Source organism: Lytechinus pictus, chromosome 7 (assembly GCF_037042905.1).
Source record: "Lytechinus pictus isolate F3 Inbred chromosome 7, Lp3.0, whole genome shotgun sequence".
Taxonomy (NCBI): Eukaryota; Metazoa; Echinodermata; class Echinoidea; order Temnopleuroida; family Toxopneustidae; genus Lytechinus; species Lytechinus pictus.
The window spans coordinates 31,372,234-31,660,591 of NC_087251.1; the positions used below are offsets into that span (position 1 = coordinate 31,372,234).

The 288,358-nt window shown below is 35.8% G+C and overlaps 8 protein-coding genes and 1 long non-coding RNA gene across 30 annotated transcripts; 2 read left to right on the top strand and 7 right to left on the bottom strand.

The window, feature by feature from the left end:
- The first annotated feature begins 7,915 nt into the window (after positions 1-7,915).
- On the top strand, positions 7,916-32,351 carry LOC129264564 (protein phosphatase 1B-like). 9 transcript variants are annotated; one of them, XM_054902455.2, is made up of 6 exons: positions 7,916-8,320; positions 16,386-17,534; positions 19,982-20,099; positions 24,297-24,402; positions 26,942-26,996; positions 28,170-32,351. In XM_054902455.2, the coding sequence occupies exons 2-6, from the start codon at positions 16,689-16,691 to the stop codon at positions 28,176-28,178; spliced, it is 1,134 nt and encodes a 377-aa protein (XP_054758430.1). In that variant the 5' UTR covers positions 7,916-8,320; positions 16,386-16,688; the 3' UTR covers positions 28,179-32,351. The 9 variants fall into 9 exon arrangements, with proteins under 9 accessions (XP_054758430.1, XP_054758428.1, XP_054758431.1 ...); XM_054902453.2 differs by having other exon boundaries at positions 7,979-8,320; positions 28,301-32,351; XM_054902454.2 differs by having other exon boundaries at positions 8,262-8,320; positions 16,390-17,534; positions 28,301-32,351.
- A 14,127-nt stretch (positions 32,352-46,478) lies between these two features.
- Positions 46,479-59,119, bottom strand: LOC129264563 (alpha-ketoglutarate-dependent dioxygenase alkB homolog 6-like). Of its 6 annotated transcripts, none has more exons than XM_064102504.1 (8): positions 58,337-58,378; positions 55,164-55,320; positions 52,580-52,648; positions 52,217-52,277; positions 51,599-51,645; positions 50,930-51,034; positions 50,337-50,447; positions 46,479-48,998 (listed from the first exon to the last, which is right to left on the bottom strand). In XM_064102504.1, the coding sequence occupies exons 3-8, from the start codon at positions 52,637-52,639 to the stop codon at positions 48,714-48,716; spliced, it is 669 nt and encodes a 222-aa protein (XP_063958574.1). In that variant the 5' UTR covers positions 52,640-52,648; positions 55,164-55,320; positions 58,337-58,378; the 3' UTR covers positions 46,479-48,713. The 6 variants fall into 6 exon arrangements, with proteins under 6 accessions (XP_063958574.1, XP_063958575.1, XP_063958570.1 ...); XM_064102505.1 differs by having other exon boundaries at positions 55,164-55,283; positions 58,337-58,356; XM_064102500.1 differs by lacking the exons at positions 55,164-55,320; positions 58,337-58,378 and adding an exon at positions 58,762-59,119.
- Positions 59,120-61,973: 2,854 nt separating this feature from the next.
- LOC129265276 (cytoplasmic dynein 1 heavy chain 1-like) lies at positions 61,974-142,255 on the bottom strand. Its single transcript, XM_064102507.1, has 91 exons — positions 141,935-142,255; positions 138,844-138,952; positions 137,898-138,071; positions 137,278-137,533; positions 136,565-136,751; positions 135,685-135,905; positions 134,668-134,888; positions 131,617-131,785; positions 130,769-131,077; positions 130,224-130,310; positions 129,483-129,638; positions 128,954-129,091; positions 128,122-128,256; positions 127,429-127,500; positions 126,684-126,767; positions 125,681-125,860; positions 124,976-125,122; positions 124,261-124,407; positions 120,221-120,361; positions 119,544-119,647; positions 119,159-119,231; positions 118,546-118,656; positions 117,903-118,022; positions 117,049-117,189; positions 116,450-116,548; positions 115,850-115,973; positions 115,170-115,315; positions 114,652-114,762; positions 113,918-114,127; positions 113,406-113,552; positions 112,642-112,808; positions 111,961-112,134; positions 111,213-111,378; positions 110,341-110,526; positions 109,357-109,557; positions 108,736-109,018; positions 108,418-108,518; positions 107,910-108,066; positions 107,035-107,275; positions 106,395-106,578; positions 105,886-106,098; positions 105,182-105,420; positions 103,754-103,910; positions 103,128-103,346; positions 102,268-102,474; positions 101,588-101,755; positions 100,816-101,049; positions 99,973-100,147; positions 99,324-99,477; positions 98,724-98,889; positions 98,112-98,275; positions 96,243-96,429; positions 95,600-95,695; positions 94,815-94,910; positions 94,179-94,340; positions 93,376-93,590; positions 92,646-92,739; positions 91,996-92,187; positions 91,311-91,490; positions 90,604-90,757; positions 88,080-88,275; positions 87,143-87,257; positions 85,877-86,092; positions 83,650-83,889; positions 82,794-82,978; positions 82,273-82,342; positions 81,536-81,682; positions 81,083-81,172; positions 80,471-80,531; positions 80,237-80,324; positions 79,567-79,732; positions 78,869-79,003; positions 78,290-78,384; positions 77,605-77,779; positions 75,197-75,272; positions 74,643-74,803; positions 73,995-74,106; positions 73,447-73,507; positions 72,494-72,617; positions 71,719-71,832; positions 71,109-71,279; positions 70,560-70,661; positions 69,908-70,020; positions 69,399-69,502; positions 68,505-68,686; positions 67,593-67,661; positions 66,765-67,031; positions 65,956-66,066; positions 65,120-65,180; positions 64,393-64,526; positions 61,974-63,980 (listed from the first exon to the last, which is right to left on the bottom strand). The coding sequence occupies exons 1-91, from the start codon at positions 142,158-142,160 to the stop codon at positions 63,840-63,842; spliced, it is 13,959 nt and encodes a 4,652-aa protein (XP_063958577.1). The 5' UTR covers positions 142,161-142,255; the 3' UTR covers positions 61,974-63,839.
- A 5,819-nt stretch (positions 142,256-148,074) lies between these two features.
- On the top strand, positions 148,075-166,263 carry LOC129264562 (metastasis-associated protein MTA1-like). Of its 6 annotated transcripts, none has more exons than XM_054902445.2 (19): positions 148,075-148,245; positions 149,532-149,599; positions 150,276-150,369; positions 150,667-150,854; positions 151,417-151,534; positions 152,046-152,148; positions 152,666-152,765; positions 153,351-153,539; positions 153,979-154,112; positions 154,542-154,681; positions 155,636-155,752; positions 158,655-158,758; positions 159,364-159,592; positions 160,182-160,304; positions 161,045-161,167; positions 162,402-162,455; positions 163,028-163,068; positions 163,304-163,389; positions 163,964-166,263. In XM_054902445.2, exons 1-19 carry the CDS (start codon positions 148,218-148,220, stop codon positions 164,130-164,132), a joined length of 2,208 nt encoding a protein of 735 aa, XP_054758420.2. In that variant the 5' UTR covers positions 148,075-148,217; the 3' UTR covers positions 164,133-166,263. The 6 variants fall into 6 exon arrangements, with proteins under 6 accessions (XP_054758420.2, XP_054758419.2, XP_054758421.2 ...); XM_054902444.2 differs by having other exon boundaries at positions 148,080-148,245; positions 163,961-166,263; XM_054902446.2 differs by having other exon boundaries at positions 148,094-148,245; positions 161,045-161,143; positions 163,961-166,263.
- An 8,112-nt stretch (positions 166,264-174,375) lies between these two features.
- Positions 174,376-203,922, bottom strand: LOC129264560 (uncharacterized). The gene is made up of 6 exons (XM_064102512.1): positions 203,714-203,922; positions 195,327-195,517; positions 193,140-193,271; positions 191,105-191,231; positions 184,971-185,107; positions 174,376-180,492 (listed from the first exon to the last, which is right to left on the bottom strand). The coding sequence occupies exons 1-5, from the start codon at positions 203,810-203,812 to the stop codon at positions 184,982-184,984; spliced, it is 675 nt and encodes a 224-aa protein (XP_063958582.1). The 5' UTR covers positions 203,813-203,922; the 3' UTR covers positions 174,376-180,492; positions 184,971-184,981.
- A 5,138-nt stretch (positions 203,923-209,060) lies between these two features.
- Positions 209,061-226,659, bottom strand: LOC129264559 (HHIP-like protein 1). 4 transcript variants are annotated; one of them, XM_054902442.2, is made up of 9 exons: positions 226,496-226,659; positions 219,131-220,204; positions 218,197-218,528; positions 217,301-217,430; positions 216,535-216,677; positions 215,804-215,885; positions 215,150-215,235; positions 212,286-212,557; positions 209,061-209,815 (listed from the first exon to the last, which is right to left on the bottom strand). In XM_054902442.2, exons 2-9 carry the CDS (start codon positions 220,168-220,170, stop codon positions 209,813-209,815), a joined length of 2,088 nt encoding a protein of 695 aa, XP_054758417.2. In that variant the 5' UTR covers positions 220,171-220,204; positions 226,496-226,659; the 3' UTR covers positions 209,061-209,812. The 4 variants fall into 4 exon arrangements, with proteins under 4 accessions (XP_054758417.2, XP_063958584.1, XP_054758416.2 ...); XM_064102514.1 differs by having other exon boundaries at positions 226,427-226,531; XM_054902441.2 differs by having other exon boundaries at positions 209,066-209,815; positions 212,286-212,363; positions 226,496-226,582.
- Positions 226,660-228,710: 2,051 nt separating this feature from the next.
- Positions 228,711-235,767, bottom strand: LOC129264558 (protein dispatched homolog 1-like). Its single transcript, XM_054902440.2, has 2 exons — positions 235,426-235,767; positions 228,711-234,763 (listed from the first exon to the last, which is right to left on the bottom strand). The coding sequence occupies exons 1-2, from the start codon at positions 235,715-235,717 to the stop codon at positions 231,612-231,614; spliced, it is 3,444 nt and encodes a 1,147-aa protein (XP_054758415.2). The 5' UTR covers positions 235,718-235,767; the 3' UTR covers positions 228,711-231,611.
- An 8,209-nt stretch (positions 235,768-243,976) lies between these two features.
- LOC135154630 (uncharacterized) lies at positions 243,977-272,481 on the bottom strand. The gene is made up of 5 exons (XR_010294001.1): positions 272,341-272,481; positions 263,071-263,167; positions 257,699-257,899; positions 252,304-252,762; positions 243,977-246,737 (listed from the first exon to the last, which is right to left on the bottom strand). It is a non-coding gene; the product is annotated as an uncharacterized LOC135154630 (long non-coding RNA).
- Positions 272,482-276,412: 3,931 nt separating this feature from the next.
- Positions 276,413-286,412, bottom strand: LOC129264557 (sulfoquinovosidase-like). The gene is made up of 4 exons (XM_064102515.1): positions 286,066-286,412; positions 285,295-285,486; positions 283,177-283,548; positions 276,413-282,819 (listed from the first exon to the last, which is right to left on the bottom strand). Exons 1-4 carry the CDS (start codon positions 286,399-286,401, stop codon positions 281,548-281,550), a joined length of 2,172 nt encoding a protein of 723 aa, XP_063958585.1. The 5' UTR covers positions 286,402-286,412; the 3' UTR covers positions 276,413-281,547.
- Positions 286,413-288,358: the final 1,946 nt, after the last annotated feature.

Below are 288,358 nucleotides of genomic sequence, written 5' to 3' on the forward strand. Positions count from 1 at the left end.
TGTAAACATAATTACAGAACAAATGCAAAGCTATTCACACAAAGAGGTCTTCGCTGTGAAGGATATGTTGCGCAATAGAAAGAAGAAAAAAGCAGAAAGAGAGAGAGGGAATGACAAGACATAGAAGACAACACAAAACAAGAGACAGGACAGTACAAGACAAGATAACATAATAAGTAAAAAAATAAAAATAAAAGGAGGAAAAGTCAGAATGGGGAAGGGCTGACCACAAACCAGCTTGATCTGGTGAAGTAACAAAAGATGATATAACTGGACGATAAAATATGAAAAAAGATAAAACAATAAAAATGAAAAATGTAAGGATGATAATCAAGATAATGAAGTGTTAGTTCTTTTGCGAAGAATTATATGAATGAAGCAGGATAAGTTTGAGTTTACGTTTGAATGAATTCAAAGAGACACACTGTCTTAAACATTATTAGATAGGGAGTTCCAGAATTTAGGACCGTTGAATAGGAATGTATTTTTTGCCAGTAAAGTTTTGTAAAGTGGTGTATGAAGTTCGTCAGAGTGTCTCGTGTTGCAGTTATGATAAAATTGATTTTTAGGGAACATGGCATCAAAAATATGGGGAAGTGCATTATTATTATAATTATACATGAAGTGCCCTAACTGTAGTAAATACAGGTCTTTGACTTTCAACAGTTTACTTTCTACAAAAAGTAGGTCCGTATGAGAACGGAAAGCTGAACTATAAATAATACGAAGTGCTTTCTTTTGCAAAAGTAACAATTTATCTAATAAATATTGATGGGTATTACCCCAAATAATAATCCCGTAGTTTAAATAAGGAAAAATTAAGGATGAGTAAAGCATGATTAATGATGTGGAGGGAATGCAAAGTTTTAGCCTATTAATAATACCTATATTTCGTGAAATTATTTTGGATATATTTTCAATATGATTTTTCCAAGAAAGTTTACTGTCAACTGTTATTGACCTATATGACCTGGACATTCTAGGCCTGGGCCTAAGGAAATTTTGTCATCATAAGAAAATGATGACTATCTTCCTATTCCTCTTCCTAATATAATAGCGCGATATGAAACTTGTCGATATTCCTTTCTGAAAAAGGGACAATTTAGTTATTAGGAATTCATGAAAATTTTATTATCATATCTATGAATGTAATAAGCCTAATGAGTGAGTAAAATTTGTTGACATTGAGGCCTGAAAACTTGATATTTTAAGCACTTTTGTAATCATGAATAGGCTTTATGAGTTAATATATTTTCAACAATAATGCGAGCGCAAATCGCGAGACGAAATTTTTGATAAACTGTCATAAAAGGGGGCTTTTAAGTAGTTTGTTATAGAATTGATATATCAAGAATCTTAACAAAGACAATATGTAGGCCTTCTTGGCAAATCAAAATAAAATGCGAGCGCACACCGAAAAAAGCTGCAAATGATATTCACACGATAAAACGGACATTTTATAGAGCACTTTAAAAAAAAATCAATTTGTAAATCATGAATATGCTTTGTATATTGACTTCAAAACTTGATGTTTTAAGCTACATATCAGCCTATTGAGCAAGATATGTATCTCATAGAACAGGCTATTCAATTCAATTCAATTCAATTTATTTTTCATTCTTCAACATAATATAAATAATTACATGATAAATCAATTCAATTTAAATAAAAGCATGAACAAATTCTACATTGAATAAATAATATACATATTCAATAAGTGATTCAAATATAAATTAACATGCATGTCAAATTTAAATCAATATAATCAAATATAATTAAATCAATATAATCATATATCATGAGAAGAATGGAGGGGTCCACTGAAAAGCAAAGCTTGTAAAATGTGAACCCCTCAAAAAGTTAGGATAGAAAGAATATTGAAATCTTAGTAAAACAGCTGGGGTAATATAATAATATCCAAGTCCTTTGGAAGCGCATAGAGACCCCGGGATAGAGACATTATTCATAATATTGTGATATGCGCTATACAAGAACTGTTTATTATTATTATTATTATTTTCAGGCTCTTTTTGGAGATTAATCTTCGATGGAAACGCACATTGACAAAGTACACAAATACTCTCTATACAGTGCGTATAAAAAATCGGGACAGTTTTGAAAAGTCTGTAAAAAAATTGTTTCATAATATTATATCTATATTTTGATGTTAATAGATGCTCTGAGACCTTATGTGAAACAAATTATGTTATGGTACCTATATAAAAGACATGAATCCTATTTTCAAGGGGTTATTGAATCCTTCACCAAGTTTAATTATGTGCTTGACAGGACAAACAGGAGAGGGTTCATGTCTTTCAATGGCAATGGTGTATTGAGTCAATTTTGAAGGGGCAGATCGGGTAAAATGTATTAAAAAGTTGTGAAGCGAGCAAGCAAAAATTTCCACTTTTTATTAAAATATCAAATTTTGTGATTTTATAATATTCAGAAAATAATATCATATTTCCCTTTTTATGTTTTCTGTTATTTTCCTTTTCACTTTTTTTTCTTGTTCATGATTTTTTTTATTTGGGGGCGGGGGGGGGGGGAGTAACCCGAGCCCCCACCCATCAGTATGCCACTGTTCAAAGGCATCATAACCTTTGTAGCACACAATGAAAGGATTTGAAAAAAACACGCTCTCCCATACTTCGGTTAAAAAAAATTGTTCTTGCCTAATAAAGGAATATTCAAAGCTAAAAGAGAACATATTAAAAAGAAACAACAACAACAGAAATATTCAAGCAGATAAGTAGATTTAGAAATCAATTTTCACCGAATAATTCGAAAATTATGGCAAAGATAATGAATAGGTTAAGAGGATATATGCTGATTAGCAAGAAGTCTGACCATCATTTTATGCCATTTTGGCGCAAGCCTCCTTTTTAACCCCAGACAAAAACATTCCGTGTTCGCTGAAGCATGAACGAAACTAAATTATTTTAATGGCATTTGAAGGATAAGACTTCAGAGCACCTATTGACACTAAAATATAGAGATAAAAATTATAGACTTTTCAAATCTGTCCCGTTTTTTTTATACGCACTGTATAGGCCTACCCCCGCTCTCCCAAAAGTGATTTGTTTTAACATGCACCGATTTCCCGGCAAACACATATAGGCCTATTTCTCTCATTATTGTTGTTAAAATAAAAAAAAATTCTTCTCAGCTTAAAGAGTTAATATTCATAAATATACTCAACACTCTCCATGCAGTGCCTCCGTATTGATAGGGCCAATGACAGGTTTTGAGCTATTGAGCTCCTGTTATACTACAAAGTCCATTTGCGCATTTTCACGGTAACTGACGTTACAAGGCACAATTTTACAGGGGCGGAAATCTCTCCCAAAAGGTAGGGGGGACACAGGGGCGGATCCAGCCTTCGCCAATAGGGGGGGGGGCGGAAATTTGTTTCAGCCAAATTTTCCCCGATCAGCAGCTCGAAGATGAGTTTTGTTTGTTTCTTTGAAGGGGTAGTCCTCATTAGTCACTTCTTAGCTTTATTCTTATACATTAATATATAATATCATCATCCTTATTCCATGTATTTATATGATTCGAGCGCGAAGCGCGAGCTAATTTTTTTGGAATTTTTTTGTATTTTTTCATAAAATTTGAACTGATTCTGGGCAATGTTTATCCTGAAAAAGATGTGTATGCAACTTAATAATTACTACAAACGCAAAGCGCGAACAGAAATGAACTGATGGAAAAGATACCTGTTAAAGTAGCATTTAACAATCAAATAATGCGAGCGCGAAGGGCGAGCTGAATTTTTTTTGACATTTTCACCTAAAGAATGGAAATTCTAAGCACTTTTTGTAACTTAAGCAGAAAAGGCATATAAGTAAACAATTATTACGAGCGCGAAGCGCGAGCGGAAAATTTCGAGATTTAGTCCTTTAATATTTACTGAACGAGACACTCTATGTTTTGTAAATCCTGAAAAGGATGAGTATTAATAATGCGAGCGCAAAGCGCGAGCAGAAAATTTTTATATACGTTTTGAACTGGTACCTGTTGAAAAGGTACCTGTTAAGGACTGCTTACACTTAGCCATGAAGGCGTTACATATTTCAACAATAAAAAAAATGCGAGCGTGAAGCGCGAGCTGAAAATTTTTGAACTTTCTAAAGATAGAATGGAAAAACAGGATAGCTATATATTTTAACGATTGATGCGAGCGCTAAGCGCGAGCAGAAAAAAATATCGAGATTTAGACCTAAAAATGGGCCAGTCTGTTCATGTTTTGTAAATCATCAAAAGGATGAGTAATATGGGGTCTTCTTACATTAATAATGCGAGCACAAAGCGCGAGCAGAAAAATGTTGATATTGTGATCTGAAACTGGATAATGATTTAAATTAGAGGACAAGTTGAGTATCTGAATAAACATGCGCGAGCGTGTTTCATATTTAGACCTAGAATCTAGGCATTCTAAATATAACTTTAATCATGAAAATCATGAAAAATTTGATATTCCGATCTGAAAAAAGAGCAAATTTTAGCTTTATATTTCAAGCACTTTGTAGAAAAATTATAAGGTGGATATGGATCGCATTTAAAAAAGAGCTGATATTATTATTACTTTGAGTTTTGACATAGGACAGGGACATCCTTACATGTCATATGAAAATCTTCCTATTCCTCTTGCTAAGCGCGAGATGAAACAAAAGGGACAATTTAATTATTAAATTAATATCATATTTATTAATGTCTAATGAGGGCGCGAAATCTGATGATATCATGGCATAAAAACTAGACATTTCACTTTTGTGATTATGAATAGGATGCATCAGTTAATATATTTTTAACCATTAATGCGAGCGCAAATCGCGAGCTAAAATTTTTGGTAAACTGTCATGAAAAGGGGATTTTAAGTAGTTTGTTGTATAATCAATATTGAAACATTTATATAACTCGCCATTCAAAATGCAAGCGCGCAGCGCGCTAGCTGATACGTCTTGACAATCAGACCTGAAAAGGGATATTTTGAAAACTTTATGGAATACACGAAAATAATAGGTACCTGATAAATGAAAATTTGCGAGCGCGCAGCGCAAGCAACATGTTAACATTCAGACCATAAAACTGACATTTTTACAGAGCACTTTTTAAAAACCAATTTGTAAATTACACAAAATAATGAAAGATCGATTTCCGAGGTGAAATATGTTTTATATATTGACTTCCAAACTTGATATTCGAACTCCATATTGAACAAGATATGTAAATCTTTATATTTTATTTTATTTCAGTGGCACGAAAGATTCTCTTTATTTTCCAAGTCTTCCCCTCATCTTATTTTATGCAGTCGCCGTCCTTCTCTTCTTTTTTCCTCTCTTTTCCCTCCCTTTTTACTTCTTTCTTTCCCTTTTTTCTTTTTTTTGCTCCGCCAAGAGGGGGGGGGGGGCGGGCCCCTCGGCCCCCTGGATCCGCCTATGGGGACAAGGGGCGGGAAAATTTGACAAGCAAATAAAAAGGTTATCATCGTCAAAGTAAGGTCATCTCGTCCCAAAATATATGTTTTATTTCGATTTAGAATGATGTATTTCTTACCATCATAAAAGACCAAAAATAGTAGGGGGGACATTTGATATTGTGTCCCCCCTACTATTTTGAGTAGGGGGGACACGTCCCCCCTGGGATTTCCGCCCATGCAATTTTACACACTTTTCATTGTATGTACATATATGATTATCTCTAAAACAGCAAATGATGGGAGTTTGTTTATGGGAGTTTGCTTAAAAGCAAACTCCCATCATTTGTTGTTTTAGAGATAATCATACACACAATGAAAACTGTGTAAAATTGTGCCGTGTAACGTCAGTTATCGTGAAAATGCCCATTTAGGAAAATATAATAATGGAATAGAACATCGATCGCTTGCTCAAGACAATTTTTGGAAAGGTCCCAAACTGTGGAATTCTGTTACAAATGTTAATGCATGTAAACAAAGATCCCCTGAATAGTTCTAGGCCTATACTACAGTGCGTCCCACAAAAAAAAAACGAAACCGAGATTTATCGATGAATTATCATAACTTAATCACAAATACAATAGACAAATGACCTACCATTGTAAAGCTTAGAATCTCCTCTTTCATATGAAATTACTTAGATTATTTCTCATTCACGCATGAGTGAGCAAAAACAATTTGAAGAGGGGATACCAAAAAGTCATTTGGCGGGCTGTATCTGGGTTTCAAAAAGAAAACCACATTTTAAAAAAGTTCAATATCTGCTCTTTAATTTGATACCTCAATTACAGAAAATGGTCAAGAAGTAACAAAGTTCTGGTTATTTGAAATAAGGCTTGAATTTCAATAATTTCATAAAATGAAGAGGTTTTACAGGCTAGCGTTCAAACTCACTCGACACTCCGTTTTGTTGACGATCAGCCATGCATTAAGTCTTTTGTTAACCATATGCGATAGCTTCTGTGGGAAACCGGTGAAAACACGTTTATTAATGAAATTATGGAAATACAAGCATTGTTTCGGGGGAACATAACTTTTTTACTTCTTGACCATTTTTTGTGATTAAGGTATCAAATAAAAGAGCAGATATTGATCCTTTTAGGCATGTGATTTTCTTTTTGAAATTCAGATACCCCCGCCAAATGAGTTTTTGGTATCCTTTCTTCAAATTGTTTTTGCTCACTCATGCGTGAATGAAGAATAATTTAAGTAATATCAGATGAAAGAGGAGATTCTAAGCTTTACAATGGTAGGTCATTTGTCTATTGTATTTGTGACTAAGTTATGATAAATCATCGCTTAATCTCGGTTTCGTTTTTTCTGGGACGCACTGTATAATATTGCATTGAATGCAATATTATAAACCAAGATACATTCCCCAGTGGCGCAATGAGCCTAAGTTTTGCTGATGTGGCCAGATGTGGCGGATGCCACTTCAAGTTCTAAGAAGATGTAAGAGAGTGAAGCGAGCAAGCAAGGTTCGACCTCTTCAATCCAAAAATTATTAATTTTGGATAGATTTTGACATGATACTCAGAAAATTATATAATATTTCAACCTAGGCTTTCTTTCTCTTTCATTTTCTCTTTTTAATTCGTGGTAGTGAAAGTTTTGTTTTAATTTTTATTTCTATTTATATATAGTTAGATATTAATTGTTATTTATTTATGTATTCGTTTTATTTATTTATTTATTTGTTTATTTATTTATCTATTTTTTTTAAAATTCATTCATTCATTCATTCATAATTTGTATTTACTTTTTATTCTTTTCTATTTCGTTTATTTTTATCATAATTTATTTTCTATTTATTTATTTATTATTATTATCATTTTTTTTTGGGGGGGGGGGGCATAGCCCTGCAAGCCCATCATGATGGTCTATACGGCAGTGCCGGTGTTTCCCAGTCAAATATGAAATGTACCAGGGACTATAGGCCCTTTTTATTGTGAGACTGTTTTTATATACATGTATACAGATCTACCGTACTTCTTTTATATCAAAACGGGCCCTGATTTGCTTTTAGTCATGATGCCCGGGTGCATGCATGGTGATGATGATCCGCCTCTGCTGGGCGCTCATGGTGCTTAATTGCTAAAATATAGGAAATGTCTCACAAATTTCAATGTCTTCAAATGGTGATTAGAATCATGGATCCTACGTATAATGGATCATTTAGTTCAAATACTGTCCTCGTAGTGCTACAATAGTGAGTGGGGAACAGAAAGTTCTTTCAACAGGGAAAACTCAAAACTTGATTTGGGTCTCTGTAGCTGCTTTCTTGATAATTTGGGGAAGGCTGTGATACCATTTTTTTTTCTCTCTCTCTATTTTTACTGTTTTCTTTTCTCATTAAATAACAACCCTACACAGAGTGGTACCATGGGGGGGGGGTACATATATCCCGTATTGACCTACGTGCCCCCCCCCCTGATCAGAGACAAATGTCGGACACACGCAATGAAGACCCCCCTCCACTTAATTTTTCTTTTGTTTTTCGTGACATGAAACGTCACCTCCATTTGGGAATGAAGACCTTATTTGCATGTTTTGCTCAACAGATATTTTCTCAACAAAAATGCTCTCCCTCCCCCTTTTAATTTCATGCTTTAAAATAGTATGCGCATGTCGATCTATACTAGGGATATATGGTAGTATTATGTAATCTACAAAGTTGTAAATATTACAAATTAACGGTGGAAAAATAAGCACAGACCAAGCACTGTCCTAAATCGATCCTCGAATGAGAAATGATGTCATTTATCACGTGATTGTAAACGCCAATCAAAGTTCAAGCAACGCTTATCCGGTAATCGCAACCTTCACAAAACCCAGGAATTGGTGAGTAAAATGCGTATTAAGTATAAATTTGAAGAGTGTGAAAGTTTCAAGTGTACGTGGAGTTACTGCACAATGAATATGCATTTTTATTTGGATCTTCCTTTAGACATAATGAAAATAGAGGTAGCTCAACGAAATTAAAATGGTTGAGTCTTGACCGTTCAGTTCGCTGTCGATTCACTGCCCCTGCACTGTGTCTGTGCCCCTGTGCTGGAGATAGGAGCTGGACTGGCTGCACGGGACTCGCGCGGAGGAGGACGGCAGGGCAAGGGAGAAATTCGGAAAACCACCCGCTAGCCGCGCCGCTGAATTGTAGATCTAACTTAAACTGCACAAAATTTGATGCGCAATAATTCGATATCACATTGTGATGATCATTAGTGAGCAATAATCTGATATTTGGCATTATCGTGAAATAAGTCACTAGACAGGCTGTCTCCAATTAATTTCGTCGGTGCATGCTGGTGAAAAAAAAAATGGCGCGCAGCAGGATGTATGCTGACATTTGTAAGAAAGAAGAGACTTCATGACATATTCATGATGAGGCCAATTTAATGTGTGATTCAGTCTGCCTTTATCAACATGGAGATTTGTGCAAACTCTACACGTGTGTGTGTGCAGCTCTGCAATTTGAATAATATGTCGCGTATACGGTACTACCCCTTATCGACTACCTTATTTTCTAAATCTAAGCATCGTATCTGCGAAAGTATTTATCACTTTTACCTATATTTCGTCTAATTTGTGCAGAAAATTGAGCAGATCAGATTCCGACATTTTGATCGACGACTGATTTTATTCGCGTATACCGGTAATGGTATATCGGCGAACAACGAATGCGACAATTTTACATTTGCTCATTTGCACCCTTCTTTTTAAACCGACCACCGGCCGCGATACACTAAGTTTACGGCCGATTCTTGTCATGTTGGCGAAATATTTTGACTCTTCCAAATCAGTTCTATGATGTTAAGGCCAAGTAAAAAAAGAAAGTAGTTGATCGTCCTCGCGCGCATCTATTTTGGCCGCCGCATGAAAATTTTTACTATTTACTATTTTCAAAAACTTGCTAAAAAAAAAAAAAAAAAAAAAAAAAAAAATAGTGATGTTTCTCCTCCGTGCCTGCTTTCCTTTTTTATTGCAGCATCAATTTTCTTGATATTTACTATTTTTATGGCTGCTGAATAGCGAAAAAAATTCACTAGATTGGCGAGTGATTTGCTCTCATGTGCTCTGGGATCTCTCTCGCAACTTCAAAAACAATTGCTAAGTCCGATATCGCCGTAACTGCAAGAAGGAAAAAAATTCTGATTTGGTTTTTTATTGGAATTTTGAAGATACCATCATAAATTAGCGAGAAAATAAAGATCGAAACGTTTTAGTAAGGAGTGATGACCTACTATTCTTATATTGTATTGTCTATAAGAAATATGAAAGGATATGCTTGTACAAGTCTAATGTGAATAAGAAAAAAATATATATATAATGTATGATATAATATACAAAATGATATGTTCTGCACATATAACTAACAAAGCCCACAAGTGTTTTCGCCTTGTTGTTGTTGTAATTAAAAAAAAAAAAAAAAAAAAAAAAAAAATTATTTTAATGTTTAACCCATCTGTAAGCACAGGTACACTAGCGCCCCCTCGTCTATGCATGGGTGACCTAGGCATTTATGTCCGAAAAATCGGCACAATGTACCGTGCTGACCGGTATGATTGCATCTTTGAAAGGGCAGGGCAAGCGCAACTAGTTGGAACTGAGCTGAAGATAGTGGTTTGTTTTTGGTGAAGATTTGTTTATATACCAATTTGACAAGAGTTACGACAAACTTTTGTACATACCATAATTATCCTTTTTCATATTAGAAGGATACACAAGAATAATATTTCATATATGTATACATCATATTGGTAATAATATCATTATGTGAGAAGTGAGATTTTTTATTAATAGAGTCAATGGCGACAATAGTCAAATATGACTAATCGCCACTCAAACCAATATAAGAAGAAGAAGAAGTTTGCAAACTCGGAAAAGATCACGGATTTCTTCATTTTTTAGTGCATTTTCGGGGACCCCGCTTCCTGAATCTGAACTAATCCGTCGCGTGCTTTGAAAATATGGCGCAGAAAAATCAATTTTAATGATGTAATTTGTATTTTAGCGGGGTATTTTGGTGAGTGATAGCGCCAGTACTTCGATGTGTGTTACGGTGAATGAGCTGTGCTTGTGACTCTGTACTGTTGGGTGAATGCATGTGTGCTGGGATGATGTGATTGACTGTGCTGGCGCGACATGTGAATTTGTGAAATGAATTGAATTTTCTGGCAAGTTTTCTTACATCAGCAGGCAATGCATTGAATATTCAAAAAATAATTTCAAGTGGGTTATTCATTATCAATATTGAAAATCATTAATGGGATTCCAGTAAGTGCCAATTCTGTTCAAATTTGATAAACTTCATTCTTCCTCGAGCTATTCAATTTGATGGACAATTGTAAAAATTAGTAAATAGATCTAACACTAACAGTTACAAATATTGAAATCATAAACATTATGTGAACAATTAACAATTATAATCATTTAGCATTTGATATCAATTAAAAAAATGAATAAAAATTGAACAGTATTAAACATTATGTAAACGAATATACAAGCAGCTGGAAACTGCGATGCGAAACCATGCCCAGAGCTAAAAAAGAGATTGGCTCTGGAAAACTGAACATGGCTCCATGGTAATAAAAATGACCCCCCCCCCAATGCATGTTTTACCCTTACATATATATATATCAGTATAATACTTCAATAGATTTTTATCGCATATAATACATTTTCCATATAGATTTCCAATCAATTGTTTACATGTATATATATTACGCATATATATATATATCTATTTCTACTCATTTATTATTAATATTGAGTATGCATCGATCACATAATTCGAGCTTGACATGGCCTGACAATCATTTGAATAAAAAATAGCAAAAAAAAAAGTAAATAGTAAGGACCTCCCTCATCACTGATGTCAAAAAACGGCCGAGAAAATGCCTCCTTGTTTTTAAAAAAAATAGCAAGATAGCAAATAGTAAGGACCTCCCTCATCACTGCTCTCAGAAAACCCAGACGATCAACTACTATCTTTTTTTACTTGGCCTAACATGCTAAATGATCGTCTCACTACTTCTAGGTGTGTGACGAAAAAAAAAAAAATCATCAAATATCAATAAATTTTGTATCATTTGAAAGCTCTTAAAAGGACCTTTCAAATGATACCAAGAACTCTAAATTTCATCAAGAAATTATAATAAAGTTATTCCAGTCGCGCATATACATCCAAATTTGTGGTCATTGTCTTAATGTAAAGTTAGTATACTAATACTAACCTCGCAATACGTGTGAGTGGTAAAGTTAATGGAATACAGAACCGATTTTTGTGAACATTTTGAACCCAAGTCTTCAACAGGCTCTAACTTCTTTGTTTTTTAGCCCTTTGAAGTAATTTAGGTATCAATGGAAAGGTGAAAGAAAGCTCAATTGATGTGTAATCATTTCACTTTGTAATTTTTCTTCTTAATATGTGTAAAATAATTTCTTCTAATTAATTTTAATTAATTTTGCAAATTACGCAAAATCACAATTACTCGCCTCTTTTTTTGCCAAATGAAGGTGATCATGGTAGCTAATTTATATAATTTAGTTGGCATCAAAACAGCATCATGTAGATAATTTCCTAAATGAATTTGTGTAAAGTACTGGTATTGTTTTTGTAATTTCTAATGTATTTCTCTGTAAATTGTTGATATAAATTACAAGCTCTTTTTCAACTTTAGTATTGTATACATGTATGTACGGGGGTATTTTTTTACATATGAAAATCATCATTCCTTTTGTACTTTGTATAACCAAATAAAAATACAAGTGTGCTATTTTCTGATGTATTTGATTGTTTCTCCAATTCCTTATGTATTCTATTTCAACAATTGTTATACAGTATAATATGTAGCTTTTGATTTGAGAGAAAATGGACATTTGATTACAATTTTTTTTGGAGGGATGAGCAACTGAGTGTAAAATATGTATGTAGCATTGTATGCAATTTATTACAAGTATCAAGGAGGATAAAAGTTAAGCTTTAATATATTCTATCAGTTTTCAATGCATTTCTTGTATACATACATTGTATTACAAAGGCCAGGCCTGTTTGAGCTCTCTTTTTTTAGAAAAATAAATAAATTCAGATTCTAGAGTGAAATCACTGCACATAATTTTTTACACATATTACTACCATACTATTATGAAACAAAACAAAAAATTAGCAAGATTTTGTGGAAAAGAACTTAACAATCCAAATTTACCAATCTCCTCATGGATAGACTTGAAAGGCACCTGTGATGTCACATATGAACAACTTTCCCTTTGGTAGACTATAAAATACCCCCCAAATCTCTCATTTTGCTCTTTCTATGGTGATACAAACTCTATCCATAATGTATTCTTTGAAAATTTGTATATGCCCAGAAAGAATACATGATCTACTGATAGATGTGATAAAAGAGGCAGCTTATTAAAGTGAATATACAAAAGTACTGGGAAAGTTGTTCACAAGTGACATCACACATGTTTGTCGTATTGCCAATAAGGAGGATCTCCATCTAGTGATCGCAATATTCAAATGCTCATAACTTATTATTTACCCGATTATTTCAAACTTTTGTTGATCTGTTTCTTTGATTTTTCTGTTTTCACACAAGCTACATGCATCTTGTTCCAAAGGTTGTATTTTCCTTTGAAGGAAACCCAAACCAAAGGAGAGGAGCAATTCTATTGGAAAGAGTAAAATGAGAGGAACAATTTAAAACAAGTTTCATCAAAATCGGTTGTGAAATAACCAAGTTTTTTATGTTTAAAAAGTGTTGTTGTACTTTCTATTGGATCCTCAAATTCGCCACTGTGCTTCAGAATCACAGATTTTGTGGTCAACTCTCCATTTGTTTTGTACACAATTTTCAGATTTTCCCCATTATCTTTCAAATTGCATCTTGCCTCCTTTTGAGCAAAACATATGTCATGGCCCGATGGGGAAAATATAATTCACATTACATTTGTCAAGGTCAGGAGGAGAAAATGTGAAATATGTAAAATAAAGGGGGAAATCTGAAAATTTGTTTACAAAACAAAAGGAGAGTTATCCTCAAAATCAGCCATTTTGAAGCCTGTTTGCAAATTTGAGGATCCCATAGAAAGTATAACAAGACTTTCAAACTTCCACAACTCGCTTATTCTATATTAAACTGATTTTGATGAAACAAGTTTCAGATTGCTCTTCTTCTTTCAGGTAAGATGAATTCTCTCCTTGTATTTTGGTTTCCTTAATCATACCTTGGAAGTAGGCATAAAGTTATACAAACTTATTTGCCTCTTGGTGTCTAAAGATCAGCAATAATCGCTTAGAATAAGCGCTGTGTTGTTGTGGAAGTGCATGGACAATTGAATATTTCAACAGGGTTAAACTTGTCCTTCTGTGACCAGAATTTGTCAAGGTTTGATTTGAAAGAGTTCAACGACCGATTTTCTGCAACATAGGATGGAACTGGAAGGCTGTTCCACTCTGTTACAACTCTTTGTGAAAATGAGCACTGTCTCAGCTTGGATCTTACATGCTTTTTTTTATACGCCTGTCATAGACGGGATGGTTTATGGTATCACGCTCGGTGTCCGTCCGTTAACTTTTCCTTGTAAACGCGATAACTTCAGTTTAACTTAAATCTAGGCTCATATGATTTGATGTGTATGATACTAGCATGGATCCCAGGAAGCCTACTGATTATGAGGTTCAAAGAAGGTCACAGTGACATATTTTCATCTTACCCTTCTGAAGTCCTTGTTAACGCGATAACTTTAGTTGAACTTAACCTAGGCTCATATAATTTGGTGTGTATGATACTAGCATAGATCCCAGCAATTCTATAGATTTTGAGGTCAGAAGGTCAAAGGTGAAGTTGCCAGCTTCCACCTTTCTTGCTTGACCTTCAACTCCAGGCGGGCATATTATGTGCTCGACGTAGCGACACTCTTGTTGGAGTTTAAACAGGTGACCTCTAGCAGGGTGCTACATAACTTTTTTGAAGCACTTGCCCAGTCGGGCAAGTAAATTTTCAAATAGTTGGAAAATACTTGCCCGAATATAGATTTCAGTTGCCCGAAAAAATCCTTCAAAACAAAGTTTTATTGCTTCAAAACAAGTTATAGCCTTAGAGTTTTACATACCATACCATTGACGGCTTTAAAAATAGATTTTTGAACATGACTACTGATATACCTTGTAGTTGTATTTCTTTCTTGAACATCATGACAAAATAAATGGTAAATATGCTCTTTAATTAATTTCCTAATCTCCCGAGGCCACCAGAAATTCACCTCGGGCAACCATTATTGAAAAAAATGTTAAGTTTTGGTGGCCCGAATCGGGCAACCAATAATTTTCAAAGTAGCGCAATTTTTCTCCCGATTTTGCACCCATTTATCAACTTTCTACAGTTCAAATTGCAAGCCAATTCGTCATGCGCCCTTTTTGTTAATATACACACACACAAAGATTGCATAGTCATGACAGTATGTAGGCCTACCGCTATAGCATACAGTAACTATTATCCAGCCGGCCGTGCTGGCCGTCTGGCGTGAGCTTTGCATGCATGAGACCACTGCAGCTAGCTGTGCGCTAGCAGACTATTCAGACTTCGGGAGCTGCGATACGAAACGTTGCTGCTAAGAAATCTTCCACAGAACTTTGAAAATCTACGTCAAAGTCACATTTTACACCAATGAAATGCCCTTCTACAGTCCATATTACTAAAATCTGGTGTAACCTGTTTATTTGCAAGCATTAAAAAGAAGAATTATGACCTCTCTTTTGACTCAAAAAGACCGATTTCCAAATGCATTAATACACATAAAACACATAGGTGAGTACATCACAGTCCCACGTGTGCATTTGTATGTACATGTATGTTGATACTTGGTTTCTTTTGAAGCTGTGTCTTTTCTAACCCAGGGAGCTCCCGCCCGCGCAGCAGGCGGGAGCCCAGGGGCTTACCGTGTATTTGACCATACTCACGGGACTAGGGTGATTTATGGTCTAAATATTTCTCCAAATGCATTGTGAAAACAGAAATTATGCACTTACCACGATTATATGGATGAAGGTCTAACGAGTGGCAGTTTCCTGACATCTGGGCACAGACTGGAACCTCAAAAAACGAAAAGTTCTCTCCTTCTACCCCCGTCTCGATCGGCCATTTTTGTTATGAATTGTAACAAAATGGCCGATCGAGACTGGGGTAGAAGGAGAGAACTTTTCGTTTTTTTGAGGTTCCAGTAAAATAACAGCAAACAAGATTTACATACAAGATGTACAAAGTGAAAGTAACTTAGTGGTAGTGGCTGCAGAATTAATATTTCAGAAGTTTGTTTTATTCATTTTTAATTAATGTTTTTCTTTATATTTTTCGGGCCACCAAACTTAAATATCGGGCCACCCAAAAAAATTATTTGAAGGTTTTTGTGGCCCGAACGGGCCACCACCAAAAAAAGTTAATGTGGAGCCTTGCTTTCGGGTACCAGGATAAACCATGGCCGTGGATAAGAAAAGTGGGATATTTCTGGGACAATACCTATTAAGATAACGCTACAGAATCAAAATGAATATTAAAAAATTGCATTTTCTCATACAAAACAAAAAAAATCAGAATCAATGGTGTTCAAAATTAATAAACATTGGTAGTCCATTATCAAGAGCAGTAGAGTCAGCAACTCCTGCTATGCATTCAGTTGATGCTACATCTATATGATGAATGCGCTATGGCTGTAAATGAAGCATGTAGGTCTGTGTGGAGAAATGAAACTACAGTACAATGTAATTGGTGTAAGTCACATTAGTGACTTTTGAAAGCTTTTGCATTGTCATACGTGAGGGCATTGAAAATGTTTAGAAACAGGAAACTATACCAATTAGATTTAATTGACGGCTTATTATGATCTCTTTCTTTTTTTTATGCAGGTAGTCAGTCCCATGTTGATGTGAGACATCTAGTGGGCTGTTCATTGAGTGATCTCATCACAGCAACGGTATGAGTCGTAAGCGCCTTGTGAGATGAGTAACAGATCAAGAACACAACACTAAAATGACCACAGGAAATACATCACCTGACATTTGAAGGTACCTGGTTTACGTCCTCTTGATAACGAACCACTTTCATGTCTGGCTACTGTGATGACAAACTTACTGCAACAGAAGCATTTTTCTATTAGTAAATATACAGTGTAACGTTGTCGGTGGAGTTCACGGAGGACATTTACAATCATGGGAGCTTTTCTAGAGAAGCCAAATACGGAGAAAGAATTTTCTGAGGGGTCTGGGAATGGACTACGATATGGCCTTAGTAGCATGCAAGGCTGGAGAGTAGAGATGGAAGATGCCCATTCAGCAGTCACTGGTCTACCACATGGACTTGAAGATTGGTCCTTCTTTGCAGTGTTTGATGGTCATGCCGGATCAAAGGTTGCCAAGCATTGCTCGGAGCATATGCTCCATGAAATCACTTCCAATCCCGAGTTTTTAGGATCGCCAAAGATAGATGGTAAATTGAATCCCTCTACGGATGCAGTTAAAGAGGGCATTAGGACTGGATTTCTGTCAATAGACTCAAAGATGAGAGACGACTTTGCAAGGACAGAAGATAGAAGTGGGTCAACTGCTGTTGGAGTTATCATATCGCCAAAGCATTTATTTTTTGCCAACTGTGGAGATTCAAGGTCGGTCCTGTCTAGAAAAGGGCAGGATAAACCAGCATTTAGCACAGAAGACCACAAACCAGGGAAACCCAATGAATTGAAAAGAATAGAAAAAGCAGGTGGAAGTGTAATGATTGAGCGTGTGAATGGCTCTTTGGCAGTTTCAAGAGCCCTGGGTGATTACGACTACAAGAATAATCCAAAAATCCCACCTACAGAACAGCTTGTCTCAGCAGAGCCTGAAGTAACAGTTATTGAAAGGACAGATGAAGAAGAGTTCATTGTTTTGGCATGTGATGGAATATGGGATGTGATGTCAAATGAAGAACTCTGCCAGTTTATACGTTCAAGATTAGCTATTACAGACCACTTGGCAGAGATATGCAATCAAGTCATCGAGACCTGTTTACAGAAGGTATGTAATATCAGGATTTTAGTTATTGGTGTACACTTTCTGTACACCAATTTTGAAGAAAAGTGTACATATCGTACACATGCATTTGTTGCATACATTTATGTACTGTACCTGTTTGTAACTTGTGGATGTGTTGTACACTTGTACACTTATTCACATACTGTACTACAATCATTGTTGCACATGCAGGAGGAGATGTGGCAAGTTATATTATTGCATGAAATATTTACAGGGCCTACTTGCATTTTGCAAGGGTTAATTAAATTTACAGTACATGTAGGATTCAATCTTATTGATTGAAATATTTTATGCATTTTCGATGTGCTGCAAGTATTACCAGTATAAAAAATGTTCAGTGGAATCCAACTGCAATAAAAAAAACACATGGTGATGGAGATTGATCAGAGAATATGTGTCAAATTGCATATTTGGTGAGCAGATAATGGCAAATGATAATACAGTATATTATACTGGCCTTGTATACATGTATTTTCCCTTGGGAGGTCAGAAAGATTAATGTACCGTACTCGGGGTACTGTACATGTTCATCTATGTCCTCATGAAAATATCTCTCACCAAGAAATACTTAAGAAAAGAACATGATTTACATGTAGTCATTTTATGTATTGGAGCAAGTGGAGGAGTTGTACCTGTACCCAGCCTAATGTACATCTTAATGACACTTTCTCTTTGTTGGGTTGGATCTCCCTTTAGATCACCAAAATACTTGTATGTACATGTACATGTAGTATGTTTGTCCTGTGTTTTTATAAAATGAATTTACATGTACACCTACATGTACATGTACATCCCACATATCCATATGTACCGGTAATTGTGTTAAAGATAGTAGAAACCTCCAATTGAATCAATCAGACTGAAGTTAACAGCTACAATATAAATTATGTGAGTTTACATACATGTATGCATGTACAGTACATGTATCATGGATCGTAGATGCAAGGTCGGACACTACAGCAGATATAAATGCCAGCTGTGATGAGAATCTCAGATTTGTTTGAACAGCATCCAATAAAATGACAACAGCCCATCTGTATAGGCCCTAGCTATGCATGTACATGTATGCCAATTGATTCTGGTAGAAGATATCAATGTTGAGAAATTAGCAAATAAACATGACTTTGCAGCCAGGGCCCCGTAACACAAAGCTTAGCAATCATCGTAGAACATTTTCTACGATTGATTACATTGACTACAGTGTACAATCAATTGTGAAAATCAAGCGTACGTTTAATCGATAACCTTTGTGCTACGGGACCCAGGTGAAGGGTCCTTTTCCAAGAAATAAATATACACTGCATTATATACTGTGTGCTGTGCTTCAGGGGTGATTGATTTTGAGCTCAGACTTCTTGATTCCACAATGTTGGATTAAACTGTACCAGATACCGATCTAGGATGGTATGGTGACTACATATTCTAACCTTGATTTTCACAGATCATTATTTGCAGCAACTACATTGGTTGAGCTTTGAAACTGTTTTACCATTGATCAGGTTCTGAGCTTTTTCTTTGCCAGGATGTCGTCTTGGCTCAGCTCAGATGGCAGATGGATTTGTGAGCATATTGAAGCTGATTGGCATAATGGTTAAGGATGAGTCATTGGTTATAAATAGGACAGCAGTAGACTAGCAGGCAAACACTCCCTTGCTTCCGTCCGGCTTGGGAGAAAGCATAACATGCATTGCAAAGTACAGTACTCAGTATGTATACATACATTGTACAATGTAAGGTGCTAGCAGGGAGCACATCATTACATGTATGTACAGAACAACTTCACTGCGTATCCATCTCATATGAATGTACGTGTACATGTCATGTACACTCTTATGCCTTGGTACATATATGTAGTTTAAAAATGTTACTTTTTGTGTGTGTAATACTAGTATACAGTACAATAATAGTGGCAGTGGCGCTGTCAACATCAAAATTTAACCATACAATAAACATATATTTTGAGTTTTTGTAATGTCATCAGACTTCAGACATCGCAACTTGAAATCTTAAAATCCCCTTTGTCCCCTTTGAAAATCAAGGCATTTACAGGTACTGTCTGTATTCTGTAATAGTGAGTTAAAGAAACATGTATTAAACTGACTAGTAGTGTACATGTGTCATGGTCATTTGCGGTTGAGGGATGCTAACCATGTGTCAAGTAACATATCATTTTACCTGGTCATTGAATTCAATCACTGTTCTTCATAGAAAGTGCACAAAATGTTCTGTTGTAGCAATCTGGTCATCAAAGGAAACATGATTTTACTGCACCGAGGACATTTCAAATTATGGATTTTGTAAACATTGAGATATTTTTACTAAGGTGAAACAATTATACAGTACTTGCAGTCCCACACTGGAAAACTGTCTAAGGGGCAAATATTTTCTCCCAGTTTAATGTGATTGTATCTCCCCTTTTCTGTTTGCAGGGAAGTCGTGATAACATGAGCATTGTGATCGTGACTTTTCAGAATGCTCCTGAAGTATCACAGGATGCCCTCACAAAAGAAAGGGAACTTGATGCGCTACTTGAAGAGAAAATCAAAGGTGAGATATTACATTGCATGTTTAACAGGGGAGTGTTTCATTAACATTTGTCATCTAGTGTCTGACTGTTACCATGGTAATTGTCAGATATGTGTCAAACAGACATTGTCCACAAACACTCCCCTGGATAGCTACATGTACAAATACATGTAGTTTGAAGTTGACGGATAAACACGATAACCCAGAAAGGTCATGTTTGCTTCCCCTTTGCAATGCAGAATGAAAGTAGACTACCAAAACCTTAATTTTTATGAAAATAAGAATTGAAATGTGCATTGCATGAATCAGTGATAATAGAGGATGGTCTTGTACGTACATGTATATTAGAAAAAACATATTTCTTCATATTTGGACACCTGCAAAGTTTGATAAAAAATCACTGCCTTCCTGATGGATTGAACAACATATTAGAAAATAATAAACACTCCACTCCGAGAAGTTGATTTACACATTAAGAAAAAAAATCAGACAAAGCATAACACTGAAAATTTCATCGAAACCGGCTTTATGTGAAGATTATGGTGTCATAATCTTAATAGCATGTATTCATACAATTATCAGATCCTGGTCTAAATGTTAACATTTGATGGAGCTGATAATGTAATACCGGTATACACTCACTGAATGAAAAAAAAAAAAAAAAAAAAAAAAAAACTTTTATTACAAGCCATTATTAATGTACATATGTATGTGCATCTCACTGTTTTGTACAAATAAGTGAAATTTTAAAATATCAGATCATTGTTTACATTCAGTTTCAATTAAATTTTCTACATTATGCTTGCTTGCTTTTCTCTGTCCATTCAAATCAACTTTGGGTTTAGGTGGACTTGACATTTAACAAGAGAGTATCCTATTGATCAGATTTTGCAGCTCTAGATAAATGAGTTTAAAGACACTTTGATATTCACATATACGTGTCGTACATGTAGATGTACATCTGCAATATTTTTTCCCCTTTTTTTTCAAAACACACATGTATACAAGCACACACCAAATGCAAAACAAGTCTTGAGATACACCTTGATAATTAAACTTCCAATTTGCATTTAAACGATTTCTATGTGATTAATTCATCAGTGTAAAATTCTCTTGTGATTTAAATGTAAAGTTGTATCACTGATGACTTGTATACTGAACTTTTTTTGGGGTGGATCGTTTTCACTCAGAGCAGGCTATCAACTGTCTCAGAGTTCAGGAAGAATGGGCATGGCTTTATGAACATCATTCGTTGGCATGGACGCATGGTGTAAATAAACATTTCTGGTGCACACCTGCTTTCAAACGAATGATCAGCAGGATAATATAAATGCTCTGAAGCTTTTTTTTTTGCATGAGCATGTGTTGATCTTGAGGCGCATACAGTAATACATGATAGGCCTTAGCAGGTTTATGGTACTTGTACAGTACAAATCCCTGATTGAAAACTGTCAAAACCTATTGCTGCTACAGTCTATGGTGCATTATTGAAATTTGATAATACACCATGTACAGTACATACACTGTATTCACACAGTCAGAGGACCCAAAGCGGCAGCAATGCAACACATTTGCACAAACCTTCTTATTTTGTAGAAAATACTTTAAAAAACTATCATGATACAAATTTTGTAAGGTACATGTATAACAAGATAAATGTAATCTCAAATACATGTAAATGAAGATTTTTATTTGATATGTCTGTTTTAGATTCATGAAAACTAGATTTGGATCTTACTTTAATGTATGATAGGGGATTTAACCTGTAGAATGAAATCATTGAATTAACCACTAGTACACTACACAATCACCAGTACATGTGGATAAAAATTTGATCATTATGCACAGTTTGGTTGTGAGTGGGCACACATTGAATTAATTTGAATAGAGTTGATGGGTTTAACCATTGTTTATAAAAAAATTCAGTTATCTCATAATTCATGTTTCTTTGCCATGATTGAAAAATTAGATAGCTATTTTATTTTAATTTTAAAATCATGGTAAAGGAACATGAATCATGAGATAAGTGTGCATTCAATAAACAATAAGAGGTACATCATACATGTACATGTATACAGCCACATTCCATGCAGAAGAACAATCAAATACAGGCTGAGTACATTTTCATATGATTCACTTGACTAAAAGATGCATGAGCTGAATGGGAATGCTAGTATGCTTAGAAGAAAATAGGCAATGTACTTGATGCAGAGCTAGAGTTACCCCATTTGCACAAAACAGATCGAATGCAATATCAAATACATGTTGTGAATGTAAAAACGATATGGTTAATAACGATTTACCTTGCAGTTTGCACTATCATTTTGCTTGTGTGCAACATCCTTCCTTGGGGTTGTCTGCAGAATTTAAAATTTTTGCCAAGCATTTCATAATTTTCTCTATTCTTTTCACGATTGCACCCCATTCGCACCATCATATCACTTTCTTTAATAATCGGATTGTTGTTTTTTCCTTCCACACCTGTGTATGTATTCAAGTGTTCTCTCATGTGTGTGTCCAGCCAATCCTCCATTTTTCATCTCAAGTTTTACTCGGCATAATTAACTTGAAGTTCAGAATAAGCCAGTTTGAACCCTTCCCCAAAAGATGTCGAAATTTCACACATTCTTAATGTACATCCAGGAAAATCCATAGATTTGATTTAATTGGAAACTGCTGTACATATTCCCTTCCTTCTTAGGCGTTCAGTAGATGTTAGACTATTACTTGTATGCCATACTCTGACAAAGTCTGCAGAAATCTGTAATTTTTATAGACCTAAAAACACATTTTGAACTTATTTACGCTTTTGGCCTCCCATCAGCTTCAAGATGGATGATTCATAGTTTGTTGACTTGCCTTATAACTTTATCTTGATTGAAGCAGATATAATTTTTTTTCAACGATTCTGCCAAAGCAATTACTCCTGTTGAAGAATTTAAAAAAAAATGTACTTCATTATCATAATTAAAATATGTTTTTACTGGAGAATAGCCCATATGTGCTTACGGTTGGGAGCCAAGAATGAAGGAATGTCCATATTTCATTTCAAATATACTATAGTTATAAGGCAATATTCACTAAAATATATTATTTCACATAGAATCCACTATACCAATTAGACTACAAGATCCCAGACTAAAAATTACTCAATAACAAAAAATTAATAGGTCAATGGTTCTTGCCAAGTGCCAACATTGTGATTTAAAAATTCTGTTGTATGCTGAAAAATGTTAGCAGGCAAATGTCAAGCAGAAACGATAATAAGATGGAAGTTAAAATGCTGTAAAATCAGTTTATACGGGTACATCTCATATTATAAAATGCCTACATATTGTGCACAGCAATTCTACAAACAAGTGGACAATATGCCATAATCCAGTGTGCGTTTTCCTACAGTGTACACTGTACAGTACATATGTTCACTGTAAATAATTTCCTCTTAATTTCTCAAAATACTGATGTGATGAACATGACTAATAGTGAACCAATGATGGCACATTAAAATCACACTCACTAATCCTTCACTTTACAGTGAAATATTTAACCTTTTCTCTAATACATGTAAAAAATGTTTTCACCCGTGGTGGAATGGATAAATCATTATTTAACAATAACATTAACATGATTCATTGGTTGAGCTTCTCGCCAATGAAGTTTGAATTCCCTTTACTTGTACCTTTTTTTAGAGAATAATAACACACTCGTTAAATAATTTGCAAGCCCCTCTCTTGTCATGTGTTTTTGTATTATTTGAATGGCCCAAATCTCAGGCATAGAAAGTAATATTGTGTTGGTTTACTTTGTAAATTTTTGAATGTTGAATTAAATCATGGAGAGAACTATAATAATGATAATATTTGTAATTTGCTGGTAAAGTGACATCCTTCATGAGTAGATGCTCATGGCACAGTAAAGAAAAGAACTAGATGAAAAAAATAATAAAGAGGGGTAAGAACTATGGCCTGAATATTTTGTGAAAGTTCTAAACTTATGCAATTGTCTATCAAGGTCAATAAAATCAAGAAACCCTGCTTTTTGAAAACCTCTTTGTTTTTCTTCACATATTGTATTCTGTCATATGTCATTATGTTTTTACTTGTATGTGTCTGTCTATTTCATTGTCATTTATTTTGTTATTAAGTTGATTTGTTTATTCATTTATTTCTATTATTTCGTAACATGAACATGCTTGATTGCCTGGGTCTTTTTCTACAGAGGTAAAGGAAAACTTTGGAGACCAGACCCAGCTGGACCTCGTGATGCATGTGCTGGGAATGGCAGATATACCAGGTCTCCCCCCAGGCGGAGGTCTCTCAGCAAAGTGAGTTCAGGGTTCAGTCTCCTCCCAAACCTTCCTTTTGACCTAAATGACAGCACAGTGTCATAAGTATCTCGTGGTTAATATACATATATTATTCTATTATTTGTTCACTACATCAGTATTCATTAAAGAGTTTAACGCCCTACCTTCCTTGGAATCTGTTCATGTTTGATACACTTCAAATTCTCTACATTGTGCCTAGCAAAAATAGTGAATTTTCAAAGAAATTCAAAGAGGAGTTATAAAGATGATAAAGAAAGTATAATATTTTTTAGTCTTAACATCTTTTGTAATAATTATGACAACTGTATTAGTCCAGTTTATTTAAATGTCAAAAGATAATGCCAGATTTTTTAATGTATCTGGTTCGAGGGATCTCTTAAAATTCCATTTTAAATTTTCTATCGAATGATACCAGGTGGGTGTTTCATAAAGCTGTTTGTAAGATAAGAGCGACTGGTGATCCTTTCTTGTGGTAAATATACATTGGCGATGGTTTAGCGTGTAAGAAAGGTTCACCAGTCGTTCTTAAAGTCGCTCTTATCTTACAAACAGCTTTATGAAACGGTCCCCAGTTTTTTGAAAAGTGGTCAGTAGCCATTTGGAAGCTAGGGATGGGATGAGAAATGTTAGCACTTTTTTTTTAATATTCCCCGCTTGGCACAGATGAGTGTACCAAATAAGCACACATTCTGAGAATGTAGGATGTAAACCCCATTTGGTAACGTTTTTCCCCGTTTTTTTTTTTTTTTTTTTTGTTTTGTTTTTTTTTTGTTTTGTTTTGTTGTTGTTGAAATAAATGAAAATGCCATCTCTTTTGGGTTATACATGTACATGTAGTGTAGGCCCTAAAACTGTTAAAATCCCTTTTTTAGGACATTGGGAGTTTGATTGTAAAGGAGTTGTATGATTCTGTTTATACCAGAGTTTAAAAAAAACCTGATTGATCTACCCCCATTATCTCCCATTTCTCATGATTTTTGTTACGTCAAAATTCATTTCGCACTTATCATACTGTATTTTTTTTGTAATCATACTAGAAAGATGTACTTTTAATTAACAGTATCATTCATCTATCATACTGCCAAGTAATTAGGATGAAGATCTTGGGAATCATTTCAAACATATTTAGTGTCTATTCATACATGTACATACTATTAAAATGCTAAATTTGTCATGCCCTTTTGTGAACTGTCTGGGTCACTTTATTAAAATAATTCTTAAACTTTGATACCCTGCTATAAAGAAATACTGTACATGTAAGTTTCACCTTTTCTGTCCAAGTGTTTGTTAGCTCTATTGATTGTACTTATGTTCTCTTTGAAAAGCTTTTTAGGATAGTTTGGTGCGATGTTATTATTCCCTTGTGTTACTATCATTATTTAGTGTACAAATTGTACTTGTTTCGTGCTTTCATATTTCATTCATTTCATTATACACTTTTGTATCTATAGCACATTCTTTGCACATTTATTCTTCTGAAAATCATACGCCATTGCAGTTTAATCCATTTACATTTATCCGTCCCATTTCTGTTCATCACATCTGTCATCAAAAATTGGATGTGTATACATTCATGTATGATAATCAGTTACTCAATTTAAAGCATGAAGCATTTTAGTGCATGTTGGTATTTATGTTGATGATACATATTGCCATGATCTACATTAGAACAAGCTTGATTAAAAAATAAAAGAGCTGGAAAACAGAGACACCTCAACAGAACTGACATTACAGTATTTATGTGAAAACAATGCCAAAAGGGGTAATCGTCCAACTGATTCAGGAGATGGTGTGTCATGCTGCTTATGCATTGGGAGTGACATTCGGCATAATGTATGAGCATAAAATGCAAAACCTCGGCACTCTATGAATAAACTAAATCTGTTACTCAACAAAGTTTGCAAGACTGGCCAAATTTATCATGCCTAGTAGTTGAAAAGGAAATTCTTATGAAATTGTTTTAAACAAAAAACACAAACTTCATATGTAAAAGGCTAGTTTATCAATTTGTAGACAAGTAGAGAAGGGAGGAACTTTGAAGAAATAAGATGGTCTGGCATATCTCTTTTTTCCATATGGATTTTACATAGAATTTCTTATTATTGTGATAAAAAGAAACAGATCTCCATTAAAATGTTTTAGATAGATGGAAATCTCATGAGGGGTCATTAAGTACTCAGTATACAGATATAGGAAATGATTGACGATTGCATTATATTATATCACAACCAAGTAGTATTGTGAATTGGAATGTATATTGTTTGTCAAACTGAGCGACAGTGATAAAAAAAGAACATGAATTTACTATTTATTTAATTCATTCTCATATCTTATATTTCTGATCTGATCTGTCAACACTCATTTCTGCTGTTCTCCTATTCCCATTTGTTGCCTATTTTTTCTCTTCCTCTGTGCCTCTTCTCTTCCCCTGTTACCACTTCTCTTCCTTTCTTACTGAATCTCTTCCTATCTTATTTCTTCTCTTTCTCTCTTATTTCTTCTCTTTCTCTTTGTTTTCTGCTTCTCCAACACACAGGAAAGGAACCATCGAAGAGATTCTGAGCAGGTTAATAGACAGGAAACAAGACGAGGTAAAGAATTCAAATGCCCCTATTAAAAGTCATTCTTCTGCTTCTCACAAACCCCTTTGATTGCTTGCCTGATGAGGGGAGTGGGTGTGTAAGCAAAGATGCATGCTGAAAGGCTGTCGCACCTTGAGAGGTTTTAGCCAGCGTATGCCGACGTACCTATGGCAAGCCATTTTCTCATTTCATCTTATTTCCTGATATCTCGAATTGCTTTTTTTAAAACGCAAAATTATTTCTTGATGTATAAAAGAATTTTGACTTTTTATATTTAGACAGTTTTTAAAATAAAAAAATGAATGCTTGATAGTCGATATCAAGAAAATGAGATTAAATGAGGAACGACTTGCCATACAGACATCTGCATCCGCTGCTTAAAACATCAAAGTGTGACAGCCAATTTAGGGGCGTGATTGACTTGAATAACTCTTTGGAAATGTCTCTCACCGACCAATGCTATGTATTCACCGATACGTACTATGATGGAATCTGGTATTTGACATACATGTATCTAGATTTACATCGTATATATATTATTTGATAGGATCTTTGGAGATATGAAGAGAAGCATACATCAATGCCATTTCTACAGGTTGAAAAGGGGATCTTATGAGCTGATTCAAACAAATGAGAATGAGCCAAAGGGTCAAACTTTGCCTTATATGAAAATGGCAATTTGTTTTACTGAATTTTGTACTTTATGAATACTGGGTAATTATTTGCGCAATTGCCTCTTTATGAATTGAGAAGGATGAAATGTCACAGGTTGGCTTTGTATGCATATTGCCTAAAATTCAGACCCCTTGCGAATAGCACATTGATATTATCAATATTTGTATAGAATGAAACTAAGCCCAGCTGTGTTACCCATATTTTTATTTCAATGTGAAACCACAGCTCTCAATTATTAAGAAAACAGAAAATAAATTTTTGTAGCTTGGTATAAAGAGGAAATAATGTGTTTTTTTTTTATATCGAATGGAATAAAAATAAACTTGAATTGACTTGAACTACATTCTAGAAAATAGATTGATAGTGCAACTTTGAAAACAAAGAGTGATTTTTAACCTGTTTAATTTTTTTGGTCTATTCTTATTTCTCTATCCTTTGCACCATGAACTTTCACCCTCACATGGCCTATGGGTATGGATATTTACATATATACATACACACATATAGAGGCACTAATGTTATTCTCTATTTGGGCTAAAGGTTACCCCCAGACGTCTGCCTGTTTTTCCCTCTGCTTCACCCTTATAATTCTATATACCACTCCCTCTCTTGCACCCTTCTGCCTATCAATGCATTAGGACTCGTCAGATGAAAAATGGTAGCTGTTTCCATGGCAACTGTAATCTAGTCATCTTGCCCGATGCACTCTTCTGGTAACCATGTATGATGCATAGACCGTTTGAAAGACAACCATGTGTTAGCTGGTCAAATCCTACTAAGTTCTGGAGCTACATTGCCATTCGAGATGTTTTATAGGAATAGGTATCTTTTTTGGGGAACAAGAAAAGTGATGTTAGTTTCATTCTTGAAAGGAAACTCTTTAGTGTGATGTCTTCAAATATTTTAGAGTTAATGAAATATGGAAAAGACTTGCTTATATCATATCCAGATTTCTTGTTGATCTGTGATATACTGTATACAGATAAAAACGAATTGTAATTGAAGTTGATAATTCACTGCTTAATTATCTGTTATATGAATTTCATGATTATGACTATAATAGATTTGAGACTCGTAATTAATTAAAAGTAGTGATGTATATGTTTTAAAAATTATTACTAAATGACAGTAACCATCTTAATGGTTAGAAAAAATATGTGTGTGTAGTATTATCTATGTTAGGGTTAATGTTCATTTAATTGCAAAGAAAAGTTTGATATCAAGATGCAGTTTCCAATGCAATCCAGACATTTGATATAGCACCTTTAATATCTTAGAAAGAAAATTGACAAGTATAATAAATGACCCATGGTTCCTTACATAATGCATACTATAACAGATACAATGAAGTGTAGGATAATATTGTGATGTTTACCATTGGACAGTAGCATGGTGTATTATGCGTACATTGTCATACTGTATCATTAAATGGCAGTTGGCTTTTATCCTATCATCTAATAGTTGATTAGCTCTCAGTTTGTCTTGCGAGTTTTCTCCAGACTTTAAGCAATACAATTATTTAAAAGCATGTAATAATTCATTGCCTGATTGACTATGTGTATGTAACAAATTTAATGAATAGATATATTTATTAGCTTGGGCTCTTTATATTACCCAAAATTATTTTTAAAGTTAGGCTTTCACTTGTTTTAGCACAGATAGAATGGTACTATGGTGTTTTATTTTTCTTCCTTAGAAGTTAGTGTTTTTGAGATAAATTATATTTCATTTATTTGAGTTGAAAATTAATACACCAAGTTCAGCTTTTATGCACAATCAGCTTGTATAAATTAGGATGTTTTGTACTGTTATATATATAGCTACTTCATGTACATTGAGCATAATATTTTAAAACAACACTGATCTCGTACTCCAAGGCAGTGTATCTATGCATGAAGAGGGCATTGCTGGTCAAATGGTATCGTTTGTTTCCTTGCATTTATACTCCAGTTCAGAAAAACCAAACAATTAAAAGCTATTATTTTCAAGTTGAAATGAGAAGAAAAGGCCTTTATTGTAAAAAAAAAGATATTGTAAAACTGTTTGACTCATTGTCACTTCTGAAATGGGCAAGTCTAGCCCCAGAAAGCAATATCAACTGCATTCTACAGACATCATTAATATACAAGTCAAAGACTTTAGACTCAGAACAGTTCTACAAATAATGTGCTGTATGTGAATTACACTTACTTGTTATTTTGCAGTTTCAAACTGTTAATTATAAGGCTTGTGCATTAATTATCTACTTTTAAACATAGATAACATTACTATGTGTACAAATACTCAGGCATGTAAAGTTGGTTTCAGTTTCATTGTTGTGCACCACTTGAGAAAATGATTTAGTTTTTACAGACCCAATATGTATACATGTGCTCATGTGTTTTTTACATTATGTGCAAATCTCTCATAAGGTATGGCTTTGTAGAGTCACAGGTCAATGATACTGTAATGAATATAAATTATTGAATACTCAGTCTGATTAATGTTTAATGGAATGTACGCGACATTTAATTTCAATTATATTTTTTCTTCATATAATTTGAATTGTTAGGTATGGTTTAGGGCCCCCTTTCGTTGTGAATTATTATTATCAGGTTTGTTGTATGGTACTTAAAATTGTATATAGAGTATTTACATGTGTTATGATTTATTTTTTAAAAGCTTGTTTTGTTTATTTCATTTTCAAAATGCTAAATGAAACAATTGTTTTGTAGTTAGTTGATTGGCTTATATGTCATGCGTAGGTTACTGAGATTTTCCTTTGCAATTGCATTCATTCTGCTCTTTGAAGAGAGAATTCACTTTACAAAAAAAAAAATATCACCTGCAAAGATTATTCTTGGTAATATGAAATGTGTCCTTATGATCGAGACTGAGAAATATATATATATGTGTGTAATATAATTGAATGGATATTCTATTTTCTATCTTGTTCATTCAGTAATTATTTACAACCTTGCCAAATACCTCGATACAGGGAGCAAGTGTTTTCTATAGCTTCATTATATTCAATGATGGGTCTGAAAATAGCTTCTGCTCTTAATCTCTTTCCATTGCTACATGTATCTCAATCACACAGGTGATGATACAATCACATTACTGCTGAAATAAATTAACACCAAACTTCTGATTAGATAATGGGCTTCCTGGCTTGACTCGAATAACACCTTGTTTCTTTTCAAATGATCATCTGAAAAAGAATTTTGCTTTTCCACTCTGACATGTTCCAGGATTATATCCAGCTTATCTTGTCTTTGAAATATTAACAGATTCAAACAAGCTTATTTGTGAAGGCTGGCTGTCATTGGCTGAAGCATAAAATGCATTTCTTTTTGTATTCACTTGCTCTTCTGAATGTGTCTGTGAAAAGACATGGAGGAATAGTTGTGCACATTCTGATCTGTAACTAAAGCTATGTTAAAGGGATGTTCTTATTTTGTTTTATTTTACATCGATTGCAGTTACTCTTTAATTCACAATTCCTAAAAAAAAAGAAAACAGAAAGAAAAAAAATCTTGTTAATAAGTGTAAGTGTAACTGTATCCTGTTAACCCATCAACAAGTACTTGCCCATGCTGATTTGCATATGCAGACTGATGATCACAAAAAATTTGCTTTTTTGTGTATTAACCAATCGATAAATACTCTTTCAAACCATCAGAATGAAACCATCATCTGGGTTTGAATAGCTATTTTCAGAAATATTTGAGGTTCTTAGTCTTGGTTTGTATATTTCTTTCCTCATTTGTGCATTTTTAAATAGTGGTGTTTTTTTTTTTTTTTTTTTTTTTTTTTTAGTGTGGACAGATGAATAAAACAGCAAACTTGTATGCAATTTGCTGACCAGTTGCTAATCGTTAATGGCAGGAGCAATATAGTAGGGATTCTCAGCTAGAAGATAATCTCAGAATGTGTGTGTGTGTTACCAAGATACATCCTTATGTCTTTTGAAGTTAACGTCATGATAACGATGAAAATTTGTATTTCATTTAAGTTGAAGTGCTGTGTTGGTTAGTGTATTTTTATAAGAAAATTTATCTCTTTTTTTTTCAAAATGGTTCCATTTTTTTCCTTCAGATTAGCATGGTTCATTTGTGCAAGGAATGATAGACATTGTAAAAGTCGTTTGAATCTTTTGTAGAAATGAGTGAAGATATTGTATATATTTATGTATAGTAAACAACATCTGTGTACATGTATAACTTACAGAAATAAAAAGTATGCATGTGAGAGATGTACGGGAACTACAAAATTGATGTCTACATTCAATTTCGAAAGTAAAACAACAAAATTCTGTACTTGTCAAGTAGGTATGTATGCAACAAAACACTGGAACTATGTGAATGCTTATTTATATTCCAAATTTTCAGAGGTGTATGTACAAAATTATGGCTCTATCTATATAAGGTGATAAATTAATGTGAAACGGAGAAAGAGATAAAATGGATAATTATCGTTCAAACTGTGGATTCCTTCCCTAATGTATAAAGCAATGGTATTGATATGTAGACTTTCTGGGAATAGCACTGTAAAACAAATGAAACCTAAAATTCAAAGGAAAAATAAATCTTGACATATTATTATACCAGTCAATTCTGCATATTCTAGTATGTCTGTTTCTGCGAATGATACTGTATCTGTAATGGCAAATGAATTTAATAAATACACTACTTATGTTGATGAAATGCATACAGATTTGTTGTATTTATGCATATTAAATGCAGTGTCTTTTGTGTGTGACTGAGATACAATGTATGCAGTCAGACGGCAGGTCCCAAGAAAGTGGCTTCTTTCATCCAAGTGATATTCATGACTAGAGATGTTTTGCATATTTAATGAGCTTGATGCGGACCAAAACACCTCTTTTCATTCGGTCATTGCTGCTCTAATTGTGCATCGAATTTCATGATTATGGTATCATTGTAAAGAAGAAGAATCATTCTTTCTGGTCATGTGTATGAAATTATTCAAAGATTTTGTAAATATAGGTTAAAATTTTGATGTAAAATATGCTACAAAATAATTATTTTCACCTGACAAAAGCTGCTATTTTCACACTTTATTTTAGTTTGAGCCCAAATGATTTTTAGATCATGATAAAGCTGAATATGTATGCTTTAAAATGGTATAGGTTTCAAAAGAATTGGTTTAATCGGGTCAAGATCACACTTTTCATTGGCCAAGTACATAATGCAGCTTGAAAACAAGAATACTGCACTCTGATTGGTCAAAGAAACCACACACTGGCAAATTCCAACAGTTCCAGTGCCTGGGTTCATGGGAAGGTCACTCTTCCCATGTGGTAATCTCCTCAAATCACCCGCGCCTGTTCTGTGAACCTTATCCGGCCAATCAGAACTCTGGATTTCATGCAAGTACAAAATTTCAGAAATCTCGTCTTGTACCTTGGTGGGAAAAGTGTGATCTTGACCCGATTAAAAGGTGCCGCATATCAAGAGTGGCATTGTGAGAAAGTACAGAAGTTCAGCTTAATGGTGATATATATATCATTGAGGCTCAAAATAAAAAGTTTTGCACAATTTGCAAAAGAAAACAGAGGAAGAAAATTCAGTTTTGTGGCACATTTTCAGGCCAAAAATTTACTTATTTATCAAAATATTGTATACAAAATAAATGACCAATATGAAAGAATAACATTTACTCTATCTGATGGTGCAATAATATTTCATTTAACTTGAGGTTAAAACAAGTAAATTCTTAGAGAAAGAAAATCTCACGAATCACGAGATTTTACAAGGAGGATTCAGCCACGAGATGATTTGGATGAATCTGGCCTTTTTGCTCATTAGCATAGGGACCTGCGGTCTGACTGTATGGTCATGTTTCATAATACAAATATTCTGTTGGAAAGAATGCCCACCCACTCCCTTTCTATTACTGTGTTTTATTGAATTGGATAAAAAATTGCATTAACCATGCACAAGTTTGAAGCTCAAGTCTAGTTTTTTAAGAGCCTTAAAAAATGAGTTGTTTGTTTATAAAAACTAGTCACGTACAATGAAAAGGAAAGACTAGGATGTTATGACGTTTTTTTTGCATGGCTAGATTAATAATAAATGTCATAATGGAGTTGATAATAAACTTCCTTTGCCAATAAAATCAGGTCATATAATGCAATGCAAAATGATTCACCTTCATCCCCAGAGCTGCAAAACACTGGGTGATAACTGAATGCCCAATGTAGGTCGAAATTGGCTGTTACGGTCTACATGTTTCACAAAACTTTCAGAAATTCATTTAAAAAATATTAGTGAAGTTCCAGGTCAGACACATCAGATTATAGGGGAGACCTGGGTTAGTTGGAACGCGGGGTAAGTTGAAACACTGTAATTTTCTTTAACGTCTTTAAATAAATTTCTGCAATACTGCCCTCAATTTATTGCCATTATCAACAGTCGTCCACCAAATTACAGACAACACATGTGCAACAAGCCTGATGAAGTTAGAAAGGAATTTTTGTTTTTTTACCTTCTGAGTAATTTTTTTCTCTTTCAGATATGTTTTATTATCTCAGAGAAGTTTATATATCAAGTTGGCCAGTTTGGGGGTATAACAGACACTTGTACCAAGCTACAAAATGAGGTTATATATATGCCATGGTGAAGTCCCTTTTTTGTGCTGTAAGCTTATAAATGTCAAATGGGCCTCCGGGGTTAGGTGGAACAAAATTGAAGGGGCTAGTTGGAACATGTTACAACTTACCCCGAACATAATTATGAATAAAAACATTGGATTTGAGAAAAAATGTATAAAGTATTTCACACTTTTCTGAACATGTTTTGTATACCATGCTTGTTTTGTTTCTCAGTTAGGTCTGAGTTTCATTTAAGGCCTATTGTAGGCCCCTAATGAAATATTAACCCTTATCAAAGTGGGGGGGGGGGGGTCAATTTGAGCGAATAAAATCTATTTGGATTTTACAGCCATTATTTTCAAAAATGTTCCAACCCGGGGGGGGGGGGGCACTCAGTATATAATGCATAGTGGGTATGTGCCGCGGAGGGGACCCCCATTTTTACACTCAAATTTCCGTTCCAAGGCATAGCATTTTTGTCCTATTGAGAAAAAGAACAAAGAAAGCCGCTCCAAAGCATAGCATTTTCTTCTTATCGAGAAAAAAAGAAGAAAGAAATCCGCTCCAAAGCTTCGCATATTTTTCGTTACGCCGTTCCGGTCGCATTGATCTGCTACAAGAAGCTGCAATTTTGGTAAAAAGCGGCCGCAGAGCGCTGTCCGACCATCGCCTCTGCGCGAGCGCACCCGGCGGAGGCCGCGCTAGCTGCATCATGCACGCATGCCCGTTCCATAGGGATGCATACGCACTCATCACACGCTGACGATCCGTTCCAAAGACCCCCGTTTTCACAAACATTTGTAGTTCCGAGGACCCTCCTTTTTACAATTAGCCCGCTCCAAGGTTCCCTTTTTTGTCTCGCCTGCGGCACACCCCTACCACTTTTTTGGTTGAGTGCCCCCCCCCCCCGGGGGTTCCAACTAACCCCGGTCTCCCCTACACTTGTCTCATATTCATATGCAGAAATACACTAAATAATTATGAAACATTGTGAGGAAAATCGCAGATGACTTCACGCACATATTTCACACAACATCAATTTGATTTTGCGGTGATACTTCCTACTAACAGGGGTGTGAGAGTTCAGATTTTTATCTGATTTCAGATTTTTTGTTTTGATTTTCAGCTTAATTTCAGCTTATTTTTGGCCTTCCTCTGTACAAAAAGTATGGGAGCTCTTTCTATTTCAGACTTTTCAACACTCTTCAGCTTTTTTCAGATCTTTTTATTTGTGACCACTCACACCCCTGTACTAAAGAAAATTTAATACATAGACTAGGGGGTATAGCGCACATTCCATCTCAGATGCTCAAGACACATCCGAGCATTGGAGAGAGAGAATGAAAAAAAACCCTATATATCCCAGGTAACAAGCCAACGTTGGCTCCACGTTGGAAACTTGAAAGTCGTTGGACGTTGGGAAAACTTGATGGATTAACGTTGAATCGACGTTGGAAACTAGTTTGATGGAAAGATGATGGACAATCAACAATGACACGACGTTGGCAACGTTGGAAACTTGTTAGTCGGAGAGTTGTTGGACAGTCGACAATGTCACAACGTTGGAAACACGTTTGATTGGATAGTTGTTGAACAGCCAGCAAAGGCACAACGTTGGCAACGTTGGAAACTAGTTCGCTGGAAAGTTGTTGAACAACCGACAATGGCACAACGTTGACAAAGTTGGAAACTAGTTTGTTGGAGATTTGTTGGACGGTCGACAATGGCACAACGTTGGAGACTAGTAAGTTGGAGAGTTGTTGGACAGTCGACAATGTCACAACGTTGGAGACACGTTTGATTGGATAGTTGTTGACAGCCAGCAAAGACACAACGTTGGCAACGTTGGAAACTAGTTCGCTGGAAAGTTGTTGAACAACCGACAATGGCACAACGTTGACAAAGTTGGAAACTAGTTTGTTGGAGATTTGTTGGACGGTCGACAATGGCACAACGTTGGAGACTAGTAAGTTGGAGAGTTGTTGGACAGTCGACAATGTCACAACGTTGGAGACACGTTTGATTGGATAGTTGTTGACAGCCAGCAAAGACACAACGTTGGCAACGTTGGAAACTAGTTCGCTGGAAAGTTGTTGAACAATCAACAATGACACGACGTTGGCAACGTTGGAAACTTGTTAGTTGGAGAGTTGTTGGACAGTCGACAATGGCACAACGATGGAAATTAGTAGGTTGGAGATTAGTTGGATAGTCAACGATGACACAAGGTTGGCAACGTTGGAAACTAGTTCGATGGAAAGTTGTTGAACAACCAACTATGGCACAACGTTGTCAAAGCTAGAAACTAGTTCGATGGAGATTTGTTGGATAGTCGACGATGGCACAACGTTGGAAACTGGTAGATTGGAGATTAGTTAGATAGTATACAATGACACAACGTTGATAAAGCTGGAAACTAGTTAGATGGAAAGTTGTTGAACAACTGACACTGGCACAACGTTGGAAACTGGTAGATTGGAGATCAGTAGGATAGTCGACGATGACACAACGTTGGCAACGTTGGAAAGTTGTTGAACAACAGACAATGGCACAACATTGGAAACTAGTGTGTTGGAGATTTGTTGGACAGCCAACAACGTCACAACGTTGGAAACGCGTGTTTGATTGGATAGGTGTTGAACAGCCAACAAAGGCACAGCGTTGACTACGTCGGAAACTAGTTCGATGGAGAGTTGCTGAACAACCGACAAAGGAACAACGTTGGAAACTATTTTCTTGGAGATTTGTTGGACAGTCGACAATGGCACAACGTTGACAAAGTTGGAAACTAGTTTGATGGAGAGTTGTTGAACAACGGACAATGGCACAACGTGGACAGCGTAATTGGAATAGTTTATTGGACAGTTAACATTGACACAATGTTGGAAACTATAGTTTGTTGGATATTTGTTTGACAGTCAACATAATATCCTGGCATAATATATATACACAGTGTTGAGAACGTTAGAAACTGGTTCATTGGAGAATTGATAATTGATAAAGTTGGCGGAGTACAGCAAGTCTGCATATGCCGACTTAACCCAAGACAAGACAAGACTACTGGCATAATTTCCAATGGGGCCAAGGGGGGGGGGGGGTCGATCAAGTAAGTTTGCTTGTCTATCCATGTCACCCTTGGTATCCCCCAGCAATAAGGGGAAAAGAAATCGAGAGAGAAGGAAAATAATGGGAAGGGAAAGAGGAACTAAAACTAAGTCTAAGGGGAAAACAAAAATAAAGATGGGGTAGAATAGAGAGGCTGCATGCACCTGGGGATGCAAATGTGTCGATTAATATAGAAAATAAAGAAGAAAAACAAGAAAAAAAATGTAGTTCAAGACCAGAATTTCCAGAAACGCCCTCGTCGATCCTTTGCAGCTGGCAAGGCCTTTCACAGTAAGTACGAGATATGTCATAGGCCTACCGTCACATAACTAGAAGAAATTGAAGAAGGAAATACAAGCATCAAATGTGCCTATTTAAAAATACCATACTATTCTGATGCGCAGAATTAGTCGCGACGTCGGACTCCTTCTGTCATGTCTGTGTAGTCTGCTTCCTTCAATTTTGAACTTGAAGAATCTGGCAGAATTTGGACTGGATAGTGGATATAGATAAGTAAATTCCAGAATATCTAGTGATCTGGAACAGTACTTATAAGCTGTATATTTAGGACCTACAATCTACAGTTGAATTTTCTTTGCACTTGCAGATAATCGGTAACTGCAACCATTGATCCCCTCCGAAAGATCCCCCGGAGTCAGCTTCTGTGTGTGTACAGTCCGACGCTAGTATATTCGTGTACTGTAAGTAGTAGTAAAGTAGTACTTAACACCAGTCACTGCACAGTATAACATACTAACTAACCTCGTAATTAGCTTGTGTGAGTGACTAATACTAACCTCGCAATACGTGTGAGTGGGAACGAGTATGCGATACCAAGGCAATGGCAAGGCAACAGTCATTGGATGATTTTCAAAATTCAAGTACGTACAGTGTTGAAATCTGGTGTTGGTGTAAGTAACCCAGTATACTAATACTAACCTGGCAATACGTGTGAGTGTAACCCAGGGAGCTCCGGCCCGCTGCGCGGGCCGGAGCCCAGGGGCTTACCGTGTAATTCACCATACCCACGGTAGTAGCGTGAAGTATGGTCTAAATATTAAATAATTATCCGAATAAATAGTTAAAACAGAAATTAAGCACTTACCACGATTATATGGATGAAGGTCTAACGAGTGGCAGCTTCCTGACATCGAGGCACAGACTGGAACCTAAAAAAACGAAAAGTTCTGTCGCGGTAGCTCTCCTTTTTCAGAATTCAAAACAAAATGGCCGATTGAGACCTCGATGTCAGGAAGCTGCCAATCGTTAGACCTTCATCCATATAATCGTGGTAAGTGCTTAATTTCTGTTTTAACTATTTATCCGGATAATTATTTAGACCATACTTCACGCTACTACCGTGGGTATGGTGAATTACACGGTAAGCCCCTGGGCTCCGGCCCGCTGAGCGGGCCGGAGCTCCCTGGGTTAGTGTTGGTGTTGTGACAACACCGTACTTGAATCAGGCTGGTGTTAAGATTGACCTCGGAAAATATGGTGTATTTCCGGCAGTTTGTGTTGAAGGCTGGTGTTGATTGTCATCTGCTGAACCCAACACTGCACTGTGGCTGCATGGTGTTGATGATCTACAAGCAATTTCCCCATTCAGCAACACCGACGTACCCCAGGGATTGGGAGAATCGTGATTTAAAGTTCAGTGTTGGTGTTGATGAACTGTAGCTATTACGAACAGGGGGCGAACACGACGAACCATCTCCGTAAAATTATCTTTTACATTTAAGATGAGAGCAAATCATTAGAGTTTTAATACATTTCAATGAAAAATAATATTACGCTTGGTGTTGGAGCTCAGTTCAGCAGCCCTTTCACGCACTCAACACCGTACACCGTACTTGAAATCACCCAAATGACTTGCTACCTGGCATTCCTGCCTTATTTATTATACGCTGCCTTGAATTGACTTGGTCGGTCCTGCCTGGCCTAGCCTGGACCGAGTGTTTTCCAACTGCAGTCAAACCTGTAGTTGCTATGTGAGGCATGCTACACTTGACGCTGAAATATCATTTAATAGTTATGGCACGAGCGAGACTAGGCCATGGCCATGCATATTGAGATATCAGTTGACTTCTATCTTAATCAAAAAGAGGCACTCTTTAGTTACAGTAGGCAGTAGCTACGTTACTCTGAGTGAGGCCAAGTTACGCGACCTCCTTTTTTGATTTTGTAAATACTGAGAGACTGCAATTACACATGTGAGTTTTTGTGATGATTACTGACGTTGCAATTGGCATTGCATACCGAGTCATTAAACAATTGTAGACAGAAACAGAGATTGCAACTCGCAAGAAAATGTAATACATCTTAATTTTTATTACATATGCATATGTTTTTTTGGTATTAGTCTTGTTTGAGAAAAAGAGGATGTCAAAAAAGTTTGAATGCTACAAAGGCCTCAATAAATATCACACGTAATTATCTTGATTTCTCTTAATTATGTGAAGAGACTTGTAACAGAAAGAATGAAAAGAAATGAATAGCTGTAATAATAGTTGTAATGTTTTTTGATAGAATCATGAACAGATTACAGATGATGATGGCACAGTGTTGAAAACTGTTTGATGGAGATGGCGCATCGTTGGATTTGTTTAGAATTAGACCAACAAAGAATCAACGTTACAACAACATTTAACCGATATTAGACAAACATTGAATCAACGTTTACGCCAACGTTGGACTAACATTGGACTAAAGTTGAATCAACTTTCCATCAACATTGGACCAACATTATACCAACGTTGGATCAACGTCACCCAACGTTGGACCAACATTGGACCAACGCTGCCATACCTGCCTCATCTGGACAATGATTATGCACTCATGAATATTCATTACATCAGTAAATGACCAAAATTTTAGGTAATATTGCTATAATAATTAGAGTATTTATGTTTATTCAATATTTCCACCATGAAAAGTTTCAGAAAAGTATGTGGCTCCATTACCATATCATATATAATCAAAACATATTATTCTAAGTGAAATATTCAAGGTTAAGTGTGGAAAATGATATTAACTGTATTCTGCCAAGTATAGCAAAGTTGCTCTATATATAGGAGTCAATGACAGGTTACAGTGGATAGGTGTAGGATGATAGGAATAGGATATAGGATTAGGATGTAGGATTCTAGGATAGGATAAGACATATGATGATAAAGATTTGAGTGTAGAGTTGTAATGGTGGACTTCACCTTGAAACCAATTAATGTTTTGTTGATTACTGCCATACGTTGGAATAACGTTGGAGCAATGTTGGAGCAACGTTGTGACAACGTTGTAACAATGTTGGAGCAATGTTGCCAGACAACGTTGGAGCATTGTTGCTGGACAGCGTTGAACCAACGTTGTAAACATAGTTGGACTGACGATGTATGCAAGTGCACGTCCATCGCTGCTTCAACGTTGCCCATCAACGTTGCAGCAACGCTGTTATTGATGACTCAGCCGACATTATACCAACGTTGGAGCATTGATGGTGGACAACGTTGAACTGACGTTGGAAATGTTGTTGGTCTGACGATGTATGGACGTGCACTTCTATCGATGATACAACGTTGCTTACCAACGTTGTAGCAATGTTGTATTTGTCTATTTAGCCAACATTGGATCAACGTTGCCAGACAACGTTGAAACATTGTTGCTGGACAACGTTGAACTAACGTTGGAAATGTTGTTGGTCTGACGATGTATGCGCGTGCACTTCTATCGATGATGCAACGTTGGCCTGCCAACGTTGAGGCAACGTTGGGAAAAAAATTCCCAACGTTGATCCAACGTTGGTCCAACGCTGTATTGTTACCTGGGATACTACACTGCTTGCTGACTTTTTACTTTCAAGTCTTGCGCATTATTTGAAACTAAATTTGCGATGCCTGGGTGCGAGGTCGGTTTCGAAATTACACAACATTCTGTACGTGCATGTCGGACCCGAAATTGCTCAAAACCGTGATTCCATGTACAAGGTCAATGCGAATTGTGTTTTTCAACCAAAAATCCTAAATGTATGATTATTTTTTATTTTTGTTGGTTCAAATGGATTTATTTTATGCTATTTTAATCACAAAAGAGTCCCGTCAAAGTTCATCGAAAAAAACAATAAAAAACAAAGGTTAAAAAAAACAATAAAATACATTTTTATAAAAAATTATACATTTTTTGCAATTTTTGGTGGATATTTGTTATAAATGTGAAAATTGATACTCTCACCAAAAATTAGCATTCTACTAGCTTAATAAATAGAGTTAAAGACAAAAAAGAAAATCATATGCTTATTTGCATAATTAACAAAATATAAACAATTAATTTTTGTCTTGTAAATTTGATGCAGAATTTACATGAAATTGCTCATAGTACACTTAATTGCATGTAAAGTCAAACGCACACAAATAAGCGGAATTCTACTACACAGTCGGCTTGCGTTAGTGGCTGTATAATAAAAAACATAAAGTTCAACAAATCCACTTTTAATATTTTGAACTTGAAAAAAATAAAGCAAATAGGCTAAAACCATGTAATATCACGGTTGTATTTTTAGTATGATTCTTAATTCGTATAAGAGTAGGGGGAAACCCCGGTGTAGTGGTCCACCTGCATTCCCCCCAATCAGTTATATCGGGAGGAGAGACCTGCGGGTCATAGTGATTCAGTTCGCTTTTCTCTTCCCAGGCACAGGTGACGCCAAAACAAATAATAATAATAATAATAATAATAATAATTGACCATGCAGTGTTCCAACTTACCCCACTCATACCATGTTTCAACTTACCCCGATATGGGGTAATTTGGAACGCTTGCAATGGTCTTGTTCAAGGTGGATTTTTTCAGTAACCATCATAGAGTTCAAAAAAATTATGGGGTACATTTGAAGCCCTTAGATATATGCTTCAAGCTGATATATTGATTGTTTCTCGAATAAAATCTATTTGGATTTTACAGCCATTATTTTCAAAAATGTTCCAACCCGGGGGGGGGGGGGGCACTCAGTATATAATGCATAGTGGGTATGTGCCGCGGAGGGGACCCCCATTTTTACACTCAAATTTCCGTTCCAAGGCATAGCATTTTTGTCCTATTGAGAAAAAGAACAAAGAAAGCCGCTCCAAAGCATAGCATTTTCTTCTTATCGAGAAAAAAGAAGAAAGAAATCCGCTCCAAAGCTTCGCATATTTTTCGTTACGCCGTTCCGGTCGCATTGATCTGCTACAAGAAGCTGCAATTTTGGTAAAAAGCGGCCGCAGAGCGCTGTCCGACCATCGCCTCTGCGCGAGCGCACCCGGCGGAGGCCGCGCTAGCTGCATCATGCACGCATGCCCGTTCCATAGGGATGCATACGCACTCATCACACGCTGACGATCCGTTCCAAGGACCCCCGTTTTCACAAACATTTGTAGTTCCGAGGACCCTCCTTTTTACAATTAGCCCGCTCCAAGGTTCCCTTTTTTGTCTCGCCTGCGGCACACCCCTACCACTTTTTAGGTTGAGTGCCCCCCCCCCCCCGGGGGTTCCAACTAACCCCGGTCTCCCCTATACTTGTCTCATATTCATATGCAGAAATACACTAAATAATTATGAAACATTGTGAGGAAAATCGCAGATGACTTCACGCACATATTTCACACAACATCAATTTGATTTTGCGGTGATACTTCCTACTAACAGGGGTGTGAGAGTTCAGATTTTTATCTGATTTCAGATTTTTTTTTTTGATTTTCAGCTTAATTTCAGCTTATTTTTGGCCTTCCTCTGTACAAAAAGTATGGGAGCTCTTTCTATTTCAGACTTTTCAACACTCTTCAGCTTTTTTCAGATCTTTTTATTTGTGACCACTCACACCCCTGTACTAAAGAAAATTTAATACATAGACTAGGGGGTATAGCGCACATTCCATCTCAGATGCTCAAGACACATCCGAGCATTGGAGAGAGAGAGAGAAAGAAAAAAAAACCCATATATCTAATACAGGTTTGAACAATGAAATCAATAAATCAATGTTTGTCAAAAAGCACTCCCGTACAGGTGTCTTTTCATACTTTATTGATTTGGGATTGTTATTTCAACTTTTGTTAGTTTTGCCTATGTGTAAGGTTGACTAAAACTTGTCAGCAATCCAGTGCATGTATAACAAAAACACACAAAAGAAGGGGAGAGGAGTTCAGCATCGAACATCAGGGGCCCAGATCAGGGGGGGGGGGTGACTTGCAAGATCAACATCTGAAACCTCCACGTCCTTCAAAGGAACTTGAAGTTTGTACTTTTATTCAGGTTATTTTTTTTGCGTTCAGCAGTAGTTAGGGAATATGTTATAAAATGAATTATGTTGACTGAAAAGGCCTAAACAAACTGAAATGAATAGAAAATTGTGAAGAATTTGAGTGTTACATGAATATACCCAAATAGTATCACCCCAAAAACATTCAATACAAGTCTCTTTATATTGGAATATGTCTACAATTAAAATAGAATATATCACTGTTCTGAAGAAAAGCAAGACCAAAAATATGCGCCAATTTAATTATATCTTTTCCTAGTAAGAATGCTTCTTTAATTTATCAGTGCATTCATGGGGGGGGGGGGAGGGCTTGTGGCCCGTGGCCCTGCTAAAAGTTCCACAACCAAGATAAAGGAAAGAAAAAGGTGAAAAAGGATATTGTATTTTGAATATATTTTCAATACTCTCACAAAATGAGCTTTTCAAATTAAAAATGAAAAAAATATTTGCTTGCTTGCTTTGCTCGCTCACGAATTTGTTGGAATTCTGTACCATACACCATGTGTGGCCATCTCATAAATTTGGGGGGTTAATTACGCCCCTCTCTTCTTTCTTTCGCATTATAATTCATATCTATTACTGTTATTTTTTATAAATATGGATGTTCTTGCGTAGAATATCCCTTGTTTTTCAACTCCAATTAGCCTTAACCCTATCTAGGCCGGGGGGGGGGGGGGGGGGGGCCATATTTTCGTCGCGCGAAATTTTTTGACCGCGCCGCTCGCTGACTTTTTATTTTCAAGTCTTGCGCAACTTTTGAGACCAATTTTGCGTAACCCAGGTATATGGTTCCGAAATTAGGCAACGTTATGTAAGTGCATGTCAGACCAAAAATTGCTCAAAAAAGTGGTTTTGTGTACAAAGTCAATGCAAATTGTGTTTTCAACCAAAATTCATAAATGTATGATTATTTTTAGTTTTGCTGGTCTAAATGTATTTATTTTATGCTTTTTATGATCTCAGAAGAGTCCCCAACAAATTCCATTGAAAAAACAATGAAAAACAAAAGGTGAAAAAACAGAGAAATACATAAGAAATTGCAAAAAACAATAAAATACATAAGAAAATGATTTGATATCGCAATTTTTTTCATGTACACTTGCTAAGAACACCACAAAGAGTTTCTATACCAAATATTAGAACATTTGGAGCTTTATTTAGGGAGTTAGAGGAAAAAGTATGATTTCGCATACTAATTACGCATAAATTAGCATTATCACTTAATAGCGATTCGCATGAAATAAATTACTATACAATTTTGTAGATTATGACCCAGGCAACCCGCGTGCCAATTTTCGTCGCGATCACGCGGTCGACGGCCGAGATCTCAAGGGGGGGCCTGGGAGGCCCCCCCCCCGGCCATATGAACTCCCAAAATACCCCGGCCTAGATAGGGTTAAACCATTCAATCCCAGTAAAGATCATGCATTGATCCTCAGATAATATCACCTGGGCCTGGGGGTGTTTCACAAAGAAATAAGTATGACTTACTTATACTTGAGTCACACTTACATGCAGACCCGTATGATATGCGACGCGCAATCTCATTAATCAATACACAGTAGTGTGCGTCCTCTTGGCATGATCTGATCAATGTGGCCATGCCTTCTATACCACGTGCAACTAGACATTTAAGTGCAACTCTAAGTCATTCTTAAATCTTTGTGAAACAACCCCCCTGGTCTAGACACATCCACAAAATGTTAATCTATATCTTATACACCTTTGACCATTTATAATAAAAATAATAACACAGTTCTTGTATAGCGCATATCACAGTACAAAATAATGTCCCTATGCGCTTCCAAAGGACCTGGATATTATTACCCTGGCTTTAACCCTGCAGCCTTTGACAGCGCAGAAGCATTCAACATCAAAGTATCATGAACTATTTCAAATATTACATCATCCTCAGACGTTGTTTCCTTTTGATTTTTTTGTTGTTGCAATATCATAGTTACAGAAACTGGGTAAAAGTAGAGAAATGTCATTTCCACTTACCGTTGACTTTCAGAAAACAGGCTTTTTAAAGATGGTTAACACGTCACATGTCAGGCCTAAAAAAACTGCAGCTAAAATTGGTAAATATAGCTGGTTTTCAGCAAAAATAAGCATGAATATCTTCAAAATGATGACATGGCAATCTCCTCTAAAATCTGCACATAATTTGTGTGCTCACAAGTCTGAAAGAGAGGTGTTTTAAAATATTGGGACACACACCCTTGCCCGAAAACATCCCAAGCAGCTGGTCAAAATCAATGGATCACTGCATGGGACAAAACAAGGGACCTATTCATTCAAGGCAAGGTACAATCACTGCCCTGGCCAAACCTTACAATTACCATGTAAATGAATTATTCATTGACAGAAACATTAACTAAAGAGATTCTTCTCATTGCTGCATAACATTAAGTTTCTGTCTCTTAGTAACCTGGCTGGAGAAGAGGATTGAACAAAAGTTTGATTGTTTGGTTAAAAAGGGGGGAAATTTAAGTGTGACACAGAGACGGATTATTTTGTCAATGGCAATGCTATGATTTTTGTTATTTTTGTAAATAAAAGTCCACCCCAACAACAGGTTAATTTGAACAAGTAAAAAAAAAAATCAGACAAGCGTAGCTGACTGAAATTTCACCATAATCAGATGTAAAATAAGAAAGTTATGGCATTTTTAAGACTTACAAATTTTCACAAAACAGTACATATATACACATCCTTTTATATACACATCCTTGTCAGTATGCAAATGAGAGAAACAATGATGAAACACGCTCTTTATTTCCTTTGAAATTATTTCATGAAATGTCATTTATTAAACTTTTTCTTATAAATTTGATAATAAAAAGGAAAAATTCCATCAAATCAAGAATTATGATACAGATGATTTTAATTTTTCCACAAGGATTCAAAACAAGTTCTACAATAATGGAATAGCATTAAAAAAATCATCAATATATATAAAAAAGATTATTTTTGTTTCCTGCAATAAATATCATTGAAAGGGATAATTACTTCTAGCATGTTTCCTCTTACCACTATGATGCAAGAAATCCCTGTTCAAATCACTTATGAGAAAATATAAATACATATATTTCATTTGAGTTGCCTCTTAATAGATCCATGAAATTAAGCTGCCTTGCATACAAGACTTTCTTGGTGACGAGATCATAAAGAAAGTTTTCAGTAAAAGTACTGTGTGCCAGCAGCTAGGGATCCATACATATAATCTAAGATAATCCTAAAATAAGTCCGAATAGGCCAAGATATCAATCTCAGGCCATCACACCCAGTTTACCTTTACATCACTTGATCCACTTGGACCAAGGCCTTTTATATGATATCTTTCTTTATTAGGCTTCTCTAATTAGTAAACTATTATGTTCTTCCTCTTCAGTCAAGCTCTCAAAAGTATATACTATATAGTTTATTGGTGTATCCTTTTAACAAGTGTTGTTTCCTCTGCCCATAGCAATATGCATGAATCATACAAATATAAGCCTGCCTATAATAACTGAGTCATCTGTATAATAACTTTGGCACATGACACCCTTGGCACATACTATTTCTGACAAAAGCAAATGCCATTTTTATTTTAACCTTCAAGGCCATGAAAAAAAATAGAAGCAGTATTTTATCTATCTAAAGCATTAAGTGAACATTTTAAATGCTGCATCTTATTTTAGAACAGTTTAAGATAAATTTTAAGATGAATTATCATTATTATTAATTTAAGATTTATCATTTTCATTCAAAAAGATGAACTCTGGGGCATCAGCATCAGCTGGAGCTAAAGCCAGCCTATTAATAATAGCAGTGCACATTGGAATAAAATATTCTGATAGACTGTCTTTATAAATTGTATAAATGCATATGATCATCATCATCATCAGACCTATTATTTAATTGACTTCAATCTCATTTATTTTGCCTTCATGAGGAAAAAACAACATACATAAAAAACAATGTATTCAAGTTATCAAAACATACAATAAACAAATATATCAGGCTTTGAGAAAGTATAGTGGAATTATTTATCCGAGGTTGGTCTGGCAATTACTATTTTTCCCGAGGGGCGAAGCCCCGAGGGAAATATAGTAGTTTTGTCAGTCCAACCGGGGATTAATAATTCCCACTATGCTTTCGAATGAAACGCCTGGTATATTTGTTTTATATCCTACTTTTGATAATTTACAACAAAAATCTAGGTGTTGAGCTTGCAAAGTCCGGTTACTTGGGTTGAATTACCTACTTTTCTCTGAGCCACCGCGCTCAGCGGAACGCAGATTAGTACCTGCGCCGACGCATCGCTGGACTTGCCCGGGAGAGAGAGCGCGCTGGCCGGTACGCCCGAGAGTTTAGCTCGATATCCAGTTTTGCGAAATAATGACGTCAGACCTCGATATATCCAAAAATATATCGAGGTCTGACGTCACGCAACATCATAGTTGAAATATATTAGGTCACATGATGCTACTTGAACCAATCACTATACAGGATTTACTCTATGTAGGATATAATGAAATATATTAGGTGTGGATCCTTTGAAAAGTAAAGTGATGATCAGCATGTGCCCAAACATAGAAAAATATATATATATGTAGATAACATAATTACATTCAATGAAAAAGGAATGGCTAATTTAAAAAACAAGTTGCATTATATCAGAAAATAAAACAGTTAAGCAAATAATAAGAAAATTAACAATTAAACACCGAATTGCAAAGAGACGTAAGGTACAATATTTAGAACTCTTATAGTTTTCTTTTAGTATTCAGATAGGATATTCCACATTTTAAGGCTGCTAAGTCATAGAAATTGCTACCGGTGCAGTAGTTGTGGGTTCAATCTGTCTTCCTCATAAAGTCTCGTCAAATATGAAGCATTCAATCAAGGGATGGTTGGTTCATCTCATCTTTCCAAACGTCAGTTTCAATTTCAAAATTCAATTTCAATTTCGAAATGAAGTATTCAGTCGAGGGATGGTTGGTTTATCACCCCTTTCCAAATTTCAATTCCAAAGTCATATTTCAATTTCAACGTGTTAAGCTAAGGGATGGTCAATTTATCACCTCTTTCCAAACTTAAGTTTGAATTTCAAAGTCTTGGGGAAGTACCTGATGGTTAGGGACACCCTACAAGTCCTTTTAATCTCCTGGTCTACTTGGTAGCCAGTGGCACTCAAATTGGCAACACTAGATGTGATGATATCTGTGGTCCTCTCTGCTATGCCGTGTAGGTGGTCGGTGTACATGGAATCTTGTAGGATCAGGAGGCTACATGGCTCCAGAAGAAGAGAGAAGCATGGTTCACTGAAATCCAAGTTGTTCTGGATCCCCTCATCCGATGATTGCTAATGATAAAAACATGAATTTAAAAGCACTACAGTGATTATCTAGGCAGAGACTACATTACAACTATCTCTTGGTTGGCATTTTAATTGATTTATAATAATAATCATGATGAAAATGAAAAAAACATTAATAAAAAAAATAATAATAACACTACTATGACTACTACTACTACTACTAATATATAATAATACTACTAGTAATAATAATTATAATAATGAAAATAATGATAATAATGACAAGAGTGTCGCTAAGGCGAGCACATAATACGCTCGCCTGTAAAACGGAAAATGGAGTTATTGGTCAAGCAAGAAAAGTGGAAGATGGCGACTTCACCTTTGACCTTCTTACCTCAAAATCAATAGAATTCCTGGGATCTATGCTAGTATCATACACACCAAATTATCTGAGCCTAGGTTAAGTTAAACTAAAGTTATCGCATTTACAAGGACTTCAGAAGGGTAATATGAAAACATGTCACTGTGATCTTGGCCTTTGACCTTTTGATCTCAAAATCAATAGGCTTCCTGGGATCCATGCTAGTATCATACACACCAAATTATATGAGCCTAGGTTATGTTAAACTGAAGTTATTGCATTTACAAAGACTTTAGAAGGGTAAGAGGAAAACAGGTCAGTGTGACCTTGACCTTTTGACCTCAAAATCAATAGGCTTCCTAGGATCCATGCAATTATCATACACACCAAATTATATGACCCTAGGTTAAGTTAAACTAAATTTATTGCGGTTACAAGGACTTCAGAAGGGGAAGATGAAAATATGTCACTGTGACCTTGACCTTTTGACCTCAAAATCAATATCTGAGCCTAGGTTAAGTTAAACTAAAGTTATCGCATTTACAAGGACTTCAGAAGGGTACGATGAAAACATGTCAGTGTGACCTTGACCTTTCGACCTCAAAATCAATAGACTTTTTGGGATCCATGCTAGTATCATACACACCAAATTATATGAGCCTAGGTTAAGTTTAACTGAAGTTATCCTGTTTACAAGGACTGCAGAAGGGTAAGATGAAAACATGTCACTGTGACCTTGACCTTTGGACCTCAAAACAATAGGCTAGTATCATACACACCAAATTATATGAGCTTAGGTTAAGTCAAACTGAACTTATCGCGTTTACAAGAAAAAGTTAACGGACGGACATCGAGCGTGATACCATAATACGTCCCGTCTAGGATGGGCGTATAATAATAATAATAGTAATAATAATAATAATAATGATAATAATAATTATTATAATAATAATAATAACTAAAATAATACATTTAAATGTTGATGATTTCACTCTACCCCACTGAAAGTAAAAGCATCAAACCTGTAAATCTCCATTGTTCATCTCCCTCTTTTTGTAGAGGTCTAGGAATGTATGTGACCCAAGGCTGATAGTTGATACAACTGGGTAGAAGAGAGGGCCATCTTCATGGGGCTAGAAATATACAAATCAAAAGGAATTTCACTGCATGTTAACACAGATATAAAAAAGAAGAATTCCACATACACACAGCATCAACTCATGGTACCTATGATGGTGATCCAATACTGTCATCAGTGGTTTGCTATGAACATTTTTATTTGAAGACAAAAATACAGATTATTTTGATACGGTGGGGAAAAGTTTTCAAAAAATGATTTTGGTTTTATATGAAAAAAAAGAAGAAAAGGATGAGGTAAGTTTACAATCAACTTCAATGAGTATTTTGGCACAACTACCCTTGTCATGAAGATAAAACCTAGCATTCCATAGAAGTATGTTCTAAAATTCTTGTTTGTAAGAGTTAAACCTGGCTTTAACTATCAGAAAACAACAACAATGAATGTATATGATCTGTTTCAATTGTATCTTACATATCTTTTCCATAACAATCAGTATAACACTCAACTACAAACTTTTTCTCTAACTTTGTTTACCATGATTCCTTGGCCGGACTGGTATTCATTGACAAGGACATGGTTTGGTATATGATCTCCAAACACACCTAGTTCTGCAATCTTATTAGCATACACATCCAACCACTGAAAAGAAAATACAAAGAAGAAACAAATTAGATGAATATAACAAAGGAATCAATTATCAGGAAATCAGATAGAAGAATGAAGTTAGAAGTAAAAAAATACAAAAAAAAAACACAACTTTAGAATAGCCATTTCATTTTGTACAAAAAATTATTGATACATAATAAGTTATTTTGGTGATGTATCTAACTGGCATTCAAGTATTTTGGAATTAATTCTGCTTCTAATTGAATATTCATTTGACTATCACATTATTAATTAACTTTCATGATATTTCTATATTTTCATATTGAATTTCATAGCATTAACTTTCTTACACAATTTAAATATCAATCAAATAAATACAAAAGAGTGACAGAAAAAGAAAGGGAGAGAGTGCAGAATAACGTCAAACCCTGCATTTTCAAAACTTCTTATAAATATAATTCTATTATTCCCAACAAAGGACAAAACATCAGTATTGATATCATTGTAAATTACTGAATGAAAGCCAGTATTGTGAAAATATTATGAACCATCAACAATGTCTTTGTATCAAACACAAAATCTGCAATATTTTAATACCTTTGGTACTTCCTCTGCAATCATTCCTTTAGGATGAGGTAGGCCACCTTGGAAAAATAAGGGATAAGGAAACTGGTGTAGAGCATTATACATATAATGGCTCAGCAAAACTTATATCTTAGGGCTAAGATATTGGTAATGACAACCCACAAGAAAAAGACAGTAAATAGAAACATAGTCTCATAGAGATATCTCTTTTAGTAGGAAACCTTTTCTGGCTCATCAATAATGCAGTATACATTTAGATACTACATGTACATCAGAAAAGGTAAATGAAACAAATGTAAACTAAACAAAAATCTTCATTTAGTTTGAGATTACAGCCCAAACTCATCATTATCATTGTCATTTCGCTTAAAAAAAAAAAAAAGAGATAAAAAAAAAGAAGAAGTGGCAATGAATAATTTTCTCCTTGCTCTCTCTCTCTCACCCTCTCTCTAAAAATAAAAAATGTTGTTCTTTGAACACAATATATCCATATATCCACAAAGATTCATTTTATTAACCACTATCTTTATATCATTCTAAATGTATCTTAAACAAATGAAAACTGGTCATTATTTTCTTTATATAGAACAAAAAAAGATTAAAAAAAAAAAGATTATAAAATGGATTTACCCCAGTTTTGAAGACGTCTATTGGATAGTTGGGTCCATTTTGGCTTGGGGGCTGTATAGACCTGGTGATAGAAAATCCATCACATTCATAAAAAAATCAAATTGTTAATGATTACCAACCCACAAGTGAAGGTCTCTACAATAAAGCATTTTGAATTGATGTCAAAATAATGTGAAACCATCCCTTCATAATTCAACAATATCAAATTTTATACAAATATAGTAAGTCAATATGCAATGAATACAACACTTTCTCCCATTTATTTACAACTGCATAAGTTTTCAACTTTTTAAAAATTTACTGAAAGAAATGACGGTTTGTTCGAAAGATATACACTTTTAAAAGGTTACAAAAAATGTTCACCTGATTCAATAGATATTTGCCTTCTTCTTCTGTTACAAAGTTTGGGATGTAGTATACCATGTTGGGAGCCTTCAAAACAATGGAAAAATCAAAAATAATTATCAATACAGGGAATGTTTGAAAGAAAGTAAAAATATAGACACTCATGAAGTGAATTTGCAAAATGGATAAAAACAAAAATCACTAGATCTATACAAGTTTTTAGTATAAATGAAACAAAAGAATTATTTTAACAAAGTGGCACTGGCATTTTTTATCTAGATTCTATGAAAAATGGACTTACATAAGAGATTGAAAGTGCAATATTCAAATTACTCTTTTTTGTGTGTTTAATTGGACATGTAGATTGCCATTTCCTTTGTACTTTTTTCATGGAAAAGAACTTGAAATCACAAATTGATGGGTTGTTGATCTTCTCGTAGGTGAAAACTTTTTTGTTTTTTAAACTCTTTTAAAAACTCTTTTAACAAAAGTACAATGGCTACCCCTGCTATTATTGACCCTATCAACCCCAGATCAAGTGGTCCATTTATTAACACCTGAGTTTAACTTCTTAATTAAATAAGGATAGAGTAGGCAAAATGTGTTTGATTTGAAAATTAAAAAAAATGATTGAATTGACAAGAAATCTGCAATGGCAGACTATCTATATCCTCAGTCATATTCCTCACTTTTATACCCTTATTAATATTCCATAGAATCTAAATATTATTTTCATTTTTATACATAGACCTTGTTGAATTGTATGTTTTGATGTCTTAAGATTTAAATCATTTACATTGTGATATTTTGATGTTTGAAATGCAAAGTAGAGCTAATAGTTATCATTTTACTTTGAAAACTTCATCACAATAATTGCGGTTTCATCAGATCAGGGTTTTCCTTTTTAAAAAATAAATGACATTAGATCTACATGATTAAAACAAAATATGGCTACGTGTCTTGTATTCTTTTTGACAACTGTGGTATCTCGCCACGATGAAGCCTTTACAGTGATAATTTGTGATACTAAACTGCAATAAAAAATAACTAATTTTACTCAAAAAAGTTCAGAACTAAAAAAATAAATAAAGAAAAGCACCAACTTTAGTCTAACGTTAGATCTAACGTTAGACAATTCTACCCGCTTACAAATCTTGTAAATTAATCAATGTAATCTTTGTGTGCACAGGATGATTTGTGTGTTTAAACTGCAGGTGTCGTCAAGTTTCTACAATTGCTCCACCCTGTATGAGCACTGTTGTCGCCTATGAGGTCAATACTGTTATGGTTTTACCTCAGTCATTCGTAGTAGGAGCAGGAGTGCTAGTGGGTCTGCGCAGTGATTGCTAAAATGCCCCATTATGAGAGTATAGTGAGACCACTACATATCGACCACCTCTTTTGAAACCGACCACCTTGCGCGCATTAAAATTATTGCGTATTACAAACGATACGCGCGGGAGAGTAGGCGCAGTGTCCATAGGAACGGTAAGAATCAATTTTACGAGAGAAAAAGAAGGAGAAAAAATAAAAATTTAGTAGAATTTATCAAATTGTTTTTACTAGACCAGAACCCGCCCCGTTGCCGATAGGAAACGGCTTTAGAACAAATATCCATTGTCAATGGTCGAATCATATGTGCCGGAGCTCGCAGTGGAAGTAGTGAGACGATCATTTAGCATGTTGACATCACAGAAATGATTTGGAAGAGTTAAAATATTTCCCCACCGCGACAAGAATCGGCCGTAAACTCTGTATCGCGGGTGGTCGGTTTCAAAAGAAGGTTGCAAATCAAATGAGCAAATGTAAAAGTAAAACCGTTGTATTCGTTGTTCGCCGATATATACGCGAATTGAACGGAGTCGCCGATCGAAACATGGGAATATGATTAGCTCAATTTTCTGCACAAATGAGACGAAAATTAGGTCAGAGGGCGCTCTGACGAGGGTGGACGTATTTTTAGATCGCTGCGTCGGCCCACTTTTTAATCTTAGAATATCACTTTTTTACTTGCACATCTTGTTTGATTTTTACGATTATCTTGCCTATTAAATACCTATTATTGGAAATCGCACAGTTTTGACGACATATTTTTATCGAGAAGGAGAGTTTTAACCGTTTTATATCACCCTGCATCGGTCATTTTTAACTGCGTCATCACCATATACTATACAACGCACAACGCATACTCTACACAGCGGGAAATTCAACTTTGCATTCAACTCCACATCGCATCGGATTTCCAACATGGCGAAAACAACATTATTGAGATCGAGTCTACATGCCTTTTTAGGACTGTTTCTACTTGCTACACGTATATCTAGTGGAGATTTGAGAGTGAATGAGTCAGCCAGCTTTCACGGTAGGAACTTTCCATTTTATACTGATTATCGTGATTTTAACTTTGGACTGTTTGGTGAGTTTGATCCCGTATCAAATTACATTACCCGAATTGACATGCCCATTACACGATTATATATCCAATATTACATATCGTATAACTGTGTAACCCATAATGAATTTGGGAAAGGACTGCAAACCACAGTGGTCAGCTCAAAACTACCAAAAGGCTTATATGCCATTATCCAGATTGTTAACTTACTCGCAGGTGACATTGAACCAAACCCTGGCCCCACCCTAAACTTTAAGCCTGGAGCCGGACTGAAGCTCAAGAGAAAGAGAGGGAGGAAGCCCAAATATCCATGTACTCTTTGTAACTATGCTGTGAAGATTGACGACAAAGGCATGCTTTGTTCAAACTGTAATAAATGGTCACACAATAGTTGTACAGGTGTAACCGATGAATTGTATGAATACCATAAGAAAAACTCCAATGCCATTTGGTATTGCCCGGAATGTGATCATGTAAACATTGTCACATCAAATGCTGGTGGCGATGAATCATATTGTAGCACACTTCAATTTGATGTTCTTGACCCAGACCTGAATGATGATCTAAATACTTCAGAATTTATCCAAGTAACTACATCAAGTCCTAAACGAACTATTAAACAAAGAAAAGCTGAGAAGAAACAAGAGAGTAGATCTATTAGATCTAAAGTTAGACAAACCTTGAACGATACAAGTTCATGTAAACTTAAGAAAAACAACATCAAAATAGCCATAGCTAACTTCCAGAGTATTAGAAATAAAGTAACTGAATTTCAGGCCTTCCACACAGTAACCAAACCAGACATCATATTGGGATCAGAATCCTGGCTCGATGAAAATACAACATCAGCTGAAATTTTTCCAACCAACTTGCAAGTCATCCGGAAAGACCGTAAGAACATAAAGGGAGGAGGAGTCTTCATTGCCCTCGACCAAACAATCCCTATAATAGAGAGACCTGATCTCGCTGAAGAAGACAGTGAGTCAGCATGGTGCCAACTTCTTGTAAATGATGGGAGCAGTATCTATATCGGCTCCTACTATAGGCCCCCAACGAATAGTAATGACTTAGAAAATCTTAGCAAAAGCCTTGAAAAAATCCAACAGGAAACTAACACACCCTACATCATACTTGGAGGGGATTTTAATATACCGAATATGTCATGGACTCCAACCGAGGCCACAACCCCACTTCAACGAGACATACTAGGAATTATTGACGAACACAGCTTAGAACAACTCGTCAATTTCACAACACGTCGAGATGCTAGTGGAACCGAAAATATCCTAGACTTGTTTTTCACTACGCACCCATCTCTTGTGAAGAACATCCACCCATACCCAGGATTTTCTGACCACAGCGTAGTAATGGTGGAAATTAACATTAAAGCACCCTGCCTACTAGGCCGCCAAGAGAGATCCACCAATGGAAAAAGATGGATGAAAACAAAATCAAAACAGACGCAGATAATTTTTGCGTGAACTTTTTGGACTCAAATCCTGGTAGTAAATCAGTCGAAGAGAATTGGTGCAACTTTAGAGACAAAATGCACGACCTTGTCAACCAACACGTACCGTCAAAAACAGTGTCAGGAAAACCAAGAGTACCCTGGTTAACCCCCAAACTCCAGAAACTTTGCCGCAAGAAGGAGAGGTACTATTCAAAGGCAAAGCAACTCGGAGGACAAGATAGATGGGACAAATACAAACAAATAAAAAGAGTAGTCAATAAAGAACTTAGAAAAGCCCAACGGACATTCATAGCAACTCTTTCAGAAGCCGGTAATAAACAGTTCTGGAAATATATCAAAACCAGGCGAAAGGACAACGTAGGGATCCAGAGCCTTAAGAAGGGAAACGACATCATTACTGATGACAAAGGGAAAGCAGACGCACTGGCCGAACAGTTCCAGAGCGTCTTCTCCAGGGACGAAACCCAAATCCCCAACCTTCCAACAAGAAACATCCCTGATATGCCAGATATCAACATCACAGTTAGTGGCATCCTCAAGCTATTGAACAAGTTAGATGTCTCAAAGGCCGCAGGACCAGATAGCATACCAAACCGTATTCTTAAACTTACAGCTGAAGAAATAGCCCCCGTCCTTCAATTCATATTTAAACAGTCATACGACCAAGGGATCCTTCCCGAGGATTGGCGTAAAGCGAACATCGCTGCTATCTACAAGAAGGGTCCTAAAAATGATCCAGCTAATTATCGCCCTATATCCTTGACCAGTGTATGCTGCAAACTTATGGAACATATAGTAGACAGCCATCTAATGACACACCTTACTTCAAACTCAATCCTTTCTGACTACCAGCATGCCTTCAGACGGGGTAGATCATGTGACACACAATTAGTTGCCACAATCCATGATCTTGCTACTCATCACAACAACAAGGAGACATGTGACATCGCAATACTCGACTTTAGTAAAGCATTCGATGTCGTCCCCCACAAGAAATTGTTGCAGAAACTTCAATTGTATGGCATCCGTAGCAAGACCCTTGAGTGGATAAGATCATTCCTGACCCAGAGATATCAAAGAACAGTAGTGAATGGTAAAACATCAAAGTGGTTACCAGTCCTAAGCGGTATTCCGCAGGGAACAGTCCTCGGGCCCCATCTCTTCATCTCATATATAAACGACCTCTCAGAAGCAGTTCACAGCACGGCAAGACTGTTCGCAGATGACTGCATACTCTACCGAGCAATATCCAACCCCTCTGATGAAGAATCACTACAAAAAGACTTGGATAATTTGGTCACATGGGGAAACACATGGGGGATGAAATTCAACGCTTCCAAATGCACTGTCATGAGGATCTCCAGAAAGCGAGTACCAGGACATAGCAATTACTTACTCCTTGGTCAACAACTTCAGGAAGTAAATAGCCATCAATACCTAGGAATACATATAGAAAACAGCCTAAAATGGGATAAGCAGTCACAACAGGCAACCGCCAAAGGTACGAGGGCGTTAAACTTCATCAGAAGGAACTTCTATCACTGCTCTAAAACAGTGAAGGAACGTTTATACCATTCACTTATTAGACCCCACCTAGAATACGCTTCGATAGCATGGCACCCAGGCACAGTCAAGAACACCAAATTGCTGGAAATGGTTCAGAGACGAGCCGCCCGGTTCGTCACAGGAAACTACACACGGGGATCCAGTGTTACTAACATAATGACAACACTTGGCTGGATGTCTCTCGAAGAAAGGAGGCGAAATCACCGAATCATCAACTTATATAAGATCATCCATGGAGAAACTCAACTTGACTTAAATAAATATGCCACAAGAAAAATAACAAGACTAAGAAGATCCCATGATGAACTGTATGACGTCACTTCAAAGTTCATCACAACTACTCAACTGGCTAATTCCTTCTTCCCTGAAGCAATCTCCCACTGGAATAACCTCACAGCTGATATGGTATCCTCCAAAAGCACTGACATACTTAAAGCAAAACTAAACATGCAAAACCTGCAACAAAACAAAACAGAGTAATAATACTCCCACTCTCGTCAGCCCTGAGTTACCCTTCCTGGTGGAGGACTTCAGGGATTGAAACTACAAGGTACAAGGTACAAGGTATCTGATAGATATTTTCGCAGATACGATGCTTAGAAAATTAGGTGGTCGATAAGGGGTAGTTCCAACCATACACTACGCAAAACCCCGTGCATGGGACTTGGCAGTATTACTTTTACATGGTGTACGGGATATTGTTGGTCGAATATCTATTTTGGGTGGTGTCAATAGACCAATATGATTAAATTTTGATTAAATGATACATACATTCTTTACTCTGTATTCGTTCAGTGACATCCCCCCTTCAGATGCTGATGAAATATCCATTTTGAAGATAGAATATTTCGTCTGCTCCCCGTCGGCTCCCACTTCTTTTTGTGTGTGTCTTGTCTACTCACGTTGCGTTGTATTTATTATCTGCCGATCCTGCACTCAGATCACGTCAATTTCAAGAACTATTTTGCAATCATTATTTTGAGGGTGTCGTTTGGACCGGGCGTCGGGATCCTTCTTATGGCGGAAGAATCTTTAATTCTAATAATTCAATGATTTAAATCTTTATTTGATACTTGAATAAATTACTATTCTTTTCCACATTTTCTCGACCCTTTTATTGAACGTGATTGGATGAAACACGAGCGCGAGCTGAGCCACTTACGCTAACGGGAGTAATCATTGGTCAAAAGTTTATTAGCTCCCCCTCGATACCGCACTCGAAGCGGACCAATGTAGGAAGAAAAACAATGTCCTAAATCTTAGATAAACTCAGAAACAAGACGGGTAACTTAGAAACCTACCCTTCCCTGTTTGGTTTTGTTGTTGTGTTTTTTTTAATGTTTTCTTTGTATTTTATGTATTCTTTTTTTAATGTTTGTTTTGCCTTTTTATTTCAATTACCATTTATTTATCTTTATTGTTCATTCGATCATTCATTCATTCATCCATTCACTCACTCACTCACTCATTCACTCATTCATTCATTCATTCATTCATAATTTATCCATCTATCCATTTTATTTTTTTATATATTTATTTATTTTATTTATTTATTTTATTTATTCATTTATTTATTCATTCATTCATTTATTCATTCATTTATTTATTATTTTTATTTATTTATTAATTCATTCATTTACTTATTCATTCATTTATTTATTCATTTATTTATTTATTCATTTCTTTCTTTATTTATCATTTATTTATTATCTTTTTAGGGGGAATTTTTTATTAGACTACTCTTCTTTACTTGTACATGCAGCAATATAAGCACTGGTCCCCCCCCCATTGTCATAGTCTTCGTAGAGAGGAGAAGAATGAAGAAAAGAAAATGGGGGAGGGGAGGAGAGAATGACAGAGAGCAGGAGAAGAGAAAGGGGTTGGGCAAGGATTTAATTACTAGTAATAGCAATTAAATCATTAATATATCATAAAACACATCAAAATGGTCATCCTCAAGATCACATATCTTCCTCAGAATAAACAACACACAACCAAATATATTAACAATATGGTCATCAGCATGGTTACATAATATGTATACATACAAAATCATAACCTTATCACCTACAATATTACTAATATCATTGCTTTTCCTTATGGAATTCATTTGTAGTGTCAAACTACAAATTGGCGAAGGCTGGATCCGCCCCTGTTATAGGTAGTTTAAGTATTGTATAAACGTCGAAAGCAAGTGATTTTTCAAATGACTTGCTTACTACGGAGGGATTTAATGTAGTGTCAAACTACCATTTTTGAGGATACTCTAGACCCGGGCTCTAAATGCGGATTAATTAAATTGAATAAATTAAATAAAAATTGTCATTGGAATCCAACCGTAATGAGTTATAATTTCTGCTTAAATATAATAATGGAAATTATTGCATTAGGACCAGTATTAATGAAATTGTAGAGTCCTTCATTCGCAACTGTTATATCTGATCAATTCCACAGAATTGTTAATTATTATGTTTTTTATTTGAAAGTGGAACTATATTGTTAGAGGAATGCACGAATACCAGTGTTAGTTATTTTTAGTGATACGTCGGGCAACACCCACTTTATATGTCCATTGACACACTTGTAATAGCAGCCGACAAGGCCGTTTGCCAGTGGGCGCTATACGTGTTGGCGTTGGCATAGCCACGTTTAAGACGGCTTAGATATGGTACGTAGCAATTAATTATAACTCGCATTATAGCACTATTGTATCGAAAATTAGGTAATCAATTAAAATATACAGTAAATCAAATTTTGTGCAATTTTCCTCCTGATTATGTACAATGTTGGAACAGATTAGATTTTGGGCGTGGCGTTAAATTTTGCCGCGGTATTGATCATGTGACTTTAATTCTTGATGAAAAGTTAATCATAGATGAATGTTTACCTTGTGCGAGAAAAGCATGATTTATACTTATCAAGTTGAGGTTTTCAGGAATTTAATCTGATCAACTGATATTTTGATGCTTCTAGACATTTGAAGGGGTTACTATTGTTTCGATATCCAACCGAACACATTTGAAGGTTGATAATCTTTAATCGTAGCTTAAATAATTTTGGGGCTATGTTTATCGAGTTTGTTCTTTTTAAAATCGTATATTAGAGGATTTATGTATTCATGTATTTTTGTCCAAATAAGGCATGCTGACGTGGCTTTGTAAACGACGCCATGTTTAGGGCGTGGCTTATATAATGGAGATGTCTAAGCTTATATACACCACCAAGGGTGAGTTAATATTAATATAGCTACATGTTAGTTAATTATATCACATATATACCTTTGTTCCCTTTTTGATGTGAATTTATATATTGGTGTTGTCTATCTACAGGATTTACTTTAACAGTTTTACGTGCCGTGTAGGTGTTATTCCAGACGGTTATGGATTTATTATATACAGTTTCTATTCTTTGATTCTGCAATATATACGATATATTGATGTTATTATTAAAACATTATCCCTGAATATATACGACAATATGAAACACATTTATATATCATCTTTTTACTACTATGTGTATTCTAAATTTGATGCTTTAGTAGTTATTAGTAGTTATTTACAATTCAATCAAGTGCATAGAAAATTAACCTAACTTCACAATTATAATCAACAAAATATCAGGCGATAAATAATGTGACTATTGCATTGTATCATTTATATTTGTGCTCTGTAATACTGATTTTTACTTATGATACTACTGTATGTTTATTCAATGCAGGGATCTGTTGTATACGAATAAAGAAATACATTCAACGCTAGTCACCGTCTCCCGACTAAGATTTATTGGCTCAAAAGGGGTGTCGGATCCCGACATCCAAACATTTTAATCACAAACACTATGTTTGCATAAAGTCAGAAGCATCTGCATCAACATCATTTTCTTATACAACAAAGCAAAACAATCTCCAACCATCCATTCAAATTTTTTTTCATGAATGCTCACAATAGAAATAGAAAGAAAATGAAGTCAAACACTAAACTGGATGAGCGACACATTCTACTTTTAATAGCAAGATATCATTCACCAAAGCATGCTAGCAAACTACATTCGCATTTTAGAATAATTCCAGTATCCATGATAATATTCAATTTTCAACAAGATTTTTCTTATAGAGAAATGTAATGAATCATACATTCAGGTAACATGGTAAAGTAGATTGTTGAATTGTTTCAAGTTAAAGTGGTACCTGACAGTATTTGTCTTGTGAGCATAGGTCTATTTGATTCTGAACTTGACATAAAATTCATATCAATGATAATAAATCATTAAAAGTTTGATATCAAATTTGGGACATCAAAATTAAAGCAAGCAGCCCTTTCAGAACTTGCTATTAAATTTCAATTCATTATTGATTTGTTGCTATAAAAGATACACATTCATATGTCTACATAAATATCACCAAACACAATGCTCAAACTGATGCTTTGATTAAATGATTGAATTACAAGTAGGTACCTTGCTTCATTCATAATCAGAAGCAATGTAGTATCATCTTAAAGTATAGATATCATGTTTTAAACTTCCCATTTTACTTGAAGCGAACAATAGAACAACACGCTTCTACACACTACAAACAAAAATGTGTAAGATTACAACTACAATACACAGTCCTGTTCGACACAGATAAGACCAAAATCACATGCACAATCTCAATATATCCATTGAAATCATAAATCTTCTGCAATTTACAGAATTACAACAGTCTGTAACAGCAACACTCTTCTCTTCAAATATCTTACATTTTGCTCATATAATGAATGGAAATCACATCACTAATGCATCTTCAAGATAAATTTGAACAACACCTATGTGCAACCCACAACATACGGTACACAAACCTCAGAATTTCAAGCTGCATTATGCTCTTATAACTCTAAACAAAATCTACAATTACTACCTTGTATTCTTTATACTGAAATACAATTTTTACCTATGTATCTTTCGCATAAGTTTTCAACAATATTTATTCGTAATGGTGTACCGGTATGATAAACAGACAGATGATTTAATAGACTTATCAAATACGTTAATAAGACTGATTCTAGATCACCAACTGAAGAGTGTTAACTACAAAGTCACAATGGAAATCAGACAGTGAATACCAATGTGTCTTGATATATGTTATTAGCACTTCAGATAAAATGACATATCAGAGTTGGATTCCAAACTGTACTATCTGTTGAATGCAAACCTTTACCAATTTAACTCTGATTCAAGTTTTTCTAAACCCAGATGATGAAAATAACATATTGTATGAAATTTAGATTTCAAATTGTGCATTCTGATAAATGCAAATCTTTAAACAAGGGGAATATCACCAATGAGACTCTAACATACGTTTTCCAAATTTATTTTGTATTTGATATACATACATGTAAATGAAAAGAAATACAACATATATGTACTTGTATGTGATTCTGATTGTTAGCTACAACATTTAATCTAATAAGTGTATCACTTTCCTAATCTATAGGCCGAGAAAACAAGGATTAATATATATTCATTGTCATTAGGAATCTGAGATTCTTGAATTGTCTTCATCATCAGCAAGTCAATGATTAAAATCATAAATGCCACTTACACAGCAATCAAATTTGTCATATTGTGACAATCATGTTACTCAGAAATCTTTTCTTCTTTCAAATAAATTTTTTTCAATTGGTGCAGTACAGAGTCAAAGAAAGTGATAAAATAAATGCACATAGACACACACAAAAAAAGAGGAAATGTTCGCTGGATATTTAAGTTTCTATAAGCAGAGAGGCCAGAGTAGACAAGGGCCACGCCCCTCTCATAAAAAGTGAGATTACTGGTAGAATCTCCGCCTATGGTCATATCAAAGGTCTCTTCTAAGCAGAGAGACCAGAGCAGAGAAGGGCCACGCCCCTCTCGTAGAAGGTGAGTTCATTCTTAGAATCTCCACCCATGGTCATATCAAGGGTGAACAGGAGATCAGCTCGAGTCTGGTTCAAGTAGACTGGCAGCCTCACCTGAAAATTACAAAACAAAGAAAGACAATGTACATTATTGCCCAGATCATAAGTATTTTCTCGACATTATTACAAAGTAAGCAATATATTAGGGGCATGCGTAGGCTTGTGGTTTGAGCATTGGTCTCACGATTGTGTGATTGAGAGTTCAAATCCCTGCTCGCTCATTATCTACACCTTAACCCAAAAGGTCACAGAGTCATTTCTGTTATCTACAAGGTCAGCCACTATGACTGATTAGCTTGGATGTAAATTGTTACCTATGTAATTGGTCATACCACCTTGAAGCTAATGTGGCGGAAATGTGCTGCAGAGTTCCTCTACGAGTCATTTCAACAGAAACAGAAATAATATGTTGTGTTTTTCGATTTTTTATTGTGATAGCTTTTAAGAAAGGAAAATGTAAGCTTACCATCCCTGATAGGTTGGGGGTACTACCACTCTCGACATGTATCCATCTCAGACTGGTCTGGGGTAGATCCGAGGAAATGGTGGTGGTCAGATGGATCTTGTTCTCCTTGCATATTGCTCCTTGCAGTTTCAAACCTAAAATAAAAACAATGATTGTTTTGTAAGATATTAAAGACTAACTATTTTGGGACAAAGAATGATTTCATGAAAAGTCTTTTATATCAAGGTTACATTTCATCACCAGATCATTGTAAAACTGGTACATTTACACAAAAACTTTGTAAAATCATGAAATCTAAGCTGAATTATTATCAAGTGCTACATCAATATTGCATACTTACTTCTATTGTCAAACACAGGTAAGCACATGTGGGACTATGTACTATTATTGCTTGGAAAAAGACACATCAGTTGCCAGGATGGCACTCGGGGTCTGCCTCGTCAAGACCTTTTGGTCTTTTGCAGTCTCCAAAATTTCATTTTGTATTTATGTATGTTTAATTGCTTTGTTACCAATTATGTATTTCTCTGATATTGTAACTTGTGGTTTTATTGAATGGAATTTGAATAAATTGAATTGACTTCCATCCTGCATAAATCATTTGGCAAATAACTTTTTTAATCTATACATACAAACAATTGTGTTAATTTTATTATCATTATTCTATTCAAACTAATTTTGAGGTCATTATCACGACTTACATTGACATTAAAAAACAATGACTTACCTGAAACAGCAAAGCTGCAGTCATCAAGTTTCAACTGAGATCCTGGATCTGATACAGTCACCTGTGTAATAAGAGATGAAACCATTTCAAATTATAAGAAAAACAAATGATAATAATGTATTCTTCTTTTTGAAGATTTACTATGGAGTCATTACATTATATCTTTCAAACATACATTTGTAAATTGGAATCTGATGTAATTCATTTATTCATCACTACCCAATGCCAACCTTGCCTTGCTAATTAATTACATCACTCATTACAGGTATGTCTATACTACGTCACTTAAACTGACCAGTATCAAATAATTCATTTTATAATGGATGGATAATGGATGATCATAATCATACTTGAGAAATATATTGTTTAAATATTGTTTAACGTGGAGCGTTGTGGCCCAGTGGATTAGTCTCCGGACTTTGAAACAGAGGGTCGTGGGTTCGAATCCCAGCCATGGCGTAATTTCCTTCAGCAAGAAACTGATCCACAATGTGCTGCACTCAACCCAGGTGAGGTAAATGGGTACCGGTAGGAAGTAATTCCTTAAAAAGCTGTGTGCGCTATGAACGCCTAGCTTAGCCGGGTAATATAGGAGCGCCTTGAGCACCTAACAAGGTGGATATGTGCGCAATATAAATACCCCCCTATATTATTATTATTATTATTATTATTAAATTGATTTACTATAGAGTAATAAGCAAAGAATTAATGAAATGAAATTATGTACGAAGACATGGGGAAATAAACTATGACGGGAAGCTGCAAAAGAGAAAGAGAAAAGAGAGAGAGAGAGAGAGAGAAAGAATGAGCAAGAGGAAGGTAGATGAATGACTTACCTCAAGGTAGAGTTCTTCAAGAGGCCAGCTGTTAGCTTGAGCTACATACTGTCTTGTGGCTGTGATGTATGCTTCAGTGGTGAACAACCCTCCTAACCACACACACTGGTTCTGAGAAGAAAAAACAAAAAAAGTCATATGACAAAAGTCAACAACCACCAACCACCATAATTTTTAATTCTGTTGAATTTGTTTATATTTCTATGTATTTTATGATATATGTTTTAGTGTGTATTATTTTCTATGTTTAAGGCCGGCCAGCCACCCATGGACAATTTTTTTATAAAAGAAATAAACTAAATGGCACTTATTTTTTTGATTCCATAAGACATGCCAGAACCATATATACACATTCTTCCACAAACTTACATATCCAACTAAAAAGATTTCTCAAACATGTTCACATGAAATTTACCAAGATCACCTCACTTCCTGCTCATAAAATTGGATGCAGCGGTATTTTTCAATAGAGATTGCGCACTTATCTGCACAAAACAATCTTGGCAATTATTTGTCTTTAGATTCTGCACAAGCAAAGCAACAAAAATATCACTGTAAACTCGCAGTATGAAATATTACATACATGTACTGCTATTCACTGAGAACTCTACGCAAGTATCATGCTTTCTCTGGTTATTTCAACCCCCCAGGGGGTGGGGGGGGGGCACTCAGTATATAATGCGTAGTGGGTATGTGCTGCGGAGGGGACCCCCGGCCGCATTGATGCGCTATGATGAGCTGCAATTTTGGTGAAAAGCGGCCGCAGAGCCCCCCCCCCCCCCCCAGGGTTTCAACCCAACCAAGTGTACCTTGAGTTCTTTGGAGCCACCAGATGTGGTTGCCAATGAAATCTTCTGCAGCTGGTTGATGCGGTCACTGAAGTCAGATACCCATTGGATGACAGTCAATCCCGCTGGTACGGAGTAGCGGTTCCACCGACGAGGCAGGATACCTTTGGCAAGGTTACTGATCAATGCTCGGTCATTGTTGGTCTGTTTCTTCTTACCCTGGCACACGGCCAGGACATCGTTGAGGTCGCTGCGGACGTCCATCAGCAACTGGTTACCATGATTCACCTGGGATAGGAAGAATAAAATCAAAATCAGTTCTCAAAAGAAACAAGACTTTGCAAGGTCTCTAGAATCCTTCATGTCACATGTGTTTACTCCAAAAAAGAAAACTTTACCTCAAGAAACATTCCAAAATTTAAGAAATTTCAATGTACAACAAACCAATAACTTATGGTCCCTTGTCCTTTCTAATCGATCTACTACATGAAGTTTGATCAATTTACTAAGTACAGTTTTGAAATGTAATGATTACGAATAAATATAGGGATGTGTTTTTTAAATTTTTTTTTTAAAATAATACTTCATAATTATATTTGTTGATGATTGCTTACTGTGTATTTTACAAAATGTAGAGCAACATTTTCAAATAAAGAACAAATAATAATGCAACTTAAATAGAGCACACATATCTTCTCCAAGGAATGCTTCAAGCTCTATTGTCATTACTACTCTGGCTGTATAAGTAGACGATTGTCCAATATCTTTTTGGAACCTCCCAATTCTTTCTAAGCTCTAAATGACCATAACTGTAACTAATATCAGAAATATACAATGTTTGTTATTTACCTCTCTCTCAAAGAATCTGAACAATGGGTCCTTGATGTTGTCAGCTGTACGTTTCAGCAACGTCAGTTTCTACATTGTAAGGTGATAACAGGACATTAAATAGTTCATTAAGTTGTAAAAACAAATATTTTTAATAAAATGATGATATCTCATCTAAATACAAGAATGTAAGAATTAAAATGAAGTTTTCCTTCTGATTTCACTGAAATAGCCACAATTGAAATACAGCAATTACCAAAATCATAGTCACAAGCAAAATCTTAAAAAACATAATGAAAAGATGATGTCTTGAAGAGAAATATGGTTCCATAATAAATGCTGCAGATCAACACATGATATCACCTTTTCTATACAAAGAATTAAGTGGTGCATTCAAATTAGAATTTTGGTCTCCATGATCCTTCTCTACAGTATCAGCGTGTATTGCAAAACATGCCAAAATCAACATATTTCCCATAGGCTTATGTAAAAAACTTGCTGTGCAATATCACAAAGTATTGCATGGTCTAGTTGGAGACATATTGAGATGGCTTCTCTTCATGGAATACCAGAAATACTTGTTAGGGCCTGTATGTCAATCGTCTATTTTATTCACGTAATTTTGGTCCGAACTTGTGGAATAACTGGTATCCAATTCCGAGCCATCCAATATAAACTAAGTATTGCAAAGTCTAGTGAATAATAATAAAAGATAATAATAATTACATTTTATGGCTTATAATTTACTTCATAGGATACCATAAATACTAGGTGGGGGTATATTTGCACTCTTCTGTGATTCATGCAATATTGGCCCTAACTTGAGGAATATTTCTGGTATCCCATTCTGAGTCATCCAATATTCTAAATACTTATTCAAATTAAATGGTCAACACCATGAGTTAATCTAAGCATTCTTGAGATCACACAAACCTTGGGTACGAGTGACAGCCAGTTGGCAGCTGAAGCATGGAGTGTACGCATCCACGCTGGCCGACCATCGGAAGCATGACGGACTCTCTCCTGCTTCTCTTCCTGTCCGCCACCGCTTTGCATGAAATCTTCTTCATCTTCAAGGGTTTGCATCTTGAGCAGCTTGCCAATCAAACTGATTCCTGTCAACATGATAATCAAGTGAATTTGTCTTTAGGGTGCTGGAATTAGCATAACATACTTAATCAGTCTTGATTTGAAAACTGCGTCCTCAATATAAATATAAATATTAAAATTCCTAGGTATTTAATTTGTACATATAAAAACAAAAAGTGGTATATATGGGGCTTCCAATCTAGGTCTCTCTTTAATCTGTTGCCCACTGGAACTGGATCATCCCTGAACAAAATCTATAGGCAATACTACATTCAGCAGTCAACAGATTAAGAGCATAACTCATTGACAGTTCATCACGAAAATGGTGGCATGACGGAAGCCTCAATACAGTAGAGTGTTTGTGTTGTGTAACTCTACAATCTAAATATTCTGACACCTCAAAGGCCGCACACATTGCAAGCAGAGGGTTGTTAATATAATCAGGGAGAGGAGGGGGGGGGGGGGAGGTTAAAACAAAAGAGTGATGTGAAATACTTACAATTAATCGTAACTTACACATGGTTTTCCATGGGTTAACAGTGGCACTTAACTTGATAACTAATTGTACATTATCTTCCATGTTACAGGGCTAGAACAGTGAATTTATCAGAACCTCTCACACAGCATTATAACAGAGCTGTTTCTTTGCATTAGTAGATAATGCTACTATCATTTCTACGAGTCAATGGTCTTCAATGAAATACATCACGACATCAGAAGTTTCCTGGTCAAACTAACCTTGAGTGGTAAGTAGAAGCTTCTCCGCATTGTTGGGTAGACCTAACCAAGATGGCGTCTGGTTGTCAGGGAGTGCCTCAACCCACTGGACAAATTGCTCACGTCTATGTAATCATACACAAAAGTCAATGCAACAATTTAATCAACAGATAAAGATTGAGAAATGGATAGAAAATTCAGCTTATAACATTTAGATGAGGTAAAACACATTTAAAAGTTGAAGACAAGTCTTAAGCCAAAAATATTCATCCTGGGTAAGAAAATGATGAGAGAATACAACATCTAGTCCAATTGTGGCTATTTGCAACTGGTAGCTGACAGGAAGAATAAAGGATCAAACTGACTGGGGTCCCATGTCATCAAAGTTACCATTGTAGTAACTTTGCCATGGTAACTACCATGGTAACAATGCTGAACAGCCAATCAGAATCAAGGATTTCATGGAAGTTACCGTTTGATGGCAAAGTTACAACAATGGTAATTTTAATGCAACTGGCCCCTTGACTAACCTGATTCCTTCTGGCATGAAGATGGTCTTTCCTTCAACGTCTGGGATGAGAGGGAAGTCAGAATCAAAGCTCTTTGCATTGAATAGTTTCTCAACAAAAGCTGACAGCAGGCGCTAGAAAGGAAAAGATATGCAACTCATTATAAATCCTTGAAAATACTGAGGTTTTTTTTTAATACCCAAAAGAGGTTGATAGAAAACTGGCAAACAACAACTTCTGGACTGTATAGAATTTGACCAAAACTGTATCTCGCTGTGATAATAAATGGAACATTATTGAACAAAAATGGTTGATCATCATAAAAATGACTACAAATATACAAGATGGTTTATTTGGTCTCTGTCAACATTTACACATAAATTTGTTTCCACTGGAAGATTATATAACATATAAAGGGGCATAAACAAGAATAGAATTTAATAACAAATATTGCCAAAGAGCACAAATGGAAAAAGCAATGTATTCATAAAGCAAGGGTGGTAATCGGTATTTTTAATCGTAACTCTGTTTCAATGAAAATAATATCAATCATACTGTCAAAGCCCTCCCCTCCCAAGTAAAGTACATGTATGGTCTATTGTTAATACAAAGAAATACAAAGAAATCGGTGTGTGAATTCATACTCAGACCTTCTGCTGCAATAGGTAATTACCTGATCAAAGTCATTGTCAATGCGTCCTCCATAGATGCATTGTGAGAGGAGTGTCTTCATAGCATCCCATGGGACCTTGTTGGGTGGTAGGTTGGATCGACCCTGTAATATAAGATAAAAATTAAATATTAGGGCTCGTTCTCATATAATGTTGAATTTATTGACCAACATACATATTTGAGTTGATTCCTCAGAACAGAATAAACTTACAACAATGCCCTATTTTTCAAGACAGCCAGAAAGGACATCACTTTTACAACATTTAGCAGACTACCTCACATGGCTTTAGCTCAATCTCTCTCTCTTTTTTTAGAACGAAGAATCAAAGTAAACTGGCCACTAATTCATTGCATTAATCAACATGTGTAGAGTATTTGAATAACTTAACAATTATTTTTATTCAAGGTGTAAAATACTGGAAGATAGTATGCAATTCATATCTTATGCTATTAATGACTGGCTGATTATGATATAACATGCATTTTTCATAGACTCAAGATGACTTATATGCGGGCTGAGTCTCAAAGTGTAATATCAAATGAGTAATACCTTGGCAACAGTATCGATCCAGATATCGAGAGTGTCACAAGCACAGCGCAGATCCGACTCACTGAATTCATACTTCTTGGCCCATCCCAGTGGTGTGTAGACCAGACGTTCCTGGATCATAGCATGAAGCCACGCGAGGAGGAAGTACAGACGCGCTCTCTCGCTAGGAGCCTGTAACAAAAAACACAAAACATGTTGGACGATTCAACTTCATTATGATGTTACCTTCTCAAAAATAACATTCAGAACTAACACATGGATCTGGGTCTTGTTTCACAAGATCTATTACAATAAAAAATTTGCAATAACATTCTATAGCTACTTTGTCCATTTGGTGTTACAACAAGACTTCATGAAATAAGACCCAAGTAGTAATGAGAGTGCTTTATTACATTTTGTTTTTATTTCCTTTTGACCTATAAAACAAGACATCAATGAGTCTCACTCCAAAGACAAGATTGAAACAGATCAAATGATTTGACTGTAAACTGTGTGCACTAAAAACATCATACTTTCAAAGATTATATTTTTCTCAGGAAAATTTTATACTTTGTTCTAGAATAATCCTTTAATACTACATTTTAATTTCATTAATTCATCAAAGCACTACCTTGTTCATGCGAGAGACTGGAACAGTGCTGAATGTCCTCAGGAGATTAGCCTTCACTCCAGGAGGTGGCTCAAAGACAAAGATACGTCCAGCACGAAGGAGGTTGACAGGTACCTGTAAGACAAACATATTAGAGTTACACATAATGATCACTTTTGTACACCTTATTAAATCTAGATTTCTAGTCCATGGTTCCCACAGTTTATGTAATATCTTATCATACTTATATTATACTTATCTTATCTTAACATACTAGTACTTTATTCTATCATGAAAAAGCACTCTGTTCAGACAAATAGGTTAAGACAATTGTCTCAACTCATTGTCTACTGGAACAGAGTGGTCATTATACAAAGCCTATGGGAGTTCCAGGATTCAGGAAACAATGTGCTAAAATACAGGTGAATCTACCTAGGCCAAAACTCTTGATACCATGGAAATCTATTTGAATTAGGTGGAATTCTTCTTAGAAGAAGCACGTGACACATGTTTTGCACAATCTGGGCCGAAAATTGTACCAACCTGGGCGATTATTTGTCTTACGGAAGGTAACCTCGTGCAGACTCATAATCTAAGAACAACCTTCGGCACAACCTGAAAGAAGATTCTTTTTCCATTATTAAAAAAAAAAAAAAAACGATCCAACAATCTTATGATTTACAATAGCGATAAAAATATACAGAATATTGTGTTGAGTAAATATTAATACCGGCATACTGGAAATGATGATGAGTAAAGGATATTAGTAAACTGATGATGATGATGAGTAGCCTACCTTGGGAGTGATCTCCATGGTGAGGAAGAGACGGAAGTTAGGATGAGGTGAGAGACTGTGAAGCTTCTTCTCTAGTTGGACCAGCCATTGAGGAGCAAGGTGCACATTCTTCAACATCACCCATCTAAAAATCACAAACATAGTATTTAATAGGTGGGATTCTTGAAATGAGATTATTATGGCTCTGGGAACTGGAAGCAATTTTAATGATATGAACTCAAGTTGTTTTAAACAAGTTCTCGTTGTTCTGGATAAGCATTCTTCACAAATATATCTCGGTCACATTTGCTTAACGGCGGCCGTACGGCAAGTCGAAAACAGCCGTTTTTACATTTTTGCACCAGCTACATATACATGTAGGTGGTTTGAAAACAAAAATGAAGAAAACGGCTGTTTTCGACTCGCCGTACGGCCGCCGTAGAGCAAATGTGACCGAGGTATTATCCATCTATCAAGCACAAACATTTTTTTTTATTTAGTTCGTTATTGGAAATGGCAGCAATTTTTATTATAAAATCTAAAGTTTCTTAATAAAAAAATTCTGGATAAGAATTTGTCAGCATCATCCATCAATCACTCACAACATCTATCAACTATAAACCATATTCAATAGGTTTTTGATTGGGTTTTACTCACTGAGATTTCTATATGTTGGTTCTGGAGAATGGCAGAAATTTTTATACATACTACAACCTCAGGTTTTATAAATGAGTTTTCCCTGCCCTGGGATAAGCAATCTTCTAAAATATCTCTATGTCTTAATTATGACAAAACATTTCAACTTCTTCACAAGAAATACAATCAGTGTAATGAGTTTATACTTCTTGTAATACTAATATATTTGGAGAATTGTAGGAGTTGGCATAAAGCAATGTACGATATGACTGAGATATCATGGTGAATATCTGCTTATATCAACATGCTGTGTAATTATTTCCAAATATAAGACTTACTTTCCAGTCTTGGTTGAAGAGTTGATGACCTTCTCAGCCTGACTGAATCCCTCTGCAGATCCTGTTTATATAACACATCATATCATACCATTACATCCACAGAATAGAGGGTAGAATAGGTTACCTATTTTGTATTTCAAATACATGACATATCAATGACCATATAAGAATTAAGTTTAGTTCTGGTCATAAGATTGATTTGTGGAAGAAGCTTTTCGCAAAGAGATTGGGAAATGTTAGGTATTGGTGTATGAGAGATGATTTGGAAACACAGATATACATACATGGGACTACACATATGTGTTCAGTCAAACACTTCTGCTGTCTGATTGTCATGTTTTAATTTTGGGGACTCCAAAGATCCAAGCATTGGAAGTGGGCCTTTTAATAATTATATTCTTTCTAAACACATGAAAATAATTTGTAAATTCACAGAAAATCTTTCTATCTTCCCTTCATATTTTCCATTCCCTTGAAAGGATTGAATCAAGTCAGAAGGATAGAAAATCCCCCCCCCCCCCATGAAGAGTTCAGAGATATAAACTCACCAATGGCAATGGAAGAGATGGTCTTGTTGAGCTCAGCAGCCATATCATCTACACGCCAGCTTGCATCGTAACCAGGTACTGAGCACATCAACACGGGGGTATTACTCTTCAGCTGTTTATCACACAAACATAATAATAATCAACTTTTAGTTAGCACTTAACACATCGGAACAATGCCTCACAGCACTTTACACATATATTATGATCACAGGTCATCGGAATGACAATTATGGTTTGTTACACTTGAAAAATGCTGATTCATGATTCAATACAAATAGTTGCTTCACTCTTTCATAAAATAAGTCCATCTCACAAAGCTTAATATAGAAGCTAAAATTGTTAGTTCAATTCATGACTTACAACTGTTCCTAATTTGCTAAGATATTTATAAGTTTAATTCATGACATAACAATGTTTCTAATTTGCCAAGTTACTTTTATTTCCGATCTATCAATGTTCCTAGTACTAAATGCAGGAGACTAAACTCTATAAGTCCTTACATCAGACCGAATGAGATTGCTATCTGATACATTCTTTAAAAAAACAAGTACAAATTTTATAGCCACATATGATGTTGTTTTAATTTCCTTTTTTTTAATCTAACTGCAGTCAGATCAAACGCTGAGATAGATGAGAAGACTTGCTTACCTCAGACTCTACGACATTGGCCAAGTCCATTTCCACCTCGGCAGCATGTAGGAAATGTTCTCCAAACACGGCATTGACAAAGAGCTGCATGGATGCAAGCAGTCTGTCAGGTCGGAAGGCTTGTAGCAGCAGCAAATGATGGAGCGATTTACCAATACCAGCTAATAAAAGAAGAGGATCGGGAAATTGTGTTTAAAATAAAGCTACAAAGTAACAATATCAAATCAAATGTTCATTCTTCATCATATTTTACTTCAGAATGTCCATGTGACAATAAATCGGTACACTTTCTATATATTCTTTTGGGGTGTCATAACAACATTGAAATCTAATGAATTAGGAACCACTTCAAAAACTACAAAAATGAAAAAATAAGAATTTGATATTTATATCAAGTTGGTTTCTTATTCAATAAAAAAAAAAGAACTGAACAAATCCCTGTATCAGAAAACAGGCCTGGTGAAAGACTATTCTATGTTTATATTCATCATGATGTTCTACAAATCCTTTAAATTACAATTAGAAGGTGTTGCTTTCTGCCACTCTATACTTACTGAATGGGGTGGCCTCCTTCCAGCATTGAGGGACTGAATGTTCAGGATTCTGGGAGTTCAACCACTTGGCAAAATCCTGCAAGAAATAATCAAACCAACAAAACTATGATTAAGATGATGAAATTTAGAACTTCCTTCTTTATAAGATTATTATTATGATGATGATGATGATAACGATAATGATGAATATGATGATGTCGATGATAAAGTCAAGGATGATGATGAAGTCGAGGATGATGATGACAACGATGATGATAATGATGATGAGGATGATGATAATGATGATGGTTATGATGATGATGATGATGATGAAGTCAAGGATTATGATGAAGTCAAGGATGATGATGATAATGTTAATGATGATATTTGATGATGATAATGATGATGATAATGATGGTGATGTGATATTGATGATGATGATGATAATGATAATGATGTTGATGATGATGACGTCAAGGATGATGATGAAGTTGAGGATGATATTTGATGATGATAATGATGATGATGATAATGATGATGGTGATTTGATATTGACGATGATTTTGATGATGATCATAATGTGGATGATGATGATGTTGATGATGATACTAATGATGTTAATGATGATAATAATGACAATAAAATTCCAACATATACAGTGCTCTCATCCACTCAGCAGAACAAGGCAATGATTATTTTTAATACCCTGGCTGTAACCCGGCTATTATCCCAGCGCGCAAGCATTTCAAAGAATTAATATTCTCAACAGGTACCCATGTTCTAGACCTGGGTCGAACACAGCACAATGCAGAAATCTGTTTTTGCTAATGTTTCATCTTAAAATGTATCATAATTCATGCTATTCTTCTGCAGTCCCCTTTATATCTATTACTAAATTCATTGATCACCTTTTCCTTAATTCATCATCATAAGGCTTGCAGACATCTATATCTAAAAGTACTATACAACTACATCAAGGCAAACTTACTTTAAGCCACTAAAACCTGCAGTATATTTTATAAAATGCTAAACTATAGCCCAATCCCTCTTACTCATCCATTCCTTGATGAAACATTGAGGGATTATTTCATATTCCTGCTCAAGCAAAATTTCCACCACCAATAGTTCTACACCCAACACCACTACTGCCATCCTACTTCTGTTTCCTTCCTTCTGCTATAAATGCACCATCATCATCTACAAATGCTTCTACGCAACATAATTGCTGCTAAAGAGGGGCTTCCACAATTAACTTGTGCAGCTCTTTGCAATCACATGTTTACAATATATTTTAACATGATTGCAAACATCGCAAATCGTTGACGGCCAACCATGAAACCCCTCCCCACAATGTCCATCATAAGGCACAAGAGATGCCCATTACGCTAAGCCACCAGCATCATAACTAACAATAGTTTGATAAATAATTTGATGCATATTTTCATTCACAATATAATTGTTAGGCTTCTACCATCATAGGCTGAAATAGAAAAGTGGATGAAATTGTATCTCATCACAGAGGTTTGAACAGAAAAATCATTTTGAAAGTTACAAACTTGAAAGGCTACTATTATCTACATCTACATGTAAGCTCATCGAATGCGAATGAAATATAAGAAATGTAATGAAACATTCTGCAGCGAGTTCTAAGCTAATCTGGAGTAAGTTGTTTATTGTGTGAACTGACCGCATAACTACATTCGCCAAACATGGAACCAGGCTGTGAGGATTCATGACAAATAAACAAATCAAAATAATAAAATAAGATAATACAATTAAATAAGAACATTAAATAACAGAATAACACAAATATATTTGCACACATATATTTTGAGAGAAAGATACACTACAGTTGAAGCTTTTCAATCAAAGTTCCGGAAAAAAGTAAATATAATCTATAGAGATATCTGGGTATTGCAGTATAATTCATATACATTAAATATATTAATAATGCAAGAACTGGAAATTAAGAATACTACAGGTATTGGGCAGCAATTATATAATGCAAACTATATGTGTCTGAAATAAAGTAATAATAGCATTTGGCAGTTTCATAATTTTTCTTGTACATTATATATATATATCTTGCAGCATAGTCTGAAAAAATGTCAATTTAATGGGTGTAGAGTGAAAACGTTCAGAGGCCGACAGAGAAAGTATTTAATAAAGGAAAATCATATATAGTTGGTTAAAGGAAGCTGAAGTCACAAGATAATAAGACCAAGTTTGGTTGTTACATATAAAGACATATATTGCATGGTTCATAATCAAAATTCATATTAATGCAACCTGTTTTCATAGATGATGGAAATTTGTCAGTGTTCTCAGTTGTAAGTAAGTGTATAAAAAAGTTCTATTTGCAGATAATAACAACACAGGCCAAACAAAAACAAGACGATACAGAGTATAAAGGAAGCCACTAAACTTACACTTCTAGATGAAACAAAATCTGGCAGGCCTTCAAATGTAGGTAGCTTAGCAAGTCTCATCATAGAGTCTGATTGGTCATTGGTGAGACCCTCTATCTTAGGTACAGGTGTAGAACGGAGGGTTTGGTCCGACCCTCGGAGGAAGTGCTCAAACTCCTGATTGTAATCCCTCTCACTGGGGGAAAATATTTGAACAAAAATTACTCATGACAGATTTCAAATAGGAAAATGGATGAGTTTTGTTCAATCAGCTTTTTAGCACGGAATACATGTAAAATAATTTCTTTAAATAAACATTATTATATTTGACATAAAACACAGGATACCAGTAGTCCTAAAGAATGCACTGTGAAGTATTACAAATTATTATCACTAAACCATTGTAAAATACAGTTTAATCTGGTATGTGCAAAGGAAATATGCACAAGGAGTCCTAATCTAACTTAAAGTTTACACTCCTTTTAAGGACTTCTCCTCAACTCAATATAATATAACTATTCTCTCTCACATATATCTTTCATGCCTTTCTATTTCCACTCAATCTCTTTCGCCTTCATTTCTCATCAACTCCTCTTCATTCCACCAAATAAGAGTCCTTTCCATGAATCATCAGATGGTGAACCACAAGCCTCCACTACACATCATCTATACCACCATGCAAACCTTATCTTGGTGTAACAATTACCTCTGCATTCCTCTGATGTGGATTCTACAAAGGACCACAGCAAACACAAGGTGATCCTGATGCAGCATACCACGGGCTACACGATTGTAGGAGATCTGTTGATATCAACATCCAGACTCATTACCAATTAATGCACACAAACTATTATTCATTCTGTGTTTTTGATTTAGATGAAATTTTACTTCAATATCTAATGACCTTTTAATAGTAATAAAAATATATATATTTGTCTTTCACCTGTACCAGTTTCTAAAATCACACAAAAGTTGTACAAAAACAAATCACCATTCAAATGAAATAAAATATATCATAAAATCAAAACATGATGATAAAATAAACACTATCATTTCATTCAAGATTATTTTTATATCGAATTGGAATTGTGTATATTTTTCAATTGGATAAAACTTTACTCTTTGATATCTAACCTAACATAAATTAAGGAGCACAGTAATTATGTAGAATAGATATGACATGTAAATTCCTAAGAATGTGCCATGATCCATTAAAGTTTAAATTCTAAGGGGAAACTAATCAGAAATAAGATCATGATTTCTAAGGGCAGACAGCTGGTTTTACCTGGAAGAGATCCTTGATGATGATAGATAGTCTAGCAGAGTAATCAGTGACCCCTTGAAGACGAGGATTCTCACACAGTACAGAGTGGAAGATGTCTAGGAAGAACTTCAGTGAGTACTGGTACAAGAAGTGCACCTGAGCATAAGATCAAACAAATAATTGATTTCACTTATGTCTTTGTACAGACATGGTCAAGAAATTTCATGATATAGAGCAAGTGTTCAAAGCAGTATTAGACCCTCCAATTAATAGTATATCACTGTCTTTTCTAGCATGGATAATCTAGCAGACTGGGACAAGAAAAGCAGCTGAGCATAAGATCAAATTCAAAGCAAATTATTTAATTTCGTGATGTTGTTTTATGGAATGGCCAAGTTCTGATCATTTGTAAATAATAAGGTCTGTATAAAGCATTGGTAAAAGGTCAGTAATGTTAATTATACTAAAGCATCATCTAACATTCCAATATAAAAAAAGTGTAGAAGTCACTCAATATTTTTTTTTGGCACCTGAACAAAATAAATTTTCACGCAAATTCAGAAAATTTATCCAATAGAACAAATATTTACTTCATATTATGATCACTGTTTTGGGCATCTAGTAATGAATCTTAATAGCAATATTTGCTATTTCATTTGGTAAGCAGTTCTCAAGACAGAATACCAGCCTGATCTATATACTTGAGATTAAGATCTTACCAGGTTGAGTGCTTCCAGGGTGAAGTAGATACTACTACATGACTGTGCCAGCGAGAGGTATTGTTGAGATACCATCTCAACCTCAGCCATGATCTGGTCTGTCTCCTCTACCTTACGGGTTACCTCTGCTGCTTCTTTCTTCAGTGTCTCCAGTGTAGTAATGATGCTAACAAACAAAAAAAAACGTGGAAATACAGATAAATTTGATTGAGTCTATCTTCCACAAGTCAAATATTAGACATGGTCAAAGCAATGTTTTAGACTGGGTCATGCAAAATGTGTAGTATGTACTTCCTCTTGGTCAAATTTTTCCTACCTATTAATTTGAAAAGTTTTTGTGATCCAAAAAGATTTGACTTTAGCAAAATGACCTGTAACTTGATGTATGAAGAACTCTACCATAGGGGTAATGTGATGTTGAATTCATTTTACAATCATTTGATGAATGCTTTCAGCTTTTATAGAAAAAAGAAATTTCTTTCAGTTTATAAGGATAGCAATCATTTTAATTTAGAAGCAGTAGAATTCGAGAGTTTAGATGTAAATGATGCTGCTTGCAGGTTGCAGATTTATTTAGTGAAAACTATTGTTACAATGTCACATAACAAAACGAAACAAAAACATAGACGATTGGCTTAGTTTGGTTAATCTGACATAAGCTTAAACCTACCTGTCTGAATCTAAGATTCTTCCCTTGGCATCATTGAGAGCTTGGAGGAGAGATTTCTCAAGATGACGCAGACGAAGATGGAATTCACCTGGGAAATGAAAATAACGATAATGCACAGAGGCTATATAGACCATTTGAATTTCAACAGAATTAGAATTTGAATTTATAAATGAAATGACATAGTAAATTAATAAATCTAATGCACGGTATCTAAAGAAATAATGTGTATTTTACCTTGAAGCTTGAGAAGATCGGATCTCTTTTCATCTACATCAGGACGCTCTGCTTTCAGTACCTAACAGGGACGAAAATATGATTACATACTAACTCTTGGTGTGACAGATGAATTGTAGTAAAATAGGATTTGTATTTATCTTTTAATACTAATTGGTGACAGTATGAAAGGAGTGGCACATAACAGCAACGCTGTATGTACAGCACAATTTATCTACACATTTGACACAAAAAATGTCTGGGATCTACAATACTTTTTTCAATCATTAGAAAAAGAGTTTAGTAAATCATCACTTTAATCAAACCAATTGCATCTTGCAACCAATGTTAACTATATATCAACCCTATGAGAATGAGAGAATGCAATAGCAGAACTGCCAACCTGAACATGAACAATTCAGTATTTCAAAAACTGAAAATCGCTATCTTGGTGAGGAAATCAATATTTTCAAAGAAATACCATAGGACAACTCATAAAACTTAAACATTAGAAATCAGAGTTTTCTCAGAAACCATCAGTATTCTTCTCATTTTTCAGTACTATACTGATAATCAAGTTTTACTTTGCAGCTCTGCAATAGTTGATGACTTAGATGGTATAAAGCAACTTACCTCATTGAGGCACTGACTCTGAAGACTGCTACGGGTCACAGTGAAGTTGACAAAGGTCACACGAGAGCAGATGTCTGGTGGGAACTCGACCTGGATGTCACATAAAAAGAGCCAAGTAAACTTACAATTACAATGAACAAATTATGACAAAAAACATTTGAAAAGGGTAACTGCAATACTTATTGATTGAAATTTTTTCTGCCAAAGAAACCCATTTTTATTTCACACCCTCTGTACCATAACTACTTTTAGACAATAAGCAAATAGTAATGACTGATAAGTGACAGATATCTTTGTGGGAATTTACCAAAACTTAAGAGGGTATAAAAACATTTTATAAAAAAAAGAAGTTATTTTTCCTGCCAACTATTATAAGCTACTGAGATCCTTGCATCTGATTGGCTCATTACAAGTTTGTTAGGTTTTGATTGATTGATGTAAAGAGAAACTTACCGTTGGATCTCTGGTTGAGAGGAAGATCATGAATGATGGTGAGAGATCAATGTCCTGATCACCTAGACTGATGAGAACACGCCCACCAGTACGACGTACTTCACGATTCAGTACAGGGTTCAAGATGGGATCATAGTTCTCAACATCCTGAAAAATAAATCATCAAAATGGAAGTATAATGTTGTGATATACAAAACGAATCATTGTCCCAATACCTATAATCGTTTTCAAAGTGCCGATCAAAGAAAACAGAAATATCATTAAAATAGTTTCATAATATTGTGAAATACAGAACTGACATCCCAATAGTTTTTAACATGCTGATAAAAAAAATTGAAATATCATCAGAATAATTAACAATATTGTGGTATACATACAGAACTGCCATTCACACATGATAGAGCAGATGTACATTACATTATGAGGCAAGGTTATGGATTAATAAGCATTTTGTGTATTCTTGCATTGCAGATTACCAGACTTGGTATTCCCTAATAAGATTACATTATGAAATACATGTGTATAACAGAACATTTGACCTGTACTGGCAGAATCAAATGTCAACCTCTTATTCAATTATTTGTTTTTTTTAATAAATATTTTCAAATGGTATTCGAAAGTTCTTATGTTATTTCTCATCTATAATATTTAGATGAAATTAAAGCACAGCATACTCATGACACATTAGCGACTAAATAAATAGTAGTAATGAATAGGATTAAAGGGAATGGACTAACCTGAACCAGCAATGGGTTTCCAAACCTGAGAGAGCTCTCCAAGTTCTTGCGGAAGGCATCATCCAAGAAACTGCAATGCAGGAGGTATATAAGAGAAAGAGGGAGTCATGTCTCATTCCAATATGTTCTACATGTATTATGTATTCCTAAAATGTTGGATACATTTAAAGAAACTTCATACCATCATAACAAAATTAAAGGTATTACAAAAATACAACTGGATTTTAAATTCATTCAGTTTCAAAACATAAATACATGATTTCTAGGACCAAAACTGACCCTGTTTATAATTATCATAACATACCCATAGATTAATTAATATTAATAATCAAAGAAATTAGTGAACACCTAAAACAGAAATATTAATATATAAAACAAGACCACTTTAATGATAAACAGTTTAATTTAAATTTCCTCAGACTATTTCCAGCTCCACAAGATAATAAAGTGCTTTTGTTGAGTTTAAAAGAAACAAACAAAAAAATATTTAGTTCTACGATCTTTGAGATAATTAATCCTACCTGGTCTTTGTGATCTTCTTCTCTCTGTATTCATTCATGATGAACTCTGTAGCCTGTCCCGATGGGTCAATGATCAATGGGTATCTATTGAATCTCTTCAACATGATGGCATTCTCAGTACACAGATCATCCGAAGGTAGGGAACTAGCATGCCAGTGCAGACGCTCATCAGCATTGGATAGATACTACCATGAAAACAGAATAAGAAGATTTGAAATTATTTGGAAAGTAAAAACATGATATACACCAATAACAATAATAATTATATTAGTTTTTCATATTTTCATTTAACATTGCTATGCGCTCCCAAATTACCCTGTATACAATGCACAAGCATTTCAAGGAATTATGTCTTGTGAAATAACCCATTTACCTCACCTGGGTTGAGTGTGGCAAATGAAGATTAATATATTGCCAAATGACATTAGTGCCTCAGCAGGGATTCAAACCTAGAACCTTTTGGCTACAAGTCCAGAGAAGTATACAATGGACCACAACACCTCTACTACAATGACCCTATGGGAAAATCAGCCATGAACGCTGATTTAAATTTAAATTTAATCAATGAGACAACAAAGAAATTATGCTTCACAATTGTATTTTAGCTTAAACCAAAAAGAATCATCTGAAATTGTTTTGAAGAATATGTTTCCAATGTGTGCTACCTCTTAGGGGATTCTCAAATATGTGACTATCTGCAGTCAAAAACTTTGATCAAATTTTGAAGAACATGCACCTGACAGCATTCTATGATGGGAGATGAATACCACACTTTCTCTTCTTTTGATTTCAGCTTTTCTAAAGAGGGTATTTTTCTTTAACATATGGCAAAAAATTACCAAACCTCGTTACTTACCTCGACCCTGGCAATGTCATGCCTGAACTTGATGCGAGCCTTCTGAAGATGGCCGGCCCAGCTGTTGAAGAGATTCTGTCTCATCATCTGATCGAAGTAACCAGCGTAAGCCATGAAAGCTGATGAAAGCAGGACATCACCCAAGATGGTGGACATCTGCATCTTGAACGATTCACTACCGGCCTCCCAACGTTCTCCTTCAACAGAAAGACTGCGCAACAGGGCTGTACTACGGTCAACCTGAAAGATAAAATAATCCATACATTATTATACAAATAATGCATGTAAGTGCATGCATGCAGGGCCAAATAAAGAACGAGCCAATGGATATACCGAGTTGCCCCGAATGCTAGATTTGATCTAAATTCTAGATAATTCTAGATAATTCCAGTTATGATGGTAATTCAACACTCTTGTGAGACTCAACTATTGCTAACATCCCATGACCTTGCTGAAGGGTACAAGAGTAAAAAGCAAGTTGATATGATTATGCTGGACTTTAGCAAAGCCTTTGACAAGGTCCCACATAACCGCCTCATCCTGAAGTTGAGACATTATGGGATCCAAGATCGCAACCTCAAGTGGATACAGAGCTTTTTAACTGATCGTGAGCAGTCGGTAGTTCTTGAAGGCGTAACATCTAAAGCATGTATCGTTGCATCGGGCGTCCCCCAGGGGACTGTCCTCGGCCCCACACTCTTTCTGCTGTATGTTAATGATCTTCCCCAACAAGTTTCATCAGCAACCCGGCTCTTTGCCGACGATTGCATGTTGTATCGAGAAATCTCAAGCAGTTATGATGCTCGGATGTTACAGAAAGATCTTGATGCTCTCCAGAAGTGGGAAAACACCTGGCTAATGTCATTCAACCCTGGAAAATGCTTTGTTCTGAGGTACTGCCCTTCTCGGTCTTCAGTGAACTACAGTTACTACATCCACAACACTGCTCTTCAATTTTGCAAGAGTGGAAAATATCTCGGAACTACCCTATCCAACGACTTCAAATGGTCAACCCATATCTCAATGATCTGCAAGAAAGCTACCCAACAACTAGGCTTTGTCAGGCGTAATACAAGGTTTCTACCCCAATCATTCAGAGAGGCAGCATACAAGTCCCTTATACGCCCTCACTTAGAGTACTGCTGCAGTGTTTGGGATCCTCACTCTATCATGGACACACAGAATTTGGAAAGAATCCAAAGGCAAGCGGCTCGCTATGTCTTAGCTGATTACAGTAGAACCAGCAGCGTAACCAGCATGCTCACCAAGCTGAAGTGGCCTAGTCTGTCTTCTCAACGCACTGTAAGCAGACTCAGCATGGTGTATAGGATTGTAAATGACCTTGCTGCAATACCCCAAGACAAATTCTTCTCCTTAAGCACCACTGTCACAAGGAAAAATCACAACAAGTGTTTTCAGACATATCGTCCAAGAGGCAATATTGACAAATTTGCCTTTGCCCAACGATCTGTACCTGAATGGAATAAACTCCCTTTCCAAATAGTTAATGCAGTCTCGCTTGACAGCTTTCAAAAGCTTCTGCAAAATCACCTTGAAAATATTCCTCACTCCTCCTCATAACGTGCGTCCAAGTTTCAGTTCATCTTCGTGATAGGCTGCAGAGCCCTTTGAAGATTACAGCAGATGATGATGATGATACTCCCATTATGGCCAAAGTTCATTGACCTTTGACCTTGGTCATGTGACCTGAAATGCGCACAGGATGTTCAGTGATACTTCATCACTCTTATGTTCAAGTTTTATGAACTACACCAATATACTTTCAAAGTTATGATGGTAATTCAACAAATACCCCCAATTTGGCCAAAGTTCATTGACCCTAAATGACCTTTGACCTTAATCATGTGACCTGAAACTTGCACAGGATGTTCAGTGATACTTGATTACTATTATGTCCAAGTTTCATGAATCAGATCCATAAACTTTCAACGTTATGATGGTAATTCAAAAACTTAACCTTAGGTTAAGATTTTGATGTTGATTCCCCCAACATGGTCTAAGTTCATTGACCCTAAATGACCTTTGACCTTGGTCATGTGTCGTGAAACTCAGGCAGGATGTTCAGTAATACATGCTTTCTAAGTTATGCTGTCATTTCAAAAACTTAACCTTTGGTTAAGATTTGGTGTTGACGCCGCCGCCGCCGTCAGAAAAGCGGCGCCTATAGTTGCTATGCAGGTGAGACAAAAATGCAGTTGATGATTACCTTGATCTGTACGTTCTCCAGGTCTGTCTTGATTGCTTGAGCCTGGCTGATAAGTTGAGCATACTCTTCCTTGTAATGAGCAATGGAACGTTCTAGATGACTGATCAACTTGTTGACTTCCTCTTGCTTCATCTTGTTACCGTTGGCTTCAACCTCAAGGCGTTCAAGCTCATTCCGAAGAGGCTCCACTCGCTTCAACATCTCGGAGAAATTAATCTGTATACAGCCAAATAAATGAAAATGTTAGGATGGGATAGTGCCTTGAGTCAACATTTCAAATGTTTATTATTTCACATAAAAATAACAGTGCATAACAAAATTCCAGTAATCAACTCCATGAAATAAGACTTTGTTTCAAAAAGAGCTGGATTTCAATCATATTTTACAGAGCAGGCTGCTCTTAATTCTTCATGTTAACTTGGTTTCTATTGTGCGAAGCAAAAATAAAGATGCACAAAATGATCAAGGCATAACAAAGTAAAAGTAGTTCAATTGAGAATTTTCATTTGCCTTTCTGACAAGTCATCAGCTGTCAGACAACCTTTCCTAGGTTGAGATTGGCTGAACAGTACTGGTGTCTGACTGTTACTATGGTAACTGTCAATGCTGTTAACCTTTCATGAAATGGTCCCAAGATGCATTTGTTTAGGCTGTAATTCCACTTCTATGCAGTATAAATCTCAAGTAAAAGTAGTTCAATTGAGAATTTTAATTTGTCTTTCTGACAAGTCATCAGCTGTCAGACAAACTTTCCTAGGTTGAGATTGGCTGAACAGTACTGGTGTCTGACTGTTACTATGGTAACTGTCAATGCTGTTAACCTTTCATGAAATGGTCCCAAGATGCATTTGTTTAGGCTGTAATTCCACTTCTATGCAGTATAAATCTCAAGTAAAAGTAGTTCAATTGAGAATTTTAATTTGTCTTTCTGACAAGTCATCAGCTGTCAGACAAACTTTCCTAGGTTGAGATTGGCTGAACAGTACTGGTGTCTGACTGTTACTATGGTAACTGTCAATGCTGTTAACCTTTCATGAAATGGTCCCAAGATGCATTTGTTTAGGCTGTAATTCCACTTCTATACAGTACAAATCTCACCAAATACACACCTGTAATCTTCTGGGGCCTGTTGCTGAAAGAATTGCAATCAAATGCAACTCCAAAAATCAAATGCAACTTGACTTTCAACCAATGAAATATGTGTATTAGGGACTTGTGATTGATTTTTTTGAAATACAACTCTTTTTACAACAGATCATTTCTTACCTGAGCAATAGCCCACTTGACCAATGGACCACAAGCCACACTAGCCCTGTTGATTTTCTCAAAGTTGTAGTCGGCATTACTCAGATACTTCTGCATCTTGCCTCGGATGTCATCACTGAAAAACAAGGTGAATAGAAAATGAAGACCATGATCGCTGACAATATATAAATGTAGGGATATTCTTTTTCAGACAGGAATTGAAAACTGTAGGCAAACATTTCTGCTGCATATTTTCAATCCATCAGTTTCCTTTTAATTATGGAACAGCAATAATGATAGAAAAACATTTTTTTTATTTTGTAGTGCAAATTACATTATCATCTAATGTCTACGTGCTTCAAAACAAGGCAAAAGCGATTTTGTGTCTCGCCCACTTATGAAAATAACCAGAAATATCGTGATTTGCGAGGGTACGCAACAGAATTGAATCGAAACTTCATTGTGAAATGACTGGGATGGAATAACACTTGTCATAAGAGCCTTGCACGTAAACTTTAATGTTGACCTGAAAATGACCTTTGACCTTACCATGTGACCTCCAACTGCAGCATTAAATGCAGGTCACCTAAGTACATCTACCATCCAAGTTTGGTTGAAAAGTGACTTACGGTTGCAGAGATATGTGTCATAAGGTTTGTGACGGACGGACGACATTTGGATCCCTAAGTCTTGCCTTCACCTCTGGTGGGCGAGACAAAAACTTTGAATATCATTACCCATGAATAGCCAGGAAGCATTTAAAGTGCACAAGCATTTTAAGGAAATTAATTCTTAATTGATCTTATGGACCATACCACCTCAAACATATTTACAATTTCCATTTTCTTCACCATGGTACATTGCCCTGATACACAGAATGCTGCTGAAAGGAATGATTCTTCAAGGTTCAAGGTACACAAACTTGCAAGAAATGGTTATTGGCTTATAGTCAACTTACGAGATGTCATCGGTTGAGAAGTTGACGATGGTGCTGATGAAGTTATCCTTGATGACGACCTGTCTGATGGTCTTCCAGTCAGCAGCGGATTCACCAAGGAGGATACAGATGGACTCCAAGGCCAACCGTACCATCTGAGGAGGGTTACCCATGGATCGGATCTCAACCAGGTTCTGCTTCTTGATACCCTTCACAGCTATAGGGTTTAAGGAAAGAGGAATGTATATATCAGTAGAAGATAAGGATGTGGAGTAAAAATAAATTGGATTGATGAACTTTTGAAAAGTCAACAACAATTTTTTTATTGCAATTAGTAATGCTAAATCACAGGAGGAAATGAAGTGGAAATATAGTGAAGTGAATTGCATGTGGCTCGATTATAAAAAAAATCATCAAAAATTATTTATGGTAAAATATCTAAAAGCAATAGCTTGTATGTCATATTATAAAGTGAGGACCTCAACATTCCCAAATTTGAATACTACCCATTCATATACTTATAATCACTGTACTATTGTCATCAAAGAAACTCTCCCCAAATGATAATGAATGATTTCATGGCAAGATATCACTTAAAAGCACTAATAGCTGTGGTATCGATAATTTTAATCCATGTGTTTTAAAAAAGATATCTGCCTTGATTTTGAAACCTCTTGTACATATTTTTAATGTTTCTTTATGTACTGGAAAAATTCCATCAGAATTGAAAATTGCTAAATTTATACCAATACATAAAAAGTATGATATGAATACTATAGGAAATTATAGACCAATATCTGTACTGCCATTTTTTTCTAAAATTCTTGAGAAAATTGTTTATAATCGTCTAGAAATCTTTTTAACGAAACATGCAATATTGAATTCTTGCCAGTATGGTTTTAGAAAAAATGTATCCACTGAAATGGCTCTCATTGATTCTCATAATTATTTAATATGTTCATTGAATAAGAAACTGCATACTGTTGGTTTATTTTTAGATCTAAGCAAAGCGTTTGATGCTATTGATCATACAATTATGTTAAAAAAACTAAAAATATATGGCATACGAGGTACGGTATTAGAATGGTTTAAAGATTATTTAAAAGATCGAACTCAAATAACTTTTTACAGTGGTGTTTTATCAGACCCAAAGAAGGTCAAGTGTGGTGTGCCACAGGGCTCAATTTTGGGGCCGTTATTGTTTTTATTGTACATAAATGATTTGATTAATTGTTCTAATAAACTGAAATTTAATCTTTTTGCTGATGACACCAATATTCTATGTAGTGATGAAAATGTTAACGACTTAAAGAAAACTATGAACAATGAATTACAATACGTCTCACAATGGTTTAATTGTAATAAGTTGTCACTTAACACATCGAAGTCCAGTTTCATTTATTTTAGTTATAAGCAAAATTTAATTACAGATGACTTATCAAATAATTTAATCATCAAAATTAATAATGTTGTCATAAAACGTGTGCAATCTACAAATTTCCTAGGGGTTGTTATTGACCAACATTTAACATGGAATGAACATATCAAATAGAATATCAAGGAATATTGGTGCATCAGCAAACTGTGCCATTTCTTGCCACAGTATATTTTAATTTTACTTTACAACTCAATGATTTTGCCTTATTTTATGCATTGTAACACTGTCTGGGCAAACACATATCCCACCAGGCTCCTTGGAGTGTTCAAATTACAAAAGAAGATTGTTAGAATATGTTGCATGTCTGATTTTAATGCTCCCTCAAAACCACTTATTAAAAAACTTAATTTCCTAAATGTATATCAGTTGAATCAATGTTGTGTAGCATTAATGGTTTTTAAACATAAACAAAATAAAGTGCCAGATAATCTTGCCTCTATGATCAAAGGTAAAATATTGATGCACAGTTATACCACTAGAAATCCTGAAAATTATTATGTTGAAGAATGTAAAAATGCAGCATCTTCCTTTCTTTTAAATTCAAAGGACCTTGCATTTGGAATTCTCTTCCCCGTAACATCAAACAGATCTCATATTTAAATTTCTTTAAGTCCAAGCTGAAAAACTTTCTTTTCAACCATCCAACATCTTAATTTAATTTATCCCATCATATTTCCTAATTATTATATGTTTATTTTATCAGTACAAGTCTTGAATTTTATATTTTACTGTCCATAGGGACTGCCTCGTCAGAACATTTGCTTTGTTCTTTTGCAGCTTCCCATTTCATGTTAATTTTTTATGCATGTACTGTAAATATCCTTATACAATCTTAGCCTTTAAAAAAATCTTACTTGCATCTTACTATGTATCTTTGTTTCTTTATGTATTTTGATATTTTTTATATGCTCAATGTATTTTAATGGACTTGAATAAATAAATGAATGAAATGAAAGATATTTCAGAGCAAAAGCTTATATATCATTTTATAAGTGAGGATCTTTACATTCCCAAGTTTGAATACAACCCATCCATATACTCATTACCATTGTACTATTGTCATCAAAGAAATTCTTCCAACAATTCTAAAAGAAGAATACTACTTACCTTGCTGTGCATCTTTGACAGCTGGTTCTACCTTTGAGAGGTCTGACATGACATCTTTGCGTTTCTCTGCAATGTGTTTGGTCTGTTCAGCTAAAGTGTGCTGAATCTCTTGACTGGTAACCTTCTTCTGCTCAGCTTCTTGTTGATCTTTCACCTGGAAAATCATGAAAAAAATTGATGAGTTCTTGCACCATTTATGCACATTATCCCCAGTATTTTTGTTTCCATTCTCATGTCAAATATTACAAAAAAAACATACAGAACTTATCTAGCCTTTCTCTTTCCTATTCTCTACCCCTCCTCTTTCTACCACTTATTGCCATGTTTTCCATAACTCTTATTTTTTATTTGAAAAACTTCTTATTCCATACATACCAATTCTTCTATGTTTGAGTTTAGTTTACTTCATACCCAATTTCTTAAAGTCAATAAATTCATCTCAGTTGGTAGAGCAGGGGTTTCAGATTCCAGTTACCCGGAGTCGATTCCCACTTGGTGTGCTAGTGCCCTTTGGTAAGTCATTAAAATCCTCATTACCACCAGGTCCCTCTGAGAGGACCTTAAGCCGCCGGTACTCTGGTTGCTTGCTAACAAGCATTCCTGCTTTCTTAGCAATCAGGTAAGAAATCATCACCTTACTATCTTTTCTATTCCAGAAGTAGTTCTGTTAAGAAAGATCATGAATTATCTTCTGCAAGCCTCCTTACCATCTGTTTGAGTTTGGCATTAGCAGCAGCATTCTTGGCCTCCAGCTCCTGGCTCTTGAGTGCAAGGCTCTTCTGGAGCTCCTCCACCTGTTCCACTGTCTCCTTGATCTTCTGGAGACCAACGTTGAGATGGAGCTGTTGCTCCTCCAGGTCCGAACGCTTCTCAGTGTACAACTTAACCTAGAATACAAGGAGACATATACATAAAATGCTGATGTAAATAAAAAGGAACTATAAGATATTGTAAATATATTTGGGGATTCCCCTTTAAAGTGCTTTGCACAGGAACACGTTATCAAACTGAAGACAACGACACATGTCTTCCATTTGAGCAGTGTTTTCTGAACACATTCAAAAGTTGACAGATAACTCTCAATCATTATACAATGTACAAAAAGAAGAAGAAAAAATATTTTTTTATTTTTTATAAAAGAAGAAAATAAGGGGGAAAGTCGGGGGGGGGGGGGAGGAGGAACTGGGGGGAAGGAAAAAGCTAGGATGAATAGAAAGAAGGAAGACACAAAGAAGAGTGTGGAGTAAAATTCTGAATAAAAGAAAAAAAATAATATGCATCAAGTCAACAGTTCCAGAAAATTAGGAGGAAATTCAAAATAACAAAATGGAAGATGTTCCTAAAGACGGAAAGTGCAACAACTGAAAAAGGTACAATACCAAGAATGCTTACATAGTGATTGATGAAGTCCAGGTAATGTCTCGGAGTGATGGCCATGACACGCCCACCTCTCTTCTGGAGTCTCTGATTGGCTTGGTGCAATGTCAGGTGGACAAAGACAAAGGCATTGACGATAGCATCGCGATGGGTCGGCTTCTGGGCCACACCCTCATAGGCTACAGGCAGATAGTCTGGTGGAATGTACTACAAGGGAAAAATAAAGATATGTGCTTGATCATATTGTAAAAAAAATCATATGTCCTGAATAACAAATTAGTGTTTTTGCTGTATGAAGTTTAAGAAATGATGATAATAATAAACAGCATTTAGTATGCTCTCCGTAATTCACTATATCACACCATTTACAAACAATAAGATCAAATAATATAGTGATTACAATAGAAATACCTATATAACAGAGCTAAAGAGAAAGGTATTGACTTACAGGAAAAGAGGTATGTTTTCAGGTGTTTCTTTAAATTAATTTGTAGAGTCTGATGATTCAATAAAAGAGGGCAGGTTGTTCCATTTTATTCTGATGCAAATGTGTGACCACCATTGTTTGTACAAGTCTTTGGAATGGCAAGTAAAAATGCCTGCAGATGGATCGTAGGATGATAGATAAAGCAATTATTTCAAATCAAGAGACTTTATAGACTTACATCCGACTTGTCCAAATCAACCTTGTTGGTAAACTCTCTACCAACTTGGAAGAGGGCATGGGTGGTCCAATCTCCAAACCAGTTCAATACACACCTGGAAGGAGAAGAAATATAATAGAACAGGATTCAAATCAAAATACTGTATGGCAGCCCTCATTTATCTCTTAACCTACAAACTTTGAAAAGACCAATGTTTTACAAAATAATGTATATTTTGGAGAAATGAATTTCAAAATACTTCAAAGGAATATAATTTATCTTAAGTCTGAGGACATTTACTAATTTTGTTCAATCAGGTATTAATTTATCCATTCATTTAATAAATGAAGCACATGTACATATTCATCCATTAGTATATAAAATAGTTTATTTCCAATTGTCACACTAAAAGACAGAAAAAGATATAGAGGAATTGAAACAGATATGGGGGATGGAAGAAGAGCTGGACAAATCGGTGAAAGCAAATGGGGTAAGTGTTCTCATGTGCCAAGGAGGGATGATGGACACGTTTTAAGAAGGGACTTGAGTTTGAGGTGGGTTGTTTTAGGAGGGGGCGACCAAAGAAGACATAGAAGAAGCAAGTGGAGCAGTAAAGTCTGAGGGATTGTGTTGCGGAGAATGCACTGAATTGTGCAAAGTGGAGGGAGGGGGAAAGTGGCAATTGCCTTTTGGTAAGGTGAACCTGGCAAACCCTGCTCATCAGGGACAAACTGTATTCAAAATGACTGACCTGTTGAAGAGAGCTGGTGATGTGGCAGCCCTGTCCTTGAGGCCTTCTGATGATGGATTCATGGTGAAGACCACATGGAGGTTGCGGATGACCTGACCGGTGAACCACTTGTAGAGTTCTTCAGTGGAATCCAACATGTGACCCAACCTCTGGGCACCTTCCTTGCACTGTGTCATCAGCATAGTGTATTCATCTCCTTCAAACAGACCTGGAACCTAGGGTTGGTCAAGTATTTCAATTTATCATGGTCAATCCACAGCAAATTCACTGACAACTGATGATGGAACTGCATATTCACGTACAAGCATGTCTGCATGTCTTCTTGGGCATGTTGAAAAGATTATTCTTACACAGCTTCATATATTTGCAAGTTTAGGTTTAATAAATAAAGAAAAATAACAAGAAAGGAGGCCTCTTCATAGAACTGCTTGTAAAATTACACATAATTTTATAACAATTTTACAAACTTTACACAGGTCATGTATAATGTTAGGAACAGCTGAAATATGAAAAAACAAAATGGATGGTCAAAATCTTGCAGATGTTGATTAACATTCTTATCAATCACATCTTAATTTATAGTATGTTCTTTGACAGTGAGTGAGTGAACTTATATATATACTTTGTTTCATCATCAGAAAAAAAATTAGGCTTCCATTTTGGCATTCCATATTCCAGCTGTTTGTAAAGTCCTTCATAACTTTACAAACAACTTAAATGAAACATACCCTAGGAACACACTGGCTTCTGACAAAATCAAATTCAACATAAACATGTAACAATTACTGATTTGTTGTTCCTACCTCTCCGTTGGCTAGTAGGGTATTCATCCTCTCCAGGAAGCTAGAATCCAAGACATTAGATTCATCCATGATGAAAGCAATCTTCTCATCCTTACAACCAGCTCTGCGGAGTACCACTCTAAGGTCCTCATCGAAGTCTGCAGCCGTGTACTTGTTGTGAACCTGATTATCAAAGAGAACCATTAGAAATGAGGATTTTGAAAAATGTGTTCTCTGTATCATGGAGCTTGACAGAACACACACAGAACATTCCTAACAAATATTTTCATAGTTAATTACATCTTCAGTTCTATTTTTAACATTAAGACATAAAAATACAATAATGAAATAAATAAACAAGCTTAAAACTGATTTTGCATTCCTCATTTGATTACTAAAACATTTTGTGTTTTCTGCAAACTGATTTTTATTATATATGGTACAATTCATTTGTTTAATTTGGAACATAGTGAACTAGAGGCTAATAAATGATACACATATTTTTTTTAAGTAACTTTGACTGACACTGTTGAATTTTTACACCAATATTGTATCTCTTTTTTATATTCATTAATCATGGATCAATAGTGTCATACACATACTGTTGTCAAGTAGCTTACCCAAGGAGAAGTCCAAGTATTCGAATGTATTACATACCTTGACTTGAACGATGCTGAGACCATTCATCCAGGCTACAAAGCGTGACAGGGTTGTCTTTCCTGCACCACTCACTCCAATCAGAAGCAAGTGACCCTATTATAAGAACACAATATCAAATTGATAAGGGACTTCGTTAGTGGAAGACATCAATTGATACGGGATGGGTAATATTAAAGGATTGTGCAAGTTTTAAAAGGAGTAAATAAGAAATGTTTACATCTACAAACTCAACAACTTGTGTCATCAGAGGCATCATGTTCATCCTAGCCTTCCATCATCTGGCTTTATTCCTAAAATGCCCATTAGGCGTAAAACATTATTTTGTTGCCCTCATCCGACCGACTGTAAAATGAAAGAAACCCAAAATGTTTTTTTTTTTTAAAAAGATACTTTTAATGCATTCTCCCCATTGTTAATAGCCTACAGAACTCTTTTCCATCATCTCTTTATGAAACTGACGAACTGGAGCATTTCAAAATTATGACTCCCATTTTCCACCAGACATTCATATACTCACTATTTTGATGTCTACTCTTTCAAGTTTTCTTACACAGATATAGTCTCAAATCATCATCATTAACAATTTGATTAGGTATATACAGGTATAAACAATATCAAATTACTTGAAAAAAAATAGTTACATTCTTTCAATTATATTTGTTGTGTATATATTTTTTTCTTTTGGTCGTCTATCAGAGTTCTTCTATAATCTATTTTGTTGTGCATGTTTTGATCTATCTAAATCCTATTAAAGTTCTAGTGAAGTCTGATAAATCTCTTACCTGAGGTTGTCTGAAGATTCTGTCGATACGTAGGACATGGTCCAGGACTTCATTGAACAGAACCAGAGGTACATCCAACTCCTCCTCATAGAACACCTACAATATAAACATTAACACGAATCACAACTTTATTGCCTATGTCCACACTATCACCTCCAATGTTAATTCTAAGAACAAGCTATTCTGCCTGTATGTTAGGATCCTGAGCAATTGAAAAGATTCATATTTATTGTTGTCTCATTTATTAGTCTAAAAAAATAAAAAAGGACCCCTGAAAACTATCATGCACCCACCCTCCCTTGTCAAACATAACTCATTAGGTAATATAGATTCAAACATTTCTAATACCTTCCAATATGTCTCATACAATGGGAATACACAATTTTTGAACAATTGCAATTATCAATTAAAGACTTCAAATTCCAATCGAATTACCTTTATGAATTTTAACTTATTAAACACCAACTAATTGTACAAACGATTTGCAAAGTTGATGCTCATAGCAGGAAAAAAAAAGTGCAAGGATGAAATGTCATCATGGCATGAGAATCAGTAACCCTTCATAAAGGAAAATGCTGACTGAAATAAATGCTGATGATGATAATGCTATAAATCTACTGATCACTTTGATAATAGTTCAAACCTTGAGTCTGGCTTTGACATAGTCTCTGAGCTCCTCCTGGTCGACTGGTATGTAATCCTTGGATAGCCAGTTACTGAAGAGGATTGGTCGACCAAGAGCTTCTTTCTTGGTAATGTTGGGGAAGTGCTTCATAGCAACCGCATCAATGTTCTGATCAGTCCACATCCTCTCCTCATCTTCAACAAGCCTTTTAACAAATCAAAATGATCATTTATCATCGTCATCTAATATTTGTGTGAATTTCACAAGCATGGATATTGAGGGTGAAATCAACATTTGACCAATTATCAGTTGAACTGATGTTTGTATATTTATGCAGAGGAGTCATTGTGATGCTGTTTTGTAGTTTAAAGGATTGTTTAGTTTTATTATCTTTATCATAGGGTCTTCCAGTCAAACGTCTCAATTAAATTGTCATCAGAAAAAATTATTTAAAAAAAGTATAAAATTGCAAAACCAAATGTCAACTACAAAATTCAGCCTAAAATCAACATCTGTACAAATATCAGATCACATGATGCATGTACATGTACAGCGCGTCCTCAAAAAAATGTCCCTCTGACATACGGCTGAATTATTTCCAAAATATAGTATCATATTCAATCAAATGAACAGAACTAGAAAGCTCATTTCATAACCTAACTTCTATAAAAATTTCATCGGTCTCGCTTCAGCGGTTTTGAATACACATTCTGTTATGTAACAGTGGTAAATTTCAGCCCATTCCAAGTTTGCAGCAATGCAGTATTTATGCACTGCCTCTAGCATGTTAACCCCCATTTAACATCCAGGATCTGGGCAGGGACAATTCCCTGATCTGACCAGGCTGATCAAATCACAAACATGAGCATGTTCAGAAGGGAATGAAATATCCATCATGAAGATTTTTGTATGATTGATATGGGGAATAGATGTATCAACCTGAAAAAAATGGATGAGTACAATAAGCTAAACAATGACGGACAAATCACAAGTGTAACTTTGCAAATTCGAACATTACCAGTGGAAATTGACTTTTTTAATCAAATAGGTATATTAACTTGACCTCAGTAACTTAATAACAAATTATCAATGCAACAAGAATGCAGTACATGTAGTTGAAATGAGTGAAACATTGAACAAGGCCTGAAAAAGGCATGACCTATTGTCTCCACCAGTGTTGCATTTAACATTATCAAACTTGCAATGGACTGTCCAGCATTGGTGTAACATTTCTTGACCTACTAAACATGCTCAAGGTTGCGATTTGATGAGCTAGGTTTGATCATGGGGTTCATGGGGACTTCCCTGGTCAGATTAGGGAATTCCCTTATCAGATTTTTGGAGGGTCAAAGGGAATTGATATGCTAGACAGTGCAGAACATACAGCATAGCTGCATGCAAACTTGGAATGGGCTGAAAAGCACGACTGTTACATAATAGATTGTGTATTCAAAACCGCTGAAGCGAAACCAATGAAATTTTTACAGAAGTTAGAATATGAAATGAACTTTTTAGCTCTGCACATTTAATTCAGAATAATACGTAATTTTAGAATTAATTCAGCCGTTTGTCAGAGGGACATTTTTTTTGGGACACGCTGTATATTCACAGGAATCAAATGTTTCCAGTTGAATAGCTTGAAATAAAGTAACGACTTGATATTCATTAATTTTTAATAAATGCAGATGAGCAAATGAGATTTCATTTTGAAATACAGAGTACCAAGATTCACATAATCCATGTGATAAAATGAATTAAGAAGTAAAATGAAATTGAACCCTCTTGTTGCAATAACTACAATTAACTCATTTCATTACTGCAATTCTCCTAGTATCCCAACATACTACACTTCAATTTTCTTTGATTGAAATAATTTGAAATGCATACCTGTCTTGGAAAAGACGTAGAGCCTCATGAGCCCAGATGCGGACCAGACCCTCTACAGACAGAGACTCTAGAGGGCGCAGTGCTTCAACGATACCACGCACCCATCGGGTCATCTCACGAGGACTGTAGATGTAGTGAGGCTGCATGTCTTGGGTGAAGCGCTCCTGAAATACAGAGACAAGAGTTGACAATGGCATAACAATTTATCTACCTGATATGAATATATTCTGTCCTAAAACAGTAAAAAATATTGAATTGCAGGGATGGATTGGATTGGGATGGGTTAGTGTATGACATGACTTATTGCTGATGTCTGAAACATAGATCAAAAGACATAATTTTTATACTACAGTGAGACGCGATATATCGTCCATCTTGTATATAAGTTTTGATTGACACAATATATGAATATCATATTGTGCAACCCTTACTGAACCGTATAAAAAGGAATCATCTACAACATCTAAATATTCTTAACAACAACTTTGTTCAAATTTATTCTGACATATACATTCCGTATAAGAATGAATCCATCACATGCCCACATGACTGTTTGTTTATAATTTTGAAATAATTCTGATGAACTATGTTATGATCAACACCATAACTTACTTGTGAGATTGTGTAGAACTCCACCATAGCATTGGTGAGAGGTTCAGCATAGGTTCGCAGGCTAGGGATGAGACGGAGCAGGGCACGGTTGAACGTTCCATAGATCTGGGTCAGTGATGCTGGGCCTGGGTAGTCCACGTATACTACCGGCACATGACGCAGGAACCTGTAACCATAACAAAAGAACATACAATTAATCTTGCATAAGTTGACCATCTAGAAGTAAAATAAACATCAGACATATTTTTACACCAGATTTAAATCTCTAATTTCAACGGGAGCTAAGGGCAATTCACACAAAAAAATATCAAAATTAGCCGAATCATTTCCTTGCATAAAAAACATGTATTACAGGGACCTGTCTACAAAGACCACATGGGGAGAGGGGGCTTTTTCATGGAACAAATAGTCCATTGTTATAAGCTACAATAAATCATTGATTTTGATTGGCAGAAAGTAATTTAGTCAGTGAAAAAAAAATTGTGAAACACTCCCCTGGTCATAAAGACTGCCTTTCATTATCTCCCTAGGTTGGTCTTCATAGACATTTTTATCTGTATCAAAACCAAAGCCAGAACAATTCATTTGGAAGGTACCTACCTGTGTGATAGTGGTTTTCTGCCTGGATCTGTTGGAGGGTTGCAAGCACCGACAAACTGGATGCGTTCAAACCTAACCCAAGCCTGGTCTGATGTTCGGTAGAAGCCACCGTGCTCTAACATCTGACGCAAGAAGGAGATCACTCTCTGTGTTCCTGTTGATTTAACACAAAATACAGTCAATGAAAGATCCATCAAATTTCTCCTGATCCCTTTCTTTCATTAATCTTTACTTCCTAACTCATATTTTCTCAACTTTATTAAGTAAATATCTTCTTAATTTTCTGACATCCAATAAAGTGTCCTCCCCATACATAGTTATTGTTGTCTAATATTATAATCAAGTGCTTTTTTCATTGATACCCTTTCCTCCTTTCCTCTTAATCTGACATATGATATGTTATTGCTTTAAGTTAATAATAATGATAATCATATAGCACACGTAGGTACTCAAGGCACTCCAATATTACCCCAGATAAGCTAATCTATAGTTCTTAGAATTCAGTATCAGTTAAATACATCCAGACACAAAATTGATTTAATTTCATTCATAAATATACATGTATAAGTGCTGCACTTGGAAAATGAAAAAACTTCAACGTATACTCCATAATCTAGCAAACACAAACAAAATCATGTTATTTTCTCACCGTATTGATCCATGTCCGGTAGATTGATCTCATCACAGAAGACTACAATCCACTTGCCCAGCTGGACTGGGGCTAGTACTACTCCATTAGGAGTACGTCTGTACTCGCAGTAGTGATCAAAGGTCTTCAGCATCAGCTCTGGGGTGGTAGCACTGGAGAAGTTCAATCCAACAACCTATACAATATAAACAATATCATATTCTCAAATTCCTTTGAAACATAATTCAGCTGGACATTTTGCTTAACCATCAGAAATTTATAATTCAATTTTTTTGTATTATCTTTGAGGAATTGGTACCAGTAGACAATGGGCTTCGTCCGTGCACATATGTGCATATATAGCCTGGTAATAAGATGGAAATGGGTGTTTTAACTCATTTAGATTCTCAGTTTAGTGACGACCTGATAATATTATTACACAGTCAAGAATCATTACTGATGTTTATTATCAAACTTCTAAACAATGAGATACCCCTTTTTCACTATTATTTTTGTGTAAAACTGTCTTTTTAAAAGCTGTAGAATAATTAGCTATCTGTTAATAAAGGAAACTTCAATATCAATAAACTGCTATCACAACAGGTAAGAGGGATGACAGGCATGTTTGAAGAAGGTCTTTTAAATTTGAAGTGGGCAGTTCAAAGAGGAGCAGATGTTCAAAGAAAACATGGACAAGAGTAGAAGGATCAAAACATGCAAAGTGGAGGGAGAGGGGAAGAGTTTTGCCTTGAGTGTGAGGTGAATCTGACCCCCCAGATCTGGACACCCCGTTTAACAAACAAAGGACAAAATTGGATATACAACTTTTTGACTACTGATTTACCAACAAATGTAAGAACCTACCTCCATGTCTGGGAGGGCCCTGAGAGCACTGAACAGTGTCATAGTCTTTCCACTACCAGGTGGTCCACAAAGCACCATAGGTCTGTGCTCCGCTAGCCAGGTGTAGAGAAGTGCTTCATGACGAACAGTGTCAAGTGTAGGTACCACAACATCAGGGGCAGCTACCTTGTGAGTCTCTACCTCAATCTGAGGTACCTTTGACTGCCATGGAACCCATTCACCGGATATAGATACCTAGGAATAGAAGAGGTCATAGAGAGCATTAGGACATTGGCAAGTGGAGGAAGGTGTCAGACTTTAATGGACTCAGAGAGAGAAATAAGTAGATGTTTGAGTCTACCCTTACGGAAAGGTATTTAATGGTAATCGTAGGCATTTGTATAGTGCCACTTATCTAGAAATATGGTATCAATCCTGCCAGGTACACATTCATCACACCAAAGTTAAGTGAAGCACAATGTGTTCAACGTTCTGGCTGAAAAAGTAACACACCAAATATTACTTTCAATAAATGTAATCACCAGGGTGGCTATATGGGTATAATTAATCTTTTTTAAATCATTAATATGATGTTATAATACAAAATATGATAATGCTAATAAACATTTTCAAATCTCAGTTCTCCAAAACTAGTAATAATTTGGTAACTTACGAAAACAGAAGATTCTCAGTACCAAAATTTGATCATAATAAGCCATTAATATAATTTTCCCAAATCATATTGATTAATTTAGATTGATCATGCAAAAGACACCAAGGTACATGTATTTACCTCAAAGTCAATGATGGGTACAGTCTGTTGAGGTGGTAGAGGTATGGTGGTGATACCACGGATGAAATCACCAAACTCCTGTCTTGCTTTCATCTTACTATCCCCAGTGAATGACCAGAGGAGAGCATGGATCAGGTAGCGGGATACATACTTCTCTAGTTGATCTTGCTGTAAGGGGGAGGAAGAGAAATTGAAATATCATTTAATAGACACTCACTGATGAAGTGGGTATGAGTTTGGATAGGACATATGTAGGACATTCAATAATGATGGAAAGTTACTGAATGATCTTATTTCATGCTCATCAACATATACTCTCATTGTTCTTTTAAACTGATATCATCATGATCATAATCATCATCATTATGATTATCATTATCACCATCATCGTCATACTCATCATTTTATTCGGCAAAAGAAATGTAAGTATATCCAGAGTTACAAATGAAAGCAATCTACCACCCTCCCCCCAAAAAAAACAAAAAAAAACTACAACTACATCATTTCCATTCAATTCCAGCAGCACAACTAAGAAATCATGGCTTTTGTGACCTAAGGGCTAGTGATACATCAACTTTTTGTCTTTGTCACGACTAAATAGAAATGGTTTAGTGAAAGAGTATAGTAATATAATATCACACAAAACATTTCTAAACTTTGTAATATTATTCCATCCTGACCTGCATGGGGAAGTCACTGTGTGTGTGGTTGTACTGGATGATGTTACGGACACACTGATGAAGCATTGAGAAGAGAGAGTTTAGCGCCCTCAAGCGAGTGAAGTCCATGATGTGCTGGTCTTGCTTAGCGGCGTACTCCAAGCATCGTATCACCACACCATCGGAGCTGAAGTGAGGTCCAAACACATTTGCAGAGTCAACTTGAACCTGATAAAAAGAGCATGCAAGATTACTCTATCTGGTTCTTTATTCTTAACCTTGAAACACATTTGTAAATATTAAGAAATAAAAGATAAGAATCAGTACCAGATGCAACAAACTCAATCAAACCTAATCCATGAAAAAAAAATTGTATGTCCAATTTAACATTGCACTGGTTTAAACAAGGGTATTTGCTTGTATTTGTATCCAGAGTAGCTTATTCTTATACGAGTGAAAAAAAAAGCATAAACCAAGTGATTATTAAGTATAGATATAACAAAAGTAGGGCAATGGTCACAATATGAGAGCAACAAAAATATGTGCATCATTCATGCAAATGAAGGTAGGCTTAAATATAAAAATACGCACACATCATCAACGCCATTAGTGAATATTAAACACCAGGAACCTTTAGACCAATTCTTATGATTGGACTCTAGTGATTGTACTGTGTAAAAGGTAAAAAGTGTGAATAATTATTCCAATGATCAAGCAAATTGATAAACTCTTGTTGTCTCAAAACCATGAGCAGTCATACTTTACTAATGACTACTCATGAATCAAAAAGTTACACCAAATGAATGGCTGGTCATGTGTGCATGCATGACCAATCGTATCATGAAGATCCACCTCGTCATCTTATAGAGTTTTCTACTGACCTGCATGACGGGTGATAGTACATCCTCCTTATCTCCAGCCTCTCTGCCCTTATAGGAATCCTCTCCTTCCTCCAGGGGTACACAGCGGAGCTTGGTCAAGAAGTTCTCAAAGATGAGTTCAGTACTGAGCACATCCTCACTGAACCATACCATACCGCAACGGGTGACAGTAGCCAGGGTAGCGTAGCGTAGGTCCTGGACCTCAAACATGATACGCACCTACACAAAAAAGATTCATATACAAGAAGTCTGGCGAAATATCACACTTTATTCCCAGTTGCCTGTGATATATAACATATCAATGCATTGGTCAGATAATGCACATGGGTCGCGCACAATCATATGTTAGTCAATGAGATAAAATGTTGAATATCACATGCGCAGTGGTACTTCAGCATGAATTAGACTAAAATCACTGACCCCTCCCAGTCGATCTCTATAATGACAATATCATCAATATGCTATAATTTCCCCATTTAACTCTTTATAGATGGTATTCATATGCTCTGCATCTATAGTTTTTTAATACATTAAAATGTGAGACACAAATAATAATCAGTAGTGAATACCAAAAGCTCTCCCTAGAAATGTTTGCAGAGATGAGTATTTGATAGTATCAAGCTTACATTTGGAGGTATGCCAAGACGTTCTCCATTGGGTAGGGTGAGTAGCTTGTTCTCATCGAGTACACTGTTGAGATTCTCAACCCATTCAGGGTCAACATCACCATCAAAGATGATCCATTGACGTTTGTTGATCTCACCACGAACGTTGTCAATGATCCTAGATACAAAAGATGAATAACGTCTTTACCTAAACTGTAATAGGATTTTGTCTTCAATCTTGTTGAGGAGTTATAACATGAGCATGATTTCTATCTTACGAAAGAAACAAGAAAGATTCTCTGAACCATTATTTTATTGATTCAACTCACAGTGTCATCTTCGATTTCTCAAGGATTGTCTTCTCTACTTTCTTCTAATTATCAATATCCTGTTAAATATATAGCACCATGATAATTATCACTTTTGCCATTCTCCTATTTCCTAAGTATCACACCACGTAAAAAAATACCATACACCTGCAAAATATGTGTATTTGCAACTACATAGTATTTTCATTAAAGTTAAAGAACAATTAATGAGATAAATGAAGGCAATTCCATAAAATAATCACCCTGTTGCACGCCCAGCCCCCATTTTTCCCTTATTCTTAGCAAACTTCATGATTTGCTCAAGCCATGATAACTTGAGAGCATTGCAACTTTTCATATGACCTTATAAAACAAGATCAATAATCTCAGGAATGTCCCACATACAGGGGGTTGGTCATATATATCTGATGGAATTTAAGCGTTTCATGATATATGGGTGCAAGTTGCACCCTTATCGTGATTTCATCCCTTTGCATTAATCCCGAGACACTGCCACACTGGTCAACAAATACATACTCAACACCATGCATTAATCATTGGGTTTCTCTTTCACATAGGCCCGAATTCACAAAGGTGGTTTTGAAAACCCACTGTTGAGTCCATGGTTTATGCAGATTTCTTATATAAATTACGCCTAATTTAGCACTGTTTGAAGAGTGGACTCATGAATAAAATAGCGTAGATAACCATGGTAACAGGCGTCAATTTGGCGCACTGTGACAAAAGCGTGCATCAGCATTAGACATTCTTTATACACGCGCCCGATACGCGCTAAATTAGGCGTGATTTATACAGGAAATCTGCATAAACCATGGACTCAACCGTGGGTTTTCAAAACCACCTTTGTGAATTCGGGCAATAATGTTTCTCTTTCACAAACCTTTATATTCAAACATCAGTGTTCCTTGATCACACTGGTAGTAATCCTTACTCTTTCCTCCACTTGGGATTCATTGTTCAGTTAAATATTTCTTTAATTCTCCAATTCTCACCCGTGTGCTATAAGCCTATAGGGAAAATCAAGTTGTCAACCCACACTGAAAGTTAGGCCCCTCATGATAATGCACGTTGGTGGCGCATCTATTACAAAACATGCAAATTTCCCATAAGCCTTTCTTACTTTCTGAGGAAGTGTGTGAAGAGACCGTCTGTCCATTCCCTGGTGTTAGGATCCAATGTACCATAGAGATCTTCCTTGGAGATAGCCTTGGGATCAATGACCTGTGCCACACCCTCGATGCCTTCAAGTCTCTCTAGAGCCTTGAGCAGCGCCCGCCAGGCCGTACTCTTACCGCTACCACTGGGGCCTACCATCATCAGACCATGGTTCAGGTTGGAGATCTGGTACAGCTGTAGAACCTGTATAACACATCAAGTTTGATAGAAACACATCAATTTCATAAAGCTCAAAAGCAAGAATTCAAATCTGCAATGATCTCTAGACTGTGTCATGCTCTTGGACTTCAGCAAGCTGACAATTCTTTCCAAAACCAGTATATTCAAATAAGTAATAACTAATTGAATGTATGGAGACAACTTTAATCATATACACAATGAAAATATATCTAATGCACAGACTTTGTAGCAAGAAACAAATTTGAGTGAAATCATATTTAAGCTTGGTATATTGCTTCTCATAAAATCTATCATTGCAAATTTTCGGATTGAATAACATTATGAGAAACAGAAGGAAATCTTCATTTGTAAAATATTCCAGGTTTATTCTAAGAGTACGAACGTAATGATCTTCAACATCTTCCAAAAACTGTAGACAGATACGATTTCAAATATATTCTCAAAGATGATAAAGGAAGCAATTGTTACCTTCTCAACCCATGATGTTCCAATTTCATCTCCTTCGCCATAAGTGAGATGCATCTCTTCACAGACCTTGGCCAATTCCCTTCTTAGTCCCTTCATCTCAGCTTGGGTGTAGGAGATACCAGGGAATACGTCCGAGAGTAGGTTGTAGAGCAATGGGATGTCTTCAGCTATCAGCTTGGGCACCATCGTCTCACAGATACTCTGGATCAAGATCTATACAGGAAAATGTACATACATAGAAAGGAATTGAGATTGTTTTATTAATTGATGAAAGCTCTTCTTGTGACACACATGTCACATTGTGAAAATTAAAGTGCATTTTTCAGAGAAATCTGCAAAGGATCTATTGAAGTGATGTGCTTCACATTAATAAAACAGTAATGCTGCCGATCGAGTAAAATTTGACAAACCAATTTGACACATTGGATGTGATCTAAACCCTAACCTTAACATTACACACTCTTCATTGGCTACATTCTTGAATCTATGTTACTGATTATTACCATTACCTCTTGTTCAGGGAGGTTCTCTGTGATAGAGCCTTCGTCCACATTCTCTCCTCTCTCGGCTCTCTGTTCCTTGACACGTTGGATGTGATCTCTCTTGACATTACCAGCACTCACTAGTACATTCTTCAAGGCTCGCAAGCCAAAGTCATAGTGAGACTGAGACGACAGCTGTTCATCACAAAGCCTGTGAAGTAGTAGGATGAAAAATCTTGTTTAGCCATACAACTTTCCATACCATTCATTTATTGCTACAGTACAAAACATCTAACCATGACAGATAATGTCAGTGAAAAATGGCAACAATGAATCTACCTAATAACTACTAAAATGAACCAAGGGAATGGAATATGTTATAATAGTACCATGTATATCCTAAATGGTCATTTGTAAATTTTAAAGATTTCAACCAATTGTTGCAATTCAAATTAGCATTCATTGCATATGGATCACTCTTAAATTTTGTTGTTTGTTTGCTCAAGAACTTCTGAGATAGAATAGGAAACAAGACCTATTATAAAGGATGTGTTGTCAGCAGACTCAAATTAAATATTAATGTAATACTTTACAACTGTGATCATAGACCGGTGAGTAATTTATAACAAAATACTTTTTGAACTGTGATAGAAGCAAAATAACTTACTGGAAGAATGGCACAACCTTGGAGGCGAGCTTCTCAGCGGTCCTGAATCCCTGTGAGTAGAGCATGACCTGTGAGATGAGCTGACGGTTGGGTTTGGTCATGGCCAAACTACGGAAGAGTTTCTTGAGGTTATCGGGTAGGTTAGATCGGCCAGCGTAACCAGGGTTCATGGTGATGAAGATGGCCATGTCTGGGTTGACCTTCACTTGTTTGCCAACCAGCTCCACCAAGATCTGTTCGCCTAAATTCATGATAATAACAATAATACCGCATAAGACTGGTGTCTCTGAGGGCTTTACAGATATGTCATTACTCTAATCACAGGATTCTAGCAATGAGCTAAGCCAACAGCATCCCACCGGGTACCTATTTAATACCTGGGTGGAGAGTATAAATCAACACCTTGCCAAAGGATTCCAAGGTGAGTCAGAACCACTACACATTACACTTCCACATTCATAAAGGTTGATGATGGAATGGATAAAAATTTTGGATGTAAATAAGTATCCAATGCAGAGTTTCACTTCAAAGTACTAAGGTAAAAAAAATAACAATTTTCGAGAATTAACATGAAATCACAATACCACTGAGAAAAGAAACGAATTGCCATATCCCTTTTTTCTACATTTTGTCTTATTTCGCTTGGTACTACTATTACAATGTTTCAGTTTTAATTTGGTCATTCCTTTTTGGGGTTATTTAGGATCACAGTAAATGAAACAAAGGTAAAATAGAGAGGTGCAATTTGTCTGTGAGTATAAAAATAGGAATGATAAATTCTTATTTATATTTTAATGAAGCACTACATATTTTATTAAACAAACAAGACTTGTATTGGGAATAAAATAAACAGAAAATGAAAATGAGATGATTACCCTTCTTGCCATCCAAGAGCTGTTCTTTGAGAGCTTCCTGGATGGTCTGGATCTGTTGAGAGACAGCTGACAACATCCTCTCCTCAAGACGATTGAACTCATCAAAGCATCCCCACGCTCCAACTTGACATAGACCAACAAAGATACGACCCATAGCCTGTGATATAAATAATTCAGGAGAGTTTTTAGCAGGGTCAAAGTGACAATCAGATAACAGAAAAGAAAGCAGAGGCTTTTAAATGATCATTCAAAGTTTCTCCGTGAAGGTACTATTAGACCTTACTGATCAACTCATCATTATCAGGTTAGATTTTCTTTGAGAATTATTATTTCAAGTTTAGAATTAAATATGTGTATAATGGTCACTTTTTTAACGATTCTGAGGTAAGGATCATATGGAGACAGAACCTTTACATTCAATTTTAACAGTTTACTTATTTGGATTTGGTTAAAGACATTCTCAATGTCACTCAAAGGTAAGTGAATGAAATATCACTAGAAATTTTACCTGGAAGTCGAATCGTTCATCACAGTTGAAGACAAGGACGAAGCGACCCAGTTGATGTCCAAGTGCCTTGACAGACTCTGTTTTTCCTGTTCCAGCAGGACCTACAGGTAATAAATTTTGAAGAAAAAAAATAATGGATGAGGTACTCACATTAATCTCTTCATTTCATTCCATTTCAAGGGCAATTGCAAATTACAAACCCATGGACAGGGAAAAAACTTCCACCAGTTTAGCATGTTAACATATATGTCTGAGAGCATGTTCCAATTATTCATAGTACTGATAACAGGATAATCTTAATGAAACTACTGAACCTACCGAATGGTGATCCTCCCAGACGTCCTTCAAGGGCCTGTGTCATGGTCAGGTAGCAACGGTCGGTCAGTGGTGTCTGGACAAGCTTGTCCTGGACACCTAGGTACTCAAAACCGTAGTTGAAGCGGGCATTGGCCATCTGGATACTCAGCATCTGAAGTACATCCGAGTGCTTGGGATCGAAGTAGAAACGCATCTGGGACAGCCACTGGAAGTCATTGGGTCCAGCGACTTTGTCCTGGATCATCTTGCGAGTCACGTCACGTTGGTGGACCAGTTCGGTGATCTAGAAGGATCAATATAATTTAGATGAAATAATATTAGAGGAAAATGTACTTGAAACTTTGTCCATGATACTCAACAAAATGATTTGATGGAAACACTTGAAGATGAAGTAGAACCTAATATGAATTATTATTACCACACATTTCAAAATTCACAGTCACTTGTACACCTTCAAAATCTTTATAAACAGCATAAAACAGTAAAATTGGCATAGAACTAAATATTGAAATAATCAAGACGGGAAAAACTAAAAATGTGAGTATGTGAAAATGACGTAAAAAATAATTTATGCTGCCTGTAGAACTACTAAGATAAAAAGAGAAAATTTTATGTTTTTACCAGATGTTCAAGTTTCTTCCTCCTGACAGCTGGTTGTTCCTGAAGGACTGAGTCAGCTAGAACTTGAAGGGTCTTGTTGACAGTCTGTAGGACACCCTCTACTGGTTTCATGTCCTTACCTCCGGCCTTCTCTACAGCTGCTAGAGCTTTCTCTGTGCTCTCTGACCAGGAGATCTGGGCCGATAGCACCACCAGTTGGGCCTATATAAAACAAGAATATATATATAGTCAACATAACTTTAGCAAGCACCTGTAGAGAAGGACATGGCCATAAAGACCACCAGTCTGGATTCCCTTGCATAATTTTCCCCATTGAAACATGTATCAAAGGACCCTGTCCATAAGACCACCTACTCATAATGACAGTTTGTCTTGTCTTTCTTTGATGGTAATTATTATACAGTTGTGCTCAAAAGTTAGAGAGCCCCACCATAAAATACATTCCTTCATGATGAATGTTTAATGTATACAACAGCACTATAATGTTCTGCAAGTCTAGAAAAACAAACTTAACTGAATGCAATATCTTATCACCTGACTTTAGAATTACACATCTAAAACATGGCAGAATGTTAATAATTTAAAGTTGTTCTTTTTCTGATGGGGTTCACTAACTTTTGAGCACCACTGTATAGGTTTCATTCTACTACCAATTAACTCAGGAATTCACCAAAGACTGCATTACTTAACTCCTGCAAACTAGAAATGTAATATGAACAAGTACTTATCTCCTCTTTCTATGATTACTTTCAAAGCTGTTAAGAGTGGTAGATTACTTGAGTTATTGAAACTTCTTTAAAAAAAACCCTAGCATTTCCTTCATATTCTTATCAATCCAATGCAATTCAACAGGAAAACGAGTAGCATATTTTGGTTGAAGATTACTGGTAAATTTCACTGTCAGCCAAACTGATGAAAGAATTTCAACAGCTTATAACAAATAGTGAGTGAAAATCTATATTATGAAACACTCCATTGACCTACCTGATACTGATCGACCCATGTCAGATACTTCTCCGGTTCGATGTCTCCTTCCTTGAACTGTGCGATGCCTGATACAGCAGTAGCTAGACTCTTAGCCAGCGTGACTCTCATCTCGTTCTCTACCAAGGTCAACCATTCATTGATCTTAGGGTGCTCCTTGATGGAAACTGGTGTCTTGAAGACCACCTATAACATCACAAGGTGAATATGAAAACTCATTAAAATTGATACCACACCTTCCATTAAAGGTAAGGCATTACAATAAAACAATCAACCTTTTTGCACAACAAAAACCCATTTTTCTTCATTCTTACTCATGCTAACTTCAGAATTTCTGGGTGGTTAATTCATCACTTTATTCTTGGAAGCCCTTCTCTCTTTATCTTAAATCCTGAAAAATATTCATCAGCACATCATTAAAATCATTATCACTATCATCAAGATCATCATCATCATCATCATCATCAACATCACCGTCATCAACAGCATCTTTATCATCATCAAAATCATTTTCAATAACAAGTGTCATCATCATCAACATCAACATTATTATTATCACCACTATCATCATTATCTACTGAGCACATATCATTTCCAATTCACTAAATCTACACACAGTAGCTAAGGAAATTAATAGCTTAGAAAGTCAAAAAGAGTCCTAAGCTTTCGATCCTAGCAGAATCTTCGTCGGAGGCAAAATTTAATAGCTATCAAAAATTAATAGCTATCAAATTACAACCCACAATGACACTGCATTGAGTGTTATGGGTGAGGAATAAACAAACAAAACTGCACCCCATCCCCCCCAACAAAAAAGAAGACCATTCTATCATTTTTTAATCAAAGTGGTCTGAGCAAAAAGAAATGTTTACCTCCTCTCCCTCACGTGATGCGATACCGAGGACTAGAGTGCAATCCTCACTCAGATTGAGGGTAGATACCCCAGCAAACATCTTCTTGAAATGCTTCTGGAGTTTCTCAACGTTCTTGCTGTTACCGATGATCTCCAGCAAGTCCTCATCTCCTACAAAGTAGAATCTAGTAAAGAAATAAAGTGAAACCGAGAGTATAAACTCAACTATTCTGAATGTAATGCATTTCCACCACTCTCTGAATACTACAAACCGAAAAAATGAAAATAAATATTGGAAAAGTAAGTATATACATGTTTGCTTCTTGATTTTTCTGGAAATTGAATTGTTTTCGTGTTTGATTTTTAATAAAATCTTTCTATGAAAGAAAGAAAAAAAAAGTATATGCGAAAATTCATATAAAATTACAATGTGAACACTCAATAGAAATCAACTTATTATATTTGAAAGATAAGTTAAATCAAACCAAACTGAAGATGTGTTGAATAACACATAAGATTTTAATGAAAACTCATGAGTATGATAAGGCTTCTTCTGCAAATATGTACTCACATCCAGGTCCACATTAACAAATGGTTTTATAGCAATTGATTATGAGGCTGATTTTTATGACTGAACAAACACAACATATAAAATGCATTCAATCTCAGAAGTCAGCCCCTAAATCACTCACTAAGCTTTATGTTACGTGATAGAGTAGCATGACCCACTAAATGTAATTCAGGAAAAAAATGAATTTAAAACTGACCTTGGGAAGGAGGCCCTCTCTCGCTCAAGGTACTCTCCGAGAGCCTTCTGGATCTTGCCCAGTAGGTCAGCCAGTCTCTCCAGGGAGCGCTGTACTCCAGGTATGTTGACCACATCCAAGACAAGAGGTGCCTTGGATACCTTCTTCATCAGAGCGAGGAACTCGGTGCTGATACTGTGGATTCAAAGAAATATCAAACTGTTACCTTTGTAAAGAGCTCTACAGTATTAAACAATTATTCAAATTTCTTTGATTTATATTTTCGACAAGAAAGGCATGACACAAAGTCATCACCAACATTACATTGCTAGGAGAACATTTCATAAGAGCTGGTGTGGCTACCCTGGGTAAATAACACATCATCATCATCATCAACAACAACAACATGATTATCAGTTAACTATGGACACATCTATTTGCATTTTTCTTAATCTCAAAGAAATCGAAATACTTGTTGGGTTATTTTATTTACATAATATATATTTGATAACCTGAACTTAACATCTTCTTTTCACATCGTCATAGGACTTGTTATAGAACAAATTCACAACAACTTTACTATCTGCCAAATATATTGAATGATTTTATTAGCTTTAAATTAAGCTGTTATGCAAATACTTTAATCACATGTTTTATAAAACAAGTCCCAGCAATCTGGGCTTGACAATGTCAATGTTATACCTTGAGAATCTCTGTGTCTCTACCGGCAGTAGATGCTTGATATCAGCAGATCCTGAGAAGATACCCTCTAGGTACACCCATCGTCTCTGGACATCTATCCACACATCAAACAGAGCGTTGATACGGTTCAACTTCTCCTCCCAGGTCAGTGCTTCTTCCTCAAAGACCTGCAAAAAACAGGAGATACTAGCTTTACAACAAGGTTCTGACAACCTCTGCAATCATAGCATTACACTCACCAATATTAGAGCATTCTACTCCAGTCTCCATGTTTACATTCACAATTTGTATCATACATATTTACAAATACTTCCATAAAGCATGAACACCCAACCCACTCCTCAAGGGACCTTCCTGAAATGGTTTGTCTCTGATTTTTAGTTCATACGAAAAGCTGTAATGCTCTAGAAATCAGTTCCAAAACATTTGCTCCAGGAACAATTGCTCTGCTGTAAATTATACACACTAATAGAATGACCAACTTCACCCCTGGATTTAACACTATACCCTATCCTAAACCTTACCCTAGACCTAACATAAAACCCTAATGCAACCCTAACCCTATATCTTAGACGAAATAAAGCCAGGAGCAATTATTGCCTGTGCAAAAGTAGTGTCACCCTCCAAGTATCATGGCTTTGGCAGTTTAATAAAGAAAGTGGGGTCAGACACACCAAAAAGTTGATTATTTAATGGAACTGCCAAAAACTAAATGAAGGGGGGAGGGGGATTCAGAATGGCACAAATGAATGTCAAGACCATACCTTGTAGTAGGGAGATAGCTTCATGGCAGCCACACTGTTGATGTGTTCCTTGGCTTTGTTGAAGAGATCGTCCCATCCTCTGATGATGCGACATTTGTTCTGGAAGTTGATGAGGTCCAGCTCGTAGCTCTGCCATGATTCACGCACCTATGGAGAAAAACAAATTATGAACACAAATGAATGCATTTCCCTATTAACAACAGAATATCTAATACTCCACAAAGCTCATTTATATTTCACGACATGGTTCATTTCAAACTTTCTAAGTGTATGTAACAGATGTGTAACATAAAATTACAATAAAAAAGTCAGATCAATGTGGAAGTAACAATTTCTTTGTTAATTCAATGCTTTACAATGCAGGTATTTTCGAAGTGTCAATGTCTTGTTGCTTAATACCAAGGCAATCTCGACTTAAGACAGATATAACAACTCAGAAAGATAGACAGGTTATTTGAAGTTCTCTACACCTGTTCTAATAACTATTTGCATAAAAACCATCAAGTTCTTACCTGTTTCAAGAACTCTTCCAGGGCCATCTCACCCTGAGCTACCATGATGATGTCTCTGACGATGGGTTCATTCCTCTGAAGATCTACATCCCAGATCTGTCCAAGGGTCAGTTCAGATAGGACCCAGTTGACCCTCAGCTTGCGCATCAGCTGCTTCCAGTGACGTTCCTTCAGTGCTTCAGACTTGAGCTCGGTGACGAGCATGTTCACCTGTAGATCACAAACACATATTTATATTACTCTTACTTTACAAAATAATTTTGTTATTTGGTTAAGTGAAGTAAGAATGAAAAAAAAATGTTAATTACTCTATGGAATTGTCCTACACTTCCTTATCATTATGAACTCTACTAAATTGAAGATGCCTATGGCTTATGACATATTTGTTACCAAGTACACATTAGATAAATAGACAAATCATTTTAATGCATACATTGCACTATTCAGATCATAATCAATGCTTTGACCGTGGGCATTAATGGAAAGACATGATAATGTTAAAGATCATAGAATGACCGCAGTATAAAAGTATGTGAAAGTTAAACAAATTATACTGCTGCATTGTGCATTTCTCAAAGTTCATTTACAGACATCTCACAAAATTAAACATACAGGTGACAATTAATGAGTACCATGCCAGTGTGTCAGTGTTTTACTAATGGATTGAAGAAAGAGAGAGGTGATATATTGTATATATAGCTGTTTTGATAGCAAACAATAAAAGAAGTCCTCACCTTAGCATATCCCTTGAGGACTTTCTGGACATGTTCATAGGATGAGTACTGCCTGAGTCTCGATGGAAGGGCCTTCAGTCCATTGGTCAGGGTGTCAATGCTTTGACGAAGCTGTCAAACAAAACATCAGAATACACACCATTAGAATAGGAATTTTCAACAAATGGGCAGACTTTATTTCATTACATAGACACTTCATGGCATTCCTATGTTTTCCTGAAGTTATTCCAAATTATGGGGTAAAATGATATGGACATGTACTGAGGGCTGAAGAGCTTTAGAGTGAGAAGTGGTTGATTTGAGGAGGGGGTGCCTAAGGAAAACCTTGGAGAAGTAGGTGGAGGAAGAGAGTAGGACAGTTGGATTGAGGATGGAGAATGCACTGAATGATGCAAAGTAGAGGAAGATGGTAAGGGGTGACTACTGCAGTGGTGAGGTGAATCTGGCCACCCCTGTTCCACAGAAAGAAAACCAGACTAAAGACTTGGGACTTTTGACTGACTGACATGACGACTTACCTTGCGAGGAGCGACGGAGAGCCATGGTTTCTCCTTGAGTTCATCGATCTGTTCCCAGATCTTCTGCAGCTCTGACCAGACTCCTTTGAGATCCTGGAGCTCTTCTAGTGCTACCTGGACTCTCTCTTCACTGGCACTCACGGTACCTGAACACAACACCAGTTATAAAGAGCTTAAAGTCAGAGTTACATGACTTTATATATTACATACTACAACGCTAAAAGCTTAAAGATATTTGCCAATACTATTTGGAAGTTGCTGGTCAAAATCAACATAAGGGTAATTCCTCAGCACGAAAGACATCAAGGTGCAGACTTAAAATAAATAATTACCTTGAAGAGGATCCAAGAGCCACAAGACAGGTGATAGACCTTATCATCAGGTCACTCATGAAGGCTACCAATCAACAGAAACCTATTGATTTCCCTGTTAGCTCTTCGATCATTCTACTGCATGTTATTGTAATCAAACTCTAATCAATAAAGAAATCTGAGATTTTCTTACTCGCATGTTAAGAGTCACCATTTAAAAGATTTTTTCTCCCCACCCGATTGTCATTCTCATTAAATGTCTTGATTAGAAATGTTCTGTCTATGCTTTACTTGATTATGTGATAATTGTGTCTTGTAAGAATAAATGAAATTGAATGGAACTGAGCTGAAGAAATTAAGAAGTCTCACCAAGTTCCTGGAGCTCCAGAGCTTCCTTGGCCTTGGCTACATTATCCCGGTCTTCCTTGAGGCGTGTGAACTTGCCCTCAAAGATCCACAAGCTGTTGGTTGCTGCGTCGGGTTTCAGGTCACCCTATGGAAATATTCAGCATGATCATCAGTAAACGATATTACAACATAAATTGTATTTGCGTTGGTTAATAACGACAGAGGTAAAAAATGCAATCATATGAATAGAATTGTCCTGAATTCTGAATCGCAATTTCTAAATTCTTTCAACACCTAAACTTTCACCTTTTTTCAACTGTCACGTTATCATCGTTGATTCTATCCTGATAATATATTGCATTGGCATAAGATGTTGCGTTCCAAGTCACTGTGACATCGGCACACTCTTGTGATCGTCTAAGACTTGAAACTGATCTGGCCTTCTTTAAGATGTAATGCTTCACGCAAAAGTCATATGGAGTGTATTATCATGTAGACTCAGGTAGACTTTATTAGCAAACATCATGAGAATTAAATGATTTTATCATTACGATTTATAACCAAAATCAGATTGCAGCGTATCACATAGTGTGAGGCTGGCTTAAGAAATTTAATATATACCTGGATAGGTTTGCCCTTGTCCCACTCGGCCAGGAGCTCAGCAGTCCTAGCTTCTACGGATCTATCTTCAGCTACAATCTTCATCTGAAGACTGGCAACCTGTAACAATCAATCAAATGTATACTATATCAGTCATCAGAATAATTTACAACACTACAACTTTCTCTAATTTTTTTAATATTCATCCATTTTATTTTCTTCTTCCAGACATGATATATTACTTCTACCCTTTTTTCCAAGTAACCCAAAATCACAAGCATACTGCTTTTACGGGCATCCAAGTCAAGCTGGTCCTAATTGTCAAATCTGTAAAAATTGAAATATTGTATAATTCAAACAATAAAAACAAAAATTATAGTGAGTGGAGGACATCATTGAGTCCATCATTTGCATGTCACTGAATTGTGCATATAACTCTTCTGTGAAAAATAAGCAAAACTTTAAAATATCATAATTTTCTTATTTCAGGTCCGATTTTGATGAAATTTTCAGCATTAAGCTTGTTTGATTTTTCTCATTTAATTCAAACCGACAGTTTTCTGGGGTGGACTTGACCTTTAAAATGTAATCTTAAAGTCAGAATAATGCGTGTGCAGTACCTGTGTCTGGATAGCTGCTTCCTTGCGCTTCATGATCTCATTGTACGCTCCCCATTCTCCTTCAATGTTGTCCACGTAGAGCCAGTTGGTTGGGAACTGGTAGCGATGACGTTCAAGCAGCTTCTGGCCACCTCGGTAGCTCTGTTCAAAGATAATAGTATAATGTAGGTTTATTAGAATTTCAAGACAATATTAAGCTCGTCAAGTATGCATTGGAGGTCTATTCATACGTTTGCCCATTCATATTTTCTATCAATTCTTACTGCACTACTGATCAAATTATCAATAGTAATTCTCTGTATTTCAAAACTTACTGAACAAAAAAAGCAATAGTACTTAATGATGGTTATACAATCATTCAGTCTTGTGGTTTAAACACTTAGATATAGTGCTGTATTTATAAATGTGACAGCATTGTAGAGACATGTGGCACTCATTTCTTTGATAAATATTAATACAAATTAACACATAATACAAGTATAACATTTAATAGCAAATTTTTGCAACCATTACCACTATGCAGATGATTTCTGGAACGTTGAGAATCTATTGTAAATGCTCTTCAAATCGCATTTAACAACTTAGAGGTCATTGTCAAAAATTTATGAACTGGGACAGCTGATCATCCTAAGATTTGGAGCAGGCAAAAAAATTGCAAATATGCTGTTTGTCTAGAGTCCAGGAAGACACTGCTGTTTTGATTCACTGATTTTCAACAAAGGCTGCTTTGTCATGAAGGGCTTTTGACAATAGATTCTCAATGTTCCAGAAACGTCTGTGAAGTGGTAGCAAAAACTAAAAACTAAAAAAGTAAATCTTCTACAAAGTATATGGATGTGGATGTCGAAGCATACCTCAACCTGCTTCTCCCAGGCACGGTACTTGCGCTTGAGGTTCTGGACGTAGGTGATGAAGCTGACTGCATCGGATGTGCTGGCTGTGTCCACAGAATGCTGCTCAAGATCAGTGCGAGACTGAAGAGAAAGAGGGAAACCAACAGGAATGTTATAGTGTTGATCTCATAAATTAGCTGGTCAAATAATGCACCAATGAGCTAGACTGTAACTACATAGCTCCTTTTTTATTTACTATCACTTGGATAAAATTTCCTTAAAAACACAGAACAGAGACAACATGGATGAAATCACATTACCAGTAGCTACAATAGGAAGACACCTTAGGAAGAAAATTTGGATACACACATTAATATACGTGAGGGAAATGTTTTAAAGAACTGTCTTTGCTGATCACCAATTGAACCATTTCCTTTTTTTTATCAGATTGAAAGTAGAAAATTTATCTATTTACTTCATTCTTAACATTATCCAAACCAAAATGGTCATCATAGTATCGCACTTAAACTGATCGGAGATCACCACTTATCATTACTCATCATTACTCCAATAAAACATAAAACGCTCAAGAGTGATCAGACTGATGAATAAGTGTATAAGACTACGGGTTGGGCCTACTGAAATATCATGGTATGGGACTAACCTTGGAGACAGCACCATGGAACTCTGTCATCTGGTTACCAAGCATGCTACCAAACTTGCTCAGGATCTCCTTGTGCCACGAGTCATACTTCATGTTCACCTTGGATTGGACCTACAATTCAATAATAAATAATGATAAGGTAGAGTGAAATCTATGCATTTTGGGCTGGAAGTGGGAGGTTAAGTCTTTAGAATTGAATGGAAGTATTGTTTCCTCACATACAAGGTGTACAGCAAATATATAGTATATTTATCTCTGAAGGCTATATGCAAGGATGGGTCAGTATTTACTGTAACAACTTCATCTTGGTCATTTTGGAAAAAAATGAAATATGACTAAATAGTCTTAAGCTTTGACACTTACAATTTGTGAAAGTCTGTTGAATGTTACAAAATTACGCCAAAGTTCTTTGATTACAGGCAAATTTTTTTGTTGGTTTATGTTCAATTGCAATTCAATTTTCATGCAACTCCCCAGTATGCTTGCTTCTGCTTGTAAGTTGAACCAAACTATAAAAAAAACTTTATATGCTAATATGTTAATGAATTTGAGATGACTTATATTTCTAATGTACGAAAGGTTAACCATAAAGAAATGCTAGAGGAGTCCTTACCTTGCCATACTCCACCACGATAGGTCCGAACTCCTTCCTGGTCTCAGCGTTGTCAAAGGTGGTACGAGATTGCCTGCAGATAAAAATATACAAACATTACTTCATCACTCAATCGCATTAGTCAAGGTAAAAGCCCCTCCAAAAATCTAGGTTAATTATTCATACGACATGTACCTTACTATTTGTGAGGAAAAATAAAGAAAATGCAAACAAGAGGACATTCCATGTAAGTACACAAATTTCATAGAAGATATGTAGATATAATGGCCGAAGAAAAGGAGACAGCATCTAAAGACAAATTAACTGATTCAATCATACTAAGCTGCAACATGAGAACAAAATCATAAAATTTTTGTTAATAGTAAATCTGTAGTTGATATTTTACCTGATTTGCTGTAGAAGCATCATCCATTTGTTCATGTCTTCACCGACCCGGTCGTACACATTGTGAGGCTGCATGTCCCACAGGGACTGGAATTGGAGCCATTCCTGATTTACAGAAACACCAAAGAATCATGAATGCTATGACAACAATTATAATAATCAGTTCTTGTATAGCACATATCAAGTACCATTTTATGAGTCTATGCACTTTCAAAGGTGATGAATGTATGATCTAAAGAAGGCATCTCGTCGTCAACTGCCACTAAATTAATCACTACAATAATGCAAACACGATTTTAAATATTAACTGCAAATAAATACAGAGCATGAAATGGCACAAAGCGTAATCCCGTAAATGGTGCTTTTCGTGGTCTCCTTGCATTTCTTCTTTTTTAGACAAACCAATCATGCTAACATTCATTTGAATTATGTGTACTCCACAATAATACTGAAGGAGAAGGATAACTGAATATTATACTATACTCCTACTATAGTCACATGGTGGCATCCTTTTTCAAAAGAATAAACAATGGAGCATTTCGAGAAACAGAGATTTTTCACCATTGTTATAAGCTACCGAAATCAATTCATCTGATTGGCTTAGAGCAAATTTGTCAGTAGAAATCACTGGCAAGATGCTTCATGAATCACTCCTCTAGCTGTTTAAGTTTGACTGACCTTGACGTAGTCTTGGACTCGTTTGAGGATCTTCTCGATGGCTTTGTAGGCTTCTTCTAGAACTACTGGACCATCAGGCAGCTTGCACAGAAGGTTGCGGTAGATCTGTGCCTTGCTTGATTCATGCTGCTCCACACCAACCTATGTGATTAGGAATACATATGAGATGGTCGTAAGTAGAACAGTTACTCTAACATGAAAACATGATATCTTTGTTGTAGAGGAGAATCCTTAACCCTTTGTCAACTGGAGCCAGCTCATCTACCATAAATACCATCAATATCTCTCCTGGTATTGGGAGCTTTCTGGCCTCCTCTGGATGATGATGATACCTTCCCGGTTGAAGGCATCCCCACTGTTTCAATCTCTCTAAACCTACTATACAATCACCACCACAACCATCACCATTTCAACCTTTAACCTCCCACACCATCATCGTCATCATCATCTCATGTGGTATCTGGAGCTGGTTGATGATGATACCTTTCTGAAGGCATCATCACCATAATCATCAATGTTTCCATCTCTCTAACCTACTTCTTCATCATCATCATCATTACCATCACCAACACCACCACCATACTTGCCAACTTTAGAAGAAGAAAAAAAGAGGAATCCATTTTTCAGAGTAACGAGCGTGTGACATTTTGCGGGGGAAGGGTGTGGGGGTACCCCCCTGCCACGCCCATGGTTAGCAGAGCTGCCAACCTTGTGCAAGCAAAAAAAGGAATCATTATGGCCAAAAAAAGGAATTTCCAACAAAAAAAAGGAATGTGTTAAAACGAACCTTAAAATCACACGCGACAAATATCCAATGCAAAAAGTGTGTATGCAGTGGACAATTGAAAAAAATTAATCTCTAGGCCTAGTCTGGGCTAAGTAACCGAGTGTCACAAATTGGACCCTTAGTCTTGGGCCTGTTTGACAAAATCTACCAACTTTAATTAAGTCAGTAGCAGGGCTCGAATTAAGAATTGAGAGGGGCAAGGCCATTTCTAAAAGGGCACTTTCAGCTTGGGGCAACCGGCAAAGTGGCCTTGGATGCCCCAAAATTTCAAGGGGCATCAACGCCATTCTAAAGGGCATGAAGGCCACTTTTATTCTAGTCAAAAGGGCACCAAGGCAAATTTTTCAAAAAAAGACAAGTAGGACTTTAATTTTGTAGTGCAACCTACTCCGGCACTTCCTTATCAGAGTAAAGATCTGTCGAAAAAAAAATTCTCTCAGGGGCACCAAAATCAGTTCTGGTGAACGTTTTTAAGGCTCCATTTTTCTGGGGCTACCTTTCCACTTTTAAAATAATATATTATTTTGTGTTGAGTTTCCTGACAAACTACCAAATTGTAGACTAAGAGAAATAAAAAAAAGTTCACATCAATTCAGACTTCTCTTCACAAGTAACATTGTTTTTGCCAAACAGTACCCTTTAAAAAAGTGTCATAAAATGGAAGTACATGTAACATTCCACAAATATCAAAAAATCATTCATAAATCAATCTAATCTAAAATTCAAATAGATCTAGAAGTTAAAATCATTCCACAAAATTCCCATCGTAGATCACTTCACGATGTGCACAGCTCAGCCTCAATCACACTGCACGCACACTCAATCATCCCCAGCGGTGACAGCACTATAGGGCAGACATCTAGGCCGCCAGAACCGGGGAAGAAATCTTCCCATTCCTGCTAAACTGAATGCTACAGTGCCGACTTTTTTTAAATTCCAAAAGCAGTAGGACATCTCTCTAGTATAAATCATGTGAAACTATCAATAAATGTTGAATATCACCCAGAATTATTACTTCAGGGGACAATGAAGAGCTTTCCAGGTCTTTTCAAAGCCGAATTTATCGTTTTTGTTTGATACGAGTTGATGAAAATTAACCAGACAGTACCATTATCCGAAGGGAATTTATGATAATCAATTCAAGAAAATAGCCTCAAATTTTCATTTCTTTATCACCACAATTAATTTAAAAGTATATGAAAAATATTTTTAGATGATTCCATCTTTAATATATATGATGAGTATTTTTGTAAAATTTTGCAAATGGAATAATAATTTCCCTCAAACCTCCAAACCCCCCTCCATTATAAATGGACTCTTCTCTTACTACATTTGGGGAATTACCCTACCCAATTCATCGTACTCCTCGCTTTGCGCTGCAGAACGAACGTTGGCTCCACTCACCTGAAGAGTGTTGGCCCGTGCGTAAAGACAACGTATTAGCAATAGCGTTAGATCTATCATTCGGCGGAAATCCGATTTTCGGATCGTTTTTTTGTACATAAAACATCACTTTATAGGAAAGAAATTACATGCAAATTTAAGATAAGATATATCAAATTCAGAAATATCGTACCTTAGACCGCAGTTACTGCTATTTCCTTTCAAATGATGATCAAAACATAATCATCCTCGATCCTTTCGTTGGTCATCATAGGTTGCCATCTTGGATGACATCATCATCCTTACAGACGTATTTACCAGTCGCTATACATCGCGATTCGTGCTATGCATGCCGCTCGCATGTTCAACAATAAACGTATATGTACGCGCGCGCTATCAAATTATTAAAGTGCGTTGGAAAACCGGCCGGCGGGCGACTACGCACGCGCAAGTACCAGGCTCAACACGCACTACATATACATACAATTATGTACACACATTATCAAAATTGTCAAAAAACGTAATTTGAAAAGAAAAACCATAATGCCGTAATTTGAATGAAAAAACGTAATGATTACGGCAAAAACGTAATGGTTGGCAGCTCTGGGTTAGACATTTTTGGAATTTTAGAATGTGAAATGGGGGCTTTCCTTCACTTTTGAAGTGCCTTTTACCTGTCCACAAAGAAAAAATCTTAATTTTGTCCCAAGTGTAATGAAGCATAAAACAGGAAAATCAACAGGATTCCTTTCATGAAATTGTACCAAATTTTTAGACTTCAAAAACATGTAGATCTATTTCCATTACAATATTGTACTAACTGGATATATCCTGAATGAAAATTTGGATGAGATTGATAGAAGTGAAATAACTGGATATTTCTCAGATTCAAAATACTCCTTCTTGTATTTCTGATTAATTTTGGGTTTGCTCATTTTTTACTTTTTTTCACGAAAACAGACTACTAGTAACAGTCTAAATGCACATGTAACTTACACATGAACTTAGAATCTATGCAATTGCAAATGCACCGGTACGGTACTCACTCACTGTCATAACCCGGGGTTTACACTGTCACTGTGTTGTACTGCCCACTGCACTGTCTGTATAACGATCGGAATCAGTCACATTCACAATCCAAACGATGCATTGGCGACGGTATCCACTTTCCACACACTAAATTTGTAATTTTTTGCTTTAAAATTCCACAGAAAAACTATATCCGGCAGGCCCTATATCCTTTGGCCATTAGCATTAGACCGACGATCGTTGAGCTGGATCTTACGTTTGCACACGTATTATGCACTTGTTTAATGCGTGCAGCGTAGCTTTGTCTTTACACGTGTTGTCGCTCTAGCTGTGTTTGCACGCGCTTCTGCAATGTACGCGCCATGTGAGATAGGCAAAGTGAAAAACTACGTACAAGAGTGTGTTCAGTTGGTGGAAAAATAATGCTATTTGGGATATCGCGATATCCAGGTGCCCGCAAGCTTCAGTTTTGTCTAACCTTCGCTCCAGCCGTTTTTTCAATATTATCAATGTAAAAATTAATGAAAATCGGAATTATGGGGTTGATATTCGTAATGCGGAATTGGCAATAAAAAAATCGGGATGATTCCGCCAAAATCGGGATGGTTGGCAAGTATGCACCACCACCACCACTACCACCACCACTTCTACCACCACCACCTCCACCACCACATCATCATGAACTCAACTGGTATCTGGGGCCTTCTAGCCTCCCCTGGCTGATAATGATACCTTCCCAGTTGAAGGCATCACCACCACCACCGTTTCCATCATTCTAACCTTCCATACCATCATAATTACAATCATCACCACCACCACCACCACGTCATCATCATCTCACCTGGTATCTGGAGCTTTCTAGCCTCCTCTGGTTGATGATGATACCTTCCCACTGGAAGAGTTGTTGCATGAGCTGATAGCGTGCTTCTTCCACGGGAGGTGACAGGTACATCACTTGGTTGGTGATGCGAATCTCATGGATCAGACCCTGCAAGAAACCATCAAAATCACAAATCAGTCAATACATCATGTTTGAGAAAAATACTAGCATGCAGGAAAACCCTATTTTCAGGGGCTTCTTTTCACAATCTAATCCTGAAATCTGCAACATTGGATAAGATTTAACATTGCAGTGAATGGGGACAGTCCGAGGCTCTTTTGATAATTTCGGGGACGAAATCACCCCGAACCCCAATGTAATTTCTTTCCATGCTAGCATGACTTGGTTTAAAAAAAAGGGGTAAGTCTAAAAATAAAAGGGAGTTTAAAGTAAAAGGAAGTAAAAAGTCAATTCATGATACTTCATTATTTATTTCCTTTCTTTGAATTTTCTTACTATGAGGAGACCTTCTTGTGGTCCAACAAGGAAGAAAATAAAGGTCTTGAAATATAATGACAGCATGCATGATCAAACACATTTCCGACCTTATTTGCAGAGCCACAAACAAAAATGTGTTGAAGACAAAATATCACAACTAAAGAATTATAATCTACAAACTATGATAATGACACTCTGAAGTCTTTCAGAAATGAAATGAAATCTAAATGTTTCTCACAGTGATCTTGGGGTCTCCTCCTGGTCTGACTTTAGCTGGTCCATCTGTATCCATGTTGTCTTCCATAGCTTGTCTGTCTTCACCTAGCAGACACTTGGTCCAGGCTCGGATGCCGGCCTCTAGACGCTTGGCTAGGCGCTTCTCAACCTGATAAAAGGAACAGTTTGTGACTTTAATTATGCATCACCATCCCATTTTCAATTTCCTGTGATTTGCCTTCCTTCATTTTATCTACTTGTTTCTTGGGAGTAACTGTAGGAATATCATCACAGCTATCAGAATTGTAAAATTAAGGGAACCTACAGCTCTAAAGTTGAATTGAGAGACATAGTATGATAGAACCATAATTGGACAGAACAAATTTCTTTTGAAATATACAACTATCAAATTAAAATTCACATCAATCTCCACTGAGAGCAATAATTATTTGTTCATGTAAAAGGGAAATTTTAGAAATTGAAATATTTCAATTCAAACTATTTGCCAAAGTCAAAGTCGGTAAAACATTTTAACTAATGCCTGCGATTAAAGACTACCCTACCTCTAGATCAAGTTTGGCCACCCATTGTGGGAGGTCGGAGAAGGAGTGAAGACTCGGACCATCGACTGCCTTCTGTAATCGACTTAAGATTTTAGCTAGGATGAGTGGTGCATACTGGCATGTAAAACATTTTAACTCATGTCTGCAATTCAAGACTAACTTACCTCTAGATCAAGCTTGGCCACCCATTGTGGGAGGTTGGAGTAGGAGTGAAGACTCAGATCATCGACTGCCTTCTGTACTCGACTCATGATCTCAGCTAGGATGAGTGGTGCATACTGGCATGTGTCCAGAGCATGGACTTCCTCATCGATCCTCTCTTCGATGACAAGAAGGTCATCCACCTGACAAATAAATGTAAAACATATATTTGTCCTTATTCTATTCAAATTGTTTGATTTGATTATCAATAAATACAAATTGAATTAAAGTGTTGATCATTATGCTATGTGTATTTTATTCATATTCATGACAACTTTTTAGCTGTGACATGTGTAAAGTGTTATTATTTGAAATAAAACTTGAAATAAAATGAAATAAAATGAAAAATAAAACAAAATCCCCTCCTCAATCATAAAGTCATCCACCTGACAACTAAATAAAAAACAAGATAATCAAATTACAAATTATACATTTTCCCTTATTCTGCTCAAGTCATTTGATTTCATCATTATATGAAAAATACATTCAGATGTTTTTGCTAAAATAATGCTGAGAAGAGAAACTAACCAAAGACATGCAAAGTAAAAGAGCAGGAATGACATTACCACCTTCCTCAACTGAATGTAGTTGAGTGTTAACTCTTTGTGCGCTGGACCATGAACCCATCTGTACTTAATTATTTTCAGGGAGGGAAACAATGCATTGTTTGTTGAGTGTGAAATGCGAAGTTCGCACGGCACCGAGTGTGCATTGGTGCGAAGTACGCGTGGAAAGGGTTAATAACCTTATTTTGTATGCTTACCACAGTTATTAAACATCATGCATTCAGCATGTGTCATATCTGTATGTGCAAAGGTACATAATCTTATGAAAAATATATTTTAATCATTTGCTGAATATAGGCTCACATCCAAAGTTACTAAACAGACGTCTATACCAATATGTGCTAAACAATTGTCCAACAATGCATGTGATGTATATAATAGAACACGTTGTGTATGATACCTTCTCTTGGTAGTTGAAGACTGATTCAGCAAGCTTCTGTACATAGTTGTCAAGTTTGTAGGACTCCCAGGCAAGGTGAGATCCCTGTGTGCACAAAAATTAAAATATAATATATCATACAAATTATGACTACTGCTTCGTCAATAGAGTTCCACGCACAGGAGCATACATACTTAGCAATGTAGAGTCAGTAGTGTATTACACACAATTTACTGAAGTGATGTACACCACAAAAGTATGTGTCATTATGACACAGTCCATTCTCTTCTGAATGAACTAGATTCTATAGTGTTAATGCTTTAAAAAAAAAAAAATATTATCATATTTATTTTGTAAATGTGTAGAAATCAAGCATAAATATACACTACATTAGTGTGTATTCAATAGGAACAAAACTAAACAAATATTGATCAATAAATAAATAAAAAATGATAAATTGGAATAAAATAATAAAATCACATTTTCCATAATCCTTTTGCAAGATGATCTTTCCATGAAATAATGCAAATCAATTCAGAGCTTTAAAACACTTTTGTAAATATCATAAAAAACAGAGAATCCTTAGATTCTCATCAGAGACATGGGAGTGTTTCATGAAAGTGGTAAAAACTATTATCAGCACTGAATGTTACTACAGTAATACTCAGACACTAGTGCTCAGCCAATCAAAACCATGGATTTCACTGAAATTGTAAGAGCTGACAACTTTCACTAAACACCCTCATCAATTAATCTTTGACTATACCTCTGAGATGAGTCCTTGGACATCCTTCTTCAAACCAGCAACCAAGAGGACGATAGAACAACGCTCTTCAACCTAAACAAATAACAATACAACACACATATCAGTTATAGGAATGAAACAGTCTAAGAACAGATCAATGATGGATTATAAATGATACAAGAATGTTGATCGATTCAGAAGATTGAATTTGATTTCAAATTATGCTAAATTGCAATTAAATTCAATTTCATTCAATCATTAGGCCCTATCATTCTACATATGGTATCTTGAATATAATTTTGTTTTAATCTGCTTGTAAATTTACCCTTTCAGCCTGTGCTGCTGGCTTATATTTGTGTGTATATACCAATAAATAAATATGAATGAAATTCCTTCCCCCCCCCAACACACACAAAAAAATTAAATTCAGTATACATATAATGATTTGTAATATGATTTAGAAATAAATAAATACATACATACACAAATGAAGAAAGCATGAATATTTTCTAGAAATATTAAATGGAGTAGCCTAAACAATTATTTCTAATTTTTTAAGGTGTACATTGCAGTTTCAATAAGCATTCACAAACATAATATAACATTTCCTAGTCAGTAAGAAATTATATCCATGTGAATATCACAGAGACAAAATTATCTGATTGTCTTTGACACACTAAAAATAATCATTAGCATTGATGCCTATAGCCTTACCTTCTCATTTGTGCGTTCGTATGTGCGTACACTCTCAATGAGGGAGATAGCGAACGGGTAGAGCTGGTTGGCCTGATGGGCTTTGTTGATGATGGCCAGGGGGACACGGAATCCCATCCACTTTAGGTTGCGCACCTGTCAAACAGAGTTCAAAAGTGTATGACTGCTTGAATTGAAGGTACAAGTGTATAAAATTGAAAACGTATAGGAATTAGATGCTTTGGAGAATGAAGATAATTACAAGTATTTCAGAGTATATAGTCCTAATTGAATGACAAAACAATCTAAACATTATTATTCATAATAATACTATTCAAATTCAGAAAGTGCTTAAGACACAAGTCTCAAAGTGCTATTTACAAAAAATGAAGAAAAAAATTATTCAATGAAAATTAAGAATACATATTATGTACGAATTATTGTCGGGAAAAAGAATCAAACACATACACATCAACATCTAATAACAATAATCCGTAATCTAGATGATGAAAATAAAACATATGAATGCAGGCAATGTGGATAGGATTTTTTTGTCATGGTCAAAATAAAGGAACTTGATCATACTGCCTTGCACAAACATACAATAGACATTTAAAAATACAAGAAATAACAATTGTCAGGATATTTAAAAAAGTGTTTTAATCTGACTAAAAGTCAACACACACATGTGCAATCTCATCAATTTATACATGGTAGCATGCATCCCACATGCGCGATCTGACCAACTCAGCGATGTGATAGTTACCACGCGCAAATGGGCATTTAGGTGCCATTTTTAGTCATACATAAATCTTTGTAAAACACCCCCAGGTAAGAAGTATCAATGTATCACCTCTTTGGAGAGGGTGATGATGTCTGGTAGGAAGTTGACTTTGAGTCTGAGTGAGTTAGCAGACTTGACTCCGGTCCTGGCTCTGATGGTCTCAATGGTGAAGATCTTACCCGATACACCAAGCTGGCGCATTTGAACCTGAAGGAAATGAAAGATAGAATAACCAACTCTTCATAACTGTACCATATTTAAAGGAGTTTGTATCACTACAGTGGTCGACACTGGATGAAATCTTCCACCACTCTAACTTTCTGATTAGTACTCAATACAATATCACACCCAACTGCCTGATACTTATTTCCCTACTGACAAAGAAATTGACATGAAAATTATACTTTTCATGTTTAAGCCTTGAAAATAAAGCGTAACAGGACACTGCATGAAAGTTGAGTTGCAATTCAATGCAAATCAACTACAAATTTGCATTTAATTAAATGATTCGCTCTTGATTTTTTGTTTTTCCTTGCACTAAATCAGATTGGTTCGGAATAGGACATAACTTTTTTGCTACACCCAAATGGAGACTCACCTTCCTTGACCATTCATCAAAGAGCTCTTGTGTGTCCAGCTTGGCCCTAAAGCTATCGCCATCAGCCTTGAGTCTTTGACCCTCTACATGGTTCTCCCATCCTTTACCAAGAACATCCTCAACACGATGCATGTAGGCTCCAAGCTGACGGTCAATCTAACAGGAGAATGTCAAATCCAACTGGTTTATTGCCTTCAGTTTATTATTCTACTACTGAATCAACTTCTAATACAACAATTTAAATGTAAAACCCATGGATTCACCTAGCAATTGTTTAGTTATCCCTAAGTTAACTTAGATTACACATTTATGAAATGCTGTTTACCATCTTATTCATCAAGTACAAAATATTCTAATCCTGGGACAAAGAGTTGTTAAAAAACTATTAATTATATTGTGAAATGAGAAGAATACGATAGTTTGTACATTATCTTTTTCATTAATATGGAAGAAGGAAGATGAAACCATTCCATAGAAGTGCGGACTAAAATTCTTTTTAATCTGGAATTAAACTTATCCTTTATTTTCAGAATACCACCCATGGCGTAGATGTACAGAAATAGGTATTTCACCTCCCTAGAACACATTTCAATGTAGGCTCTCTAGTTCAAGACTACCAGTTGCATTTATAGAAGTTCATAAAATATTATTATAATACCACTTCAATCCACTATCTTCAGGATTAAGCATTAGTTTGACGATTCCAAAAGAAAGATGTTAATGGATCTCAATTTGACATACCTGTCTAGCCCAGATGATGGATCCAGAAACAGGTGGTAGATCTCTCACTTTGCTCATCTTACATGCCTTACTCTGTGGGTATTGAACCTGCATTATAAAACAACATATTTGCAATTCATCCATACATCCCCATGTGAAACAATATAGCAGTACATATATGAGGACACAAACCTACACAAAAGAAGTTTCTTAATTCCTATTGTTCCAAAACTAAGAAGGCTGTTGATGCCTTGATGGATAATGGATCAATAGTAGAAACATTAATAATTCACTAACCTACAACTTTATAGAATTGTTCCTGCAAATATATGTTAGAAATATATTTGCATTAACTGAACACATTTACTTTCATTTCTTCTGATCATATAGCTCAAGGTATTGATGAAAATCGCTTCTAAATATTTCATTTTTTAATATATCTCCTTCATTCGAATAGAAAACAAAGGGAGTAAATAGAAAATAAGAACAGGTTACTTGTTTTTTAATACAATCTACACAGAAAATGTCATGTCAAAAAAATCTTGCAACACACTTCCTATACAGACCTTGAACTTGTCATGCAGTGACTCAATGTCATCCTTGACCCTCTGAATCAGCTGGGTCTGGTACTCCCTGATGGCACCACGGATGTGAGGCCGGACGAACAGGGCATTGAAGCGAGAGAAGATACGGAACATCTCATTGGCGTTCTTAGCCGTGCCAAGCTGGTCACGGAGACGAGCCGTGATACGGGTCTCGACCCGGTCGATTCTCTCGTCGTAGCGCTTCATGGCCGCTTCCCATGCTTCACCACCTTCCTTGCTGACATCCAAACCATCAACCTCCTTCACATTCTCATACGCTAAGTTCACTTCCTGTATATGAGAATGGAATGATGGAATTCACTTTAACAACAAATAAAGGAATCTAAACATTTGGCACACAAAACGCACAAAATCATACTTCCCCATTAACTGTAACATTGCTACAGTTTCTTTGACTGATTTGGAGTGAGAAGGACCTTGTGATACAAGGCTTTATGATAAACCGCAAATTTAAAACATGATTTTTAATTGGTTACTGGTCAGGTTTTTGAATAATATGTACGTCAAACAAGTGGTAAGATCTGAAAAATTTCAATCTTTTGATTGGTAGAGATGAACAGGTTTCTGACTGTAACTATGGTAACTGTCAGAAAATGACAACTTGTCAGTGCTGACAACATTCATGAAATGATCTCCTGGGGAGCATTTCATGAAAGAGTTTTGTCAACGATTTTCACTGACAAATTTTCTCAGAGTCAACTAGATGCAAGGATTTCAAAAGTTTATCAAAAAATGGTCATTGAAAATGGTAAACCCTGATGTCAGGTTGACATAAATAAATCAGAAGTCTAGATATCAACTGTCCTTACCTCGATGGCATTAGCATCAGCTGAGTCCATCATGAGTTCATTGAGTTTAGCTTGGGATGGTTCCTCGCTTGGAGTGGCTCCAGGGCTACTGGTGGGCACCGGAGCAGTGACAGCTGGCCGCAGCACACGGACGATCACTGCTCGAAGCTGCTCATGCTGGCGACGGAACCTGAAAGACAAAAAAATTGCATTTTTAGATCAGTATGCAAATGCAAAAACGATCATCAGTAGATTATGTGATTTTTTTTTTGAGGGAGTTTAAAAGAAAAATAGAAATAAGAATCATTTTGAAACTTGAATATATATATATATATGTATATATATATATATATATATAGATGTGTCCTCAAAGTAAGCTATTATCACGACTTTTTCCCTTTTTCTGTAATAACAGTCTCAAATATCAATCTCAATACTAGAACTCCAACCCATCCCTCTCCTCTTGATTTTCAGGGCCAGGGCTTAAATTAATTTAAGGCCATCAAAGTCCATGGTCGCAGATGCCATTTTAACTGCCCCTTTCATCAGCCTTGAAGATTTTTTTGTCCCCTTTTAATATTTTTTTTCTCATTTGGGCATTTTCACCACAGATGGACACAGAGGCCAAAAAATCAAGTTGATATTCATGTCAAATGCTTTATGTTTTTTAATAAAACAAGACCTGAAGTTTCTGAGACAAAATTTTTTTCCGACTCTGGCAGCCATTTTTTATTTCAAAATGGCTGCCAAAGTATGGATACAAATTAGTGTTGAAAAAAGTATATTGATACATATTTTGTTTTGACAGATTTTTAAAGAACAGGTTTGATCATGATGTTTTCGCCTGTGATTTAGCTTGCTATTATAACACTTTTTAAAATCCCACAGAAAGAAACACCAGTAATTCATTCATCTGATAAAAAAACATTGATGAAGTATGTGATATGGTATGAAATGTCAGTTACCGAAAACATGAACTTTTTTTTCTCATTTCCTGGAAAAGAGGATATATTATATGAAACTTGGTAGATTTCCTCTCTAGGTAACACCCCTCCCTTCTACACCAAAATTAAAGATTACCAATTAACAATGAAGCCATAGGGTACCATTAAATATATGTAATGTCAGTTACCAAGTGGAAAATGTAATGTCAGTTACCGAGATGTAATGTCAGTTACCATGATAAAACGTTGGTTACCAATATTGAAATGCAAATATGTGGTCAATTTTATGGTGAAGAAATATTGTATACTTGTTATTTAAGTCTTTCACTTTAAAAGTCACACCAGAACGAGCTTGCTATTGACTTTTAAAAGGTATAGTTCATAAGGAATACTATATGAAATTATGAAGGAAGTTGCATTCCCATCATGCAAAAAAAAAATTACTATGAAATTGTTTTGTACATGCACTTACCAAGTACCTAATTGTTTGTATCAGACAATTTTTTTTTTTTTTTTTTTTTTTTGGGGGGGGGGGGTAGGGGGTACTTTTCCCAACCTATTGCCTAAATCTGCAACATTTTTTAAGCGATGATGATGTGATGAAGGGGATTTCCAGGGTCCCTTTTTTAGTTTCTAGGATTCTTTTGAGCATTGCCTCGCTAAAAGTAAATTCCTGGTTTTTATACCTGTTAGTAGTGTGGATGTGTGATACAATTATGTTTTTGGTTTACAAGTATAGATGAAAAGTGAAATTTGACAGTTCTGATCAATGTTGCATGGATCTACTAAAACTGTGGTTTCTTTTTCTAATTTACAAATAGTTCAGTGTCAGTTTAGAAGCTGGAGTTTATTTTTTGTTGACAGCTTAAAAAAGAAATAAGGAAAGAAAATGATTAAACAAATTATGAAGAGAATTGAAATCCGACAGATATGAACAAGCATTGCTTGCACTGACCAGAATAGAAATCAATAAAACTACATGGCTGCATGAGATTCGGGGGAGGGGTACGTGTAGCATAGGGGAGGAGACCCTTAAATTCATTTTGCCTTTTTGAGGGGAGGGGGAGGTTGGAGAAGTAAAGGTTTAAAAAGTCAATATAAAATTGATGAATATATTATGGGTGTATAGTCAGAAAAATCTGTGTGTACAGTCAATGCAATATTAAATTACTATAGGAAAACATGTAGCTGCTATGACCCCACCAACCCCCCCCCCCCCCCCCCCCGAGTAAGTAAAACATACATTTCTTATCTTTTGATAATTAAAACTGTGAAGTATTATGAAACTTTTAAGATTTTAAAAAGCCTTACATATAAGTACCAAGAAAATTATGCCTTTGAAAATCATATAGCACTGGTAAATGTTAATGTGTATTGTCAGTTACTGACAAGTAATGATAAAAATGTTCAAATCAAAGAAAGGAATTAAGAAAAAGAAAAAGTTTTTTCATTGAAATGCTCCTAGAAACTCGGGTATACTTCCACATCAAGCTCACTTTCATGTGAAGCCCTGCACAGAAGATACAATGCAATAATTCCACACATTTGACTTCCATGTGTTATCTCTATGGCAAATTAAGTGTAATGTCAGTTACCGTAATGTCAGTTACCAGCATGGTTGTGGAAAAATTATCATAGCCCCCAAAAGACAAAAACGAATTGTTTAATATTTTGACACATCTTAACATAGTAACGGAGGTATATTTACATATTCAAATTATTACTCTATCTACTCAGGGACATGAGATATTTCAATTTTAATGAACACCCTGAAATTGCATGTCCTTTTGCGTAATGTCAGTTACCGACACTTTTTTGCTTGCTGATGCGTAAAAAAATGTGGTTACATAGGAAAACTTAGTATCAGAGTATACAGCAAGGTTCACTTTATTAACTCTATCAAAAGCAAACTCCCATCATTTGTTGTTTTAGAGATACACACAATGAAAGGTGTGAAAACATTGTGCCGTGTAATGTCAGTTACCGTGAAAATGCCCATTTGTGCTGTAATATAGAAATTTGTCATTTGGGAAAATGAGCTTGCCATAAAAATTGATATCTACAGCCTGTAGGTCTCTCATCCCTCTTTGCACGATTCCCCACCTACATAGATCACAATTCTACTCACTTCCTCATCTGTTCCAGTCTACTCTGTAGTTTCTTGTGAGCCGGGTTGACCCTCCATACCATCTTGAGACTGTCCTCTCTCTTCTTCTTGACAATATCCCTCAGGAGTGATTGGAGCTTCTCGTACTCGTCATCCCATCTACCGAACACTTCAAAGCAAGCATTCATCACCTTCTCAAACTCCTCGTGGCTGATGTGCATCAAGCGACGGGTACCAAGGACCTAGGAACATGAAGAAAGTGTAGGTGATTGGTAGATGGATTGGAACTTGAAAGAATCTCTTGAAGTGATTAAAAATTGATTTGACCAGGGCCCCAGAACATAAAGCTTATCGATTGATCGTGAACCTGATTTTTGTGATTGATTGTTACTGTAAAAATCAATTTAAAAATCAGTCCATGATCAATTGTTAAGTTATATGTTACAGGGTCAAGATAGCAAAGCTGACCGCTCTGAGAAGTTAATTCTCAACAAAGCAATTTAAGCAGTGATATGATGGAGTAAGCCTGGGTTCTCATGTGAACTCTTACAATTCTACTAAAGTAAAATGATAAGAACTTCTAATTATTTCCCATATCATTACGATCTTTACATGAGAGTATACATTTTGTAAAAACAGTGAAATCCTATCACAAAGTCCACCTGTTCATGGTGCCACACTCAATTGTCAAAGGGGTGATGACTAGGGATCCCATTGTATAAAAGTTACTATCAAAGTAACATGCCATCCAATGGGTACTTCCAAGAAATCCTGATTTTGATTGGGTGTTGAGCATTGTTACCATTGAATGGCAAAGATGCTATAGTACAATAACACATGTTTAAACAACCACCTGTCTTTCAAGTCCATTTACATGTAGTTTGATTTCCCTAATTAGATTTCCTCATTGAAACCTGGATTTAAGAAATATGTCCTTAAAAGAACACCTGCTCATAGAGACGGCTTTTGTCTCCTTTGGGTCGTCTTTATGTAAAGTTTTACTGTTTTTACTTTGTTGTGACTGTCCCTAAGACTTACCTTTAACAGCTGAGAGCTGAGATCCCTAGAGATGGCCTCTACCAGACGAAGGGCACGCTGGATGGGGTACTTGGTGTTACGGATCTTACGAAGGTGGAGGAAGATTGCCACCAGAGCTTGGCGGATACGGTCTAGCTCGGTGGCAGACAGGAGATCGTTGAGGGGGAAGTCTTTCATCAACGGACTGTAGTTGGCAACGGTTGCAAGAGCTTGCTTCAGACCTGATGGTGGCAGAGAAAAAAATAGAAAATAAATAAAACAAGCATAGTAGAGTCTTTTTTTTTTCTCCACAAGAGAAGCCTTCAGAAGTTACTAAAATCAAGCAACTCAATCAAATAAATAAAACAAATAACAATAAATTATGAAGATACCAGAATGTTTGCACAATGTACATTGATGGTGAATATGATAATCAGAGAGATCATGGTCATGAAAAGAATTATCCCCCTTGATAATGATCGAAAATTATTTGGCATAAAAGTTGCTGTAAATTGCAAGACTGCATACACATTTATCTAAAGTGGAGCAGAATCTAGTGTTAACTGGTCAGATTTTTTTACCTTTAAAAGAAACAAAGTTCAAGATCATTGTGGAGCGTCGTGGCCCAGTGGATTAGTCTCCGGACTTTGAAACAGAGGGCCATGGGTTCAAATCCTAGCCATGGCGTAATTTCCTTCAGCAAGGAATTCATCTACAGTGTGCTGCACTCGACCCAGGTGAGGTACATGGGTACCAGCAGGAAGTAATTCCTCAAAAAGCTGTGTGCACCTAATAGGTAGCCAAGCTTAGGCGGGAGAACAGTTTTTGGAACTGAAGTGGCTACCCTGGGTAAATATACCGTTATTATTCTTATTTGTGTTACATAGTAAGCACAACTTACCAGTATCAGTGTCAAAACTGACTGTAGCATGGAAGCGCTTGCCGTGCTTCAGGATGTCTAGGGTCAAGGCCACTTCAGGACTCTCTCTCTTCTCCTGGATCTTGAGCAAAGCACGTTCCAGATTGAGCCAGAAGCTGATCTCCTGGAGGGCGGTGCCAGAGGCTGGATCTCTGTCTAGTTTGGTCACCTGTTTAATGTAGGGATGAGGATAATGATATATGAATCCTTATCAAAAAGACGTTATAAAATTCTATTTTTTTGATGAATGAATCCTAGAGAGCCATCATCGTGTAACGTCACATATAACTATAAAAATTGGAACCATCTTGAGGACAAATATATATTTCACATTATGACCTTTTCAATTTAATCATGCTTTTTCTATGAAACTGATGACCAAGTAGACAATAATGCAGAGTTGGTAATATACAACACTTGATTGCTATCTGAAGAAACTTGGCCTGTAACATTTGGTCATAACAACGGTGACTTGGTGAGATATTTCAAAGTGATTCCTAAAGTTATTTTTTATTTGAATACAAAATCTATAGTATATTAAAAAATACACATATGTAATATACTTAATCTTGTCAGTATTCAATACAATTCATATTATGCTTATTGCAATTTTATTCTTATGGAAATAGAATTTGAACTTTTAATGTGGAATGTTGCATAGATATTTGCCCTGCCACAAGGATAGTGCATGTCACCTTTTGTATTTCCCTGATCCATCGATTGACTCCATGCTGTAGAGTGTTGAGGAAGGTTGAATCCTCAGCCTTATCAGCAAAGTCTATGACCTTGGGCTTACGACCTTCATCACCACACTTCCTGATCATGGTGGAGACGACTGGATTGATGGTAAGGGTTACATCAGGGATATCGATGTTCTGCTGAAGGTGAAGAAGACCCATCTCAAGCTCAGCAATCTTCTTCTCAACAGAGGGCGCCATCTTATCTCCATCCCTTCAACAAACAAAATAGGAAATGAATTCACTTATTGTTGGCAAATTTTCTTCCTTTTCTTTTTTTCTTCCAAATTTCATAGATAGGTGTATACTGTGACATGACTGTTTTATAGATATGATGATTCCATATCTTGTCATAATCATTAAATCCTTGAATAGCCATTTATGTATTTATCCCCACATTAATAACTTTGAATATATGAATCAATTATTTACCTTATTAGAATCATTAAATCTGTCACAATACACTCCTACGTGTACAATGTATAAAAAATCTTAATGGTCGGGAGTAGCTGAGATTTAATGTTCTTAAATCTTCTCTTTTTTTTTAATTTGACAAATTTTTCATTATAGTGACTAACCTGTCTACTTTTCCAGACGCTCTCACGTAAGACTTGAAGTAAGGTGCAACTGCCGTGCTGACGTAGGCATGGAGGGTCTCAAATGGAGAGCCTTCACTAAGATTGATAACACGGAGCTGACATGAGATAGACTTGTCTGCATCGATGATCAGACCTTTCTTCAGGAACACCAAACTTAAAAAAAATAGAATTGAAAAAATAGTCAGATGATTATGAACAAAGAATTTGAAATAAAACCAAATTATTTTATAATGTAGATGAATAACAAAATCCAGTGTGATAATGATAAACTTTTGAACAGAATCCAACAAAATGAACACCAAATTATTTGTTTATATTTTTTTTTTATATACCAAATGATTCCTATTGAAAACGTTAATATCAATAATATTCAGGTCTTGTATAGCACATATTATATACCATTTAACATTCTTCACAAAATTTTACTTTGCAGTTCTTGGCAAGGAAATATAACAAGTTAAAAACAATCATGTCCTGACAAATCTTGTTGATCTACAAATACTACCTTCATTATGAGCGTGAAGTCAGGAACACAAAGGCCCGTATTCTGAAGTCGGGTTTAACTTTAACTCAGGTGTAAAGTTGTGGTTTAAGTATGGATAGCCAATTGTTACATAAATCACTAACAGTAGAGATATCATATTTCAGCTCACTTGGCTCTAAAATCATTCATAATTGTCTAGGAAGTATAGATAGATGATTGTCTTCACCATCGATAAATCAGGAAAGAGCACAGTAAACATAAGAAACATACAACTTAATAAAAATGTTGACACGTTTGGCTTCCCATAATTTTAGCACAGAGTTAGACCATGATCTAAGTTAAACCTGACTTCAAAATACGGGCCAAAATCTTCACCATAAATCCCATTCCCCTCCCACACTGAACAATAAGACATGTGTTTGACCTTGAATATATATTTACCTTGCCATCTTGCTGTTAAAGAACTGAACCTCAATACCCACAGTGTATGTAACCTCAGGCTCCTCCCCTGGGGCATCAGGAGAGTCTGTATTCTCCTCTTCCTCTTCATCTGGAAATTTCATAATATAAATAATAATCATCTTATTGGTGCTCAAGGCACTCCTATATTACCCCAGCTAAGCTTAGTGAGCTATGTTACCAGCTTCGGTGCCCATAGCTATACAAAAGGTTTAAAAATGAAAACTGTGTAGTTTTCATTGCATGACAAATGAGATACACTTCCCTGCACACACCTATAGAATTCTGAATAGTATTGGAAACAAAAGTTGCATGTAGTCTACTATTCAACCCCCCCAAAAAAAACAAAAAAAAAAAAATATGAGCTTTCTTGAAATTAAAAATACATCTTTATGTTGCTATGTTTTAAAATCTACAAAAAATATAATTTCGATATATTCATCTTCATCTAGCGAGAAGCCATGAAGTAGATGTAATACTAGTATGCTTTTTTTTCAATTATTAAACCAAACAACAATATAAAAAAGAATAGTATTTGGAACTGAAAAAGTGTAGATCTCTTTTTGTTTCATTGAAATTCGAAGAGAAGGAAGGAGTAATAATAGTAATGCAAGTGGTACACATACATGTGTAGAACACAGTATACATGTTAGCATCATTGAGCAAATGAGCCACAACGATGAGTCATCAGAACAGGAAGCAGTGAATTATACATGGATCAGATTCATTACTAGTGATTTGAAAGGTTAGCTTGACTTCTATCTTCACATCATAAAGGTTTAACATCACTGGTTTGATGCTAAAACCTCATTTTGAGAAAAGGTCAGAAAGAGTTTTATTTCTTACGGCAATGGTGGCATCCTCATATTGTCTGAAAACAACCTACAAACTCCTGTAGAGAACTCTTTCTGGATTAAAGACGTGGATTAAAGAAGGCTGCTACACATGTCATAACCTGAAAACAGAGTGTTTCCTGGGCTGTCCTCAATTTTTCACCAATCATGAGATACATGTACAATGTACAATGAAAATATCTTTTATAAACTTAATATTCAGTATTGATACATACACAAAACCACAAACAGAAGAGATGCGCACAATACATTGATTACATATATATACAGATACAGGTACATCATGGTAAAACCAACTCAGTGAGTTCGGTTTAGTCAAAGCACAGCCGGCCCATGCCCCCCCCCCCCCCCCTTGAGAAGCAAAATTAAAATTTGTAATGTAAAAATGCCATTTAAACAGAAGTGTGCACCTCCTTTTTTTTTGTCAAATTTTTCCTCAGAAAAATGTGCCCCCCCCCTTTTGGAAAATCCTGGATCCGCCCCTGGATCTGGATACTATACTGTCAAATACAGAAAATAATCTTGTCAGAATTCAGTGATGATAGGCACTCAAGCTGCTCAGAAAATCATCTACTCCTCTCCTGCGCCTCCAAGTCATCACATCTCATTTGGGATTACAGTCCTTTTTACGTTTTCACTTCTCATAGAAAATTCACTCTCCTCCTACAGCTTTCTCTTTCTCACATTTTAATTCCTGCTCAATTTCTTCCACTTTCATTTTTCATCAGAAAACTCTTCATTCCATCATCCCAACAGTCCTTTTCAAGGCTCATCACCTGTTAACCCACAAAATCTGTCTACTTTATCTGTACCACCATAAGGGACAGTGATTTTACATTAAAAAAAGAAAAGCCTTTTCCATTTCAGAATTAGAGCAATTTTTAATTTTTATCATCAAATTCATAAAATTCTATTATAAACACCTGATTATAAATCAGCATAAATGATTCATATATAAAAAAATTGTATTAGTTTGGAAAAATTAACCATACTGCCAAGGAGATCACGTCGCACACTACCACTGTGCAAATTTTTGTGCCGTTCACGCAATCAGTGCCCGAGACCAAGACGGAATCCCATCATCCTCCACCTCTTCCACCTGCTCCGCCACCCCCTACCTTGTGTCATACATACTGCTGCCAATTTTTAATGTGAGCCTCCTTTGAAATAATATTTTGCACAATTGTAGTTCTATCGTTAAGCATTAAAATGAGATATCAACTACGCTGATAGGACAAGGAGTTGGTGATCTACATTTTTTCGCTATCAACACTTGACAAGAACTGTTTTATTTTTTTTCTAATAAATCCCATAACAGTTTAAATGGAAGAGGGCGAAAAGGATAGAAGATAGGAAAAGAAAAGGACAGAAAAGGGAGAACAAAAATTACCAAAAGAAACAAAAGAAGGAAAAAAAATAAAGAAAAGAACAAAAAAGCTGGGAAAGAAAATAAAATTAGCAAAGAAATGAATAAAAAAAGGAAAGGAACATTTTTTAAATGACAAGACAAAACAAGAAAGGTAAACTGACACTAAACAATTAAATGATAATTTACAGAAAAAATTATAAAAGGAAAAAAATTAAGGATAAAAATGGCAACAAAAATATAAAAGAAAATCAAGTAGAAAGATTAGCAATAAAAGAAAATGAAGGGGAAAAAAGAAAAGAGGAAAAATAGAAAATAGGAAAAGAAAAAACGAAGAGGAAAAGGGAAAACAGGAAAAGATGACGATAGGAAAAGAGGAAAAGGAAAAACGGAAAAAACAAGAAGAAAAAAATGAAAAGAGAAAAATGGGAAAAGAGCACAATAGGAAAAGGAAAAAGAGTAGAAAAAGACCATGGGAAAAGAAAACAAGAAGAAAAGAGGGAAATAGGAAGGGAGGAAATAGGAAAAGAGGACAATAGGAAATGAAGAACACAGAAAAACAGGAAGAGAAGGTCAGGATAAACAAAAAGAGGATGATAGGAAAAGAGGAAAAGACAATAGGAAAAGAGCAAAAATTGAAAAAATAGAAAAAAGAAAACCGAAAAGAGGGAAATAGGAAGAAGAAAAACGCAAAGAGGGAAAGGAAAAACGAAAAAAGGAAAAAACGAAAAACGAAAAAAGGAAAAAAGGAAAAGAAAAAAAGAAAAAGGTAAAATGTTAAAGAGGAAAAGGAAAAAGGAAAAAGGGAAAAACAAAAACGAAAAGAAGAAAACATGAAAAAATTCATGATTACCTTTGGTAATACTTCTCGTAATAAGCAGACTCGGGGATTGAACATCTGACAAGAACTTTTTCATGTATTCTTGGTGCAGTCTGCTGGCAAGGGCGTTGTCCAACGCAGCAGACGGCTCTCCATCTTCCAACAGCAATGGTACGATTTTACGTAAATAATCAATCAAAACTGTCACATCTGCGACTGCTTGGGTACTCTGACTTTCTGTGTCACTATTGTCAGCCATGATGCCGAAGCATCTGTTATAATAACAGCTAAAACATCAATTTTATGAGGAGATGTTGATAGCAGAAGTTCTTTTCCACATAGCCAACACACAGAAAGGAAAAGAAAGGAAATCAATGAAAGAACGAAGATAGCCGATAGTTTTTAAAATTCAATAGGTATGACAGAAGCTACGGTGTCCCTTAGAATGAACATCACTAGCATTTTCAACTGGTGTTGGGACCCGGTGTTGGGAGACAAAATAAGTTCATTTGCTTTCCCGAAGTCAAGTCTATCCAGCCCCCCCCCCCTTCCAAGTAATTTTTTTAATAAAATGGCACCGGCCGGCCGCCTAGGACTTTTTAATCAGAATTTAATGCATACGAACTCGTAGGCGGATCTAGGGGCAGGACCTAGGCCCCCTATTGGCAAGGCAAAAAAAAAAGGAAAAAAAGGGGGAAAGGGGAAAAAAGGAGAAAGAAGGGAAAGAGATGGGGAAAAGAGGTAAAAAAAGGAGGAGAAGACGAGTGGGCATGCCGACGAGTGAATAAGGTGAGGGGAAGACTTGGAAATTATTATTTTTTTTAAATCTTTCATATACAATTTTCGCTCGCGCTTCGCGCTCGCATTGTATGTTCGATGAGATACATATCTTAGTCAATAGACTGATATGGAGCTCAAATCAAGTTTTGAAGTCAATATACAAAACATTCAGCTCGGACAGCGAGCTTTCATTATTTTGTTTGATTTACAAATTGATTTTTAAAAAGTAATCTGTAAAATGTCTGTTTTATTGTCCGAGTATCAACATTTTCATTTTAAGAATTGTCAAGTACCCAGTGGTGTACCGTGGGTCACAGCATTGGGGGGGGGGCACCAGCAAAAATTTTGAGTCACTTATTGGTCGTGCGAAGTGCGCTAGTTGCCCGGTTGTGACCTAGAGACATTTTAAGGTCTGTGCCATTAAACGGATATATGTATCTCATAATGCGAGCGCGTAGCGCGAGTTGATTTTTTAATATAGATATTAAGACCTAAAAAAGGAGTAAGCAAATTTTTGTGATTATGATACATATCCTGTCTTATTATACAAACAATGCGAGCGCGATCTGTAACATTTCTATATATTGACCCCAAACAGGGTTATTTTAAGGACTATTTCTTTTAGGAATTCATGAAGAGCATACATATCTCATAATCTCACCATATAGTGCTGATTTTGTCAGAAACACATGAAGCACTCATTGTAGTCATGTAATCATGAACATGGTATGCATCTCAAATATTGCAAGCGTGAAGCGCGAGCTGAAAATATTTGAAATTCAGATATGAAGAGGGGCAGTCTAAGGCTTGAATTTAAGAATCATTAAGACCATATACGTATTTCATTAACAAAATGGAGCGAGCGCGAAGCGCGAGCTGAAATTTTTTGAAATTCAGACATGAAGAGGGGCAGTCTAAGGCTTGATTTTAAGAATCATATTAAGACCATATACGTGGCATTAACCAAATGGTGCGAGCGCGAAGCGCGAGCTAAACATTTTTGATATTCAGACCAGAAATAGGGGCATTTAAGGACTATTTTTAGGAATTCATAAAGAGCACACATATCTCACCAATCCACTAATGTGTACGTAAGCGGACTTGAAATGTTTTATATATTCGGACCTTAAAAGGGGCAATCACTTTTAGTATGGTCATGAAAAAAAACATGTCACGATAAAAATCAATAATAACTCGAAGTGCAAGGATATTATGTTTGGCGTACATTGACGTGAAAACAGGATGTTTTGTAATACAACAGGATTGATTGAACAGACAATGCGAACACCATGCAGGGAAGACCCTTAGCAATAATGTTTCATTATTAAAGTTATGACAAAAAATCTTATGTAATATTTTGTAATATAGTATAATATATATAAAATAATATAATACAATATAATTTCTTCTCCTCCCACTACATTTCTTTTTCCTCTTCCCTCTTTTTCTCCTTTTCTTCCGTTTCTTTTTTGCCAGCCGATTGGGGGGGGGGGGGGCGCGTGCCCTTCCCTCGTAGTTACGCCACTGCAAGTACCTTTATCTTTGTGTATTCCAAAACCTATCAGCTAGCACTGCTCGCGCTCGCATTTTGATTGGTGAGTAATGTATATCGTATAAATTATATAACAAACTATTTATAAAATCCCCTTTTCATGACAGTTTATCAAAAATTTTGGCTTGTGATTCGAAAGAGCATATCACGAATATGGGCACAATTTTGAGCAAGATGAAATTGATTTGTTTATTTATGGATGAGTGAGCACCCATCAAAAGGACAAAAATGACAATAAGTCACAGACTCATTTTGAAGCGTTGTAATTCAAATTCAAATTGTTTTATTCTCTCAGTAAAACCTTACATAAAAAACAAATATAATACAAAGTTAAAATACATGTATATTACAAATCGAAAGACGGTCAAAAAATTGCATTATGGTTCAGAATCATATTGAGGGGTAGCAGCCTAAAAGGAAAAAATCCTTATAATTAGGCCGACCCATTATTAAAACGAAAAGGTGACATAGAAAATGCAATAACAGGGATACAGCAAAAACATTTCTAAAAACAAACAAAATAACTTAAAAATGCACATAAACAATGAACCAAGACATCAAAAAGTGCCATGCCCTAACATAATATTACAATAATTATAATAATACAAGTGAAATACATAATTCATACATCATTCAGCCACTGTATTTCTCAAGAAGGTATCTTTTGAACTTTGTTTTGAATACATTAAGTGTTTTTGCATTACGTATTTCATCTGTTAGTGAATTCCAAACTACAGGACCTTGATAAATGATTGATTGGTGTGACAGTGACGTTCTTATTTTAGGAAGATGAAAATTATTTGCATTTCTCATAGGATAAGAATGTATATTGCAATTCAAGTTAAAATATTCTAATAGAGAAGTGGGTAAAAGTTTCCGATAACATAAAAACATAAAGATTCCAAGCTGGTATTGATATATGTCATAAATGTTTAAAAGTTTTAGATTATAAAATATGGGTGAAGTATGGGCTAAAAAAGATGAATGATTAACTATTTTTATTGCACGTTTTTGTAATTTAAACAGTCTATCGAGATAAATTTTGGCTGCACTTCCCCATGTAAACTTCCTATGCAGGGGGCGCGGAAGCGGGGGGGGGCGGCTGGGGGGCCCTCCATTTTTTTCCAAAACCGTGTACAAAAACGTAAAAATTACCATATGATTGTGATTTTTTGCATGGTCAGCCCCCCCCCCCCAATTTGGCTCAGCCCGGAAACCGTTCCGCGGCCCCTGCTATGGGGGCAAATTCTGTTTCAACTGTGACTTATAATTGCTGTTGCTTTTAATCATCCATTATCACCACACACTATATCTCCGAACTTTTTACACTTTCATGATTGATTGATTGATTGATAACGAATTTATTTCATTCCAAAATTTTAACAAGGTTACAAAGTAAAGAAAAATATAATATAACATTATGAAATGAAATAGAAACCTTCTGAAAAGCAAAGCTTGTTATTAAAGGTTTCTTTCAATGAATAAGACAAATTAATGCAAAATACAAAGTTCAATATATATATATAATATACAAATACATTGGTGAGCGAGCACACTGAAAAACTTGGGAATGATTACTCTTACTCCCGGGCTCTTACTACTACATAAATGCATTCTTTTCTGACAGTTTCTCAAGATCAGTTGAATTTAGGGACAAATTATTTGTCTGGATCCAGAATTTGAAAATGCACATGGGGGAGGGAGTGGAGAAATTGGGAAGGGACGCCACTAACATTTTCCATTTAACTTTTTTTTAAAGTTATAAAAGGCACTACCATCATAAACCTTTATGATAATAAGTCACAAAAATATTATGTTCACTCAACCATGAAAACCATGAATATACGTTACCAACATTTTGTGTGGATTGGTTATGGATAATCGCTGATGTGGTTTACGGTACACCATGTGAAGTGTTGTAGAAACAGTGGATAGGAGAAGAGAAGAAATGGATAGGCGAGAAAGTGGAGATTTGAGAGTAGAGTATTCTTTCTTGAAAGTAGTCCTGAAAAGGACTGTAAACCAGGAAAGATTGATGAGTTGAGAACAGCTTGAGTAGTAGAGCTAGTGAGGAGATGCTGGCTTGAGTCGGCGAGTAGAGATGATGAGCAGTAGAGAGACTCAAATCTCCACTTTCTCGCCTATCCATTTCTTCTCTTCTCCTATCCACTGTTTCTACAACACTTCACATGGTGTACCGTAAACCACATCAGCGATTGTACATACCACCATGCAAACCTTCAAACAACATCTGGTTATAGATAGTAAAAGAGCATATAAGCACCGTAAAGTTCACCAAAAACAAATTTCCCCCAACTGTACTTACACGATCCGAAAAATTGCTCCTTAAAAAAAAATTGTCATATTTACTTAAATTACTCATGACTCAACCAATTAATCTAATTTTTTTTTTCACAGGAGTTGCTCTCTAAGTGAAGTAAACCACCTGCGAAATATTATATCTCAAAATTATTGCGTTCAAAACTAAAGTTACAGCATTTTGATTAAATGGGGACTTACTTTTTTTGTTGAGTATACATGTATACATAAAATCAGCTCGCGTGATTCACGTGTGAAATAATTTGTCTGTTGATATTGCAGGTACAATCACAACCATTCTATTTTTTGAAAATGATATTTCATTGATTTTTTAAATAAATTATACATGAGGAAGTTGCTTGCATATACTAAACTAAAAATAACAAATCATTCTAACAATTTGTATAATCTTTGATGGATTTTCCACAATAAATTCACCAATATTTTTTTTCAATAAATTTATCTGCTACTTTAAAACTTTTTGGCAGAGTACTTCCCCTCCAATAATGTAGGCTACATGTATATGCAAATATAAATGTAATAAATAGGTCTATTGATATTTAAGAGCATATGAAAAAAAATCAATTCAATTTATACATATGGTATTAATAGGCCTACATTTTATATATTGGCCTACCATATAGAATATATTTTATATAATATTATATAGAATATATTTATTTTGAAAATGAAGATCTTAAAAATTCTTGAATATTAAATCTAAAATTGCAATACATACATCTGTTCCCGGTAGGCCTTTAATTGAGACAAAAGCTCCATATTAAAGGTCAAGTCCACCCCAACAAAATGTTGATTTGAATCAATAGAGAAAAATCAGACAAGCACAATGCTGAAAATTTCATCAAAATCGGATGTAAAATAAGAAAGTTATGACATTTCAAAGTTTCGCTTATTTTTAACAAAATAGTTATATGAACGAGCCAGTTACATCCAAATTAGAGAGTCGATGATGTCACTCACTCACTATTTCTTTTGTTTTTTATTGTTTGATTTATACAATATTTCAATTTTTACGAATTTGACGATTAGGACCTCCTTATTGCCTGAACCACAAAATGTTAAAATAATGGAATTCCACGTATTCAGGGAGGAATGAAACTTCATTTCACATGACAATGACGAGAAAATCAAAATATTTCATAATTCATATAATAAAATACAAAAGAAATAGTGAGTGAGTGATGTCATCAGTTCCCTCATTTGCATACCGACCGGGATGTGCATATAACTCTTTTGTCAAATGAAGCGAAATTTTAAAATGTCATAACTTTCTTATTTTACACCCGATTTTGATGAAATTTTCAGTGTTATGCTTGTTGAATTTTTCTCTTTTTATTCGAATCAAGTTTTTGTTGGGGTGGACTTGTCCTTTAATTAGAAAACTCTCAGGAAGAGTTTATTCGCATGCACTTACCTATATCAAGTACGATTCGTAATAGTTCAGTGTTCGCATGGCTATCGGCAGCGAAGTGGTCGAGCGCCATCTAGCGTTAAACCACGTATATAACTACTAGTTAGTTAACCTGCGCGAGTTGGCGAGACGGAAAATCAGACGTGGGGGTGAGCGTCTGCGGCTTCCGCTCGAAAAAGATCTATATTTTCACCATTTCGTCTTAAAAATATAAACTCCAACTACTTTCCAGAATGGCGGCTAACATGTATAGAGTTGGTGGTGAGTATAAGGGAGCAGAAATGTGTATTTTTGGCATGCAGCGACTCTTTTTCACACCGCGACGAGCTAGTCTTGCCCATTCGGACACCATTTTGTTTTAGTTAACTAGCAGCGGGCCGAACACAAAGAAAGGAAAAGACGCGTCGTTTCATGACATGAGGACGCCGATGATGATGGATCTTTTATTGAAAATATGTCAATATAATTCGTCAAATTCATATAGAAACCAAATTTTGTGAACCCCTGGTAATTTTGTGCAATTTTGCAGCAAATTGTAGGTGTCGAGCTGCGGAGCGTGGGCCGCTTAATCCGTTAAACCTTTAAACTTATTAACTTTTAAACCGGGGCTCGTAGAGAATTCTAGTTTTCTTCATTGCCTTTCTTTTATCATTTCAAAGTATGTGCAGCTGATTAATCTTTATTTTCTCCTCTGTATTTTTTTTTCAGGATGGTCTTTCATTTTCACATTTAATTTTTTCACTTTCACAAAGTTTCAGTTTTTACTTTCTCAAATTCATTCATTATTCACTTGATCTAAAAATAAGGCCTTTTCTTTTCTTGGACAGACTTTTCTACATGTACATGTGTTTCATGTTTTGTTTCTGTTTTAAACTTACGCTTACGAAGTTTTGGTAACATTTAGAATTTAATGGTTGAATGAATAAAAAAAAATCAACACTGAATTTTTTGTAAATAGGACTAGGTCTAGAGGTAAAACTTTTGCTTATTTTCGCTATATAGGCCTGATTATCACCCCAAGCTCCAAAGGGTAAATTATTTTCATGTAACTGAAGTCCACAAATTGTTTAGGTAGACTAAATGCATGCGCAACGTTAGATCTTTGCACTATTTTGAGACAAAGTCTTAGACATGGTGATCTTGTATTGAAACAGTAAATACTAAAATAGAACTACTTTTTCTGATTTGGCAGGATTCGGATTCCTCAAACTCCCCCCCTTTTTTTTAATTTACTTTTCTCATTTTCAGTTTCACACAATATTTTATTTCCAATGGTGGATTCCCCTCCCATATATATTTATCTTTGGACAAGTTATTTATTTTATTTTTTATGTGGGGGGGGGGGGGGGGGGGGGTAGGTGGGTCCAGCAGTTGATTTCTTTCAGTGGGATCATGCAAATCAGCATGATGTCATATAAGCTAATTATTGCAAACACTGTAAGCGATACTTGGAAATAAGTTTGAAAATTAAAATTGAATTGTTGTTTAGCTAGAATTATTATCGCTCTTATTGAAATAAATAATGTCATTTATTTTGTGTATTACAGATTATGTCTACTTTGAGACTTCATCATCACAGCCATATCTTATTCGCAGGATTGAAGAACTCAACAAAGTATGTTGTTTTCTTAAACATATATATATATATATTTTTTTTTTTTCTGCTTGTACCACTGTGAATAGTGAATTATACATTTAAAGCTAATGTACATGAGCACTTGGATATACATGCATACCATTGAAAATGTCTTTTCCTTAGTAATTATATTGTAAACTGATTGTATCTTGAAATGAGAAAGTGTGAAACAACATAAATTTGAAAATGAGTGTGGCATGTAGCAGTGCAAAATATGGATGTAAATACTGTATATTACGCTACTGCATGGTGGCAGTATTGTGTAAATCATTTCTAAGCTTTACTGGACACTTGCTGTAGCTTTTTGATTTGCACTACTTGAAGCTAAAGAAGCATAAAATTGAACTCTCCGATTATAAAAATTAATGAGTTTTCTCAGTATTTTGCAAGTTATTGAGATACAAATAAGCAATCTTATGTAAGATATACACCCTGTAAGTAGGCCTTATCTTAAATTGTAGGTTTTTTTAGGCACAGTATATTGCAATTGAAATTTTCACATACATGTATATGAATGTTGTAATTTTATTTCCTATTTGAATTTGGAACATTGATCAGTTAATTTCCATGTATGTCTTCAGAAATATGTGATTTGCAACAATATTTTTATGAAAAAAAAATTAATGGTGCTGTTTTTGATATTTCATTATTTCAGACTGCCAGCGGCAATGTGGAGGCCAAAGTGGTATGTTTCTACCGCCGTAGAGACATTCCCAACTCACTCATCCAGCTTGCTGATAAACATGCAAGTAAGTTTGAGAATAAACTATACAATATGAATAATAAAATTTATGTATATTTTCATTTTGTAAGCACAGATAATTTTTTCTTCATTATTAAAAAAAAGAAGACATTTTTTTAATGATAAAAATTATTGATTTTTCTGAACATTCTGCTAACAGTATATATGTGAGTAAAACAATTCACAAGTATTTAACCACATACCGGTATATCGTTTTGTATACATGTAGCTTGATGGTTTCATATCTTTATTTTTAGACAGTGTTTATAATTTTCCCCATTCATTTTTTTTTTTTTTGTTACAGTGGCTTTGGAGGAAGAACAAGAGGAGGCTTTGGAAGAGTTAAATGAGAAGCAACGTCATCAGTTGAAACATCGTGAACTGTTCTTATCCCGTCAGTTAGAAACGCTTCCAGCTACACACATCAGAGGAAAATGTACAGTCACCCTGCTCAATGAGACAGAGAGTCTCCTCTCGTACTTGTCAAAAGATGTAAGTTCTAAATAGGGGCCTATAGATGCATAACAAATTACTATTCAGTAGCTTTGCCATCTAATGGTAACTTCCCTGAAATCCTTGATTCTGATTGGCTGTTGAAGACTGTAACCATGGTAAGTTACCATTGGATGGCAAAGTTACCATAAAAGTAACTTTCATACAACAGGATCCAGGTCTATTAAAATACAAGACTAATTTTGGAGCATATAATCCCATTTAGTTGTAAAGTGTGATACATATATCTGGTATATAGTTAGCCATTGATAACACTGTTTCTGTTTATATTGAGCTATTGACATATACATTTCTGTTTGCTTTGCAGTGCAGAATGGTGTAGAATGTTATTTGTAGGTTAGGGATAGGTTATGAAGAACTTGACAGTAAAGCTGACACATACATGAGCCACAAGTATTTTGCAATATCTGTTGATTAACATATTCTAAAGATCTATCTACCCTTTCATTGCTCTTGTAAATCATATTTTCAAGATTTTACTTGTTTCCCCAACTTACAATCTTATCAATTTCCACCTTTATCCTTGTTTGTGCCTTTGTAGGATGCATTCTTCTATTCCTTGGTGTATGACCCACAACAGAAGACTTTGCTTGCAGATAAAGGAGAGATAAGAGTTGGTTCTCGCTATCAAGCTGATGTCACTCCACTCCTCACAGAAGGTACAGTCTGCAACTCTATATTCAAACTCATTATTATTTTACTCACTGTAATGGTAACATTATAGGTCACTTTTATATGGCAATATTTTCAGTACTATTATTTCTCAAGTGTTATGATTGATTGATTGAATTTATTCTTGCTGTATATGCATCATCATCATGAACATTACAAATCGTTGCTACATTAGTATAATCAATTAAGCTCTCTTAAACATCTCCAAAACTTTGTGATTTTTTGCAGAAACTTATCATATTTGTGCATTTAGAGTTGTTCAGTTCATCATTTTAGTACTCAAACACAAATTGCATACATTGTTTTCTCAACTAAGGACAGTCAGCAGCCCGCACAGGAGTATGTGTTCGCATTGGTTTATTGAATGGATATTGAATCTAAATTGCTATGTGATGCCATGAGAATTTGTACTCCCTGTCTGTCTCCATATACTCTCATATGTACACAATGTTGGTACTGTCTATGCCCCCACCTTCACAATCTCTTTGCCCCCACCAGGTGAATCGGATGGTCGTGACCTTTCTAGTCTTGAGGCTCTGACGTGGAACCCGGAACACTGCATGAATGATAGAAGCATCGATCAGTTCCTGGTTCTAGCAAGGTGGGTCTGATTTCCATTTAAGATGATTAAAAATAATTACAATGCAATGTAATACAATATTAGCATTCTTATAGTGCTGTTGCAATTAATTAACATACGTCATAGTGCTTAATTGTGGCAATAAGATAAGGGAATATGGCAATAGAATTATTCAGACATTTTTGTTGTATCATCTTTCTCTCTCCACATAAAGAAAGAGAGAGAAAATATGTCTGAAAATACAACCTTTGTGTTTTGCAAGACATAAAAAGGAGATTTTTTTTTTTATGTTTAAGTAATTATGTGGTCAAGTGAACAGAGAGGTTAGGAAAAATACCTCAGAATAGTTATCAATTAATATATAGTTATAGGTCTCAGGATAGCTTGGCTTCATGCACACAAATGTTCTCTGCGCTAAAGAAAGGTATCATGAAGTTATGATATGGAATAATTATAATATCTTTGCTTCATGTACAGGAATGTTCTCTGTAATAACCATTGATAGTATGAAGACATGATTTGGAATAATTCAATACAGGTCTGTTGGAACCTTTGGTCGTGCACTTGACTGCAGTAGTTCAATCCGTCAACCAAGTCTTCATATGAGTGCTGCTGCGGCATCAAGAGATATAACATTAGTAAGTTTGATTCAAACTTTTCTTTGAAGCTCATCTAACATTACAGCACTCGTTAATGAAGATGTCATGTATCTGAATCTTCATCCACGATTTATTATCAGTCAGAATTGTATGATTTTTGTTCATTATCTTATATAGTGCTGACACTGTACTTTGATACTTCATCCATAATCAGTATGGATAGATTTTTTTTTTATTTGTAGTGTCCTGTTACTTATTAGTTTGCTTGGTTTACAGGACTTGCTCCCTTAAGTCATTTTAATAATTTGGTAAACATTGCCTGGTGGGTGTTTCATAAACTGTTGGTAGATTATGGATGACTTGACGCACAACTGCCGACCATTTCTTGCGCTTAGTAGTATATCCCTGTGTAGCTGACGTAGCACCCAAGAACATGCTCCGAAAACCTTTACATACTGCTTTATTAGACTCCACCCTGGCTTTATGACTACCGTACATTTCTGAGCTTCATTATCAGAAAAGTGAAACACATTTTAAAGCAAGTAATGGAATGAACTGATACTTTCTATGATATTATTATGAGTCTGTTGATTTTAACAATATATATTTTTTTTTTTGGCATAGTTCCATGCCATGGATGTCCTTCACCAGCAGGCGTATGAGCTGGCCAAGGCTATGGCCATCTTGGTTCCGGCTGGTGGACCGGTCATCTGTAGGGATCAGCTGGAGGAATGGTCAGCTTCAGAAGCCAATCTCTTCGAAGAGGCTCTAGAAAAATATGGCAAAGACTTCAATGATATCAGACAAGACTTTGTAAGTAATTGCGTTTAAGGGTTGCCGGTTAGCAGAAATGCATTTTATTGTTTTATTTGTCTCTCAAATGCAGACATGTATTTGCATGCTCGTATTATTTCCTTTTCTTTGATCTCTACAGGAGCCAAGCAAAATTGATTTGATTGGATCAAAAAGTTTATTTTCTTTTGTGAGGTTACTTAGTTATAATCAAGTTTGCCCCCATCCTCAATATGTGGTAAAGGAATGAATAAATATATATTTATACAATATCCATAGAGCCTGAAGTTCTATAGTAATGTATGTTGATAATCAAGGTTAGAGAGCTGAGTTGATGGTCAGATTTCATCTATATTTCTGTCCAGTCTGTGATATTGTCCAGAGAGAAACTTAAATAAGGAGGTATCAGATATCAAACACATAATGGTGTCATAATATTTGATTATTTCTTTAATTACAGTTGCCATGGAAATCCCTGAAAAGCATTGTAGAATATTACTACATGTGGAAGACCACAGATAGATACGTACAACAGAAGCGACTCAAGGCTGCAGAGGCTGAAAGCAAACTCAAGCAAGTTTACATACCTACATAGTAAGTTGAAATTAGTATAATTACTTTCAGATTTAGAGTTTAATTCCCAGACAGGAGTGACCATTATCAATTTTGAATTGAAGTAGCATACAAGTTGAGATAAGAATAATTACCTTTTGATTTGTTTTTGCAATGTTTGACCAAAACAATAAGTTTTTTAAATCTTGGGCAAGAAATACTTGTGTTATGATTTTATGAAATTGAAAAGTTATGTTTATGTTCATGTCGTGATTATCATATTATGTACAACTGTGAAATAAAAATAAAAATCAATATATCAAATCAAAATATGCTATGAACAACTTCATAATAGGAAATAGGAAAACAATCTGTCAACCACTCTCAGTTGTGATCAACCACTGTGATGATTTTTTTAATGTACAGTATTATTTTACGAATTAGTAATTCTATTTGCTTTCTTTCATTCAGCAACAAACCAAACCCTAATCAGATCAATGTAGCATCCAACCTTGGAAACCGCCCTAGTGGACTAATAGCCGGAGGCAACCCTTTAGGCCAAGGCCCACCTCAGGTTCAGCCTTGTGCTAGGGCCTGTGAGAGCTGCCATGGTTAGTGATTTATATGATAGTAATTAGTATTTACAATAAATTACAATTGCAGTTGCAATTATATTACAAGTACAGGTACAATTACAATTGACTGATGATTTTTAATTACAAGCAGTTGATTGGTGTGATATTCTTGGAAATGAGTTATTAGATCTTGGGTTGATTTACAGTGGAGAATATTGAGTTATGAGGATTTTAAGCATGTTTCCGTAACTTCACTTTGCTTTCATTACAATTTGAATGCATTTGAAAAGATGGACATGAAATAGTGCTTTGAAATTGATGTGTTTGTGACCTTAATCAAAAGGTCTTTAATATTATTATTGTTGTTCATTGTTTAAATTATTAAATAAAAAATGATTTTAGCAATTATATTAAATATAACTTTAAAGGTAAATGCTAGTTTTGGTAACGATACCAAAATGAGTTCGTACAGAATCCAATGAAATGACCACCAAAGTGTCTGTTTGCATAAATAAAACGCATGTGCCAAAGGATTCTGGAAGAAATTGTGTAATTGCTGAGAAATCAGCAAATAAGCACAGGATTCGGGTAGAGCGTCGGGCCCGACGCTCAAAGCAATAATTATACACAGTCCCACGTGCGCTTATCTGTGTTGGGGAAGTTCAGTCTGAACATTTTTCAGCGTAGATTTCAAGATTTCACAAAGTTCAGTTTATGTAACTGTACCAGATCTAGATCCTCGATGATATACTGACAATTAAGCCTGGTTTTACAGACTTTCTCATGAAATCAGTGTTTACTGCAACTACTGGAATTTCTCTTTAAAGCTCTTTAGTATTGTCTCTTGTTTTACTATTTAAAAAAAATAATTTCAGCTATTTTGACTTTTAATTGTAAAAATAATTATTTAATAGGCTACTGTCACGTTGATTCTACAAAAATGAAATTACAGGGCATTAATGTTTGTATTTATCTGTTATCTCCATACAGCAAGCAACTCATTTCAATGGTATTCATGGGGTCCTGCCAACATGCAGTGTAGACTCTGTGCTACATGCTGGGTTTACTGGAAGAAATGCGGTGGACTCAAAATGCCCACTAGACTTGGTGAGTCAATACACTTTCAACTAATGGGTCATTTCTGAAGAAAAAAAAGAATCACAATTGTAAAGATCATTTTGTGCTAATAATAATAATAATGAATAGTTTTCAACTAAGATAAATAAATCCTGATTTTAATCAATAATAATAATGGCATATTTACCCAGGGTAGCCACTTCAGCTATTATTATTACCCCGGCTTTAGCACGGCTACCTTGATCGGGCGCTCGAGCATTTGAGGAATTTCTTCCTACTGGGTACCCATTCACCTCACCTGGGTCGAGTGCAGCACAATGTGGATAAATTTCTTGCCGAAAGAAATTACGCCATTGCTGGGATTCGAACCCACGACCCTCTGTTTCAAAGTCCGGAGACTAATCCACTGGGCCACAACGCTCCACAGGCTTCATCTTTTATTTTTAAATCTTAAGCATATTTTTTGTTTATCTATTTATTGATTTCAATTATTATTGATTGATTGATTTCAATTATTATTGATTGATTGATTTTTTGTCTCACCTGCATAGCAGAGTGAGACTATAGGCGCCGCTTTTCCGATGGCGGCGGTAGCCTCTTGTCGAGGCCCTGGCAGCTGCTTCCCGAGCGAAGCGAGGGATTTCCTAATTCGCCAAGCGAATTATGCCTGGCGCGAGCCAGGGCCTCTTGACATCTGAGCTGAATTATGTATTCATGAGGAACGTCTTTCTAATGAATATACATGAGTCATGATATTACCGGTCACCTAGTAAACCAATGAAATGTCAAGGCTGTTTCGTCTGGGGTTCGGAATTCTATAGTAGTCCACTATTCTGCAGGGGATTCATTTCATTGCGGGACACTAAAGGGGATATAACCAGCAAAATGCTACAAGTAGTTGTACTACTACTGCTACTACTAGTACTGGCTGTAACAGACCCATCACCGCCCCGAAACTTCCTGGGAGATACTGGTCAGACTCGAGTCAAGGGGAAGCAACGCCACTCCAGCATTCCCTCACTGCACAGCGGAGATCGATAATCGACGCATAGTGGAATCGCATGAAAGATTACATTTTTTCCATATCCTGTGGGTAGATTTACAAAAACATCTCGTCCTTTCAGTGCAGATTTAATTTCATCGACTTGCAAATCCTTAAATCGGTCAATATTCAGCATTTTAGAGGCATATTCAATGCTCTTTGATATTTCGTCGTCACTCTTCGCCAAGAATCCACGGGTCGCCATTCAAGATGAGCTCATGAATATTCAATATGACGTCATAGTGGCCCGCGCTCTCATTGAATGATTTTCACCGACCAGTTCTTGGTCGGAATATTGGTAAAAACAATAAAAAACAAAAGAAAGTCGGTGAAATTCAGCTCAGCTGTCAAGAGGCCCTGTCTCGCGGTGCTCTGCTTTGCTATATATCCCTTGCTTAGCCATGTTCGCTTGGAAAGCAGCAGACAGGGCCTCAACAAGAGGCTACGGCGGCGGCGGCGTCAACACCAAATCTTAACCAAAGGTTAAGTTTTTGAAATGACAGCATAACTTAGAAAGTATATGGACCTAGTTCATGAAACTTGGCCATAAGGTCAATCAAGTATTACTGAACATTCTGCTCGAGTTTCACATCACATGACCAAGGTCAAAGGTCATTTAGGGTCAATGAACTTTGGCCAAATTGGGGGTATCTGTTGAATTACCATAACTTTTAAAGTTTATGGATCTGATTCATGAAACTTGGACATAATAGTAATCAAGTATCACTGAACATCCTGTGTAAGTTTCAGGTCACATGATTAAGGTTAAAGGTCATTTAGGGTCAATGGACTTTGGCCAAATTGGGGATATTTGTTGAGTTACCATCATAACTTTGGAAGTTTATTGGTCTAGTTCATAAAACTTGGACATAAGAGTAATCAAGTATCACTGAACATCCTGTGCGCATTTCAGGTCACATGACCGAGGTCAAAGGTCAATGTACTTTGGCCATAATGGGGTATCTGTTGAATTACCATCATAACTTTGAAAGTTTATGGATCTGATTCATGAAACTTGGACATAAGAGTAATCAAGTATCTTTGAACATCCCGTCCGAGTTTCAGGTCACATGACCAAGGTCAAAGGTCATTTAAGGTCAATGAACTTTGGCCATGTTGGGGGTATTTGTTGAATTACCATCATAACTCTGTAAGTATATTGGTCTAGTTCATAAAACTTGGACATAAGAGTTATCAAGTATCACTGAACATCCTGTGTAAGTTTCAGGTCACATGACAAAGTCAAAGGTCATTTAAGGTCATTGAACTTTGGCCATTTTAGAGGTAATTATTAGATTGCTGTCATAACTTTCAAAGTTTATAGATATAGTGTATAAAGTGTGGATATAGGGGTAATCAAGTATCACTGACAAGTTTTAGGTCACATGATCAAGGTCAAATGTCATTGAACGTAGTATTGTATCATTATATGAATGGTGTTTTTTGTGAATAATTATTTTATAGTAGTTTTCAAAGTCAGCACTGCTGCTATATTGAATCGCGTGATGCAGGTGAGACAGCCAGAGGCATTCCACTTGTTTTATTTATTTATATTTTTATTTATGTATCTATTTATTTGTTCATTCATTTTATTATTTATTTATTCTTTTTATTAATTGATTGATTAATTTGTTTATTTAATCATTATTTATTTATTTATTTATTCTATTTTTTATTGTTTTATTATTTAATTCTGTTTTAGGGGAATTACAATTGTAAAACTAATTTTGTGGTATTAATGAATAGTTTGATAGCCAAGAAAGGGGAATTGTATGTCATAGAAAACAAATTATACTGACCCCAAAGTGGTCTAATTTGTTAACCTATCAATGCCGAACCTTAGGATTCCAAGCATTAAATGTACATCTGTGTTTTATTATCGTTGTACAGATGGTGAGCGTCCTGGTAACCTTAGGAACCGTACAGAACGCCCTCCCATGCCCTTGTCTGGCATGCATCGGCCATTCTGCTGTACTATCAGTGGATGTGGCAAGGTGGGGTCATCTCATTCTATTCAGACTGACAATCTCTATGCTGAATTATCTTAGGCTCAGTAAAATTATTCTATTCAATTTCATAAGATACTCAAGAAATCATGATACATGTATGTTAGAACTATGAATAAGTACTGATTTTTAAGAATTAGTACTGAAAAATGAGAAGAATAGCGATGGTTTCATGCAAAATACTGATTTCTAAAGTTTCAGTTTTATGTTGACCTATGGTATTTCTTTGAAAATAAAGATTTCTTTACCAAACTACTGATTTTCAGCTTTTTAAATACTGAAATGCTCTTGGTTGGCAGCTCGGGTATGTAATCAAACAAGTTGTGGAAAGCAATCATAAATACAATTTGAATACAATTTAATATACCACCAGAGATTTGTTTCATATAGGTTGGCTTGAATCACTAAATGGCAGTTGCTAATCAAGATCATTGTGACATGCACATGTTGTTCGAAGCACAGGGCAGGAACCAATCCGAACAGTTCTTTCATATTTGCAATCAATCATAGGTCTTTTGTGTTACAAGGCCTTAGCAGTGCTTATGTATTTGATTATAGAATTGCAATCTTTCATATTGCACTTCTTTTTTCAGGAATTCAAACTGAAGGCACACCTAGCACGCCACTGCCAGACGGTGCACGGTCTGACTATACGCACCAGCAACCCGAGGGCTCTGTCCCTCAAGACCAGACAGGCGTTCATGCTTGTTACCACCCCACTCACACGTCTCTCTCGGTTCCTCTGTAAGAACATGCTCAATCTACCTCACGTTGCTAGGTGCCCGTTTGATCCTATCAACGTAGCTGCTGTCAAGCAGGAATGTGAGTATACATACCCAACCATCCGATATACAAATGCTGTGTTAGTGAAAAAAAAAATCAAAACCTTATCAAGTGGATCAACGATCTTTGTTTTTTTTGGGGGGAAGGGGTTCGCTTTCATCCTTAGTATGCATGCACCCATGAGAATTGAGCACAACAATTCAAACAATAATGCATTTGTTTCATTAATAACCTGTCTCTTGTGCTTAAGAGTTGTATGTCTCTTTTTTGTTCATATAGTCATAAGATCTTATATGGTAGGTGGTGCACTGCTGGCCCACCACCAAGAGAGAGTATACAGTAGCTCGTAATGGGCCGAAACCCCCAGTGACTGGTAGAAGAACAACTTATTTTCTTGTGTTTATTTGACTAATTTAACTTGCTTGCTTTCTTAGTCCTTACAAAATGTCACATTTTACAAGGGTAGGCAAAGAGATGAACTGACTTCCTGCTTCCGTCCTGCACTTGTTTCTTGATATAGCATTTATTGCATTTTCTATACTTGATGCACTTTTCCTTGAAGTTTTACTTCTTCATGATTTGCAAGATATAATACACATTGTATGCATATTATGTTTGTCCTTTATAGGTCAGAATCAGCTAACACCGGGTGTTATCCCCACTATGCCGAAGCTGAAGCCAAAGGTCTGGGCCAGGGTAGATATCGTCATGGCTAACTTGGATCAGGATCGGCCAAAGAAACCAGTCCCTCGTAAGTCTCTTATCATATGGCTTTGTTAGTGATGTACTTTTAAAGATCTTGTTTTGTGAAGAAGAAAGTGAATATACATGTAAATTACTCATGTGCGAGAACATATTTTCTGTGTTGCTTCATTTATAAGAGTTTCTCATCAGTAATTGTTGCATACTCTTTTTCAAAAGATGTTTTTGAGAAGTTATCAAATACTACCGATTCTAACAAAATAATTTTATTATATTTTGTATGTCTCTGTCCATTTCATATAAAGTTTTATATATGCTTTTTTTTCCCAATTATGTAGGGGTTATTATATTTTGTTAATGGTTCTAGATATATCTTCATCATGTTCAATTTCGTAATCTACTCTGTATATTGATTTTTTTTTGTTTTTTGTGGAGCGTTGTGGCCCAGTGGATTAGTCTCCGGACTTTGAAACAGGGTCGTGGGTTCGAATCCCAGCCATGGTGTAATTTCCTTCGGCAAGAAATTTATCCACATTGTGCTGCACTCGACCCAGGTGAGGTGAATGGGTACCCAGTAGGATTTATTCCTTGAATGCTTTAGCGCCTATTAATATGCCGGCTTAGCTGCAGCCGGGGTAATAATATGATACCAAGTAACAAAAAGCGCAGTTGAGTATATGCACATAGTAACTGCGCTGTATAAATGGACATAATATTATTATTCTTTTTGTGAATGGAATTTTATTTCGAATTTTAAAGAATTTTTGTTCTCTATGTACTTTTTTTCAGAGCGCCCAACACCAAACGGTAACGTACGCCCTCAGCTGACCAATCCTGTTGGCACACTAACTCCTAACATCAGAAAGCGACAGCTTGATGACAATGGAGGTAGGGAAGAAAAGAAACGAAAAGGTATTTATAAACTATCAAGGTAATTGTTAGCAGTGCAAGAGTCTCCAAAACAAAAGGTCCTAGTCACCATATCTTCATTCTGAAATATGCTGTGCTGCTTAACACAAAAAACTGTAAGAGGAGGTCTGTTAAAACCAGTTGAAATTGATTCAATTTGACATAGTGGATGCTGTCCTATAGGTACATGGGCATTTTAGCCATTTGCTACCATCTTGTGGGGTCCATGATATTGGATGTAGGTGATGATTAAGTCAAAACGATTTACACCTCTTACCCTTCAAATGTTGACTATCTTTCTCAGTTTTGGGGTGTGTTCAGACCATAGGGAATGAGTCTTTGAAAGTCATGCACTGTTAACCAATACTGTATGAGATTTATTTTTTATTTGAGATGTCATTTATTTACTGAAACATTGTACATAAGTTCACTTCAGTATTATTTACCGCTTTGTGAAACATATTGTCATGTGAACAGTATTCATTGGAAGTGATGTAAGAATTTATGTTACCAATTGTATTGTCTCTTTTTCCTAATTTGCATGTTTTTAAATATATGCATAATTGGACAGTTCTCAAAAGTTAAGCTATTATAGAGAACATATTATGCAAAGTTACTTCTTAGTCAACTTTCTCCAAATTGAATGTACAGTCGCTATGAATTTAGAAGGATTGTAGAAAGATATGTTGAATTGAAGATTTGAAATTTGTCTTTATTTCAATACAATTTAATGTAAATTAATGCAGTTTAAATGTACATGTTGTAATTCTAGCATATATAGTGCATAGAGACTTGATTTTATTGTTGTGATATGTGCTACATAAGCAGTTGTCATCATCATTGTTAGTTTATTTTCATATTTAAGTAGAATATTGTAGTGTCAGAATCATGAAATTTGTAAAATTGTAACGCATTCCAGTAAAGCTTTTTTTTTCATTGATTACTGTTATAAGCAGGGGTGTGAGTGGTCACAAATAAAAAGATCTGAAAAAAGCTGAAGAGTGTTGAAAAAGTCTGAAAAAGAAAGAGCTCCCATACTTTTTGCACAGAGGAAAGCCAAAAATAAGCTGAAATTAAGCTGGAAAAAAAAAAAAAAAAAAAAATCTGAACTCTCACACCCCTGTATAAGCTACTGAAATCCTGACATATGATTATTTGAAGACTGATAAGATATGTGTATTTTTACAATGAATTAAAACAAGAAATATCTCCTTTTTTGTTCACCTTGTACTCACAGAGGGACCACAGACAAAACGTACCACCATAACGGCACCTCGTCAATACAGAAGAAGTAAGATTGATGATCACTTTCAATAAGAGGAAACATTCAAAACATCCTTTCAATCTACAATACTTATTATCTTGTGTATATAAAATATCAAATCTTGTTTGTATCAAATTTATTTCATTCTAGATAAATTGAATAAGGTATATATCAAATCAAACTTTGAATAATATATTATCCATTGTAAACCCATGTGTATTTTTAAAAGGTCAAAGTTTATAATATCACTTCTACACATGATATTTGCCAGTTAAAATCAGTGCTATATTATATTTTTGAAGATGTAGTAATGTTAATGTATTCCAAAATAGGATTTTATTCATTTCCCATCATTTGTTGATATAAAGTTACCATATTTAGGCTTTTGTTACAAGCAAGCTTGTGTGATTATAAAATTTTAAAAATATCACTCTGTGCATAAGACATAATAGTAAGCATTCTATATCCAACTATTTTAATAAATAAAGGTCATCTTTTTAGCTCTGCTCATTCAATACCGTAAAATATGAACAATTCCGTGGTAGTCACAAGACTAATTATTTTCTTTTTTTATTTGCTCTCTCTCTATCTCCGTAAAGCTGAATATGATGAAGATGGAAAACTGAGAGAAGTGGGTCAGGTCAGTTTGAAACTTTTCTTTGTCCTTTACTAACACATATTCGTAGAATAGTCTGAAATTTCATTCATTCAATAAATAAATAAATTGTTTCACTCCATCCACTAACTCCCTTTTCATGTCATGGGATTATTCTAAGTTGTAGTTAAATGAGGAGCAAAGGATGGGCATTGATTTACATGATGAGAATTGTGATTTATTTATGCCTTCTAATAATGTTGTGTATTATGTTTGACAGGGGGATCCCCTATCTCGGAGGAAACGACCAATCAGCTGGCTGGATGCTCCTGATGATGTATTCTTCCATGCGGACAGTAACACCAGGTGAGAAACCATGACAGATATTTCTTGAATTGGCTGGAAAAAAAAATCTTTCTGAAATGAGTTTTCCAGGGGGTTTAGAAACTTATTGTACGAGCAAGAAGAGAGTTTGAAGAAGAATAACGTCACTGATCAGTGGCTGGTAGATTTGTGATATAAAAATTTTGGGAGTCTACTTTGCCCTGTGACCCATTCAATGACTTTCCAGTCTCTCATTGGATACTAGTCGGTTGGCCAGCCAGTAGTCAGTGGGTCATCTGCGGGTACATCGTAGTAGTACTGTGGGCAGCAGGATGATCTTCATTGAAAACTTCTCGAAATTGACCTGTCTGTAAAATTTTAATGGTGTATGTGAGGAGATTGTTTTTTAAGTCTCGTTTATGTCAGATTGTTACAAGTTGTAGGGTCAGCTTTGACATGTCGTGTTTCTTTCAAAGCATCCGTCTTTGTTGGATTCTTGATTGAATATCATTTGAATAATTTTTGCGATATTCACCCGATATCCTGTGAATCTTTCAAATTCACAAGGCAGGTGTGTTAACGTGAGATTCTTGATTTGCTTTCTCATTCCAAGCAGAAAGTTGAGAAAACAGCTGAGTGTGCAGGCACAGCGGCGCCTGGCTCGCCGTCCATGGACCATGGCCGTTAGACCGCTCAACGCAGGGGTGATCCCACCACCGCAACCAGCTGGATCACCATCAGCAGTCAAACCACCTACGGATCCTATTGTTATTGATGATGATTAGATTGATTGAACAGCATTACCTAAGCCCCTTTGTCCTACGGGGGGGGGGGGGGGGGGGGGGGCTGTCAATTTCAGAAATCTCACACTGACTTCAAACTGACCCGTGCTTGTCTATACTATGTTCATGTAACATATAGCATGTAATATTCAATGTGCTAACTAACTTGGTCTGAGTGGGGTTTTATACGTATATCATGGGTATAAGGATATCATTGTTATATTAGACTGTCCTTGGTTCTTGTTTGTTCCCGGAAATGTTCAAAAATGAAGCGAATTCCTGTGGAACCAAAGGTTTTTGCTGAAAACCTATTTTGTCAGGGCAAAAATAATCTATTTGTAATCGAAAACTGTTCACTATAATGAATTATACAATGTTTTACATTTGTTGTGAACAGGCCTAGTTGTGATGCAATTATTATGAATACTTTTTAAGATTAAAAATGCAACACAATTGTAGCTTGCTCAATTTTATATCTCAATCAAGTAAAGGAATTTATAGCCTCTGAACTTGTTGCATATTTAGAGGATGTTTTGTATGTTTAGTATATCAATAAATTTGGCAAATGAGTCTTGTGTTAAATGAGTTGTCCAATTGAATTTTTTTTTTCAGTGAATTGTATCCATAGCAACACGCAGTGCTGTTAATATAAAACTCCTATCTGGTACTTCAAGAAATGTTTTGGGACCTTACTCTTTCCCAATGAGTTTGTCTTATCAGTCAACATATATTTTATGACTGATGAAATCTGTATTATAACACATTTTTGCTTAAGTACTTTACATCGAGATATCACTGTGGGGGTATTTTTTTAACCAGTTTTTGTAAAATGGAAAAAAAGAAAAAACAAAAACACTGAATGAATGTAAATATCGAGTCATTGATATCAATGAAAATATGCTTGAGGAATTTAACTTTGGCATATTTTTTTTTGTAAGTGTGATTGTATATATGTTATTATGTATAGTTGAGTGATTTTAGACTATTGGAAGGAATAACAAAACTTTCTATGTAATTGAAAATTTCTGATTCAAGATACCTTTATTATTCAAGATGACAAAAAAGTGAATGATTCATTGTTGATTTTCTTAGTAGCAATACCATTTCATAGTGTAAATGGTAAAGTCAATGTAATACATGCGTACATGTATTTGTAATCAGTTCATTTTTATTTTTAGAAACTTTAGTGCTATGTTCTTATTATTTATATCATTTGTTGACCAATTTTCTCTTCCAAACAGTGATTTAGATGTTACAAATATGCCATATTTTGAAGTTATATTTTACTGTTATAGCTTCATTTATATCATCGGATATTTGTCGTTTTATCACTCAAAAGGCATCAAAATTGTCATCTTATAATCTGACGTTAGAATGTCAAATTATTCAGTGGAATTCAAAAATAAACAAGCAATAATATTTTTATTAATATCCCTAATTTTTTTTTAAACATCCCCTATATCATATAGGGCTTTGTTGTTAATGTAATCTTGTCAAAATTGGCTAGTATGAATTCACTGGAAATATCTCAATTATTTGTGTGCCAAAATCTGATTTAATTATTCTGAAATGTGACACACTGATATCATTTTGTGTTGATTTATAGTGTTACATTGACAATTTTTTTAATAACATTTCTTGAAAAAAATCCATGAAAATCCAATGCTGAACCTTCAAAGTGGGCTTTTACATGCATATACATGGAAAATGTTATTCAAAAAGTATATTTCCCTCTCGTAGTAATCATCTCATATTGAAGTGTCATCATAAACAGCATGGATCAATGATTCCTGATTAACAATGTATCTTACTTTGTAGCCAGGATGCCAATGTCTCTTTTTGTAAATAGGAATTTTCGATAGTGATTGGAAAGTATTACTTGTAGCTATGTATTGAGAAAAGAATAGTGCTTTTATACTATGAAGGAACTGTTTCAGTTATTTGTATTATTTTTCTTGTTTATCTTTTCCTATTGTCCTTTTTTAAAGCAATTTTTTTCATATTCAGTTCACAAACTCATTACAAGGAAACTCCAATGAAAATACTATTGTTAACTTATGTATGTTGGTAACATAAAGGATGCTTTGTGGCTGTCATTCCTAGTATGATAATAAACTTGTAATATGTATATAAAGTACTACTGTACGTAGTTTTATTTTGATTTACATTGAGCGGAAGAAGCTGATATTATCAAAGGCCATTTCTACCCACAAAAGTTGATTTGAAATGGTAAAGAAAAATCAGACATAACACTGAAAATTTGAGTGTTATGCTTGTTTGAGTTTTCTCTATCCATTCAAATCAACATTTTGTTGGGGTGGACTTGCACTTGGCAACACTCAAACAAAACGCTTATTCCCCCCCCCCCCTGACCTGAGCAGGGACTTGTGGAATCACATTTCCTTTATCTGAGGATACTAAAATGCAAAATTATCACACACAGACAAAATTAATCACTTGTTAAATGCTTCTTTGTAATATATTCTAATTGGGATTACACTTACAATGAAAGTGAAGGAAAATATAAAAATAGAGCCATACAAAACATTTTACATCCATATAATATCAAATCTAGATGGCAATGGCGAAAGGTGCAAAATGCAAGCGAGAAGGTCATTACTATTTTTTTTTTTTTTTTTGGGGGGGGGCTATTTTCAAAACTCAGAGCATGAAAATAAATTTGCAGAAATTATTGGCGCATTTGCTTACATGTTAAATGTGAAAAGCAAATAATTTCTTTCATTTTTCTCTCATTCACACATTCTTATGTGAAGTAAATTATTAAATTGAATCATTAAAACCAGGGACCGATATTACAAAAATAAAATAAACCAATACAATATATTGTTTTGATACTTTTTGTAGGGAAATGCATATGGTACAAATAAAGTCCCCATGAATGCACTTATTTCTTGCGTTTCTCATCACCTTTTTATTTTCATGCCTTTGTCCACAATAAGCTGTAGCCAGCTATTTGAAAGGATGAAGTTTAATTTTCAAGAATATTTTTTGTATTACATACTGCATTTCTTGATAAATACACAACTGCCCTTATGCTTACAAATGAAGTATTTTGTATACTTTTTATTACAATTTAATTTCTCTAGTACTAGTATCCTCTTTAATACCACCTTTGATGTGTAACAGTTACAATTAAAGGAGAATGAAACCAGCTGAATCCATATCAAAGAGAAAAATCAAAGAAACATATTGTTGAAAGTTTGAGGAAGATTGAATGAATAATAAGAAAGTTATGAGCATTTGAATATTGAGATCACTAATGCCATGTAGATCCTCCCATTGGCAATGCGACCAAGATCTGTGATGTCACACACGTACAACCCCCTCATTACTTTAGTACTTATTTCACTTATATTCTCACTTTTATAGAGTCTATGAGGCTGTTCACACCGCAAGGGGGGACCGTGGGCGGACCGTGGATCGCGCTATCGTAGCGCGATCCACGGTCCGCCCATTGGCATTCGCCGGATTCACACCGCAGTGAGATAGCGCGGTCTATCGTAGCACCCCCTTTTTTGAGAGGTCCTGTTGCCATGGCGTGCTATCGTAGCTCGGGTTCACACCGGCAGAGATAGCGCGATCTAGCGCGCGCTAGACCGCGCTATCTCTCGTGGACCACCCCCAAGAGGTGCTCCAGTGGCACGCCGTTTTGGCTCGCCGTGGCTCGCTGTTGGGCGGACCGAAACGACGTTGTACCTTCCACACCGCAGAGATAGCGCGATCTAGCGCGCGCTAGATCGCGCTATCTCTGCCGGTCTGAACAGGCTCTATAACAAGTTGAGGTGTTCTCTTTATGAGAGGACAAGTACAGAGGTTTCACAACATTATATCATTGATGAATCGATTGTCATATGATTAGAATGAGCAAAAAGAGTTATTCCCTAATTCGACTCTCAATCGTGAATAAATTATTTTCAGTCACGCCTCACTATCCTTAAGCACAACCAGTGCAACAACATCAACACCTGAAATAGAAAACATTTGTATACTTTACAAAAAACATACCTGTTTCGAGGGGAGCACCAAGCTTCGACGGCAAGACAGCACGAACGGTACTTACTGACGAATGTACTGAGGCCTCCCTCTGAGTTCAGATCTCGAAGAACTCATCAATGTACTGTACATGCTGTAAGGCCTATTCATCCATCAGAATTCTCTTTGCTCTATCTTCTTGCATCCAGTCAATCGTCCACATATCCATCCCGAATAAGACGTCCGTACTGTGCTGTGTCGAACTCGGTCAGTGAATTCCGAATGTTTAGGAATTCAGACACTCCTCACGCAAGCATTGTTATGCTAATCGGATACTTCTGCTAAGAAAAGAAAATGTATTTATTCCCTAATTCGACTCTCAATCGTGAATAAATTATTTTCAGTCACGCCTCACTATCCTTAAGCACAACCAGTGCAACAACATCAACACCTGAAATAGAAAACATTTGTATACTTTACAAAAAACATACCTGTTTCGAGGGGAGCACCAAGCTTCGACGGCAAGACAAGCTAAACTTATAGCTCCCCCTCTCAGTCAATCAAAGAACGGGTAAACAAGAAAATGAGTTACACGACGCAATCATTTCAATTTAACCAACTTTAAATGTATAATGATAATAATACATGTCTCATTCAACAATCTCATCGAACGCCTACAATCCATCTTTAACAAAGTTATACGTATAATCATACTAGGCTGAGGCTAATTTACCCGGTATAAAAATAATTCTAAAGCCCCAAATTCATAGAAATTGAAAGACAATCCTTCATATTGTCTTTAATATATCCATCCTTAGCAGTCTCCGACCTCCACCTACCATGTTTCTTAAACAACCTGTCTGGAACACCAAAGTTCGCTGCTGCTGTGGCTCCGCCACTTCGGAGGCTATGCATGCCAAAACTCTTTGGATTCAACCCTACTTTCGCCAACGCCTCTCTCAATAATTCTAAACATCTAGTATAAGACAACTGTCCACGTCTTAACTTGTAACTATTACTGGATTTACAGTAATTTAGAGGCCTAAAAAGAATACTTCATCAGAGGCATCGTTAAGCCCCGCTGCAATCAAATATTTCCTCAAAGCTAATACGGGGCAGGTGGGGAATTTGTAGCACCTATAAGAACCCATGCTCCTTGCCTGTAAATATCGGTTTTACTTTTCATCATGAAAGTATTCACATGAGACAAATACAAGTCTAAATCACATTTACGAATATGTATCATTTCATCAAATCGTAGAATGCCTGCGTAGGAAATCAAAATCATAGCACATAATCGAATATCTAATAGACTCGTTGAAGATCCATACTTCTCAACAACTGCTTTCAAAATGTCTGGGGTTATAACTTCTTTCTTAACGATCGGTTTGTTTAGTAATTTCTTTAAACATTGTAAAACAATATGTATGAACTTGCGATCACAGGGATTAACATTCATCCTTGGCTTGCAGTCAAAATGCCACTTAATGGCGTAAAAAGCCGATTCTATCCTCGAATAAGGAGCTTCTCTTTGATACAAATGAATAAGATAGCGACTAATATCTTCTGGTTCTGCTGTGTCAGAATTTACTTTATTTTGCTTACACTAATCTCTCCAGGTATTCAACGCTCTGTTGTATTTACTCATAGTGTTATCAGCTCTCGAAGCTGTCAAGACCTTGTTCAAAGTTATATCATATCCTTCATGAAGAGAATTTCTGGATTTAAGAAAAAATAAACAAAACTTATAAGCTGGTATATATTTATCTCAACACAATATATTCAAATTGTGATAAATTCTCAAGTTCAGTCATTCTTATCAAATTCTCAAAATTTAATCACTTCTAATACGTTTTACAGCAATGACAGCAAAATTAAACATTAACTATGCAGCTATCCTCAAACCAGGTGGTTTTATATTTTCACTAAAATTTCAGTATGAAATTCATTAGATCACAATTCCATATCATAATTCGTTTCAATCGTCTTGAAGGCTTAGCAAAACAATAGCTTTGGGATTCATTTCCTTTGCGAAAATATTTATTTTTGCCTTAAAACACTTGCAAAAAACTTTCTGAAACATTTCATTCACAAGAATTCTGTAATTTTGAGACTTTGAATGTTTTCAATTATCACCAATTTCTTCATTCTGAGCTCCGCCGCCAGTAAATTGTAACTAATTTGAGAATGAAATCTCATATCAATTCCTTATCAACCTTTACGATGGTTATCCTTTTACATAATCATAACATTCTCCAATTTTCATCACCACTTCTTTGCTCTGCAGCATAAGTGGATCCTAGCTATGCAGCTATCTGCCATGCGGCCGTGTAAAAATTACATGTTGCATTCCAACAGTATAATTTTGAATTAACCTCCATCAAATGGATTTATTACATACCAGCATTCATGTCAGCCATCTCTCACAAACCGTTTTTTTTTTTTTTTTTTTTTTTTTTTTAATTATTATTTCTGCCTTGAACGAAAATTCCTTGAGGATTATCAATTTTGAAGTATTCAGAGAATAAGGAACGAAAATCACTTTGTTCAGAGAAAAGAATCGGCCAGAAGGGAACAACCAAAGTCCCCCTAGCAGAACAAAACCTTCAGATGCTTAAGTACTTGCCCTATACATGCTATACATTCGATAGGTGGAACCAACCAATTATTCTCGCCCGACCAATCAGATGAGAAGGGATCAACATGATCTATTAGGGGACACCAATATTTAGAATTGAACTTCTTAATTTTGAAATTAAAATCGTCCGCAAGTCTGTCCACAGTGTGAGGGCCCCAGATTTTGTCCAAAAATCCGAAAAATTCATCTGACACACCCCAATCATCAAAATCTATCATGCGACTTAATGCATCTGCAAAACGGTTCTCCTCTCTGGGAGCCCAATGAACGTGAAGACTAATGTTGTTTCTTTTACACAACTCAAAGATGTGTAAACTCATCTCATGCAATTCTGCAATCATACTTCCTTTATTTACAATCGATCCTACTCCTTTATTATCACAGAGGACCTTGACAGTTTTATGTCTCATGTGAGATACAACTGTTTGCAGTGTCATACTTACTGACTTGAGTTCTCTCCAAGTGGAGTTTTTAACCATTTCAAACTCAAACCAATCTCATCCCATTTCATGCCTGCGCACTCAGAAACCCAGGCCCCGCAGCCTGATGGACTTGCATCAGAATAGATGAAAGTCTGTGGAACTGAATAAGCAGAAATAATGTTTACGTTAAGAATATGCAAATTCTTCTCCAGAAGAAGAACACGAATATTAATTCATCACTATTGATCACATTATGTCCTATCCCAATGTACCCTCCGGATGATTTCGTGATGCATAAATCTGGTTTTAATTTGAGTAACTGTGCCAAACACTGGATACAATGTATCTTTCCAACTATAACTACGATCTTTCGTTCTGAAACCTCAGGCAATTCTGCTTGAAATGAATCTGAACATAACTCAAGATCCTTCATCCTTCTTTCAGTAATCTTTATATAAGCTACTCTGCTTTCCCGTGGTATTCCTAACCAATCCAAACACTGGACAGGAGTCCATTGAGATATTTCTCAACATTTGGTATCAAACCTGCTTCAAGTAAGTCATTTTTCACCGTCTTGACCATAGTATCATACGAATCAAAGGAAGCAGCACGACCCAATCATCTATATACAAAAAAAAATGAAAATACCATTTCTATACGCCAATGATTAACGATAGGCTTAAATCGTGTAATGAAAACAAAGGTAGCTGTTGCCAACCCAATGACAACACCTAAAAGGAGAAAACCTTGTACCACTACCAAAATCCCAACTAAAGCCTACAATTTTTCATGCACTTGAAAAATGTAATAATGATGATAACCTTGCTTAAGTTCAAAGGAAAGCTTAAAATCTCCCTGTTTTAAATAAGACATGACTACATTCCAGTCTTCAAGTATAATAGTGTTCTTCCACAAGTGTTAGTTGACATAACGTTAACCAAAAATCAGTCTCTTTTTATATCTGAACTCTGAATTGAATCTGAAAGGGGGTAACATCATGGGGTGCAGTGGTGGATTCAACAACCAAACCCTTTTTAATAATAATTCGTTAATGGCTTCAGAAACGAAATCGGGATCGATGTCAATGCTGACTTATCATCTTATTGTAAGGTAATTTGTAACCATGTTCATTGACATCTACAACAAATTGAGATGCATCAGTTGATTTCCAAATTGTAAGGAAGCATTCAATCTACCTTTAACCAAAGGTTCTGAATTTCATTGATCATACTCATAATTTCTCAAATAAAATTCTTCCTCCTACCCTGCACATCTTGTCGAATCAACACTAACGTTACTCGATGTTTCCCAACCGAAACAAATTCAACAATGCTCTGTTTCTGTATTTCTTAATTTAGAAGGGCCCGCTGACGGACCAGGAGTAGTCAATATATTCCAGATTGTTTGATCTGTGTCATATATATGTCTAGGTTCATTAGTAAGAGGTGGAATTCAACCAAAATAACACATCTTTTCTTAACATATAATTATGGACTAGGTAGAATCAAGAATAGATTCCTTTGCTACGCCCTTCTGATCATTCTACTCTTCAGTTCTCAATACCACACTTCGTCAAATACAGAACAAAACTGACATTTACCTTGCTCAGTTTGACCATGATCAATGGATCATTTAACTCTGTTGAGCATTGTTATCTCTGACGGATGAATCTTGCTTCCTGATACCTGGGCAACTTCTCCAGTGCCCATGTCTACCACAGGCAAAACGTTCGTCGGTGGTCTGAGGCAACTTGCATACCCGCGCCAACTATTTTGTACATATAAGTTGGCGACACTGCCAAGCGAATATCGATTTCTTGACCCAAAGGGTATACGAAATAAGTTGTCGGAAGTAGTAGAAGAACCTTGAAAATTTCCAACATTCTTGCCCAATATAACCTTTGTTTGTTGAACGAAATAACTTACGCTTTCTATTTACACAAGCCTGAGCTTGCCTCATTCTTTTCTCCCTCATCAGTATTCATCCAATGCGGACCAACCTAAAATATAAAAATGATCTCTATATATTTATTTGATTAATCTCCCATAATTAAGTCATAAAGTAATTCCGCTGAAAAACGAACAGCTTCCATTAACAACATAAGGCCATATCTATTATGTACAACCGTTCATAAATTTCAAAAGCAATAGCCTAGTTTGGAATTTTCATTCATCTTTATCTCACTAACCTGCTTCAGATTCATCTGCTTTTCTGATATGTTTCTTCCTTTTAATTATATCTGCAATACCTTACTTCAGCAAAGCAAGGGCTGCGCCCGCTGCTTACCTTACTCTAATAAGGCAAATTTCTTATCCAACTCCTCCTGGCGTCTAGAATTATATTCATATTGAACCTTATTACCTTTCGAAAGACATCTCCGACGCCCTTTTTTAGTTGTAGAAGCTCCGCTGACCCGGGCAATGTATCGAGAATCAACATAATCAAACAGCCAGCCCAATCTTTAAACGAGCCAATGCTTCCTTTGTAGCATTGCTTACAAGAAGGCGAAGAGACTCCAGATTATTGAGTAAAATTTTCTGAAACTGCCTTTAATTTGTGGCATAACCCGAGGTTAATTTCTTGATTCGCCATTATTTTATATTTAACATCGAATCCAAACGTAGATCTATTACGATAAGGCCTATAGAGTTTAACACGTGGAAGAAGCGTTGAAATAAGACGTCCGTACTGTGCTGTGTCGAACTCGGTCAGTGAATTCCGAATGTTTAGGAATTCAGACACTCCTCACGCAAGCATTGTTATGCTAATCGGATACTTCTGCTAAGAAAAGAAAATGTATATGTTTTGGGGTATATTTTCAGTGTCCAAAAGGGGAGAGTTGTTCATCTGTGACATCATAGATCTTGGTCGCATTGCCAATGGGAGGATCTCCATAGCATTAGTGATCTCGACATTCAAATGCTCATAACTCTTCTATTGCTAGTCCTATTTTACTCAAACTTTTGTTGATCTTATTCTTTTATTTTTCTGCTTTCACAAAAGCTAACTTGCTCCAAGAGTTTCATTCTCCTTTAAATCTTGACTTTTAACATGGATTTGGAGTTGTAATTCTCTTACACTCTAACATATACTGCAAATAATAATACATGCATTTAGTCTGAATAGTCTGCATTTCACTTAAAAAAAATCTTAGTTAATGTAAAAAATCAAAACACTGTATAACATTTTCCTTCTATAATTTATGTTATCAAGGATTAAAAAAAAGAAAAATGATATAAACATAAAAATATAAATCTACTTAAAATGACAATGGACATATACATGTTTTTCTTGGTGTGACAAAATCACAATTGGCATATATACATGAATGAAAAATACAAAATATAATGTAAATAAATACAAAAAGAGCATGAAATTATTGGTTTATAGAAATATGCAAATTGAGGATTGCAAATTTATTTTTATTAGATCAGCCATTGAAGCTTCATTCTAATACAGACTTGCACAGAAGTATCTTTTATAGAATTCATAATTCTGTATTAAATAAAGTCATTTCAAATTTTTAATAGAAAATATATTTTCAAATGCATAAAACATTAAGTAGCTAACATATCATGCTCAACTTGAATACAAAAACCCTCGGTATTCACATTTCATACATTCATCTTAAACAATGAAGAACAACATCAGGGATGGGATTTAAAAATAAATCACTTAAGGTGGTTGAGTCAGAAGTTTTGAATAAATATTGATTCATAAGATTAAATTTATTTATTTTAACATTAGAATATAAGTAGAATGTCAACTGACATGTCTCTTTTGTATTCACATCAAAATCACAAATAAAAATTTTCTTCAATGTGTTAAGTCATGATAAGAACTACATGTATTAGAACTTCATACTCTCATTAGCATTGTGTGCTTTTAAAGTAAATGTGTACTATGTTGTTACATCAAAAATTCTTAACACGTATAAAATCATAGCATCTATGTTGTTAAATGCAAGAAAGAATTACATAAGATGTGCAAGTTTAAGATAGCAGTAGAAATAGCACATGTTCACACTGCAATGGCATATCAGCTAGTCAAACACTAATTTCAAGGCTCCCATCAAATACTAATTTCAAAGCTCCCATTGATCTTAAGACATTTCAGAGCTTCTGAGGAAAAGAATTTGAAAGATTTAAGACAAAATGAAATTGAATTAAAAAAAAAGAGCAGGATGCATTCCTGAAAGAAGGCAATCAAAATTAAGGCAAGTTTTGCACCCCAAAACCAATAAAACATCAAATTCACTGAGCAGTTCACAAAAAATATTCTTTCACACTATCAACAAAGAAACTTACAAATTACTAGTACTACAACTAATGCAAGATAACTTATAAAACTCCTTGTGCTTCTTCTCAATGACATGAAATTCTAAATTTAGGTACACTTTATTGGCAGAATGCAACATGTACTGTATACATACACAACTACATTTATGGGAATGGTATCACTTATCAATTTATTGCAATCAATAATGCTACAGAGCGTATCTTATTCATTCAACAATTCTTGTATCAAAAGTACTTTAACATTCAACGTATTATAACTTAACCATATGGCATAAGGGTGCTTCATGCAGTGAATGAAATAATGCGTTTAGTAATACAGAGACCTAGACAGCTGAAATATGTAATTTTTTTTCTCGTAGTTTTAACATTTTTTTCGTACTTTTGGTCTAGTTGGGGCTTCTCCTCAAACAAGGATTGGCTAGCCATCTTGCATACAGTGTGAGGGACTTATGCTCCATAGGTTCAATGTATTACCCCCCCCAAAAAAAAAGGGTTTTTTATATTTTAAATGACATATATACTATTATAAATTGCATCGAGGTGGTGTTGATTACTAGATTATGAATATTTTCAAAAATACAATCCTTAATAGGTCTATATATTGATGAGAAATGTTGTATTAGTGGTAAAAATCAAGCAAAGGAAGATGGAGTCTACATTCATATAAAAGGCTGAAGAAGTAACAGTTTGTCATCCAATGAATCCAAAAGTGTGATTATTTGCTTTATATTCCAGAATGGAACAAATCTGAATTACAGAAAGATGATGGAGCATATACCTCTTCAACAAATAACTTTCTGAAATCATATGGCTAAATTCAGGCAAAGCTAAGAACGGCAATCCCTCCCAGGCCCTGTTTCATGGAAGATCTTTGTCATCGAATGGTAACTTGCAATATTTGCATGACTTTGATTGGCTGTTGAGCGTTGTTTCCATGGTAATTACCATTGGTAGGCAAAGTTAGCATGAGAATAACTTTTTTTGCGACAGAGCCCTGGATACGCACCAGATTGCTTTTCCATAGGGTGCACAAATGCACATGTTTACACTTAATACATGTGTGCTTATGATAGGATAAGATAGTCAACAGTGCAATGAACCTTTATCTAAGATAGCACATTTTGCACCACACTTTTACTGAAGATAGTACTTTATAGTGCGATACACTATGAAATTATGCATACTCCAGATAATGACATTCACTGTGACTCTATATAGATCAAAGCTGATAACTTGAGAGATCAGCAGAACTCCTTGTGTTTGATGGGTAAATCTACATTTTATTGTATGATTCACTTTTCACTATAGACAGCAAAAGTCTGTGGAATATATTACAAACTTTATGCAAAATGAAATTTGCTTCATAACAGCACTTAATAAAGATGCAAAATAACTTCATCTTGGGATAGCTCAGGAGCTGCTGAAAGGGATGTTCAAAGACACAATCCACACATAACAATCTAATGTAGATCATTAAGAATTTTTCTTCCCATGTAGGACAATCTCCTGTAATGCCAAATTTTGAATGGCATAAATGAAAAAAAAGTTTAGTTTGTCTCTTTTTATTTGTGAATCTATTTCATCTAATTGCCAGCGTCAAATTTGAGCCAATTCATTTTCAATTTATTAACTTCAAATCATATTTCAATAAATGTATGAATACCGCTCTATGCAATCATAAACATAACCATCCCTAATAAGTATAGAAAATGATGATACATATATTACACAGTATGATTTGCGCTTTTCATACTTCATAGGTGTATTCTTTGGGGGAAACCGCTCATGATACAACTCCATAGGACTTCTGTAATTTTTTTATCTACATGATAGTAATACTATATTTGCCATGCAAACGTATGTACCTGTGAGATTAATCTTTGGCTAAAACTATTCAGTACAATACTTCTGAGATAATACATTACTTGAAAAAAATTCACATTCTGAAACATTTTAATTTTTATGTTTCTTAAAGAAAATTAAATTGCAATAATAAGTATTTAGCAACTAAAACTATGGGCCCATTAACACAAAAGCCAGCACTTGATTGCACAGCTGATTATTACGCTTGATTACATTTATCCTACATAACCTAAGCAATTAATTGCAAATCAACTGTACGTTCTTCGCTAATATTAGTGTTCCGGGTCCCTGGGCCCCGTCTTAACAAGAGTTGCGATTGATCAGATCAATCACGACTATGGATGGCCAGCAACGTCAACATCTAAAATGAAAATCTTTTCACAATTTTTTCTATAAATGATGTGTAATCATACATCAATCGTTCTCTTTGATTGGATTAATCGTATCAATAGGGTGACTGCACACAGAGCAAAAATTTTCACCCTTTTCACCGCATTCACACAAAAGTTGTCATGGTTTTGAGGGTAAAATCAAAGTTCAATGCATTTCTGACATATGATCGCGTTATCCAAATTAAAAAATTTTGGTATCAAATTAAAGAGAATAAAATACTCCAAATAACCTACTTAGTTTACATTTGGTTACTACCATAATTTTGATGTGGCATCAAAAAAGGAAGTTCAAAGTCTCATATCTTGTGAATAAATGTACCATATTTTTGTAAACTAGCGGTTGTTTGTAGTATTGATAATGACAAATCCAATGGTAATACTTATTTTTCACCTTTCCTTTAGGATCAAGTGTCAGAATTGATTTCAAAATGCCCTTCTCCCACTACTCCAGAAATCCTAATGCAAAACTGCACACAAAATATCTGCACTATGTGTGTGGTCGTGTGTTTCAGCTGTGTGTGTGTTGTGACAAATTATACGACAGAGCCTATTGGAAGTATTTTGCTGAATTTCATTCGAAATTCATTTGATTAATACTAAAAAACCGATTAATGATTTACTATGAAATTCAGTAGATTTCTATTTTGCACTATTTTCATCAAGATCTGAAAAAATCAGACAGTTTAATGAAGTGGTTGATGAGATAGAAAAATCTTGCGGCCTCCCTAATCGTAACTCTTTGAAAGATGGGGCCCAGGTCTACATGTAAATTCATGTCCATTTATACAACAGTTTAACTAATAATTCAGGTCTGTCATAATACATTCTACAAAGCTCAACAAAAAAATAAAATGAATGAAATAGCACAACAATACATCCATATCACTTATGCTGAGTTATTATCCTATATCAGCTGCTTTTTAGCTGATTATACAGAAAGTTTATCAGTTGGCATGAACCGCCATTTTTCAAACTTCAGTGGAGTCATACCACATTACATTTACTCTGTCAAATACAAACTTGTGCAGTAGTAGTCTCCACGAAGCACTAGCAGGTTCATAGAAGTAATTAGATTCTGATTCTGTACATCATGAACACAACCCACTAGGTTTTGTGTTAACAATTCAGGTATTGACAAGTTCATCTTGCCACTGAGTAGGCGCGTCGTGGTCTAATTGTTCTGACTCTCGCCTTATAGAGGGTCGTGGGTTCGAATCCTAGCCAAGGCATGTTTCCCTTCAGAAAGAAATTTATCCACACTGTGCTGCACTCCACCCAGGTGAGGTAAATGGGTACCCGGCAGGATTAATTACTTGAATGCACTGAGCACTGAAAGGCAGCTAAATCCGGGGTACTAATAATAAGAACAATGCCCTCGGAATAGATTACTTCTAGATAAAGTAGATAGATGGCGCTATATAAATGCCAATTATTATTATTATTAATATGATTGTAAAGGGGTCAAGATGGTTAATCCACTCCATACAAATCTCATAGTATATTTGAAACCAGAGTAAGTGTGGTGAATGAATAGCATATTTACGACATCTTTATGAGTTCCATAACATAATAGACTATATATAAGGCAAGTAATGATAAAGTGATACTTAAAAACTCTTTAAAACATGAAACACAAATGGGTACTTTGGGAGGATCAATAATTCACTTGATGGGATACATATCATTCCATTTAGCACTGGGCCTGACTAACCATCAGCTTATACATATATGTTTTAGTTTTGAAAGGTAAGGTCTTTGGTATTGAAAAAGGTCATGAGGCTGACTTCACGAGAGAAGGAATTCAGACTGACTCTTATATATTGGTTGATAGATGAAGTGAGATTTAATTAGATGGATCAAAGCTTTAAAGATGGCAGAAGTTTGATCTTCCAGTCTGAGCTTTAAAAGATGTGAAAGATATCATGATGAGGTTTATGGTTTCATGAAATTTGGTACCATTGAACTACCTTACATACACCAGGGGCATGTTTAAAAAAGAGTGTATTTCTCAAAACATCAAACACAACTAAATAATACACCCTTCTGATTGCTTCATAGTCAATTTGTTTCTTTCTTATTTCTAGACATGTGCTTAAAAAATGATGTGTGAAACACCCCCATATGCAGATCTCATACAGATTTATCTTTAATTGTACCTTTAAATCATACATAAAAGCAATTTGCATTTGATGTTTTGTACTTGTGCTCAACCAAAAGTTCATGTGTGAAACACCCCCATATGAGGATATAGGGTTGTTTCATACAGATTTATGTTTAATCGTACTTTCAAGGTCACACATCAAAGCAATTGCATTTGATCATTCTAGACTTACGCTCAACCAAAAGTTCATGTGTGAAACACCCCAATATGCAGATATAGGGTTGTTTCATACACATACAGAGTTTAATATTTAATCGTACTTTTAAAGTCACTAATAAAAGCAATGTGTAATCTCATTGATAAACTTTTTACCAATAAAGGCGAGTCCCTAGAGCATGATAGAACCAATGCCATGATAGGAACTCAATAACGACTGGGACACTTTGTGAACCAGCCTACAGAAACAATAGAATTTACTCTCTTTCGCTCTGAGACAAAGATACTACAATAGCAATCATAGTATTTTAGATGACGGCATTGGGTGTGATGGCTGCCTTGTCCGAGTTTGGATCCAACGTTGGTTTATCTCTCACACGTCTGATGATGGACAGGATAGAGATGATTAACCAGAAGAGAACAGAAAACCAAGATGCACTCTGAAAAAAACAAGGAAAATCAAGGTCAACATTGATGCGATTATAAATTCATAATTTTGCCATCAACGAGAGAAGAAAATGTAAATTTAATATCTCATGTGATGCATCAAAAGAGGCATGAACTCACAGGAAATGAACTAAATCATATGTCTCCCAAAAAATAAAATAAAATAAAAGAATGTGTGACCTATATGTAGGATATAAGCAATGGTTAATTTTAAAAAGAACCTCTGATTTTATAAACTTACAGAACAAATATTTACGTCAATTTGATTAAAATGGTGCAGCATTTTCAGAATGAAAATAAAAAGCGGGGAGAGAAAAAAAAATTGTGTCATTATATGACTGTCACTCCAAGAAGGACTTCAATTAGTGATCAGATAAATTCCTGTACTGCAGTCAAAGTCAATCTAGTCCTTTCTGCCCCATGGTCTAAAACCGTACAATTACCGTAATAGTTTACACCTCATTAAACAACATCCCTTTTCATTCCATAATACATAGAAAGAATACCAAATATGAGAACACCAAATATGTATTTTAGATAATTTGACCTTGGGATATATTTGTTAGAGCTAATTAATAAAAGAGAAACCATTCCTCCCTCTCATCCATAATTAATTGGCACACATCATTTGGCATTACCGCTCAGACAAAAAACTTTCCTTAATGAGCCCATTAAAAAGCAAGGTCTTCACAATTAAAAAATGATTAATTGAAGCCAGAGGAAACATAATTCAAGTAGTAGGTAGGGGCTGATTGGTACGAAGTATTTTTGGTGAAAATGAGTTTTATATTCAACTGTCATTCATATAAAAATGCCAAGAAATAAAAGTAAAAAAAACCCAATAATTGCATGATCATTTCAAGAACTTTGGATGAACTTTATAAAATGGAAATTAAACTGTGTATTGCTCATGTGGTGTGAAGGTGAATTAATCAATGGATGATAGTGAGGAGGAAATAGCTTATGCCATGAAATAAATATGTAAGCAGGCAGACTGAATGCATTATTATGATGAAGGAAAGGAAGGAGCTCTAGTGATTGATAATGCCCAGAGACAACCAAAAATTGCCAGCAGTCTGGGTGATCTATACCTATACAGATAAAATTTTATGCGAAACTGACTGTACGGTATAGGATTTTTCCAAGAAAGATGAAAACAGCGACTTATATGGCATCAGCAAATGAGTTTTATTCTGCCATTAATCATACATGATATGATAGATAAACCAGGAAACATACACATACATATTCACAACAATTACCCGGTACTACAACTGTGTACTGTTGATATACAAACATACTAGTACTGTACATGATAGACACTTGTAGTATATTTACAACACAGACACCATGAAATCACATAATGATTATACATACATGTACATTACATTACATTGTATCCAGAACTGTGATCATCAAAGAAACAAAATGAACATTATCATATCAATTATACCATTTAATCAGCACTTAAGAAATAAAAGCTATATTAAATACAGTGCATTTCAGAAAAAAAAAAGGTAATTCAAATCTAGAGGGCTGATATTCAAATCATATTTAATTTTGTGAAATTATTCTGCATGGATGTAAAAGAAAAACTCATCAGCTTTCCATTGATACCCTATTTTTACCATTTGTGTCACGCATGACCGAAGTAATTGGTATTGAAGACAACAGGTGCAGATACCACTTTTTCCAAGTTTTTGAAAACTTGACGAAAGGGCAGATGCTGATGTTAATACTTCCATCGATGCCTGAGCTGGCAAAAATCTTGATTTAACCTGTTTTCTTCCAAAGGAGTGTAAATGGGCGAATGTACTTGCAAATGATTAAAGAGAATATCATACCACAGTCGTTGGACCAACATTTTGAGAGGCAGGTTCGAGGAGTGTACTTGCATCTTTGGTGGATTCAGGCAGGACTCCTGTCCTTTGCTCCAACATCGTTTGAGATAGACTCAAAGAACTCTTTGGACATCAAGTTGTTGCCCTTGAACATGACGTAGAATGGCCACCAAGATCCCCTGACCTTGCACCCTGTGATTATATCCTTTGGGGACACTTAAAAAAACAAAGTATTTGTAACTCCTCCCGAAGATGATCCTAAGCACTGTTTGAAGACATTGAAATTTGTGAGATATTTCCTATTTTTGAGCAAGCGCCATGAGCGCCCAGCTGAGGCGGATACCGGCGCTTTACAAGAATCCATCATCATCATCATCAAGATCTTGATGATTTGCAGGGCCGAATTCGACATCAGGTGGATGTTGTTTGTGCAATGATCCGGCAATGGTAAGACGAGCTGTCCAAGATATCCTTAATCTCTCCACACTACCGGTTTTGTGTGCAAAGGAGAGGAGGACATGTCGAAGGTGTGGGTGAACATTAAGACATTAACCTTTCTATCATTTCATTCCCAAAATTACTTTGAAAAACATTTTATTCTATCAAGTGCACACTTTACCCCCTTTACCAAAACTTGAAAAAGTGGTATCAGCACCTCTTGTCTTCAACATCAATTAATTTGGTCATGAGTGGCGCAGATAGTACAAATAGGGTATCAATGAGTAGCTGATGAGTTTCTCTTTCATATCCATGCAGAATAATTTCACAATATTAAACATGATCCAAATATCGGCCCTCTAGATTTGGATTACCTTTTTTCTGAAATGCACTGTATATATATATATATATATATGACAATTCCAATGCATTCTGATATCATGTTAATTGTAATGGAAGGAGGTTTCAGACATTATTATCACTACCAAAATCAATGGATTTAGTGATAACACTAAATACACATTATAAATCATCACTTTGACCTATAATACAGGCGGAGGCTGCAGCTTTTGTCTTTCCCTTAACGAGTCTGATGATGTTACATGTATGTGTAAGATGCAAAGGACTGCGCACTCCGGTCTTGCATTTAGTTCTTGATTTCTTTTAATTGACAAGGATTCAGTGCAGAATTTTTGTCAGTCAGTCCTAAGATATCGCCACTTGCAATAGGTAACGTCTTTAAAACCTCCACCTAGTGATCACAAGAAGAGATCAGCATAGACATTTTTGTGAATTTTTATCTATATCTGTGCATAAACAGAGTCCCAAGTGGTGATACATGATCATTTATAGATGTATAAATAATAATGTATTACCACTGTTGATTGCCTGCATCATCCATCACCATTAGCAATAATGTCTGAAAAGGAGAGACTACATATTATGGGTACAGCTAATTAATCTGTTATCGATTGAGACACGGAATTGCGAACTCTACCTGTACTGTATAATTACATCAATTGCATGTCTGTAGACAGCACAAGCTACATATTGGCCACCCAAGGACTCCTTGGTCCAACATAACAGTAATTTTGAGGAATAGGGGATTGACAAACTGAAAAGATTAAAGAATAAGGGAATAAAAAGACCCATGCAGTTGAGTCATCTTAATACCCTAGAGGGTTAATATAATATTGAAATATACATTACAACACCAACAACAACCCTTCAAGCAGGGACTCAGTTTTAAGGGGAGCACAGCAACAAGCTCTCCTTATTCAAGGGGAGCTTCATCGTTCGAGTACAAAATGGATGGAGGAATGTACACTGACCACAACTAAGGAGAAACAATCAGATGTACATGTACATGTATATGCAACATTTATCTTGACAATGAACTTTTAATTGTCATTCTTGTAATGTGTGTTATTGTTTAATACAATGTAATTGTGTAATTGTGTGTTCTTATTTGACTGAGAATGAGGTTTTCAAGGTTGGCTCCATGGCTCTAACAGTTTGATCATTAGCTAAACTCTTGTTCTACATATGTGATGTCAGAAAAGAGATTATACCTGGAAATATTATGTTGCCTGATTTCTAGTTTTTCTGCATTTATCATTTCATGTCACAAAAAAACCCAATTCACTGAGGCGAGTGATAAATCGCTCTACCAGAAATGGATTAAGGCGAGCAATAGCGAGCAATCGCTCTCGCTCACCTTAAAACTGATTCCCTGCTTCAAGATTATTACCTCATGTGTTTCTTATTAGAACATACATTTCAACATTACATCACAATACATCTTGATAGAAAATACTGACTGGTACTTATAAAGGAAAAAAGCTATGGAAATTCATTAGCAACCATAATCACCGACATTTGATGACATTTGTATGGAAAAAATTGTCTTTACAATTACAATACCACATAAAATAAAATGACAAAACCTTCCTTTCATTCTCAAATCCATTAGATCATTCAAAACTATGGGTGTTCTCAAAGCGTGAGGTGGTAGGTTAGTAAAGACTGGTTTAGGCAAGCAAAGGATACTGGTAGGTCAGGGTTAGGAATTCTACAGGCTCGGGAGCTACTTCATGTTGTTAATTGTTAGCACATGCATTATTTGCAGGCAACGTGCAGCCAACTGGGGGGGGGGGGGTGTGTGTCTCTGACCATGATCATAATAAACCTACTTTTAATATTTTTATGACAGCATGGGTCTGCGCTCTTCTGTATTCCCCACGGCTATAGTGTCTTTGTCCCGGAAGCGTCGGAAAATACTCATGAGAGTAATGACCATCCAAAAGAGGACTGAAAACCAGGATGCACCCTAAAAGCAATTGTAAAGACTATGTAAACTTATTCAATTGTAATACCACAACAATATCAACAAGGATTCAAAACCCATTGATTTGATTTTTTAAATGGAAGATTTTTTTTAATTAAAGGATGTAACTTGTTCAAAGCTATACTATTACTTAAATGGAAATTCAGAATAATGTGAAAGCTTGAAGTCTATTATCAGATATATGTTCAAGTTTTTTGCTTTATGTTTAAAAAATTTGTACAAGCTGACATCACCTACTTTACAGATTTATAAGGTTATGTGCATCCCATTCCCAATCATTATGTACTACACAAAATCTTTAAAGGGGAATCCAACCCAAATAAAAACTTGTTTTTGTAAGAAAAAGAATAATCAGACAAGTTGATAGGTGAAAGTTTGAACAATATTGGACAAACAACGAGAAAGTTATGATTTTTTTTAAGTTGTAAATATTGGTAATCACTATACCCATGGAGACTTCAAATTGGCCGCATATGGGATGTCATAGTGATGTAAGGCAAGGACTACTCTTCCATGTACTCCAATACATATTGTGGCTAAAATGTCATTTTCCCAAAAAAGTTTTATTTCAAATTATATTTTTCTTTCATGAGGACATAAAACAATATACTACCTGGATTATATTTAGATTACTGCCCCAGGGAAATGGGTACTTAGGAGAAAACCACACATCCCTGATAATAAAGTAAATGGCATATGGGAAAGTTGTCCTTGCCCCTTGTCATAATTTACTTACCCAGTTGCCAATTTGAAATCTACATACTATTAGTGATCTCAATTTAAAAGCAGCTATAACTTATTTCTTTCAAACTTTCGCCATTCTGTTTAATATATTTTTTCTCCTGCCCAACACAACATTTTATGGCAAAGGCTGGATTCCCCTTTAATGTAATACTAATAGCATTTACTTTTTATGTTAGTTTATTGAAGAAAAACTCTATTAGTTTTCAAATCAATTATGAGAGCACCACATGTGTTAAAGCATGCAAAAAAATGATATATTAATTTCATTATTATAGGTTCAAAGACTAATTTTGATTACTAAGACTTTGAAGAAAACTCTTCATACACAATTCCACCCAAATTAATGTGATCATGCCACTATAATACCCCACATAGAAAAGTTATTACTTTATTATTCTAATATTAATTTTAAAATAATTTTGAAATAATGAATTCACCTTTTGTTAGAGTGGCTACTGGCTATTAAAGGGATGGTCCGGGCTGAAAATATTTATATCTTAATGCATAGAATAGAATTCACTGAGCAAAATGCCGAAAATTTCATCAAAATCGGATAACAAATAATAAAGTTAATGAAGTTTAAAGTTTAGCAATATTTTGTGAAAACAGTCATCATGAATATTCATTAGGTGGGCTGATGATGTCACATGGATCTCCACTTTCCGTTTCCTTATGTTATTACATAAAATCATATTTTTTAAACATTTTTTTCATACTTGTGTGAATAATATGTCTGCCTTATAATGAAATAAGTTGCAGCAATAAATGTCTACCGGTAATGTACTAAATCAGTTGTCAATCCAATTTCTCTAGTTCTTGGAGGGAAAAAATTGAATAAACCTCATTTCATATAATAAAATACAAAAGAACAAGTGGGGATGTGACATCATCAGCCCACCTAATGAATATTCATAACGACTGTTTTCACAAAATATTGCTAAACTTTAAAATTCAATAACTTTGTTATTTGTTATCCGATTTTGATGAAATTTTCGGCATTTTGCTCAGTGAATTCTACTCTATTCATTAAAACTATAAATACTTTCAGCCAGGACCATCCCTTTAAAGATAAATACATGTACCAGTTGTGGTAACGATCTCAAAATGAGTTCAAACAGAATCCAATAGAATTACTACCAAAAAAATATGTGCCAAATGGCTCTGGAAGAAAATGTGCGATTGCTGAGAAATTAGCAAAATAAGCACAAAATTTCATCAAATGTCAGGTATTTTCACCAAGTACATGTAATATCAATATACTGTCCCACATGTTTATGCCTTTCTGTGTTAGTTAGTGATCATTAGAATTGTCGTTTTTTAGCAAAGGTTTCATGATTTCACAAAGATAAGTTCATCAGGGTGCTACATATTGCACTTGCCCGGGGCAAGTAAAAGTTAGAGTCAGGCAAGTGTTTTGAAGTAAAGACCAAAACTACTTGCACGAATTGGGCAAGCAAATTCTCACGATAGAATAACCAAAATTAGGGTCAATATCATATCATATTGACCCTAATTTTGGTCATGGCAGGAATGATAAAATCACTTTGGACAAAGAAATGCAATAACAAGGTAGATCAGTTCATGTCAAAAGAGAGAAAAAGGTAAATGGTTTACGGCATTATCCTGGTTTAAGCCACCACTCCATTCACTGCCGTTCATTTCGTCAGCGGCGGTGACTTCTTTCATCTCCCATTGACTTTGTACACAATGAGCGCGCACACACACTGACACACACGAGAAGAGAGGTGACTTATTTCAGGATAAGGCCTGGGTTACTTTAAATAACCGCAAAACTTTCCTTCAAAGAGGTAGGGCCTAAAACTTTTTTTCCAAGGATTTTTTTGGGCAAGTGAAATAGATTTTTGGGCAAGTATATTCCAACTATTTAAAGATTTACTTGCCCGACCGGGCAAGTGCTTCTAAAAAGTTATGTAGCACCCTGAGTTTATATTACATACCAGATGTAGATCAATGGTAATATTGTGACGACTAACCTTTATTTAAAAGACTTAGTCTTGAAATAATAATTTGCAGCAACTACTTTCTTGCATTTCAAAATTATGATCATACATCTACATGTACATGTATAGTAAATACATTGGTTTATTTAGCCATGTACTAGCCCCTGAACATGAATTGGTTAACAAAATTGTCTACATCCACTTAACTTACAGTACGATGAAGATGCTTGTCAATAATAAAAAAAAAGGGGGGGGGGGTCTCAACCATGTTTTCAATCAATAAATATGGGTAATTTCAGCAGATTGGGTCATACAGGTAGTTTAATGTTGACATGGTGTGAATTATTAAAACTATGAACTGTTGTTACACCAGACTCACCCATATTTTTAAAGTAGTTTTTCAACGTTTTTAATCACTTCTTTAAAAGAAAATTTGTTCATTTTTTGAGACAGCATGCACATGTTCTTTATAATGCACAATAAGAACATTCACATCAATAGGTTAAATACAAAAAATAAGAGGAATAAAAATATGACATAACATTTGACACTGGGCCGATGTTACGTCTAAATTATATTTTTGTCAATAATTTCGTGAAGTCTAACATGCCAGGCCCTAACTTGTCGGAATAATTCATTACATTTATGAGTACTTAATATACCATCAAGAAATCAGTTCATAGTTTTTATTGATCCATGTCATGTCACACTATTTTGTCATAACCTGGCAAAATGACCCATATATGATAATAATAATATGTCCATTCATATATAGCGCAGTTACTATACTCTACTGCGCTTTGATACTTGGTATCATATTATTACCCCATTATTACCCCAGCTGTAGCTGAGCCGCACTGAAGCGTTCAAGGAATAAATCCTACTGGGTACCCATTCACTTCACCTGGGTCGAGTGCAGCACAATGTGGATTAATTTCTTGCCGAAGGAAATTACGCCATGGCTGGGATTCAAACCCACGACCCTCTGTTTCGAAGTCTGGAGACTAATCCACTGGGCCACAATGCTCCACATATGCTAATGTTTTCAAACATGAAGACCCTCCCCCCCCAAAAAAAAAGAGTATTATCATTAATTTATACAAGCTTTAGCATGATGGTATGCATATGAGCTGGGGAAAGAGCAGCCAATATTATAGTACATGTGTAAATGTAGTAATGTACATGATGTTTAGTCATAATTATGTGAGATCAGCACAGCACATGCCACTGTTTACTATATAGTGCCAAGGGAAATTCAGGATATTTGGGGGAGGGGTAATCAAACAGTTATATTCTCAAACAATCCTCCATGATTTACAGGAAAGACATAAAGCCCAGCTAAAGCTTTGGCAATAGGGGTCAATAATGATCTAAAGCTCCAATCCTGCATACAAGGTACATAAAATGCACAGTAAATAATTCTTTGTGAAATTTGATTTATTAAATCTAGTGCCCTCTCTCAGTAAAGCTTTCATTTTCTTCAAAAGGGGCCTTTTGAACTGTATCTACAAATTTATTGATTGAATATCAGAAAAGCTAAAAAATTAAATAAAATCCCATTGTCAACTATTTCAGCCCATTCCAAGTAGAACGCCTCTGGCTATCTCGCCTAGCTGCATTACGCAAATCAATAGCAACAGTGCTGACTTTCAAAACAGCTTTTGAATAATTATTCACAAAAGAAAACACTCATATATATATATGCTTTTCACACTGTACTTTTTTCCCTTAACCCCAGGAAATTGGTGGGGCTAAGGGGGGGGGGGGCCTTAGCCCCACCAATTTCGCAGGGTTAAGCTTAGCCCACTTCGTTTTCACCCAACGTTTTAGCAAAGTAGGCTAGCACGGTAAATACTACGGTACTATCTGGCCCTGCAAAAAAGCAGGGTTAGCCGGCTTATTGTGGTGCTAGCACCACAAATGCGGTGCTAAGAGATGCAGTGTGAAACGAAACTGGGCTAAGGAAAAGTGGGGCTAAGCAAGAGCCAATCACAGAAGTCGAAATTGCACGTTAATCACGCTCTGTATGGTAAAATCATCGATATTCATGAGCTGTGGGATAGTCCGGGGTTCCGTGTGAATCCAAAAAAAGAGAGTATGGGGTAAAGGATAGTCCGGGGTTAAGGATAGTTAAGGAAATAAGGAAATGCAATGTGAAAAGCATATCATATGATATAAAATACTCTGTCCATTGACCCAACATGATCTTTGACCATACCATGTGACCTAAAGACGTGTGCAAAACATACTTGATAACCCTAATATGCCCATGGATGTTTCATGATGACATGTTATGATGACATTTCAAAAACTTAACCTTGGTTAAGATTTTAATATTGACGCCGCCGCCGTCAGAAAAGCGGCGCCTATAGTCTCGCTCTGCTGTGCAGGCGAGACAAAAATAAAGAAAAAAATCTGCAGATGTATCATGTTTCATTTTTATAGGGTACCCAATCAAAATGAATTTCATGTAAAGTTGCAAAATTTATCCAGCAAATAAATTTTTATTCCAAAAATATCCTCCACATCACAATTTTTCAAGGCTTACACATTCATATAATACAGTATATTAATAAACTGGAACGGAGATTTGCCCTTTTGGGGGATTTACCAAAACATTGAAAATGCATTAAGGAAAGCTTGATATAGAGGTGTATAATGAGTTCGAAAATTTGGGGTAGAGGGAAGGAATAGATGTAAAGTGGTGACACATTTATGATTAAAGAACTGGCAATGTTTGGTGCAACACTGATGTGGGGGCAGCTATATAAGTAGATGTAGAATTTATACATCTCCTCTCAATGCTAAAATGGGGGTTGGTAATTCATTAGGTGGTTAAAACTCTGTAATATTACCATGCACACTGATCATTAAGAATCAATATAAAATATGCAGGTCCTCTGTGACAGCAGTCATTTTAAAATGATATTATTGTCTGATGGAATATTTTCAGATACACTTTTCTGCCACTTCTAAGCTATTTAAACAAAAACAAGTTTCAATCTTTCTACTCATCTCTCTCAACTTTCCAACTACCAAGCATGGTTTGTTTTATACTGATATACTCTACACATTGCCATTCATCAAGCTATGTATGGAAAGCCTTTTTCATGGAGTAATCATTTGCAGGAGCTAGTGTCATACAAACAATGATGGAAACCACATTACAGCCAATACAATGGTGGTTAATGAACCGGTTTGCAAACAATGGAATCTTTTACCCCAACAACTTCCTACATAAATATCAAGCAATATCCAAACCAGAACAGCTCACCTGGCCCGTTGTGAAGAATCCAAAATACAGATCTCCACTGTATGGGTCATGCTGCTTGAACGTAATGTCCTTTTCTGAACAATGTCCGTGTATGTTCCAGTTGGAAATTTTGGAGCCTTTCGAACAACTGAAATTGATGAGAAAACAAATGCATGAGCTCTGACAACACAATATTGAATGATAAAGAATAATTTTGATAATGCTATCATGCACTTTTACTGGAGCTGTTCCATACATACATTTCATACTTATCTATGAAGTGTTTCATGAAGATTCTTGTCAGTTTATATTTTCATAGGCGTATTTGCTCTGAGCCAATCAGATACCAGGATTTCAGTAGCTTTTAACAGATCAGTCAGTCAGTGAAAGTACTGACTATCTGTTTTAATAATAAGAATATGCACCCAGGCACCAAATTTCTTTTAGTATTCTGCAGGCAATGGCCGGTGTACTTTTCATTTTGTGCTTTCTCATTCTTTTGTCACAGCACTTTTCATAATGCCTAGATCAATCACAGTGATTACATGTAATGCTCAATGTCATTGTATTGATCATATTGCTATCACATGAATGGTATCCTGGAAAAAAATGAAATTGAGAAAGGTAGAACTTTGTATTTCAATAAAACAAGACGATGTGATGGTGAAATATTCTTGAGATACCAATCTATAGAGGAAATGTCTCATGAGGATTTACCATACATGTACCTATTTGAGAATTTAAACTTTAAAAAGAGTAGAAATGTTTCATGCTTGTCATGTGACACTTGCACTTGACAGGAACCCACATCAAATCATACCATCTTAAGAACATTTATGCTCTATTTCCTCGAGATTGTAAGCTGTAGACATACTAAGGACATTCTTGAGTTGAAGGTTAAACAAATGATTCAGAGTGGGCAATACACTGTAAGATATTTCTAGGAGAGATAGGATCTGAATAAAAATACCTTTTGCAATTAAAGAATATTGGTTTTGGATAGTGAAGCTGTTTCACTTATCTGGCACATTAAGGCATACTATGTAAATCTATATATGTAAATTCTTCTACTGCCAAATCCAACCCCAACTAGGCCATTTTTCAAGGGGCAACAATAGGCAAATGTCTAAAGAAAACATACCAAAAAAGAGAGAAAAGGAAGAATTGGTATAAAATGTTTTTTGTCCTGTTCATTAAAAACAATGAATTAAAAGGATCTGTTTCACTCTTTGGCGAGTTCCTTTGAAAATATGACCTGCGACAATACATACTACATATTTTAGAATACAGTGCAGTTTATTTCCAACAATCAAAATCATGTAAAACTCCCTAAAAAAGTATGGTTGATCTTGTATAACGTATAATGTTTGATATTTTTGAAGCTACATCGTAAAACTATTGGTATTTGTGCAGTTTCAACTTTCAATGAGAGATTTCTGAAAAAGGCATACACTGTAGAGATCATCGAAATTTTCTGAATCATTGTTTTTCTACACAAATGCCCAGGGTATAGAGCAGATCACTTCAGGTTCCCGTTTCATAATAACAAGTTTACCATCAGCTAATCAGATTGAAGGATTTCAGTAGCTTTTAACGGTTATCGCAAATTCATTCAAGGTTTTATGAAACGGGCCCTACATGTAGATCACTTCTGGTCCTGGCCAAGTTACACGTAGCATCTGAGCTACCGAAATCACTTGCTCTTCCGGGCTTTAGTCTGTTACCCTTGCTCATAAGATGGCACCGGGATTTCTTTTCTCAGAAAAATGTAAGAATAAATAAAATTGCTATTTTCTGATAATTCACTTTCCTAAATGATCAAGATATGGACTACACCATGACAAATTATGACAGAACAAGTAATGAAACTTTGATTAATTTCCCATAAAAACTTTGAATTGACATTCTTTAATGAAAATGTACAAGGTAAAACAGGGTAAAATAATTAGATTTAATACATTCAGAGGAGGGGAGGGGGAGAAGAGCACTGGATAAAAAAAAAGGAAGAATATTAAGTGAGAACAGAATTTGTTAATGTTCTACATGATCTACTTACTCCTTTACATGTGGCCCTGCAGTGAGTCCATCACAAAACTGCTTAAAACCAACACTGACGATGCAAGATTCAACGAATAGGACCAATGTGAAAGCCACATTGATGATGATACTGGGAATTGTTAGAAATTTCCTATGTAGAAAACAAACATTTAACAAGTCAAGTGATGGTCTAAACAGCTATAAAAAAACTAAAAAAACACAGAATGATACAAACAAGGAAAATACATGTATGATACAAGGAAAATATGTCTACAAATTTCACTTTTAAAAAGGAAGGACAAGTATGTCATTACATGAAATCTAAATTTGAAAAGCTGATGAAATTTCCTAAAAAGTAAAATACAAATATAAGGATGAATGTTTTTTTGTTTTGGAGTATTTAACTGGCTCTGCAATTCTCCTCCTTCAATTTATTCTTCCCCTGGATTGATCATTTCTTGTTTCTCTGTGAAACTTTGCGTTTGTCTGCTAAACCATATTCGCCACTCAATTCTGTAATATTGCTATGTTTTTAAATCAAGGCCTTTCAAACACAAGTTTATCAAGTAGTTCTTGGCTACAAATACAAAGATTACATTACGGAATTTTCTTCCTATTCCCATTCCATTCTTAGTCAAGAGACCAAATTTTATTGGTAAAATTTATCCACATGTCCAATTTCATCTATAGGAGTCAGGAGTGCCCATTTTCATGCTTAAATGACACACACAAGGCTTTTTTTTATATCAAAAGAGTGCATAGTTTAATAATGAATGTTTTTAAAACCTTAAACATGATAGCAATACTTATCCCAAACTGATTATCCCCCCCCCCCGGAAGTTAATGAAATTAAGACAAAATAGATAAAAATATTACAGTAGAAATGACAACAAAACAAAATCCTAATTGATATTTGATAATAAAAAATTTATACATTTATCAAACAAGAAATTAAAAAATCTAAAATTGACAGCTCTAGTAAGAAAAAACATAGTTATATGTACAAATGAATTAGATAGGTAATCTACTTCCAAATAATAATGAGACAGTACCGTACAGAGAGCATACCCATTAATATGTTAACATGCTACTAGAGTAAACATCCTCGAGAGGTGTATTAGTCTATGTTTACATCCAAAGCAGTAGTCCAGATGATTCAACTGATGTAAATCTTGTTTATTTTCAAGTGATAATTCTCTTTTGAATTCCTTTTTACATGTAGTTATCATACACATGTTTTGAAGTTACATGCTGATATTCTTGGATATAAAAAAGTGCTGAATGCTGGTACTTGAAATTGTGGTGAACATACAGTACGAATTCCAGCATGAAATGCCTCATTTATTGTGAAAACTACAGCGTATAGGATGTTTCTTTAATAATCTTTGTAATTACTTAAAATAAAAAAGACACAATAATTATATAAAAAATCAACAACATCAATCAGTTCTTGCATGATACAGTATGCACATTACAACACTTTTTACATGTGACTCAATAGATCAAAGCTGTAGACTTGAGACATGTTTGGGGACTATTGATTAATGTTTGCAAATGTTCTCAAATGAAACAGGGACTCAAATTATGAGTTGAGCAATGAAAAGCTCTCCTAGATTTTCAAGGAGAATGATAGGGAAGCACTGCAAAAAAGCTCTTCATTGACATACATGTACAAGGAAGGTTTCTTGTCTGATTAGGAAGAAAGAAAGGAAGAAAAAAAGAAAGAAAGAAAAAAAGAAGGAAATAAATAAATAAAGAAAGAAAGAAAGAGAGAGAGAGAGAGAGAAAGACAGACAGAAAAAAGGAAAAGAAAAGACAGAAACAAGGAAATGAATTACGATAGGAACAAGAAAGGAAAAAGACAGAAAAGTAAGAAAGAGAAGAAACAAGAATGAAAGATAGATAGAAAGGGTGGATGGAAGAAAAGAAAACAAAGGAATAAAGAAGGGGGAAAAGAATGGAAAGATTGAAGGAAGGAAAGGAGTGAAAGAATGAACAATGGTGAGAGTGAAAGAAGAAGGAAAAACAGGACTCAAAAAAGGAAAGAAAAAAAAGAAATAAAGAAAAAAAAAGATGAGAACTAACAGAATAGACAGAAAGAAAAACGAGAGAGAAAGAAAAAAAGAGAAATAAAGAAATAACAAAAAAGAAAAAGAAAAGAAAGAAAGAGGAAGAAAGCAAAAACTATTTCTACTGATATACTCACAATCCTTCGATCTTGCCAATGATGACGAGAACATAGTAAATGCCAAACAAAATGGCATATAAAGAAGCAATAACTTCAATGCCAACTGCAAATGAACATGCCGTGTTGCTTCCCAGGTCTGTGAAACCCATTGCTGTATCATTACACCATTTGATTTCACTGTAGAGGATACACTGACTGCTAAAGGCATCCTGCAGAAAAAAAACAACAGGACACTTAAAATCTGCATTTTCTTTTACTTATTTTATTCATTTCTGTTTTGAAAATGTAACCTGTGGAACAAAGGATAACTAGAAATATGACTGGAGGTGATTGAAGAGTTTAAATCTGAAGAAAAGATGGTTAGATCTGTTCCTGACCTGTCCAATCATTACCATGATAATAGCACAAGAAAGTCTCAACTTTTCCAATGCAATAATCATTTGTTCTGATGAGATTTCTATTTTTTCCACATTAGATCTCCTAATTGGCTAACCTTTAGAATCCAATGTTATGTGATATAATGTATCGTATGTGTGATGCCTCGTTCTAACATTACAGTCAGTATCCATGCTCTCATAATCGATTACGACATTGTATTGTAAAGTTACTCCATTTGATTAAAAAAGCAGAGGCTGTAGGTTTGTCTAAAACTGAAAGGAATTTGTTCAATTTGAACCCTGATATGTTTGTTCCATTTTGGGGGGATTTGTATTTTTGTTTATAAATACATTCTACCAAAAGCTAATATAGTACAGGGCCTAATCCTGCCTATAACACAAGTGTTATACAAGTAGCTTTGTAATGAAAATTTGACTATCATAACAAAGCTCTAAAAGGTAGGCTAGACACCAATTTCTCCTCCTATTTAGTTTATATTAACCTGATTAGTTTCATGCCTAATGGAAGGCTACTCTCCAAGATACCTTGCACTTGTTTGTACTATTCACATGTCGCAAACAATGATTACAAACAAAGTACAGAAAACCATTTTGCACAGGCAGACTGTAAAATTAAACTTGTACAAATAGGAATACACTCATTCTGCATGTTTTATAAATTGACAATGAAAAAAAAATCTGACTTTTCTAAGCGAAATACTTGACAAAAGTTTATTAGGAATTGCAAGAAAAATTGCTAATGGTCAGGGCTCCATCTTGGCTTTTATTTTGTCATGGAAAAGGCCAAACAACCACAACATGCGTATGGTTTCAACTGCCTGGCTGGTGATCGGCTCAATGGCAATGATTACTCAACTGTTTATCATAGCAGAAGCTATGATGATTGTGGAACTACAGGCAAACTTAAAAATTTCGGTTCAATGCTAGCATGTAATAGGGTTCTCTATTGATTTTAATATCTTTGGCAGGAAATGGGTTTCTAGAGATAGACCTTGCTGATGAATTAGATCAGAATGCAATTACTTTTTGTGACAATATGCAATTCCTATCAAAATATCCTTGACTGGCAAGAAGTTGACCTAGAAATAAATTTTTAAATGCCTGTTAATCGAGGCATCTGTTCAGCTCACCAACTCAATTTAATTTCGAATTCTGTTTTAATGTGTACTGTCAATTATTATGATACTGATTTACTGGTGATTATGATAATGGCGGACTTTGTGATGAATGATAATGATAGTGAAACTGAAATGAATGACGATGATGATGAGTGATGGCTAGTGAAAATGATTTTAAATGATTATCAAGATTGGTGAAGATGATATCGATGAATGATGATGAGAATTATGAAAGAATGATAATTATCAATTGAAAATCTCTTTCATGAATTAATATTTAATATATAAATTACAAAACACACATTTTCCTTTATTTCAGTTTAAATGGCATATCCACTATAAATTTTGATATCCATCATCACGTAAACAACAATACTTAAAAGGCGGTAACGTGCCAGAAAGGTTTATGATGTGCGCCCGCCGAGTATGTGGTCGGTTGTGAATCAACGTGATTTGCAGTAAAACTTACTGGTGATGAATGTAAGTGATTAGTTACTGTTACTGTGATTAAATCTTGTCTTGAATCTTTGTTAGAAGTGTGATTATGTTTCAGAAGTTGAGAAATGAGAAGCTTGGCTATAATTTGGGGAATGGGGAGAAACCCGACATGAAAATGAAAATATTCCAAGTACGATCCCATTTGAAGGTGTAGCGAGTGTAATGTGACCAAATATATATCGGACGATTCACTCCAGACACGTCCAGACAGGACAGCACGTGCGTGAGCTGAATGATGTAGGCCTATCTGGTTTTAGACTTTTAATAATAGTAGACTCGCACTTACACTCGCCTCGGTCAAATTCATTGCATCTTATTTCATTCGATCGGAACTAAAAAATAAACACACATACTATCGCAACCATTAAATGGATCGTAACTAGGCCCGACTTGTATAACTCAAATAATAGTCATTTACTAATAGCTTACACAGTCATACGATCTACATTTGTAGCCGTAGCCTCACGCTAATACCTTGGTCACATTTGCTCTACGGCGGCCGTACGGCGAGTCAAAAACAGCCGTTTTATTAATTTTAATTCAAACCACCTAGATACATAGTTGGACAAAAAATGTTAAAACGGCTGTTCTCGACTCACCGTACGGCCGCCGTAGAACAAATGTGACCAAGGTATAACTCAGATTCGACCCAAAATATTCAGCTTCTCGTAATTTCGTGGTTTTTCAGAAATATTTTAATTAGCGCACACTCTTTCCATCATCTGAGAGGTTCAAAACTCAAATATAACTGAAAATCTTAAATATAACTCAAATAAGTGCAAATGGATATTATTTTTTATATTTCAGGGTAAAATTTCGGATACCCGTCCGCCATCCGGTTTTCAGTGTCGGATATCCGAATATTGAAATATCCGTTTCAAGTCAGGCCTTTTATATACCTTTCGTTATGAAATCCCATTCTCCAAAATGAAATATAAATGACATATTATTTAGACAATGGCGGAAAGGAAAATAAAACAGAATAGAAGTCGTAAATATCTCAGATTACTTAACGGACAACCAGGAACGTTTTAAAATTGTTCTGAGGTGCTAACAAGTAAAAAATATTTTATATACCTTTCGTTATGAAATCCCGTTCTCCAAAAATAAATATAAATGACATATTATTCAGACAATGGCAGAAAGGAAAATAAAACAGAATAGAAGTTGTAAATATCTCAGATTACTAAACGGACAACCAGGAACGTTTTAAAATTGTTCTGAGGTGCTAACGAGTAAAAATATATTTTATATACCTTTCGTTATGGAATCCTGTTCTCGAACAGAAGTCACAAACATCTCAGATTAATCAACGAGTGATTGGGAATGTTTTAGAATTGTTTTCGTGTATTAATGGCTTAGAATTAGTTTTATATACATTTCGTTATGATATCCTTTTCTTCTCTGATTTGTTTGGCTCTCGTACAAATGATTAGCCTCAGTGTTTTTTACCATAGGTCAGATAAGGACAGCTTGTCCCTCAGGAGTGTCGTAGGTTACATTATTTACAGTCGATCAAGTTATCTTAACAAGTGGATCCCCAGGCTCGATGTGGCAAGTGAGTTACGAGGGTCGTAAAACTTTTTTAAAAATCCTTCTGACCAGTGAGTGGCACATGTTTGCGCTGTGTAAATGATCCACTTATTACGTAGTCCTTCTACATAAAAGAAGATACGCTATATAGAACCCCTAGAACAAGTGGATGTGTTGAGCAAAATTTGTGATTGTTACACACTGAAGTCAGTGTGTTGTAATTTGTGTGTGGATTGTGTGAGCAGTTTGGTCAACTTGATATGCTGAATTGGTAGATGATTACACGCCCCCCCCCCCCAACAAAAATATATTGTACCGCTTTCCAACTCCATATGTCCCTCCTTTCTGCATCAGTTCATCTGACTTTCCTTGAATCAGAACAATATGCAGCCATTCTCCATGCTGGTCTGAGTGGTCTCTCCTCCATTCCCTCTTTTGTCCATGCTTATTCCCCTATTATTTTCCTTTATATCTGTTCTAACAAGTTGTACTTCGTTTTAATAGAGTTTGGAACAAGATACCAAATTTAATTAGATTGGATATATCGAATTGAATAATATATTAAGCATGAGATATTTTGCCACTTTTTATCTTATTTCTTTAAATCTGTTTTCAATTCACATGCTATATATATATTTTTTTATATCCTTGTATAATTTATACTTTATTTCAGAGTTATCCCCTTGTTTATATCTTCCATATTGAGAAAATTACGTTCCAGCTTTCATCATTCTTTTGGACCAAGTATAATAATAAAGAAGAAGTTTGCTTGCTATTCTTAAATTGGAGGCTTGCCTTATTGTCAAGAAATCAATGATAGCACGATATGATTGCTGTGTTAGTAATAAAAGTACCAGTCGTGGTTCAAATTCAATTATGGACATTTTCCAGTCATATTTAATGCAATCGTTAGTTTAATCCAACTATTCCTTATTTTAAATATATTTTACTGAAGAATATGCATTTGGCAAGGCAGTTTGACATTTTAGAATCCACTGAAAACGTAGACTAGCCCCTTTCACGGACTTTGAACCCTCCTCCCATCCCTTAACTTTTGTTTACAGAAAGTACAAATTGCGCAATCTTTGATCGAGAAGCACATGGTCATCAGAAATCTGATACTTCTGTTGTCTGGAGTTTTCAATTGAGTTGGGAGGTGTGTGGGGGAAAACGGGGAAAATACTGTCAGAGCAAATACGCGAAGGCGAGACAAAGCTTATTTGACTTTGAAGGAATATTGCTTAGATATCGAGGTTTTCTAGAGCATTCATGATGATGTATTTTGGAATTTATTCAATGTTGGCCCGTTTTGGCGTAACTGTGAGACATGAAATATAGTGGCATTCATGACCTATCATTTCTAATGCCTAACTTTGGTAAAAACCTTTTCAACTTATTTAATACATTGTATTTTCTGTCAAACACTTATAAATGTAGGATATTTGTATAACTTTTACCTTTGCTTGAAAAAAAATCACAATTATCCAACACTCAAAACTTTGTCACTCCAATAATTGTAAACAAAGGCATATCTTTCAGTTTCAAGATTGATTTGACAATTCGTGCAGGTAAAAAAAAATACCAAAACCTCACCTCAACCCAAATATTACACATTCATAAATCAGCTCAAATAACATTCAACCACCGAATACCATTTACCACTATACACTAAAAATTGCAAACATCGACTTTCTTTGTATTACACTTTAGAAAAAAATTAGGAAGAAATTATATACGTGACCTGTGTTCTACCCTGTAAAAGCCAACTGCATGTATAAATGAAGTCGGCGTTTTCTATTTTGTGAATGTTCAGAATTCATTACCGTCACGGGGACCATCAAAGAAAGAGAAATTAAAGATTAGCGACACAACAAATTTTAATCAATTTAAGGTGACAGGTGCCCTAAAAAAAAAAAATTTTAATGATTTTAATTTTTTTGTCTCCTTTGCTAGTTTTATGTGTGTACTTCATCATGCAACTTGTTTTATCTCAATATTCTACCTCTTTTTTTAAATAAGAGGGGGGTTAAAACATATTTTTTCATAAAATTCTCAAACCGGAAGTAGTATTTTACACACCGGAAGTGATTAAATCTGTCCCCAAAACCTTTGATACTGCCTTTAAAAAAATCAGAAAATCCCCAGATTTTTTTGGCTGAAGCCCCAGATATTCCATGTAGCAAAGTGGACTACCACCCTCTGTTGGCCAAATAGGGAGAGCTACTGTATTGCACAATATGGCAGCGACTTCAAGTTACATACACTATGTGACAGACATGGCGCGTTACAAATGTCCGTTATTATTAGTATTATAGCCCTTTCTTTATCGTGATATTATACAAAATTTCAGTTTTTTAAATGAAAAATGTAATAACTTGAGTTCTAATCATTGGATTTGCATGAAATTTTGTAGAATTGTGTATCTTGAAGAGTACAACAAAATAATGATAGTTTTTGTGCATGGTACCCCCACAGGTGGAGTTGTGTATAAAAGTCCTTTCTGAATTTCTCATTATCTGACTGCTTGTTTAATCCATAATTTTTACAATTCTACTATGAATATTTCTTAAAGCCATCATAAATTCATCACAAAGAAGTCAGAGAATTAAATTAATCCATCAAAACTTAAATTACACTCTATGCTGTGAAGTTATAACCATAGAAAGTTCATATAGAGAAAAATCATGATTTTTAAAGTCATGACTTTGAATGACCATATTTTGCTTATGCCTGAAGCTAATATGCCACAGTGCAAATTTTTGTGTAGATCAGCTCATAAGCTTTCCAAAACTATATAGTTTGTTGGGGTACAGGTACTAAGTAAGAATCCTATGCTTGATTATATACCCGTAGTCGTTTCCGCACGGTAATAGGGCACCTGTCACCTTAAGTCATTACTAAAAAAAAAAAGATACTGGCCCAAAATCACCAATTTTGAGGATAACTGGAGGATGGAAACTGCGGTGGAAATTACGCAAACAACAATCGAAGTGCGAATTTTTCCTATCGAACAGTCTAGATTCAAGTCGCCGGCGCATAATAGGAAATTGTACCAAAAATCAACAGGTTGCATGCCACGTATAATCGCTGATGGCGCTACATCATAAAATAACGCTGAACAGCGAAAAAAATGCGGAGCGCCTAGAACGCAGCCAGCAGTACCGTATGGGTACTAGTATTCAACCCGGCATAATTCAAAGATTTTTGACATATTCCCCAAAATATTTAGAAATAGGGAATTTATCCTAATTTCATACCTTTGTTATTTCCAGGGTAATCTGTTGTCGATATTTTCTTTGTCAATCTGTCGACTGTATGCGCGGAGGATCGAATTATGCGGCGATGGCCTTTTGCACTGAATGGTACTAGTATTCAACCTAGTGAGGATTGATAGCAAAATCTCAAAAGGGTTTAGATTGCTAAATTAGATATAGATCTATGTAAGTCTCTGGCTTTGATTAATTCCCTGTTTGGTCTCATCTCAAATGGTCTAGTCCATAGTCGGATGGGACAAGGGCAGATTGAGAGACAGGGCCATCTTTCATCGCTTGGTTGAATACTAGTGCCGACGGGTTGAATACTAGTACCAAAATCCGTCGCCGTATAATTCGATCGCCCGCGCACACAGTCAACTGGTTGAAGAAAAAAATAACGGAAAAAGAATAACCAGCATTTGCTCTTGGAAATAAGACGGGTCTGAAATTCAGGTAAATTCTATATTTCTATATATTTGAGGAAACTCTCCAAAAGGGTTGAATACTAGTGCCCTTACGGTACAGCTGATCTGACGTAAACGACGTAAACAAGCAAGTTTATTAAATAATATCGCGCGCCCTCTCTGTGCGTATAGAGAGAACCAGCTAATCGGGGCCTAGACAGCTGGCAGCCGTCTGTTTCGAGGAGTTTTTTAACATTTTTATATTTTTTAAATTTCTCCTCGTACACAGACGGCTCGCTATCGTGCAGCCACCATTAGGGGACTTGCAATGCAAAATCCCCCCGTCGGGGCTCTTCAATTTTTGTCTTTAATGAATAAAATTTTTGAAAATTAACGCGACCAAAATGCAAATTAATATTCCCTCTTGGCATTAATTGCCAAAAAACAGAGAAAAATCAAGTTAAAAGGAACAAAAACAGTGACTTACCTCGGCTGTCGCGCAAATTCACTTCCCCGTTTTATCCGCTCTTAAGTACATAAACATATGGCCATTGAGTCCCCTGTACAGATCGCGCTAGAACTTCGGTCTCTGTATTTGGTGAGTGAAGCCAACGGAGTTCAGCTGAACAACCAACATAACAACAGAGACTGAAGCTTTTGGTCTAATCGGGGCCATGCCTGCTTCGACATCAAGAAAAATCATCGATATAAAGTACCAGAAAGACAGAGAGGAATTGAAATTGGCTTCATATCGTTCGGTAAGTTTCATATCCAAAAGACCAAAGCTTACTTCATGTAAAATGTAGATAAATTTCAAATTTTTAAATAAGAATAAAAAACTTATTACAAGTGCCGTTCCAGCGGTTATCCTGTGCACGGCGGCGGTAATGTACCCATAGGTGGGCGTGGCGCAATTTTTTTTTTGGCGTGGCGCTTCATCGATGAAATGATTTACGCGTGGCGCTAAATCTCCAAAACTTAATGGCAGCGAGGACCTTGAATTAGAGTCCTCAAGGCTACAGCTCACGCGTACACGCTACCGGTACGGGACCCCGGGGCGCCGCGGCTCAGCTCCGGCTGGTCGCAAGTGCAATCCCCATGCCATGGCATTGGAGCGGCGGTTCAGCAGTGCACAGCCACAGAGACAGAGATCCGCCCCCATTCCCAGATCCGCCAAGATATATATTTTCGAAAACTTACTCTTGAAATTCCAACTGTTATAGCTGCGACGAGTCCTGTTATACCAACCACAAAGTACATTGTAGTCTCTGTAATTGCTAACAAGCCCTGAATAGCCATTTTGACAACCAAATTAGAAGGCGTTCACAGAGAAATACGGTAAATACCCAGAGAAATAGACGACCAGTAGCAGCTATCGCCGAAAATATAAATATAGCTTTGCCGTTTATGGTGTCACCTGAACGTCCAATCGTTAAAGAAAAAAAAAATGTCAACATATTTTTTTTTTTTCACTTGCAAATCTTCACTCCACAGTGAAAACGTGATGACACATGCACTATGATGATTTTCCTTGGGACTATACACATGCCTCTCAGGAAATAGTGTCATTCTTTTTGCATGATATGCCATAAATTTATTGATAAATAACAGAGGTGATAATTCTATACCAAATGTATAAATGATCTCAAATGTAGATTGTCAGATAAAAATTCACAAAACCAAAGTCCTCGATACCAATACTCCATGTTTCATATGCTTAATCATGCACAATATCAACAAAATAGTTTTGATGGGACAGGTCCATCATATAGTTTGTTAAAGGTGAAGTCCACCCCAGAAAAATGTTGATTTGAATAAATAGAGAAAAATCAGACTAGCATAACGCTGAAAATTTCATCAAAATCGGATGTAAATTAAGAAAGTTTTGACATTTTAAAGTTTCACTTGTCACAAAACAGTGATATGGACAACTCAGTGACATGCAAATAAGATGGTCAATGATGTCCGTCACCACTGGCGTACCTAGGATTTTCCAGAAGGGGGGCACATTTTTTGGAGGATATTTCGTCCGCGAAAAAATTTGACAAGCAAAAAAAAAAAAAAAAGGTCTTCAGCAACCACAAATAAAGAATTTCTTCCCACAAAAAAATTTAACAAGCAAAAAAATAAAAAATCAATTTGGCTTCTAAAAGGGGGGAGGCACGTCCCCTGTGTGACTCGTCAGGGGGGGGGGCAGTCTGCCCCCCTTAGGTACTTTTGTCACTCACTATTTCTTTCATTTTTTATTGTTTGAATTATACAATATTTCATTTCTTACAGATTTGACAATAGGTACCAACTTGACTGAATCATATAGTTTTAAGAGATGCTAGTTCCACATGTTCATGGAGGAATCAATTGTTGTTTCACTTGACAAAGAGGAGAAAATTAGAATATTTCATATTTCATGCAATAGAATACAAAAGAAATAGTGAGTGGATGACATCATCAGTCTCCTCATTTGCATACTAACAAGGATGTGCGTAGAACTGTTTTGTGAAATTAAGCAAAACTTTAAAATGTCATAACTTTCTTATTTTACATCCAATCATGATGAAGTTTTCAGTCTTTTGCTTGTAGGATTTTTCTCTTTTTATTCAAATCAACTTTTTGTTGGAGTGGACTTGTCCTTTAAGCCTACCACAGGCTGAATGGAATCGTTCATTTATGCCATTATGTGTCATGCCAAAATAGGCATGAAAATTATATTTGGAACTTGTGCTAGTCAAGACCTTGGCAAAAACTTTGAACGTATGAACATTGGTCTGTGCGTGCATGCAGTCGATAGCCTAAATAGGAAGTGAAATGATTTGGCAATCCATATGCGTGACTAATAAAGAGGAAAAATAAATAATGGTTCTTGTGTTAAAACTACTTGTTGATATGGGTCTCATAGATGTTGTACCCCCTCCCCCCATCACATAATTTATGCCTTGTCTAGAGCAGTACTCTACTCCAGCTTTAATTCTCCTCAAAGATAAACTTTGATTGGAATAAAAGTTTGCTTGGAATAGCAGACACATGCTAAATTATGACAGTCAAAGAAAAATAATTTAACTTTAACATGTTAAAGTAATATTGGAATTCTGCATAAATGACTAGCAGGGCCGGGCCAAAGAACTGGGGGGGGGGGGGAGCTCTGTTTTCAATAATATGTATGTCTCAAATCATAAAAATTACCATCTGATTTTTTTTTTTTTGGGGGGGATGGTCAGCCCCCCCCCCACAATTTCATACAACTGTTCTATGGCCCCTGACAAGAATGCATTTTCGTATATTTAACTTACCCTCAATATTTTACACCCTGAACCAAAAAATAAATATTGATGTGAAGATAAAGCATCGACACAACAAGTTTCCCCATCACATAAAAAGCTGAAAGAGTTAATATTTTATGCTATAATCAGCTAATCATACATAAAAAAAGTTATATTCACAACTTATTTTGCGATGCATATCAGGAATACACAACTATCATTGATGAAAGTTTTTTTAGGGGAGGGGAGGGGGTGGTGGCAGTCAAGTTAAGATCTCAATAACAACCTATAAGCCTATAATAATACTAAGTTCAATTCTAGCTGTCTGAGCATAAAAATGTCAAGCAAATTCAGGACTTCATGATTTTGACGAGCACACGACTGGAATCTGAGGAGTACGAGAAAGGTATAGGGCAGTTTTACTTCAAACAACAAGTGGAATGCCTCTGGCGGTCTCACCTGCATCACGCCATTCAATATAGCAGCAGTGCTGACTTTAAAAACTACTATAAAATAATTATTTACAAAAAACACCATTCATATAATGATACAATACTACGTTCATTGACATTTGACCTTGATCATGTGACCTAAAAATTGTCAGTGATACTTGATTACCCCTATATCCACATTTTATACACTATATCTATAAACTTTGGAAGTTATGACAGCAATCTAATAATTACCTCTAAAATGGCCAAAGTTCAATGACCTTAAATGACCTTTGACTTTGGTCATGTGACCTGAAACTCGCATGAGTTGTTCAGTGATACTTGATGACTCATATGTCCAAGATTTATGAACTAGACCAATACTTACAGGGATATGATGGTAATTCAACAAATACCCCCAACATAGCCACAGTCAATTGACCTTGATCATGTGTCCTGAAACTCGCACAAGATGTTCAGTGATACTTAGTTACTCTAATGTCCAAGTTTCATGAATCAGATGCATAAACTTTCAAAGTTATGATGGTAATTCAACAGATACCCCCATTATGGCCAAAGTTCTTTGACGTTGGTCATGTGACCTGAAATTCGCACAGGATGTTCAGTGATACTTGATTTCTATTATGTCCAAGTTTTATGAACTAGACCAATAAACTTTCAAAGTTATGATGGTAATTCAAAAAAAAAAAAAACAATTTGGCCAAAATTCATTGACCCTAAATGACCTTTGATCTTAATCATGTGACCTGAAACTTGCACAGGATGTTCAGTGATACTTGATTACTATTATGTCCAAGTTTAATGAATCAGATCCATAAACTTTCAAAGTTATGATGGTAATTCAACAGATACCCCCCATTTGGCCAAAGCTCATTGACCCTAAATGAACTTTGACCTTGGTCATGTGACGTGAAACTCAGGCAGGATGTTCAGTAATACTTGATCAACCTTATGGCCAAGTTTCATGAAATAGGTCCACATGCTTTCTAAGTAATGCTGTCATTTCAAAAACTTAACCTTCGGTTAAGATTTGGTGTGTGACGCCGCCCTCGTCGGAAAAGTTGCGCCTATAGTCTCACTCTGCTATGCAGGTGAGACAAAAATGATTTACTCTGCACATCATCACCACAGCTCATGCAAAACACCTAAAAAAATGATTCAGTGACACAGATTTGTAATTTTATAGCATAATTGCATATATAATTGTAATAAAAAATGGTAATTAGTTCTTAAAATTTCTATTGATTATAATACTTGCATATCATTATACCACCATATTTTTCACTAAAAAAATATACTTTCATTAAAATAGGTTTGGCAGTAAGCAATGTATGCTAACATGATATTACATAAACATATATGATCAACAGTTCAGATAAAATAAAAACATTAAAGCTATAACCTCTTTTTTACCTTGGCAATGACATGGAATCTTTCTAATTCCCTTCTACATCTGGCAACTATTCTCTTAATGCAATAATAATAATCAATATTAGAAAAATACACTTATTTCATAATAACATATTTGGCATAATTCATTTGTTAGTAAATAAACACTGGCATGATGAAATTGTCATAAGACTCGAGTACCTTATGAAAATACATTGAAATAACCATCTTCTACAATGTATTGTTTAAAAAACATTACATTGTATGTATTGTTTAAAAAAATACTTAAAAGATTTGCTTATCCCATTCAACAGCTTTATAAATCAACCATTGGGTAGGTACTAGGGGTGGGCTATGGGTTGGAGGATTTCTGATAGTCAAGAAGAAAGAACTATTTTCTACTTTGAAGAAGTATACAACCATGTATATCAACATACAAGTACAACAGCCATACCATTCTGAATTATAACAAGATTTGATACTTATAGCTGATTTTGTCCCCAAACTACTAAGAGAGCATGCAAGCAAACAACCAGGGGAACATTGACTTTATGTCCTCTTGAAGGAATCCAGTAAAGAGGACTAATGTATTTTTAAAATACTAAAGGACGTGATAAGTGCATCATTTTTTTTTTCAAACCAGGGGTTTGGATTATGAGATTGCCATTGCTCTAGAAATCAAGCTATCACTATTTTTTTCCTTTATAAAACTAATTTGGTATTTGACAACAAATATAAATCCGAAAATATATTATGAGTTATAATTTAACAATTTACAAAAATATTGTTTTGGAAACTTCAACATGAAATAGAAAATACATTAGTATAAATTCTTCTTAAAATATAAATGCTATATTTCAAAGTACACACTCACATAATTTACTTGAATTGAAACACATCAATTTGAGGTACTGTTTTGAGCTGCAAGCAATAACTGATTGATTTACTTATTAAGCAATAAGAAATACAATGCCAATCAAATGGTACGACATATGATTTGGATTTATAGACTTAATAGTAATTCAAGACATATATCCCACAGAAAAAATATCCACATTATAGAGAAAAAAAATCAGACATTGATGATAAACAGAAATCAAAATGCAAATTGTTCTTTGAGCTTGTACTGATGTATATTTGCACCATTTGAAATTTGAGCAGTCTTCCAGAAGCAATAATAGCCTTTGGGATTTTTTGACAAACAAGGTTATGAAGGATATATATATAAAGAAGTTACTATAGGTGCAGTTATGGTAATGCAACATCTGCTTTGCCCTCATGAGAGATGCTCCTTTGCTGATGATATAAAGGGGATGGTTAGAGTTGTGATTTGTTTGTTTTTATTATTATTATTATCATTCATTTATTTTATTTTATTTCATTTATTTATTTATTTATTTTCTTTCATTTATATATTATTATTATTATTATTATTTTTTTTTTTTTGTTGGGGGGGGTTCAGAACCATGTGAGGATTAGGATGAAGATCAAGGGTTGAAGCTCAGGTTTATGTTAGGCTTAATGTATGCATTTTCAGTAGACGCAATTGTTGTAGGAGCAAATGTCTTGGAACCACAGTTATACCTGTATGAAGAAGAATTTCAAGTTAATCTGAACATCAGACATTGTTCATCATTCAAATATTTGTGGAATTTGTAACACATGATTGGCATTACAAAAAACAAATGAAAATATATCATGATTTTCAATATATCATTCTCTCCTGCTACATGTACTATAATACCAATGAATATTTTTTTGTACAGGTCGAATTGCATAAAAAATTTAAAGCATTGACTAAATTCTGGAAATATTCAAACAGTATTTGGACAGAATTTTCACCATCTAAATAGTCCTTCAACTAAACTCTTTCATGAAAAGCTCTAAGGTAATAGCCCTGCATTCCTTATTTAGCTGAGGGATCATGGCTGAGTGAGACCAATGATAGCGCTTTACGATGGAAGACTCTTTCAGGATCAACTTCTGCCAAGATGACTTGTAATCCCCAAGAATAAAGTAAGTCTGTCCAACCTCTAGGTTTGGACATCGGCAGCGGCCAGACCGCGAGTACTGTGAGATTGAGATCCTGCGTCCTGCGTGTATGGCAGGAAGGTCGTAAGCTCTCTTGTGGAGTTCGTCAACAAAGATATTCAGTCGCAATTCATTGTTGAAACGATGCGCCTTCCGGACTGTACCCGTTATCACTGTAAATGAAGATTGATCAAAATTGGTAAAAAAAACATGCTATTGTCAAATCTTACAAATGAGGCATTATAAGAAGCTTATGTTCAGTTCCAAATCAAGCCCAAGTTCTTTGATTTAACACAAACTTGTAGTTGATTTAAATTCAATTGCAACTCAATTTTATTGAATTGCCCTGTTACACTTGATTTGAAATTAAAAGTAATGCCAAATAAGTCACTCAATTATGACAGATAAAATAACTTGGGATAAAAGAGTTGTTTCACTGTGGTTCATGAAATTTAAACAAAAAGATTAAAAAAAAATATATAGACTTAGGTGGATGATGAGTTTTCATTTTGAATGTAAATTCAGCTTAGATAAAGTTGAGATAACATAACAATTGTTTGTTGAAGTTTGCATTTCATTATGCTTTATAATATAATTCAGTGATTACTTTATTATGCAATGGCACTAAAAAAAATTAAAAGAGCATGAAAGAAATAAAATGAAAAAAAAATCAAGCATATTTTTACAATATATTGCAAATATTAAGCATATCTCTTTGTGTAACTACCCCTCCGATATATCAGGGTGCGACATAAGTGCTTGCCCGATTTTCCGGGGCAAGTAAAAGTTAGAGTCGGGCAAGTGTTTTCAAGCAAAGACAAAAACTGATTGCCCGAATCGGGCAAGTAAAATTCTCCTATGGAAATTATATTTTAGAAAGATTTCCCATATTTCACCATCAAAATATAGAAAAGAAAAAGAGACAAAAAAAGCAATATCATTAATTTCTTCTTTAAAAAAAGTTTATAAGTCAAGATTCGAATTGCAAAATTTGCGCTATTTTCTGCAATAAACACACAGCTCAGAGACGTACACACACACACAGAATCAATGGCAGTCTAGCATACCTAGCTAGCTAGCGCCTAGTCCACGCAACCGATGCATGTAGTTAAGTTTCTACGGAGTATGGTGCTGCACGAACGAAGAAATCTCCCACAGAACTGTCAAAATTCACATTTCTTACCAATGAAAATTCTTGTAATGTCCATATTTCCTAAAAATTGGGGTAGCTCTGTCATTTGTAAGCAGTAAAAGGAGAAATTTTTACTTCTGTTATGCTTCAAAAAGATCGGGTTTCGAATGATCCTCTGTATCGCACACACTGAAATACTTTGTTTGACAGTCCCACATATGCATTTGTGTGTATGTTGATAAACGTGGTTTCTTTTGTAACTATTTTAGTCAAGGAAATTGAAAAATTTTCTTCTTTATTTATGACTGGATAGTTTGAGCTTTCTTCCTCTCTATTTTCTTTCTTTCTGCCTATCTTTCCTTCTTTTCTTTTCAACCTTTCCTTCTTTTTAATCTCTCTTTTCTTTAAATTTCCTTCCTTCTTTTGTTCATTTTTTTCTGTTACTATATAGCTGTCTTTCTTTTTGTCATTCTTTTCTTTCTATCTTTTTTTCTTTCTTCCTTCCAACCTTTGTTTACCTCTTTCTTTAATCCTTCCTTCTTTTTCCCCTTCCTTTCATTCTTCCTTACTTTCTTCATCCCTTTCATTCTTTCTTTCCTTCATTCCTTCCTTTCTTTTGTCTTTCATTCTTTCTTTCTCCTTCCTTCTTTATTTCTGTCTTTCGTTCTTTTGATCTTTCTTTTTTCGATCCATCCTTTCTTTTCTTCCTTATTTTTTCTTTCTGCCTTCCTTCATTTCTTTCTGTCTTTCATTCTATCTTTCTTTTCTTTCTTTCTTTTTTTCCTTCCTTCCATCTATCATTATACCTTTTCTTTCTTCCTTCTTTCCTTCCTTTCTCTACCCCTCAGTTTTTTTTCTTTCTTTCTTTTTTCTTTCCACCCTTCTTTCCCTTCTTTCTTCCTTGCTTTCTTTCTTTCCATCTTTCTCTTCCCCGCAGCCATTCTCTCTCTCTTTCTTTCTTTATTTCTTTTTTTTTTCTTTCTTCCTTCCTTAATTTCTTTGTCCTTTCTGTCTTTCTTCTTTTTTTTTCTTTCATTCTCTCCCCCTCTCTTAATTTCTTTTTTTTCCTCTGGTTATTTTCAGTGATTTCCCTTTTTTTCATTGTGTGTCCTAGTCCCCTCCAAAATATATGGAAAATATATGAGATTAGGAAATTAATTAAAGAGCATATTGACCATATATTTTGTCATGATGTTCAAGATAAAAATCATTAAAAAAAAAGAAATACAACTACAAGGTACATCAGTAGTCTTGTTGAAAAATGTATTTTTAAAGCCGTCAATGGTATGGTATGTAAAACCATAAGGCTACAACTTGTTTTGAAGCAATAAAACTTTGTTTTGAAGGATTTTTTCGGGCAATTAAATCTATATTCGGGCAAGTATTTTCCAACTATTTGAAAATTTACTTGCCCGACTGGGCAAGTGCTTCAAAAAAGTTATGTAGCACCCTGTATATTAACTCTATCTTTAAACATAAAGATTACCCTTTAAAACCTTGAAAATACATACCAAACTTTGCTTCGCAGTATGTGTTATTGTCGACCTCCAAGTAATCTCCTTTGCATTTCTTAGGGCATCTGAGGTTTTCTGAATAGCAGGATCGAAACAAGAACCTTCCATGTTACCACTGCATCTTGGAAGAGGTAGATTAACATAGCGTAGATGTTCATAGTGATGCAAGCTGGTTGGCATGGCAACAAGAAGATGATGTATAAAGAGGAGAGCTAAGCATAGCACAGCCAAGTGATATGGAGGATGCAGGGTCACACATATTGCACTTCCTGTTGGTAGGGAATGGGGTAGAGGTAATGATCATTTTAAGCAAGCTGTATATATATATTTATTCTAAATTATAAGTAAGCTTCAGGAAGGAGGATGCGATAAATTAGGCAATATGGATGGTAGCTTAGCGGAATAGCAGGAAAGATATCTGTCTGCGGAAAGAGTGATTGATGCATGTGTTGCCTACTAGTTCAAAAGGGACCTACTACTACTACTGTACAGTTCATTTGGAGTATAGTATAAAGTTGTACACACATTGCAATCTTACATCCCCATCTTTCTTTTAATCTAAAGGAGAACAACCTCTCAAAGGATGACAAAATCAATTATAGTTACAGCAAAGTAAGTCTGTAATAATCAACCAATTAAACAATTAAAAGGCCACTAGGCTAGGGGGAATTCTAGTAAGGTGCACTAGCAGGTTTCTAACATCAGCAAATCAACACAAAGCTGGCCCTGGGATGAATCTCAGTTGGTTTTGAGTCATCAATAACATGGTTTGGATACCTTTTGTCAACTCAAATTAGGTTGGAGCTAGGGAAAATAATCTAAATTGTGCTTCCAACACCAGAATGAGTTATTGTATTACATAGATTAATACCAGACTCAGAACCATTACACCACCGCTCCTCCACAATTATTTACTTCTCACCTACTCAAAACTAATAGTTCATGTTGCTTGCAGGTCAGTATTTCATGCAATATAAGTATTTGACTATAAAAACATGCAGTGCATTCATTGGTGTTAACTAATATTGGTGTACACTCTTACGCATCAAACTGACACTATTTATGTCCAATCGAAATATATCACAATTTAAAATGAAACAAGTGGAACACCTCTGGCAGTCTCGCCTGCATTACGCAAATCGATATAGCGGCAGTGCTGCCTTTAAAAACAGTCAATGAATAATTATTCACCGAAGAAAACACTTATATGATAATAAAATATTATGTCCATTGACCCAAAATGACATTTGACCATGTGACCTAAGACATGCGCAAAACAATCATTCATACTTGATTACCCTTATGTCGATGTTTCATGAGCTAGATCCATAAACTTTCTAAGTTACGATGCCTATTCAAAACATACTCCCAACACGGCCAGAGTTCATTGACCTTTAAATGACCTTTGATCTTGGCCATGTTCCTGAAACGTGCACAGGGTATTCAGGGATATATTGCTGCTCTTATGTCCAAGTTTCATGAACTAGATCCATTAACTTTTAAAGTTATGATGACAGTTCCATAATTACCCCCAACATTACCAAACTTTGTTGACCTTAAATGACCTTTGACCTTGGTCATGTGACCTGAAACTTGCACAGGATGTTCAAGGATACTTGATTGCTCTTCTCTCCAAGTTTCATGAACTAGATCCATAAAATTTTAAAGTTATGATGACAATTCCTCAAATACCCCCAACATGGCCAAAGTTTGTTGACCCTTAGTGACCTTTGACCTTGGTCATGTGACCTGAAACTTGCACATAATATTTAGGGATACATGGTTGCTCTTATGTACAAGTTTCATGAACTAGATCCATAAACTTTGAAAGTTATGATGACAATTCCTCAAATAACCCCAACATGACCCTAAGTGACCTTTGACCTTAATCATGTGACCTGAAACCCAGGCATGATCTTCAGTGATACACAATTACCCTTATGTCTAAGTTTTATGAACTAGGTCCATATAATTTCGAAGTTATGACAACATTTCAAAAACTTAACCTTGGTTAAGATTTTGATATTGATTCTCCCAACATGGTCTAAGTTCATTGACCCTAAATGACCTTTGACCTTGATCATGTGACCTGAAACTCGGGCAGGATGTTTAGTAATACTTGATTACCCTTATGTCTATGTTTCATGACTAAGGTCCATATACTTTCTAAGTTATGATGACATTTCAAAAATTTCAATGTTGACGCTGCCGCCTCCGTCGCTGTCGGAAAAGCGGCGCCTATAGTCTCGCTCTGCTATGCAGGAGACAAAAATTACTGAATAAATTAATTCATCATAAATTACAAATGTAAAGAGCAAAGATGTAAAAGCTTAGATGCACAGTAGCATGGAAGAAAGGCAGCAATTACAACAGAAGGAGAATTTGACAAATTTGATGTTTGAATGTTATATCAGGCAATGAAATGCAACTGCTTAAACATTTGATTTGGTTTAGAAAGGGAAATATGATTTGCTTTTATTAGCCTTTGCCTCATAATCATTTCTTGAGAATCAACATTGAATTATACTCTGCAATCATGCAAGTGATTACAAGCCCCCCCCCCCTCCCTTCGCCTCCCCAAAAGTATTATGAGAATGATAACATTTATGTGCCTGCCCCTCTGTTTGGATGAGTTTACACTGAAATAAAAAAATCTATTTCCAACACAGACACACCGATTCATGTTTAAATGCATAGATTCTGACAAATAGAAAAAACATGATTGTAACTTTCTTAAAAATAGGCTTATAAAGAGTAAACATACCCTCTGACTTTATCCATAAACATGTATTAAGTATTAAATACCGAATTCATTTCATGCTGAGGATAAAAGTAATGGATTAAAACCTGATCTTGATTACCTGTAGGTGATGGTTCAAATGGTGTGGTAGGACCATGAACATCAACATCTCTGATATCTTTAAGGCACTTCTCAGGATTTCCTCTCCTTTAAACAATCAGTACCAGAGAACAAGTTAAACTCATCACATTATGATTATAGAAATCATCATTGCTTTCTGAATATTAGACAAAGATAACTTCCCCAATTTCATTAATTCTACTTCATTATTGTGGCCAGACTTCACTTTTTATCTCTAATCTACACAGCAACAACTTCTTTATCATAAAAGATTGTTTTATCATCTTTGCAAAAGGATTACTGTTACTACATTAGGAATGGGACTTGTCAAGTGGAATTTCAGTGTTTACATTGACAATTTGAGTCTCTGAGCTAGGAAACTGTGTATTGGGCAAAAAATGAGGAAGTGGTTTGCTCTTCAAGATTTTTCCCTAATTTATTGTTATATATTGTTACCACAGCATTGCAGTGCCTACTCAACTTCACTCCAAGACCAATGTTTACCAAGTCTAACGAACATGCAGCAGAAACTGAAAAAAGTGGTTTGATTTGTAAATCTGCAACAGACTGCCCAACCATTTGGCAGGGGGTATAAGGAGAGCATTACATGCTACTGAATGTGTTAAACTTAGAAAATGAAAACCTGAATACTTACTTTCGTGGATCAATTATCTTGAAGACTTTCCCTTGAGGTACGGTGGTCTTGGCATCACTGGTTGAGAGGAGATACACCTCTCCTACATCAAGTCATTATAAAAAAAGTAAAACAAAAATAAACAACATCCATTGAAATCGAGTATTAAATCAGAGTTTGTCAAAGTTGTGTACAATCGTTATATGGCCTATATTTTGCACACATAACTAGTTATCAACCCCAATAGAACCCCAATAGAATAGTGACAAGTCACTATTCTAGTTGATTCAATAAATTGTTTCAGAAAAAAATTCAAGAATGAAGCTAAAGCGTGTGTACGCCTAAGATTAGCAACAAGGAAAACAACAGCTTTTAAAGCCTCTACAAAGACTTGGTAATGAAAATTACATCCCTACAGAAAGAATGAGCACAATGGATTGGTTTTAAACAAGGTAAAAGTCTGGCAAGTGTTTTGAAGTAAAGACAAAACTAATTGCCCGAATCTGGCAAGCAAAATTCTCACGCAGTACAATGAAAGTATATTTTCCCATACTTCACTAGCAAAAATACAGGAGAGAGAAAAAAACGAGTGTTAACAACTTTTGTCTTTTTTTTTTGCAAGCCAGTATGTTTGCAAATTTTCTTGATCTACACACACAAGGGACCTAAAAAGCTATCTCCTAAAGGACTGGGCTATTCAATGAAAATTTAGATTTCTTTAGTCCATACATTTGACATATTCAAGACTTTACCTGCTTCATCCTCGCCGAATGAGAGGATATTCTTAGGAAAGGATCCCAACAAAGACCCAGTACAAACAGTGTTATCTCCGAGGCAGAATTCTCGACTGTTCCATTCTTGAGTATATGTGTTCTCACTTAATTCAAACAATCGCCTGTTAAAACAAAAATTAGAGAAAACAAAAGAATGAATACACCAAGATCTTCAATTTCATGAAAAGTAGACAATATTGCTGTAATACTTACTATATTGTACATCTCACAGTAATGATTACTCACAATTCTTTAAGATACAGTCTATGTCGTAATATAGCTCAAATTAGTTTGACTGGTCTTTGAACCCCTTTCTCATTTAAAAACCTGCTTCACAGAAACAACCATCAGTACGACAGTCATTTAGGTGTGTGTGTGGTTGCTAATTCAACACACAAGAGACAATTATTCTTTTCCTTAAAAATCAAACACCCTAAGTTTGTTGACAACAAATGACCTCTGACCTTGACTAGGAAACACATTATTCATTTAATATCATTTTTTATGTCTAATACCATCTCACACAAGGTTAATTAAATTTGACTAAATACTTTTTAAAACTATTTTCAAAATATAGATTATTGTCAGTAGTTGATCTGAAATAACCTTTGTTTCAAGAAATGCTCCCTATATCTCTATCGACAAAATCATTTTCAGGACAAATGTTGGTCGTCGAATTTCAAACACATCTTTTCATAAAGCAGTGCCAAGTAAATTGCGGAGAGGAGAGGTAAATCATACATACCCTGACACATAATCTCCAAAGATATATTTTCCATTTAGGTTTGGGTATTGACATCCTCTGTACACATATCCACTGATCACAGATTTGCCAACAGTGTGAGGGTATGCATGGATGGGCAGAACTTCATTCTCTGTATGGGAAGGGGGGGGTAAGAATGAAAATAAAACAAACATTTTGCAATATGATACTGATAGTGTACAGAGCAAAATATAATTTCTCAACAAAATAGTAAACCTGTACATGACATTGTTATAACAATATCATTATCATCTACTATCAATAGGTCAAACTGCAGCTCAGAGAATTAGAACTGAATAATTTGCCAACAATTAACGATAACTGAATATATGGGGAAGTGTTGAATTTCCTGCAGCTTATTAATAGTAAACATATGCACTGTAGTCCTAATTGCTAAATCATTAACAAAGAGTAATCAATATATCAAATAGCATAAACAAGTTATAATTTTTCAGTGAAGACATGATTTGAATATAAATCCACACAACCTTTGAGAGTTCCATTTTAGACTTTTGGGCCCAGTTGATTAGTCTTCTGACTTTGAAACTGAGGGTCGTGGGTTTAAATCCCAGTCATGGCGTAGTTTCCTTCAGCAAGAAATGTATCCACATTGTGCTGCACTCAACCCAGGCAAGGTGATTGGGGACCCGGTAGGCAGAAATTCCTTGAATGCTTGAGTGCCTAGGCAGCCCAGCTAAAGACCGGGTAATAACAATAGCAGGGCCCACTGGGAGAACAGTTTTCAGAACTGAAGTTGCTTCCCTGGGTAAATAAACCTATATTATTATTATTATCATTATTATTACTATTATCTGATGATTTTTTTAAATGTTTGTTTATAAAGGAAAGGAAATGATAAAGAGACTATGTGCTCTTACCCAGCCAATCATTACACATAGTATTATCATAGCATGAGAATCCTTCTTTCCCTCTCCATCCGTAGTTGCCTCCCTTCTCAATGATATCAATCTCTTCATAGCTGTGTTGGCCAACATCTCCACAGAACATACGCCCACTTCCTTCCCCCGTTTCCCTGTCCCCCTGATCAATGGAACAACGCCACATGTTCCTTGTGCCATACGCATAAATCTCATGACGTCTTTCGCTGTTGTTGTATGAGACGAATGGGTTGTCGGGTGGTATGGCATACGGGAGTCCATTTTCTTGCTGATCCACATCGATTCTTATCACAGATCCAAGAAGCACGGCCCTTGGAAAAGATTGACGAGAAATAAAATTTTGTCTATGAAGAATCCGCAACAGACAGGAATGTTTACAGATTTAATGGTAAGTTTGTAGATAATCTCGATTACAGTTGCACTCAACTATTAACATTATTGTACATTATAATCCTTTGAGGCTGAGGGAGCATAATATTTTTTTCGTCAATTTTATATCAGTTGAAACTATGAAATTGGATGGTTGAGTTTTATAAATATTTGTTACAGGTTTACTGTAGTCCAGATTCAGGAATGAAAATGCTTCAAAGCAGTAACGTACTTTTCTATGGACAGCACACAGAATGCTTGTTATTATTAATGTTGAACATTACAATAATGATATTGAAAAAAAAATAACTACAGCTGCCATTAATTTTTTAATTAAAAAAAAGTGATTAACTATGTCTTGATTGAGTGAAGAGCATGTCAACATACTTAATTTAAACTTGCAGTGACAAAAGCAGTAAAGTATGAAACTTATTATCACTTGCCTATTAATATTAAAGATAAAATTATTCAATAAATCTTTTTAAGAGAAAAACTGACAAAGAGCTAATCAAGGAATATTAACATTTCAAAAAGAAATACTTACAAATTTTGGGCATTTCCATAACGTCCGAATGGATCTCCCCCTCGACCACCATCACCAAAAAAAGCATAGAAATAGCCCTGATTATCAAAGAGCATCTGACCACCATTGTGATTACCAGCAGGCTGCTCAACATCAATGATAATCCTCTCTGTTGTCATGTTAACCCGGTTAGAATTATTAGACATGGTTTGAAATTCACTTATCCTTATGATCTCTGAGGAAACTAAAGTGGTACTGTAATAGACAAACAATCTGCTGTTGTTGACAAAGTTTGGATGAAAGGCTAGTCCAAGGAAGCCCCTCTCATCCCCTCTCCGACTTGATGTTAGTACGGTGTCCTGGATGTCAAGGAAGGGATCATCGAGTCGTGTGCCATTCCTGAGGTACACATGGACTATTCCTACTTGTTCTGCTATGAAGAGGCGGTGTGTTTTGTCGTTGGCATGAACAGCAAGGAGGGGGTTGCGTAGCCTGTTGGCAAATTCTTCAAAGCACAAGCAGCCGTCTCCTCCGCCAGTTCGTGCATCCCAAGCCAAGTCATCGAGAAATGTATCCTGGAGGATGTTCGGGTAACAATAGTCCATGTCACCGATTTCCACAGCAGCACAAAATGCACTCTCACCTGCATTTTGTGCTTCAATGAGTGCTTCATCATCTGTTACCAAAGGAATCACCTCTGGACATGTATTGTACAAAGAGGAGCAGTACGCCCCACACAGACCTGGCAGCGGAGTCTTACGGTGTGTAGTTTCTGCATCAAATAAATGAGCCGCGTATGGCGAACATTCCTGACACAAGATATCCTTCAGGTAATTTCTGCAGTCGTTGGAGGCACTCTGGGGCAGGTTTCTCTTGAGCACCTGATACCTGTCCCTGATGGCTTCATTCTGAACCTCTGTACAGCAACCAAAATCCTTGTAACCATCACAAAATACCTGGCTATTTGATGGAAGCTCAAATGGTGGGTAGAAATCAAGGCACTGTGGATGTGCAAGGCTGGAAGACAGGTGTAATGCTAGCACAAGAATACTCAGTATCATGGTGATTCTTATCTCTGAAAGACTGAGGGATGTACTAGGAAAACAAAACAGAGAAAAGATAGAATTTAGACAATTATAGAAAGGTACAGCAATTAAATGTTCTTTTTGCCAGGTAGGATAGTGATCTGAAAACCAAGTCGGGCCAGAGTGTCTGTGTTCGATTTGACTACAGTATATACAATTACAGATTTACTGGTACAGACCAGGAAGTAAAGGTCATAAAGGGCTAAACAGACTGAGCAATGTTGTGGTCAATAGATTAAGAAAGGAAATTAGCACTATCACAGGTCAATGTTCCAGTTTAATACATACAACATTTATTTTTTTGAAAACATTCCAGAAAAGCTTATTCTTGATTGAAAAAATATTCAGAAGTTGAGGGGGGGGGGGGGAGTAGACCTAAATGACATTTCTTATAACTTTAATGAACAAACAAGTGGAATGCCCCTGGCAGTCTTTTATTTGTTATGCAATGCAATATAGAAAAAGCATGGACTTTGTGACATAGTATAGAAATATCAAACACTCTTTTCTTTTTTATTTCTAAAATGCAATAATAAAAGGCATTGAATGGTTAAAGGGATGGTCTGGGCTAAAAATATTTATATCTAAATAAATAGAGTAAAATTCACAAAGCAAAATGCTGAAAATTTCATCAAAATCAGATAACGAAGTTATTAAATTTTAAAGTTTATCAATATTTTGCGAAAACAGTTATATGCACATCGTCATGATATTTATTAGGTCAAAAGAACAAGTGGGGATATGACATCATCAGCCCATCTAATGAATATTCATAAAGACATGCCCAGAACTGTTTCACTGGACTAATGCAAATCTTTAAATTTCAATAACTTCGTTATTTGTTATCCAATTTTGATCAAATTTTCAGCATTTTGCTTTGTGAATTTTACTCTATTTATTGAGATATTAATATCTCCAGCCTGGACCATCCCTTTAAAGACCACTCTCATTGGCCTAGGAACTTGATGCTCCTTTTATAAAACTTTCATGAAATAAGAAAATATATAATAAGATCAATAATTCATCAAAAATTAGAAGACAAAAACTGTTAATAAGACCATAAAATGTTAATAAAAGTTCATGGATTTCAAAAGACCTTTGATCTTAACTAGTAAGTTACACAATAGTGTAGTAGGTTTAACGGTACACCATGTATCTTTCTAAGGCAATTGTTGGTCCTTAATAGGACCACCCAAACTCGACAAGTGTGTTCATGTCCCGGGGGGGCCACTTACATTGACGAGTGGATACCATGCGCGACCAAAAAAACACGTAATAAGGATGTCTTTTTCAAGACAGGGCACGTTACGTATGTAACGTGACAAGGATGTCAAAAGCACTAAAATAATTTTAAAAGGGTATCTATTTTCGCTAGGAAAGCTACGTGTTTAGGGTCAAATTTGCAAGGGTGTAAAAAATTACCGGTAAGACTAAAATGTTTTATAAAGGATGTACTTTTGCCCCAAGAGTCAACACGTGTTTAGAGTACGATTTGGGCGAGATGTGGGAGGTGGGGCTGTACTAAACCCAATGATGTGGGTGAAGGTCATTTTTCTTTTGCATGTCAATTTTTTGTTGACTCCCGTTCATTTATTCATGTATCTGTTTCTCTGTAAACCCACTCCATATGTTTTAAGCAGGACTCGACACTTTCTTATTTTTCCGAGCACCGTGAAGCCGAAATTCAATTATGAGATTCTGATCAATCTTTCACGTCTGATTTAGCAGATGAGCCATTCTTTTCTTTGAATGATGATGACCTTTTTGATTTACTCCAATCTTCGCCAACTAGTCATACAAATTCTAACACTGATGCTGCATATAACCGTTTTGTTGCAAGCACCTTAAATTTAGAAACAGAAACTTTTGATTTGCACCCTGATGAAGACGAAATTCTAAGTCCTTCATCTGAATATATAACCCAGTCTCAATTTAAAGAAATTACCAAACAATTCTCCATAGATACGTTTTCTCTTTTACACTTTAACATTAGAAGCATAAGTAAGCATTTTGAGGAATTCCAATTGTTATTAGATAATCCTTCCAAACTTCCCTTTTCTATAATTGGACTTTCGGAAACTTGGTTATCCAGCGAGTCTAACCTTCCATTTGCATTGGATGGCTATGACTTTATCGTTAATAACAGGCAAAATAGGTCTGGTGGAGGGGTTGCCCTCTACGTTTCTCAAAATTACGATTACATAACTCATAAAGAATTTATCAAATTAAACAAAATTGTAGAGTCTCTTTTTATAGAAATAAATATTCCCACTACTAAAAATATAATCATAGGCATTATGTATAGACCTCCAAATTCTAATTCAAATGATTTTCTCCTCTATCTTTCAGATTTATTAAAAGATCCACTCTTTGTAAACAAAGACGTCTTTACAATGGGAGACTTTAATATTGATATTTTGAAACATGAAAATAATAACATATCCCATGAGTTCCTCGATATATTCTTGACTGCCTCATTCCTGCCTTTGATATCGAAACCCACTCGTATGGCGACTCATTCCGCCACACTTATAGACAATATTTTTTGTAACACCCTGCCTTCGCCGGATTCTTCTGTAGTCATATCCGACATAACCGATCATTTTCCAATTATGTCACATTTCACCCTTAGGCGTCCACTGAACAATCTACACCGGCCATCAAGGCGAAGACCAACTCATGAAAACATAGCCCGACTTGACGCTTCTTTAGAATCTTCAGACTGGTCGCGTGTTTACAATACAGATGATGTTAATGCATCATTTGAAAACTTCCTTGATATATTTTGTAATAAATTAGATACTTACATTCCAAAAGTAAAAGACAAAGAAACGGCGTACAAAAAAACACCAAGACTTCCATGGATCTCCAAATCAATTTTACGTTCTATTAACAGAAAAAATAATTTGTACTATAAATTTAAGACATAAGGTACCGAGCAAGCTATAATTAAGTATTCCAGATACAAAAATATTTTGACTAAAACAATACGACTAGCAATGAAAAAATACTTCACGAAACAATTACATTTATATAAGAACGACATGCAAGGTACATGGAAGATTTTAAAACAAGCCATGAATTTATCAAATAACAAAACAAGCATAACTAAAATAAGGGATAATGATGAAATTGTTGAAGACTCTGAAATTATTGCCAATATTTTAAACAACCAATTTTCCTCTATAGGGGTAAACTTAGCTCATGAAGTCCCTCCTTCAAACAAGCATTTTTCTGATTATCTGGGCATACCTAATCCAAATTCTATATTCTTTACGCCTGTTGTTGAACAAGAAATTATCGATATTGTGTCTAGTTTGAATAACAAAAAAAGTCCTGGCTATGATGATATCAACAATGTTATTTTGAAGGGTGTAATTTCCTCTATTGTTAATCCTTTGGTGTATATTATAAACCTTTCATTACAAAATGGTCAAGTTCCCGACAACATGAAAATTGGCAAAGTAATACCTCTTTTCAAAAAAGGTGATAAGTTTAATGTCAATAATTACAGACCTATTTCCTTATTGTCCTCCATATCAAAAATTTTAGAAAAGGTTGTTTACAGTAGAACTATTAACTTTTTGAAAGCACACAATATTTTCTCCGATTACCAGTTTGGCTTTAGAAAAAAACATAATACTGAACATGCCTTATTAAATTTCATTGACAAAGTGGCACATGCTCTCTACAACTCTTCACACATGGTTGGTATCTTCCTGGACTTCTCCAAGGCCTTCGACACAATCAATCGCAATATATTATTACGTAAACTCGCTCACTATGGGGTGCGTGGGAAGGCCTTGGAGTGGTTCAGGAGCTACTTATCCAATAGACGTCAGTACGTAACATTAAACGACTTTACATCCAACATGCCAAATATAAATTGCGGAGTCCCACAGGGTAGTCTGTTAGGTCCTTTATTACTTATCATTTACATTAAAGGAGAATGAAACCCTTGACACCAGCTGAATCCATATCAAAGAGAAAAATCAAAGAAACATATTGTTGAAAGTTTGAGGAAGATTGAATTAATAATAAGAAAGTTATGAGCATTTGAAAATTGAGATCTCTAATGCCATGTAGATCCTCCCATTGGCAATGCAACCAAGATCTGTGATGTCACACACGTACAACTCCCTCATTACTTTAGTACTTATTTCACTTATATTCTCACTTTTATAGAGTCTATCACAAGGTGAGGTGTTCTCTTTATGAGAGGACAAGTACAGAGGTTTCACAACATTATATCAATGATGAATCGTTTGTCATATGATTAGAATGAGCAAAAAGAGATGTTTTGGGGTACATTTTCAGTGTCCAAAAGGGGAGAGTTGTCCAGTTTTGGACACTGAAAATATACCCCAAAACATCTCTTTTTGCTCATTCTAATCATATGACAAATGATTCATCAATGATATATGTTGTGAAACCTCTCTACTTGTCCTCTCATAAAGAGAACACCTCACCTTGTGATAGACTCTATAAAAGTGAGAATATAAGTGAAATAAGTACTAAAGTAATGAGGGAGTTGTACGTGTGTGACATCACAGATCTTGGTCGCATTGCCAATGGGAGGATCTACATGGCATTAGTGATCTCAATATTCAAATGCTCATAACTTTCTTATTATTCATTCAATCTTCCTCAAACTTTCAACAATATGTTTCTTTGATTTTTCTCTTTTATATGGATTCAGCTGGTTTCAAGGGTTTCATTCTCCTTTAATGATTTTTGTAAATCATCCGAATTCCGATATTCTTTCGTTCATATTTTTTGCCGACGATTCCAGACGCCTCCAGGCTAGGGGGGGGGGGGATTTCGCATTGTTAACCCCCTAATGGTGGCTGCTTGATGATAGCGAGCCGTCTGTGTAAGAGGAGAAAAAAAAATGTTTAAAAACTCCTCGAAACAGAGGGCTGCCAGCTATCTAGTGCCGTGCGGGAGGGAGTATGCCAGCTACATATGGAAGTTTTTCCGGCGCTAGTGTAGTTTCGCACCTCCCCATTTAATGGTTTTCAAACATGTACAATCTCACCCTAAATAATTCACAACCTAAAATACTTGCATCTGAGCCTCCAAAGTCCAGAAGAAGTTGAATATTTGCCGTTTTGACACTTTTTTTTTTACAAAGTTTTACACCTATTTCGGAATCACTCGGTCGCTTGAAGCAGCTCAGCGCTGCACATAAGCAGTCGGTACGCGTACAGTACGTACCACCTAGTGAAGTGCAAGAAGAGCGAGTTTTTCTATGGTATCTTCAAAAAGATTGTTTTCCCCTCTTTCAGCTTGCACCAAGTATTACGGTAGTGGTTGTGCAGAGTGGTTGATGTTTGTTGATGATTGTTGATGTTTGTTGATGTTTGTTGTTCTTATTTCATTCAAAAAATCACACACACGCACACCCCACACACATACCTTCACACAACAAACATCAACCACTCTGCACAACCACTACCGTAATACTTGGTGCAAGCTGAAAGAGGGGAAAAAATCTTTTTGAAGATACCATAGAAAAACTCGCTCTTCTTCCACTTCACTAGGCACATAGTGACATACTGTACGCGTACCGACTGCTTAGTTATGTGCAGCGCTGAGCTTGATCAAGCGACCGAGTGATTCCGAAATAGGTGTAAAACTTTGTAAAAAAGTGTCAAAACGGCAAATATTCAACTTCTACTGGACTTTGGAGGCTCAGATGCAAGTATTTTAGGTTGTGAATTATTTAGGGTGAGATTGTACATGTTTGAAAACCATTAAACGGGGAGGTGCGAAACTACACTAGCGCCGTTTTTCCAACTATCAAGAAAATTAAGAAAAAAATCCCTCCTCTCTTGACTAAACAGTAAACTGACGTGATGACTGATGTCGTGAACGATCATTTTCATATTTCAATTTCACTTTCAGATCAGGACAGTACATCATTCATACTCTCTCCTGTGTTCTTCCTTCACTAAGTTCATAGATAATTGGAGATCACAGCTCTCTCTCTCTCTTAGGTGATCCCTCCACTGTTTTGGAGATTCCCAGAAATAAATAAAACAATTCCCAGTCCGGTAAGATAGAGATTCAGCATTAAGTTGGAGCATACATGAAAGTCTATATGTCGGACCACTCTCCCGTCTCAGACTCAGTCAGTTATTGTGGATTTTGCCTTTTTGGTACCTATAATTTGCAGTTCTACCGTATAACCTAATGTTACATGTTGAAAAAAATACTGGTAATAACAAACCTTTCGTCGAACACTGAATAATAGTTCAAACAAATATTTTAAAACGCGATTCAAATCTTTCTTTCTCACCAGATAGTTCTTCATTCAGCGACAAGCTCGAACACAGCGCCACAGCTCCGCAATTATAAATCGCAGATATCGACGCAGTCTGTATATATATCGACGATCGGATCATGAAGGGGACGGGGGCGGCGTCTGAAGTCCAACTTGAGGACCCTACTTTTCAAATGACTGCTACATAAAATCATATGTTTCTGGGTCTTGGAAATGTTTAACATGTATTGAAAGATGGCAGTCTCAACTCAAAAGGGGAAAAGGAAAGTTTTCTCTTTTTTGAAAAGTATGTTGTAAAAATACCAGAAGAATAAAAATAATGGTGAAGTTTTGAGGAAAATCCATCAAAGATTAAAAAGCTTTGAGCTTTTGATTTGAGACATCATATACAAACAGCTGTCCCATATATGTTATATAAAATGCATGAATTTCATTATTTTAATTGTTCATGACTAACAATAAGCCAGTTCGGAATTCCATTTTTGCGCATCAGAATAATCATTTGTACTGAAGTGACGTTGGTTTAATATTCAATGAGAAAATCACTGAATTTGATATCTTGATCACTGGCAGATAGGGGGGGGGGGCAAGCCAACCTGTGCCCCCCCCCCCCCGTTTTGAGAGGCATAATTAAAATTTGTAATATAAAAAATAGCGTACGTTAAAACAGAAGTGTGCCCGGCCGGGCCCCCCCCCCCTTTGAAAGTGAAGACCTTTATATATCGGGGTTTTTTTTGCTTATCAAACTTTTTCATGGACGAAATGTCCTTGGTTAAAAACCTTTTTTCAGTTGGTCTAGTACATTGTTATAACAAACCTGCCTATCTGCCTATCATACTCCCGGATCATACTGAAAGAACTAAAAGCTCATTTGACCAAAATTGCCCATGAGGTAACTCTGAACTGGTCTATTGGTTTCGTTCAGGAGCCGGTGTCAAATAGTATGTCTATTTGATATACTGAAGGTGCAATAAAATCATTCAATTTTTTTTCTAGAAAATGCCATTTCATTTATATTTTTACTACACTATTTTGGGATTTTTTTTTGTGTGGTCAAAGTTTGGGAGTGGCATTTGGGATCATCTGACTTAAAATATGAATATTTACCAATTTGCTCTTGACGTCTTATTTGAATTGATAATTAAAAGAACCATATTGTCATCATCTAAAGACTCACACCAATATGATTCTGTTGCAACAATATATTTGACGTCAACCTCGTCAAGGCCACTCAACAATAAATAAATATTAGTTAGTCAATATGTACACTGCGATAAAAAAAAATTTGCGCTTCAAATATTACCAATTTAATGGAAAAACATGCAAGAGTATCTTCTCCAAAATAATTTGATACCATTTTATGTGGTATATGTTTACACTTGCACAGTGGCGTTAAATCTGTGATGTCATACTATTTAAGTAGGGGGGGATGAACAATAATCCCCCCCCCCCCCTGAACGATAGGTTCGCCAATTGGTTTTATGCCAGTGCACTTGGATAATTAGGAGATATTCTTTGTTGTGTGAATTTAAATGTGTGCCAAAGTATGGCATGAATGCTATGAATGAATCCATATGTCCATTAGTCATAATACTACACGAGTTGCAGTAAATGTCATTGTAAAACACCTTTTCAATTAAATTAACATTGGGATGCTAAAAGGTGTTTATTAGTGACTTATAGACTTCTGATAAAGTGTTATGTACTATATATATAAACTATTACAATTATCATCATCATCATCATCATCATCATCATATTATTATTATCATCATTATCACTTTATCTTATTAATTTATGAAAAATGCAATAGAACTCATCACATAAATTTATATCTCAACTCTCGACTTCATGGACATCCAGATTCAATCCTTGCTTTCATGCCTTACTTTATAGGCACATATCAAATTGTACACCCCCCCCCCCAAAAAAAAAGAATACCTCCTAATTATCCAAGAGTGAACATATGAAGATACTCTTTCAGGACATGTATGAGAGTTTTTTCATGTTTCAGCCATGTTTTCTTCATTAAATTGGCGATTTTTGAGGTGCAAATTTTTTTAAGAATGGAGTGACAATTGCAAATTAATTCATGCTCCTCCCCATTTCTAAAAAAGTACAAAAGTATACACATGTGCAACTGTAGGATTTGATTGCCACACATAAATTAATTGGAAAACTTAACCGATTCGTGATGAAAATAAACATATAAATAATACAAACAAAAACCTTATTGTGTTTTAAAATTGGGCAATATATTTCATGATAACAGTTTCAAATAGTGAAAAATGTAAGAATTTGACAATATTTAAATCATGATTTTATAAATTTCCACAATACAAAATGTAAGTTTAATTTGCTGAAACATATTTGTGATATTATGTGTCACGGTTGCTGCTACATGCGGCCAGTCAAGAAATTTAAAATCATATATCAAGAAATATTGCAATATTTTCATTTGCTTTCCCAAGTAAAGGTGAGCAATGTGTACTGTACAGTATGATCATACATGTATTATCTGAACAGAGGTAGCGAAAAGTGATTTCATTACATAAACATATTACATACTGTAATTGGCTGGTAAGTCTAATGGTTAGACAGGAATCTTTAGTCAACATTCTTGGCTTGTGTCATCACATGGCGTCAGGTCGGGCAATCGCGTGTACCCAACTTTTCAAGAAAAGGGCCCCCTAAATTCCTGAAACTTTGGGTCCAGTTTACCCGGGTAAAGCATATTGGTAAACTGGACCCGACGTTTCAGGAATGTAGGGGGCCCTTTTCTTGAATGGTCGGGTATACGCGACTGCCTGCACTGACGCATGACCCAACGTGATGGCACAAGCTGCATTGTCTATAATCTGCAAGAAAATCCAATAAAGCATATACCTAACATAATTTATACATGTAACATCAAACCTGGGATCAAGGGGAGTGAGATCATTAAAATGGTACTTCACCCTTTTTTTACCTCCATAATAATAGGTTTGAATAGCAAGATATAACAGGAATCTACTATTGGAACTTGAGTTATGTTTATCAGTGTGAAATGATATGAATAAAATTGGGAGTCATGAGGTCAAAGGTCAGAGATTATTATATACATTGAAATATCAAATCAACTTCAAATCTGGTTCATGTCCATGTATGCATATTGGAGTGACAATGATCCAACTAGAATTGGGGGTCACAGGCTAAAATACCATAGAGGTCATCTCATTCCATCAAATACTGAAGACCATTTGGGGATCAATATAAAACTTGGTTCATATATGGATATTAATATGAAGATGATCTAATTAATTTGGGGGTCACAATTTCAAAGGTCAAGGGTCACAGAGGACTTTACATATTTATCTTTATCTTGTCTTTCCATTAATGCCCACAATCATTATATTGATTATTATGGCATATGAACGTCAAGATTGACTTGACCTGAATTTGCCAGGACCAGCAGGTGCAATACACCGGGTGAACACCCTACTCTTTGACAAATAGTGCATTGGTTTTAACGTGCATAGGTTGTGACTCTCCTATACACGGGATCAACATTTGCATCCTTTCCGATGGACGGAGCGTTTTCCAACTGCATTCACACCTGCACTGAATACAGTGGTGAGGCACGCTAACACACAACGCTATATATAGCATCAGATTTTTTGTCAGACGCGTTTCGGCATGAGCAGGACTAGAACCCCTCACGTTGAGATCTACGATCTTATCCAAAACATGCGCTCTAACCGACTGAGCTACGCTGCCTCCCTTATATTTATACCCAGAAAATCCCCCAAATAATAACTTGAGGTATTAAATTCTCAATTGGCTACTGTATTGGAATGACAAATGCTTGTCAGAGGTCTGACTGAATTAGCAATAAATAGTGAGGCAAACTGAATGTTAAAATTTGTAGTAAATAGATCTATTTAATCACTACCATATATTCAAATTTCATAATACTTTTTACATTACAGTAGCTGTTCATGATACCCAATATGCATGTAAGAGCTTCGACTGACATAGCAATGAGTAGTATAAGTATCCTAGATTCAAGTTCCTAGTTCATACACTCCTTTACTAACATATTCAAAGTCGACGGATACCTTTTAACCATTGTTTTTGATAAACCTGAAAGTTTGCTGGAGGCTTTCCAGACATAGCAACACATCACTTATTTCAAGTACTGTTCTTTTTTTTTTACTTAAAGGTAATGGAAAATGTTCATTAATAAGTCCATTCTGCTGATTTTTCTGAATGTCTAGTAAATCACATCATGAAGAATTGCAGGGCTAATACAAAGTAATTTCATGGGACAACTCAATTACGCCTGTAGAAACAGGTGAAAATAGTTCAAAATTTACCCTCTCAGGTATTATTACTGTATGCATCAGAATCTTCTCGAGAAAGATTGACACCTTGGGTGGCTCGGAACATCGTAGACCAAAAGTTTCTGTCTCTGTTCATTTCAATCGCGCTCTTACTTCTACACGTGCGGGAGTGTGATCACAATTGGAACGGATGGAACAGAGACAAAAAAAATTGTGTATGGGGACATCGTCATCCCCCCTCTTATCAACTTTGCTCCCTCGCACATGATTTTCAAGAAATTGGAATACCGTACTCACCATGGCAGGGAGAGCCCTAAAGTTAATGCACAACATTACTTTCCCTGATGAAGGGGAGGGGGGGCACTCAACTATATTGCTGTTCATACGCTCGACCAAAAAAAGTGTTAAAAGAATACCTTTTGCCGATCATGATGCATCACAATAGGATGCATTTACTTTTACTTTCATGAGCTTAGCTATGTAAGAACAGAACAGGTATACCAATTCATTCATTGTTGTAAATCAACAAGAATTAATAAAACACAATGATAATAATAGCATTGACTTATTAAATGTAAAAACTGTTGACTATTGACTAACAGTGGTACTCATAGTTCAAGCCTAGCAAATATTTATTTCAGAGTAAACTAGAGCATTCAAATAATTAAATAATGATAGAAATTAGAGCAATTAATACTTGTACAATTACGATCCCAACTCTACAAGGTAGGGCCAAGTGGCCTGCAATAAATAGAATTCTCAAATGTACAGTTACACAATTATATGAATTGAATGTGTATATCTCTTTATCATCTGGGCAACCAAACATTCTCTACCTGTGAAGATCTGTTTGGTATGATGGCTTCCTCTGGCTCTATCAACTCAATTTTGGATAAGGGATTACAGACCCGTGTGACAAAATTTGAACCATCCATTACCACTGCAGTCGATATGACAGGAGAATGAGACTTAGATGATACCCGACTAGGTTGATGGTTAGAGAAGGCAAGCTTAGGGGACATAGAAAAACCGTTAACAGCTTTAGAGGCTGTGGGAAAAGTGTAATGAAAGTCAGTACTGGGCCCTGGAGTGCAGAGGGAATTTTGCTCCATCGTATTTTCCGTAGCTTCACGTCGGGGGCTGAAGTCTGATCTGCAGTTTGACAAGCCCCTGTCCATAGTCATATGTGAACAATACCCAGAGTCTAACGCAGTGGAGCTGTATTCTGCTTTGAGCGGCTCAAGTTCATGGGATTCTGCACTCTGCATGGTGGATGAGGGAAAGGACACGCTGTCTTCCGATTCGTCAACGCCATTATGGCTGCAGGAGTTTGCGTACTTGAAATGGGCACTGAAGCAACAACAGCAGCAGCAGCACATGCGATCCAGAGAGTAGCAGATACACGAAGGCAAAGGAACCTGGCCTGCATTGCCCTCCGGTCCAATAACGCGACACAAGGCCTGGAAGAAGAGCGTAGAGTAAAGCCAACTTATGGTCATGATCAACATCAGGAATGTCCCCATCTGTGTATATGAGAGTATGCTAGCAGGCATCATCAGTGCACCAGCAATAAATGTGGTTAGGGCAGCCATGCTAATGGCCGACCCCATGTGTCCCAGTGAGTATACAACACGAGATTCACGGTCTGGCTCTGGCGCCATACAGTACGCCACTCCATAGTGCACTGTGAAGTCAATGGAGAGGCCTACTGATACAGAGAGGATGACAGATTCCAGAATGTTGAGTTGCCATCCAAGGAGGACCAGGGTACCAATTGTTACACAAATGGTACCTGATATGGAGAGAATAGCAAACAAGCTGATTACAAAGTTCCGTGTTGTAAGAAACATAACAAACATTGCAATGACGATAGAAAGGCCCAAAGAAAGGGGTGTACCTCTTGCTAGGTTGTCTTGCAGATTGTAGAAATCGAGATAGCTGATAAACCACCCTTCTCCAAGACTGGACGGAGCTGTTTTAAGAACGGGCTTCATCCAGCTTTCTAGCTTGGTCCAGAATTGTTTCATTTGGTCATACGAATGTGAGAAAGAATACGAACTGTCAAATTCAATGACGACTGCCTTCACTAAATTGTCTTCAATACCAAATCTTGGTCCAGGTTTCCACTTTTCAAAGTATGAGGGAGAATAGTGATGTAATTCTGTAACTGCAGTTTTTAGGCACTGATTGAAGACTGATCTAGAATAAGGGAAACGTGACCCTTTGCAACAGGGTACATTACTCATACCTGTCTCCCCATCTATGCAATTCCTATTATCCATCCATTCATTGAATGTCTCTATAAAACAGTTTTCAATTTTCAAACTTGGTGTTGATGAAAAGAAGGTCTGGTTTCTCAGTAACCTGCAGAATCTCAGAAGCCACAGTTGTGATTTTGGTGAAGCCATGTCAAAGTCAGAATTAAGGACAAGGTTGCCAATGTCATCTGGGTCTAAAGGGTTTCCATCATCTATTGGCTCCACACCCCAAACAACTGTAATAGGAAGATGGGCGTAGAGCGAGCCACGATTCACCTTCTCAAACCAGAAGAGATCTTTAAAAACAAAGTCATATCGCTCGAATGGATGCATCGATCTGAATAGTTGGAACTCTGGTATCGTGGGAAGCTGAAGTCCTGGATCTAAAAAGATAAGGCAAAAGCCCCCAAGCATGACAATTCCAAGCAGCAATATCCAAACTAAACGGGGTTTAATAACAACACATGGCAAAATCTTTTTAAAGAATATTCTAGCCCAGTCACTAAACCATTCTGTGCAATTTTTAAAAATAAATACTAGGTGTTTACACACACTCTTTTTTGTTTTGTACTTTTGTTCATGCTTTTGAGAATTGTAATCTTTTGAGTCAGTGAAGTATCTATCCTCAATAATAACAGCTGCTGGAAGCCAAGTGATGCTCAAAACAAAGTTTAACAATATAGCTGTGCCCGCATATAGACCAAAGCACTTGATGGCAGTGATGTTGCTGATCGTGTTGGCATAGAATGCTGAAGCAGTCGTAAAACTGGTAACAAACATAGACAGGGCTGCATGCCGGAGCGTCTCCATTACGACAATAACACGAGGTGCGTTAGGGCGATCCTTTCGCGACTCTTTCCAGATATCGCAGAAGACAAATGCGTCGTCCGCGCCGACCCCGACGAGAAGAATGACGCTGGTGAGATTCATGAAAGGAAAGAAGGGAATCCTAAAGACAGCAAAGTAGACAAAGTATGCAGAAATGAGGGACATTGCCATGCTGATGATGGTCATGATTGTGACAAACAGCGATCCAATATACATCCACATCAGTATCACCACAATCACAACCCCGAGGCAGGGATAAACAGCATCAGTCGTGAGGTACTCGCTGAATAAATCCTGCTTTATACCAAAATACAATCCAGATATTTTCGTAACTTGGTCCTGCACATCACCTGCTTTAAATTCATCATCGTATATTTCTCTGACATCACTTCCTGCGTAAACTGGCATGACCACTAGGGCATAGTTCACACGTTCGTTATTCGGTCTCTCCACGCACATGAAGTCCACATCCACCAGGTAGTGAAGTATATTGTACACCGCATCAAATCTTACGCACTTCCTTGGGACGTTTGCGCAGCTGTTGCTCATATACGTCCCAGTGTGGGAGCAGTCGTGTCGCAGCTCTCTTGTCCGGTAAAAATGGGAGCATGTTCTTAGCAACTGCAGTGTTTCTTGCACGTCCTCACTAGTAATGTTGAAACAGTTTGACCTGTTGTTCAGCAGGGCAACGTAGTTTGGTAGGGACCAACTTGGACAGCAGGCATTGGTGACGTTGCTCGTATAGCAGGCCTTCATGAACTGCACATGAGATCTGACATTCTGTAACTCAAGTTCACACATGGAGTGAAGAGCTTCTACGGTGAAAAGAGTTTTCCCATCAACAGGTTCATATACCATCCGGGCATAGAATTTCTCTGAAACAGAGTAGAAAAAGGAATGGGACAAAAGATTTTAAAATGTCAAAAAAGATGTTTACGTCAATAATTAAATGTATCTACCTGCTATTACCTATTATGCTAGTTATCCATTAAACTTGCCTGTTCAAATATATTACAATTTTTTTGCACATTATAGCTTCATTTGCAGGAATATCGCACTAATAGAAGGAAGTGACGGAATTGGAAAAGCACCAAAAGACTGCTCTAAAGGTTATCCCCTGGGGCAGTAACCTGGATAAGGGCTGAAGAGGGGTTAAAATTACGAGTGTCAGGAGATCTGCAGTCAATAAGCAGTTCCTCAAAATTCTCCAGAGATATGCACAATGTAGACAAATGCTAGGTGAGGATCAAAACACCTCTTTGAATTCAGTTTTTAATGCTCTATATATTGTTTTCAAAATATCATGTTCTTGTTATCTACATAAGGGACATGGAACATTCTTCAAGTACCATTTGAATTTATTTAGAACTTTAGATATTACTTGTTATCATGTATAATTTATATACGTATATATTCTACCAATTTGTAGTGTTTGGAAATGATTGGAAGAAAATAAATGTTTTGAATCTAATTGATATATATTATGACGTAAAGTGGTTTTAGCTCACAAGTATACCACAAGAAATGACTGACTTACGAGGTGTGCCACAGAGAGGACCTATGGCAGTGGAGGGTACTTCAGTAATGTCCTCACTCCCAGAAAGATCACCTTCATCTAGTGCCCCTTTCTCCTCATCATAGCTGAAAGACGATTCTTCATCTGCCCAAAGTGACTGGCTTTGATTGATGGTTACTGAGGGACTTGGGGTCCTGGTGAGTCCCCGGCTTGGTACTGCGGACGGCTCTTGGACGACATTGGCGGGCGATCTACCTCCAAGATTCACAGGATAAGTGGAAAGCGGCAAACCTGCCCCAGTTTGGTTCATCATATTACTAAAAGCTATGGATCGCTCACTGATGGTGGTGCCACGAGGTTCAAATCCCTGAAACATATCAAAGAGAAACAGATATGGTCCACCCTTTAAAAGCCAGCATTTTTTTTACAATATGGACAAATTCTTAATACTGCAAAATAGGGTGAATAGGAACAAAAATCATGATAGCTGTTCTATGTCATTTTATTCTCAAAGTGATTAGTGCAAACTTTTTCAATTTATTTGTGTTATTTACAAATTACTTGAAGCTTACTATTAAATAAAGGCAAACTACATGCACGCCATCTGATATTTATCCAAGATGTGGCACAGTCCTGCTTGGTTTGTCATTGGTATAGCCAAGATCAGGGTGCAACACCTATTGGGCTTGAGCCAAAAATAAAGACTGCCGTAGGGTCGTTTCATCTATCCTAATTTTTTTTCATTAATATCCCAGAGTTAATACCCTGCAATATTCTGAAGGAAATGATCTCGGATTAGCGGTTATGAACGGCAACACAAAAGGGTCTGGTAAGTGTTCTATACACTACACACAGAGCTATAACAACTGAAATATCCCTCACATTCTCGCACTCGCCTACATTATGCAATTCAATATACCAGCGGCAGACTTTGAAAAAAAAAGAAAAAAGATGAATAATTTTCCATCAATGAAAAAAAATTGAAAATAGTAAGTTTGTTGATCTCACATGAACTTTGACCTATTAGCAGATATTTGTAAGGATAACATGTAAGTTTTATGCTATTGGTACTTATACTTTAACCTTTTTCTTAATACAAGTCCAAAATCATTACCTCTGCAAAGTTTTGATGTTGAAACCACAACATGTTTAAAATTCCTTGACCCTACATGACCTTGATCATCTGACCTGAAGCACTTATGTCCAAGTTTCATGAAATAGGTCCTTTCAATCAAAGGTCTGGCCAGCATGCTTATCCTACTTCTGATTTCTTTGATCATGGTTTGGAAATCAATTTTTATATAAACTTAATAATTGTTAGGAACATAAAATCCTTGATTTTTTGTTTTGTGTTGTTCTAATTTCTAACATCCATCTTTCAGAATACCGGATTCCAACTGGCACAACACTAGTAGATTCTGGAACAAAAAGCTTCCGACAAGACTCGGGCCTGGAAAATATGACTTTTTCAGTGGAGCATACAATATACATGTACATAAAGACTCACACTGGTTGACCATGCGCACTGTAAAAACTCTCAGATTTATTATCTGACAGATTTCTGTGACTGTGACATGGCGGATGTGGATACATCTACATGTATTGATGGGGATGGTATTGTAAATGGACACAATGTTGTGGTGTCAATGATCCTACAAGTTTGCAAAATATTGAGACATTGTACAATATTTAAGCAGGGTGCTACATAAGCACTTGCCCAATTGCCCGGGGCAAGTAAAAAATAGAGTCGGGCAAGTGTTTTGAAGTAAAGACCAAAACTACTTGCTCGAATTGGGCAAGCAAAATTCTCACAGTAGAATGACCAAAATAAGGGTCGATATGATATGATATTGACCCTAATTTTGGTTGTGGCAGGCAAGATAAAATCACTTTGGAAAAAGAAATGCAATAACAAGGTAGATCAGTCAAAAGAGAGAAAAAGGTCAATGGTTTATAAAATCGCCAAACTTTTTTTTGAAGAGGTAAACTTTTTTTTTCAAGGATTTTATGGGGCAAGTGAAATAGATTTTTGGGCAAGTATATTCCAACTATTTAAAAATTTACTTGCCCGACTGGGCAAGTGCTTCTAAAAAGTTATGTAGCACCCTGTATAAGTCATCTCAACATGATATTGCTTTGTTTTTATTCTTCTAAAAAAGAAAAACATAAAAAAAATAAACAAGCTTCCAGTATGAAATATAAGTTTGCTGTTGGGAAAGTGGTTTGTAGTGTGCTTGTACACAATACAGAAATGCTATGCCATTACATAGCATCACCTGAATGGCCCATTCTCTGTCAGTGAAATTGCATTTCATTGATTTTTGGAGTTAAAATCCTTCTATTGATTTGAAAACCTCAGTTTCCGTAACCCGGGGAGGGAGGGGGGTGGTACTCAAATAATAAAAGTCTGCTGGGCAAACCCTTCATTCGAGTTACGGGTCTGAATGTGCAGCCTGAATTGAAACAGCAAGTTTTGTATGCTAGTCTTTGCGTGGAGACACACTTGTTGATCAAAGTTTCAATCAGGGTCTGTGCCTGCAGACTACTTATAAGCTGCACCAAAAATGAACATTAGGGGTCTCCAGAACTGCTCTAGTATCAACGATTGCTAAAAATGCAATGCTCTGGACCGGCATAAATTCCATTTTTGGGAGCATTACATGAATATGCATGAAATGTTTCTGCACCATGAACCAATCAGCGGCCCCCAAATTGCTGTGCAGAGCTTTGGCTGTCATTGGACGCAGTCAATGGCAATTTACAACTGTGCTGCGCTGAGTATGAGCGGGCACTGGAACTAAGAAACCACACATTTGAGGGTCTCCAAAATGGGGTAAATAGGAATTTCTATGGTTTTCTACAACGGTGATGCTCTGGAACAGAAATTTAGGCTGAAAATGGGGGTCTCGACCGCAGCATATACGTATCATACATTTATACTAAATACCCCCCCCCCCCCCCGTTCTGTAATTGTCTTGTTAAGTCTACTTTAACAGCCATCAGTCTCCTGTGTTCTACAATCCACACTGCATATATTTTGAAAAATCTACATGTACATACTGCATATATGCTATCTGACAATTACAAACCCAGCTTCTTGCCAGTTGTAATTGAGTTCATGCCGATATCATAAGACAAATAAAAATAACTCTAAATGACTACAGAATTTCCTTTCTCAGTTTCTGGGATTGCTAAGTTTAATAAAGGTCAAGTCCACCACAGAAAAATGTTGATTTCAATAAATAGAGAAAAAGCAAACTAGCATAATGCTGAAAATTCATCAAAATCGGATGTAAAATAAGAAAGTTATGGCATTTTAAAGTTTTGCTTTATAATTTCACAAAACAGTTATGCACATCATGGTCGGTATGCAAATTGACTGATGACGTCACCCACTCACTATTTCTTTTGTATTCTATTATATGAAATATGAATTATTCTAATTTTCTCCTCCTTTTCAAATGCAACAAAGTTTTATTTCTCCCTGAACATGTGGAATATTACCGATTTTTTAAAAGTTTATGGTTAAAGGACAAGTCCACCCCAACAAAAAGTTGATTTGAATAAAAAGAGAAAAATCCAACAAGCATAACACTGAAAATTTCATCAAAATCGGATGTAAAATAAGAAAGTTATGACATTTCAAAATTTCGCTTAATTTCACAAAACAGTTATACATGTATGCACATCCTGGCTGGTATGCAAATGAGGAGACTATGATGTCATCAACTCACTATTTCTTTTGTATTTTATTATATGAAATATTTTAATTTTCTCCTCATTGTCAAGTGATACAACGATTAATTCCTCCCTGAACATGTGGAATTAGCATTGCTTAATACTATATGGTTCAGTTAAGTTGGTCCTTATTGTCAAATCTAAAAAAAAATGAAATATCGTATAATTCAAACAATAAAAAACAAAAGAAATAGTGAGTGATGGACATCATCGACTGACTCACCTAGTTGTGCATATCACTGTTTTGTGAAAAATAAACTTGTGAAACTTTAAAATGTCATAACTTTTTTATTTTACATCCGATTTTGATGAAATTTTCAGCACTATGCTAGTTTGATTTTTCTCTATTTATTCAAGTCAGCATTTTGCTGGGATGGACTTGACCTTTAAGTTAAGTTGGTCCTAATTGTCAAATCTGTAAAAAATGGAATTATTGTATTATTCAAACAATAAAAAACAAAAGAAATGGTGAGTGATGGACATCATCGACTATCTCCTTTGCATATCGCTGAGTTGTGCATTTAACTGTTTTGTGAAAAATAAGCGTAACTTAAAAATGTCATAACTTTCTTATTTTATATCTGATTTAAATGAAATTTGCAGCCTTTCCTTTTTTTTTATATATTTCTCTATCGATTCAAATCAACAATTTTCTGGGGTGGACTTGACCTTTAAGTGCAGGTATTCATTGAAATCTGAAATATCAAATAAAAACCAAATGCTCTCTCCTTTATCTAGTTGATTTGCTAAATTTTGAATTCATTAGAGCCTGATGTCATATATCCTCCTAACCACCATGGAGCCAGAAGTAATCCTATAAGAAAATTGCCTGAATGCTAAGTATGCCAAATATCCAGATGCAGGGTATATTTAGATATCAATGAAGATGCGAAGTTCTTGCGCTGTGATGTCGTTGTGTATACATGGTTCAAGATGAAAAGTTTTGGTGATATCACATTATCATCATTATCTACATTCATATCAGTATATGAATATAGCATTGCTGTTTTATAACAAAGCACTTTCAACATTTTTTTTTTAAAAGTGATATTAACACAAAAGGAAACATCTATGTGTACATGCATATGACATCAATATTGAGTCAAGCAAAATAAGATAAAAACCCCATCAGTCCAGGGGGGGTAATATGCCTCCTTCATTTTTGTGATAAATCCTGATGCAAAAAGATATTTCATGACTTTTTCTTTCAAGTCTCATGCAACTTTTGAGATCTAATTTTCAAGGTGCGACGTTCAGGTATGTGGTTCTGAAACTAGGTAACAATACACACTGTCGACCAAAAATTGCTCAAAAATGTAATTTCACAAACAAATCTAATGCAAATTCTGTTTAGAACTATTCTGGCCAAAATTCTGATACACTGTTTTTACTATAACTTTTTAAAATCCATTGATTTCAAAGTATTACCGACAATTTCCACAAAAAAACACCATAAAACATAGTTGAAAAACAAAGAGATACATACAAGAAATTTCAAAACCAATAAAATACATTAGCAAAAATCAATTTGATACCAATTATTTGATCAGAATAACACATTCTCATAACAAAAGAAAATAATAACAGTGGGGCTTCATGTACAAATTATGTAGATACCCAAATTCCAATTTCATGCATGAAGTAACTTAATTGATTTACAGGCCGGCTGCCAGTAGACCTAAAACTACATGTATATATTCATTTTCCAGAAAGGAATATGGAAAGACGAACAATGTACATGTATTTAATACATGAAATTAGATAACTGTGTATAACTGTTTGATATAGTGTCCACTCCATGATAATTTCCAGTTTACATGAAATGTACACTTTGGATACAAGATTTGGTTGTTTAGTTAAAGGAAACCAAAACCCAAGAAGAGAATCAATCTTATTGTAAAGAGTAAAATGAGAGGATCAATTTAAAACAAGTTTCATCAAAATCGGTGAAATACGCAAGTTATGGACGTTTGAAAATTCTCGTTTTACTTTCTATTGGGATCCTCAAATTGGCAAACGTACTTAAAAATTGCTGATTTTGTGGACAACTCTCCATTTGTTTTGTACACAAATTTTCAGATTTTCCCCTTTATTTTACATATTTCTTATTATCTCCTCCTGACCTTGACATATGTGGTGTGAATTATATTTTCCCATGGCATATTGTTGTGCTCAGAAGGAGGCAAGATGCAAATTGAAAGATAATGAGGAAAATCTGAAAAATTTGTGTACAAAACAAATGAAGAGTTGTCCACAAAATCAACCATTTTTTTAAAAGTACGTTTGCCAATTTGAGGATCCCCATAGAAAGTACAACAAGGGTTTTCAAACTTCCATAACTCGCTTTATATCCTATGACTGATTTAGATAAAACAAGTTTTAGATTGCTCCTCTCATTTTATTCTTTCTGATAGGATAGATTTTCTCCTTGTATTTTGGTTTCCTTTAAAAATGAATATCCCTTCCTGTCTCTTCAGTGCAGCCCATTTCAATTTAGCCATTACTGCCATATTTACCAAGTGGTAAATATGGCAGTACAAAACTTGGTACTTATACATGTAAATACACAATATTATGAAACAAATCTATAAAATGGACAGAATGACACATATTCCACAACTGGGAAGAAAGTTTTTACCCCCCCCCCCCTACCTCATATTGATCTTGTTTTTGACATTAAGCCCTGAACACACATTCCTTTTAAACTTCTTAGAAACTAAAGTTGATTGCCATCATATAAACTTCAAAAATTTGAATCACTGGCATGTAGGACAGGGTCGGGGCCCCAAAAAATTTCATGGTAAAAAAAACAGAAGGGGATAAAAGCAAAAGTAAAGGGAAAGGTAGTGAAATATACTACTTGTTGGATATTATGTCAAACCTATTTAAGTAGATCTTCATTATAAATGGCATATTTTGCTCCTTTTAACTTTTTAAAACTTTCCAACATAGAGCCTGTTCAGACCGGCAGAGATAGCGCGATCTAGCGCGCGCTAGATCGCGCTATCTCTGCGGTGTGGAAGGTACAACGTCGTTTCGGTCCGCCCAACAGCGAGCCACGGCGAGCCAAAACGGCGTGCCACTGGAGCACCTCTTGGGGGTGGTCCACGAGAGATAGCGCGGTCTAGCGCGCGCTAGATCGCGCTATCTCTGCCGGTGTGAACCCGAGCTACGATAGCACGCCGGAAGTCATCTACACGCGGGGAATTTTATACTCATTCTATTTTGGTGCGATCTGAATCTGAATCGGTACAACTCAACACTCCTAATTTTATGGAGTAAAACGCGTCGGAACATCGTGAAAATAGAAATATAGTAAGTAATGCGTCATGGCAACAGGACCTCTCAAAAAAGGGGGTGCTACAATAGACCGCGCTATCTCACTGCGGTGTGAATCCGGCGAATGCCAATGGGCGGACCGTGGATCGCGCTACGATAGCGCGATCCACGGTCCGCCCACGGGTCCCCCCTTGCGGTGTGAACAGCCTCATATATTACGTTGTGCCTCCTCAGAATGTTTAGGTCATCATGCCACTAATCCAAATACCGGTAGTGCTATTAATGGATACAAAGACTGTCACATTGAAAATGCATTTATTTTATTTTATTTATTTTCCTCAGCACAGCTTGCTTATTTTATCTAAGTTTCACTCCTCAGCCAGGTTGCTAAGAGACAAAGAGTAGATCTTATGCAAGAGTGAGTAGGAGATACTAGGATAAACGCAATATGTCAGACGTTTACACCAAGCTGCCCTCACCAGACATTAATGTAGGTAAGATATACAGACTACTTATAAAAGAGAATGATATTAAAATCTAAAACTGACCAGAGACAGTGTCGATTTTAACAAAAAGCAAAAATAAAAGTCTTTTGTAATAAAATTAGAGCTTTACTAGTCACTGGTCGCATATGCTTTGTGGAGCTAGTCTATTAATGACATTGTCTTGATAATATTTTTGTAGAAAATGTTCAAGTTTGTGAAGCTAGCGGCCATAAGATAGTCGAGACACGTTTTATGTGAATTGTAACATTTTTGTAACATCTTGGAGACTTTGTGTAACACACACCTATGCAATTTTGAGGCAGTCGCCATTTTAGCTGCCATCTTGATAATTTTTGAATTTCAACTTTAAACAGAAAAGCAGCCTTTCTTGTTTGATATTGGCTGGAACTTTTAGATACCTGTATGAGGTCAGATTTAGCTGAATTTATGCTGTTATTTTTATGCCTGTATTGAAGAAGCCATCGATGGTTCTAAGATTGGGATATTTCCAAGACCGGATAATTTCCAGGATCGGGACATTTCCCAAGACCGGGTCGCTTTGAAGACTGGTGAATTGTTTTAAGCTGAACATTATAAAGTGCTGACTCTGGAGGTTTTCGGTCAACACGTCACCTGACAGATAAGTTGTAAATAGCAGTGAGAGAGAAAGCAGGAGACTTTTCATTAAATTTGAAATTAGCTTTCTAAATACCAGAAAGTCTTGCAAATTGACATTTCAGAAAATAGACATTGATTATGAAGATGACTGAACATGAACAGTTTGATAGTGAGAAGAGTTTATTCAAATTTGAATCCGTGTAAGATATGATGTCGATTAACAGAGTTTTGAGCTAGAATTTAGGTGCATAATTTTTTTTAAGCTCAAGTTCAGGAGTTAGAAGGATTTTGAAATGTAATCACAAAAATGTTGTGATAAGAGATACAAAGTGGTGAGAATGGAATTCTATGAAGGTGGATTAATGCAGGATCCTTTCATAGGAATTTTTGGTAATTGTTATTGTGAAAACAAAATGAAACAAAGTTAAAGGTTTAATTGATATTTTTGGAGGTAATTTTGCAGGTGAAAATGTAATACACTGAACGTTGAAGTTGGTGATTAGATCAGTGCAGGATCTTTTCAGTTATTGGAGTTAGAGACAGATCGAGAGTTGAATATTATAGCTTGGATCAATGCAGGATCCTTTGATTGTAAACTTGTGAATTAAAGTATTTTTCAGAATACTTTATCATTTAGAGGTGTTACAGTTTTATTTCCCTTTTAAACTTCATACGTTGGACAATATTGAACTTCGAAGAGAGATGTTTTGATATTGGAGTTTTGTATACTGAAATAAATTACACATTGAGTTCTACTTGAATTTTATTTAAAGTCTGCCCATGTGACAAAGACTTTGAATAGACCAATGTTAATGAAAATCTAGGCGTTCATATCTACTGCTGATAACAAACCTTCTCTCTACATAATAGGTTTTACAAAAAAAACACCATATATAATGAATAAAGATTTACAGAAATGTACATCCTGGGTTTTCTTTTTCATTATTTTCAACGCATATACATTATGTACATGTAAGTGCAATGTATGAATATTCTCACAGGAATGTGTTTACTTCAAAATCGTATACAGGATAAAACGGCGTATCAGGGAGGGTCGTACAGGATGCAGGACAAATTGGTGAAATCTGGCACATCTAGTCACCCGATACAGACCAAATTTCCAGGGGGTGCTGAAGGCATCCAAGAGCCATGTCACCACATCATATGCCAAATCAAATTATAATTCATAATTGCATAACACACTCTGCTTTTCTGCTTTATTGCAAAATAGAGATCATCACTATGACACCAATCAAGTATCAAGCATGCACCAAACTTCGAGTGATAACATATTCAAGGCAGCAAGTTAGCATAAAAGTTACATATTATTACTGATGAAAATTTTGTATCTTTATCTTCTCAAAATATATGAATCTTGCTTGATCTTTAAGTCGACGTGACTCTATTATGTATTTCAAAATGGTCATAGCCTACCTCTGCAATAGCAACTCCAAAATGTGTGATTATTGATTTCTAAATTTCTGGTTTGAACAGATGATATCTTCTAATCTTTTTTCCCTGCCCTCTGATTCTTCATCTCTCATTTTGCTCTCTCCCAGTGTCCCCTCCATTCCAATATCTCTGGGGGATCACACGAACTGGCAACTAGATTGCATTGAGCGGTTTAAGATATGAGTTTGTCTTCAGGTGATTTGAATACTCTAGATTAGTCTGACCCAAATCAAATTGGTATTAAAGGTAGATAATGAGATAAGGTCAGGGGGAAACCTGTCAACTTGTTTTTGTCTGAATGATTATGACAGTTTCACCACTGGAGATGTAATATTGTAGTATAAAGTCAGTCACAAATCCCCAATGGCAGATAAGCAGTCAGAATGCAATATTTTTATGAATGGATATATTACTGGAAAGTATTTTTTAAGTCAGAAGTCATGGATTTCTATGTTCCTAACAAGTAGAATTCTTTATCTACAATGCTAAAAGGGACATACAAGTCACAAATAACAAATTTGAGCTGAAATGCAGAATACACCAACACCAAGTTGAATGGCCATGGTCTACACGCGTTTCTATATGACAAGTATGCCTCCTGAAATGCTCATACTCATAGACAAAAAGATTACAGACAGGCCACTGGAAACTTAAAAATTCAATTTTCAAAAAGATTAATGAAAATCAATGGACACTTCACATTCATAGGTTTTGAACGTGATGTACTGAAATATAATTCATGTTATTCACCCTTCACAAATGCTTAAACAGGCTGATATAACAGGAAATCAGCAAACTAATAAACACAAATTACTGCAACTCTAATGAGAAGTGTATATGACGTAGGTGAAAGGCCATTGCTTTATCAATTCCAAATGTTAAGAAAATACCTGCAATGAGGCTAGCGACTCAGGAAGCTCCATAATTTAATCGCAATCACTTCTGGCATCCCCAGAACAATAAACAGTGTTACACCGTGGATCTACCATCCCCTGGTTACACTCAGGGCTAACAACAAAAATTCATCAAGCGATAGTCTCTTTGCCAAGCCAAACCTACTAGGAAGATTAGCACTTGGTATTTCCTATACAACCTCTATTTGCTAGATGAAGAAAACTCTACATTATATTTGTTCATACAATTATTAAACATCCTTTTACAATCAATTGAAGTGGGGGGAGATATCCAGATCTCATAAGATGTCTTTCATAGTGACAACAAAATGTTTCAAAATAGTCACATGTGCAAAGTACGACAAATCGTACCTGATTTATTATTAACAGGAATCTCATTTTCTCTCTGTTTGGTTTACACCTTTCGTTTGAATGTTGACAAGTTTAAGTGGAAGACAGAATCTAAATATTAAATGTGAAATGAATGGAAAAAAGTGCTATGTGATCATTACTTGACCAACTGGGACACTATCAGCTATATATCTTGGGTCTTACAGCTAATATGGTAATCAAATACCCAAACATAAAATGTCATTCATCCCTTGTTTATTGGGCCAAGTGTATCTCAAATTAGAATCATATCTCAAAGCCACTTAAGGATTTATAAAAGTCTCTGCCTTATGTTACCCAAACCCTTGATTTAACATAGCTACATGTACAAGTAAAGGCCTTGCTTGCACTTACCGCTATCGGGTCTGAAAAGTCTGGTATATCGAAGAAAAGGATGGCTGTAAAAGCACTTGCCGTAACCATGGCAATGATTGCAAGGATGACAATGATGGAGTAGCGATTGAGCAGCATGGCATATCTGTAATGAGGGAGAGGTAATAGGAAAAAGACAAAATGAACAATAAATCTACTAGATACAGGGGGTATATGGATTAGGGAAGCTATCCAAATTGTTGAATGGAACCCCCTATGAATAAGATGATGATGATCCACAGCATTTATATTGCGCTATATTTCTGTTAAAACATTCATAACTCATAATAGAGTCTTAGGACAATACACTCTCTCTTTGACGCACAATCCTCTTTTAACACTTTGTTGAGCTGCATAAGGGACTACACTGATCTACATGTACAACAAAAGTTATGAAACTAAAAAAAAAATGTTACCAAAAACAAGTAAAATTACAAGTATGTGATTGTGAAAAAAAAATTAAAATCAATGAAATATCTCCAGTATTTGTGAGGCCCATAGCAACATCAACTGATCAACTGTAGGCCTACTCTTTCTTTCTCAAGGCATGCCAAGATTGCAAAATGTTCTGAATCTCATTTCCAGTCTCTGTCTGTTTATACACAATCCTTCCCACATCAGGCCATTACGATGTACCCGTATACCGGTATATTCTCAAAGCATGCAGATGAGTAGCTCAAAGAAAACTCATAATTTTGGTGTACATGTATATTCTCAGGTCAAGCATTCTAGTCTGCTCATATTCCTATGTTCTGAATATGTCATGAGACAAGTGCCCATATTGTATGATTCAAAGTTATGACTTAGATTCACACCACCCTAGATATTGCAAATGGGTCAATTAATAGGGGGTCTGATGCAGGAGTAATGCCCCCATTCAGAGCATTCATGGGTTTTTCTTTCTCCAATTTCCATGTAGCGCAAATTTTCATCAAAGAGCAACCTCATTTCAAACTATTGGCTGCAACGTGTCAAATGGGTGGCTTGCTTGGTAAACAGAACAATGTTTACTCCAAAATTTATTTCTAAATATGAAATTTAAACTAGATGTCTGTGTACAATGTACAGTAAATCATAACGGAATGATTAACAAGGTGTGCACACTATCACAGTATCACTTGACTTGGTCATGATTTGGTCAAAATTTGCTTTTAATTCATTTTTTTATCCTCAACTTTTGTGCCCTCGATATCTCAAATTTGGCCGGTCTATCAAGGACATGTAGTGATAAATTTTAAGAGGTGACCAGGGGAGCGTTTCATCAACATTTTTGTCCGACAAGTTGTCAGATCTGACATCTTTCCTTGATTCTGATTGGCTGAGAGGTGCTGTTACTATGGTAATTGTTGGATAAAACAGAACTTGTCGGACAAAGTCCCTTCATGAAACGCTCCCCTGGTCATCATGGTGTCATCTGGGACTGGGAGCCATTTCTTTTTAATATATCTTGACTTAAAAATAATCAATCATATTCATGCCACACTGATTTCAGCATAGTCATGTTAAGGTGTTAAGGTGAACAAAAATCAAAGTTGATCAGATTGACCTTCAAACAGCTTTTCAGTTATCAATAGAACAAGATATTTCAACAAACACATGTACATGTAAAATGACCTCTAAAACCTTTAATATTGAAAGAGATTGTGGCACTTTGTGAGTAGCTGACTTAAAAAATTCTAAGAATAAACATACTAGGATGAAAAACTATAATACAGACACAAGTAGCATACAAGTAGCAATTTATAAGCCTGATTTTGATAACCATCGCTGAGATGCATTTAGCTTATAAATGCAGCTTTCTCAAATGAAAAAAAGTCAGAACTTTGTCAGAAAAGTGTTGACTGTCTTCTGTTGTGTGGAACTCCTATCATGGACCCAAAAGAGATGGACATTCATCGGTTCGTTAATGAATTCAAACATGTGACTGTCATTGTCATCTGAATAACAATCGCTTCATATTTAGATATTGTGATCTTATCATGGTCACCTTCAATAAGGCCATGAAATAATAAAAAAAGAAGCGCTCTGAGATTACATTGATATTGCACGAATTGTATGCACAGAAGATAATAAATCCCTTAAATCCTGGAAAATCAATGTGCAGTTCTGGTTTGCATTTTATAGTTTCATGGGGTTTTATTTGGAAATATAAATTCATGATAGAGATTGAATTGTGATTGATTGTTTTTCCACTTTTGAAGGTTTCCTCACAATATCCCGGAGAAACATGATGCATACTGTAGCTTGGAGAGGACGGGTCTCTCTCGTTGTTATTACGGTCATTATGTGTGTGCAGAAGTGTGCAAATCGGTAATAAAAAATTACATATCAATATCATAAAAATAGTCTGCTTCTCAATTTTGCTGCTCCAAAACTGAAGCATGTTAATTAAAAGATATATTCTGATACAGGACTATAATTTATGTTTTTAATACTTTATACGCACTCGCACTACAAGAACAAAGAACTTTTAAATATGAAATAATAGTATGTGGAAAGTTCCACACATACACACACAACCAACACATTTATCTTCATCATCTTGAAGCAGCAATTTACTCTTGAAGAAGGAAAAGAAGAAGCACATCAACCAACAACGCCAAGACTAGGTAAAAAGTTCCTTTGGCTTTGTTAATTATTAGATACGATATGCCTTGTTGGTCGCTATTGTCAAAACACCTGTATGTTCGCATTAAAATGAACATAATCAGGATACGGCGACTATGATTGCACCAAAACAAGGCTCTTGCTAATCGTCCATTTCTTTAATAGGTTCATGCTCCTATGCACACAGTATTATTAGCTACACTGTACATTCAGGGTACATTGTACGCACTGTACATACAGATAGGTCATGCTGGGATCATCCAGAGTTTATGTGTTGTGGTACACATTCGCTACACAGTCACTGAAACTACCCCGGGGGGGGGCCACTTCCATTGACGAGTGGATACCATGCGCGACCATGGGGTCTCAAAAAGCACCCTAAACACGTATTTTCCATATTCTGAAAATGCACCCCTTAACAAGTATTGGAAACAAAACAATACTCTTGGCAAGTATTCGAAATGAACCCCTAAACAAGTACAGGAATATTTTGTCACGGGTCCTTCGGTCGTTGGTTTTACACATCATTTGCTTTAGTACGACCCCACCTTCCACACCTCGTGCAAATCGGACTCTAAACAAAAAGTGTTGGGGCAAAAAGGACATCCTTTATAAAACATTTTAATTTTGTTTTATCATCCCCGCAAATTTGACCCTAAACACGTAACTTTCCTAGCGAAATAGATACCCTTTTTTCATTATTTTTGTGTTTTTGACACCCTTATCACGTTACGTACGTAACGTGCCCTATCTTGAAAAAGACATCCCCTTTACGTGTTTTTTTTGTCGCGCATGGTATCCACTCGTCAATGTAAGTGGCCCCTCCGGGGAAACTACCGGTAACCCTCACTCATTTTCAAGCTTAATACATCTCCAAAGTTTTAAAATAGATTCTGTACATACATGTATGATACTTCGAAACGTTTGGACTGGTATTTTTACAGCTTAAGCCTAACATTTAGCCCATTTCCAAGAACCAAAATGAGAATTTTTTAAATCAGAACAAAGTGAAACAAACACTAATAACCTCATGACCCCAAAATCTAATCAGATCATTGTCACTCACATTAACCAAGATTGAAGTTTGAAGAAGAGGATTCTTTAGTTACATGTATCTCACAATATTTTCAGTTAAGTAACCTCTGTGACCCCTGACCTTTGACTTTATGATCCTCAAAACCATCAATATGCATGTAGTCTAAGAGGCCGTTCTCATTACGCTTTCTTAAACTAGTTTACTGGAAACCGATTCAGGAAACCAGTTTGGAAGATCGCTTTGCTAGCGTTCCCACTTGATCACACGAAAGTGGTTTTCAAAATCACTTCACGTAAAGCGCTCTTGTTGCTATGGAAACGCTCTCATAGGGGTGACATGTTTCGCGCGAAATTCGAAACCGCAGCATAGGCATTCTACACCTGTCGTGTGGAGTAGCGCGCTCAAAATGTGCGAAGATCGCTTCCCGAAGAACGGTTGTGTCCTCACGCTAAAACCAGTTTAACAAGGCAAAGCTGTCTTGAAAACTACATCGCGAGGTGGTTTTCCAAACTGGTTTGGAAGATCGCTTCCAAGACCACTTCGACCGTTCTCACTACGCGTTAAACTAGTTTCCACTAAACTAGTTTCCAGTAAACTAGTTTTAGTAACGTAGTGAGAACAGCCTCTTAGACACCATTCTCACTACCTTCCTAAAACTAGTTTACTGGAAACTAGTTTTAGTGGAAACTAGTTTAACGTGTAATGAGAACGGTCGAAGTGATCTTCCAAACCGGTTCATAAAAACCACCTCGCGATGTAATTTTCACTTTGCCTCGTTAAACTGGTTTTAGCGTAAGTGAGGTCACAACCATTCTTCGGAAAGCGATCTTTGCACATTTTGAGCGCGCTTCTCCACACACTGTGTGTAGAATGCCTACGCTGCGGTTCCGAATTTCACGCGAAATGTGTCACACCACTGAGAACGTTCCCATAGCAACAAGATTGCTTTACGTGAAGTGATTTTGAAAACCAATTTCGGGTGATCAAATGGGAACGCTACCAAAGCGATCTTCCAGACTGGTTTCCTGAACGCTTTCCAGTAAAATAGTGTCAGAAAGTGTAATGAGAACGGAGTCTATGAACCAAGTTTGAAGTCCATTTGTAAAGTGGTTATTTACATAAAGCAAGAACAAATATGGGACACACAAACTGAACACCGCTGAACATGCCTCCGGCAACCACCTGGGCATGAAAACATAGATGGTATTTGAAAATAGGATGAAATATCAATTTCATCAAATTTTTTACCTGGATCCAATAACCTGAAATATTTATCACAAAATTACTAATACTTGATCCTCTAAAAAAAAAAGGGTTCATGAAATATGGAAACAAAGCACAACAAGTCATGTTTTACACCAAAAGAAAATTGCTTGGACTGGTATAGTGATGGAGAATAGATGGTTGTGGAAATGGCTTGAATATGTGGAAGAAGCCTAATATTGTAGCATAAAAAGTGTATGTTTTAAATGAATGGGATTTAGTGTAAGCAAACAAACAAAAAGTAAAGAAGAATAATTGAAAATGAATGAAAATAAGGCAATTGTGCCCTTGAGGCATTAATACAAAAATGTATTTTATGGAATATAGGATGCAATCATACAGAAGCATTTATATTTTGGGCCATTCTTGGTCATGTGTGTGACAGAAATTATGACAAATCTTGAATTTAACTAGTTATCAATCTAAATTTTTTTAGATAGATTTAGTAATTCAAAGGTTATTTTAGTCAGCTATCGTTTGGAAATATTTTTTGCTGTCTCCAATGTATGCAGTTTCAAGGTCAGAGGTCAATAGGAGTGGGTTACATGCGACTTCACACAGAAGCATGATTTTGAAGAAAAAAAAATTAATTTTGAAATTACTGTGAATTTCAAAATGAAATTACACTTTCAAAATCATCAAAATTAGTTATAAACCTCTAACAGTTTAGATTATAACTAATTAAAGTCAAGTTTTGTCATAATTTTGGTCACACACGTGACCAAGAATGGCCCTTTTGACAAACGATGGAATATGTAAGACTTACCCAAAGGAGAACCTGTGTTTGAAGCTGGCCCCCCACTCTTTGACAGGTGTTGAAGGAGGAGTGGACTCATGCTGACGGCCAGGACGATAGTGAACCTTAGAAGAATCTCTAACTTTCATCTTTTCTCTCTTTTTACTCTTCAGTCAATCTTAAAGAGGACTTCCACCACTGACAGAGGAAATAGCTAGACTCTCAGCCTCTCAAAAAGACCTATTTCTCTCTTGTTGGAGGAATGGAAAGATTCAGAAGGGTGATGCAACAATGTGTCACTATGTTTCCTTGAGGTAATCGACGCCTGTGAGACGATTTGGCAGGAAAGATTACTTGGCAATGGTTGATAACACACATCTTGCTGGAACCCTGCAATGTTGCTATTCCCCTTTCTCTTCTGAGTGCAACAGGTCACTTGCTCCCGTTGGCCTGGCTAGATTCTGATGGTCTTGACACTTTGTTTAACACCTGAAAAACATTATTTAACACCAAAAAGAATGGATGAGATTCATGTGTTGATGACATAGACCTGTTTTCTAGCATATGCTCAAAGTTGTAAACAAATGATGTTCTCGACAGCTTGCCAGTGGTTTACTAGGCAGAGCAACAAAGATATGAAGTATTTAATTATTTTATTCATTAGTCTTCTTTTCAGTAGGGTGGCTAAATCATTAACAGGAGGCATAATAACAAAATACACAAATTTTACAAACAAAAATAAGAAATGTACATGTAAAGATATTTTCAAACAAATGAGAAGAAACTTATTAACATTAAGGGCCAGCTCACTGAAAGAGAAAACTATGGATAAAATAAAAGAGTAAATCCAAAATAAAAGAGTAAATCAAGAATCTGAGCATCAGATACTATAGACAGGAGAGGGGGTATATTATCGGCTTGTCAAATTGACGAGGTTTATATGCTAGCTACTCCACAGGCAAACACGTATGACATTGTTTGCTGCGCTGATGGTCCAAAGATGGCGGTCGGTGGCTTCAGTCCACACAATACCTGTAAGACCGCCCACCCAGTTAAGTATACAGAGCAGCAGGGCTAGCCCACTCAAAACAGAAGAGAAAGATGGATTGGGTAGTTTGGTACACTGTTGTGCTTAAGGAGAAAAATTAGAATTTTTTCTTTCTTTTAGCTGCAGAGGCCATGGAATGATTTTGAAAGTGTGTGTGGGGGAGGGCTTACCATATACAAGAAAATCATAATCATATGGTCATTTTTACATTTTTGTAAACAGCCCCAGTGCTGTATCTCAAATAGAGGTTATATTTTGGGCTTCACATTTTTCTTACATCATCAGTTCATGGGGAGATGTAGAATATTCAAAGGTCAAGTCCACCCCAGAAAAAAGTTGATTTGAATAAATAGAGAAAAATCAAACTAGTACTAGCTTAAAAATAGTATAGACAAATTTCATCAAAATCGGATGTAAAATAAGAAAATTATGACACTTTAAATTTTCGCTTATTTTTCACAAAACAGTTATATGCACAACTTAGAAGCATGCAAATGAGACAGTTGATGATGTCCCTCACTATTTCTTTTGTTTTTTATTGTTTGAATTATACAATATTTAATTTTTTTACAGATTTGACAATAAGGATCAACCTGACTGAACCATATACATGTAGTATTAAAACAATGCTAATTCCACAAGTTCAGAGATGAATTAATCTTTGTTTCACTTGACAATGAATAAATTAGAATATTTCATATTTCATATAATGAAATACAAAAGAAATAGTGAGTGGATGGCGTTATCAGTCTCCTTATTTGCATTCTGACCAGGATGTGCATATAACTGTTTTGTGAAATTCAGCAAAACTTTAAAATGTCTTAACTTTCTTATTTTACATCTGATTTTGATGAAACTTTCAGTGTTATGCTTGTTGGATTTTTTTCTTTTTATTCAAATCAACTTTTTGTAGGGGTGGACTTGTCCTTTAACCTTTGACTTTTAATACTTTACCATTATTAAAAATTCTTGTTATTATACGAAAATTATTTTACATTTCTAACTAAAGATATGACTTCTTTTATGATTTCTCTATGTTAATTAGGTCTATTTCTTAGTAGATACCTTTCTTCTTTTATACTTAGCTGTTACATGAGAGATAACAGCCTTAACAAGTCTGAGAATACACCCATTACTTGTAACATGAGTTACCTGGAATGGCCCCTTCACGGATGTAATGAATTCAGACATCACTCTCGTTTTCATGCAAGTTAATCAGCGGCAAATGATATAAACTCAGCAGTATAGGAGTTCTCCCTGTATTTTCATATTTGACATGAAACACCGTACTACTAGATTTGGATTCATACCCAAGAGCATTACTTTGCAACTCTCTTCCATTATTCATGGACAATGAGAACTCATGACACAGGCGATTTAATCATCCTTCTCTGCTTCAACCTCCCTTCCCCCACCCTCCCTTCATTTATATTCAGCCTGCGTACAACAGCTGACGTGAGATGCTGCTAGACACATGTAAACAGGCTGCACAGCCCTGGAACTTGCGGAATGTACGATGGCGTCAAGGAGGAAATAGATAATGTCCAAAACAATCTCAAATGAGGAGATGAGCGTCTTGTGCTTGCCTTGTTTTTTTTTTATAATAAGAATTTAGATCATCGTACAAATAACATCGAGTTTATTCCATGACTATGTTCTGTTTTGAAAAGATGGCACAGAAAATCTGATGGTTGAGACAGTTTACACGATAATACAAATTATCTTCTAAAATTCAGAAGAAAAAATAACCTGGTTTTCATCAATAGATCTTTATTGTCAGAGAAGATATTACACTAAAAATTCAGTTTAACATTTATTCCTGTTGACATAGAATGGAAAGCATGGATATATATTACATTATCTACATTTGTGATGTCATGGTCAAGGTACAGGTTATAGTAAAGTGAAAGATGAAAACAAAAAATAAAGAGATAAAAATTGTGATACTTTCGAAATAACGACCATGAGGACCAAACAAAAGCGTGTGACAAATTTGGGCCTGTGTCAAGGTTAGGCACCAAATTTTTACATTTTTTTCAGGTATTGATCTGCTGCTAAATAGGAGTAGCTAGATGAAATGATATGCAACACAACCCACATTTGGGTTTACCCAACACAAAGCATAACAGAAGTCAAACTCCAAGATGTTTGTGCACGGTAGTGCATGGTGTGTCCAAATTGAATAAATTGAATACAGGACTTCATTCATTGCTTTTTTTTAACCGATTACGATCATGATTGACTGTGATTACATGCATACAGTAAAGCATTTTTAGCTGTAAAAACCAAGTTTTCATCACGAAAAAACCCTTAAAAAAACCATAATCTTAATAGTTATTTTGCTGATAATGTAAAAAGAAACGTTATAAAGAACATTTTTAATCAAAACTTTGCAAAATATACTCTCTGTTTTTAGTAACCAACAAATAATTGTTTCTTGATTGTTCCTAAATTTTCAACGAGGAAGAAATGAGTCATATTACTGATGGCAACTGAATTTTTCTTTGAAGAAACCGCACCTGATTTTTCAAGTTTAAGAGGGAAAAAAGATGTGGTTCATTTACCAGAAAATACAGTAGTTTTTACAAAAAGAACAATTTATTGACCTCAAATGACCTTTGAATAGAGACCTGAAATTTCATTCAATCTATTTGCAAATACTTGATCATGAAAATTTGCAAATTTTATGCAACAGGGACTTATACTCTCAAAATCATCTTCAAAATCCTAGACTATTATGCTTTTCACACTGTACCTTTCTCCCTTAACCCCAGGAAATGGTGGGGCTAAGGGGGGGCCTTAGCCCCACCAATTTCAAGGGGTTAAGCTTAGCCCACTTCGTTTTCACACTACGTTTTAGCAAAGTGGGCTAGCACGGTAAATAGTACGGTACTATCTGGCCCTGCAAAAAAGCAGGGTTAGCCGGCTTATTGTGGTGCTAGCACCACAATTGCGGTGCTAAGAGATGCAGTGTTAAACGAAACTGGGCTAAGGAAAAGTGGGGCTAAGCAATAGCCAATCACAGAAGTCGAAATTTCACGTTAATCACGCTCTGTATGGTAAAATCATCAATATTCATGAGCTGTGGGATAGTCCGGGGTTAAGGCATTAACCCCGGCTAAGCAGATAGTATGGGGTTAAGAAAGACAGTGTGAATCCAAAAAAAGAAAGTATGGGGTTAAGGATAGTCCGGGGTTAGGGATAGTATGGGGTTAAGGAAATGCAATGTGAAAAGCACATAAGTGTTAGCAACATTTGATGAGAATAGGTTGACAACTGATGAAGTAGTTTGGATCCCAATGTGTTTACCTTATTTTTACCATATGTTGTTACAATGGTAACATGATTTAAGACACACACACAAAATGTGTCTTGTGCATCTTTACCTCAAGACAAATGTGTGGCCATACTTAATGAGAATTGGTTAAAAACTAAGGAAGTAGTTCGAACCGCAAGATTTTTACCTATTTTTTGCCATAATATACAGTTACCATGGCAAACCAATTTCAGACACAAGCAAAAAAAATGTATTGCACATCTTTTCCCCCTAGACCAATGTGCGTTCCAAATTTCATGAAATTTGGTTAAAAACTCATGAAGTAGTTTGCAATGGACCGACCAACCGCCACTCCGCCAGACCACTTGCCAATTTCTACATTATACACCCCACCAAACTTTGTTTGGTGGTGGTATAAACAAGGAATTACATGTATGAGGTAGTATCAAGTAAAACAAAATTAATCCAATGCATTACCAATTACCGATTGCTTGTTATTCTTCACTCCAACATCAATCAATCAATATTACATCAACGACTCTTCCAACCAATATAGATAGAGGTGATGTATCTAACTTGCACTGGCAGTGTCAAAATCATCACAAAACAGCACTCGTCCCAGCCCAACCTGACCCAAGAACAGGTGCTAGATAACACCATCGTCACACCTGGCTGGAATGCCACGCTCAATATTTTGTCCTTTCTCAGCAATTTCATGCTTTCTACCAAATTAATTTGGTTCATATTCTCATTCCAACACACAATGATGTCATTGGTCATTAATATTCTAATTCTGTTTACAACGCCACTACTGACAAAATACAAATGTTTCCAATTTAATCAGTCCAAAACATATACATGTAGATCTGAAAATTATCGCCAATATCTTTGAGTGATGGTCTTCCATCATATCCAGTCAACACCTCAATAGAAATCCATTAAATATTACAATTAAATATGACACCAACTGTGCAATCCATCTTTCAGACTTAGCAAACGGGAGCAAAAGGCTCTCGATCATACATCATTCGCATATACATGTAAATTGCATTCAAAAGCCAATATTTCACTTCAAACAATACAATTACATTAACACTCACTGAGAATGTCAGGAAAAAAATATATTTCTATTCCTTGAGCTGTGTGGTTTCCTCCTCGGCCAGTAGTGCTCCTGCTGTTCAGGCGGCATAGTGTCTTGCATTGATATCATAGTACCAAGCTAGCGCAGTTCAAGTGATGGGGACCTCAGGCTGTAACTAAATTAACACTCCACGCATATTGGTTGACACACACAGTGAAATCTTACGGTGCACACAGGTTGAGGGGGAGAGACGGTGAGAGTGAGAGAGAGGGAGAGAGAGGAGAGGAAAGGGGACGAAGTAAAAAAACAGAGATGGAGAGTGAGGGAGTTACATGTAGAAGGGAAGGGAGACGGGTATTAAAATATCATAAGAAAAGAATATGCAAACATTTCTCTTCTGCACACTAAGTAACGGAAACGTATACCGGTATATACATTACATGTATACAATGTAATTCTATTCAAATTTGGACATATGTTGTTTGCTCGGTGCAAAATTTATAATCTGTACAGGTGTACAAGTGTAATTTTCCCTTCATTAGCAAACCTAAACATAACCAAAGATGGAATTGAAAAACGTCATCTTTCAATTTCACTTCAACATTTGAGAAAATACATATTCTCACGCTTTCCTAGTCAAAAAGGGTGTCAGATCACCCTCTCTTTAGAGCTAATAATTATGAGTAGATTTAAATTAACATTGCCTCAATATATTCTCACCAACTGATAATTAAATGATCTTACGTTATCTGAATATATTCTCACTGACTGATAATTAAATGATACGTTATCTGATTGCAATATAATGTGGGAAGGCACCGCATTTTATTTATTTAAAAAATGTGCAATAATAATAATTTCTAATTTCAACATATCTTGCCCATTTTCAGACCCATTGTTTCGGAAGCATATGGGGAACTGTTGGTATATATTCCCAGCTAGATTTAGAACCAATGTTTGCAAAATATTAGCTTTAGGTTTATCTTTGATTGTTAAATCATTGGATTTCGACACATCTTCTGGCATTACTGATTAAAGAATACTCCGCACATCATTCTGTGTATCTGTCAGCAATAGTTTATCCATTTTATAAAGGATTGTTTCCTTATTTTACTTGAGAGTAGACCAAATTATGCAATTTCATATCTGTTCCACAGTTCACTGTACTTCCTCTCCAGAAATTTTCTTTTGGATTCCATTGTTTCACTCAAGATGATATATTGAACTGTCATTTTATAAACTTTACAATTTCAGGGGCCATATTCTGAAAATTGTCTTAAGAGAAATATTCTTGTATCTTTAGAGTTACAATAAAATCCGTATTCCGAAAATTCTTGTATCTTTTCTTGTAACTTTCGCTGAGCGCATATATGATGTCAGAGCTAGAATTATGTGTAAAGTTAAAAACGGAGCATAAATATCCCTTTGCGCAAGGTAACATATCGAGATAAAAGGTATTCTGAGAATTCTCTTATCTTTGCGTTCTGTGTTAACTTCCTTGCAAAATAAAAGAAAATTTACAAGAGGTAGGGGGCTATTGTAACTTATTGTTGCATGCGATATTTGTCCATTAGCAATAATCATTTCTTGCTGCATCCCGCAAGAACATCATGTTTTCCAAAGGAGACATTCCAAAGACATTATAACAATGGATTGGTAGACTTTTCAGCAATAAAAAATTGGTGTTTGAGACGATGAATCTTTTCAGAGAAAATATGTCTTTGAGAAGAGCCACATGTATTTTTAGCACAGAAGCGCACAAGCATAAGTGTCTGGGGCGCAAAGGAGATTACGCCTCATATCAACAATGCGCTTCATTATTTTTCAGAAGAGACGCTTCTATTGGTTGACCTAAGCATATAACAAGTTTAATGATTGGTTAATGATTAAATATTGGGAGTGTCGGAGATTAAATAAGGGACGTCCTTACAGAAATAAGACAATTTTCCAGAATACCAATTTAAGTGCTCTGTTATCTTGCTGACTTACAAGAAAAGTTAAGACAATTTTCATAACACCACCCCAGGTCACATCCAGGAGGAGGATTCGTTTTTGACAAGTTTTTCACAGATTGTCATATGTTTGTTGATAACTTTGGTAAAGAGATTCTCCCATACCTTAACAGCGTCATCATAAACGTCTTTATCAGAGACAAGTTGCCCGGGTTGTGATTTTAATTCATCAATAAATGCACTTGGATCAAATTATTTTCTATACGTTATGGTCAGAGGTGCATTATTTATAGTGATTTGTTGTTTTCCATATATGAAACAATGGGAATGGTCAGGAGTATTACCATGAATTGCAACTATGTCAAAACAAAGAATATATGGTCTATGAGACTACACAAATCTTTTGACATCCTTGTATCATATTCAGGGTAAATCTGAGATAAGTATTTATGATTATTCAAAATCTTATAAAATAAAATTAAGTCCCATTGCTTTAATGTTGCTTTTATAATGTCAAAATTCAAATCACCAACGTTTTTTTTGGGGGGGAGGGGTGTCAAAAGTCAATCATTTTTTTTTTCTCACAAACATTTTAGCCCTTTTAATACCCTACTGCACTTTTTAGGCCATTTTAAAGGGATGGTCTGGGCTGAAAATATTTATATCTAAATAAATAGAGTAAACTTCACAGAGAAAAATGCTGAAAATTTCATCAAAATCAGATAACAAATAACGAAGTTATTGAATTTTAAAGTTTATCAATATTTTGTGAAATCAGTCAAATGCACATCGTCATGAATATTCATTAGGTGGGCTGATTATGTCACATCCCCACTTTCCCTTTTCTTATGTTATTACATGAAATCATAAATGTTTCATTTTTTCATACATACATGTGTAAATGTTGTGTCTCCATTATGATGAAATAAGTTGCGGCAATGAATAACTAATGCACTTTAATCAGTTGTCAATCCAATTGTTTTAGTTCTTGGTAGAAACATTTTGAATAAAACTAATTTCATATAATAAAATACAAAAGAACAAGTGGGGATATAACATCATCAGCCCACCTAATGAATATTCATAACGACATGCCTAGAACTGTTTCACCAGAATAATGCAAATCTTTAAAATTCAATAACTTTGTTATTTGTTATCCGATTTTTATCATATTTTCAGCATTTTGTTTTGTGAATTTTACTCTATTCATTGAGATATAAATATCTCCAGCCTGGACCATCCCTTAATGTCCTCCTGAAAAATTTCCTTCCTGAAAATTTCCTTTCAGAAAATTATACTTCCTAGTGGACAGAGCAAACTATTTTGATACTAATACACAGGGGCGTCGATCCATTTTTCAGATTGGGGGGGGCGAAATCATTAACGTTCCAAAGTCGCTTGATCGTACAAAACACCCACCCACCCACACACACACACACACACACACACACATACATATATATATATATATATATATTATATATACACACACACACACACACACACACACACACATATATATATATATATATATATATATATGTATATATATATATATATGTATATATCTATATATATGTATGACTCATGAGACACAGACACGTATCTCACTACACAGATAGTACGAGTGCCGAGAGTGAGCTCAAATTTCTTTATATTCTGAGCTGAAAACTTGATATTCTAAGCATTTTTGGTACCAATGATTAAGATTTGTATCTAAAAGAGAATAGATGCGAGCGCGAAGCGCGAGCTGAAAATGACAGTTTACTGGACGTTTTTGATAAAGAACAAGCTATATATCCAAGAAAAGATGATTGCAAATTGAAGCAGTTCTTTTGAGGCTTAGAACTGAAAATGGGACATTTACATTCACCAATTTAATCATGAAAAGTATGGGTTTTTGCTACAGAAATGATGCGAGCGCGAAGCGCGAGCTGAAAATTTTTATATTCCAATCTGAAAAGCGGACATTTTGAGCACGATTTTAATTAAAGAACGAGTTGTGTATCTCAATCTCGCTTGCTGAACATTACAATCTTGTTTTTTTTTAATGCATATCCGGAATTATTGGGGGGGCAAAATGATATGTTTGCCCCCCTAATATTTTCATTGGTGGGGCGATCGCCCCCCCTGCCCCCCCAGGATCGACGCCTCTGCTAATACATGTGTGCCATACCATTTCATATGGGTAATATAACACAAATAATTAAAGGCAAGTTTGAAATGAATTGCCCAATGTTAGAAATTCATTGTCAGAAATAATGAATGAATTGTCAAATGACCTTGCACCTAATGTATCTTTATCTCCAAAATTATGCCAACAATTACCACGAGTAATAAGTTCCAGGTCAATATCACTTTCAAATCTTTTGATCAACCCTACTTTGTTTGTCCTGGTGCCAAGTTATTGATAATTTAAGGATTTGCGCAAAAATGCGCAAACTGATGGTAACAGATGTTCTTGCCATGTGCAATGAATCTCCCATTTGTTAATAATTGAAAGAGGAGAAACAAGTGAAACGCATATGGCAGTCTCGCCTGCGATTCAACATATTATCAGCTGTGCTGTCTTTGAAAACTACTGAAATAGAAATTTACAAAAAACAAATTACCCTGATGATCTTGATCATGTGACCTGAAACTTGCAAAAAATGATCAGTGATACTTGGGACTGCTTGTGTACCCTAATGTTCAAGCTAAATGAAATAGGTCCATATAATTTCAATGTTATCATACTGGTATTTCAAAAACTTAACCTTGGTGAAGTTTCCAATGTTTTTTTCTTTATACAATATTAATACAATGTACCCCAAGTCAAACATGGTAAATTTCATTGAACTTATATGACCTTTGACCTTTATCATATGAATCGAAACTCATGAAATATGGTCAGGGATACTTGATTACCCTTATATCCAAGTTTCATGAACTACATGTAGGTCTATATACTTTCTAAGTTATGATGAAAATCAAAAACTTTCAACCTTGTTGATAAGATTTTACTGTTGACGATGCGGGCATGCGGCCATCAGAAAAGTGATGCCTTTTGTCTTCCTCTACTATGCAGGCGAGACAAAAAGGAAAACGAGTGGAATACCTCTGGCAGTCTTGCCTGCATTACACATTTTCATTTATAGCACCAGTGCTGCCTCTAAAAACAGCTAAGATTTGCCGTGCGCCTCTAAAAACAGCTAAGATTCGCCGTGCGCCGTAATGTTGATATGGACTGAACTTGAAGTTATGCGACCAAAAGATTCGCCTGCAGCATGCTGGCAGTTTGTTTGCCACATGTTCGCATGATTTGGTTGCTAACTTCAGTTCATATCAACATTACGGCACACGGCGAATCCAAGCGATCCGCGAAGTGATGTCTGAGGATTCGAACGACATCGAGATCAATCCCGATCGCAATATTTGGAAAAGAGGTGGGTATATTTACCTCGAAATGTGACTGAGAGACTTGTCAAGACATTTGGGAACAAGTATTGGTGATGAGGTATGCTGGTATTCGGCCGTTGCGAAACTGCATTAGCGTCCTAGGATGATAGTAAAATGTCAGAAATTGTTAAATAAATCCCTAGAAACGACGGTTATTCCGGTCTAACTTTTCCTTAGACCAAAAGCTTCAGTCTCTGTATTTTGGTTGTTCCGCTGAACTACGTTGGCTCCACTCACCAATACATAGACTGAAGAGCTTGGAGGCCGTACGTACAGCCAACGTATAAGTGAACTAACGTTTTATAGGTCGCGATTTAAAACTGTTTTTAAGCGAAATTTACAGTTTCATGGTTTCCATTATCAGGGAAATATAAATAACTTAAAGGAGAATGAAACCTTTGAAACCAGCTGAATCCATATCAAAGAAAAAAATAAAAGAAACATATTGTTGAAAGTTTGAGGAAGATTGAATGAATAATAAGAAAGTTATGAGCATTTGAATATTGAGATCACTAATGCCATGTAGATCCCCTCTTTGGCATTGCGACCAAGATCTGTGATGTCACACACGTACAACTCCCTCATTACTTTAGTACTTATTTCACTTTATATTCTCACTTTTATAGAGTCTATCACAAGGTGAGGTGTTCTCTTTATGAGAGGACAAGTGCAGAGGTTCCACAACATTATATCATTGATGAATCGTTTGTCATATGATTAGAATGAGCAAAAAGAGATGTTCTGGGGTATATTTTCAGTGTCCAAAAGGGGAGAGTTGTTCATCTGTGACATCATAGATCTTGGTCGCATTGCCAATGGGAGGATCTCCATAGCATTAGTGATCTCGACATTCAAATGCTCGTAACTCTTCTATTGCTAGTCCTATTTTACTCAAACTTTTGTTGATCTTATTCTTTGATTTTTCTGCTTTCACAAAAGCTAAGGTACTCCAAGAGTTTCATTCTCCTTTAAGTAATTGCATACCTTGGACCGGAGTTATTGAAAAAAATCCTCTGGATAATTGAGAAATCTTTCATCGAAGACATTTTCACCTGAGCTGACGGTTTTTCTTGCAAGTTGCCATCTTGAATGTCTCGATATATCGCGATTATAACTAGTATCGTTTGTCTTCGTGTAGTGTATCGTATCGTATTATTGTATTTACTTTTATAAGTTATACTTATAAAAGTATATACGCATATACTTTTATAAGTTTTTTCTCTGATATTTGTTTGTTAAACTCATCTGGTAGTGGTACGATGCAGTGTCTTAGAATATTATTTCATGATGTGCATAATGTATGAGTTTAAGAAATTTGTTCGAATTATTATTTACAATTGTTACTTTGTAAACTGCCTTAATGAAATTTGATTTGAGAGAAAAACCATAAAACATCTTTTGAAAAAAAGTATTCGTATATTGTAGGTGTGCTGGTGGTAATTCAATTGTTAAACTGATTGCTGGTGGTAATTTTGTTATTTGATTCATTAATTTATTTTAGTAATTATGGCTGACTACTGGTGTTGTAATTGTGACTGTAATTTGACTGATTATCCTAAAAGAAGAACTTTAAATGCAAAAATGAATCACCGAGATTATACAACTGCTGATGCAATTAAATCATTAGGAATTGAAATCAGGGGCGTAACAGGGGTCAGTGGCCAGGGGGGGGGCAAGATCAAAAAAATTTCCGGTCATATCATGGAACAGGCAATGGCGTCATAAAGCAACAACAAAAAATTTGAGGGGTGATATGGTATATTGGGCAAAAATTTTGACATTTTTATTGCAAAAATCAAATTTTTCGATAGATTTTGACATTTAATGTTAAGAAGATAATATCACATTTCACCCTTCTCTCTTTCCTTTTCTCTCTCTTTTTTTGTACGCCACGGTGAACAGGATTTTTGTTATGATTGTGCGCATCAGGGCGAAGCTCTATATGCTTGAGGGGGCCCAGTATGGCGCTTGTGGCAAGAAATAGCTAAATGTAAGTCCCGATCGAGCGAGCGAGATAGTAAAAAAAATCACCTTTTGCTTTGCTTTACTTTCATTCCTCCTTTTTTTTTGGTTGTAGACCTTTTGGGGCCATAGTCCAAACTCATCCATACAACAGTGCTTTATGGGTGGGGTCCGGGGCCGAGCCCCGGAACCTCTTGAGAGGCACACCATAGCAAATGTGGGCAGATTTGTAAAAAGTCGCCAGCGAGCGAAGCGAGCCAGAAAGAAAAATTGCTTTTTTAAATGAAATTCTAATTATCGATTTTTACATCATAGCAAATATCATGTCATATATATTTTTTGTTCAAGATCATCTCATTTCGCTGCCTCCTTTATTTTCTTTTATTTCCCCTTGGCTATGGAACCCCCCCCCCCCCCGTACGCTAGTGTTTCAACGCAAAGCTTAATGCAGGAAGGGTCCATATAGGGGCCCGTTATAGAGCCCTTTAAAGGTTACAGATGAAGAGCCCCCACTGCACGGGGTCTTGACTCTTGGACAGAGCCCCCGGTAACTTTGGAGATTTAGCAAGTTTATGACAGACTTTCATACGACATTGTGCTATATATACCATCCATCTTTCTTTCCGCTCGTTATCTTCAATCCTCGGCAGCCCGGTCATGTTATCTTGTCCCTTTTCTTTATTTTCCAATTCAGATCTTGGCTCATTCCATTCTACCTTAATTTCCCGCTTTTGTTTGCCTTTTTGTCATCTTTAATTTATTTCCCTAATCATGCTAATGTATTTGTATATCGGGGAGAATTGTTCTTTCTCTCATGTTCTTCTTTCCATCCTTTACCCGTTTTCTTTCCGTTTTCCCTTTTTATGTTTTTTCTTAGTTTTATTTTCCCTTTCCCTTTCCTTTCCCTCTTTCCCTTTCCTTTTCCCCCTTTCCTCTTTTTTTTTCTTTCTTTTCCCCTTCCCTTTCTTTCTCCCCCTTTTTTTCTTTTTCCCGTTTTTTTTTTATTTTCCCGGTGAACTCCAACAGGGGGGGCAGCTTGCCCCCCTGCCTGTTACGCCACTGATTGAAATGAGCCCTGATCAAGGATAAAAAAAAATCATTTGCAACAGATGCTCCAAAATAATTTTGAAATTAGCTGAAAGTAATTCAAGTGTAATAAAAAATAAATCAAAATTAAAGAAAATCAGTAAAATCAATGTCTACTTGGGGAGGAAGGTGAACAGTGTCCATGCATCACCTTTTTCTTCGAAGGAAACGGAGACGATTGTCGTCTGCTACCTGTGATCGTAGCGGTTTTGCTCGCATATTTTTTTTTTGGTAATAATATTTATTAATCATTCAGTTCAAAATCAAAGTGATGGTACATTGTAAAATATTACAATTCAATATTAACAAAACACTGTTCACAAAAGACAAATAATTATCCATAATACAAATAATCGTACAAAATGTCATGGTATTAACATATTCATATAGTGGATAAATTCAGTAACAAAAATTAACCATTTATAACCAATATAAATTCACAAAATCATACAATAGTTATGCAGAAAATTGATTGCTCAACATTGATTTGAATGAAATTTATAATATAAAAAAAAAACGGAAAAAGGGTTCGAGTGCTCACTCCCCACACACGCCCATAAAAGAACGAAATCGCTCTCACACCCAACCCCCCCCCCCCACACACACACAGACAAGACACAAAACAATTAGACAGTACAAAAAAGCAAAACAATACAAAAAAATAAGAAAAGCAGAAGGAAAGAAAGAGAGAGAGAAGAGAAAAAAGAAAAAAAAAAGAAAAAGAAAAAAAAAAAAAAGAAAGACAGAAAGGAGAGAAGTAACATGCAAAGTAAAGAAGACAGTTTATAGTGACAGACAAGACCAGCCAACCCCGCACGTGTGCAAACCGGCTAAAGCCATCCCTTCCTCATCCTCCTTAATTAATTTTTTAGGTGTTCCCACTTTTTATAGTGCTGTGTTAATGTTTTTAGCTCTATAGCAATTTTCTTTTCTTCTTTACTTTTAAAAAGCTTTACTTGTATCTCTTCAGCAGTTGGTAGTTTATGATTCCCCCCTTCCATGATATATAAAAAATTTGATAAGTAAAATGATATGATTTAATAATCGTCTATTTTCTGTTGTCTCTAATTCTAATCCAACATGGATATCCTTCCACTGTAAGCTTTTAAGAATCGAAAATTTTAATATATATTGCTACACAGTCTCCATAATACTTTAACCATTTCACATTCATAAAAAATATGTCTACAAGTTTCTTCATCTTTACCGCACAGGGCTCCACACTAACCCTTTTTTTCTACTGGTCCAACCTATTCATGTCGGACCAGTAGATACCCAGTTTTTCAATTTTTTACTGGTCCGAACCTAAAATCTACTGGTCCCAAAAAATAAAGAAAACATTAAAAAAAGGCGTGAGTTTATTTTGCTGTCCTTTCTTGTTACCCCCCCCCCAAAAAAAAATGAAGGAATGAATGAATGAAAGACAAAAAGAAAGAAAGGAAGAAAGAATAAAAGAAAGGAAGGAAGGAAGAAAAAAGCAAAGGTAAAGAAAGGATAGATGTGAAGGAAGGAAAAAAAGAAAGAACTAAAGAAAGAAAGAAGGAAAGGAAGGAAAGAAAGAACAAAAATAAGAAAGAAAGGACAAAAGAAACAAGTGGAATGCCTCTGGCCGTCTCACCTGCATCACGCGATTCAATATAGCAGCAGTGCTGATTTTGAAAACTACTATAACTCGCACAAGATGTTCAGTGATACTTGGTTACTCTTATTTCCACGTTTTATGAACTAGACCAATACACTTATAGAGATATGATGGCAATTCAACAAATACCTCCAACGTGGCCAAAGTTCTTTGACCTTACATGACCTTTGACCTTGATCATGTGACCTGAAACTCGCACAGGATGTTCAGTGATACTTGATTACTATTATGTCCAAGTTTTATGAACTAGACCAACACACTTTCAAATTTATGGCTGTAATTCAACAAATACCCCAATTTGGCCAAAGTTCATTGACCCTAAATGACCTTTGACCTTGATCATGTGACCTGAAACTTGCACAGGATGTTCAGTAATACTTGATTACTATTATGTCCAAGTTTCATGAATCAGATCCATAAACTTTCAAAGTTATGATGGTAATTCAACAGATACCCCCAATTCGGCCAAAGTTCATTGACCCTAAATGACCTTTGACCTTGGTCATGTGATGTGAAACTCATGCAGGATGTTCAGTGATACTTGATTAACCTTATGTATAAGTTTCATGAACTAGGTCCATATATTTTCTAAGTTATGATGACATTTCAAAAACTTAACCTTAGGTTAAGATTTTGATGTTGATTCCCCCAACATGGTCTAAGTTCATTGACCCTAAATGACCTTTGACCTTGGTCATGTGACATGAAACTCAGGCAGGATGTTCAGTAATACTTGATTAACCTTATGGCCAAGTTTCATGAACTAGGTCCATATACTTTCTAAGTTATGCTGTCATTTCAAAAACTTAACCTCAGGTTAAGATTTGGTGTTGACGCCGCCGCCGCCGTCGCCGTCGGAAAAGCGGCGCCTATAGTCTCACTCTGCTATGCAGGTGAGACAAAAAAAGGAAGGAAAGAAAGAAAGAAAGAAAGAAAGAAAAAAAAAAGAAGGAAAGAAATGATGCAAGCAATAAAGAAAGAAAAAACAAAAGACAGAAAGTAATGAAAAAAGAAAAAGAAAGAAGGAAAGAAGCAATAAAACAAGAAAGAAAGGGTAAAAGGAGAGATGGAAAGAAGGAAAAAAGAAAGAATAAAAGAAACGAAGGAAAAAAAAAGTAAAGAAAAAATGTGAAGGAAGGAAAAAAAAAACCAAAGAAGGAAAGGAAGGAAAGAAAGAACAAAAGAAAAAAAGAATGAAGGAAAGAAGGAAAGAAATGAAGCAAGCAATATAGAAAGAAAGAACAAAAGACAAAGTAATGAAAGAAAGAAGGAAAGAAGGAATAAAAAAAGAAAGAAAGGGTAAAAGGAGAGATGGAAAGAAGGAAAACAGAAAGAAAGGATTGAAGAAGGAAGAAATCAAGAAAAGGGAAAATGATAGAAGGAAAAAAGAATGTTGGGAAGGAATAAAGAAGGAAGGAAGCAAGCAAGCAATATAAAAAAAAAGAAAATGTAAAAGAATAAATGAAAGGAAGAACAAAAAAGAAATACCAAACTTCAAAGAAAGAAAGGAAAGGAAGCAAGCAGTAAATAAAAGGAAGAAAGAAAAGGTAAAAGGATAGATGGAACAAAGGGGAAAAAGAAAGAACAAAAGACAAAGAAGAAAGGAAGGAATGAAAGAGAGAAAGGGCTGAAAGAAGGAATAAAAACAAGAAAGGGTAAAGAAAGGATGGATGGAATGAGGAAAGAAAGAAAGTAACAAAGAATGAAGGAAAGAAAGGGGAAAAGAAGGAAGGAAATGAAGAAAGAAAGAAGAGATAAATATAGGATGGATGGACTCAAGAATTAAAGAAAGAAGGAAATCAAAAAAGAAAGAAAAAGAAAGAGCATTAGAAATAGAGAAAAATATTAACAGGACAGAAAGAATGAAAGAACGAAAGACAAAGAAAAAGGGAAAATTAAAAAAGAAAGACAGTAAAAGAAGAGAGGGAAGAAACAAAGAAAGATTGAAAAGAAAGAAGAAAAGAAAGATTGAAAGAAAACAAAGGAAGAAAGCTAAAACTATCATCATAAATAAATTATCAGTTTCTTTTTGGCTCAATTAAAATATACTAGTACTAGCTACGAAAGAAACCAAGTGTATCAACACACACACAAATGCATATGTGGGGCTATCATGTATTCAGACGATATCACTCGAAACCCGATCTCTTTGAACTAAAACAGAAGTGAAAATTTCTCCTTTTACTGCTTACAAATGACAGAGTTACCCCGATTTTGGCAAATTTTTAGGAAATATGGACATTATAAGAGCTTTTCATTAGTGTGAAATGTGAATTTTGACAGTTCTGTGAGAGATTTCTGCCAGAGGTTAGCCAAGCTTCGTTCGTGCAGCCAGTAGGAAATTTACCATGTGGGCTATGTGGCTGGCTAGCCATGTGTACACTGTATGTTACCCTATTAAAAATTGCATGCGATTCATTCTGTGTGTGTTCTGTGTGTGAATGCCAGAATTTAACGGGAGGAAAATGGTTCGCAATTTGAGTCATGGAATATTTTTCATGTTTATGTTGGACTAGCGAATTTGACCATTTCTGAAAAAGTTACTGGCCCAACAATAGTTTTTATTACTGTTTATGTCGGACCCATAAATCTTGCTATTTTTGGAAAAATTACTGGCCCGACAATGATATTTTTTACTGGTCATGTCGGACCAGTAAATCTTGCTATTTCTGAAAATCTACTGGCCCGACAGTGATTTTTACCGGTCTGGGACCGTCGGACCGGCGCTAGTGTCGAGCCCTGCGCAAAAAGAACATTCATTACTCGATACGAATCGAAACCTATGTAAATGGTGGTTAGCAAAGATATTATTGTATTATAATTTATATTGAAAATCTCTAAGCTTATTATCTAATGTGCAAAATCTTGGACGATAAAATACATTTTCGATTTCTTTTTTCAGGCATGTTATATGACGATTCGAGATTGTAAAAACTGACAAGAGTGTCGGCAATCTTGTTTACATGATCTATACAGCTGTTTTGAACAAACTAACTCAAACTGGAAAACATTTTTAAAGAAAATAAATTCAATCTTCAAACCATCAACTAAGGTATTATTTTTTAATTCGACTTTCCATTCTACAGGAACATGTGCAAATATTTCATTAATTGTTACTATATCGTCGTCATTTAGACCCATAGATCTAAAATTGATTTAAGTTCACCATGTTCATCTACAATATGGTGCAATTTGTATGTGTTTTTTAAGAAAATATTTTCATGAAAATACGCTTTTCCTTCATTTTTAATATGGAGCAGATCGTATAATATCGAAAGCAATATCGATATCACATTCGTAAATTGTTGACACCCTCTCCGTTCGTGGGTAAATATCTCATATTTTGGCTGCCATTTTGGGGGTGATGCTGGAGACCAAGACAAGTAAACATCGGTAAAGTACCTTTTTCATACCTTTTGATCTATTTCGTTGACATTTAATTATTTATTATACCGGTATTTAAGATAGAATGTTTGTAGTTTATAAATCCTAAGGCTAAGACTGTAAATTCGATTATAAAAAAGTATATTGAAGTCTGGACAGTTAATCGGCAAATGGGAGGATGTGATAACACATGCGAGCTCACACTAACACACTACCGTCGGTGAATGGGGATGATAGTAAAATGTCAGAAATTGTTGAATAAATCCCCAGAAACGACGGTTATTCCTGTCTAACTTTTCCTTAGCTTTTTTGAGGGTCCAGTTTGTGCCTCGCCCTCGACGCAATGTCAGGATTCTGCGTCCCGATAGACCTTCATCCATATAGTCGAGGTAAGTGCATAACTTATTTTTCCCCTTTTATTTGGAGTGCTATTGCGACCCCATTCTACCCCATTTTGGAGAGTAGTCTGCCTCGTATTACACAGACGATCGAGTCCCGGGCTCCCTGGTTCCTAACCCAGAGAGCTCCCGTCCGCGCAGCGGGCGGGAGCCCAGAAGCTCACAGTGTATTCTACCATTGCCACCGGACAAGGGTGATTTATGGTCTAAATATTTCTCCAAATGAATTGTGAAAACAAAAAGTGTACAATTACCACGATTATATGGATGAAGGTCTAGCGAGTGGCAGATTCCTGACATCTGAGCACAGTCTGGAACCTCAAAAAAACGAAAAGTTCTCTGCTTCTACCCCGTCTCGATCGGCCATTTTTGTTAAAAATCGTAACAAAACGGCCGATCGAGACTGGGTAGAAGGAGAGAACTTTTGGTTTTTTTGAGGTTCCAGACTGTGCTCAGATGTCAGGAATCTGCCACTCGCTAGACCTTCATCCATATAATCGTGGTAATTGTACACTTTTTGTTTTCACAATTCATTTGGAGAAATATTTAGACCATAAATCACCCTTGTTCGGTGGCAATGGTAGAATACACTGTGAGCTTCTGGGCTCCCGCCCGCTGCGCGGGCGGGAGCTCTCTGGGTTACCTGGTTCCCTGGGTTAACACCATGGCATTTGTGCCCCGCGCACAGCTCAGCCGGCGTGCCGTGGGGCGAGCGGTGCTTAGAAAGCGGACAAGCTAGCCTTAATTTTCATAATCAGCTTAAAAAAAATAGTATTGATGGTTTTTTTTAGCAACTTACCGGTGACCCAAAGCGAATTTGTTACTTCCAGTTTGTGCGTGAATATGTGACTGTCTAATCAATCCCAAACTGCAAAGATTTAATTCATAAACTGACCCGACGATTTTCAGCATAACAAATTTCATCATAGCGACGACAGAGGGCGATATCACTCAATTTTTCACCTTTTCGTCAACTTTTGACTGTTTCATCCACTGATCTGAATAGTATTCAGTGGTTTCATCTTTGCGCTAGATTTCCTTCGTAGTGTTTCATTAAGGTATCACACCTGAAAATATTTCCCCATACATACGCGTGTTAAATAGCAGAAGACAAAAAATCATATGAATTAAAGATAGAATTAGGGGCACTAATACTCCCAGTAGACAGGAAATATATCTGAGATCTGCTGACCTGCCCATTAAAAAATAAAAAAATCAACATCATGGAAACACCTCCTGATGAGATCTCATTCATCTTCTGAAACAATATTGAGCAAAATTTGTTGAGGTGGTCGCTCATGGTGAAAGGGCAAAATTTCGCAAGCGAGCACAATATTGACATTTCTATTACAAAATCTAAGTTTGTGATAGAGTTTGACATAATATTAAGAGAATAATATATTTCACCTCTTTTCCTTTATTTTCTTTCTTGTTCATGAATGGGGGGAGGGGGTCATCCCCCCCCCCCCCCCCCCCAGCATCAGCCCTGATTCATCCACCATTCCTCAGTCAAAAAGTTTCAAAAGTAAAGTAATATTTCTTTGCCATTTGGATGTTAAATGATTTTGCTCTTACTATAAAATCAATAGGTTGCGAATTATAAATGCAGTATGTACTGTCGATCAGATTTATAACAAATGATAAAATCTTGCGGTTGAGTCAAATTAATATTTAACATAATAAATTAATATATAAGTTCTAACAAACAAAATGAAAAAAAATGATTCTAGAAAGCAAATTATTACAAAAGCTGTATAGAGCATAGATCAACCACAAACATATATTAGACAGTTGAAATCCACCTGTTTCGAGTTTTTAAACATTTTGTTTTACTAGTTTCACTTTTGGAACAAGATGTATCAGTGAAACAATCAAAGAAAGAGAGACTGAAGCTTACAGTCTAAGAAATCTTTCTACAGAAGAGTCATTAGAGTGAAAACATAATAGGCATTGATCAAGACTGAGCTTGAGGCCTTGAAATTTCAGTTGAAAAGGTTTTCAGAAGTTGGCTCGCAGATTATTCTTTTTGCTTCCTATTTGTACAAAGCTAGAGAGCTTTGATCCCCCTATCTCTCTCTCCCCCCTTCATCCTCCTTATCATCCACTCATTCATCCTTTCTGAGCTCATATATCTCTCTCTCCTTTTCAATCCATCTCAGTCTCACCCTAACCCCTCCGCCCTCCCTCAATCAACTTTTCTATCATCTGTTTCTCTTCCCCCTTTCTCTCTCCTCATTCCATCTCAGTCTGACCCTGACCCCCTCCCTCAATTTGCTAGCTGTTCTACATTTTGTTTCTCTCTCCGGCCCTCCTCATTCCATCTCAATCTCACCCTGACCCCCTCCCAATATACTTTCCTATCATTCTCCACGGACTCCACCCGCCTCTCTCTCCTCATTCCATCTCAGTCTCACCCTGACCCCCTCCATCAATTTACTTGTCTATGTTTCTCTTCACCCCCCCTCTCTCTCTCTGCTCATCATCCATCTCAGCCTCACCCTGACCCCTCCCTCAATCTACTTCTCTATCATCAGTCTGTTTCTCTCCCCACCCTCCTCTCTCTCCCCATTCCATCTCAGTCTCATCTGTTTATCGACCCGTCTCACCCTGACTTCTCTCTCAATCTACTTTTCTATCATATGTTTCTCTCTCCACCCCTCCCCCTCTCTCCTCATTCCATCTCAGTCTCACCTTGACCCCCTCCATCAATTTACTTTTCTATCATATGTTTTTCTCTCCACCCCTCCCCTCTCTCCTCATTCCATCTCAGTCTCACACTGACCCCCTCCATCAATTTACTTTTCTATGTTTCTCTCCACCCCCTCTCTCTCCTCACTCTGTCTCACCCTGACCCCTCCCTCAATCTACTTTTCAATCTCCTGTTACTCTCTCCAATATCCACCCCCCCGTATTCCATCTCTGTCTCACCCTGAACCCCCCGACTCTCCCTTAATCTACTTTTCTATCATCTGTTTCTCTTCACCCCCTCCTCATTCCATCTCAGTCTCACCCCGACCCCTCCCTCAATCTACTTTTCTATTATTATTCTGTTTCTCTCTCTACGCCCAACCCCCTCCTCCTTCCATCTCAGTCTCATCCTGACCCCTCCCTCAATCTAATTTTCAATCTCCTGTTTCTCTTTCCACCCCCTCTCTCTCCTAATTCCATCTGTCTCCTCCGTCAATCTACTTTTCAATCTTCTGTTTCTCTCTCCACCTCTCTCTATCTCTTCTCATAGAAAATACTTTTCTATTATCATTCTGTTTCTCTCTCTACGCCCAACCATCTCTCTCTCCTCCTTCCATCTCAGTCTCATCCTGACCCCTCCCTCAATTAATCTACTTTTCTATCATCTGTTTTTCTCTCTCCACCCCCCTCTCTCCTCATTCCATCTCAGTCTCATCCTGACCCCTCCCTCAATTAATCTACTTTTCTATCATCTGTTTTTCTCTCTCCACCCCCCTCTCTCCTCATTCCATCTCAGTCTCATCCTGACCCCTCCCTTCGCTCAATCTACTTTTCTATCATCTGTTTCTCTCTCCACTCCCCCTCTATCTCTCCTCATTCCATCTCAGTCTCACCCTGACCCCTCCCTTCGCTCAATCTACTTTTCTATCATCCGTTTCTCTCTCCACTCCCCCTCTCTCTCCTCATTCCATCTCAGTCTGACCCCCTCCCTCAATTTGCTAGCTGTTCTACATTTTGTTTCTCTCTCCGGCCCTCCTCATTCCATCTCAATCTCACCCTGACCCCCTCCCAATATACTTTCCTATCATTCTCTACGGACTCCTCCCGCCTCTCTCTCCTCATTCCATCTCAGTCTCACCCTGACCCCTCCCTTCGCTCAATCTACTTTTCTATCATCTGTTTCTCTCTCCACTTTCCATCTCTCCTCATTCCATCTCAGTCTCATCCTGACCCCTCCTTTTGCTCAATCTACTTTTCTATCATCTGTTTCTCTCTCCACTCCCCCTCTCTCTCCTCATTCCATCTGTCTCACCCTGACCCCTCCCTTCGCTCAATCTACTTTTCTATCATCTGTTTCTCTCTCCACTCCCCCTCTATCTCTCCTCATTCCATCTCAGTCTCACCCTGACCCCTCCCTTTGCTCAATCTACTTTTCTATCATCTGTTTCTCTCTCCACTCCCCCTCTCTCTCCTCATTCCATCTCGATCTCACCCTGACCCCCTCCCAATATATTTTCCTATCATTCTCCATGGACTCCACCCGCCTCTCTCTCCTCATTCCATCTCAGTCTCACCCTGACCCACTCCTTCTATTTTTCTATCTCCTATTAATGCTAAGTGTGTGTGTGTCTCCCTGCTCATTACTGGCAGTTAATTACACATTTGATTTGTTTAAAGTACAGGCCTATTTAATTCATACATTATAATTGGTCTTACCCCCAAAGTGATTGACACACACGGGGATCTTTTTTTTTTTTTGGGGGGGGGGCATCGGAAAACCAGTAACACAAGTTTTTTTGGCAGGTCTGGATAAGATATGCCAATGCATAAGTGACATTCTCTCTTTTTTTTAATTGTAGCACTTGTGTGATGTAAGATGGTGTGGTTTGAACTTAAACTACTTCTTTAATTTTTTTTCTTCTAGTTGTTGCAAGGAACGAAATGCTAAAGCAACACCCTTCAAACATATGGACCACAATCCTCTTTAATGCTCTTCTTCCTTCTTATTTCTCTCTTTTTCCCCCTTTTTTTTTCTTCACTTTTTCTTAGCTGCACTGGTGTTGACACATACTTAAAACAAAAATTATTTAGGGTAACTACACGAACACCTTCAAATTGAATATCGATATTCAGTCAAAATGGCAAATAAATATGACAGCTCAAAGAAAACATGATTTTGAATGTTAGTTATCATAAACTTTATTATTTTCAAATCACCACAAAAAATTGCAATACTTAGCCCAAAGTACAATGATTGATTGATTGCACAATAATTTTTAACTTTCTGTGTGTTGTGACACTATAAAACATTTAATTTCATGTTGATTACATTTATATTAAAAAAAAAAAAAAGAATCAAGGCAGCAAGGGATATAGTCACAGATATCCTTCTCATTTTGCATTGATAATAATTGTTTTATCCAAATATGCCATGTCTACAAAGAAATTTGCTGTATCAAAAACAGTATTGTCCTAAAAATATTTGAATCTAAAACATGAAATTTGATCTTAATGACTAAATGTATGCCCGATGTATACATATAAAGACATCACACAGGGAATGATAAGGCTAGAGTTTTGATATTTGACGCTCCACATTTGGCAAGAATATTGATAAAATTGACCAGTGTTTACTGTTGTTGTTTTTTTGTATAGTGGGTTGCCCAGATAGCTGACACTTATTAGATATTTTTCTATGTAATACAAAATCAATTCATTTACCTCATTTGGTAACATTGAAGAACCAAACCCTAGGTTAAGATTTCAATGTTGAGAATGCTACTGCCATCATTGGAAAAGCAGCACCTATGTTTTACTTCTGCTTTGCAGGTGAAATGAAAATTATTCTGCTGCAACAATTATAAGTAATACACATAGAGGTTTATGGTTGACCATATGGCTAGTCCTCAATTGGTGGAAAAGAACAAGAATGAGGAATGAAAATGAAAGAGAGATGAAGTGGTCACTTTATCTCCCATTAAATCCCATTCCTCCATTGCTTTTTACTCCACCAACTCAAAGAGACTGTTTCAGGATTGACCACATGTCAAAATGAGAATCTCCTTTACATTATAAGGATCATATAGCACCTTGTAAACATTCGAATATCAATAATTTATAGAGTTACTGAGCTCTTAATCAAATGATATATCATTACTTTGTAATGAATAAAATCCTATCTTCATATACAAATTTAAAGTATACAATTATTTTGCAGCATATGCAGATGCACGTAATGGATTATTTAAATTATTAAATACTTGTGGGCTAATTATTACAATCAATAAAACATAATTTAGAATTGCAATTACATTACACACACCCAATCTCCCTCATACAGCCACCCATTAATTAATTGTAATTAATAAAATCTTATCTTTTATATGCAAATTTAAAGTACACAATTCTTTTGCATCATATGCGGACACATGCAATTAATTATTTGCAATTAAAACCATATTATTATTCCAATACTTGTAGACTGAATCAACAAGACGTAAGTTAGAATTGCATTTACGTTTCGCACACCCAATTTCCCTCATAATTCCACCTGTCAACACAGAAACCCAAATAAAAATTTGTGCCACTCCTGGTATTTTGCTGAATCAACGATACAGATACAGAAAGATTAACATGCATACTACTCACATTCACAAATGGAAATAGAGCTTTAGAACTGCAATGCAACTTCTGTGGCATTCCTATTAGACACGAGATGTTGCTATTTGGAGGCAAAAGCCCTCCCTTCTCAATAATGTTCTAGGTCTTTATCATCTTGTCAGACTTATGTAGCATCACCCGAGCTGCATATGCTGGATGATGGTTATTCATTATAGCTCAATTTAATTCATTAAAAAGACAAATACCTAAAAATACACAGTGATAGAATAGGCATATAATGTGTAAGATTACAAGCATAACGCTGGAAATTTCATCAAAATCAGAGGTGAAATCAGAAATTAACGGAAAAAAAATCGCTAATTTTTCACAAAATTTTCATATGCAAAATTATAAATTGTATTACAGGCAAATAATCCCTCTTGGCTTGAGGTCTTTTACTGGCCTTACTTACACTAACTTCCCTTTGTGTCTGCCTACTTCTTTTCTTTTATCCCCTTCACTAACCTGATTGGTCTTCTCTACTCACTAATGCCCCTTTTGTCTCCTTGTTTCTAGTGTTGCTGTAGCTTGTTTGTGGTCTATATTATGGTTGTTCCACTTTATATGTTTGTCATTTTGCCTCCGACGAAGATTCTGCTAGGATCGAAAGCTTAGGCCCCTTTTTGACTTTCTAATGCAAATAAGAGAGCGACTCTCATTTGATGTCACTCATTCACCATTTGTTTTGTTTTTTATTGATGAATTATACATTTCAATTTTTACAGATTTGACAAGAAGGACCCTCTTGGCACAAAAACAGAGAATAAAAAATAAATATGTGGAATTTAACAAAAATTTGACAAATTCAATTTTGGTAATCGCAGACAAATCACAAAGGGTTGCCAACAGAAAACAAGGTGGTTCACGAACCACAAGTCTCGCCTGATTTCGCACTCAATAAAACATGGAATATGATCTTTTGACCCTTAGATGACCTTTGACCTTATCACTATCATGAATACATGTGTAGTATTATTACCCAATTATTTGTACCAAGTGTGATGCAGAAATTACGAAATGAGAGCAAGTTGAACAAAAGCTTTAAAAAAGTATGACGATCTCATACCATTCAACCTTTTGACCCCTAGATGAGCCCATACCAAGGGTATGTATGACATATTTGATGCAGAAATTAAGAAATGAGAGCAAGTTGGACAAAAACTTGACCTTTTGGTCCCTAGACGACCTTTGACCCCATCTTCCTCGACAACACACATGTTGTACTACCCAAGGATCATTTTGACCAAGTGTGATCAAAATTGATGAAGAAGTAAAGAAATGAGAGCAAGTTGAACAAATACTTCAAAAAGGATGAACAGGACTTCATATCATTTGACCTTTTGACCCCTACATGACCTTCGAACCCATCATTCTCATGTGCTCACATGTGATATTACCCAAGGATCATATGTACAAGTATGAACATAATTGATGCTGAAATAAAGAAATGAGTGCAGGTTGAACAAAATTTTTGTAACAGACTAACAGATTAACAAACAGACCAACAGGAAATGTGATTACTAGGTCTCTGCCGAACTTTGTACAGGCGAGACAAAAATGATAAAAACATAATTAACCTGGGCAAAATACAAAAGGTAAAGCAAAATGGCTTCAAGAAGCAATTCACAAGCTCATATTACTTTTATATTTAAATTCAAAGAAGTTGAGTTAACAGCAAGATTAGAATCAATGGGTAAACTATTCCAGAGAGTGGGTCGAGTATATTTGAACCTATTGTTGAATAACACTGGGAAGCATACACACTTGATAATACAATGGTTCCCTCCTGTATAAACTAGGGCTGTGTTTTCCAAAGTTTCATCTTCACAAACTTGAAAGCAAGTTTACATAGTTCTACCACCAAGTTTCCACGTCAAATAAGTCTGTAAAGCTGCCTAATAGGGCATTAATTAATCCCATAACTTGCTATACCTATACAGGTCTATGTGAACGCCACACACAGTAAGTTTGGAAGAAAAAAAAACTGCAACACACTTTTATCATGTTTCTATCAATAATTTGCTGGGCGTTGCATTTAATCTATTCATCAAAATATAGTGAAAGACACATAAGACATATATGTGTAGTACATTGCAGACTATTGTCAAGCAATTAATTTCTTATCAAAAATGCATCTTATTATCAATTAGTGTCATATTATTCTAGGTTATGATCTGGAAGTTGAACATTTATGATCATACACCAATTCATGCTCTAAATAGAAAGATCACTGAAGGTGATTAAAACCCCTGTTATGGTTGTGCAATTTCCAAACCATTTGAAATATGAATCATGCATGTTTTTACCCCGAAATGAACACTGGTTCCAACTTCCACAAGTACTGGTCAAAAACTCAGGAAGTAGTTTGATCCCTAATGAGTTTCCCCTGAGGCTTCAACAATAAGCACATTTAGGCAGGTTGTGAAAAGTATCCCCCCCAAAAAAAAAAAATTTAAATGACTGCTGTGTATAAATGGGGCCAGTTCAGTATGACACACAAAAAAACTGCTAATAGTGTCACATTAGGTGAGCTACAACATAAAAGAGGGGTGTGGCTTCAACAAGCATGACAAGCTCATCATCAAAGATTCACATTTCTTTAGAACCCTGATCAAATAAAGTAAATGAAAGAAGTCTGCAAAAATAATATTTTCAGGCACCAACCTATCACCCGTTATAAAAACCTGGAATCTTGAACAAGTGTCAAGCAAGTCACAATAAATGGCACCAACATCTCATTAAGTCAAAGTCGGTAGTATAATATTGATCTTAACTACTGTACTTAAATGCTGTATTGTAGTGCAATGTAGGTGGGTTTTAAATTCCCCAATCCTTTTAAGGCCTCCATCAATTTCAAGCTCCAAGCTTGAGATGGCGGTCTCCCACATTTTAATTGAAGATATCATATATATACCGGTATATATATATTTTTAGTTAATATACAGGTTTTAAAAAAGATAAAATTTCTAGGAATAATCAATATTACAATAATGTTACTTATATGTCAAACAATATATTGCAAAGTGTTTGCTTATTGATATACCAATGTTTAAAAATGATTATACTTGTATAAACTTTTATTATTGAAAAGTAGAAATAGAATAAACTCAACTCAAATGTAGTGTACAATAATGCACATTGTAAAAAAACTACTTCTGTACAATTTTGCAAAATTACCCGATATTTTACTGGCTGACTAAAAACAAGAAACTGTAGCTAATAATTTTTGAGGTATTTTGTTCCAAACTAAGAATACCCTGTTAAAAAGACAATGATGAAGATCAATTTCCTTAATACCACTTCCTTTTTAAAATTAGTATTGCTCAACACACAGTAGGAAAATGCACAATGTAAAAAGTATGCTGGAAAGTACAAGGAAAAAAAATAAAACATTGCTGCTCGACAAATTGAAAAAATATATTCATTTTTAGTTGAATGAAATGATGAAAGTGAAAATGTCATGTGATTTATGACTTGATATTGATGATTAGAATGATAGGACAGTAAAATGTAAAATGAGTATTTGAAGGATAATATCTGTGCAGTAAGTAGTACATAGTACATATTTCAAGAGCATTTCAAGGAATTCAAACTTCATTATGTCACTGATAAACATCACAAAATCAAATTGTTGTGACAAATCGATAAAGATAAATGTCTATGAGCATGGTTTATCTTTTAAGCAGTGCCCATTCTCAAAATCAAAATTATTCCAGATATCCCTAACTTCTTCGAACAGGTCTGCCCATTGTGACTTACGTCGATAGAAGACAGGGATTTTACCAATGGGCGCTTCGACCGTTACGGTCTCACCACCCATAGATGTAATGGTCTCATCCCACAGGAAGACCCAGTCATCGGGAGGAAGGTAGACGTCCCAGGTTTCCACTTTTGATTCATACACAGGGGCAACAAGCAGATCAGGACCAAACATGTACTGGTACTTCACGCTGTAAGAATTAGGGTCAGACTCGTAATGCAAGAAGAGTGGTCGCTGGACAGGTATGCCGTGTTCTGCATTTTCTTGGATGACCACGCGCCTGTACTTGTTCAGAGAACAGAAAATATGTGTATGATAGGCAAGCTGGGAGAGGGTGCGTTCGTTGGAGTAGAACTGGAGATTTTCGTCAGGGCGATTGCCCTCGTGGGTTCGCATCATGGTTGAAAAGGCGGCCATTTCTCCGTACCTGAATAGCAGTTCTTCGGTGCGTGTGTAGTTGAAGAGAGAGGTGAATGCTCCAATGTCGAAATGAAACAATCCAAAACCTGACAAACCAAGAGACAGGGCAGCTGGAATGACGGAGGCAATGCCATCACTCAAACTAAAATCAACAAACTGATCCCCTGCCCATGTCATTACACCATACTTCTGAGCACCGCTGAACCCTGCTCGCATCCAGTAAAGAACTTCTCCCAACATGCCGGCTTCCTCTATTCCTTCCCTGTTGACTTGAGCCCACAGTGTTGGCCATACATTGTGTAGTTCCATACCTGACTTACCATTGCTGAAATAGGCATCAGTTGGTAAATACTCCCCAAAGTCTGCCATCCACCCACTGATTCCCAATTCCAATACATTCTTCTTGATGATACGGTCTTTGTACCACTGAGCAGCTTGAGGGTTGGTGATGTCTACAATGCCACAGATGAACTCGCCATAGTCCAATAGATAAGACTTTCCATCTTTGTCCAGGATAAGATAGCCAAGATTTTCAGCTTCCTTGAAGAGGTTCCCTTCCTGATTGAGATTGAGATTTATGTAAACCAAAACCTGGATACCTTGTTCTTTGAGCTCAGCGATAACTGTATCAAGGCCTGGGTAGTGTTTGGAATCCCACTCCCAGTTCCAGAAGATGCGCCTCCCAAAGGAAGTCTTGATTCGTCCTGCCCAGTCTTGGATCCAAACAGCACTGACCTTTATGCCACTGTCCTAAGAGCAAAAAAAAAAAAATCATAAAGAAGTCTTTGATTGATAGAGAAATGTGTTAAAAAAGTTAACAAATGGATGACAAGAAAAAAGTTGCTTCTAAATGATTCAACAACAACAACAAAATTCTAGTGGTTTATTTCTCTTGGTGATGCTATTGATAAACCTGCTACATGTTCTTCACTTTTGGGGAGGGGCATGAAAGTGATCTTTCAGTCATGATGGGGAGACAATAGAATGTTCCAAGTTTGAAATGTAATCAAACATACCATACATTTAAGTTATCAAAAGATATATAAGTTTCTTGAGTAGTTTGAATGTCATCTGAAATGAAAGCTGTTCCAATGTTATAACATTTACCATTGCCATTTTCAAGTATGTCAGCATTCTTTCTGTACCGCCCTGTAGACCAAGAACCACTCCGTTGTACACCCAGTCCGGGACAGGTGGCTGTCTACCCTGGAAGCCTGTAAACTGACTGACGACATCCACATAAGATGGCCCGGTGAAGAAATGGACCTTCCCTGGGGAACCATTCAGAATGTACACCTCGTGGAAGTCATCGAAGCGGAAGTCAAACTCTGCATAGCTTGTGGTTGTAAAATGGGCGTAGTACTTTCTGGATGAAAGGAAGGTTGGTTGAGCCCAGTAGGTTGTGTAGTAATCGCCTCCACCATTATCATTGTTGTTGGAAAGCAGTGTTATCAGTGAACTCTTGTTCCTACCAACTCCCTATAGATAACAGCAAGCATTGAAAACATATAATTAATTATAAAATAAACAACAACAGAAAATGTTAATAATGTAGAGAATAGAGTACTCTTTTAAATATGGACCATTCACATTAATTTTGAACATGATTACTATGTGATGAGGAGCATTTTATCTGACAGGTTGTCTGAGCTGACAGCTTTCCTTTATTTTGATTGGCTAAGAATCATTGTTACTATGGCAACTGTTGGACAAATCACTTTGTCAGACAAAGCATCTAACAGGTCACTGCATAAAATGCTTACCTGATTCATAACCACCAACTCATGGGTAAAAATTGCAATATCTATATAAACTTAAAATAACATAAAATGTCAATAAAAAATTAAAAACATAGATTTTTGTGAAATCTAGATATGAAAACCCATATAGACTACGTTATTTTCTATTTTACAAATTTTTTCTGCAATAACATGATGCATAGCCGAGACCTTGGGAGATAACAGTTCCCCTAGGACTAATAAGAATAAAAATAACCTAGGGGGTATATCATAAAAGATAAGATCACAACAAAATAAATATGATCGAAATTTATAATTGACTGTAAATTTTTGTACATTGTTTGCTATCAACTTATACCGGTACTCATTGTAGCGGCATGAATATAATTTGGTATATATACTCAACTGGTATTACATATTGTGTGGGGTAGTGAGGTCTCCTAGCTCAGGCATGAGATCATTCGGTTATTACTCTATGATTGTATTATGTTATTATAAACATATCCACTAGCGTATCCAGCATCAACTACGACAAAGAAATGTATGGGCCCATGCACAAGCATAATAGAGTCACTATTGTCCACTATTGTCCCCAGACAATTGGGCATGAAATGCTTTGTAGGATCTGATGCTGGATACACACCTGATATCTGAATACTGTTTGGTTTAGTTTAGGAATCACATATATGATTCATCATAGTTTACCGTTAGTTAACCAGTTCTTGTTATTAATTGTCTGTTAAATATTTTCTGTTTACTTATATCAATTTCAATAATATTTGCTTTAAGATAACTAAGGTCATTAAAGAAGGGGTGATGATGTTTATTCATTACATTACAATTATTAGGCCAACAAGTTAATGAATTTATATTGCACAAATTCAGATTAATTATCATATAAATTACAATCATTGATTACCAATCATTATTGTTTACCAAACAACAGTCATTCAACTCAAATACTATATTATTCAGGTTTCCTTTAATCATGTTAATATCCTTATCCATTGTACATTTCATTAGTATCATTGAGACTTATTCCTAGTGGGTATATTTGAAGTTATTTACAAGTTGTTCAGTCATTTTTTAATTATGTTATTGTTGAAAAATGAATATTAACACTGTGTTTATGTTGGTTTGTTAAGCGAACTGCACTGGTTGTTGACAGTTGATGCTTGTCGCTGGTTAAAAGGTTTCTTCGCTTGTCATTGGCTATGTCGACCTAGAAACTTCATTACAAGGCCATATTTGGTGTCAAGCTGTTGACTTATGCGTCATCATTATTACGGAAGAAGTTGAAGAAGGAATAAACAGACAAGTAACTGTAAAGCCGTTGTTTGAGTCTTCAATTAGCGTGTTCGAACTAAGCAATTAAGAATTTCCATGTGTAGTTTAAGAAAGGCAGCCAAACTTATGCTACAGGATCCTGGACTATTAAGGTAAATTTATTTCTAACAATTCTCTATCATAAGGAGACAAAACTCACCTGCTCTTGAACCCAGAGAGGGAAAGTGCGCCCTCTCATGTCAAAGTATGTAAACTGCTCCCCACCTCCATACACCTTTTCTCCCTCTTCGGCATAAAGGCGGATCCATACTCTGTCAACATAAGATGGAATCCCAGCAAACTCAAGGTACATAGCTTCTGGGGAGGACACAAAGTCCACAGCAACAGCTCCCTGAAGATAACAAAATAATAACAATTCTACAATTTATTCATTAGAATAAAAATAATAAAACACTAGTATTAAATGCATGTAGCAATCTAACAATGCATTTTAAGAGCAGAAAATAATTTTGAATATTATGCCTTATTTCAGAGCACTATTTCAGACCAGAATATGCAAAGCATTTATTTATTCCAATTTGATTTTTGCCAAAGTCAAAGAGATTAGTGTAGTTGCACAAGATTTGCCTAAGGCACAGTCACCTGTATGTTCATGATTGCACACATTCAAATCCACTGTGGTGCTGATATACTTTCATGAAAATGGCTAGCGGACAAGAAGCATTGATTTTGTTGCAAAACAATTAGAGCTGAATTAGGGTCCACATGTAACTTTGGCATGTATGGCAAACATGTTTAGGTAAATATGCAATCTGGTGAAATTCCGTACAAATAAAATGATTTTTTCAACAATTCATCTTGCAATTTCATTATAAATACTAAGAGTAGCAGAAGAATCAGTGAATCCAAAGGAAGCATTTAAATTAAATAATGAAAATTGCTTGATCTGTCATGATGTCTATTACTTTACCTGTTCATCACACCCTGAAACACTGAACGTGACCCTCTGTGTAACAATGTTTTGTTCTCCTCTTTCTTCCTTTCCAACAAAGAATTTCTGCAATGGGATCCTGCTTTTAACAAAATCGTTGATTTTGTAATTACCATGCAGACTGCAAGTTGTGACTGATCCTGTGCCGATGAAAATGAAGGGAGAAGGTGGTTTGTGGTCTATGATCAGGACATCATTGGCTCTCACGGACAGGCGGTTGTCACTTTCATCAAAATGAAATGAACCGCAAGAAGCCAAAGAGGCACAGGTGGTAAAAGCGAAGACTATCGTGCAAACTTTGTTGATAAGACCCATGGTGACTGTGTAATCTGCAAATTTTTGTGCAAAACAAATTGAATTTCAAGATCATTATTAGTTTGTTTTTTGTTTCAATCTGCATTACGTTTCCCAACGAGGGGCACTCAACTCTTATGGTATAAACATGCATGACAGAGAAACAAGACATGTAAAATGGGCAGCTTTTCTGGTAAAGACCTTATGTGCATCTACATGTAGGTGTCAAAGGTTGTTTTTTTTTAATTAGAAAATTGGTTCATTCACTCACTTTTCCCCCAAGTAAGTATGGCATTTCATAGAATAGAGAAGCATGATTTGTAAACTTGTAAAGAACATAAAATACACACAGAAAGCAGAGGGAATTCAATTTCATATGTTCTCATGAGAATAGCATGGCAAAAAACATATTTCTCATTGTTGTATGAATGAGGTGGAGAAACAGAGTGAAAACCCATATTTTCAGAAACATTTAAGTTCTTTAAAGTAACAGTAGCCTATACAATAATACATTCATGCAAGTGCCAATAAGCACACTAGGCTTTAAAAAAAAGGCACAAATGGAAAATGAGGAATTTCATTGACATTGATGAGAATTAAATCTTGTTTTAAGTCAATACATTCTGTAACCAAAACTAAACGGTATAGATATATTGTTTAATTTTCTTTCATTTAAGAAATATTATGCCTTGTGATATTGTCATTGGCATTCAATGTGATTTGTGTCTGGAGACAATAGTTGTACATTAAATATAAATAATGAATATATTGTTTATATACTATCATTCTGATCAACATAATTATTAAGCCCATATCAGTAGAATATATAGTCTATAGCATCCATGAGCTGCAACAGGGATTATTTCTTCAAGGATCCAGGTTTAAGTTTCAGTTGTGTTTTAATCATTTTCACTGACATTCCTTTATGATTGAAATTAATATTATCAACATTATTATTGTTGTTGTTAATACTATCATTATTCTTATCATCAGTAGTACTACTTTTATTAATGCAAATATATATATATATATTATTATTACTGTTTATATACATTGTACTCTTTGCAACAAAAGGGGTCACATTTTTCCCCACTTGTAATTGTATACCTTCTCAGTGTCATCATAAATGCCTGCATTTTAATTTTATTTATAATTTTAAGTGAGTTTTGCTGTAGATTTCTCCTGTATGTCTCAACTCTCAACCTTACCTTCTCTCTACCCTTTTTAACCCTAATTTTGCTTTCAAATAATTCCCAATGGAACACAACATGCCATCATGTACCCTGCTTTTAAATCCTTCATAAACCCACTAGTGCATTCAGACAGAAAGGGATGGTTGTTTCACAAACTTTCAAGGATTCTCAATTGAAAACAACACTGCTCACTGCACAGTAGGTCCACAAAAGACTGACAATAGATAAAAGGTTTAATATTATGAGAGTATTTTTCTTCTCACTAGACAGAATACGCAGAAAAGACCACTGTTGAAGACTGGTTAGGGCTTACAAGTTACAATTTATGTGATAGATATGTTGCTTGAAAGACTCTAAACTGGGATATCTGAGTTCCAGGCATTTGATACTGACCTACATATATAAGTATGAAATTAGATGAATGAAGAAAAATAAAAACAAAATGAAAAATAAACAAGTGGAACGCCTCTGGCAGTCTCGCCTGCATTACGCGATTTAATATAGCAGCAGTGCTAACTTTGAAAACTACTATAAAATAATCATTCACAAAAACACCATTCATATAATGACATAATACCACGTTCATTGACCATAAATGACATTTGAACGGTGACTTAAGACTTGCCAACTACATCCATGTCCACATTTCATTCACTCTCTCTATAAACTTTCAAAGTTATGATGGCAATTCAACAATTACCCGAACATGGCCTAAGTTTATTGACCTTAACTGACCTTTGACCTTGGTTTTGTGACCTGAAACTCACAGGGGATGTTCAGTGATA

Excerpts from the sequence above, each read along its gene's own strand:
- LOC129264564 (XM_054902453.2), top strand. The coding sequence starts at position 16,689 with ATGGGAGCTTTTCTAGAGAAGCCAAATACGGAGAAAGAATTTTCTGAG. Across the intron at positions 17,535-19,981 it reads TCGAGACCTGTTTACAGAAG|GGAAGTCGTGATAACATGAG; the intron begins GTATGTAATATC and ends TTCTGTTTGCAG. Across the intron at positions 26,997-28,300 it reads TAGACAGGAAACAAGACGAG|GACTCGTCAGATGAAAAATG; the intron begins GTAAAGAATTCA and ends TCAATGCATTAG.
- LOC129264563 (XM_064102500.1), bottom strand. The coding sequence starts at position 58,821 with ATGGATATTTCATCAGCATCTGAAGGGGGGATGTCACTGAACGAATAC. Across the intron at positions 50,448-50,929 it reads AGTCCGGCCAAGGAATCATG|CCCCATGAAGATGGCCCTCT; the intron begins GTAAACAAAGTT and ends GTATATTTCTAG. Across the intron at positions 48,999-50,336 it reads TGAACAATGGAGATTTACAG|CAATCATCGGATGAGGGGAT; the intron begins GTTTGATGCTTT and ends TTTTATCATTAG.
- LOC129265276 (XM_064102507.1), bottom strand. The coding sequence starts at position 142,160 with ATGGCTGACAATAGTGACACAGAAAGTCAGAGTACCCAAGCAGTCGCA. Across the intron at positions 119,648-120,220 it reads GAGTCCAAGACTACGTCAAG|GAATGGCTCCAATTCCAGTC; the intron begins GTCAGTCAAACT and ends TCTGTAAATCAG. Across the intron at positions 77,780-78,289 it reads CACATCAGAGGAATGCAGAG|TGAGAGGGATTACAATCAGG; the intron begins GTAATTGTTACA and ends ATTTTCCCCCAG.
- LOC129264562 (XM_054902444.2), top strand. The coding sequence starts at position 148,218 with ATGGCGGCTAACATGTATAGAGTTGGTG. Across the intron at positions 155,753-158,654 it reads CAAAATGCCCACTAGACTTG|ATGGTGAGCGTCCTGGTAAC; the intron begins GTGAGTCAATAC and ends ATCGTTGTACAG. Across the intron at positions 158,759-159,363 it reads CTATCAGTGGATGTGGCAAG|GAATTCAAACTGAAGGCACA; the intron begins GTGGGGTCATCT and ends TTCTTTTTTCAG.
- LOC129264560 (XM_064102512.1), bottom strand. The coding sequence starts at position 203,812 with ATGGCTATTCAGGGCTTGTTAGCAATTACAGAGACTACAATGTACTTT. Across the intron at positions 191,232-193,139 it reads GCAGGGCCACATGTAAAGGA|TTGTTCGAAAGGCTCCAAAA; the intron begins GTAAGTAGATCA and ends CATCAATTTCAG. Across the intron at positions 185,108-191,104 it reads GATTCTTCACAACGGGCCAG|GGTGCATCCTGGTTTTCAGT; the intron begins GTGAGCTGTTCT and ends AATTGCTTTTAG.
- LOC129264559 (XM_054902441.2), bottom strand. The coding sequence starts at position 220,170 with ATGATACTGAGTATTCTTGTGCTAGCATTACACCTGTCTTCCAGCCTT. Across the intron at positions 215,886-216,534 it reads ATTCGGCGAGGATGAAGCAG|GAGAGGTGTATCTCCTCTCA; the intron begins GTAAAGTCTTGA and ends GACTTGATGTAG. Across the intron at positions 212,364-215,149 it reads ATTTGAACCATCACCTACAG|AAAACCTCAGATGCCCTAAG; the intron begins GTAATCAAGATC and ends CCTGCTATTCAG.
- LOC129264558 (XM_054902440.2), bottom strand. The coding sequence starts at position 235,717 with ATGATGAACCAAACTGGGGCAGGTTTGCCGCTTTCCACTTATCCTGTG. Across the intron at positions 234,764-235,425 it reads TCCTCTCTGTGGCACACCTC|AGAAATTCTATGCCCGGATG; the intron begins GTAAGTCAGTCA and ends ACTCTGTTTCAG.
- LOC129264557 (XM_064102515.1), bottom strand. The coding sequence starts at position 286,401 with ATGGGTCTTATCAACAAAGTTTGCACGATAGTCTTCGCTTTTACCACC. Across the intron at positions 285,487-286,065 it reads TTTCAGGGTGTGATGAACAG|GGAGCTGTTGCTGTGGACTT; the intron begins GTAAAGTAATAG and ends TGTTATCTTCAG. Across the intron at positions 282,820-283,176 it reads CATACTTGAAAATGGCAATG|GACAGTGGCATAAAGGTCAG; the intron begins GTAAATGTTATA and ends TTTTGCTCTTAG.